Source organism: Lissotriton helveticus, chromosome 7 (assembly GCF_964261635.1).
Source record: "Lissotriton helveticus chromosome 7, aLisHel1.1, whole genome shotgun sequence".
NCBI classification, from domain to species: Eukaryota; Metazoa; Chordata; class Amphibia; order Caudata; family Salamandridae; genus Lissotriton; species Lissotriton helveticus.
In genome coordinates this window covers 742270337-742558694 of record NC_136068.1, presented here as the reverse complement: position 1 = coordinate 742558694, position 288358 = coordinate 742270337, and the positions used below count along the sequence as shown (strand labels likewise).

Sequence of the window (288358 nt, the reverse complement as noted above, 5' to 3'; positions counted from 1 at the left end):
TGAAACAATGGCTGCGAGAGCATGTAGTCCCGGAGGGCCTGTCTGATATCGTCTACGTTGAGAGGGGGCACAGAATTCCTACAGGGAGACCAGCGATGGGCGCTCCCCCACGCCCAATGATAGCCCCTATACTGAACTATAGGGACCGTGACACCCTGCTCCTAATGGCCATAAAGAAATCCCCTATACAATACGAAAATCACTGGATTTCATTATGCCCAGACTATACCGTTCTGGATCGGGAACCATGGACGGCAACAGGGAAGAGAATGCGTCATAACAAATCTACTTGCAAAACCAACGCGAAGAGTCCCTCGCCAGGGCAGGTAGTCTGCACTAGCAGCGGCGGCTGCCTCAGGGACCGTGACCCCCCTCAGCGCCGTAGTCCTCAGAGGACACCACCATGCACCCAGACTCTGAGAACAGTATCGCTTTGTTTCCCTCAATCACTCCACAGACTGTAAATGACCTGTTCGGTTAATGGCGGCCCTACACGGGTATACCCCAGAGACTTTTCAAATTCATTGTGGAGATGTAAGGCATTGTATACACTCTTATCTCTTATCCCCCCCCCATCTTCTCTAAACCCCTAATAAAGGATTATGGTCCTGTCATTCACATAGATGCACACAACCCTGTGCATTATGAAATGCGTAGGAACCACCCCCCCCTGCAGCAAAAGCATATCGAAATCAAACAAATGTTCTCACGTTTGTGTATATTGTTTGGGCCAGCATAGTTTTTGGGATAGTCCTAGTATTGGGAGTTGCTATTGGTCTTTGGATTTCTGGCTTACCCCTCATCACACTCCACACCTTACCCGTCTCACGACCCAGTGTAGATTCAAGAGCCGGACATACAAACACATGGCCATGCTGGGAAAGTATACTATAGTCACCTGGAAAGTCAGAGGAATGGGATCGGTTCACAAACGCTATAGGATTCATGCCCAATTGAATAGGCGTAGGGTACAGTTTGCCCTGCTACAGGAATCCCACCTCACGGACTCAGAGGCGGTTAAGCTCCGTAAAAAATGGAGAGGCCAAGTGTTCACCACATCATTTTCCACCTTTGCAAGGTGAATAACCATATGGGTCTGAAACGGGTTCAGTTTGTGGCCCTGGAGCTGTGCACTGATACACAGGGCAGGTATGTTTTGGTCAATGGCACACTAGACGGTACACACATCGTCACTGGCAGCATATATGCTCCGAACTACGAGCAGGACACAGAACACAGTGCTGGCAGACTGGGTGGGCTATCCATGGGTAATAGGGGGAGATAACACAGTCCTAGATATCCAGTTGGACCACTCTCATCCCCCCGTCTAGGCAGCCGTCTCTATTGGGCAGCCGCAGTCCTTACGTGCATGGGCAGCAGGCTGGTCCCTGGGAGATGTTTGGCGCCTTAAAAACCCAAATGGCCAAGAATACTCCTTTTACTGCCCGCCCCACCTACTACACACACGTCTTGATGGGATATTCTGCTCCCTCTCCGTAACAACCCAGGTGTCCCACACCACATATATGAGTAAGACATCCGATCACAACCCGCTAGAAATCACGTTATCCTGGGGAAGAATCCCCACTCCTGTCCCTACTTGTAGGCTGTGGCCGCAGATGTTGGAGCATGCTGTTGTCCGACAAACTATGGTGATGACTATCACTAATTATTTTAATGAGAGTACTATATCGGCCTCCTCATGCCTCATAGAGTGGGACGCGTTTAGGACAGTGATTAGGGGTTCAGCCATCTGTGCCGCAGTGGGGACCAGACAGGAGATCCACAATAGTCTTAAATCAGTAGAAGCCACTCTAAATAAGCTAGAACAGGAGGCAACCCCTCGAAAAAAGAGGCAGTGCAGGAGGTCATTTATACAACATGCTGAACTCCTGGAGCGACTTATAATAGATTATCAATCATTCACCCAACACAAACACGCAGAGGCTGATAAATCCTGAGCGCTCCTGGCACGATTAGTGCAAGATGTGCCCCGGCCCCCCTCCACTTCCACATAATAAGGCTCCGGGTCTTAATGGCCTTTCTGTGGAGTTCTTTGACACCTTCACGGATAAACTAGTCACTCACTTGGAACGCCAATACCAAACAGCACAAAATACAGATAATCTCCCTCTCTCCACCATGCCGGCCCTGGTCACCTCCCTCCCCAAACCGGGCAGAGACCCAAGGTATATTTTGGGCTACCGCCCACTATCGCTCTTAGCCACAATGCATGATCTTAATTAAGATCCAGGCCTGCCGGCTACTACCCTACCTGCCACATCTGATCCACACTGATCAGTGTGGCTTCATCCCAGCCCGTAGTACCTCCCTGAATATAAGACGCCTACACCATGTTATGGAGGCCACCCTGACAACTACTGTGGTGTTGGATGCATCTCTCTTGATCTGTGCCAAGCTTCCGACACCCTAAATTGGGAGTACATGACTGGCTGTGGACAAGTTTGGCGTCCCACCGGGATACATGAGCTGATCAAGCTGCTATACATGGCCCCTATGGCACGAGTACGCTCTGGTTCCCATATCTCATGACCCTATCCAGTTGGCAGACACACACAGCAGGGTTGCCCCCTGTCACCATTGCTCTTTGTGCTGGCACTCGAACCTCTCGCAATTAGACTCCGGAAGGAATCAGAAACAAAGGGGATCGGGCTGAGCAACCCCATGCACGTATTGTCAGCATACGCAGACAACCTTATATTATACACTGATGATTTGACAGGGGACTTACCTTGTAATTTTTAAACAATTTAAACGTATCCCAGGCCTAACCATACATGAGAAGAAATCCCATGCATTCTTCTTTCATCCGAGAGAGCACCCCGAAACTGTTAAGTTTGGACAGCTTGTCCTTGAAGTCGCCCCACACACTTTCAAATATCTCGGTATCCAAATATATAGGACTCCACAAGATTTAATGGAGGGCAATCTTATGAGGGCAGTCAGGGCGTTATGTACTCCGATATCCTTCTGGGTGTCGTTGCCTCTGCCGGAGATGGGCAGAATAGCCATCTCTAAGATGGTTGTGCTCCTGCGCCTGTTGTACTTCTTCAAAAATATGCCAGTTCTGTTTCCCGCCTCTGTTTTTAAAACACTGGATTCCCTCCTGGTCGATCTCATGTGGGGAACAGGGCACAGAAGGGTGGGACTGCTTAAGCTACAGCTGAGGCCAGACAAAGGTGGCCTAGGGGTGCCTGATTTTCGTGCCTACTGCTCTGCAAGTCTGTTACAATGGCTGTCGTACTGGCTCGCGGGCTGTAATTGGCACGAAGTTGGTTACACGCCGCAATCCCTGAGCCGGGGCACCCTGCACACCATGCTATTACCGCGGAGCAGGATACCCCCTGACTCCCCCCTGTTACAAATAGCACCTTCTTTTTGGAAAAAGGCCTTACAATACACCAAACAATAAAAAACAAAAAACAACGCTCTCGCAACCACAAGGCAGTGAAATAACATGAAAACAGTAGTGACAATAAAGTGGAGAACAACAGCAGATCTTATATTCTCAAATTTCCAAAGACGTTTATTGGATCCACATTCAGCCGACACGTGTTTCGTCGTGTTCAAAAGTGGAGTCAACACGACTCTTCAGGGCTGACAAAAAATAAAAACAACATGTGTATAGGACATTCTGTTTACAGTATGTATTGTACACACTTTAGTATCCCAGGTGCGCACAGTGGTAATTGTGAGGTTCCAAACACGGGTATTACGTGTCTAGCATCCATATTCGTGCCTATACACACAAGAAACTGTGCACATCTGCATGCCTATATCGTGATAATGGTGCAGGCCAAGCATGAGATACAACATACTGTATACTCATTAAGGAAAGACTAGCGGAACACATGAGAGCTATCCAGAAAAGAGATCCTAAATACCCAGTTGCCCTGCACGTTGCAGCCTGTCAACCACTTGAGGATGAAGTGAAGGTACGTTTCTTTGGTATTGACCTGATCCCTCCAAACATTAGGGGGGGCAACAGAGAACTTACATTGAGACGTAGGGAGGCTACGTGGATCATGCGTTTGCAATGCGTGGAACACGGGCTAAACAATGACCCTGAGCTTCAATTTTTCTTGGGGAACTGAATACTCATTTCTAATTAAGTCTGTATTTACACTAACTTTGGTCAACTGATCATACTCAATTTGTTGTCCTACATGAATTTTGTGTTTGATAAGGGGAACTGCAAAAATGTTTTCATTATAAATAATGTTGACTACTGTACAGTAACATGAATCAGATAAACGCCAATAAACGTCTTTGGAAATTTGAGAATATAAGATCTGCTGTTGTTCTCCACTTTATTGTCACTACTGTTTTCATGTTATTTCACTGCCTTGTGGTTGCGAGAGCATTGTTTTTTATTCATTAATGAAGGTCTAATAGATTTTCTCAGAACGGTTAGGGTTATCCCGTTCGCTCTTCACGCACCACGCCACAGACATTATTCTCCTACTAAACTGTAACGTTTACTATAGGCAGAGCGCCTTCTATCTGTACACAATATAACCCTCACAGCTGTCTCCTTGACTGTTTTTCAGGGTGGGCGCCTCCACGTTACTTTACTTGTACTTCTATTCGCTTACTCCCTATTATGGACAGGGACAAGGCAGCATCAGATCTTTTTGAAAACTTAGCTAAAGGAATGCCCACACATCAGGCATCTGCCGCTACAGGTCCTGCACCTGTGGAGGGACTCAGGGAAAAGTTTTTCAGGCTAGAAAAGCTTAAGAAACAGGAAAATTCTCGTTGGTGGGATGGAACCACCCTCAACTACTATAGAAAGATCAAACAGATTCCCAGAGGTCTACGATCTCAGACCTTTCCCACGTATGACAATCTTGATATTGACTTAATGGTCAAGTGGGAAGAGTCTCTTAACCAGAACTCAATGACTTTAATGGATATACTAATAGAGAGTGCCGAACGCAAGTCTGCCAAGCTTCTATTAGAAATTTCTACCTTAGAACAGGAGATTAAGGATCTAAACAAACCTGAATCTACTGTAAAGAACTACACCATCATGGACGAAATTCTCCTTAAACATCAGGCAGAAATAAAAATCAGGAAAGCCCGCCAAATCAGAAGGGATGAGGCGGATTATAGAAATGGGAGGGTCTACACGTATGAACAAAAATATGACTCCTTAATTCCTAAGTCCAAACAAGGCTCCCAGTCGGGTAGATCGACTACGGCGAGCTCAGTCGCTTCTAGTACGTCCTCACTGAATTCTACTGGACTCAGTGAATCTGAGAATGAAAGAATGGACAATACTGATATGGGCAATATGCCCTTTTTTTTTTAGAAATGGAACGCATCAGGAAGGGCAACAGGACAGTTCCAAACAGGGGCGTTACAGACCCAAAACCCACAGGGGGAAACGTAGTCTCAAACGAGGAATACCGGAGGAAACTCAGGTCAGGCACACACAGGAACTGATCGATTCTGGTGACACTGTCCAAGTAATTAACCTTTCTACCTTTCCCCTCACTACTGAGATGGTTTCTTTACTCAGCAAAGGTTTGAACTTTAACCCATACAATACTGGTGATATCTGTCAGAGCAAAATTGATATTTTTAAATTTGTACGAAATTTAAAGTTGAAAAAACATTTTGCATGTAAATCCAATGTACCCAGTGTATGTGGACCCTCTCGTATTGTTTTTGATAAAGACAATTTGACCATTAAAGATGTTCAAGCAACTCATCTGCTTCTTTCCTTAACAGATAGAGAGGATAGCCCCTATGACATGGAGAGGCTTCTAGAAGAACTTGACATTGAAACGGATTATGGCATGGCCAGTGGGCTAAAAAATAAATCTAGGTGGACCCCTACTCTATCTGGGGGGAATGCCATAGATAATTTCCATAGGCATGTCCTTGAAGACATAAACAAAGTGAACATTAAGAACCTGAATGACAAATTTAAATATAAGGATAATTTGACTAACGGCGAACGTCTTGCACTCTCGACTCTTAGTGATAATCCCAATATCATCATTAGGGAGGCAGATAAGGGAGGTAATGTGGTTGTGATGAATCTCGTTGATTACAACAACGAGATTCTTACACAACTTAGTGATAACTCCTGTTATGAACAAATTTCCCACAACCCTATGGGTCCTCTAACCATCCTAATCAATAAACTACTACTTGAATGGAAACAATCAGGCCTTTTGAACGAGGATGAACACCTTTATCTAAAGGTTTTCAGACCTACATTTCCATGGTTGTATACACTCCCTAAAGTACATAAGAATTTACCATTCCCGCCTGGCAGACCAATAGTCTCGGGAATAGGGGGCCCGACGGAGAGACTAGCGGAGTACGTGGACTTATTCATAGGCCCCTTGGTCAAAAATCTACCTTCTTACATCCAAGATTCCAAACATATCCTAGGAATCATGTCGGATATTGATTGGCAAACAGATACCTTTATAGTCACATTGGATGTGGTGTCGCTGTACACCAGCATCAATCCTATTTTGGGAATGCAAGCCATGGAGAAAATGCTCTCCAATCAACCAGCTTCGCTGTGGGCTCACACGAAGATGTTATTACACATGATGAAAATAATTTTGGATAACAACTTTTTTATCTTTGACCGTAAATGGTTTCGACAGACAAAAGGGGTGGCGATGGGTTCTAAATTTTCCCCCTCGTTTGCCAACTTGTTCATGGGGGCACTTGAGTCCGACCTCATCTGGGGCCCCAAAGGTTCATCGTATATCGACTCAATTCTGTTTTGGGGTCGATATATCGACGATTGTCTTTTACTTTGGTCTGGAACCTTAGACTCTTTATCTACTTTTTTCAGATATCTTAATGAAAATACATGAGGTATACAATTCACCATGCAATACAGCAAAGAGAAGATGGAATTCCTTGATTTGGAATTTTACGTAAAAGAAAATGAACTCCATAGTAGACTTTACAGAAAACCTACCTCGTGTAACTCTATTCTCCATGCTTGCAGCGCTCACCCCACACACCAAATAAAAGCCATACCTTATGGTGAATATCTTAGAGCCAGACGCAACTGTAGTGAATCCAGAGAATTTGACAATTGTTTGGATAATATGGAAAACAGATTTCTCAATAGAGGCTACCCCCTTAAAGTTCTGAAATCTGCAGAGAAAAGGGTTCGTCGCGCCTCAAGGCCTGATTGTTTAAAGAAACGTACTGAAACAGAATCCTCTACCCAAAAAATCAGACTCATTACTGAGTTCAATGCACTGCACCAGATAATTTCCAGAAGCTTTAATAAGCATTGGAAAATACTAACTGAGGATACAACCCTTAAAGAATGGCTACCAGTGAGACCGGCCATCACATACAAAAAGGGTTGCACTCTGAAAAATAAACTCAGTCCCACAGTTCCACACAACACTTCAGCCTTAGACTGGCTCACTATGCGGAGCCTAGGCTTCTATAAATGCGGCTTTTGTTCTCTATGTGTTTGGGCTAAACATGGAACTAGGACTTTCACAGGACATGATGGTGTTACTTACAAAATCAGACACAATATCACTTGCCTTACCAGATATGTGATCTATATTATTGAATGCCAATGTGGCAAGTTATATGTGGGTAGCACCATCAGACCCCTTAAGGAAAGACTAGCGGAACACATGAGAGCTATCCAGAAAAGAGATCCTAAATACCCAGTTGCCCTGCACGTTGCAGCCTGTCAACCACTTGAGGATGAAGTGAAGGTACGTTTCTTTGGTATTGACCTGATCCCTCCAAACATTAGGGGGGGAACCAGAGAACTTACATTGAGACGTAGGGAGGCTACGTGGATCATGCGTTTGCAATGCGTGGAACACGGGCTAAACTATGACCCTGAGCTTCAATTTTTCTTGGGGAACTGAATACTCATTTCTAATTAAGTCTGTATTTACACTAACTTTGGTCAACTGGTCATACTCAATTTGTTGTCCTACATGAATTTTGTGTTTGATAAGGGGAACTGCAAAAATGTTTTCATTATAAATAATGTTGACTACTGTACAGTAACATGAATCAGATTTTAAAGTTCAGTTTGCCCTATTGTCACTATACCATGTTACCTATTGATTATGAATAAGTTATGCTAGTTGTCATAATTTTATCACGAATATGGACATAAGGTACAACAATACTCTTAAGTCTACCTACGATTGAATGAAGTCGCACCAGCCAGATATGAATACGTACCAGTTCGTAATGTATACATATATGTTGTGATGTCACCATTCACCGCGTGTTTTTCTTAGCCACACTTATGGGTGCACCTTTCGGGTTTCAGTCCATGTGATTAATAGGCTATTATTGATATGCCTAGCCAACCTTTCATCAATATTATCCTTCAACTTTATTTCTCCCTTTTTACTTAATATCGCCAATTTTAATAATGTAATACCGTAACAAGACCCATCCACAATATGGGTCCATACTTTCACCACCGCTCAGTGACAGACGGAGGTGTTCTAGTTGACGTATCACGTAATTCATATTTAGATATAGCCCTTTATTTGATGCAGAAACCGATCAGCCTTCACCCTCATTACAAGACGGGTGCATGTGTCTATTATCGTTTTGGAGTGTTTCAGACGCAACTGACACTCATCCTTCGTTGGTTTGGTTGATGCAGTTTATTCAGTGAAGGAAGCGTTCCGCTTTCACCCGTTTGTGCCCCTTTAGTATCGTATTATTGTGCACTTTTCCTCACCTAAAATGGTGGCTAAATATGGCTTCTCGATCTTCACACGATGCACTCTAGCTGTGTGTGCTCGTCGAGTATTTGTGTTGTTCCGTTTTCCGGTCACGTGTCCGTCCATGGAACACGGCGACCGGGAACACACAGAGGAGGGATTCCAAATCTTAGGTGAGACACTGGCTCTCTATGTACTTGCCGATTTCGGCGTGTAGCCCGTTACTCATGCGGTTTTTTACTCCCTTTTTCTTCGTTTTCTTGTCCTTTTCAGCGCACCGCTTGTGTAATGAAAACGAAATAAATAACTCCAGTCCTTTTCTTATTGGATCCCCTCCCGGTAGAATCTGACACGAACACGTGTCTAGGTATGTGAAAGATATTTTTTCTTTCCTTTCCATTTTATTCCGAACTGGTGCCTATGTGTATCTCTTTTGTACTGAATTGGCAATTTTCTGCATTTACCAGGCGTATATTTATGGACTGTTGCATTTTTCCCAAATTTTCCTACAGTCTCTTTATTCTTTCACCAATGCGCTTCAGTGAGCGCCTACGTTCAAAAACTAGTCGTATTCCTAACCCGGAACCTAGTATCTTTGGATTACTCATACTGTGATTACCCTTCAATTCATACACAGGGTAAGCGAGAGTGAACGATATTTATTTATCTAGGCACCCTGGGACTACAATCACGTGCCACTCTGATTATTTCCTCCCGTTTTAATGTGGTTTTTCGTAACTATAGTCTCTTACTATTGTGTTACCAGATTCATCGCTCTACAACACCGACGTTTTGCATTAACCCATAGATGCCTGGGTCTTTTACCAGGTATGCGATTATGAGCAAGAGTGAGACACTCAATGTGCATGAGACCCCCTTTATATATAGACCTTTTCACTCAACACGGAGCACGATACACCCTCTCTATTGAAGCACAATTAATGCTTTTGCACCCTGATCCCTTTGTCATATGCGGATCTTCTTGAGCATGACCACACAGGTGATGTGATTCTCTGAATCCATAACAAATGAGTATACAGTATGTTGTATCTCATGCTTGGCCTGCACCATTATCACGATATAGGCATGCAGATGTGCACAGTTTCTTGTGTGTATAGGCACGAATATGGATGCTAGACACGTAATACCCGTGTTTGGAACCTCACAATTACCACTGTGCGCACCTGGGATACTAAAGTGTGTACAATACATACTGTAAACAAAATGTCCTATACACATGTTGTTTTTATCTTTTGTCAGCCCTGAAGAGTCGTGTTGACTCCACTTTTGAACACGACGAAACACGTGTCGGCTGAATGTGGATCCAATAAACGTCTTTGGAAATTTGAGAATATAAGATCTGCTGTTGTTCTCCACTTTATTGTCACTACTGTTTTCATGTTATTTCACTGCCTTGTGGTTGCGAGAGCGTTGTTTTTTATTCATTAATGAAGGTCTAATAGATTTTCTCAGAACGGTTAGGGTTATCCCGTTCGCTCTTCACGCACCACCCCACAGACATTATTCTCCTACTAAACTGTAACGTTTACTATAGGCAGAGCGCCTTCTATCTGTACACAATATAACCCTCACAGCTGTCTCCAATACACCAAACAATGCCTCCTTTATGCCCCTAACACTCCCTTAGTAGGAATCCCCACCACAACAGGCTTGGTCACTAGATGAAGTATACTCTGTTGGTCCCGAGAGAGGGTCTTCACAGTGGGGGTGCTGTTTGCAGACGGAACCCTGATGGATCATGAGAATTTTGCTCTAGAACAAGGACTCCTGCGCGCTCTCTTCATGCTACATGCAGTTATTACCCAGTATGTAAAGAAACATTGGTCACCAAATGGCGAGGAACCCTCTACACATGAGTTAACAGATGCTGTATACTAGATGGGTGAGGGATGCCACCTCATTAGATGACTGTACAGGGGCGCCTGGGCACACTTAGGGAAACATGGTCTAGAGATCTTGGAAAGGACTTAACGGACAGCGATTGGTCCTCTCTCCTGGAATACCTGAAAAAGTTGTCTCGTAACTCCATATTCAAGTTAATACAATACAATATATTCGATTCTCCACAGGGTCTACCTCTCCCACACCATCTCCACTGCATATATCCCAATGTGTGTGTTTGTTGCCCTAGTTGCCAGGCAGAGGAGGTGATACATTTTGCAAATGTGCTGGACGTGCCCCCGCCTCAAAGTGTTCTGGTCTTCAGTCGCACAAATTATAGGAGATATCACATGAATCACCAACTGAGACACAGTAGATCACTGCATACTGGGAATATTCCGTCACCCTAAGTCACAGAACATGCAGCTTAGTTTAGCTGAAAAGGCCCTCCTCATAGTAAAGTTCTCAATTACAATGAGGTGGAAATTGGCCCTTCCCCCAACAGTATCCACTTGGCATGGGGAGATGGCCCAATGGGGAGGAGCAGAAAGCGCAGTCATTAGACAAGAGGAATACTGTGGGTTGCGAAAAACACCTGTCTGCTGGAATGGGACCAGATGCTGGAGGCTTTAAAGGAAACAGATCTCCTTACACCACATCATCTATAGTGCACAGCGCCCCCTTTCCTCAGCATGAGATAATGATAGCCTTCCCCACCCACCTTTGTTTGATGCTGGGCCTGTCAACCTGAGCGACATCCCTAACCCAATGATCCCCACATGACGTAGATACAAAGGCAGAACTTCTGGTCTGAATGATTTCATCTGGGGGTGAGCCAGACTAGAGGGAGGGGGGTAGGTAGTTAAGAAATGCTCTGTTTTTACTTGATTCTGATGGACAACATACAACTGAAACGGCTATTGCAGTTGGTGGATCCTAAAAATGTCAATACCCCAAACCTAGCTACTATTTGTATTATCATTATGCTACAATACACTGTACATGAGTTACAAGAGTTATGTGCCAATTGCTGCAGCGCACAAGCAAGGCGTAACATTATAAAACATCAGTAAAATATGTTTTAAAAAAATAAACAGTGACCAAGTGTCTACTAAAGCAATTGTTTCCAAAGTTTAGGTTGCCCAGGTTATTGTCTTCCGATAACCGGCCACATTTTGTTAATAAGATTATTGAACAAGTGATTCAAGCCTTTGCCGTCAAACAGAGGATTTGTTGTGGAAAAGAGAAATAGTACTTAGAAGGACAAAATAGCTAAAATATCTGCAGAAAACAAGTTAACGGGTGGATGTCCTTCCATTAGCCCTAATGGTTATACCTAGCAGCCCGAGCTCCTAAACCCATTTCAGCCTCCACGAGATTGTGACTGATAGATTGATGTCAAAGCCCTCTTCCTGGAAGCCACCTGAACTGTAAGAGATGCTCATATTACCACCATCTTGTGTAATCACTATGATCTGTATGTACTTTGTTATTTGAAAGCCCCTTGAGTGTTCCAGTTATCAATCTTCCCTCGCTGATAAGGCATACTCTTGTGCATGATGTGAAGCGCTCTGATACCTTCGGGTCCAGCTAGCGCTATACAAAACTTTTTAATAAATAAATAAATGTCTGTATGGAGTGCCCCTTGACATGCTGCCACTATGCAACTAAGGGATGAATTAATGAGAGACTATTGTATTGAATTAACCAAAAGATTGCATGTTCTTCAACATCAGGTGAAAGAGGCCCTTCCCCAGCCCCTGATGGATAAAGGCCATGGCTTGAAGCCTGGTGAGTAGGTTGTGGTGACGAATTTTCATAGATCTAACTGCTTGCAGCAGAGGTGGAAATGCCCTATCCAAGTTCTGCTGGTCTCCAAAACGGTAGTCAAGTGTTCTGAATACAACGATTGGATCCATGCCTCGCATGTGACAAGATCCTCTCCACCCACAAGTGTAGAACAGTCGAGCAAATGGTCAGATTTACTTCATACCTATAAACCATGTTATAACTTGAGACCTCACTTGTCTTTCAAATCCAAACGACCTCAGTTTCCTACGGTGTTTGAGGCCCCGCAAGTGCTCAGTAAATATATATGAAACCTATGCCATAGGAACACCAAAAAGCGCAGACTATGACTTGGATTTATACAAACATCATATTAAGGAATACCATGATAAAATGGTAGTACAAATGGTGAATTCATTTTTTTTGTAACAAATTTTTATTAATTTCCTTCACACATCTTACCAACATTTTCACAGTTCAATCTGGGCCATCGCTGCGATGGTCTAATCCGCAGAATACAAATCAGGAGTATCCAATACCCAACATCCCTGGCCTATCTCCCCCACCCACCTCCCCCTCTACCCCCACCCCCCCATGTCAGTGTGCCCTCCTCTACCCTCCCAATGAAATGACAATATACTCGTGCGTGCAGGTATCTAACTCCAACCCTTGTATGTGTGCCGCCACTTCCGCCTCGGGAGAGTGATGGGTCCATTTAAATAACCAGGTGCGCCCTGTGCTCCTACTCTGAGTCCGCCGCGCTGCCCAACCTAGTGTGCGGTAACCTACTCCAGCCTACATGTGTCTAGGTGGTCCCGTCTCCAGTGCGCTCCCCTGTGTTTCCCTCCCCAGTCTCTAGGTCCTGGGTCGCTGACACCCCCCCCCATCCTTTTCATCTGCCTCTGTTGAAGACTAAAGCTCCACTACCAATGTGCCCCACGCTCTAGCTGCGTGTAGCGCCTTGTCATTAGAGGTGCGCCTGGCTAACTGTAGTCTGAGCGTCCCTTCGCTGCTCGCCCAATTCAGAAAACTCACTCGCATCTCTGAAAGCTAGGTCCCGCTCTCGACTTCCAATGCATGGTGAGTTCCCTTTTCGCCATGACCAACCCCAAATCGAAGAACTTGCTAGTTATTTTTGTGGCGGGTGTATGTGGGAACCAAAGCAGAAGGCAAACTCGCATCTCCACGTCAATCCGACGCTCCGTCACCCGGTTCAAACACGCCACCACTTCTGTCCAGTAAGGACCCAGCCTCTCGCAGGACCAAAACATATGTCCAAAATCAGCACCCTCTGCATTACATCGGGGACATAGCGAATTAGTCCCCCTAAAAGCTCGCTGAATTTTGACTGGCGTTAAATAAGCCCAGTGCAGCGTGAAATATTGAACTAGTTGAAACCGGGCGTTGCGCGTGCCTTTCCAGGCCCTCCGCAGGAGCTGTGGCCATGTCGTTTCAGGAATAGGTTTTCCAAGGTCCTCCTCCCATTTATCCTTCAGCCTATCCAGGGGCAGAAGCCCCTCCAGTGCCAGTCTCCTGTATAAACAGGTGATAGCCTTGAATGTGCCCGCGGCCATCGTGACATATTGACAGCCCAGCGATGTTGGGGATTCCAACAGTCCCATCTTCCACTGTTTCTGGATTCCTGATACCAGGGCGGCGTGTAGCAAAAAGTCTCCCTTTGGGAGATCAAAGGCACTCTGCAGGTCTTGGAAAGGCAACAGGGCACCATCCCTATATAAGTCCCCAATCATGTGGACCCCGCACTCCTCCCAGCCCGCCAGCGCTGACCAGTCTCCACCATGCGGAATGGCAGTGCACATGCCCAAAGGAATCTCTGGGGCATACGGGTCGGGAAGGCCCGCTCGCTTCTGACTGCGCAACCAGCATTGTCGGAGGGTGCGTTCCTCAAGAGTAAGTTGATCCAGCCTAAGTTTTTGCTGTAGTACTATGAAGGAAAGCACGTGACGAGGGATAACTCTGCCCTGCGGCCCATCCGGGCCTCTAAACTCGTGCGCCACCGCCTGTGTAAGCCACTGCAGTTGCGCCGCCAAGTAGTACCACTCGAAATCTGGGACTGCCAGCCCCCACTCCTCCCGCGGCCGCAGCAGGGTGGTCATCGCCACTCTCCTTCTGCCGGAGCCCCAAACAAACCCCGTCACCATTGAGCGCAGTATCCTGAAAAAGGATGCCGGGATCCACACCGGCAAAGTTCGGAAGAAGTACAGCAACCGCGGTTGGGCCACCATCTTCAGGAGCGCTATTCTCCCTGCCACCGATAGCGGAAGGGTCTGCCAGAATCCCATGCTACCTCTAATTCCCCTCAGCGCGCCTCCTACGTTTCCTTCCAAAAGGTCAGAGTGGGTATGGTAGATGCGAACACCCAGGTACGGCAAGCACTCAGGCTCCCAGCGCAGATCCTCCAGTGCCAGGGGCTGCGGGCCCTTCGGAGTTAAGGGGAACAGGCAGGTCTTAGTCCAGTTAACCCGCAACCCCGACAGCTGGCCAAACTCCCGGAGAAGGGCCCTAGCCCCCCGCACGGAACCCTCCGCGTCGGCCAAGTATAATAAAAGGTCATCTGCATACAGGGAGATATGAGTCTCACCTCGCAGCAGTACCCCCTCGTAATGCCGTCCTTGGCGAGCATGCGCTGCCAGTGGTTCAATCGCTAGGGCAAATAAGAGAGGAGATAAAGAACATCCCTGACGGGTACCTCGCTCCACCTGATACGCCGCCGATATGGAGCGCCCCGTACGAACCCTGGCCGTGGCAGAGCTGTACAACAGCCGGGTCCAACGTATGAAATTATCTCCCAATCCAAAGCCCCGCAGCACCTGGAACAGGTACGGCCACTCCACACTGTCGAACGCCTTTTCGATATCTACCGCCAGCACCACCGTTTCCGACGTATCCTCTCCTCTCTCCCCCATGATCCGTATTAGCCGCCTTATGCACGTTGCACGAGCAGGAATAAACCCTGACTGATCCGGGTGCACGAGAGTACTCATATGATCTGAGAGTCGCGTGGCCAAAATCCTGCTCAACACCTTATAATCCACCGTGAGCATTGAGAGCGGGCGGTATGCAGTCTTGGAAGTGGGTATTCCACCCTTCTTCAGCAGCGGCACTATAATCGCCTCCCTGGCGGACGGCGGCAACCTGCCAAATTCCCAAGCCTCTCCGTACACCACGTGTAACTGTGGCGCGAGGAGGTCGATGTATGTCGCATAAAACTCCACCAGCAGGCCATCCACCCCCGGTGTTTTTCTCCTGGCCATGTGCTTAACCGCTGCCCTGATCTCGCCCAACGAGACAGCTGCGCCCAACATGTCCCCCTGCTCCGGTTCCAATCGCGGCAAGTGCGCCTCCTCCAGGAAAGTGTCTAACCCATCCAGCTGCGCCGTCAACCTGCTCTTATAAAGCGATGTATAATAATCTAGAAACTGATTATTGACCTCTCTCTGGGAATAGACCAGACCCCCAGTTGGCGTGGCCAGCGACACTATCGGAGTTCCCCAAACAGCCGGATTGGCCAGCCAGGCCAGCAGTGTGCCCACCTTGTCCCTCTCAGCGTGCGCACAAACCATGTATTCCCTGTAGTCAAAACAGCGAAGCCACTCAACCTGTGTGGCCACCTGCTCCCGTGCTGCCAGAACCTTCTCCTGTCCGTCCACAGCTGCGTGACTATCTTTCTTCGCCTGGCGCAGGCAAGCCTCCTCCCATTCTATGTCGCTTAACAAAGTCCGACGTGCCCCCGCAGTGGATGTGATACACACACCCCGCACCACAACTTTGAAGGCGTCCCACTCATGAGCTCTGGTCGATGCCGTCCCCGAGTTTTCCCTAAAATAATGTTCGATGCCTTCCCTGACTTCCGCACAAAACACAGGGTCTTCCAGCGCCATAGGGTTCAGTCGCCACCTGGGGACCGCCTGTTGCTGGCATGACCAGAGGACTGATCATACAAGGGTTATGATCTGAGATCGTTCTCGCCAGATATTCGCTATGGTACGTGAGTTCCTGGGCCCCTGGCGTACATAAAATGCTATCAAGTCGTACGTGGAGGTCATGGGGAGCGGAGTAGAATGAATAATCCCTGTCGGTGGGGTGATGCGTCCGCCAGGCATCCGCGAGGTCCCACTCCTCCTGCCATTCCCGCCGCGCCTTAGCCGTTCTACGCACCACTGACTGGGCTAACGGTGGATGAGACTGATCCAATTCCACATCCACAACGGAATTAAACCCCCCCCCATAAACACTGTGCCTACCAAGAAGGAGGTCAACCTCCCAGAAAGCCTCGAAAGGAAAACGGCCTGGTCAGAATTCGTAGCATAGACACTGCAAAGCGTAACATCTCGACCGTCCAGACGGCCCCACACCGCTACATATCTCCCTTCCGAGTCCACCACCGTGGTCAGGGGCTGAAAGGGAACTCCTGCGCGCACGCAAATCAAGGTTTCCCTGGCAAATGCAGAATAGGTGGTATAATAGAGCTGTCCCCTCCATCGCCGCTGCAGCGCCTGCCCTTCTGCCTGAGTAATGTGTGTTTCCTGTAAAAAGGCCACCTGGATCCCTCTGCGGACTAAATAGGCATGCACTTTATATCGCTTCCGCATGGAGTTCAGCCCTCGCACATTCCAGGTGATACATTTTAGTTCAAGTCGGGTCACCTAAGTAAGTACACAACAGAGCTCAACCCCGCACATCCTAACGGGCACACTGACAATTCCCCAAAACTCAGAACATCCCCAATAAACCCTCAACCCACCCTGCTCCAGAACAGGCGCCAAACAATTGTTACTCATCCAAACCCAAACCCCGCTGTCGGGGTTACTTCTGGCAACAACCAGAAACTCACTAGTTATGTGAGGTAGAGGAGGTGACTCTACACCACCGACCCGGACAACAATCACTTCACTTCAGCGTATCGGTCAGATCTCGTGCATGAAAACCCCCTCACCCCGGCAGTGTCCCGCCTCCCGCATGCCCCCCTTCCTCAGGAGCCCCCCCCCCTGGGCCCCCCCCCGCCTCAGAAAAAAAAAAAAAGGGCAAGCCTCCCACCTACTCTAATAAATCCCCAGCAACAGCCACCAGTGTCTCTCGCTGCAGTACAAGCATGCCCCCTTACTGTACACCATGCGAAGTCCAACAGAGTCATTCATCAGCAGTTCGTGGGGTAACCTGAGGTAAGCCCCTGGGGTCCCCCCCTGAGCCCCCCGACTCCTCTTCATCCGATCCATGGTGTGAGCCCGAGTCCACCTGTGAGGCCGCAGTCACTGTTCCAGAAATGACGGACACCGCCTGCAAGGCAGCAAGTCTCTCCAACTCTGTCTGCGAGGCCGACGGGGATTGCTTGTCCAATGTGCGTTTCCGGTTGCGTCGGCTCCTGCGGGGTTTCGGTTGTGTCTCGGCCGTCCTTTCCCATTTGCCAGCGCCGTCCGCGCCCGCACGGTATCGTTCCAGCCATTGCCAGGCATCCTCCGGCGTGTCACAAAAGGTCGCTGTCACCTTCAAACGTGCCGGAAATAAAAGAGAGTATTGCACACCCTCCTCGCGGAGGGCCCTCTTGACCGCTAGGAATGAAAAGCGGCTCCGTTGAACCTCCTGGGAATAGTCAGGGTAAAGAGAGACGGAGGCATTGTCCACCTTATACGGGCCAGACATCCGGGCCTGCCGCAGTATGATATCTCGGTCTCTAAAATGCAGCAGTCGCGCAACCACAGGGCGAGGGGGGCGGCCCGGCGCCGGAGGGTGGGCCGGCACCCGGTGTGCCCTTTCCAATGTGAAAGTGCGTCAGTCCCTCAGGTGCAACCACATCACGCAGCCAGGCCTCCAGGTATGAGACCATATCACCCCCTTCGACTTTTTCAGGAAGACCCACCACCTGAATGTTGTTGCGCCTGTGACGCCCTTCCGCATCCTCAGCCCTTTTCTCCAGCTGCTGTACTCTGCGCAGAAGGTCATCCATTGTGGCATCCGTCGCCTTCAGGGCTGGCTCCAGCTTCTCCAACACCAGCTCCGTGCTCTTGACGCGATCATTTAGCTTGTCATGATCTGCCCTTAACAATCCCATGCTTGTCGACAGCTGCGCGATATCGTGATGTAACGCTTCTCTCGTGTCCGAGATAGCCTTGAGGATCTGGTCCATCTGTTGCTGTTGGAGCCCTGTGTTCGGGTTTCCGGTCGAGCCCTGTTCCTGGCTCTCGGGCAAGTCCTCACCCTGGTCTGCCGGCGCCGTCCCCGGCGCCTTATGAGGTTTCCTCATGTCCCAGCCCCAGAACTGATCACTAGCACCGACAGCAGAGGCCCAGTACCACCAGTTGCCCTCTCCAGAGGCAGGAGTGTTCGCATCCGTTATCTCCCGCTAGCACCGCGGGCCGGGCGGCTAGTAAAGCGACCTCACCAGCTACCCTTCAGGGCGTTCCAAGGGCCAGCAATCCCCTTCCACAACGACCTTTGGGCGCTACAATTGCCCTCCGTTCGGCGAAGGAGCACCTCCTGCTAGTGGTGCCGACACCCAGCCAGCCCCACACCAGGCGTGCTGAGGCCTTCCTCAACAGGGCCCTGTGTCCGCTCCTGGCAGGTCCCGGTTCTTCAGCGCCGTGAGGCAGAGTCAGGCCCCCAAATGGTGTAGCAGTAAGCTAGGCGGGGGGAGCCGCCGCCATCGCAACACTGGCCTTCCCCACCGCCATTGGACGTCTGGGCGCGAAGTCCGCCCTCCCCAGGCCATAGTTTTGTTGGCAGCCTCCGCATTCGGGGTAGGTCTGCTGCGGTCTCAGTTCTCCCTCCTCGCCGGTCAACAGGAAGCGGGGATGTGAGAAGGCGGAATACAATTCAGGGCCCCCTCAATGTGCACGCTGCCCGGGCACCACCACAGCTGCTCTGCCAGGTCCCCCCGACCCACTGCCAATCTCCGCTGTCAATCCGGGGTGGTTGCCTGTAATATCCAGGACCACCCCCGTAGCCACTTCTGCCAGTCTCCGGGCAGGGTACCCGCTCCAGAGCTCGTCCCGCAAGTCGGGAACACCAACCTCCAGCCGCTGGTATGGCTGCCCTCAGAGACGGCGCACCCCGGCTCACGTCGCACTCCTCTTTGTCCCGGGACTCAGTCCGGGTCCCTCCCGGGGACCGTCGGCCGCACCGCTCTGCCCGTTCCCGCCGGCAAGCCCGCACAAGACGTGGTCCGATGCAGGGCCAGGCCGTCACCAGGGCACACTTCTGCACCGCAGGTCGCACCGTCACTGCAGGCCGGGGGTAAGGGGCCCGCCCTGTGCCGCGATGGAAATAGCTGGGCCCTCCTGACGGAGCCCCATCAGTCGATCCTCCCGCTGTTGCCGGGGCACCGCTAGGACCGCATCCGCAGGGGAGCCCGCTCAAGGCGTGGGCAGCGTTCGCGCTCTGCTCCGGTGCTGCGCTCTGTCGTCCCCCAGATGCTCTGCCTCCCCTTCCGCCTCTCCGCCAAGCGGACCCTCGCCTCTCATCCCTCTTGCCGCAGCCGGGTCCCTCAGCTCTCACCGAAGGGATGCTCGTGTGCCCCTCAGCCCCGGGGCGCCACACGGGACCGCCGACACCGCCAGGGGAGTTTTTCTGCCAGGATAATTACCGAGATCGACCCGGAGCTCGGAGCTCACGCGTCCATACTCGGTGGCGCTCAAGCCACGCCCCTACAAATGATGAATACATACCATGAAGAACTGAATGTTTCAAACTGTTGGATACGTATGCAAATGTCGGCTGAGGTAAAACAAGGTTTCCATCTACCACATATGCTGCTACCATTTAATGCAAAAAACACAGTTGATGGACAGAATGTAGAACAATGTCAAACATTCACCCCAGTACAAGGATCTGGGCCTAAATCCATCGTTTTTTTGCACTCCACACCACCCTGGGTTAGACACTGTCTATATGCAAATCAGCTCCGACCCTGTGCCTCATGGGAACAGTCCAGTCCGAACTACCAAGCCATGTCTTTCCCAGACCGGAATCAAGCATCCAAGGACCGGTTTCTGGCGATAAGCCTTCATTCAGCCTGGATAGCTTGACTCCAGTGGTGTGGAGAGCCTGGGACTCACGTCTGAGCATACCCAGCCCACTCGGGGTGAAAATTGCAAAAAACACAGTTGATGGACAGAATGTAGAACTATGTCATACATTCACCCCAGTACAAGTATCTGGGCCTAAATCCATCGTTTTTTTGCACTCCACACCACCCTGGGTTAGACACTGGCTATATGCAAATCAGCTCTGACCCTGTGCCTCATGGGAACAGTCCAGTCCGAACTACCAAGCCATGTCTTTCCCAGACCGTAATCAAGCATCCAAGGACCGGTTTCTAGCTATCAGCCTTCATTGGAGAGGTGGAGAAGCGTGGCTCAGTGGTTAGAGGCGGCAGACCCGGAAGCTGAGATCGGCCGTGGACCAGGGTTCGATTCCCTGCCTCGGCGGGACTCGGGCTCAAAAATTCCACACACTCGACAATTCTCGCTCCGGTGCCTACTCGACTCACGGGGTCACACTCCGCGACTCTGGGCAATAGCTTGCTTAATCTCCACTACGGCCCCTCGCAGCGGGATGCCTGGCTTTCACCTTGTGGATACCCTGCCGGGGTATCTCACAGGGGAATACCAGGACGGGTTCCCTAAGCAAGCGCCTTGATGCCTTCGGGTGATACGTGCGCTATATAAGTCGCAATACATTTACATACATTTATACATTCGGCCTGGATAGCTTGACTCCAGTGGTGTGGAGAGCCTGGGACTCACGTCTGAGCATACCCAGCCCACTCGGGGTGAAAATTTCAAAAAACACAGTTGATGGACAGAATGTAGAACAATGTCATACATTCACCCCAGTACAAGGATCTGGGCCTAAAGCCATCGTTTTTTTGCACTCCACACCACCCTGGATTAGACACTGGCTATATGCAAATCAGCTCTGACCCTGTGCCTCATGGGAACAGTCCAGTACGAGCTACCAAGCCATGTCTTTCCCAGACCGGAATCAAGCATCCAAGGACCGGTTTCTGGCTATCAGCCTTCATTCAGCCTGGATAGCTTGACTGCAGTGGTGTGGAGAGCCTGGGACTCACGTCTGAGCATACCCAGCCCACTCGGGGTGAAAATTGCAAAAAACACAGTTGATGGACAGAATGTAGAACAATGTCATACATTCACCCCAGTACAAGGATCTGGGCCTAAATCCATCGTTTTTTTGCACTCCACACCACACTGGGTTAGACACTGGCTATATGCAAATCAGCTCTGACCCTGTGCCTCATGGGAACAGTCCAGTCCGAACTACCAAGCCATGTCTTTCCCAGACCGGAATCAAGCATCCAAGGACCGGTTTCTGGCTATCAGCCTTCCTTCAGCCTGGATAGCTTGACTCCAGTGGTGTGGAGAGCCTGGGACTCACGTCTGAGCATACCCATCCCACTCGGGGTGAAAATTGCAAAAAACACAGTTGATGGAAAGAATGTAGAACAATGTCATACATTCACCCCAGTACAAGGATCTGGGCCTAAATCCATCGTTTTTTTGCACTCCACACCACCCTGGGTTAGACACTGGCTATATGCAAATCAGCTCTGACCCTGTGCCTCATGGGAACAGTCCAGTCCGAACTACCAAGCCATGTCTTTCCCAGACCGGAATCAAGCGTCCAAGGACCGGTTTCTGGCTATCAGCCTTCATTCAGCCTGGATAGCTTGACTCCAGTGGTGTGGAGAGCCTGGGACTCACGTCTGAGCATACCCAGCCCACTCGGGGTGAAAATTGCAAAAAACACAGTTGATGGACAGAATGTAGAACAATGTCATACATTCACCCCAGTACAAGGATCTGGGCCTAAATCCATCGTTTTTGTGCACTCCACACCACCCTGGGTTAGACACTGGCTATATGCAAATCAGCTCTGACCCTGTGCCTCATGGGAACAGTCCAGTCCGAACTACCAAGCCATGTCTTTCCCAGACCGGAATCAAGCATCCAAGGACCGGTTTCTGGCTATCAGCCTTCCTTCAGCCTGGATAGCTTGACTCCAGTGGTGTGGAGAGCCTGGGACTCACGTCTGAGCATACCCATCCCACTCGGGGTGAAAATTGCAAAAAACACAGTTGATGGACAGAATGTAGAACAATGTCATACATTCACCCCAGTACAAGGATCTGGGCCTAAATCCATCGTTTTTTTGCACTCCACACCACCCTGGGTTAGACACTGGCTATATGCAAATCAGCTCTGACCCTGTGCCTCAAGGGAACAGTCCAGTCCGAACTACCAAGCCATGTCTTTCCCAGACCGGAATCAAGCATCCAAGGACCGGTTTCTGGCTATCAGCCTGGATAGCTTGACTCCAGTGGTGTGGAGAGCCTGGGACTCACGTCTGAGCATACCCAACCCACTCGGGGTGAAAATTGCAAAAAACACAGTTGATGGACAGAATGTAGAACAATGTAATACAGTCACCCCAGTACAAGGATCTGGGCCTAAATCCATCGTTTTTTTGCACTCCACACCACCCTGGGTTAGACACTGGCTATATGCAAATCAGCTCTGACCCTGTGCCTCATGGGAACAGTCCAGTCCGATCTACCTAGCCATGTCTTTCCCAGACCGGAATCAAGCATCCAAGGACCGGTTTCTGGCTATCAGCCTTCATTCAGCCTGGATAGCTTGACTCCAGTGGTGTGGAGAGCCTGGGACTCACGTCTGAGCATACCCAGCCCACTCGGGGTGAAAATTGCAATAAACACAGTTGATGGACAGAATGTAGAACAATGTCATACATTCACCCCAGTACAAGGATCTGAGCCTAAATCCATCGGTTTTTTTGCACTCCACACCACCCTGGGTTAGACACTGGCTATATGCAAATCAGCTCTGACCCTGTGCCTCATGGGAACAGTCCAGTCCGAACTACCAAGCCATGTCTTTCCCAGACCGGAATCAAGCATCCAAGGACCGGTTTCTGGCTATCAGCCTTCATTCAGCCTGGATAGCTTGACTCCAGTGGTGTGGAGAGCCTGGGACTCACGTCTGAGCATACCCAGCCCACTCGGGGTGAAAATTGCCAAAAACACAGTTGATGGACAGAATGTAGAACAATGTCATACATTCACCCCAGTACAAGGATCTGGGCCTAAATCCATCTTTTTTTTGCACTCCACACCACCCTGGGTTAGACACTAGCTATATGCAAATCAGCTCTGACCCTGTGCCTCATGGGAAGAGTCCAGTCCGAACTACCAAGCCATGTCTTTCCCAGACCGGAATCAAGCATCCAAGGACCGGTTTCTGGCTATCAGCCTTCATTCAGCCTGGATAGCTTGACTCCCGTGGTGTGGAGAGCCTGGGACTCACGTCTGAGCATACCCAGCCCACTCGGGGTGAAAATTGCAAAAAACACAGTTGATGGACAGAATGTAGAACAATGTCATACATTCACCCCAGTACAAGGATCTGGGCCTAAATCCATCGTATTATTTTTGCACTCCACACCACCCTGGGTTAGACACTGGCTATATGCAAATCAGCTCTGACCCTGTGCCTCATGGGAACAGTCCAGTCCGAACTACCAAGCCATGTCTTTCCCAGACCGGAATCAAGCATCCAAAGACCGGTTTCTGGCTATCAGCCTTCATTCAGCCTGGATAGCTTGACTCCAGTGGGGTGGAGAGCCTGGGACTCACGTCTGAGCATACCCAGCCCATCGGGGTGAAAATTGCAAAAAACACAGTTGATGGACAGAATGTAGAACAATGTCATACATTCATCCCAGTACAAAGATCTGGGCCTAAATCCATCGTTTTTTTGCACTCCACACCACCCTGGGTTAGACACTGGCTATATGCAAATCAGCTCTGACCCTGTGCCTCATGGGAACAGTCCAGTCCGAACTACCAAGCCATGTCTTTCCCAGACCGGAATCAAGCATCCAAGGACCGGTTTCTGGCGATAAGCCTTCATTCAGCCTGGATAGCTTGACTCCAGTGGTGTGGAGAGCCTGGGACTCACGTCTGAGCATACCCAGCCCACTCGGGGTGAAAATTGCAAAAAACACAGTTGATGGACAGAATGTAGAACTATGTCATACATTCACCCCAGTACAAGTATCTGGGCCTAAATCCATCGTTTTTTTGCACTCCACACCACCCTGGGTTAGACACTGGCTATATGCAAATCAGCTCTGACCCTGTGCCTCATGGGAACAGTCCAGTCCGAACTACCAAGCCATGTCTTTCCCAGACCGTAATCAAGCATCCAAGGACCGGTTTCTAGCTATCAGCCTTCATTGGAGAGGTGGAGAAGCGTGGCTCAGTGGTTAGAGGCGGCAGACCCGGAAGCTGAGATCGGCCGTGGACCAGGGTTCGATTCCCTGCCTCGGCGGGACTCGGGCTCAAAAATTCCACACACTCGACAATTTTCGCTCCGGTGCCTACTCGACTCACGGGGTCACACTCCGCGACTCTGGGCAATAGCTTGCTTAATCTCCACTACGGCCCCTCGCAGCGGGATGCCTGGCTTTCACCTTGTGGATACCCTGCCGGGGTATCTCACAGGGGAATACCAGGACGGGTTCCCTAAGCAAGCGCCTTGATGCCTTCGGGTGATACGTGCGCTATATAAGTCGCAATACATTTACATACATTTATACATTCGGCCTGGATAGCTTGACTCCAGTGGTGTGGAGAGCCTGGGACTCACGTCTGAGCATACCCAGCCCACTCGGGGTGAAAATTTCAAAAAACACAGTTGATGGACAGAATGTAGAACAATGTCATACATTCACCCCAGTACAAGGATCTGGGCCTAAAGCCATCGTTTTTTTGCACTCCACACCACCCTGGATTAGACACTGGCTATATGCAAATCAGCTCTGACCCTGTGCCTCATGGGAACAGTCCAGTACGAGCTACCAAGCCATGTCTTTCCCAGACCGGAATCAAGCATCCAAGGACCGGTTTCTGGCTATCAGCCTTCATTCAGCCTGGATAGCTTGACTGCAGTGGTGTGGAGAGCCTGGGACTCACGTCTGAGCATACCCAGCCCACTCGGGGTGAAAATTGCAAAAAACACAGTTGATGGACAGAATGTAGAACAATGTCATACATTCACCCCAGTACAAGGATCTGGGCCTAAATCCATCGTTTTTTTGCACTCCACACCACACTGGGTTAGACACTGGCTATATGCAAATCAGCTCTGACCCTGTGCCTCATGGGAACAGTCCAGTCCGAACTACCAAGCCATGTCTTTCCCAGACCGGAATCAAGCATCCAAGGACCGGTTTCTGGCTATCAGCCTTCCTTCAGCCTGGATAGCTTGACTCCAGTGGTGTGGAGAGCCTGGGACTCACGTCTGAGCATACCCATCCCACTCGGGGTGAAAATTGCAAAAAACACAGTTGATGGAAAGAATGTAGAACAATGTCATACATTCACCCCAGTACAAGGATCTGGGCCTAAATCCATCGTTTTTTTGCACTCCACACCACCCTGGGTTAGACACTGGCTATATGCAAATCAGCTCTGACCCTGTGCCTCATGGGAACAGTCCAGTCCGAACTACCAAGCCATGTCTTTCCCAGACCGGAATCAAGCATCCAAGGACCGGTTTCTGGCTATCAGCCTTCATTCAGCCTGGATAGCTTGACTCCAGTGGTGTGGAGAGCCTGGGACTCACGTCTGAGCATACCCAGCCCACTCGGGGTGAAAATTGCAAAAAACACAGTTGATGGACAGAATGTAGAACAATGTCATACATTCACCCCAGTACAAGGATCTGGGCCTAAATCCATCGTTTTTGTGCACTCCACACCACCCTGGGTTAGACACTGGCTATATGCAAATCAGCTCTGACCCTGTGCCTCATGGGAACAGTCCAGTCCGAACTACCAAGCCATGTCTTTCCCAGACCGGAATCAAGCATCCAAGGACCGGTTTCTGGCTATCAGCCTTCCTTCAGCCTGGATAGCTTGACTCCAGTGGTGTGGAGAGCCTGGGACTCACGTCTGAGCATACCCATCCCACTCGGGGTGAAAATTGCAAAAAACACAGTTGATGGACAGAATGTAGAACAATGTCATACATTCACCCCAGTACAAGGATCTGGGCCTAAATCCATCGTTTTTTTTGCACTCCACACCACCCTGGGTTAGACACTGGCTATATGCAAATCAGCTCTGACCCTGTGCCTCAAGGGAACAGTCCAGTCCGAACTACCAAGCCATGTCTTTCCCAGACCGGAATCAAGCATCCAAGGACCGGTTTCTGGCTATCAGCCTGGATAGCTTGACTCCAGTGGTGTGGAGAGCCTGGGACTCACGTCTGAGCATACCCAACCCACTCGGGGTGAAAATTGCAAAAAACACAGTTGATGGACAGAATGTAGAACAATGTCATACAGTCACCCCAGTACAAGGATCTGGGCCTAAATCCATCGTTTTTTTGCACTCCACACCACCCTGGGTTAGACACTGGCTATATGCAAATCAGCTCTGACCCTGTGCCTCATGGGAACAGTCCAGTCCGATCTACCTAGCCATGTCTTTCCCAGACCGGAATCAAGCATCCAAGGACCGGTTTCTGGCTATCAGCCTTCATTCAGCCTGGATAGCTTGACTCCAGTGGTGTGGAGAGCCTGGGACTCACGTCTGAGCATACCCAGCCCACTCGGGGTGAAAATTGCAATAAACACAGTTGATGGACAGAATGTAGAACAATGTCATACATTCACCCCAGTACAAGGATCTGAGCCTAAATCCATCGGTTTTTTTGCACTCCACACCACCCTGGGTTAGACACTGGCTATATGCAAATCAGCTCTGACCCTGTGCCTCATGGGAACAGTCCAGTCCGAACTACCAAGCCATGTCTTTCCCAGACCGGAATCAAGCATCCAAGGACCGGTTTCTGGCTATCAGCCTTCATTCAGCCTGGATAGCTTGACTCCAGTGGTGTGGAGAGCCTGGGACTCACGTCTGAGCATACCCAGCCCACTCGGGGTGAAAATTGCCAAAAACACAGTTGATGGACAGAATGTAGAACAATGTCATACATTCACCCCAGTACAAGGATCTGGGCCTAAATCCATCTTTTTTTTGCACTCCACACCACCCTGGGTTAGACACTAGCTATATGCAAATCAGCTCTGACCCTGTGCCTCATGGGAAGAGTCCAGTCCGAACTACCAAGCCATGTCTTTCCCAGACCGGAATCAAGCATCCAAGGACCGGTTTCTGGCTATCAGCCTTCATTCAGCCTGGATAGCTTGACTCCCGTGGTGTGGAGAGCCTGGGACTCACGTCTGAGCATACCCAGCCCACTCGGGGTGAAAATTGCAAAAAACACAGTTGATGGACAGAATGTAGAACAATGTCATACATTCACCCCAGTACAAGGATCTGGGCCTAAATCCATCGTATTATTTTTGCACTCCACACCACCCTGGGTTAGACACTGGCTATATGCAAATCAGCTCTGACCCTGTGCCTCATGGGAACAGTCCAGTCCGAACTACCAAGCCATGTCTTTCCCAGACCGGAATCAAGCATCCAAAGACCGGTTTCTGGCTATCAGCCTTCATTCAGCCTGGATAGCTTGACTCCAGTGGGGTGGAGAGCCTGGGACTCACGTCTGAGCATACCCAGCCCATCGGGGTGAAAATTGCAAAAAACACAGTTGATGGACAGAATGTACAACAATGTCATACATTCATCCCAGTACAAGGATCTGGGCCTAAATCCATCGTTTTTTTGCACTCCACACCACCCTGGGTTAGACACTGGCTATATGCAAATCAGCTCTGACCCTGTGCCTCATGGGAACAGTCCAGTCCGAACTACCAAGCCATGTCTTTCCCAGACCGGAATCAAGCATCCAAGGACCGGTTTCTGGCTATCAGCCTTCATTCAGCCTGGATAGCTTGACTCCAGTGGTGTGGAGAGCCTGGGACTCACGTCTGAGCATACCCAGCCCACTCGGGGTGAAAATTGCAAAAAACACAGTTGATGGACAGAATGTAGAACAATGTCATACATTCACCCCAGTACAAGGATCTGGGCCTAAATCCATCGTTTTTTTGCACTCCACACCACCCTGGATTAGACACTGGCTATGAGGCACAGGGTCAGACTGATTTGCATATGGCCATGTCTGAACTGGGGTGGCGGAGTGAGCTAAGGAACGGTGAAGGATTAAACCCAGATCAGTTGACTGGGGGTGAGTGTTTGTATTGTCAATGCTCCGTCCATCACCACCTTTGGTTTTTCTTTGTTCGCCCTAAGTTGGCAGGGTATGCTCAGATGTGAGTCCCTTGTTCACTCTGCCACTGGAGTCAAGCAAGCCGGCTGAAGACAGCTGTAATGCCATAAACCGGTCCTGGGAAGCTTGATTCCGGTCCACGGAAGACATCGCTCGGCAGTTCGGGCTGGACTGTTCCCATGAGGCACAGGGTCAGACTGATTTGCATATGGCCATGTCTGAACTGGGGTGGCGGAGTGAGCTAAAGAACGGTGATGGATTAAACCCAGATCAGTTGACTGGGGGTGAGTGTTTGTATTGTCAATGCTCCGTCCATCACCACCTTTGGTTTTTCTTTGTTCGTGCCACCATTTAATGCATCATGCTATGCCTTTTTGTTCCTATTTAGAATTCTTACCTTTGAGAGATCGCAAAGAAAGATATTGTCAGAATATAACAGGCAAATAAACATACCATCAGGGTGTATGGAATGAACAATATCAGGACATGAGGAAAAAGAACCCTTGATAATAAATGCAACACATCATTGAGAATTTCTATACTTGATTCGGAATGATACAGCACCTCCTATACAAGGTACGTTTAAAGCTGAGAAGGAGGCTCACAGGAAGCCTTTGTTTAGTAGACGAAGGAAGAGCGGAAGTTGGAAACCGTGATTTTGGACAGTACTTTAATATAAGTAGCATATTTTCTATGGGCTATCCAATATATCCAGGGAAGCAGATATACTTTATATGTGGGGAAAAGGCATATAACCAACAGACTGGTATATAGAATGGGTATTTCTTATTATAAGGCTTCAACCGAAAGACCATTTACAGTAATATGTATTGACAAAATACAAATCCGTAGTCGGAGGGAAACGAAGAGTAGATCAGACTGATACCACGGCCAAAGAGGCTAGTGACATTGGGAAGGAAATAATACAGAATGCTGGGAGTAGCCCTTAATTGTCGACAAATGAGGCAATTGGGTAGATTGTTAAAAGCAACTATAAACAAAACCTCTGCAGCCTTAAAAACCCCAAATGAAGAATTGGTGGCTATAAGGTACATGGTTCTACAAAATAGAATGGTTGTAGACATATTGGTAGAAAGGGCGGAGTTTGTAGGATGATTAAAAACAGACAATATTACAAATAGCACCCCAAATGTGTATAAGGCTGTGGAGAATTTGCATGATATTGGACTTCAAATACATGAGTTAACAGAGAGGACGTTGTGGGATGACATCAGATACCTATTTTGAAATAGGGGTTGGAGGCAAAAGGCTTTTATCATAATAGCCTTTCTGTCGATATGTTGTATATTAATATCTTACCCCATGCCTTCAAATGTGTATTGAAAAATTCATTGTAAAGAATGTACCTCAAAAGAATCTATTATGAAATCACAAAGGAAAGAAGAAGGCAAAATAGAGAAAATAATGGTAATAGAAGTAGATTAGATTTGAACAAATGGTTGAACCTTATTTTTAAAGGGAGGATTGAGAACGAACAGTTAGCAGGTGCAGATGTCTAGAATCCATATTATTTAATGTCACTATTTTGTAGAACTGTGAAAGATATAGTGTGCTAAGTCACGAACACCCTTGCATGTTTCTGAGCTTTCATAGTAAACTTTAACTTCTGTGAACCCCTGTGTACTGTGATCCACATGTTTAAACTAACGTTCTGAGCTGGACATGTTTGTATAAGATAAGCCTAAACCGTACATTTCTTATTTTGTTTTCTTCTGGGCTTGTGTAACTGTGTGTGTGTGTCAGTGTTCCCCGGTCCAACTGATAAATGTATAAAAGCCGGTGTGAAATTGATTTACGGTTGAGTTGCTTGGGAGCTGCTTGTTCTGTAACTCTCAAACTCGAGTTTTAAATAAACTCTCCCCAACTGCACTCTGATACTTTCTGTCATGTATGGAAACTCTGCTTTTACAGAGGTAAATGGGCCCTGTCCAAGTTTTGCTCGTCATTTTCACAGGGTCAAGTGCTCCGGATAGGCGAACTGGGTCCATGCCTCGCATTTGAAAATATCCTTTCCACCCACAAGTGAAGAAAAGTCCAGCAAAATGTCAGATCTGCCCACCACATACTGACAAATTATAAACTGAGACGTTGTTTGTTTTTCCAAATCCAAACTATCGTAGTTTCCTACAGGATTTGGAGCCTCACAAGTGCTAGTAACCTCTGGAGGCCTAGTCCTCACCAACTGTCCTGTCCTCCCCGTTCTGTGAATTGTACTCAATCCATTAAAAAGTTCCCATGTCTCGGAATCCTCACACTGGGGCACAACCAATTTGATTTTGTGGCTGTGCATCTGGGGTGCAAACAACTTCAAAAGAAACTGATGTTTGAGCGTGGTGGTAGCGCCTATAAACGCTCCTCCTGTCATTACTGGAATGGAACGGCATCTGTGTGGTGCTGCACTGTGCCATCTACTGGGGCATTGAGGTACTGCTGGAAAGGTTTCAAGATCCAGTGCATATTGACAAGGTGAAGAATCTGCAGTTAGATAGTCTCTTCTAGAAGGAGCACTACCAAGGTAAGTAACTTGTACATTAAGGTCCTGATGAAGAAAAAGAATATGCTGAAGGGGACTACCGCATAACCAGTTGATCCACAGGGAGTAGTGATGGATTTGATTCCAGAGGCCCTTATCTTTCTAGGAGCATCTGGAAGATGACTAATTGTGTGTATTACGATTCTTATGAGGAAGATCCTCAATTTCCCTAACAACCATTGAATCGGGTACCTGTATCACGGGTGAAAGATCTTAGGAAAATGTTTGCGGATTAATAATCAACGTTTTAGAGCCTTCATTAAGTGAAACACATTCATAGCTTTCCAGACTGCGATTACCTCAGAAAATGCAGCCTTCGCTGCCACATACAATTTTTTTCCCAAGATTAAGTCTAAAAATATCACAATCATAACAATCTCCAATTCCAGGAAGACCGATTACTCCATTTTATTGGGTTACATATTCCTATATCTGACAAGAGGAAGGTGTATTGCAAGGGGATAATCCTTAATATGCTAGACTCGAATGGGAAGCCTGTGTGTGTAGCATCAATATATAGGCCTTCCCCTACACAGACTGTACTCTGGATGATATTGTATGTTTCCTTCCCTTTATCAAAACTTCATCTGAACACATTTACTTACTTATTCTTACTAAATATTCAGCGTTTTATGAGTTTTTTAAGTCCATGCTTAAACTGTAAAGGCAGGACTTGTTATTTATTATATATGGTCTCAGTCCCATACTCCATGAAAAATCCAGCTACTGTGGCTGCCGTCCTAATCCGGCTGGGGGAAAAAAAGCAAAGTTCTTGACAACCCTGTCATGTCTGATTAGTAATCCATGAGTAGATTCTGTGTAATGCAGGCAGCTCCGAGTTGATCAAGATACCAAATCTCTTGTTCTGCTGTAACTCACAGAGAAGGCAGAAAAATAAACCATAGTGGAAAAAGATTTTCTGCCATGGCTACATATTCCATCAGGGCAGCTGATTTATTATCCGTTGTTGTCAAATATGACAGCAAAATGTCGTCAGACATAGGAACCTACTTGGAGATGGCTTGAGGATAAACAGAACGAGGCAAACCCGATCTTACACGAAGAAGACATGGTGACATCTTTGACCCCACAATCGACTTATCCAGGCATTTTCAGGCATCTCGCTGGCGCAGCTATGTTGGGCAGGCAGAGTTGGCTTAGCTCAACCTCATTTAGACCAGAGGTCCAAAGCATTAACCCTAATATGATGGAGAACTGATGTATGGGAGACATGTCGATGAGGCTCTAGTCAATTAAAGCTGATCCAGAAACTGCATGGATCAGGGAGTTCTTCAGCAGAGGTGAGGATAGTCCTTTTGTGAGGTTAGAGGTAGAAGTCAATACTCATACGGAGGAAGATGTCAACTCTACCAATTACCTTATCAATTCTCCATCCTTCAGTATAGGGTTCATCCACCAGCTGCATACCAAAAACCATCTCCCTTTGCAGGAAAAGCAGCATCTAACAAGACTGGTCCAGGTGACTTCCAGGCGACTTCCAGGCACCGGGTACAATTATCCCTCTACCTTAATCAGCTTCATTAGAGGAAGAATCTTTGTTTCGGGGAGTGGTTCACTATTAGCACAGATTGCTTGGTCCTTGCCATTGTAAAATATGGCCATTCACTGGAGTTTGTTCAGAAAACTCCACCTGCTCTATCTACAAAATGAGGAAAAAAGGGGAAAGGCTGGGTCCTGTCTCTGACCGGCTGGACCACTCTTATGAGACAAACAAACCAAATTGCCGGGCAGTATAAGTTGGTAGACACAAGTACACACCTAGTACAATAAATTGCTAGGCTGACAAACCATTTGTGTTTGGTCACTTGTATTTTTATGAAAAAAGATTATGAAAAAATGCCTTGGCATCAAAAGGATTCACACCGCATTTACAGAGGTTCACAAGTACATTGAAAAAACCATAAACAATACATTAAGTCAAAACATACACATGTAGCAATTGTGATGACAATGAATATATGTCTCTCTACAAAATGGTCACATCAATATCTCAATCTGTTACAAGCAGAGATACTCTGTTAGAAAAAGAAGCAATTGAATTGGTCACCAGATCCCAGAAGAAAGTAGGTTTTTATTCTAGTTTTTCCCTCAGCTGGAAAAATAATCCGGCGACTGGGTGCAGATTCTAATTCTGTGGCAGCTAAATTTATTTCTTAAACAATTTCACGTGGTTCTGTTACAAGAAGTCCTTCAGCTCCTAAAAGGACGGAATAACGCAACACCCTTAGGCCTACAGGATGCTTATTTTCATGTCCCCATCCACCTTAAACATTGAAAATATCTGTGTTTCGAATTGGCCAGTCACCACTATCAATTCAAAGTATTTCCAGTCAGCCCCAAAAATATTTACAAATTGTATCACTCCTGTAGCAGTGCCCCACCGGAGAAAAGGCCATCAAGCATTTACCAACGTGAGCGACGACTTTCTGGTGAAAGGAAATTCACTCTTGACTACAAAAAAAAAAGTACCAAAAGCCTGAATGCAGTTATTTAATTTATTAGGTCTAACTGTAAATAAGGATATGGCATCTCTAAAGTCACAGAAACCTACAGTTTTTAGCCGAAATTATGAATACACACAGTCATAAACAAACCACTTCCTGCCAGAGAAAAACTAGTTGACCTAATTAGCCCAGCAAATAAAACAAAACAAGCCATCTCATTACATCTTCAAGTTAGTGATAGTATATAAAAGTCACATTTTTCAATGTAAAATAGCAATCAAGTAATCAAAATAATCCAAAGCAATTGCAGTTTCAACAGACTAGAGCTTCAATATGGTTCAATTGGAGCATGTAGTGCAAAAATCCATATCACCCTTGAAGCTTGCCTTTTGGGCCAACACCCATGTGCCTTCCTGCTGGAGGTAGGTGACACCACCTTCCAAAGCAGGCACATATTGTAGCCTTTCCTGGCATTCTTTAGCATGTCTCCCCAGGAGGGCAGAAAGCGGTCTCTGCTACAGGACCCTGTGTGCAGCCAGTATGGGCACAGGGGACGAGAGGCAACTAAGTAGTAACTTTGCTAAAGTGGCACTACAACTTGTCACATTAATTTTGGTCTGAGAATCAAGTTGGGCCTAAAGTAACTGTTGCTTGATAACTTGGATGACCCCCTTTGGTCGCACTGTTTCAGAGGTAGCACAACAGAGGGGTCCACGTGTAACTCTGCACTCACCAAATAGGCAACCAAGCTTTTTCCCAGTAAAAACAACAGTTCTGCATTTTCACTATCAGAACATGTAAAATTATATGTTCTGCCTGTGGAATATGTTGCACCCTGCCTTAGGACTCAATAGGCCTGCCATGGGGTGACTTGCACATATACCAGTAGAAGTCTGGCTTTGTCATTGCCTTAAATGGCAACGTTTGGCAATCAGTTAAAACTGCTCTCCCTGCAAATGGCAGGCCAGGAGTCTGGTCTTACTTGTGTCCTACCCAGGGTTTCATAACCAGTGCTGCAATCCTGCAGGTAGGGGTGCTCTAACTTACATCCCTCGGGTACCATTTACTAGGAAGGGTCTTGCAGGTAATTTTGCTCAGCCAATTGGATAGAAGCCAGTTCGACATACCAGTTTAAGGATAAGGGCCCAGACACTGAGGTCTGTTTAGCGGTCCTCCGTGCACTCTAAGCGTAAAAAAAACAGCAGCATCAGTCAAAGAAATTGGGGAAGACCATACAAAAAGGAGGCGTTTCCTTACAGGTTGGTAGTTAACAAAATTGCTGCTATGTATTTTCTGTACCTGTGAGCAAAGTTAATAAACATAATTTTCAACAACAACAAAATTGTGTATTCTAGCTGCCTTTCTTTTGCATTTCTGCCAAAGCGAACTGTTTATTCACAAGGCGAGAACGAGTCCTTCAGCAAGTCTTCAAGAACCAAATATGAGATCGTTTTATTGATATCGATTTCCTCACAAGTGGTAGCAGGGTTACCAGTTGATTGAGGTGTTATAATGGGAGATGGAGAGAGCGACAGTCTAGTGCACTATTGTTAGTGTTTAAAGCCTCATAATTAATTTAAAAATCAACCTTCTTTCGAGAAGTATCTGAATCACTCGAGGACTTTTCCATAACTGTGTAGCACATGAGTTGTTTTTTTTAATGTGTGACGACAACGTCAACCAAAGGTCACCATCGGAGAACTAGAGGTCAAGGATTTGCATTCTGCATTAGGATGTTTTGAAATCGATTTAACAGTCTGAGCATTCCTCAGTTTCCATGATCGTAATAATAAGTCATCTACGCTAGACATTAAGTTTATGTAAGGTAATAAACTACAGCAAACACATTTGTAGCTCACACTCACATTTGGGCTGTGGGCGATGCGCTTTGCATGGGTCGCTGATGCAGTGCTTAAGCTCGCACACAAATTATGGAGCTGGTTAGGTCATGGATGACCAATCGAGGCAGTGGATGGGAAGCACGAAGGACCACTCAGGCCACGTCCACTTGGCCAGTGTCTATTGCCTAGTGCACAGCACTCATGACGTCACAAAGTGCAGAGTACAGGATGATTTTAAAGTTGAAGCAGTGTTTCAGGTAAACTTGTGCATAAATGAGGCGGCTGGTCGAGTAATGGGCAGAAAGCATGAAATAACCAATATTACATCACTGTAGTCATAGGAATTGTGGAAAAAACCAAAGTGTCGCACTAAGAACAAATGTAGAAAATGAGCCATGCGCATTCAACAGGAGAATGGTAAGGGTGTACTATTTAGCCAATGCTGCATTTTGGAGGATAGTCACACATGTATTACTAAAGCATCGTGTGGTAGGACACTGTAACTTACAGACAGAACAAACCTTTTCCATTGAAATGGCTGCTAAATTTGCACAGACCTGCTATTTTACTGATATGACAAGATAAAAGCAAAATTTGAAGGCATCTGTATTGCTCCTACAACTTCTTAACTCCAGCATTATTGTTTTAGGGGTGCTACAGCACCACCGCAACACTACTTCCTCTGCCTATGCTGTCTCATGAGACCAGAAGGTTTAGCACGAAGATCTCCAATCTTTTGAAACTGGTGGATCCTTTGAGCATGGCTTAGCATTTGAGTCTTGCACATTCTAGAACAGGTGTGTCCTTGTTTAGCATGACGAAGAGAGAACATATCTCAACTAGAGCCTGACAGAAAACAAACCTACCAGACAAGAATCAATTTACCTGCATGTGGAATCTTGACACCGTACTCACTACCTGCTGCCAGCAGACACCTTTTCTAACCACTGGCAATTGCTTGCTTATTTGCCCACCATGATACCTCAGTTTGTACCCAGTCATGTGCAAAACAGTCATGGCCCAGCTCCAATAGGAACAGTCCAGCCCGCACTGCGAGGCCCGATCCTCCCTGAACTGGAACACAAGCAACCCAAGACTGGTTTTGTCGTGATTAGGGCTCATACGTCAGGTGTAGCTTGGTTCCAGTGGCACAGTGAGCATTGGACCCAGTCTGAGCAAACCCTTACCACTTAGGGCAGTACATAAAATACGCAAAAGGTGATGGGAGGAACGGCTCCAAGATAATTGCCATTTGTGGGCAAAAACGCCTCTGGCCTGAGGAGGTCTGAAGGAAGGAACAGACAGACATGCCTCATATGCACTGCTGCACCATGGCCACAGAACGTGGCTTGTCGAAGGTCAGATAAAACCGCTGCCAGCAGGCATGGTGGGTAAGGGTAGGTGGTTGGAGCAACATGGTTGTGACGCACATCGGAGAATAATGGGTCAGAATAAACTCGGAGGCCCTGTCTGGCAAAGGGAATTTAAGGAATACCCCTAAATGAGAGAAATAATTGAGGACTATCTGGATTTGCTCCAGTGTGAGAATAGTGGGCACGACATACCAACACACCCTATCCTAGCAGGTTTATTGAAGTTCCAAAAGGTAAGATCCCACAGACAAAGCGCAGCGTGCCTGCAAGCATGGCGCTGACCAAGCTCTAATTGTCACATAACACCAAGAGCAACTGTCAACATAGAGATAGGCTCACGTGCCAACGGGCAGACAGTTATAATAAGAATGTCCATGTGCAAGGGGCGCATGTGGACAGCACACTACATCTATCTTTGAGAAATTCTTCCACATCAGTCGAAATAAACTTTACCATCTAGTCCGAAATAACTGTCTTGGGAAATCCTTCCTGCATGAAAATCTCTTTCCATTAGGACTATGGCAAACCGAGTCTGATGGTGTAAAGTGTGGAAGGGACCCAACACATTGATTCCCAGTTTTTCGCAAGGATTGTCAGGAAGGGGGAAAGGGTTAGGGGAGGGTTAGAGGTGCGAAAAAGTCTTGTCACTACCAGCACAAATGGTACATTCTTGGACCAAGGTGTCAATGTCTCTGTCCATCTGGGGCCACCAAAAGAATTCACGAACTCTGCGTTTGGTGAGTGTAGCACCCATATGTCCTTCGTGAGCTTTTGTCAACAAGATACTTCTGAGATTGTAGGGAGGTACAATTTTATCTGAGCTGAAAATTAGACCATCTTCAACAGTTAATTCATCACAGATTTTTACAAAAGGTTGTAAATCAACATTTAAATTCATCTCTTTAGTCTTCAGCATCTTCAGTAATGTATCTTTTTACACATTTCAATGTTTTATCACAGTCCATGGCAGCATACCAATAATTTTCATTTACAAAACAAACATGTTGGAGTTCTACACCAGCAACTATGCAGTCCTCTTGCTCTTCCTTGCTATTGAGTTTCTCACTAACATAAGACAAGTTAGAAATGGGAGGCAAACATGAGAAGGTGTCAGCACGTACGTTCTTCCCCCCCTGGGATGTGTACAATTTCAAATTGAATTGAAGGAGCTTAGAGGCGAGACGGTCTAGACATGGCGTAGAGCTGCGATGGCTGGTGTTCCCTAAGATTGCAACTAGAGGTTTGTGGTCCGTTTGTAGAGTGAAATTCCTGCCCCATAGGTAACATTTGAATTTTTGATGGCCCACCAACATGCAAGTAGTTCTTTTTTGATGACTGAATAGTGATATCCGGAGTCTCTCAGAACCCTAGATGCAAAGCTATTGGGTCCCTACTTGCTGGGTCAGGACAGCACCAAGACCATAACAGCTGGCGTTGACTGTTAAGGGGCACTGTATTGAGGGATCAAACGGTTTCAACGCTTTGACTTTGGTGAGTTGTGTTTTTAACCACTCAAAAGCATGTGTGCATTCATCATCCCATACAAAAACAGATTGATGTTTTAACAAATTTGAAATGGGGCGTACTTTAGTTGCGTAATCTGGAATGAAACGAGAATAGAGCTCCGTCAGTCCAAGTAATGACTGCACTCCAGTTTTGTCTTTGGGAGGTGAAGCGTCCAAGATGGCTTGGACCAGACTGGGTTTGGGTAATACTCCAGCACTCGAGATCGTGAGACCGAGGTATTCTACAGTGTCTTTTGAGAACACGCATTTGTCACGTTTGAGAACAACCCCACATTCTTGAAAAATGGACAGAACTTGACTCAATGTCTCACCATGTGTTGACTGGTCAGCGGCGTGTATAAGGACAGCATCTTGGAAGATGGCGATGTTTTTAATCCCTTTAAGTAGATTGTCCATGAGGCGCTGAAAAACTGAAGCTGCCGAAGCCAATCCAAATGGCATTCGACAGAATTGGTACATGTCTGATGGTGAATTGAACATGATGAGATGGCGTGAGTCTCTATCGAGTTCCACCTGATGAAAAGCGGAAGCAAGGGTGAGTTTAGGAAAAAATCTTTGCTCCAGCTACCATGCCCAACATTTCAGAGATGTTGGGTAGAGGGTGAGCGTCATCCCATATTTCTTTATTTAGACTGCACAAGTCAATGCAAATTCTGAGTTTGTTGTTCTTTTTGTGTGCTATGACTAGGGGAGATAACCAATCCAAGGATTCAACTGGTTCGATCACTCCTCTTTTACACAGTGTCAAGAGTTCTTTTTCAAGATCCTCTCTGATGCTAAACGGTACACTTCTCAACTTGTGTTTTATGGGTATGGCACCATCTCTGACTTTTATTCTGTGTTTGAACCCTTTTATTCTACCCAACTCGCCTGAGAAAACTTTGGGAAACTTGTTCAATAGATCTTCTACTTGGGTGGAATCACAAATTGCTAACACCTGTTCTTTTGCTCCTGGACACAACATCATGTCGAACAATCCTTGGTGGAACCACCCTAGGATATTCAAACCTTGTATGGCTACATAGATTTGACCATGAATGTGCCTACCTTTAAACTCCATCATGTCTTCAAAATATCCTAAGAGGTCAATCTTACGCCCTTCGTAGGACACAGGAGCACGATCAGCTGGCAGTAACCGTCTATCACCCCAATTGGCTGTAAAAACGAACTCAGAGATCATGGTGATGCGTTCACCCAAGTCCACGAGTAGATGTAGCTTCTTTTCACCAACTAGTATGTTTGCATAGGGGTCTTCACATTCTGAAGGATCCCCGTTCCTGATTTCACTGTCCGTGATAACAAGAATCATGTCTTTCATTTCAGACACGAGGTCTTCATTATCACTGTCACTAGTGTCTTTGACACGCCCTATTCTGACATTATCTCTTTTTTGCCCCTGGCACACTTTATCAAAATGGCCAACTTTCCCACAAGACCTGCAAAACACATTTTTTGCTGGACATGGTTTGCCGTTTTTAGGATGGACAGGATTACCACACCTAAAGCATATGTCTGTTCTTCTAAAAAAAACTGTTCTGAGGGGTTTCTCTTTTTTTTTTGTATGTAGTAATGCGTACTGGGGTAATAACCTCAACTGACTTGTTTTCAAATTCCTTGACAGAATTCTGAGAAGTTTCTATGCTTTTAGCAATTTGCATGGACTCTTCAAGAGAATGGTTCTCTAGTGACAGGAGTTTTTGTCTAATAGTTCTATCAGAACATTGGCTTATAACTTGGTCTTGTACCAATTGCTCACTAAAGTTTTCAAATTAGCAATCAGCGATCATTTTTCTAAGGGCAGTGATGTATGTGTCTACATCCTCATCGTTCTTCTGCGCATGTTTGAGGAATTTGTGCCTAAGTACAACAATACTTGGCTGCACATCGTATCTGGAGGCAAATTCTCTAATAGTACTCTGATATTCATCAAGATCTTCATTTTATTCACCAACTACATCAGGTAAGTGTTTAAGAGTAGCCCTCCCCTCACATCCTACGGAATGTAATAGTAAAAACTTTTTTCTTTCAGGTCTAAACCTGTGTGCTCCAATAGCATCTAAGTAGGTCTCAAAAGCATCTAGCCAATGACTCCATGTAATTGGCGGTTCACCGGGTGAGTCAAGAAAGGGTGGTGGCAGGTGAACTACTTGCATTGTGATACAGAGGAATGTAAATAACAAGCCAATTTGTAGATAGTGTCTGGGAGAGCGTAGGCAGACAAATACAGAAAATACACTACCAATATCACACTGTATGGTAAATTGAAAACTAGGCGAAAATATAACAAAATACTTCTCTGAATGAATTATTAATTCTCAAGGATGTATACACAAATATAATGTGTATAAAAAAGAAGAGGGGTGCATGTCACCGTGTAGTTAAGTGCACGCTCAATGTCATTACATAGGGCAATAAAAGTGTGCATGTCACCGTGTGAAGGCAAAGTGTAAACATACAGAAAATATGTGAGACACACTCACAATCGAATTTACACTACCATTCTTGAATATAACAAATTTGGTGTGCGTGTCACTGTGATGAGAAACACACGCAGTGGAGCACGAGTTGGGGGAAAAAAATGGTACCAACACTGTACCTGTACACTGTAAGGGGCAGACACTCACGAGCGAGTGGCTTACACACAGCCTAATCGTGCATTGAGTGCAGGCAACAATTGGTAAAAGTTTAGGACTCGATCCCAGAGTTTTTTAAAGCACTGCTGCTCACTTACTGTCATTTAAAGCTGTGGGGAGACGAACGTTTTTTTTAATTCAGTCTCATTATTGCTTACCGCAGATTTGCGCAGGTTGTTTTCCGCTCCCCGGTCCACCACGGCTGCCGTGCCGATTGTGTGGAGGGACGCGGCTCCTCCCACCCTCTGCCAACATTTACTCCCATGCTTTCCCGGACACGCAGCGGATGCGCGCAGCGGGCGCGCCGAAGGAGTGCCAAAGGAAAGCCCGTCCGTGCCCAGCCGTGTCCAGTGGCCAAAATCCCTGGCCAAATTACCACCTATAATCGGTAAGATCTGTGCCTAATACATTCAACTTTACCATCACTCTCACTGGAGGACTCGGTGATGGAATCACTGCATCGAGAGAACCTGCTAGTGAACGGTCTCAATCCCCCACAAGGTGATGGGTCAAACCTAGGTTTAGAGAGCAAGGCTGGTAAGGCCTGTGTTGAGACCAGATCTAAATTACATTTTGGCCTTTTAAACACTCGTTCCCTTGCAAAACACTCTCTCGAGGTGTTCTCACTCCTACAAGATGAGAAACTCGATTTCGTGGCACTTACAGAAACCTGGATCAATGAGAGGTCAGGGCCTGACATTGTAGCCTCCCTGCCCGCTCAATTTAGAGCTCTTGCATACAATCGCCAGGAGAATAAAAGAGGGGGAGGGGTAGCCCTCTTTTTCCGCGATACTTACAGTACAGAGACAATCATTGAGGAAAGCCTTGATGGCGCAGAAATTTTAGGGATTAGACTAGGAGTTGTGTCTGCCTGTCTAGCCGTGATTATTGTTTATCGCCCCCCACTGCCGACCCCCCTTTTTAATCACCAGTTTTATGAAATCATGTTTAACATTTGCTCTAAATATCAGCAAATTTTGGTCCTTGGTGATTTTAACTATCACTGGGATCAAAACCCGAGAGATTTGTTGGCCAGTAATTTTGATGACCTTATGACTACGATGGGGCTACATCAGATTGTAAACCATCCCACTCACAATAAAGGTAATTTCTTGGATTTGATTTGCACCTCAAACACCTCAAATTCTATCCAGCTTGTTAACAGCCCTTGTAGCTGGTCTGACCATTTTTTGATTAACGGTACACTGGTTCTGGACAAACGTTTGAAATATAGTCCGGCTCGGTGGAAAATGAATTGCAAATGGCTAAAACTTGATGAATCCAAATTTAAATAGGCTTTTGTAGAAGCTAAATCTAACAGAGCTCTGGTAGATTCTATACATTTACCGGATCTGTCTACCAACTTGGATTTAATGTACAAAGAATTGGTATCTGATATGTTGGTCACGATTGATCATGCTGTGCCGTTAGTAAGGATTAGACTATCAGATAATAGTAAGGGAGCACCTCGGTATACACTAGTATTGAGAACGGAAAAACAAGCTCTCCGTAAAGCTGAGCGTCTTTGGAGGCATCTTAAGGATCCTGCTTCCAAATCTGTATATGATGCTAAATTAGCACTTTATAAATTATCTGTGACCAAAGGTAAGTCTAGCTACTATGAAACTAAGATTAAGGATGCAACTGATATTCAAAAGGAATCCTTTAAAGTCCTCAGAGAACTAAGCTGTCCTAAAGCACCTAGTTCAGACTTCGACCAGGCTGAGTGTGAGAAGATGCAAGAGTTTTTCCTGACCAAAGTCAGGGACATTATTCTTAATATAAACAACTCCTGCCTCACCTCCGATCCACCGCTAGAAGAAGAACCGCGAATGCCACAAAATAATCTCTTGCTGGACTTTCCCCCCCCTTGAGCCTCACGACCTTTCTCGTATTGCATCTAAAATTAAATCTGGGGGCGTGGCCAAGATGGCGGGCTGACAAGACGCTCTTCCCGTGAGCTCCTGAGTCCCCGGGGCCCTTGACCCTTCCTACGCTGCTGATCTCCCCCGGATCGAGCGAAGGGGAGGGCGAAAGCGGCCGTGAACCCGGTGAGAGCTGTTCTGGAGCCTCCGGAGACGTGGAGGCGGAGAGCGACGTCTCGCTGCGCAGGCCCCTGGATCGGGCGGGCGTTGCGGCTCGGACGCGGCAGAGCGGAAGTAGAGCGGCCGCCCCGCAGTGCCCCGGGGCGGTGGTGAGTTCCCGGGCCGCCGACCAGCGGGGGCCCAGCTGAGTCCCCCTCCTGTACCGCCGGTGCGCCCTTGAGGGAGGAGGAGGCGACCACAGCGGAGCGGCGCCTCCCGCGCCTGACTGGGGGAGGAGCTGGTGAGCCGCGCTACGCGGCCCCGGGGATTGGCGGGGCCGAGAGGCCTAGCAGGCCGGAGACACCGGCGGACTTCTTTTGTGGGCCCCGGCTGCGGGGCGGGCCGGACGAGGACCTGGTGGGACGCCTCTGCCTACCCGGCCGGTTCGTGACCGGCAAGACAGATCTACGAGCAGCAAGTGGGAGGTCCCTGCACAGGGCCCAGTCGGAGGGCCGCATCGAAATTCGGCGATCCTGCCCGTCACCAGGCCGTTGACCCCCGAACCTGCGCTGCTGACCCACGCTCCCCGGCGGGCTTCTTGGGCCCGAGCGCCACCCCTGGGGCCCCTCAGACGCTTGGTCGGCTGGTGCGTGCTGGCCTGGAGGGGGCCTACCTGGTGTTGAGTCTCCCGGGGCGGCGGAGCACGCCCGGACAGTGGCAGAGGAGTGACGACACGGCCGATGGCCTAGAGACAGCGTGCTGATCTGCTCCTGGAACGCGGGGGTACCTTAAGAGGGCATTGCAGTTGGGTGTTGGTAGTTACCCTTCCTCGACTACCTGCGGGGGTGCATTGGTTACTGCGCCCGGGCGTGGGACGCTGCCCCGGGGCCCGGGGCTGCGCTGGACTGACTTGCTGCGGAGGCCCACGTGGAACACAGCCCCATTCACGTTCCTCTCTCTGCGACGCACCCCCACCTCTGCGATGTCAGGCAATAGAGGGGGCAAGAAAGGAGACCGCACCTTGCCGGAGATGCTGGGCAGAGGCGCCCCGAGACAGGACAGATCCCAGCCGACGCCGAGTCCTTCGGCCAGCTCTCGTGGGGCGGAGGGGGGTGAGCCCCCGGTCACCCGGTCTTTTCTGGAGTCGCTGTTTAGCACCCTCAGGGAGGACTTTCAGACGTTGAAACAGGAGGTGGCTGGCGAGGTCCGAGAGGTGAGGAGAGAGGTCGACGCGCTTGGTGAACGGGTCGCCACCATGGAGGACGCTAATCATTCCCGGGACGAGGAGGTCGCGCACCTGCAACAGGAAGTACTGCAGCTTCGGGACCAACAGATCGACCTCCAGGCCCACGCCGAGGATCTTGAGAATCGGTCCAGGCGCTCCGTCTCAGGAGGAGGGGGAAGACGTAACGGACTACCTACGGGACCTGTTTCGGGATATCCTGGGCGAAGCGGGAGACTTTCCGGTGAGAATCGACAGGGCGCATAGAGTTGGACGCCCGCGCCGGGCCTCGGCGCCACCCCCAGATATCTTAGCCTTTTTGCCGGATTTTCCTCTGAAGGAGCGGATCCTCCGCGAGGCACGTCAGAAACAGCCGGTGAGCTTCAGAGGTCACCAAATTGCTTTATTTCAGGACCTGTCCACAATCACGTTGCAGAAGCGCAAGTCCTTCAAGATTGCTACGGACTTTCTGAGAGAGCACGACACGCAGTATTCCTGGGGACACCCCTTCAGGCTTATTTTCCGGTGGAACGGCACACTGCATCAAATGAGGTCCCTTCAGGACACGTGTGGAGTGCTGGGTATCACTGCCGCGGATGATGATGTACCAACGCCACGCCGCCGCACTTCTAGGGAGGGCTGGCAATCGGTTCGAAGGCGCCGGACCACGCTCCCGCCTCCCCGCCCGGACTCTCCCACGATCAGGGCGGAAATGGACAGCGCCATACGGGAGGTATCCGGCTCCACATCGACTAGTGACGTGGCCTTGACGGCCTGAGCATCATCCGGGGGGAGATCGTCTTAGCACCACTGGCTTTGCAGGTTTGAGGGTTCCAGGGGGGATGGGGGATCTGGGGGGGCACTGATGGTGGCTGGACGTCCACTCGGACACTTTACCACAGACTTGCCCGCTAGGGGCTGGACTGGGACATTGGGGATTTCCGCAAAGTTGGGGCTGATGCTGCAGAGTGCGGGAGGGGAGGTGGGTAGGGCTTTGGTCATGGGGTGGGGATGTGGGGGGTTGGGGAGTTCGGGGATTGTTTGGGGAGTTGGGGTGGGAAGGATTCGGGGTTCGGGTTGTGCTGCATTTGTCTTATGCTGTGTTTCTTGTGTCCTCATGTCGCCTCACTGGGACGGGGTGGGGTCTGCTCAGGAGGGGTTTCAGAATTCATGTTGGGTTACTGCTCTGATCTCTTGTTGCTGTTACTGCCATGTCCTTCCTCCGCTAGGCCAGTGGGCGGGATGTCGTGCTAGCTGTGCGTGGCTTTTGCCCCGTCCCATATTGCCGGCCTGTACTGGTCCCTCTGATGTTTCAGGCCCACTTACCACCACTTTTTTGATGTTTTACCATGGCTCTTAAAATTGTCACTCTTAATGTCAAGGGGTTAAATAATCCGGTCAAACGCAGAGCTATACTGTCCTTACTTGAGAGCTCCCAGGCGGACATCTGCCTATTGCAGGAAACACACCTATTGGCCCGAGATTGTCCCAGGTTGCGGTCCCCGAGGTTTCCAGTTCAGCTTTTCTCCTCTGGGGCTACTAAAACGGCGGGAGTGGCTATCTTGCTGTCCAGGAAGTTTAAGGGGGAAGTGTTGTCCAAAGTCGCAGAGCAAAAGGGGAGGCTCCTGGCATACAGGGTTAGGCTAGGGGGATTTCTGTTCACTGTGAGCTCCGTGTATAGCACCAATGACCGTCGAGACCAGTTTTTGCAGTCTGCCCTAGAAGATATCGCAACTACCCCAGATAGGCACATAATCATTGGGGGCGACCTGAATATGGTCTTTGACTCTTCCCTGGACAGGTCCATACAGCGCCACCCACACACAGGTGAGTTTTCGCGGCTGAGTACCTCCCACCTCAAGGATCTGGACATGCACGATCTTTGGCGACGCCTCCACCCCGCTACGCAGGCCTATTCCTATTATTCCCATGCACATAGGACATATGCGAGGCTGGACTATCTCCTGGTCACGGGACCGATGGCAGACTTGGTGTCCGCTTCTGAGATAGGGGTCCTCTCCCTGTCTGATCACGCTCCGGTGACAGGATCTTTCCGACTGCCGCCAGAGCCTCGGTCCCGAGGGGTCTGGCGCCTCCGGGACACCCTGTTGCACAAACCAGCGGTACTGAAACAGGTGCGCGCTGCAATTGCGGGGTTCCGGGAACACAATGAGAATGATGATACCTCTCGGGCGACGCAGTGGGCTGCCCTGAAGGCGGTGCTGCGGGGGGAATTCATCGCCATATCCTCAGCGGAGAATAAAGACCGCCAAAAGAAGAGGGACGAGCTAACGGACACCGTGCGGGAATTAGAACAGATGCATCGGAGGACGGGGGCCCCCCGGGTATGGAGACAACTCAAAGCGGCCCGGAAGTCACTCTCCGCGCTCGATATGGATAGGGCGGAATATGCGGCGCTGCGCATGAAACATGCGTACTACACCGGGGGTGACCGCTGCGGCCGCCTGCTGGCGAATAGACTTCGGGTGCAACGTCTGCGCCAGCGGGTTACGGAGTTGTCTACCTCTGACGGTCTATTGGCCGCGGACGACCTCCAGATTGCAGACGGATTCCGCCGTTACTATGCCGACCTGTATGCAAGTGATGCCCCCTCCGTCCAAGCTGGGACCGATTACCTTGCATCGGTCAACCTCCCTGTTCTCACACCGGAGCAGGCGGAATACCTGGAGCGAGATATCCGACCGGAGGAAGTGATTAGCGCTATCTCCCGCCTCAGGCATGGGAAGGCCCCGGGTCCCGACGGCTACACCCCACTTTTTTATAAGGTGTTTTGCCTGGAGCTGGCGCCGCTGTTGACGCGGCTTTTTAGCTCGTTTGCCGAGCCTGGGGCTATCCCCCCAGATCTCCTGCGGGCCACGGTGACAGTCATCCCTAAGCCTGGGAAGGACCGGGCAGAATGTGCCTCTTACCGGCCGATCTCGCTACTCAATGTGGACCTCAAGCTCTACACCGGGATTCTGGCGGCGCGTTTGGCACCACACCTGCCGAGTCATCCACGTCCTGGAGAAGGCCTCCCGTATCCCCGGAGAGCGCATGCTGCTCTCGGTTGACGCGGAGAAGGCGTTCGACCGGGTGCACTGGCCATTCCTGGAGCGCGTACTTAGCAAATTCGGTATAGGAGAGAAGTTCCGCACCCTCATATTTAATTGTTACAAATCTCCTACGGCGGTGGTGAGGGTGAATGGATGCAACTCTGACCGGTTCACGATAGAAAGAGGGACCAGACAGGGGTGCCCACTTTCCCCCCTGCTCTTCGCTCTCTACATGGAGCCTTTTGCCCAGAAGATTCGGTGCAACCCGGAGGTGACCGGCGTCCGGATGGGGGGCTACATCCACACTATCAGTTTGTACGCGGACGATGTGATTCTCATGCTTGATAACCCGAGGGAATCGCTCCCCGCTTGCATTGCTGAGTTGGACGCCTTCGCTGCGGTGGCGGGTTTTAAAATGAATATCCGAAAGTCTGCAGCCCTTGACATCTCGCTCGCCTCCGCCACGCGGCGTGAGCTGCAGAGTGCCTTCCCCATGCAATGGTCTAGGGGTCTGATCCCATACCTTGGGGTACTGCTGGCGCCCTCTCTGCCTGCCATGGTTACCGCTAACTACGCGGCCTTGGGCAAGAAACTGAAGGAGGAACTGCTCCGTTGGAGCAAAGGTACATTGTCCTTATTGGGACGGGTCGCCGCGGTCAAGATGACCCTCTTGCCGCAGGTACTGTACCTATTCCGGGCCCTACCACTCCAGCCGCCGAAGCGGTGGATACGTCGGGCTCAGACCGATATCGCACGGTTTGTCTGGCAGGGCCGTAAACCCAGACTCAAGAGGTCCCTGTCAACATGTCTTGGGATTCCGGACCTCCACAAGTATTTTCAGGCAGCGCAGCTGCGGTACCTGGTTGAGTGGAGCAAGTGGGAGTCTGATAGGCACTGGTTGTTCCAGGATCAGGCGGTGGCGGGGAGGACTCTCCAGGAGGTGCCCTTCCTTCGCAGACCTCACCGACCCCCCAATCTCTACGCGTCCTTTGTCACCCAGGTCCCGCTCCGGGTCTGGGACGCGGTGAATCTTAAACAGGACCTTACCTCCTTCCCGTCACCGCTTACTCCGTTGGTGGGGAATCCGGACTTTCATCCTGGAACGGAACCCGGAGCGTTCTCGCTTTGGCGGGCGGCTCGATGCTGCGCACTGTTCCATATCTATGGCCCTGAAGGGGCCGTGCCGTTCGAAGACCTTCGTCGGGAATATCACCTACCTGAGACTGAGCGATTGCGCTATTTGCAAGTGCGCCATTGGGCGCTTCAGCCGCAGGTACGGGAGCTGGCCGATCGGAAACTTACCCAGTACGAGCTATGGCTAGCAACGCGCTCCTCGGACGCCAAGCTTATATCTGACCTATATCGACTCCTGCAACCCCCCCCTTACCACATCTATAGTCCCGGGAGGGCTCGCTGGGAACGAGAGCTGGGGAGGGAATTGAGTCATAGGGAATGGGATGACATCTCCTACAGGGCGCGCCACTCTGCATACCACACCGGGCTCACAGAGACCTTCACTAAGATTTCCACGTACTGGTATTACACACCCCAGAGGTTACACGAAATGAATCGTCATGTCCCGGACACCTGTTGGCGCAACTGTGGGCAAATAGGCACGCTTACGCATGTTTTGTGGGACTGTCCGCTGCTGGACCAGTACTGGAGAGAAGTCTTAGACGAAATAGACCAGTGCTTTGGCATTGAATTGCCTCGCCTCCCTGCTTATGTTTTATTGGGGTTGCCCAATGGGTTGATGTACCCTTTGCGATCGAGGAAGGGCAGACAGATAGCGATCGCTTTGGGCTCGGCGATCCAGAACATACTCATTTATTGGCGTACCACCACCCTCCCTAGCTCCGTTGGCTGGCTGCACCGGTTATGGCACGTTTTGGGGATGGAGAAACTGTCTCTCACGGTGGCAGGGGAGGTGGATAGATTTGACGAACTGTGGCAGCCTTTTATAACCCTACTGCAATCGGAGTTCAAGGAGGTTACCTGCCCACGCTATCTTAGGCTGCTGCGACTCACGAACCCAATTGCATAATCGAAATAGAGTGTGGGTACGTTGGAGGACATGGCTATTCTGCGAAAGTGTGAGACATGTGAGACATTTGCACAGGCACGAAGGGTGAGGGTGGGGAGGGAGGGGTTTGGGGGGAGGGTGAGGGAGGGGGGATTTGGGGGGGTTGTTGGCTCTGGAATAAGTCGTCTCAGACCTTTTACGGACAACTATGGCTCTGCGAATGGGTTGATACCGATCTGTGATTTTTAGATAGTGATATGGAGGGGAGCTTGAGCGAATATTCACCATGACAATTGTATTCCTTGTTTGTCCTGTTTTTCTTGTTTATGGAAATGCAATAAAATACTTTAAACCTAAAATTAAATCTGGCTCGCCGAAGATCCTTGCCCCCCCCCAAAGTATTTCAATCTATTATGCCTGTTCTTGAAGGAGATGTACTATCTATATTAAATACATCATTAGCCAGGGGGGATAGTTCCATCTAAACTTAAGGAAGCTCTAGTTACCCCCCTGCTTAAGAAGGCGGGAGCAGATGCAAAAAATCCAAAAAACTTTCGACCGATTTCTCAGCTCCCTTTCATGGCTAGAATCTTGGAGCAACATGTGCTCTGCGCCCTTTCATCGTATATAGGAGACAATAACCCTCTTCATTCCAGACAAGCTGGCTTTCGTGCACACAATAGCACGGAATTGGTGATGCTGTCAGTATTAGATGATCTGCGCTGTGCAGCAGACAGGAAGGTTCCATCGGCCCTTATCCTCCTAGATCTCTCAGCCGCGTTCAACACGGTGGACCATGATAAATTGGTGTCCTGTGTCGGCCGGCTGGGAGTGCTGGGGACTGCTCTCCGCTGGATTTCCTCCTTTTTGGTTGATTGTTCTCAGAGAGTTTGGATGGGAGAATTCACATCGAAGGCCGGTGGGTTAGGATGGGCGATACCTCAGGGCTCAGCTCTATCCCCCCTTCTATTCAATATTTATCTACAGCCACTGATTCAGGCATTATCCAAATTGGACTATCAAGTTTTTAACTATGCGGACGACACACAATTAATCGTCCGTATTGACAATACTGCTTCCTCTCAGGTCAATGTCCAGAATATCCTCCGGTTTATCACTAATTAGATGACCTTCAACTCTTTGAAGATAAACCCAGATAAGACGGAGGTCCTGATTTTGTCAGCAATGATTTCACCCTTGTCTAGTTGTTGCTGGCCTGTAGAGCTAGGCACAGTGCCCTCTCCAGTACCTGTAGTTAAGAGTCTGGGCATTAGAGCAGCAAGTTTCAGCAGTAGTTGGGAGCTGTGTTGGCTTAATGCGGCAGCTCTGGAAGCTGGTACATCTGCTGTCTGTATCAACGAGACAGACTGTGGTGACCGCGCTTATTCTCTCCCGGTTAGACTATGGAAACGCAGTATACCTCGGACTACTTGAGGTACTCCTCAAAAAACTTCAGGTTGACATGAATAATGCTGCAAGGTTAATATACATGCTACCTAGAAGCTAAACCAATACTGAAGCAGCTGCATTGGCTCCCATTGAAACAACGAATTGATTTCAAGGCTTTATGTATTGTACATAAAGCACAGTATGGTATAGTCCCAGAATATATCAGGGACCGTCTTAAGGTCTATGCACCCAGTCGTTTGCTCTGTTCATCACACTCAAGTCACTTAGTCTGCCCACGGTTTAAGGGAACTAGACTGGGTGGCCGAACCTTTTCCGTAGTTGCTCCCAAACTCTGGAATAAACTACCTGAAACTCTCCGCAAAGAAGCCAGGCTCCTACCATTTAGGAAGGGCTTGAAAACTGTGCTATTTAGAGAAGCCTATGGTTAGCTCTACCTGAGGCCTCTTTTTGGTTGCCTGGTGCCTGAATTCTTTTTTTTCCCTCCTGCTGTCAGACTCTGCAGTGCATTTGTATTTTGAACTGTGTTAACATCCTAGCGCTTAGAGACCGTGGGTGATAGGCGCTTTATAAGTATAAATAAATACAAATGCAAATACCTGAAGGAGAGTGAACAGCATATAAGGGGCCCTTGTTGTTGGTAACAGCGTGAGGCTGAAAACATGTGGCACCTCAGGAGAGACGGACAGATCTATGCTGCGCGACTAGAAACGCACACAGCTGTCAGTGGTGCCTGCGGTGCTAAACTGGTAAAGCAATGACGGAAGGCATTGTTTTCCTGGAAGACATCTTCAAACAATGTGTAGGGAGGGAAAATGAGTTCCGGGTGAATCTCCTGACAGGAGAGAGCCGGAAAGCTGGAGAAATGATGAAGCTTCTTCAATCCGCACTGACAGCAGATGCCCACATGCTTGAAGTCCAAGGACAGGACGAGGGTTGGAAAAGTGAGTTGGGAAACATCATCTCATGAGCAGGAATGCTGAGAATTTACGGAGGACCGTCGGAGAACCCCAAGCCTCTGTGATTGAGAAATGTCCTGCACGAGTGGCGAGGGTGCTGTGTGGGATCTTGGTTCTTGAAGCTGGTCGCCAATAAGAATGTAGGAATGACAGGAAGCGTCCAGTTGAGTAAGCAGGTGTATTGAAGTTCCAAAAGGTAAGATCCCACAGACAAAGCGCAGCGCGGACCAAGCCCCAGCTGTCACATAACACCAAGAGCAACTGTCAACGGGCAGCGCAAGACAGTCATCATAAGAATGTTCACGAGCAAGGGGCGCCTGTGGACAGCAAACTACAAAGTTGTACTCTTTTGTCACCCAGTTGATTCATTCAGATACGTCTCAGAGACCAGAAGAAGACAAGATAGACTTGCAGCCATGGCCTCCACAGATGTATCCCCTCTCTCAAAATAAGATCGACTGGCTTGATTAGCAGACCTTAAAAGAGACTTTGGTAAATTCACCAGAAGGTCTTAATAGGGTAAAATCAGAACTGGGCATTGACATATCACAGATCAAGCAAGACATGAATAACCTGATGTTGGAAAATGGCCCTCTCTGAAGGGTCACCACAAGCCTTTTGGCTTCCTCCTCCTCTTTTTACTGAATTCTTTTTGTTGTCCTTAGGATTCTGAGTTTGTTACCAGTGCTAACCAGTGTTAAAGTGCATGTGCTGCTTCCCTAACAAGCATTTGCAATGCAATAGGTCTCGCATTAGGAACGTTTGAGCTATTGGTATTGTAAATGACAATATTTTTATATATGTTTTGTTTTTGAAAATAGCGAAATTAATAGCTTTGTCATTTAAAATGCCAATAGTTATACCTTTCGCAAATGTAACACCTATAGCATTTGTAATGCAATATGTGTTGTATTTACGTGACTTACATGTATTGATATTACAAATAACAATGGCTTTTAATGTTTTTCAATAATTAATACTTAAACAAAAATTCTTGTAATTTATAATGGCAATAGCTTAAAGTTTTGTAAATAACTTTTGTGAAGATTATGTTCAGTGTATTTTATTGTGACGAAAATCCAAGAACAGAATGTCTTTTTGTTACATTTGTAATAACGCTTGAAACATTGAGAGAACATATTTAAACCAGGTGTTCTTGAATCGTTGCACAGATTGATGCTGTGGTGGCGCTGAGTGATGTGGTGATGGCGAACAAGTGATGCTGTGGTGTTCAATGATGCTGTGGTAGCACATAGTGATGTTGTGGTGCCCCTGAGTGATGCTGTGGTGGTGCGGAGCAATGCTGTATGCTATGCTGTGTTTTGTTTTGCTATCCTATGTTTGGTTTTGTTATGCTATGCTATGTTTTGCTATCCTATGCTTTGATTTGTTATGTTATGCTATGCTGTGTTTTGTTATGCTATGCTGTGTTTTGTTATGCTATGCTATGTTTTGTTATGCTATGCCATGGTTTGCTATGCTATGCTTTGTTATGCTATACATTGTTTTGTTATGCTATTCTATGTTTTGTTGTGTTTTATTATGCTATGCTTTGTTTTGCTATGCTATGTTTTGTTATGCTATGCTATGTTTTGTTGTGTTTGGTTTGCTATGTTTTGCTATGCTCTTATATGTTTTGTTTTAATATGCTATGTTTTGTTGTGTTTTGCTATGTTTTGTTATGCTATGTGTTGTGTTTTGTTATGCTATGTTTTGTTATGTTATGCTATGTTTTGTTTTGCTATCCTATGTTTTGTTTTGTTATGCTATGCTATGTTTAGTTTTGCTATCCTACGCTTTGTTTTGTTATGCTATGCTATGTTTTGTTGTGTTTTGCTATGCTATGCTTTGTTATGCTATGCTATGTTTTGTTATGCTATGTTATGTTTTGTTGTGTTTTATTATGCTATGCTTTGTTTTGCTATGCTGTTTTGTTATGCTATGCTTTGTTATGCTATGTTTTGTTATGCTATGCTAAGCTTTGTTTTGTTATGCTAAGCTATGTTGTGTTTTGTTATGCTATGCTGTGTTTTGTTGTGTTTTGTTATGCTATGCTATGTTTTGCTATGTATGCTATGTTTTGTTATGTATGCTATGTTTTGTTGTGTTTTGTTATGCTATGCTATGCTATGTTTTGTTGTGTTTTGCTATGTTTTGTTATGCTATGCTCTGTTTTATGTTATGTTATGCTATGTTTTGTTATGTTATGCTATGTTTTGTTCTGCTATGTTTTGTTGTGTTTTGTTATGCTATGCTATGTTTTGTTCTACCATGCTGTTTTGTTTTGCTATGCTTTGTTATGTTATGCTATGCTTTGTTTTGTTATGCTATGTTTTGTTATGCTATGCTATGTTTTGTTGTGTTTTGTTATGCTATGCTTTGTTTAGTTGTGTTATGCTATGCTATGTTTTGTTTTGTTATGCTATGTTTTGTTTTGCTATCCTATCCTATGCTTTGTTTTGTTATGCTATGCTATGTTTTATTATGCTATGCTGGTGAGGGTGTGTGTGTGTGAGGGAGAGTGAGGGGGTGTGAGGGTGAGGGGGTGTGAGGGTGAGGGAGTGTGAGGGGGTGTGAGGGTGTGAGGGTGAGGGTGTGTGGGTGAGGGGGGGTGAGGGTGAGGGGGGTGAGGGCATGAGGGTGAGGGGATGTGGGTGAGGGGATGTGAGGGTGAGGGGGTGTGAGGGTGAGGGGGTGTGAGGGTGAGGGGGTGTGAGGGTGAGGGGTGTGAGTGAGGGAGTGTGTGAGGGTGAGGGGATGTGAGGGTGAGGGGGTGAGAGTGAGAATGTGTGAGGGTGTGTGAGAGTGAGGTTGTGGGGTGAGTGAGGGTGTGTGAGGGTGAGAGGGGTTGAGGGTGTGTGAGGGTGAGTGTGTGTGAGGGTGAAGGGGTGTGAGGGTGAGTGTGGGGTGTGAGGGTGAGTGAGGGTGTGTGAGGGTGACTAAGGGTGTGTGAGGGTGAGTGGGTGTAAGGGAGTGTGAGGGGGTGTGTGAGGGTGAGGGGTGTGTGAGGGTGGAGGGGTGTGTGATGGTGAGGGGGTGTGAGGGGGAGTGAGGGTGAGGGGGTGTGAGGGGGTGTGTGAGGGTGAGGGGTGTGTGAGGGTGGAGGGGTGTGTGATGGTGAGGGGTGCGAGGGTGTGGGGGTGTGAGGGTGAGGGGCTGTGAGGGGGAGGGGGTGTGAGGGTGGGTAAGGATGTGGGGTTGCTAGGGTGAGGGTATGGGGTTGTGAGGGTAAGGGGGTGTGAGGCTGTGGGTGTGAGGGTGTGAGGGTGAGGGAGGGTGATGGTGACGGGTGTGAGGGTGACTGGGTGTGAGGGTGACTGGGTGTGAGGGTGAGGGGGTGTGAGGGTGAGGGGGTGTGAGGATGAGGGGGTGTGAGGGAGGTGAGGGTATGGGGGTGTGAGGGTGAGTGTGCGTGAGGGTGTGTGAGGGTGAGGGTGTGTGTGAGGGTGAGAGGGTGTGGGGGTGTGAGGGTGTGAGGGTGAGGGTGAGGGGGTTGGAGGGTAAGGGGGGTGTAAGAGTGAGAGGGTGTGTGAGGGTGAGAGGGTTTGTGAGGGTGAGAGGGTGTGTGAGGGTGAGAGGGTGAGGGTGTGTGACAGGATGGGAGGGTGAGGGTGAGGGGGTGTGTGGGGTGTCAGGGGGTGAGGGTGTGAGGGTGAGGGGGTGTGAGGGTGAAAGGGTGTGTGAGGGTGAGAGGGTGTGTGAGGGTGGGTGAGAGGGTGGTAGGGTGGATGAGGGGGTGAGTGAGGGGGTGTGAGGGTGAGGGGATCCGAGGGAGGGTGAGGGGATGTGAGGGTGAGGGGGTGTGAGGGTGAGAGGGGGTGAGAGGCTGTGTGAGGGTGAGAGGGTGTGTGAGGGTGAGAGGGTGAGTGAGAGTGAGGGTGTGTGAAGGTGAGGGTGTGTGAGGGTGAGGATGAGGGGGTGTGAGGGTGATGGGGTGTGAGATTGAGGGGGTATGAGGGTGAGGAGGTGTGTGAGGGGGTGTGAGGGTGAGGGTGTGTGTGAGGGTGAGAGGGTGTGAGGGTGAGGGGGTTGGAGGGTGAGGGGGGTGTAAGAGTGAGAGGGTGTGTGAGGGTGAGAGGGTTTGTGAGGGTGAGAGGGTGTGTGAGGGTGAGAGGGTGAGGGTGAGGGTGTGTGACAGGATGGGAGGGTGAGGGTGAGGGGGAGTGGGGGTGTGAGGGTGTGTGGGGGTGTCAGGGGGTGAGGGTGAGGGGGTGTGAGGGTGAGGGGGTGTGAGGGTGAAAGGGTGTGTGAGGGTGAGAGGGTGTGTGAGGGTGAGAGGGTGGGTGAGAGGGTGGTAGGGTGGATGAGAGGGTGAGTGAGGGGTGTGAGGGTGAGGGGATCCGAGGGAGGGTCAGGGGATGTGAGGGTGAGGGGATGTGAGGGTGAGGGGGTGTGAGGGTGAGAGGGGGTGAGAGGCTGTGTGAGGGTGAGAGGGTGTGTGAGGGTGAGAGGGTGAGTGAGAGTGAGAGTGAGGGTGTGTGAAGGTGAGGGTGTGTGAGGGTGAGGATGAGGGGGTGTGAGGGTGATGGGGTGTGAGATTGAGGGGGTATGAGGGTGAGGAGGTGGATGAGGGGGTGAGGGGGTGAGGGTGGGGGGGTGTGAGGGTGAGGGTGAAGGGGTGTGAGGGTGAGGGTGAGGGGATGTGAGGGTGAGGGTCCAAAGTAAATGGTGGCAGGGCAGACATCATAAGACAGAGAGAAGAGACTACGTCGTGACTCCGTTGGTCAGTTTCAGAATCAGGAGGGACAGAGTCAGCACAGTCTGGGAGGGATCAACGTGTCTAGAGGCAAAGCATTATCTAAAAGGAAACAAGGAGACTCTATATAATTCTGACAAGTGCTAAAAGCATCATTTTATGTATAAAAGTTTTTTTGGAAAGGAAACAAAATTATAGTTTACAGTTATAGCAGCACTGCAGTATATAAATCACAACAACTGAAAAAACAACCCAAATTGTACGTGGTGCTCTAGGTGTAACAGTGAAAACCAATATAGCGACGCAGGTGACAATGTGAAACAGCGTGAATGGCGCAAAGTGACTAGTGAATAATTATACAGTGTATTCATTGATATACGGCGGTTCCAGATAGATTAGGAGTTCATTTCAATCGCCGGTTGACAACAATAGATCTACAAGTGACTCGATATCTCTGACCCGGATTTACTCACAGCTAACTGAGCACGCTTGTGATCGGCCACATTGAAGCCACTTTTACCCGGGATTGCCACGGGACTCTACTACTCGAACCCGGACCAAGAAGTCCCTTTGCACTTCGGAACTAACTGCTCGAGCTACTTCTGCTATTCCTGAACCAGAAGCTGAACATACCTCTTGGTTATTGTTGTCAACTGGTGATTGATTGCCAGTTAAACGGCCCCCAGCACTGCCCACGACCCAGTCCTGATGAAGATCCTGTAGTAACCTGGATCGATACGCCGTCGACCTTTTCAGCGCAAATATAGGCACGAGATACGAAGCGGTTGAACACATTGAACACTTCTGAAATGAACTCCTAATCTATCTGGAACGCCGTATATCAATGAATACACTGTATAATTATTCACTAGTCACTTTGCGCCATTCACGCTGTTTCACATTGTCACCTGCGTCGCTATATTGGTTTTCACTGTTACACCTAGAGCACCACGTACAATTTGGGTTGTTTTTTCAGTTGTTGTGATTTATATACTGCAGTGCTGCTATAACTGTAAACTATAATTGTGTTTCCTTTCCCAAAAAACTTTTATACATAAAATGATGCTTTTAGCACTTGTCAGAATTATATAGAGTCTCCTTGTTTCCTTTTAGATAATGCTTTTACATATCTTTACTAATTGTCTTTACTTAATACCAGTTGGGACATTGTTGTTCTTACACCATTACACCCCAATCCCAACACGGTTGACGGGTACCCTACTCCTGTTTTATTTACTAGAGGCAAAGCATAGCGGATGTAGCATTGCAGCTAGCAAGTCGAGTGTTTTCAAGCTGAGTGTCCCTAGAGAGATGGCAACACAGCAACAGCATTTGAGGAGCAAGGCTACTGTAAACAAGCACGGTAGGCTTTCACTTTCGTCCAGAAAAAAAACCGAGAAAGGTGCAGAGAACGCCGAATAAAACACGGCTTCCCCGCGAAATAGATGTCAAAAAAAACAAGCTCTTGGCATTGCTGTGGCGGGGGGGGGGGCGGGGGCGGGGGAGCGGGAGCGCATTCCTTTGAAGTCTGATGCAAAGGCTCAGACTAATGTTGGTGTGCGATGTGCACGCGGGGAGCGGCAGCCTTTGAAGTCTGATGCCGAGCCACAGACAAATGGTGGTATGTGATGGGGCTGGCTCTGTGCATGTGCATAGCTCACATGAACTGTACGCGATCCGCAGGCTAGGTAGACTTTTCTTTTCCGCTTACTATAATCTCGCCTATTTATCCCTGCGGGATATAATAGGCGAGACCTAAAAATGTGTGTAAATGGTGTATACCTGATTGACGTATTTAATTTACTTGCAAGTCCCTTGTAAGATGATACACCCTATACACAGGGCCTGTAACTTAAATGTTGTTAGTGGGCTGCAGCACTCATTGTGCCATCCACAGAAGCAGCCTTTACAAACTGCCATTGCAGGACCTGTGTGCGTAGTTTACTGCCACTTCGCCTTGACATTTAAAACCTACTTGCAAAGCCTTAAACTCCCCTTTTATTACATAAGTCACCCCATAGGTATGCTGCACTTAGCGCTAAAGGCAGGGTGCTATGCAGTATACAATAGGGCATGTACTTTTATGTTTTTCATGTCCTGGTAGTGACAGCCTATTTTGTTTCTAACTACTGTGAGGCCTACTCCTTTCATATGTTAGCATTGGGAATTCTCTTATACACTTTTAATTCCTTATGAGAAAGGGGAAGTCTTTTCATGTTTGATATGTTTAGAATAGTAATGACAAATCCTCCCTCCTGGTGAAGCAGGATTTCACATTACTGTTTTAGAAATGCTACTTTTAGAAAGTGGCACAAATACATGTGACAATGCTAATGATCCTTTCACAAGATCAATGCTTCACTTTGTGGGCACACCAGTGAATTAGTGCGATCACCATTTATTTTCCTTTTAGTTGAAAAACATTCACTAGTCATAGACCTTGGACCCAAAAACATGCATAACAAAACAGTACATCAACTTTTTTCTTTGATGTTAATCACCCACATAACATTTAACAAAGCATATCAATATCACATGTGGTTCACAAAAAATCCCATAACAATAAATTGTATAGCAACGCAATCGACAAGTGTACTCCAGTTCTGAATTTGAATGCCCAACTCGAGCTTTCATAACTTTCTCCCATACTGCTAGCTCCTGCTTATTGGGCCATAACTAGATACATGCACAATTTCTAGGAAGTCTACCTGCTAACAGGGATATATCTATTTTGACATTCGGTCAACTTTTTCCCTGTATACCAATGATGTCTCTTTTACAATTTATTGTTATGTGTTTTTTTATGTGTGAACCACTTGCGATATTGGTATGTTTGTTAAATGTTATGTGTGTTATGCGGGTAAGTAACATCAAAGAAAAAAGTTGATGTATTGTTTTCTTATGCATGTTTGTGGGCCCGCTCTCTATGATTGTTTGCAAAAACAATTATTGAATGTTTTTTTACTAAAATGAAATGGTGATCGCAGTAATACACTTGCGTGACCACAAAGTGAAGCATTGATCTTGTGAAAGGATTGTTAGCATTGGCACATGTATCTCTGTGTTAGTTTCCAGTGGCCTAGCTTTGCTGACGTATTATTGGCCCAACCCATGTCCCTTTTTTGCAACTTTTAGAAAGTGGACATTTCTCTATACTTACTGCTCTTTGTGCCTGACAGTCTGTCTCCCATACACGTCTGGGCTGGGTGACAGCTACACATAGTGCATTCTCATTAGACACCCCAAACACAGGAAGGGCTGGATGTGACAGAACTCATCTGCATTCTGATAACCTTCTTGTGCAGGAAGGGGGAGAGGTGGCTCACACTTACATCTGAATAGGCTGTGTCATTTCCTCACACAACGCACTGATTTATCCATTCCAGGTTTAGCCTGGCAGACAGGACTCGGTTGAAATGGATCCTTGTGCACTTCAGAGAGTTATTTTGAAGTCACCCCTACATCAAAGGCACTTTTGGGTATAAGTACTGGGTCTCTGACCCCTACAAATCAGTCACTTTGTTGAAACCGCAAAAGGACTGCTGTGCTCCCAGAAACGAATACCTCTTTGATAACTTCTCTGCTGTTTTGGCCTGCTGTTTGCTAATCTGCGGGAGGGACTGCCACTTTGCAACCTGCCCTGGTGTGCTGGCTGCTGCCTTTGTGTTATGCTGAACTACAAGTGTTCTCCAAGGGCTTGTACCTGTTCAGGAGGTCTCAGGATCATCAAAGACCCTCACTCATGTCCACTGCCATGGGGCTCCGTAGCTGGTGAGTCTGGCAACTGGGTTTTGACATGGATCAGCTTGAGAGCCGAATGCCACCACGATCTTAGCACAAAGACCACCGCTTCCCCTTTGCTGAGGACTCAGCTCTCTACTTTCCTACAACCAGATTTGTCTACGAGGTTCAAGTTGTACTGGCTGTGCCGATCTCAGTCACGGCTGCACTCCCAGAAGCTGCAGTGCCTTCCAGCGTGCCTCTACTGCAACGCGTTGACCTGGTGACCAGGTGCATGTCCAAGGGTGCAAGGTTCGTCAGCCGTTGACACGCATGCTGTTGTGACCCAGATGGGCCGTCAACGCAGGCCACACTCAATTAAAAGTTAATGTACTGAGAAGTCGGACCCCTGAGGTGCCAATGACGGACCAGTACGTTTGCAGGCGGTTCGCCTTTTGTTGAATTTCCCCGTTCTAGGAGGGACCCGTATAACAATGAACCTTTGGTATCGTTTTGCACACTGCCTTGCCCTGCCACAGTGAGGAAGTAATACTTCTCAGTAACCACACGATCGTACATGCTACTAGCACTGGGTTTACCCAAATGACTGCAAAACGTGTTCTGTTTAGCACTGTGATTACCGTGGCCATTTAATGTGATAAATTGAATAGTATACATTATATTTGTATTGTTTTGTCTTGTTTTGTTTATAATACAATAACCAATTTTTATAAACCTGTGTGGAGTCTTTTTGTGATATATTCATTGTGTTACTGTGTGTGTGTGTATGTGTGTGTGTGTGTTGGACAAATACTTTACACCTTGCCTCTTTAGAAAAGCCTAACGGCTCTGTGCCAAGCTACCAGAGGGTGAGCACAGCTTATCTTAGTTGTGTATTTGGCTTACCCTGACTATAACGGTGGGTGCTGCCTAGCTGGCCTAGATGTGTACCTTAGTCAAGCAGATATCCCATTTCTAACATTGGTGATCAGCAGTGAGGATAGGACTTCTGTTTGTGCAATATCATACAGTAACCCACTGTTTACTACTACTCTGCATGCAGACCATTTCTATTTTATTTTTTCAATTCTCCCTGGTTGACCTTTGTAATGCTTGTGCTTCAATAAGTCTACCTTTGGGGAAGTAGCCACACTACCTGCACCTGCAGTAGAGGAGTTTGATCTGGCCCAGTTAGAGTCTTATACTGTGGCTCAGATGAATTTCAAGTCTTCATGAAAGGCTTCAAGAGAAAGGTGGAGCTTTGAGAGCTTTGGCAGAGGTCCATGTTGAAGAGGAGGAGGGCCCACAGGAGGATGAGCCTGAAATCCTGAGGAGGAGAGTGACCTTATTCTGGAGTCTGAGAGAGCTCTAGACCTGCCTGAGGGGAGGGCCCACAACTTGCTAGGAGCGGGGTGTTCCCAATGCAGGGAGCAGTGTCTCTTCCAGGAACCTGTCCCCAGCAGAATTGGAGGACAGGAGGGAGGAAAGAAAGTTAAGACTGGAGCTTGTACAGCTAAAGCTGGAGAAACCACAAGCTCTAGAGGAGTGGATGATGACTCTGGAGGGAAGGAAACTTGCACATGAGCTCAACCTCAGAGAGTTAGATATCAGAGCCCTATAAGTGGAGTCCCGTAACAGTAATGGTGGCAGCATACCTGCAGTGTCGTCGCGTGAGTCAAAGATCAGGGTACCTAAGGATTTGGTGCCCAGTTATGTTGTGGGGGATGATGTGGACCAGTGGTTTGCAGCCTATGAAGTGGCTTTAAGAGTGCACAAGATCCCAGACGAGTTCTGAGTGGGAGTCTACGGAGGTACATGCCCACAGGGGGAGGGCACTCTTCTTACACTAGATGTGGGGACCCCGGCATGCTACACTAAAGACCATCTTGACCAGTACGTTTGGGCTAACACTCGAGAATTACCAACAGAGGTTCAGGGTTAGACACAAGCTATCCACACAGAGCTGGGTTGACTGTTTAGACTATACTGGTAAGGCACTGAAGGGCTGGGTAAGGGGCAGCAAAGCAGATGATTACTCAGGGCTGTGCAACTTGAATTTGAAGTAGCACATGCTTGATATATGTTTTACATCTGGGACAGCATTAGAGTGTCCAGAAAGGTTATTGGTGCGACCCCTAGAAGGGTGGTTCAGGTTCCTCCCAACAGAGTGAGGGGAGGTCCGGAGAGACCTAGACAGGTCCCAGAGTAGAGGGGGAGGAAAGGTTTCCCATGTTCCTACTGAAAAGAAGGAGGGAGGTTCTGGTGAGCGGTGATCCTGGGCGCCGCACTTTCAACTCTGCTACGTTGACTGTTCCCAACTAGGACATAAGGGGTATTCTGTCTGTCCAAAGAACCTACCCACTGGTGGGATTATACAGGGGTGGCCCATGTAGGCTTAGGGGGAGGTAGTTCCCAGGGGAAGGTCATAGAACATCCCATGATCTCCCTCAGCTCGGAGATAGACGCAGAGGGTGAGTTGGTGATCCCTGAGGGTGATAGCCATCACTTCCAACAGCTGGGAGTGAATTGTGTCCAAACCACTGCTCTGAGGGATATTGGGGCTGGCAGGACCATGGTTGAGGAAGAATTAGCCTCCCCAGAGCAGTACACTAGCAAGGTGTGTAGAGTGATTCCAGCCCGTGGGCAGGACTTGTTATGCCCTATGGCCCTGGTGTCCCTAGAGTGTGATGGGAAGGTGACCTAGAGAAAGGTCATAGTTAGTCCCCAAATGCCCATTGACTGCATTCTGGGGAATGAGTTTCCCCCAGTGTCAGGAGAAATGGGAGGGGCGGACGCCACAGACAGATCAGTTTCATTAAAGTGGGTAGTTCATGAGGACCACATGGGCTCACGGCTGCATTCTACAAAGGGATGGAAGGAACGCTGGCACCATAGTTGAAGTTGCTCTACAACTCTTTTGGAATGGACAATGGAGACACTCCGGTCATATGGGAAGCAGACATCAGTTTAATTCCCAAGTCACTGACAGACCTAAGAGACTGCATGTCCTACAGGCCGATTTCCCTTTTAAATATGCATGTAAAGATATTTATCAAGGTGCTTGCTAAAAGGCCAGGCAAATATCTTCCAGGACTAGTAAAGGCAGACCAATCATGGTGCATCCGATATAGGCAGACACATGAGCATATTAGAAGGGTGGCTCAAGTACTAGAATGTTAACAGGGAAAAGATCCTGGCCCCCGTGTTCATGCTAGACACTGAAAAGGCACTTGACCACATCAGATGGAGCTTTTTACGAAAGGTATGAATAAAGTAATGAAGTTCCTGGTGAATCATTTATTATCGGCTGCCAAACATTTAACAGCAGCAGCCTGGAAGAAATTAGATCCTTCACCGATAACTAAACTTTGGACCCCGCTATGTGTTGAGAAAATAATGTACGACTTGAATAAACATTATAAGCAGATCTGACTCTTATAGATCCTCTACCTAGCGTTGACATCTGCTCCACTATATGACAAAGAATAAGAGCTCTTGATCTGAATCACTAGAAACGATTAGGAGGGATATTAAAGAGCGTATAGAAAATGGACCCTTGTGCGCATGTAATGGCCGCCCATGTGTGTTTGTGAGGGGTGGGATGGGTGTTTGGGGGCTGGAGTTATGTTAAATATAGTCAGGGCAATTGGCAACTCATTTTAGATCGTTGTCTTAGCTTGAAAAAACATGTTTGCAACAGAATAAAGACATCCATTATTGGAAAATCTGAAGCTTCATTTTAACTCAACATGCTAATTCTCCCAAACAGAACCTAGACACACATATCAAACCAATAGCAAAGACCATTAATCATCCTCCAAGAATTTTACGATGCATCAGTATCCGCAGGACTGAAATCAGGAACCAAGTTCAAGCCATAGTCCTAGCAAGAGTTGACCCCACACAGGCCTCCTCATGTCACAACTTGCACCACTGAGCCCCTTTGTCTTACACTGCTGCACAATTCATATCCAGAATAAGGAAGTGTGACCATCTCTGGCATGTCCCGAGCTCTTTAATTGGCTGCTTCTCAAAGCACACAGCACTGTCACGGATTTAATGTATCATCTACAAGACATTGTGTTTTAGGCGCCACCACTTTGTTGGCACCAATCAGACTCTATCTGCCCAAATGTCTGCACCTCTTTTAAATTTACAGAAGATTGAAGAAAAAAGATTGTATCTTTAGTTGCAATGATAAGAAGGTATGTTTTAGAATTCTTTCATGGAATTAACATGGTCAATAAGAAACCCCCACATCATAAATATCTTACAGCTGCAGGTGCCAGATAAGCACACGTCTTGCAAGGAAAAGGAAATTGTATGTACCTTTCAAAGAGGTACGGCCACCAGTGGGCTTGTTGCTACCCTCATGAACACAAGTCTGAATTGCAATTGCAACATACACTGCACTAGCAGTTCAAGTTGATATTGGCTTACACGCTAAAATGAAATAATTTGTATTGTATGCATTACAACTATTTTAGGTAAAAATGCACATTTGAGTGACATTTTGGAAATGTTAAAATGAGACACTGAGAACTTTAGGTATCCCTACCAAAGGACTTCAAATTGATTAAGGGAGAGTTTAATTTCACAGTTTGAGAAACTGCATTTATTAACTCCGGAGCAGCACTGGAGAGAAGACAATGAGTTTCCTTCCCTTGCCTGGATATCATATTGGTATTAGGTCAATCATTCGGCGATTGTCTCTCTTCTGGTGGTTTTAACATGCAAAACGGTCGATTTAATAATGATAATCGAATATCAGAGGTTAAGTATTTTTCCTGTTAGATTGATTACACATTGATCCATGAACGGGTATTTAGAGCATAGGTAACTGATTTTCAAGTATTAGCCTAGGTAACGATGATTGTCTCCTATTAAAAGCTGGTCAGCATCTTGTAATGAGTTAAATGAGTTAGATAATGCCTTGAGGAGGAAAATCATACGATATAAGGTTCACTCGATTATGAATTGGGGTTTGATCGAACATTTAGAAGGCCTCTATCCACTTAAAGAGACTAATATAACCTATGATGGGATTCTTGCATTCATTTTGCAGTTCCTACAGTAGAAAAGTCTAAAAAGCAAAAACAAAGAAAACATCTGTGGTTCGATAGCGAGTGTGATAATAATATGTGTAGTTTGACGCAGTTCATCTCTAGTGATGAAATGATACAATTTAAGCTTGAAATCCAATAAAACCCTAATTAGATGGAAAAAGCAAAAGCAAGAAGGTACATTCTTGGCGTGACATAAAATGAGTGAGGTTATAATTAACAAGCATTGGCAAAGCCAATAGGTCTTGCCCACGGGCGAGCTATAGCCTTTGGCAGTCGAGTGGGGGTAGCTACTGCAGGGATTGAGGGGGTACTAGGATTATTTTAAAAAGTCCTATAAAGCAAGCTTCACTGACCACTTAAAAGGAACAGAATGATAAGAAACAGGGAGGGGGTGGGAATAGGTAAAAAAATATATATAAGAAACCAGGACGGGAGGGAGGGGAGAAGAAACAGGGATGTGGTGGGGATAAGTTAATTAAGTTAAAAAAAAATAAAAAGAGGTATGACGCAGCCAGCGAAAAAATATGTATATCTTCTGGGTTTTTGTAAAGCGTGCACACAGCAAATCAAATCACCTCTGGGTGTTTTCAGGAGCTGTACTGCATGTGTGCTATTAGAGAAACTACACGTTTACTTCCAAGCTGCATATAGCACACTTTTGTGAGTTAAATTGACTTGTGTTTTGGAGGATAACGTACAGATGCATATCTTTTTACTCCTGAGTTGAATTCACATGATGTTCTCAGTACTTTGAGCTTCAGTGACGTGTATGGTGCTCGGTTTTACATGTTTGTTACCATGATCTGAATGGGAGTTGTCTACCACGGAGTCCAATTGTGGTGGAAATGTGCACACAGTAAGTGCTTCATGTATGACATTCCCTGTATTCCATTGTCAGACGCGTCTCATTGCTTGAAACTGGAGGTGGCGATGGAGCTGGGGGCAGCGAGGCATCGACTCTTTGCCATTGATTGGGGCACATGTGCAGTGCGCATGTCACTATATGTCTCTGAAGATTACAAATGGGAACGGCGGGAAGCGTTCAAAGCACCAGCAAGAGATGTGAACGTCATCACAGCAGGTGTTGTGGGGGCACAGAAGGCACTGTGCCTGCCACCACATCTGGTGTAGCGCATGGTAAGTAGTACCTCATCACAGTCAGCTCACAGGAAGCACACTGTGCTACCATGTGCAGGTTAGAGTCCATTGTTTGCTAGCCATTGAACCATGTGAACATTTGCATACACGCCGCTTCAACTTGTGGCTTCCTTCTGGAAAGAAAAGGAAGTGATGCATTTCTTTCGCTGCCCAATGAGAATGCAGCACAGAGGAGTGACAATGATGCCAATTAATGGAAAGGTATGGGCGGGTTCAAGCCCATTAGTGAACACAAGTCTCGCAAGTGGGAGCTCATGCACTAGCTCCTGCTTTTGCAAGCTCAACCTAAAAAGGATGCTAGAAGGTCATTTATAATAGTCACCATGGGTATTATCTCAGCTAAAGTAGATGCAGAAACAATTTTAACTTGATTGCATTGACTGTAAGGGAGAGGTGTGGCGCTGCGGCCAAGGCGACTGACGCTGGAATCAGGGTTCGATCCCCGGCTCCGGCGGCATGTCAGCCCAGCACCATGTGACTCTGGGCAATAGCTCGCTTAATCTTCCCGACGGCCCCCAGCGCCTAGCGACCCATATTTTCATACAAGTGCACTGATTTATCTTCAGCGGGTGTTCACAGCACTGAAACCTGGCATACATTCAAGCATGAGTGCAAATTTATCAGTTAAATAAATGTGAAAATATACCAGTTTCAGCTTAATTTTTTCACAAAATCCAAAATAAATATGTATAAATACAAATAAAAGGATCAAAAAATAAATATGTATAAATACAGACAGAAATGTAAAAGAAATACCATAAAATCGGGAGCCCTAATAATAATAAAGGAGTTAAAACACAAACTTGCTTAGGGCTGTTTCTAATTTCGGTTCCTCCAGAAGGGTCTCATTTCAAACACAGTTTAACTCTGGCCCATATTTCATTATAAAAGGACTATATATAATGCAGTTGTAATGCCAAACATGTCAAGTTTTATTCACGATAAGTTAAGGTGGACCAGATCAAATGCTGCACAGGGGCCAACAAAACAACGAAGCTACCCTCACTTGGGCGTCCCTGTAAGGTAAACAAAAGAGATCAGGTGATTTGTACTGAGGAGCTGCCTAAATCGAGTTTGCTCAAAGTGGTGCTTTGCGCGTTTTATTCCTAGGCCTCCAGGGCAATCCTTGAAAAATGGTAGGTGAAGAGTTGAGTAATGATACAGGTTGGTGGGTCCATCAGAGCACCTTTTTAAAAATATACGCCTAATGGTGGATCCCTCCAAGTCATCTCAACAGTTACAGTCACATGTTTAAATAAAGGGAAAGGGTTTGTTCCCAAATAAAAAATTCAATGTGATCACCATATTCGGCATTCCTTGTGGTTCTGGGGCCTGTCAGACTGATAGATCCAATAATTTCCATAATTGTACTAAGAGTGGTTCTAGAGAAAATTTCTGTTTCGAGATCAGAACTTTCAATAGCAACAGAATGAGGCTTTGCATATAATCCACATTTGTAAAGCGCACAATCCTTTTATAATGAAATATGGGCCAGAGTTAAACTGTGTTTGAAATGAGACCCTTCTGGAGGAACCGAAATTAGAAACAGCCCTAAGCAAGTTTGTGTTTTAACTCCTTTATTATTATTAGGGTTCCCGATTTTATGGTATTTCTTTTACATTTCTGTCTGTATTTATACATATTTATTTTTTGATCCTTTTATTTGTATTTATACATATTTATTTTGGATTTTGTGAAAAAATTAAGCTGAAACTGGTATATTTTCACATTTATTTAACTGATAAATTTGCACTCATGCTTGAATGTCTGCCTGGTTTCAGTGCTGTGAACACCCGCTGAAGATAAATCAGTGCACTTGTATGAAAATATGCAAATTTAAGTATCAATCTTGTGCATATCTTCTGCTGTTTAAGCCTCTTTACTAAAATTATTTTATTTTTTAACCTCCTTACCTATCAATCCACACAGCTATTGGCCTGGCAGTCATGGCAGACCATATTTAGAATCACTCAAAAGCACCCATATTCCATTTTTATCCACATTTAAAAATACAGACATTGCTCTAAACACATTCATAAGCACAGGGACCCAAAGGTCAATATTTTCTTTACAAATATCCAAAGGGACTCCGTCCGGACCTGGAGCCTTGCCGCCTTTGCTCCTATTGATAGCAGCAGCAAAGTCCTTGACCCCGATAGCGTTACTAAACTGAAGGGCCAAATCCATGCTGTGCCCTGAAAGTTCCCAATCATCTTGTTCTATAGGGGGGCAGACTACCTTCGGGTCTAGCCAGCGCTATATAAAACTCTTTAAATAAATAAATAAACACTTGGTAGAAATGGGAGACAAAGGATTCAGCTGGAACTAAGCAACCTATGTTTGAGGAGGGCCCTTCTGTGAACAGGGGGTGATGTACTGCCTCCCAGACAAGTCTGGGGTTCCTGGCGTTCCCTGCCATTAGAAGGTCAGCCCAAGCTGAGTCTCTAAGTTCCAATTTCCCATCCGTGAGCATAACTTTGTAAAGCTTCTGGGCTGATTTAACATCCTCCCAATCTTATGGATAGGTATTCAGGGCTGTCCAAAGTGCTTTATGGGCTTTAGAGCAGGCTCTGTTAAACCAGCGCTGCGGGGGAGCAGTGGGCGGCTTGTGTTTTGGTGTTAGTGCTAGTGAAGCTGAGCCACATATAGAAACAAAGGGACATATTAGCAAGAACCTCGTTAAAATTATCGCTGTTTTAGCGTCAGGAAACTGCCGCTAAAATGGGGATAATGGGCCTGCTAATATGCGTTATAGAATTCCCATAGAAGCACAGGTTAGATGTGCAGGACATCTAACCTGGGCTCCTATTGGAACCCTTATTAGCAAGCCCATTATCGCTGTTTTAGCGGCAGTTTTCTGCCGCTAAAACGGTGATAATTTTAACAAGGTTCTTGCTAATGTGCCCCAAAGATATCAATTATAGAACGAGATGAAGTGTTGGTGGATAAATAATTGTTACATCTAAGTTTTGAGACAATGGCCTCTAAAAACTTTGTCGGGCCAACAGAGTACTATTTAATACGACAACACCTTTTTACAGAAAGGCAATAGGGACCACATCCAAGCTTGCCCTCTCCTTGTACTGATCGATATTCGAATAGAGGGTGAGGGGATTGCTATTGCACTTGCAATTGGGGGAGATTCTGAATTCCAATATTAAAAAACTATACGGTTTTGAAATCAGTATGAAATCAATAGCAGTGTAAGTACCAACCACTGTGAAAGCTGGATGACCCTTTGAAGGGGCCAAACCACACTTACAAAAAGATTATTATTAAAAATCATCTTGTTCAAAGCGTCTCCACACTTTGTGTGCTTAAAATGGCACAATTCCTGGTTGTTTGAATTTTCTAAGCCACAACCTGGGGAACCTACTAAACGCACACAAAGTACAAGTGAAATCCTCCGCCCAAAACGTACAAAATGCATGGTTTTCAAACTTTAATTTTACAACAAAGTCATCTAACAAGTCTACAACTTCCATGGAGTAGTGATCAAATAAATGGTTTTAAAAACTAATGACCAACAGGGCCTACTCAGGCAACATCAATACTTGGAACCAAGGTGAAGAGCACAGGTGTTTTACTTTGACGTAAAAAGCTTAACCGAGATCAAAGTAGCCAGACCCCCCCTCCTTGTCCTCCCTGAAGAAGATGGAATTGCTGGGACACTAAATGATTGGAACCCATCTACATAGAAGTCACCTGTAGACCAAATCTCTTGGAGACAGATTATTTAAAAATCTTTTATGTATCAAACTCAGTCTTCATTGGACAGTCTGGAGGGAATTTCTGCAATATTGTAGCCGATCTTCCCCAAACTTTATTAGAAGCTAATGGCAATCCACCAAAGGTCAATGGACATGCAGTTAGTGTCTTACTATATGCTGATGATTCAGTTTAAATTGATCATAAGCCGTCAGGCCTAGAAAGGCAAATAAAACCCTTGAACCTTACTGTGATAGGACAAATTAATGATTAAATATTACCAAAGCATAAGTTACGGAGTTTGGTCGAAAGGTAATGAATTAAACCTGGTGGATTGGTATTGACAAAAATGGAAAAACTAGAGTTACAGATACTTAGGCGTAATATTAAATGGAAGCACGAGATGAAAGGATCACCAGAACGCAGTTTTTAAAAATGCGCGTAAAATACTTATGTGAAGAAGTTGGCCTTGATTGTTCTCTATGGTCTTGATGTTTGTATAGGGATCCATTACAAAACATATGAAGGCAAAGCACTAAAACGTTTCGTTTCATGGTTTTCCCTGAGTGTTGACCTCAAGGCTGGTGCTATTCATTAGAGTCTTAAACACTGAAGCAGAAATTAAATTCATCTTAGGTCAATTAATAGCAAACCATTATCAGCAGCTGTTTTGTATTTTGGGATATAGTTAACTGTGAGAGATATATTTAAATCTGAGAAAAGATGGGTGAATAAGCTTAAAAAACACAAATGAGAAGGTGTTTCATATTGATTTCTCTTCAAGAAAATAATAGAAAGGGAGCACATCTGAGCCAGTTAAAGGAAAAAGGTCATATACAGCTGTTTGCTGTTGACTGTGTCTAGTGCTACTAGAAAGACTTGGTGACATCTTGCAGAATGAAGTTACAGAATACTTAAGGTTTCTTGTCCAATCGCCAGGAGAAGGCTTATGTTGTTGCGGTATGAACAATTGACCGTGTGAAATGAAAGCATCTTTGTATAGAAAATATGATGGGCTCAGCTTTGGGTGCAATGATTAAATGCCTGGTTAACTCAACCACATACTGCTACTTTGTCCATCGTTTTTTAAATTTCGAAAACTATGCTGTATCTAAAGCCAGTATTTAAATTAGCAACTGTTAAACAACAAACACATCTTTTGAGTTAATGGGGAACTAAAGTTGCCACAACAATTTTAAAAGTATGCAATAATACAGTATAGAATAACGTTCTACCTTTAATTTGTTTTTAATTCTAAAACATATATGTAATTTGCTTACTTATTGTGATGTTTGTATAGACACGTGTCTTGATAAACTATTATTTTTAATAAATACTACTTCTGCTCTGTCATGTAAATTAATGCCTGATTTATCTTCTTGTCATTTTAATAGACATTGAAGTTAAGTAATTTATACCAGAAAGTTTGACTGTTCTTTCTACTTAACCTCTATACTAAAACTGATTTGTTAGGTGCGCTTGCACTGCTGACCATGGGAAATTTGATCTAGCAGATAATGGGTAGGCCTCTACATATCCTTTTCTTATGTTTTTGCAACACAAAACTCGAAAAGTGTCTCAAACTGTTTTTTTTTCCACATTCTTTCCACAGTTATGGTTTATATGGGGGATTGGAAGTGAGAAAAAGACCTAGCTTTGGGACAGTCTGAAATTTGTGTCATTTCACCCAGCAGAACAAATTGCCAAAAAGGTGGTGAATATGTTGCAAGAGTCGAATTTATCCGTAGGCCTATTTTGCTTTGTTCTGTAACTAGAAGGTTTTAGCCACCACTAACCACGGGGTGCTTGCATACAATCAATCATTAAGCAAGTCAATAGGAACATTCAGATTAATAGCTTAATGTGGAGAGCTTCCTCCTGTGTAAACAATCTCTAATTAAAAGAACAGCACTCCAATGGCAGAATCTAGATCGTATTTCTTAATTTAATGTTTTTAAGAACTTGATCATTTTGTCAATTAAGAACATGACATGTAATCATACAAATAACAAAGCTAACATGGATAAGTTGGTGCACATCGATCTTCATCTAATGTTTGTAAAATAGTCCCACATTGTCACGTTATAGGCACTTCGTCTGCTAGGAAGAACGCAGTGATCAACAGATGACAAAGAAAAGTGGAGCTCAACTTAATTTGAGGAAGGGACTCGTATATGGTAGTCTTCACTAACTACCTATGTAGCACATGGGTATGCCATCAAACGAAAATCGAGCTCAAAAGGTCTCTTTCAATATGTTTCCTCCAGAACAATAACTTGGGCTTTCTCCTCACTTACTTTGGGTCCTAACAGTGCCCTTCTCTGTGGCTTTGTACTCCATCTGCCTCCATGCTTTAGTCTATTTAATCTGTGTTGCTTCCTAGGTTTATAATCATGGTATGGAAGCCCGTGGCAAGGAGCTAGTACAGAGTCTGTGTTTAGGTTGAGATTACCAGACAGTGCATCTGTCTGGTTGCAAAATACCTATTATTTACTTACTAATAACTTACAGAGGTTTATAGCCCACCCATTGCTTACCATTAATTGTTTTTTTGTGCCTTTCATTTGCCTGGATCATATTTGATGGCTTTCCTTGTCCAAGCTTATCCAATTTGTGTTTGCCCCTCCCCTGGAGCAAAGCTTGTATACCATCTCTCTGACTGACTGTTTTATATCCTTCCACCATTATCAAAATGGGGTTTCCCAATATCCGGTCTGAACCTGGGTTCAATGTAGTATCAAAGACAGCGGTCCAAGACCATTGATCAAATATTAAACTAATTCACACTTTCAATCGTTATTTACAGTTTTTTAAGAACTCCTAAAAAGTAAGTTCGTATCATGTGTATCAAGGTACTTGGTTATAGACATATGCAACAACTGACCAGAAAGAATATTACAGAAAAGGAGTTTTTATTAAATCACTTCCTTCTGTAAGATCAATTATACGTCATTTATATTTGATGACTTAAATCCTCGGTACAAATAACAAACATAGTGTGTCCAGGAAAGTGCAAGGGAGGGGTGGAAAGGTGCCTAAGTGATAGGTAAAAATAGAGTGAAGCAAGGTGACATAAAAAGAGTATTTACAATCATTTTATAAAAACTGGTCAACCATTTCCAGTTCTGAGTGCTTCTGGCCTCTGTACTCAGTAATATCAATTCAACATCATTGATTTACAAAACAGAATAAATTCTTTGTTTGAAAATAGGCGTGTACAAGGAAAGGTCCAGGTGCAAGCAAGAGGTGGGTGTCGACGTTTGGACCCTTGTGGCTCAAGGGTAATTGAGGACCTTTGCCTGCGGGTCTTCTTCGGGACGGGAATTGGGGTGGCCTGGGTACCGAGATGTGGCTTGATCACATATCCCGTATGTCTTCAAAAGGGCCAAGTTGATCCCTAGAGGGTGGTTGCCATGCAGCCGATTAGTGGGAGGCAACACGTTTGTTCATCCGAAGTTCGTGGGTAACCTTCATTATACGGGTGAATCGATGGTCCCTTCTTCCCTCCGTTCGAGTTGCCAAACTTCCAGATCAAAGCACCGGTGTCAATGGATCGCTTGTGCAGCCCTCACCTTTGCGCAAGCGATCCATTGACGTGCATTAAGCTCTTAGTTAAAAGCTAGGAACCCAACCAATTGCTGCTACTATCTATTCCAGGTAAACCATCAGGGAGGCGGATTCCTCTTGGATGCATCTCTCATGCATCCTCTCTGCTTGGTTATGAGAGCCAATCATTGATCCAGACACTGATCTACAGATCAATATAGTGGCCATGAGAACCTGTATCCCGCAAGTCCAAAACCTTGGAGGGGCACTCCATTGTGATCCTAGTAACCCTACTTGAGAAGTATGATATCTATGCCTTAGTGGCCAGGACAGCTCCACCACCAAAGCCAACCCTGGCTGTATAGTCACACATCTAATGGAATCCTTCCACCGCAAGACCCAGCTTGAGCCTTTCCTTTCAAAGGAAACAGGCAATGAAAGAGGAGCTTTTTCCATGGAAACCATGCCAGCTCCCCAGTCTCAGCAGAACCCAAGAAGTCCCAAAGACTTCCCTAGCAACCAGCTGCCTTTACACCAGACTGGGACACAGTCCTGGGTAATTACTAGTGGCTTAGATTAATTCAAGCATTCCCCCATCACTTTTTTGTTTTACTTGGTGCGACGCCCAAAGTGCAATGGGTTTGCCCAAATGGACGCTCTGTACTCACTGTGCCATAGGACACGTACTGTACCCTACTTATGAGGACTAACTAGGCCTTGGATTGCTTGTGCTCCGGTTCAGAGGGGGCTGTACCCGGCAGTTCTGTCGAGAGTGTTCTCATGCGAGGAAGACCGAGCCTGACCTGTATGCATGTGACGGATTCCTTTCTGAGGTGGACAAAGAAAGAAAATAATGCGGCCCAAGCAATTATCAGTGGCTTTCTTTTCACTCCCACCATTGGATGCCGATAACCACAGAATGACGTTTCCTCTTGCTAGTGAAGGAGAACTATGTTGTACATTGGCCAGGGTCACCTCCATTCAGACCACCTCTGCCTCATTTAGCATTCCAGGTCAAAAGGCTCCTCCTTTTACCAGCAAAGAAGCACATTCTATCTTCAGAATGGGGACAATTATATTGCTTTGCCTGTTCCCTTGTGAGAAAAAAGACAAAAGGCCTCCGACCCAGTGCTTAATTTGTAAAATCTGAAGTGCAGGTGCTGAAATGTTTGTCAGAGGCCACACCTACTTTTCGCTGGCTCCACCCACTTCCCCCACTGGCTCCACCCACTTACTCACAATGCATCATCAAAAAATCCGCAACCTTGAATTTTTCTTCAAAGGACTCAAAATCAGCCTCAGAACCTTGCCACCCAAAAGAACATACGTCAAAATCATCTAACATTCTCCTAGAAAACAGAGTTGATTTCTCAAAGCACTTCATTTAATATTTCATGGACAGCCAGATATTCTCCACAGAAAATAACATCCATGGTGAGTTCAGCACTAAGAGGGAAAAGAAAAACAAGAAGTGTTCCTGCAACATAAATATTCATGTGAAGAAATTCAACTTTCATTGACCCACTAACACCCACCTCCCACAAAGCCAGAAACAAACTAGAGTCATCTTTGTCCCTTTCATCTAACTTTTGCACAGACCATCAAGGTCAATGTACCTATCATCGCTTCTACACTTTCAATATAAAACAAGTGAACCTATATCGCACTATCCAAAAATGTCCATAGAAGATCCTGAAAAAACCTCCTAACAAATAAGCCGAAAAGTTCTAGGGGCCCACCTCAGCCAGGTACTGGAAAACATCGAACACATCACTGACGTCAACTCCCATGTAAAAGAATATATCACAAAAATCTAACCACACTCAAACAAAAGCACCTGAATAGCCTTCAAAAACATCTTTGAATAGCAAGCCTAAAAGTATCATTATTGGTTCATGTTCCAGTTGTGTTTCAAACCGAAAGTATCAAAACTCTTAAAAATAAAGTATATAACTGAAGGTAGAAAAGCGGCCTAAATGGGGTTTGGCACCCCAGTTAAAGCGAATGTTACTGGCCCTTTCTGGTTGGTGATAGGTCACTTGGGCGGCAAGGACGTTGTTAGTTACCTATTCAACTAGTGGTGCGAAGGAAGCACCACATGACCCCATGTCTCCGGGACACCATATTTCCAGTCGTGGGCTATGTTCTGGGAGTTGTAGTCTTAATTTAGACGAACCAACCCAGCCAAAGCCTAGGAATTAACAAGCGGCGACACAAGTGATCTAGTAACTGCTGCACCTTGTATTAAGACTATTGTAGATACAGCGTTCTCCACTTTCGCAGAGTCCTTCCCGTGACTCGAACCCAGTTCCCTAGATTGGAGGTCGAGCCCCCCTAAGCCTTAGGCTACACTGTCCACTGCCCTTGTTTCGAGGAGCTCATTCAGTCCACGTTTTTACATTTTAGTGACTGTAGATTGTTGCTGCAAGTTAAAAAGGGAGAAGGGTCTCCTCTCCCATGAAGTGAGAGAGAGGAGGGACAACTAAAGGTGGAGGAGAGACAGCTATAGATGGGGGAGAGACCGCTAAAGGTGAGGGAGAGACAGTGAAGGAAGAAACAAGCCTTTGCTGTAGGGTGCCTAATGTAACTGAGCCTGGGAATCCTCTTGCCGTTGTCCATAGAGAGAGAGAGAGTCAAGCAAGATGCCTCTGTTTAGTTGGACATCCCCCCTAGAACAGACAGAAACCCAGCAGAGGAGGGGGCAGAGTGCCAAGGCGTCTGAAAGATAATTTACACCTAATTCCTCATGCAATACAAGAGAAGGCCCCCTTTGCAGTTCAGTCAATAACCGTCTAAAAAAATTGGTTTCAGAGACCTGAAGTTGAGAATAATTTGTATACCCCCAAATGTCATTGCCGTATGCCACCTTATTTTATTTATTTATTTGAAGATTTGTAATCCTCACAGCTACCCCAAGGGTTTCCGCGTGCAGAAGCAGTAAGGTGGAGAATTTAAGAAGTCGCAGATTAAAAAAGCCAGGTCTTCAAAACCTTACGAAAAGAAAGCAGTGACGTACAAGTTCTCCTGTGTTCTGTAGCGGAGTGCCATAATTTCGGGCGTAAGTAAGAGAATGAGTGCCCTTTCGGACAAGCCAGGTGGAATCTGGGCACATTAAATAAAGCCTGATTCAGAGATCTCAAAGCTAGAGTGGGGTGATAGGGCACCGCCAGCTCCTGAATATAACGAGATCCCAATCCAGCTTTGGCCTTGAACATGTAACAAGAGGCTTTAAATTTAACACGTTTAGAGATTGTGAGCCAGTGCAGCTCGCGGAGAGGATGAGAGATCGATGCAAATTTTGGAAGTCAGTACAGACATCTAGCAGCTGCATTCTGTACTATTTATTGATTTATGTATTTATTTTATTTAAGAAGTTTTCTATAGCGCTGGCCAGACCCGGAGGTATCGGAGCGCTTTACAGCAGGAGGGAGACAAATCACATACAGGTTAAGAATAGAATAAACGTATTCATAAGTGTTCAAAAGTTGCAATTGTGTTGAGCGTCCGTGGTGCGCCATTGAGGTAGCGAGGACTAGGGGTCCGAGGTGCGCCATTGAGGTAGAGGTTTAGAGGTAGTCTTGATGCATGGACAAAGTTTAAGGCTGAGACATTTCTCCGAGCGACGATGGACCAAGGCGAAGGATTGGGGAGAGGGGATGAGGTAGGCAGTGGATGCGCATTGCCAGGTGACTGATGGGTGGAGGCTTGGGAGTGACGGATTTCAGTTCAGGAAGACACGGTTGAGGTAGAGGACTTTTAGGAGGCTTTTGAATTTTGCAAAGGAGGGGGTAGTTCTGATGACAACAGGGATGGAGTTCCAGATTTTGGGTGCGTTTCCTGCAAAGGAGCGGGCTGCGTTTTTTTGTTTGCGCGTTTTCAGGGGGATGAGTAATAGGGAGTTGGAACTCCTGAGGCTTCTAGACTGGCAGGCTTTCTTAAGTTTAGAGCCTAGGTATTCTGGTTTCCCTGTGTGCAGGGCTTTGTGCGTGAGGCAGGCAGTTGTGAAGCTGGCATGCAGTTCCACTGGGAGCCATTTTAGTTCTCTGAGTGTGTGAGATATGTGGTCGTATTTTTTGACTCCTGTGACCATTCTGGCAGCTGCATTGAGGGTCGTTTTGAGTGGCGCTAGGTGGGAGAGAGCTGTACCGGAGATGACTGATTCCCCATAGTCGAGTCTGGACAACACAAGTGATTGGGTGGCTTGTTTGAGGTTGATGGGTGGAATGTGGGGTTTGATTTTATTGAGAAGCTTCAGGTTGAGGAAGGTGATTTTTGCGGAGTTCTTGGTGTGGTTGGTCATGGTTAGCTTGTTATCAAGGGTGATTCCATGTGATTTTACAGTGTTTGCCAGGGTGGGGTTACTGTTCAGAGCATCAATTGCTTTCAGCCATTCAACGATTTGCCGGTTATCTTCCTTGTTGGAGATGAGGAGGAATTCGGTTTTCCCCTGATTGAGTTTAAGGTGGTTTGCTGATAACCATTCTTGAACTTCTCTGAGAGTATTGTTGAGTCTTAGAATGTCATTGAAGGAGGAGGTTTCCAAGTAGATCTGGGTGTCATCTGCATAAAGATGGAAGGGGATGTTGGCTTTTTTCAGAATGGTGGTGAGGGGTTCCATATAAATGTAGAACAATTGAGGGGAGAGAACGGATCCTTGGGGGACACCTCTGCTAACGGGTAGAAGGTCAGACAAAAAGAATTAGATTTTTACCCTTTGGGAGCGATTTCGAAAGAAGGAGGAGAACGATTGAAGGACCAGTCAAAAGATCTGGGTTTAATCCATCACCGTTCTTTAGCCCACTCTGCCACCCCAGTTCAGACATGGCTATATGCAAATCAGTCTGACCCTGTGCCTCATGGGAACAGTCCAGCCAGAACTGCCAAGCCATGTCTTCCCTGGACTGGAACCAAGCTTCCGAGGACCGGTTTCTGGCATTCCAGCCGTCTTCAGCCCGGCTTGTTTGAATCCAGTGGCAAAGTGAGCAAGGGACTCACGTCTGAGCATACCCTGCCACACTATGGCGGCCAAAAGCGGTACAAAAGGAGGTGGTGATGGACGGAGCATCTGAATCAATCAAACACTCACACCCAGTCAAAAGATCTGGGTTTAATCCATCACCGTTCTTTAGTCCACTCTGCCACCCCAGTTCAGACATGGCTATATGCAAATCAGTCTGACCCTGTGCCTCATGGGAACAGTCCAGCCCGAACTGCCAAGCCATGTCTTCCCTGGACCGGAAACAAGCTTCCCCCTTTTGTACCACTTTGGCCGCCATAAGTGTGGCAGGGTATGCTCAGACGTGAGTCCCTTACTCACTTTGCCACTGGATTCAAGCAAGCCGGGCTGAAGACGGCTGTAATGCCAGAAACCGGTCCTCGGAAGCTTGTTTCTGGTCCAGGGAAGGCATGGCTTGGCAGTTCGGGCTGGACTGTTCCCATGAGGCACAGGGTCAGACTGATTTGCATATAGCCATGTCTGAACTGGGGTGGCAGAGTGGGCTAAAGAACAGTGATGGATCAAACCCAGATCTTTTGTCTGGGTGTGAGTGTTTGATTGGTTCAGATGCTCCGTCCATCACCACCCCCTTTTGTACCACTTTGGCCGTCATAAGTGTGGCAGGGTATGCTCAGACGTGAGTCCCTTGCTCACTTTGCCACTGGATTCAAGCAAGCCGGGCTGAAGGCGGCTGTAATGCCAGAAACCGGTCCTCTGAAGCTTGTTTCCGGTCCAGGGAAGGCATGGCTTGGCAGTTCGGGCTGGACTGTTCCCATGAGGCACAGGGTCAGACTGATTTGCATATAGCCATGTCTGAACTGGGGTGGAAGAGTGGGCTAAAGAACGGTGATGGATCAAACCCAGATCTTTTGACTGGGTGTGAGTGTTTGATTGGTTCAGATGCTCCGTCCATCACCACCCCCTTTTGTACCACTTTGGCCACCATAAGTGTGGCAGGGTATGCTCAGACGTGAGTCCCTTGCTCACTTTGACACTGGATTTAACTAAGCCGGGCTGAAGATGGCTGTAATGCCAGAAACCGGTCCTCGGAAGCTTGTTTCCGGTCCAGGGAAGGCATGGCTTGGCAGTTCGGGCTGGACTGTTCCCATGAGGCACAGGGTCAGACTGATTTGCATATAGCCATGTCTGAACTGGGGTGGCAGAGTGGGCTAAAGAACGGTGATGGATCAAACCCAGATCTTTTGACTGGGTGTGAGTGTTTGATTGGTTCAGATGCTCCGGCCATCACCACCCCCTTTTGTACCACTTTGGCCGCAATAAGTGTGGCAGGGTATGCTCAGACGTGAGTCCCTTGCTCACTTTGCCACTGGATTCAATCAAGCCGGGCTGAAGACGGCTGTAATGCCAGAAACCGGTCCTCGGAAGCTTGTTTCCGGTCCAGGGAAGGCATGGCTTGGCAGTTCGGGCTGGACTGTTCCCATGAGGCACAGGGTCAGACTGATTTGCATATAGCCATGTCTGAACTGGGGTGGCAGAGTGGGCTAAAGAATGGTGATGGATCAAACCCAGATCTTTTGACTGGGTGTGAGTGTTTGATTGGTTCAGATGCTCCGGCCATCACCACCCCCTTTTGTACCACTTTGGCCGCAATAAGTGTGGCAGGGTATGCTCAGACGTGAGTCCCTTGCTCACTTTGCCACTGGATTCAATCAAGCCGGGCTGAAGACGGCTGTAATGCCAGAAACCGGTCCTCGGAAGCTTGTTTCCGGTCCAGGGAAGGCATGGCTTGGCAGTTCGGGCTGGACTGTTCCCATGAGGCACAGGGTCAGACTGATTTGCATATAGCCATGTCTGAACTGGGGTGGCAGAGTGGGCTAAAGAATGGTGATGGATCAAACCCAGATCTTTTGACTGGGTGTGAGTGTTTGATTGGTTCAGATGCTCCGGCTATCACCACCCCCTTTTGTACCACTTTGGCCGCAATAAGTGTGGCAGGGTATGCTCAGACGTGAGTCCCTTGCTCACTTTGCCACTGGATTCAATCAAGCCGGGCTGAAGACGGCTGTAATGCCAGAAACCGGTCCTCGGAAGCTTGTTTCCGGTCCAGGGAAGGCATGGCTTGGCAGTTCGGCCTGGACTGTTCCCATGAGGCACAGGGTCAGACTGATTTGCATATTGCCATGTCTGAACTGGGGTGGCAGAGTGGGCTAAAGAACGGTGATGGATCAAACCCAGATCTTTTGACTGGGTGTGAGTGTTTGATTGGTTCAGATGCTCCGTCCATCATCACCCCCTTTTGTACCACTTTGGCCGCCATAAGTGTGGCAGGGTATGCTCAGATGTGAGTCCCTTGCTCACTTTGCCACTGGATTCAAGCAAGCCGGGCTAAAGACGGCTGTAATGCCAGAAACCGATCCTCGGAAGCTTGTTTCCGGTCCAGGGAAGGCATGGCTTGGCAGTTCGGGCTGGACTGTTCCCATGAGGCACAGGGTCAGACTGATTTGCATATAGCCATGTCTGAACTGGGGTGGCAGAGTGGGCTAAAGAACGGTGATGGATCAAACCCAGATCTTTTGACTGGGTGTGAGTGTTTGATTGGTTCAGATGCTCCGTCCATCACCACCCCCTTTTGTACCACTTTGGCCACCATAAGTGTGGCAGGGTATGCTCAGACGTGAGTCCCTTGCTCACTTTGCCACTGGATTCAAGCAAGCCGGGCTGAAGACGGCTGTAATGCCAGAAACCGGTCCTCGGAAGCTTGTTTCCGGTCCAGGGAAGGCATGGCTTGGCAGTTCGGGCTGGACTGTTCCCATGAGGCACAGGGTCAGACTGATTTGCATATAGCCATGTCTGAACTGGGGTGGCAGAGTGGGCTAAAGAACGGTGATGGATCAAACCCAGATCTTTTGACTGGGTGTGAGTGTTTGATTGGTTCAGATGCTCCGTCCATCACCACCCCCTTTTGAAACGCAGTTGGGGGCAGGGAGAGATTGGGAGCAGGGGAACTGGGGAGCAGGCCTGGGTCTGGGGGGTGAGACCGCAGGTGGTGGGACTTAGTGAATGGAATGGGGTGCAGGGTGAGGATGTGGCAGACTAGCGTCAGAGCAATACTGCCATTGCGTTAGGGAATTAATGGGCCTGGCCTCGGGACAGTGGCTTGTCAGTGGGATAGCAGGAGGTAGCGGGGTTACGATATCTACAAGGACAGAGTAGTAACTAAGTAGGGGTCCAAGTTGTATTTATCTATCTGCAACCGACAAATTGTTGCCTTTTCGAGCCTTGTCGAGCCCAGGTATAACACAATACCATAGTTCAGTCTTGACACAATTAAGGCCTGGATCACAGTCTTGTGAGCAGGAACTGGGATCATCAAAATGATCGTTCTTAGCCACTTAAGCACAGCAAAGCAAGTGTCAGTCACCTTGGTCACCTGAGGTTTCATAGAAAGTGTGTCATCCAGCAGGAATTCCAAGTTTTGACCTTCGAAGATGAGTCGACAGAGCCCCAAGAGAGCCGTGCCAATGTTGTGGGCCCCAGAGAGAGGAGTGCTTTCCCAGAATCATAACCTCTGTTTTATCCCCATTGAGCTTGGGCGAGTTTTTGCTCATTCAAGAGAAGGTGCGGCTCAAGTCCAGGTTAAGAAAATAGGGTAAAAGATTCTGTGCAGATGTCAATGTAAAGATGATCTGTGTGACATCTGCATAAGAAAATAGGGTCAAGCCACAACTCTCAATACATATGCCAGACGGCGGACATAGATGTTCAACAGCAGGGGACTCGAAAACTGATCCTTGTGGGACTCCAGGGGTTAAGGCTTGTGATTCAGAACTGGCAGTAGATGAAAAAACTTGCAACGTAGAATCTTTTAAGTACGATACAAGCCATGCCAAGGCTGAGCCTTCCACTTCCAGGGACAGCAATCTGTCCACCAGGATGGAGTGAGCCACGGTGTCAAAAGCTGCACTAAGATCTATTAGAATAAGCATGGCTGTTCCACCTTCGAAATACATTTGGCTTGATAAACCTTCAGTAATGATTTCAGAGGTTTCCTGCCCAACCTGCACACAAAACCAGTGACTGAAGAGATGGATGGCTTTAATTAGTTGCTTTTTTGCTTCAGTGAGGGGCTTCTAAATAAAGTGTTGATCAAACAAAATGCTTAAATAGGAAAAAAAGGAGACCTTATTTAAGGTATGTCCTTGAACTCCAAAAATCGTAGCTGTGGAAGATGTAGAGACCGCTATTCAAAACCACTATTCAAAACTATTCAAAACCTATTCGTACCTCGGGCGGCCGCCCGAGGTACGAATAGGTTTCGAATAGTTGGAGGGATGCTGAGTTAAAGGTATACAGGCCCCTCCACCCAGGCGGACCATGGGCATATTACTGCTCATAACTAAATACTAAGGATTCATTGGCAACCGTATGTATACATGTTAGATACACACTATAGGTGTGTCTTCGCATTTAATTGAAAAACCATATTACAGGTTCAGAATCGGAGTGGCAAACATGAGGCTGGTCCTCATGTTGTCCTGAAGAAAAGGTGTAGGGGACACCTTGAACCATGTCGACGAGATAGTTAGGTTTTAGACCACATTAAGGATCCAATGTCTACATCTAACCCCCTTTTACTATACCAACTAGAAGCAAGAATAAATGTGTAGGCTTACTAGTCAGGTATTTTTAACTCACACTCAAAACACCACTCCACTATAAACCACACAACACATAGCTCACAAAAAGTGCTCCTACGTATCCTTCGCAAGTCGCAGCACGCCCCATGCAGTAGATGCTTGGGAAGCCCCAATGATGAAGCATGTCACCTAAGGGCAACCTCTGGTGAGTGAGGGGACTAAAGAAAATAATTTTCTTTTCCAAACAGGTACTTCCAATAGGTAAGACCTGCTCCTTTCCTTCTCTGACAGGCTAGCTTCTCACAATCCATGGAATATGGGTTATAGTGTGATACTTTAGAATCAAGAGGCCAAACCTAGCCTTAGCCTCTTTCCTCCTCCTTTTTGGTAACTGGCTAATATGGATATACAAAAATTGCTTGCTCAACAAAGTGGGAGAGGAGACATTTCTCCTTACATCAGTAAACACAGCCTGACAGTTATACACTAAGAGCAGGTGCATTCTGGCAGCTACAGGCCTTTCTGAGCATGTGGAAGGCTCTGGCTCAGTGCTGAAGGAGTTAACTAACTGATGACACAAGCAGAATACAAGGGCAGGCATAGTGAAGAGGGAAAAAGCACATGGCAAGCACATGGCTAACTAAAATGACCACCAAAAAACAAAATGGCTTCAGCTGATGCTAACAGCCATTGCAGCTAGTTTCCACACACATACCACAGGATCTTTGGTATATAACTCTGGCAGATTCCCATCCGCTCATGGCGCATTACTCCTTGCCAGTCCAGTATTCCACGATCAGCTTCCTCAAGAGTAAACACAAGGTTTGACTCCTCATTTCCTAACAAATCTTCACTGGGGGATGAGTCAGTCAAATGGTTGCTGTAGATTTCTGCAAAATGCAACACTCTCCTCTCAGGAATAATATGGTGGCACAGTGAGCCATTATCATGGGGGTGGATGGCGAAATGAACAATATCCCAGAAGACCACACTGTTCTTCAAACATCACGCTTGAAGGAGGCACTCCCAAGCCTAATCTTTTAGGGAATTTTTTCCTTCTTTTAAACACCATCATATATCTGGTCTGAAATGCAGCTACCAAGTTCTAGATTTCAGAGCATGCATTAAGATCTGGTCTGTGGTAGAGCAGTGTACCAAATCATAAGTGCAACCTGAGATTAGCGGCTTATTCAGGTTTTCAGGCTCTATTCAGTTTTTGCCCTCGGGGACTCGGGCCAAATTTCTATACACATCCCTCACCTTATATGGGTGGATATCGCTCAAGCCTAAGGAGAAACATATAGGGTTGTGATCACTAAAACTACTCTTGTGGAGGGGCGTGGCTTGGTGGCCGATGGAGGAAGACGTGTGAGCGCTGAGCTCCACAGCGGCCTTCCCCCATTAATCCTGCCGTAGCTGATCCTGGTGGCCCTGGCGCCCTGAGACTGCCCGTGTCTCCTCCTGCACTCCTGGGGGCCTGCCCGGAGGCGGCGGAGGCGAGCCCCCGGCCTGCGTGGAGCCCGCGCCGCACCGACGGATTGGTGGGCGGCGCCGGCCATATTGCGGCCTTGAAGATCAGCCGCATCCCCGGCCTCAAGTACTCCGGCGGCCGACCTGCGGCGATACCTGGCCGGCCACTGACTGCCGAGTGGCCTGGAGCCCTGGGTGCGGAGTTCACCGCAGCAGCGGAATTTGACCCGCTTCCTTGTGGGGTGCCTGCGGAGACCCGTCGGGGGTGCCTGCACGCGAGAGGACCTGGTGAGGCGCCCGGCCCGGGGGGGGCCCTGCTGCTGCCCGACCGAGAGGCTCGCGCTTGGAGTCGGACCTCTTCCTGCGCGGCCCGCCAGGGACACGGCGACCGGCGCTGCCCCCTCCCAGCTTGATTTGGGGCCCCCGCTGTGCACCGCCTGTGGTGCCCAGGCTTGGAGTGCGGACCGGCACAGTGCAAACCGGAGGAGTGGGGTGCTGCGGGCCGAGGGCCCCGGGATTGGGGCGCATCCGGACTTTGAGGCTGCCGACCTTTGGGGGGATGCCCCTGCGCGACCCCTGGCCATCCTCCATTGAGGGACCCTACCACCACCGGCTGACGAACTGGTGACCGGCACCTGAGGACGCCCGGGGGCTCCTCTCTTGGGGCCCGGGCACGCTGATCCTTGACCCTCGTGCACTTGGGTCCCTGCGCGGCCGCCCTGCCGCCATTTTGGACTGACGGAACTGCACGTCGCAGTTGGATTTGAGGGAGTGCTGCGGCTAGGGGGGCCCTTGGTGGCCGGCGGACTGCATTATATCGAGGGGGTCCCAGGCATCGTCGGAGAGTGGCTGGTTTTGGGGACCGGCGAACCCAGAGGGAGTGCCGCACGACAAGGGGCCCCGAGGATTGCGGTCTGCCGAGCTGTACGCGGGGTAAGATGTTGACCCTGTTGCTGCGGGGGAGAGACGCGGCTGCCCCCATGGGGAAACGCCCCTTGAAACCCCCCCCTGAGGCTGCTGGGGGGCCTGTGGTTGATGGGGGCCCCATTCCGGACGCTGTCCCGGCGGCGGGTCTGCCGCAAAGTCAGCTGGAGCAGATCCTGAAGGCCATCGCTGATACCAGGGAGGCCCTGCATCGTGATATCGGGCAGGTGTCCACGAGCCTGGGCCTACTACGTGCAGACCACGGCAAATTGGCAGATCGGGTCAAAGAGACCGAAACCCGAATTGAAGCGCTGGAACCTTCGTCGAAAGCGGCTGGCGCCTTGCTGGGGGAGCTGCAGCAGAGGGTGCACCTGCTGGAACAGAGGGCGGAGGACGCAGAAGGGCGAAACCGCCGCAACAACATTCGCGTGGTGGGCCTGCCGGAGAAAATTGAGGGGGCCGACATGCTGGGCTATCTGGAGGTCTGGCTACGGGACGTGGTTGTCCCGGAGGGGCTGTCGCCGTTCTACACTCTAGAGCGTGCCCACCGCGTGCCGGCTCGCCCTCCGGCCGAGGGCCGGCCTCCCCGCCCGGTGGTGGCGCGGTTGCTGCACTACAGAGATCGGGACCTCATTCTGCAAAGGGCGCGAGCTTTGGGGCCTTATAAAGTGGACAACGCCCAGGTCTCCATATATCCTGACTACTCCTGGGAGGTCCAGCGGCAGCGATCTACTTTTTTGGCGGTCAAGAAGGCGCTTCTGGAGGAGGGCGTCCGCTACTCTCTCCTGTTCCCAGCCCGCCTACGGATCATGCTCGATGGCAAATCTTCCTTCTACGACAACCCCGATGATGTCTGGGACTGGCTGGAGCTCTACAGGACCGGTGCGGATGCACATCGCGCGCCTGGGGAACAGCGGCGGGCGCCACCGAGGCCTAAACGGGGCAGGCGACGCAAGAAACGTCCGCCGAAGGTTCGGACACCCACGGTCTCACAGACTGAGCAGGAGTGCAGGGATGCCCTCCAGGCGGTCTCCGACATCTCCCAGGCGTTGGACTCCGCAACGGCTGTGGAGTCGGGATCTCGAGGTGGCACTGACGGGGGGACCTCGGAGGAATCGGTGACTGGGGACACCGCGCCTCCGCATGTCACGCCTGGGACTGCAGATGGTCTGATGGACGAGTGAAGCTACTGCTCTCCTGAACTGGTATCGTATGACCTGCTGTGTTCGTGCCCTGGGATGGCGACATTGGCCTGCTGGGCCTGGGACTGGAGTTGGGCGGCCACCACCTGTAGTGCTGATAGCTTTACTTGTGGAGGGGATGCGGGGGGCGTGGGGCGCGTAGGGGAGGCCTCACTGACTCGGGGGAGTGAGCTGCTGGCGGTCTGGTGAGAGAGGCTACAGGCCACCCCCTCATTTTTTCCCACACCTACTGTGGGACTCTGGTAGTTACCAGGGATTGTTGCTGTTGGGTGCTACTTATTTGGATGGGTTTCTGCTGTTGGGGACCTATTCTGGGGAGGGGTGGGACATGGGGCTGTTGGGGTGTGTCGGGGTTCATTTCATGGGGAGTAGCCAGTGTGCGTGCGGAAGTTGCCTTCGTTGGGGTTGTGCTTGTTCTGAGGTATGGGGACCCTCCTTGACCTGAAGTGTGTGACCTGGAATGTGAGGGGTCTGAATTCCATGTTGAAACGCCACAGGGTCCATGCACATCTTGTCCGCAGGGGGGTGCAGATCGCCTTCCTGCAGGAAACTCACATTGATCAAACTGAGGGGCGGGCCCTGCAGCGCAGGTGGCGGGGGCATGTGTTTTGTACCACTTACTCGGCATTTGCACAGGGGGCTTTGATATGGGTCCGGGCGGGGGTTCCCTTTCAGCCTTTGGTGACGATAATTGATCCTGAGGGAAGGTTTGTTGCTGTACAGGGCCGCCTGGATGGGAGGGACGTGACACTCTGCAGTGTCTACGCCCCGAACGTGGACCAGCTTGCCTTCTTTGCGCGACTGTCTGGGAAGCTGGCGACTGTCCTGGCTGGCACGGTCCTGCTTGGGGGGGATTTTAACTCTGTGTTGGACGTGGGACTGGATCGATCTCACCCGCCACTGGCGCAGGCAGCGGCTCACAAGTTGGCGCAGGGTAGGAGGGATTGGCAGGGTAGTTGGGGCCTACTCGATGCATGGCGGACCCACCACCCGTCGGAAAGGGATTACTCCTTTTACTCCCCCCCGCACGATCTGCATGTTCGCTTAGACAGCATTCTGTGCTCACTGGACATCCAGAGCCTGATCCGCCATAGTGAGTATTTGACTAGAACGGTGTCTGACCACAACCCTTGCCTGGTGTCGGTACAGTGGATGCGACGACGCCAAGCTATTCCAACATGGCGGTTAAACCCACTAACGCTGGAGGACCCGGCATTTAAGGCAAGTGTGCGTAGTGGGGTGGAGGGGTATTTTGACACCAATGTGGACACAGCCTCCAGCAGAGCTGTGGAGTGGGACACCTTTAAGGCGGTGGTTAGGGGCGTCTGCATCTCGGCCACCGCGGGTGTCCGCAAGACCCTGCTGCAGGATGTGGAGCGCAGTGAGGACCGATTGCGCGCGGAGGAACGGCGCAACCACACGGACCCCGAGGCTTGTGGCGCGGTTTCGGAGGCGCGAGAGGTGGTGGCGACGGCATTGGAAAAGCTGCGCTGCTTTGATTATAAGGAGTTCCTGGTCCGGGCTCACGCTGAGCGGGACAAAGTGGGTTCGTTGCTGGCGTGGTTGGCCAGTCCTGGGGCCCGTGGCTCCCCTATAGTGGCGCTTGCCACCCCGGAGGGGCGCATGGTCTACACGCAATTAGACATTAACGACCAATTCCTTCAGTATTATGAACACCTTTACGTGAGCAGGATGCAGGGCCTCCCGGCAGGGCTGGAGGAGTTCCTGGTGTCGGCGCAGTTACCCAAGCTCGACCCGGAGCACGTGAAACAGCTGGGCGGAGATATCTCCGAGGGTGAGATCAGGGTGGCCATCAAACACATGGCTCGACGAAAGACTCCGGGTACGGATGGACTCCCGATAGAATTGTATGCGGCCTACGCGGATGTGCTGGTTCCACGATTGCGGGCGGTTTACCAAGAGGCCTGGGACTTGGGGCGCTTGCCGGCGTCTACTCGCGAGGCCTTGGTGATACCCTTACTGAAGAGAGGGGGTGATGCGAGCTGCCGATCGGCGTACCGCCCGCTCTCCATGCTCACCACGGATTATAAGATCCTCAGCCGGGTTCTCGCGACGCGGCTTTTGACCCACATGCGCTCCCTGGTGCATAGCGACCAAGCGGGCTTTATTCCTCAGCGCACCACTGCCACCTGTGTGCGCCGGCTGCTCAGGATCATGGGGGGTGAGGCCGCCAGCTTTCCGAATGCCGCAATCCTCTCAATTGACATCGAGAAAGCGTTCGACAGCGTCGAATGGCCATACCTGCTCCGTGTCCTGGAGACATTTGGGCTGGGTGAACGCTTTGTGAAGTGGACTGCCTTGCTCTATGCTGCGGCCACAGCCCGGGTCAAGACGGGGTCCACCATTTCTGCCTCGTATGTGGTGGGTAGAGGAACTCGACAGGGGTGCTCTCTGTCACCCCTGTTATTTGCACTGGCCATAGAACCGCTGGCGGCGCATGCCCGGCTGGGACGGGCGTATGCAGGGCTCCCGCTGAGAGGCGACGCTCACTACATCTCTCTCTATGCGGACGATTGCCTGTTGTTCTTGGCAGACGCGGGCGATTCTCTACGCGGGGCCGAACAGCTCCTGTCGGACTTTGGTCACCTCTCGGGGCTGCGAGTCAACTGGGGGAAGTCTTGCCTCTTCCCGTTGACTCCGAGGGCCGATGACACCCAGCTGGAGGGTGCCTTGCAGTGGGAGCACCATTGTCTCCCCTATCTGGGCACGCACGTCTATCATTCGCCTGCGGCCCTCCTAGACGGTAACATCAACAGGGCAATCCGGAACCTACGGGGTTGCATGGGCTTCTGGCAGACGCTGCCGCTCTCGGTCGCGGGTCGAGTCGCGCTGCTGAAGATGGTAGCGCTTCCCCGATTGCTGTATCTGTTCCGCACTCTGCCGATCTGGATACCCGTATCGGTTTTCAGCAGACTCCGTTCCCTGATGACAGGGTTCATCTGGGGCTCAGGCAGGAGACGGGTTGCGCTGACCACGCTGATGCGCCCCAGGGCGGACGGAGGCCTTGCAGCCCCGGACTTCGAGTGGTACTATCTGGCAGCGCAGTTGCAGTGGCTGACCCAGGCAGTGGCTTTGGAGTTCCGTGGCCCGGAGGACGCGCCAGGCAAATTGTTCCCGACACATATCATCTCTTTTATAGTTTTGGGACAGAAACTGGACCTAGCTCTGCTCACTTTGGAGGAACGGACGATCCGCAGCTGCTGGCTTCGGGCGCACAAGCGCTCCGGTGCTGTTCGCCCTTACGCCCCAGACATCCCGCTCGGGATGTGCACTGCCTTCCCTCATGGTGACGACTGGTCCGCCCTAGCAGTCTGGGAGGAACTTGGCCTGCATATGGTCGGCGACCTCTACAGGGACGGCTCGCTGCTCCCGTTTCAGGAGCTGCAGGACTCCTACGGTCTGCCGAGGGGTGGGTACCTGCTGCATGCTGCATTGGTGGCAGGTGTTCGTCGATATTGGAGGAGTGGGCTCACTGAACCCCCGACTTCGGAGTGCTGCCAGTATGTGGTGACGGCCGCTGGCACTTATAAGGCCGTCACGTGCCTTTACCGACGGCTGACGTCTACGGCCTTGCGACCCTTAGACGGGCTACGAGCCAAATGGGAAGGGGACATCAGGCGTCCTATTCCTGACACGGTGTGGCCACAGCTACTGCGCAGAGCATGGAAGGGCACAAGGAACGCCAGGTTCCAAATGGTCCAGTTTTTCACTCTACACCGAGCGTACCTAACACCGACGAAGCTCTCGCAGTATTTCGAGGGGGCTTCCTCGCTTTGCCCCAGGTGCGGAACCGCGGATGCGGACTTCGCCCACATGTTCTGGACTTGCACCAAGCTAGCGGGTTATTGGGAGGCGGTGATGTCTTGCCTGAATGCTGTCACGGACCGGCAGATCGATCTTGACATGGGCACATGCCTTTTGTTGTGGTTCCCTCACACCCCTCGCAACCGAGTTACCAGCAAATTTTGCGACCTGGGTTTAATACTGGCTAAGCGGGAGATCTCCATGCATTGGAAGTCAATTCAAGGCCCCAGCTACCTGCGCTGGAAGACCACACTAGAGCGCTGGGCGAAAGCGGAGAGTACATTGCGGCTGCGACAGGCTAGGAGTCTTGACAATGACAAAGCGCTGGAGGTGGCCAGGGCGTGGGAGGCCTTAGTGGTAGCGCTCCAATTGCCGGATGGCGACCAGAGCGAGGATGAGGGGGGGACCCCGGGGTGAGGGCACCGAACTTGGGATTCTTCACACTCCCCAGGGTGCACACACTACTTACACTTACTGCTGGCTGATCTGGGGGTCGGGACTCTCCGTTGAGGGGAGCCTCTTATCCTCCATTGTGGTCCTTATTCAGGACGAGTGCTGATAACACATCATCGACTGGAGGGGAAGGGCACGACACACTGGCTACGGGGGGGGGGGGTAATGTGGGAGGGGGGGGTCAGTTGGGGACTGTTCTTTATAAAAGGTGTCTTGTTGGAGCTGTGCCGCTTTATCGCATCGTTAACTGATGCCTGACTTGCTTTATCCTGTAATGTATCTTTCCACCTGATTGCCAATAAAAACCGTTTTTGCAAAAAAAAACTACTCTTGTGGACAGTTACTTTCTTCACAAGATCCAAAGAAAGGGCTGAAACTAAAACAATTGTTGAATAACACCCTTGGCCAGCAAAAGTAAAAGGAAAGGAACAGGAAAAATTGAAACAAACACGTTTATCAAAAGAAAACACAAGATTAAATTCACTTAACAGAGCAATTAAAAAATCTCCTGACATGGTAGGTTCTAAATGCAATTCTGAGTTTGTTCTACGTGAACAAGGAAACTTGGGACATGATTACATATTCATGAACAAATTGATATTAAATCTCCTAATATTAAGACCAGATGTTGAAAGAGTACTTTCTTCTACCTCTTCAATGTAAGATCTAAAAAAAAATGTAGGTTAACCATTTAACACATTGAAGGATTAGAGTTGTAAAAAATCTACTCCTGTACTTTGGGCGCTTTTGGACAAATGATCATGATGGCTTAAAGGTTGGAGGAACAAGTTACTAACGCCTCAATGCTAAAGTTCAGCAGTATGGAGGTTAATATCATGAGGCTACCTTTAGTGCGACCATTACATTGAATTCATTAATAAAAGCAATCAAAATCTCATCATTGACTGTACTAGGTAACCCTTCCATATTCCCACTAATAACTGCATAGTCTCCTTCTACAGTGTGTAGTGTTTCCCAGTACTGGTTCCAGTTAGACAGAGGTCCAGGTCTCTGTAGCAAACTGCACATGATCTAATTTATCAGGATCAGCCACTCATGGCAGAGGGCATTTTGTTGAGCTATTTCACCAGGTTTTTGCACAAGGGCTGAGGTCAATCCAGGAGGAGTTGATTTAGACCTGCCATGGTTATAATAGGAACTGATAAGCAGACATTTGTAGCATTGCTTGAAAACCTAGAGGTGGAAAGTCAATAAATGGTTTACCTTGCAGATGTCACATCTATAGGGAGTGACTCTGGAAATGTGGGACCATTATTTTCCACTATTCATTACACGTGTCCATCATGGTTACTACTTGTGCGAGCATGGAATTGGGGCACATACAACACACATGTAGGGGCAGTGGACAGTTCAGCAGGTAGTCGCTACATAGATTTTACACAAAGGTGGCCAATAGGAACCCTATGTTGATCATATAGTTGGTGTAAAAACAATGTCCCCAATGTTTTGTTAGAGCTGACCCAGCTAACAGCCAACCCTTGGTGTATGTCCACATTGGGGGGGCTACCCTCCTCACGCCTAAGTAGGGAGATACATGGATGTTCTATATCATCAATCTGGCTGGGAAGCAAAACCAGAAGTGACTGAGCACCTGCGTCGTTGATGTGACACCACATGTGGGAACATTTGAAGAAGACCTAGGAATAAAATAAACAAGGGCAGCATGCCGAAGAGGGGGCTCTACATACGCAAGCTGCCTGTTAATTATCTTGCTCCTGACTGGAGAAGCATGCAGAACGGTGGTCGCAGGGAACCACAAGCACGAGCAGACACTGCGTCACCCTCTGCATCCCGGACACTGGCTCCCATCCCTGTCCAGTGGTTGTATGACTGTACCATGCATCCCACATCACACATGCCTTTACCATGCCAACTTTTACCATGCATATGCTTTTACCACGCTTGCATTTACGACGAAAATTTAAGTATTTTGCAGGTCAGTATGAAGCATATATATATATATATATATATATATATATATATATATTCACCAAAGATGTCCACAGTTTAAGATGCACTCAGTAGCGGTTCAATTCAACAGAATTCTTTATTTGCGGCAACCGACACTCTCATTCTGGAATATTTACAAGCCCAACGCGTTTCAGAGCCGCCTCGCTCCTTGTTCACAGGCAGAAAATGCGATGAGCTGATTAAAAGGAAAACACCATTTTCATTTAGTTTATGCCCTCTGGTGGGCGGAGTGCATCATTGAACACACTGATGCAGGCTGGTAGATGTAGTTTCCCATTTGCTGTTTTTCCCTTCAGTGGGTTCTGCATAATCGCATCCATTATTTGTCTTTGTTTAAAACCCTCCAGTGGGTCTCTGGAATTGTAAGTACCAGTTTATTTAAACAGGGAACTGTTACTCCGCAGTGTAGACACAAGATAGTCCTGTCCCATGTGGCCTCCAGATTTCTAGGAGAGGTGCGAACTTCCCGGCTTGGACCTGCCGGTAATTATCTTCACCAAAGATGTCCACAGTTTAAGACGCACTCAGTAGCAGTTCAATTCAACAGAAATGAACAATATCCCAGAAGACCACAATGTTCTTCAAACATCACGCTTGAAGGAGGCACTCCCAAGCCTAATCTTTTAAGGAATTTTTTCCTTCTTTTAAACACCATCATATATCTGGTCTGAAATGCAGCTACCAAGTTCTAGATTTCAGAGCATGCATTAAGATCTGGTCTGTGGTAGAGCAGTGTACCAAATCATAAGTGCAACCTGAGATTAGCGGCTTATTCAGGTTTTCAGGCTCTATTCAGTTTTTGCCCTCGGGGACTCGGGCCAAATTTCTATACACATCCCTCACCTTATATGGGTGGATATCGCTCAAGCCTAAGGAGAAACATATAGGGTTGTGATCACTAAAACTACTCTTGTGGACAGTTACTTTCTTCACAAGATCCAAAGAAAGGGCTGAAACTAAAACAATTGTTGAATAACACCCTTGGCCAGCAAAAGTAAAAGGAAAGGAACAGGAAACATTAAAACAAACACGTTTATCAAAAGAAAACACAAGATTAAATTCACTTAACAGAGCAATTAAAAAATCTCCTGACATGGTAGGTTCTAAATGCAATTCTGAGTTTGTTCTACGTGAACAAGGAAACTTGGGACATGATCACATATTCATGAACAAATTGATATTAAATCTCCTAATATTAAGACCAGATGTTGAAAGAGTACTTTCTTCTACCTCTTCAATGTAAGATCTAAAAAAAAATGTAGGTTAACCATTTAACACATTGAAGGATTAGAGTTGTAAAAATTCTACTCCTGTACTTTGGGCGCTTTTGGACAAATGATCATGATGGCTTAAAGGTTGGAGGAACAAGTTACTAACGCCTCAATGCTAAAGTTCAGCAGTATGGAGGTTAATATCATGAGGCTACCTTTAGTGCGACCATTACATTGAATTCATTAATAAAAGCAATCAAAATCTCATCATTGACTGTACTAGGTAACCCTTCCATATTCCCACTAATAACTGCATAGTCTCCTTCTACAGTGTGTAGTGTTTCCCAGTACTGGTTCCAGTTAGACAGAGGTCCAGGTCTCTGTAGCAAACTGCACATGATCTAATTTATCAGGATCAGCCACTCATGGCAGAGGGCATTTTGTTGAGCTATTTCACCAGGTTTTTGCACAAGGGCTGAGGTCAATCCAGGAGGAGTTGATTTAGACCTGCCATGGTTATAATAGGAACTGATAAGCAGACATTTGTAGCATTGCTTGAAAACCTAGAGGTGGAAAGTCAATAAATGGTTTACCTTGCAGATGTCACATCTATAGGGAGTGACTCTGGAAATGTGGGACCATTATTTTCCACTATTCATTACACGTGTCCATCATGGTTACTACTTGTGCGAGCATGGAATTGGGGCACATACAACACACATGTAGGGGCAGTGGACAGTTCAGCAGGTAGTCGCTACATAGATTTTACACAAAGGTGGCCAATAGGAACCCTATGTTGATCATATAGTTGGTGTAAAAACAATGTCCCCAATGTTTTGTTAGAGCTGACCCAGCTAACAGCCAACCCTTGGTGTATGTCCACATCGGGGGGGCTACCCTCCTCACCCCTAAGTAGGGAGATACATGGATGTTCTATATCATCAATCTGGCTGGGAAGCAAAACCAGAAGTGACTCAGCACCGGCGTCGTTGATGTGACACCACATGTGGGAACATTCGAAGAAGACCTAGGAATAAAATAAACAAGGGCAGCATGCCGAAGAGGGGGCTCTACATACGCAAGCTGCCTGTTAATTATCTTGCTCCTGACTGGAGAAGCATGCAGAACGGTGGTCGCAGGGAACCACAAGCACGAGCAGACACTGCGTCACCCTCTGCATCCCGGACACTGGCTCCCATCCCTGTCCAGTGGTTGTATGACTGTACCATGCATCCCACACCACACATGCCTTTACCATGCAAACTTTTACCATGCATATGCTTTTACCACGCTTGCATTTACGACGAAAATTTAATGTATTTTGCAGGTCAGTATGAAGCATATATATATATATATATATATATATATATATATATATATATATATATATATATATATATATATATATATATATATATATATTCACCAAAGATGTCCACAGTTTAAGATGCACTCAGTAGCGGTTCAATTCAACTGAATTCTTTATTTGCGGCAACCGACACTCTCATTCTGGAATATTTACAAGCCCAACGCGTTTCAGAGCCGCCTCGCTCCTTGCTCACAGGCAGAAAATGCGATGAGCAGATTAAAAGGAAAACACCATTTTCATTTAGTTTATGCCCTCTGGTGGGCGGAGTGTATCATTGAACACACTGATGCAGGCTGGTAGCTGTAGTTTCCCTTTTGCTGTTTTTCCCTTCAGTGGGTTCTGCATAATCGCATCCATTATTTGTCTTTGTTTAAAACCCTCCAGTGGGTCTCTGGAATTGTAAGTACCAGTTTATTTAAACAGGGAACTGTTACTCCGCAGTGTAGACACAAGATAGTCCTGTCCCACGTGGCCTCCAGATTTCTAGGAGAGGTGCGATCTTCCCGGCTTGGACCTGCCGGTAATTATCTTCACCAAAGATGTCCACAGTTTAAGACGCACTCAGTAGCAGTTCAATTCAACAGAATTCTTTATTTGCGGCAACCAGCACTCTCATTCTAGAATATTTACGAGCCCAACGCGTTTCAGAGCCGCCTCGCTCCTTGTTCACAGGCAGAAAATGCGACGAGCAGATTAAAAGGAAAACACCATTTTCATTTAGTTTATGCCCTCTGGTGGGCGGAGTGTATCATTGAACACACTGATGCAGGCTGGTACCTGTAGTTTCCCTTTTGCTGTTTTTCCCTTCAGTGGGTTCTGCATTATCGCATCCATTATTTGTCTTTGTTTAAAACCCTCCAGTGGGTTTCCAGAATTGTAAGTACCAGTTTGTTTAAACAGGGAACTGTTACTCCGCAGTGTAGGCACAAGATAGTCCTGCCCCACGCGGCTTCCAGATTTCTAGGAGAGGTGCGATCTTCCCGGCTTGGACCTGCCAGTAATTATCTTCACCAAAGATGTCCACAGTTTAAGACGCACTCAGTAGCAGTTCAATTCAACAGAATTCTTTATTTGCGGCAACCGGCACTCTCATGCTGGAATATTTACAAGCCGGGACAGTGGGGGAATTGCAGACCCTCGCACGGTCCCCAACTATGACGGCCATAATAAATGGAATGGGGTCCCCGGGGCCTTGAAGTGGCTTCAGTAGGGGGACTATGCAGCCCTACTCCATAAAATAATAATATATAATTAGCCATGCCCCAAGGGGTGGGGACCTCGGTGCCCGAATTGACCACGTGAGGAGGGCCACGCGGCCCCATTCCCATAAAAAAAATTGAATACGGATACTCTGCTTATTGTTATCGTATCATAAGCGCAGCCTTCCGATTAAGCGCTGAATGCTAATTGTCTGTCAAGTGCTTGTCAACATTCGAAACTTGAAACTGTTGGCAGCCTTTTTATGCCTCGATAGAAGGGAGGCTGAAGAAGCGTGTGAAATGTTAGTTTAAAACGTGAAAAGGGGAAGGTTAGACACACCCTGACCCTCTAGGTCTGCTCAGGTGGTTCCACAAGGACCCCCTTGGCCCCAAATTCTTTTTGGGTAAAATCGCGGGATGCGCGTATGATCCACGCATTCTAGCTATATTAAATAAAGAGACGTGGACTTCCGCGCATCTTTGGTAATTTGCATTCTTTCAACTGTTTAGAGGTGATGCAGCAGTGCTGGATTCAGGATCCACCCCTGAGATAGAATACCACTATTTACCTGCTAAGTGAATTTCCTTTCATAGGCTCACATTGACTGGTTTCAGTTGCAAATTCTTCTAAGTGTGCAGTTTTCAAACTTCAAAATATTCACCTTAAGTCATCCGAAGAACGTATTCCGATTTATTTATTTGTTATCAGGAGAGAAACCAGTGCTGCATCTTTTAGCCCAGCACTGACCCTGAAAAGTAATTCCAGCATACTTACAAGTAACTTGTATTTCCTTCAATAGGAATCCCATTCCTATAAAAAAAAATGAATACATTTAGATTTGCGGGTCAGGCTCTAGGGGATGGGGTCCAGGGCCCAAAAATAATCAAAAGAAGGGGGGCCACACAATGTATTGTAATTTAAAAAATAAAATATCTAAAAATAAATTGTTTTAAAAAAATGTGTAAATCAGTATAAAAAAATAAATATAAGAATAAATATATTTAAAAATTGTCATTTACAAAACCTTTAAAATTCACTGAAAAAAACATAGGTTTCAGACATGTTATAGTTAGAAATTAGCATTTAAAAAACCTTTGAAATTCACTGAAAAAACCATAGGTTTCAGACATGTTATAGTTAGGAATTAGCATTAAAAAAAAACTCAGAAATTCACTGAAAAAAACACAGGTTTCAGGGGTGTTATAGTTAGTTGGACATTTCACTCTTACAAAACCATTGAAATTCCCCCATTATATTTAGTTGTACTAACTATAACTCACGTGCACACAATCCACTGCTGATGATGTCACATATTACATCATTCATGACATGGTCAGTGACATCACTGATGACATCACTGTTGACATCTCAAATTACATCACTGATGACATCACTGTTGACATCATCCATGTGACAAACTGATACACCTCATCATACAGTAGCATAACCTTTCAACACTCATTATAAAATATGAAGTACCATATTTGAAACCATTGACACACCAGTACAAGTTTCTAAAAACCCACTCAGTGATTCCTAGATCTACACACACATCTAAACACTTACCTATAGATTCACTCATACATGCCAACAAAGAACAAAAGAACACTATTAAATATACTTATACACCTACATCAACATTACACACCAGCACATAGCCTATTTACTTATGCAGACATCCTACTCATTTATGCAAATAATTGATCATACTTGTATTTACTAAGCAACTCACTTACACAAACACCCCTTTATTTATTCATATATATAGTAACTCATACTTAGTGTGTTATAAAATCACTATTACAACTATACTGTTATCCATTTCTCACACATACAATCACTGAGTCTTATGTATACTTATTTATATACAACAATTGTCACATACACTACCTTTTATATTTTTAGTTTGTTGGACATACATCATTGAGAAATATATTTACTCATCACCACACCCATAAAGAGATTCCCTCAACCAAACAACTGTTTCCACATACAGTCTTAACCTCATATACCTACTAAATCAACTATTTACACATCTTTCGACAGTCAGACACGTCCCCCCAATCACACACACATTCATTCACTATCCCATACAAATACTCACTTAACTAATTATTAACTAATGATGTAGACTTTCACATACCTAGTAACCAACAGGTATGTGATACAGGTATTCACAAAGTGTAATCACTATCCCATATATTTAGTGAGACACTTTAAATTCGTCACTTAGACACTCAATCACTTTGCTACTAAATCCTCCATTCAGACACTTATACATCCACTCAGTGTTCAAGGCAGATTCCTATATATATACATATACTTATTTAAATATCGAAGCAAACCACATTCACTGGATGATGTGATCAGTGATGTCATCAGTGATGTCATTTGAGATGTCATCAGTGATGTCACTGACCATGTCATGAATGATTTAATATGTGACATCATCAGCATCTCCCTGAATCATTGCCGTATTGTCATGGATATCTTAAAATAGCCTTGATAATTGCGTAATTTTACGGAGAACTGGCTTTGGGGATTTTCCCGCTTATGATGTGCAATTAATTCACATAAAAGTTGGTTTGTAATTGGGGTTCTGTAGTAGGGGATCTCTGTGTATAGTCATAATCTAGTGAATAGTCCCGCCCATGTGCGTGGACCCCGGAGCAATCAAAAATAATCTCTTACAGTGTCAAAAAATGCAGAAAATGCATAGACACTTAAGAGAGAATTTAAAGACAGATAATGCAGCCAAAAAGGCTACACTGTCCAGTACTTCAACTAGAAATTCCACCACAAAATCCACAAAACAGCAAAGCCTGTACAGATTTCCCTTGCTTAACAGCAAAATCCCTCAGGAATGATAGAGAGAAGAACCTGGACAGACAAGCCCCATAGGCTGCCATTATGTGGCTTAATTAGGATACTGTGCCTTTAAGGAACCTTCCAGAACCTTCTCTCAGTATCCCAGAATGCATAGCAGGTCCAACTTAGCCTCAGTTCTTTTTTCCGGCTCCTGCAAGCAGGACCCTGGAGCATTGAGCTCTCCCTTTTCAAGGGTTTTTGTAGTGTTTTACACTAATTTCGATTTTTGGTACTTTTAAAGTACTTTGGTGACTTTCTTTCTGTGTTTCTGCACTCTTTTTTGTCCATAATGCCTGCATTATTCGACAAGTGCCCTGAGTGCTCAAGGAAGAAGGCCAAGTCAGACTCCCATGAGGTCTGTATTCTCTGCCTTCCCTCTTCCCACATTCCTGAGGACTGTGTGATCTGCAGAGGCTTCTCTGGAAGGACCCTGAAGGAGAGGAAGAAGATCAGGCTTCAGGGACTTGAAGAGAGAAGGTTGAAGGCACGAGGTGGGTCAGGAGGGGCTCCTTCTACCCATGCTGAGGCCTCTGGGAGGCTCCCCAGGGGCAGGAAGACCAGCCCTCGCCCAAGATCTCCGTCTGGGTCAGTTGCGCTGACCACGACGTCGAGGGGGCGGTCAACGGCCAGTTCCAGGTCTCCCCAGGGCTCTGGGTCGAGAAAACGTCGCCCGTCGATGTCGAGGAACGTGTTCCGGCCGCCGTCGAAGCCGGTGTCGATCTCCTCGTCGTCGCTGTCGGCGTCGAGTGGTCGACATCGGAGGGCCCGGCGTCGGCGCTCGCCGTCGAGGCGACACCGCCGTTCGCCGTCGAGGACATCGTCGTCGAGGGGATCCTCGTCGTGGAGGTCGCCGTCGAGACGGAAGGCGTCTCCGGCGCCGAAGAGGTCGACGTCGAAGCATTCTAAAAGACCGACGTCGAGACGGTCAAGGAGATCGACGTCGAGAAGGTCAGAGCGGTCGACGTCGAGAAGGTCCAAAGGGTCGCCGTCGAAGCGATCCAAGAAGTCGACGTCGAGGCTGGCGAAGAGGTCGAGGTCGCCGTCGAGGCACCATCGCCCGTCGTCGAGGTTTCGTGGTTCGTCGATCTGGTCGGGGTCGACGTCGAGACGGAGACACGGTTCGACGTCGAGAAGTGTGAATCGGTCGACGCCGAAGGACCGTTCGACGTCGAGGGGCCATCGGTCGTCGTCTGGGCACCGATCTTCAGCGTCTGGAGGTCCTAAGGACAGGCCCAGGACTGTGGGGGGCTCCCCACACTCCGCAGGAGATGGTGGCTCGCCGGGAAAGGCGCATTCCGGGGTGGATACTCCGATGAGGCCCGCTACACCTCCTTCGCGGCCGGCTGTGCCGAAGGGCCCGCCTCCGAAGGCCCCGACCCCACCTCCGAAGCCGAGTCCGCAGACCCCGCGTGCGGTTACTCCTCCACCCCCGGTTCCACCGAGGGCGGTGTCGATACCTAAGTTTCCGACGCCTCCGAAGAAGACACCTAGGAAGCCTGGGACTCCTAACCCTGGGAGGCCGAAGGAGCGTCCGAGGCCCAAAAGGTCGAGGTCTCGCTCGGGGAGACGGGACAGATCGAGGAGTGGGCATGGATCTTCCTCACGATCCAGGCGTCACCACAAGAGACGTCGGTCCAGGTCACGGTCTCCCTCTGGGACCCGTTCCTACTCGCCCACGCTGTCCGATTCGCCGGAGACTAGGGTGTCTCCGATAGACGATATAAGCACATTTCAGGAGGTTCTCCTGCGTGGAGCGGCGAAGTTGGGCATCAAGGTGGAAGCGCCTACGACTTCTACCTCGGTGATATTTGAAACATTACACAAAAGGCACTTGTCTCGCCCCCTGTTACCTCTGGTGCCGGGGCTCCTTGAGCCCGCCGAACAGCTATTCCTGACGCCGGCAACGGTGAAGTCTGCACCTTCAAGGATCCTAAAAAAGTACAGGGCTCCGGACTCAGACCCAGCCTTCTTGAGGAAGGACCCGGTACCGGATTCGGTCATCGTGACTGCTGCACGAAAGCTTCATGCCACCTCCCCTGCGTCCACGGTGCCTCCGGACAAGGAGAGCCGCTGGATCGATTCTGCTGGTCGTAAGGCGTGTGGGACATCCGCCTCGTCGATGAAAGCCGCCAGTGACTCAGCGTTGCTGGGACGTTACGACCGGTCCCTGTGGGACTCGATGGAGCAGTTCGCAGACCTTGTCCCTCGAGACCGTAGGGAGGACTTTATGGAGATCGTCCAGGAGGGGATGCTGGTCTCTAACCAGGCCATCGGCGCCGCAGCGGACATATCATTGCTGTCCGCGCACGGATATTGCCACGGGATTCACCAGAGACGCCATGCTTGGCTCAGGTTGACGTCATTGAAACCGGAAGCACAGCAACGCGTGGCGAATCTCCCGTTTTCCGGAGATACCCTCTTCGGGAAACACGCAGATGACGAGATGGCCAGGATGAAGGCCGAGGCGGAGACCCTGACAGCAGTGGGCTTGGAGAAGCCCAAGGAAAAGAAACCCTTCCGACAGTACCAACGTCGGTTTGGGTCGCAGGGTCGTGGAAGGGGTCAGTCTGCTGGACAACATCAACAGCAGCAGCAGCAGCAGCAGTACAGGCGGCCCTTCCAGAAGCGCCAAGGTGGTAGAGGTCGTCAACAGTCCTCTACCGCGACCAAGGGCCCGGCCGGGTCCCGTCCCTGAGCTGTTACTTCCCCCTCGTCCGTTACCCGCTCCGGTGGGGGGAAGCGTTCAATTTTTTCTGGCAGAGTGGAGAAAAATTACTCAGGACAAGTGGGTGCTGAATATTGTTTGCAATGGATACAGTCTACGTTTCACCAGCCCTCCTCCATCGATTCCTCCCGTCAGCTCGCAGTATCAACTGCGCGAGCTTCAGGCGGAGGCGGACGTTCTGCTAAGGAAAAGGGCGATCGAAGACGTACCTCTGTCTCAAAGAGGAGGAGGTCTGTACTCTCGGTTCTTTCTTGTCCGCAAGAAGGACAGAAACGAGTTCAGGCCCATTCTGGATTTGCGGCAGGCAAACAAGTGGATTCGCAGAGAAAAGTTTCGCATGCTGTCGTTGCATCAGATCTACCCTCAGCTGCAACGAGGAGACTGGATGTGTGCCATAGATCTACAGGACGCATACTTCCACGTGCCCATTGCATGCAAACACAGGAAATTTCTGCGCTTTCAAGTCGGCACCAATCACTATCAATACACGGTGCTACCCTTCGGACTGAAGTCTGCACCCAGGACATTCTCAAAATGTATGGCAGTGGTAGCGGCACACCTGAGGAAGAACAAGGTGTTTGTCTACCCGTACCTGGACGATTGGTTGATCAAAGCCTCCTCCTTCTCGGAAGCTCAAGCGCACTTCCAGAAGACGTGCGTTCTCTTGAACAAGCTGGGGTTGCACATCAACATGTCCAAGTCGGTCCCGATTCCGGTACAGTGCATCCAGTACTTGGGGGCCTCCATCAATACGCTGTCAGCAAGTGTGTCTCCTTCGGAAGAGCGACGTTTATCACTCGTTCGGAAGGCTCAGGCTCTCATGAAAACTCCGTCTACGACTGTGAGGACGGTGTCTTCTCTACTGGGATCGATGGCCTCTTGCATCTTTCTCACTCCTCACGCACGGCTACAGATGAGACCTCTGCAGGAGTGCTTGGAGGATCAGTGGGACCAGAGGAGAGGTTCTTGGGACGACAGGATACGACTGTCTCTACATGCTCTTCAGTCTCTGAAGTGGTGGTGCTCGAAGGAGAATCTCCTCAGAGGCGTTCCCTTCCACAAGGACATTCCCACACAGACCATCGTGACGGATGCGTCTCTCCAAGGTTGGGGGGCGCACTCCGGAGACCTGCAAATTCAAGGGACGTGGTCCCCGACGGAGTCCACGTACCACATCAATTTCCTGGAACTGAGAGCTGTTCACTTGGCACTGAAGGCCTTTCATCCGTCCTTTCAGACCAACTCTCTGCTTGTTCAGACGGACAACACGACAACGATGTATTACCTCAACAAGCAGGGGGGCTCGAGATCGCGCACTCTGTCGCAGGAGGCGCAGGCGATCTGGCACTGGCTTCTGGCTCGAGGACTGTCGATAACATCCACCCATCTGCCGGGTGTGCAGAATGTTCAGGCAGACGAACTGAGCAGAATCGTGCAGGAAAACCACGAATGGGTCATAAACGACGAAGTACTAGGAGAAGTCTTCGCAAGGTGGGGAACTCCAGACGTAGATCTGTTCGCCACCGCCGAAAACAGCAAATGCCGAGGCTTCGCCTCCAGGTACTACCAGCCGGGGACGCTGGGGAACGCGTTATGGATCAACTGGTCGAACAGCTTTCTGTACGCTTTTCCACCAATTCCCCTGATTCCGGCGGTTCTCATCAAGCTGTCTCAATCCAGGGCGAGAATGATTCTGATTGCCCCGGAATGGCCCAGACAGTGGTGGTTCACGGACCTGCTTCACCGATCTCTCCTTCCTCACATGAAGCTGCCGTGCAGGCCGGACCTTCTCACGAAGTTCGGGGGGCGGATGGTGCACCCCAACCTCTCGTCTTTGAGTTTGGCGGCATGGCTCCTGAAATAGTGCAATATGGCCATCTGAATCTCCCAGAGGATTGTATGGACATACTGAAGGAGGCTAAGCGACCTTCCACTAGGACTTCCTATGCTTACAAGTGGAAGAGGTTTTGCATCTGGTGCAAGTCTAAGAACTATGACCCTACGACATGCAAGGAAGATGTCATCCTTCCATATCTGCTTCATCTGGCGCAGTCGGGCCTTAATGTCCATTCCATTAAGGTTCATCTGGCTGCTTTGACTGCCTACAGGAAAGGCCCTTCACAGACTTCCTTTTTCCAGATCCCTGTGATCAAAGATTTTTTGGAAGGCTTGAAGAAAGTGTTCCCTCCTGTCAGGCTTCCTTCGCCTTCATGGGACCTGAATGTGGTGCTGTCCAGATTGATGAAGGAGCCTTTTGAACCCATTCATAAGGCTTCGTTGCAGCACCTGTCCTGGAAGGCGGCGTTCCTCGTGGCCATTACATCGGCCCGCAGGGTGAGTGAGATTCAGGCATTGTGTTGCCAAGAACCTTATACTGTATTTCATAGTGCTAAAGTTGTTATGCGTACTCACCCTAAGTTTCTTCCCAAGGTTGTTTCTGATTTTCATATCAATCAGACTATCACTTTGCCTACGTTCTTTCAGAACCCTTCATCTCCGGCGGAAAGGTCTTTACATTCCCTGGATGTGCGGAGGGTGCTGAAGTTTTATCTTGATAAGACTAAAGATATTCGTAGGTCAGACCAATTGTTCGTCAATTATGGCTCAGTCAGGACGGGTCTTGCTACCTCTAAACAGTCCATCTCTAGGTGGATTGTGTCCTGCATTCAGTTGTGTTACTGCAAAGCTAATAAGACCTTAGGGGGCAAACCTAAGGCTCATTCCACCATGGGCAAGGCTGCTACGACAGCTATGCTCCGTAATGTTCCCATTGCAGAGATCTGCAAGGCGGCCACTTGGAAGTCGGTCCATACCTTTGCTAAGCATTACTGCCTGGACACTGATGCCAGGGCAGACGCTCAGGTTGGGCAGGCTTCGCTGCGGAATCTGTTCGCACAGTAGTGGCGTTATTTTATTCTCCACCGCCGCTTGGTGTGGGGATGGGCTTGCCATTCTATTCACTAGATTATGACTATACACAGAGATCCCCTACTACAGAAGGAGTAGTTTCTGTCCTGTAACTCCAGTTCTGTAGTAGGGGTATCTCTGTTATAGTCATAAGCGCCCTCCCGCCTCCCCGGTGGAGTGTTGTTCATGATCATAATGCTACAGGTCTGGCGTTTTCTGCGCCTCCAAAAAGAACTGAGGCTAAGTTGGACCTGCTATGCATTCTGGGATACTGAGAGAAGGTTCTGGAAGGTTCCTTAAAGGCACAGTATCCTAATTAAGCCACATAATGGCAGCCTATGGGGCTTGTCTGTCCAGGTTCTTCTCTCTATCATTCCTGAGGGATTTTGCTGTTAAGCAAGGGAAATCTGTACAGGCTTTGCTGTTTTGTGGATTTTGTGGTGGAATTTCTAGTTGAAGTACTGGACAGTGTAGCCTTTTTGGCTGCATTATCTGTCTTTAAATTCTCTCTTAAGTGTCTATGCATTTTCTGCATTTTTTGACACTGTAAGAGATTATTTTTGATTGCTCCGGGGTCCACGCACATGGGCGGGACTATTCACTAGATTATGACTATAACAGAGATACCCCTACTACAGAACTGGAGTTACAGGACAGAAACTACTCCTTATAATTTAACCAAAACCAGTGGGATTAATTTAAAATTCAAAGTATAAAATGATGTTGTGGCTTGCTAACAGACAAAGTATGAAGTTTTGACATATTGTTAAGATGGCTGCCTTATTGATCATGTTGTCACTGTGTTTACACTGTTTGTTTGTTGACACTTTATTTAAAAAAACACATAAAAACTGAGAAGAAACGCCTGTCACTTAGCGTGAACAAGGCGTAAGCTGAAACGCGTTGCTTTGTAGTTGAAAATAAACCTTTCAGCAACGAATTCCACTTGGTGTCCGTGAATGCTTCAAGAATACTGAAGGTTTTCTACGATATATATATATATATATATATATATATATATATATATATATATATATATATATATATATATATATAATATATATATATATATATATATATATATATATCACACTTACCTGTGAAATACTTACATTTTCATTGTAAAGGCATGTGTGGTAAAAGCATATTAGTGGTAAAAATTGCATGGTAAAGGTACATGGATTGTAAATATGCGTGATAAAGGTAATGCGTGGTAATGCCCGCGCTGTATCGGCTGTTACCACTGTCCAGCAACTGGTGTGGCCAGGCTGGGCTGTAAAGATGGAATGGTGTGAACTAAGAACAGGGCTGTCTCTCTCACAAAATGCCAGATGAGGCTGAACCCTGCTACTTGCTGTATAGTTGGATCCTAAACTCCTCTGGCAGGCCACTAGAACTATGTAACAAGGGAGGACCAAATTATGTGTCAGGGTTGACTAAATTATGTGGCAAGATAAGGCTAATTTTGTGGCATAAAGTGGCACATTTTGTGATAGCATTACATTATTTTGGTATAATTTTTACACATGGTAACGCTGTATAAGCAAAAATGTCCCCTTATCACCAATTTAACACCCAAATACAGCAATAAGCAGTGGAAAGATGACCAGTCAACTTTTGTGATGGGCTTCCCACTAAGCGGGACACGTTTCACTATGTTTAAGTAACTTTTGATCTATTTGAGCTACAAACATTTGTTTTTGTCAAAGTCTTCAGATTATGCAGCATATGATGGATTATGCAGCACACGTGGCAAATCTTTAGTTATACAAAAAAATGCCACGCCGCTTAATCGGATAATACCAGTGGCCCTGTTGATCTGTAACTTTATGGCCTTCTGGGACAAGGTGTTGAGGCCTTTGTCAGAGGCAGTGGTCCTAAAGATTTGTGTTCCTTAATATTTTTTATAGATGTTGTACTTTGTGAGTGGGTTTACTTGTGGTACTCAAAATGTCTGATTAGGATTTAGATCAATCAACTCTCATAAGGCATCATTAAGTAGTGCATGCTGGGAACAGTTTGAATGTATGGTGGCTGTTCAAAATTGTTCTTAATGTGTGGCTACACAGTGGGCAGGTGTTAAGCATCTAACCCCTTCTTACCTGCAAAAACAGTCACTGACTGTTAAGGGAGATACAGGGATAGTAGTAGTGTCACTCTATTTTTCTGAGTAAGAGCAGTCATGACTGATGTAGTGAAGTTGTCAACAGAACAAAGAATGATAGCCTTAGCAATGGCATCTTCTGTGGCTCATCCCTTAAAGAATTCTAGCAAGGGCATTACATCATATTAAGTGAAAGCAAAGTATAACACTCTACTTCCTGAAACTTTCAACACATGGAGGAGGTGGAATGAAATGCTGCTGAAATGCATCACAGAAATCATGATGATGAGACAAAATACCTTCTGAATAGGTAGGTACTTGCTTAATTTTGGACCCTTATGCAAACCTTTTCAACGTTTTAGATCACCTGTGAGCAATAATGTAAGATGTGAAAATTTCAAAAACACATCTTGACACATGGCAAGATAATAACGCTAGAATATCAACAGTTGGTGATACGTACTACAAACAAATTTGAGCATATGCAATTTAAATGTTAATACCAGTTGGACGGTCTTTTCATTAAATAATTGCGATAGGCAGTTCGGTAACATTTCTAGTTTCAGTCAGTTGAATGCCTTTTGATTGGGCACCCAACATGTGTTTTGTCCCCTATTGCCCAGTGCTTTTTCAAGGCTGACATTTACAATAGAGTGAACTGATTCACATGTTTCTATGTTCCCGATATCGATTTTGGGTGTGAGCACTCGTGAAGAAACTAACAAAATGTACATTAGTAAACAGAAAAGAATGTGGTCACACACTTTACCTACATCAGGCTTCAGATAGAAATGACAGGTATCTATAGTATATTTTAAATGGAAAAAGATCCTTACTCGTAAGTTATTAATATTCTTTTTAGAAAACCGGCACCTCTGTGAAGTAGAATGCAGCACCAGTGCTCCACACAGGCTGCAAACCACAGCCTGGTTTACTAGGCAGAAGCTGGATACCAGCAGTCCTACCCACTGCTGTTGACAAACGGAGACAGTGTTTGGTATTCACAGTTTATGGATTTAGAGCTTAAGCTACTCAATTTTTCCAAGTGAAGACAGCTGTTAAGAGGGGTGCCAGGTGATTTCACTAGTTGCCTGTTATAATTGGTTAAAAGTGACTGGGTGTCTCTTCTTCTTCCTTCAGACATGCTCTGCTTTTAAAGCACACTCTGCGCTCCCTCTTCTGCCATGTACTTATCGTCCTTTAACTTACTTATCTACTATGGGAAACTTACTGAAAATAAAAAAACACTGGTTGTTTCCCTTTATATTACAAAACAGCATTTTAGAAAGGTGCACAGTGAGCCGAAGTGCACTGAGCACGCACTAGGCATGAATGGCCATTCATTTATTAAACATTTTAGGCTCAACATCATTCAACAAATAGGAGTGCACATATCCACTACCGGCACAGTACTGGGGCCGGCTTCACGTCTCTGCATGTCAACAACTCGGAAGGGCGTATTACCTCCATTTTAGCACATTGGGGGTCTTACTATGATTGATTTTTGTGATCGTTGGCAGTATTGATTTTGGCTAAACTTCCTTTTCACTTTATTTCTGCCAATGATGAAAACCTTTCAGTAGAACTTGCCTGTAATGTGAAAATAAAGGCAGGGAGGTTACACACATTTTATGCTGTCTCACACACAGCACAAAGGGCCTGATTCAAAACAAATGTTACTGCTAGTATTATTATGATTGTGGAGTCTCTCCACCTGTGGTAGACCAAGGCTCTGCACTCAATCGTTGGATCCTTTCTCCATGAATAACTGCCGTTTCCAGAAAGATTGTTGCAGAAATGTTACCACTCCGAGGAACTGTGGAGGAAATTCAACTGCAGTTCAGGAAGACTCTGCTTAGCAGTGCTTAATATGTTAAGAAAAAAGCCAGTAGCCCAGAATTTTTAGGAGCCCACCACCAGTGCTGCTTAACTGGGTATTGCTTAGTATAAAGATTGTCTGTTTGTGATTCCATCCGCATGCTTTTCTTCCATTATCCTAAACTTCCTGTCTCTTACCTCAATCTTGCATGTTATTTTTCATAATTGCTTTCTCCTTTTGCTAATTCTGTGCTGGAATTCTGTTTCTCCTTTATTCTCTCATGTCTGCCTTTCTCACTCTGGGTATGTGTCATTGTGAACAATAAGTCCATGGCCACAAAAATGAGTGCTGGCACTCACCACCTACAACCACCTGCACAAATTAATCGCTGCTTGTTCAGCCCATAATATACCTGGCAGTCTGCCTTTTGTTTACATTGACTCCTTCACTCAAAGACATGAGTAGTATCTACTTTGGGACCTGCCTCTCCACGCTTGAGAAATGCGAAGACTTACTATCCTAGTGTGACTGCTTTCTGAGGGTGCTGCCTAAAGTACCTAGAATTCTACTCTAGAAAAAAAAACTTCTGGGCTTACCTTTGTTTTTCCATTCTGTGCATGGATATTAGGAGCTCATGGTATGTCAGAATTTCAGCTCTTCACTTGGTATATAATTAAGAATAAGCTCAAGCTTCCATTTTTAGGTGTCACTACAGACAGCTTTAGCTTTGTTGAAGACTCGTTGTTTCCAGTACATTACATATACTTAGGGTCTGTGAGCCATGCTGTATTGGAGTATGGAATAGAAGCCCCACCCATATTTGTCATTGGCTTGAGTCATTGTCATTGTCCTTCATAAATGCTGGCTTCTGATTCGTTAATAGGGATGTTAGTCCCTCCTTAGTACCGCCTTGTCTTCATTTGTAACCTCCCATGAGGACTGGCCCTTTTACTTCTGTTGTTACATGGTAAGTCTTACTTAGTCTGTAAGCGCTATTTTCTTTTATGAGTTTCTCCTACTGCAGGCATGACATGCTTTCTTGCAACATTCAGCGACAGGCGTGCTTTCATTTTCCGAGCAGCCGGGACAATGGCAGCTGCTTCTCTGAGATGAAAAAGGTCTAGGATTTACAAGAGTTTGAGCTATTGGCCTTATAAATGACAATGCCTTTTATCAATGTGTTAATTAACAAAACTGTTAAATAGAAGGCATTGCCATTTACAATGCCAATAGCTTAAACTCTCGCAAATGCGAGACCTATTGCATTGTAAATGCTTGTTCACCATTTGTCTCGGCTAATTTCAGTAAATTAAGCACATGGCCCAGTTAGAAAGGAGACAGGTTTTCATATTTTCTCTAGTGCTGAATTAGCAGCACAAAGCACTTTACTTAGCACAGTTCATACTCTTTGGAAATATTTGATCTAATTTGCCTTAGTTCGTCATGTCTTTGTTTTTCTGTGCCATTAAATCGATGCCAAACTGTACTCCTACGTATGTGTCTGTGGAATCCTGATTTTCGGTTTTCAAAATCTAGTCACTCTACTAACCTTTTGTCGTTTGTCTGCATTACTGACTGAATCATCCAATGTCGAGGTGCTGTCGCTTTAAGAGGGGATTCCCCGTTCACAGACTTTGTCTTGTAATGTTGTTCTGCTCGGATGCAGGTACAATGATTCACTGAAGGCTGTTCTTTTATCAGTCTTGTGTATTGCTGCCATAATGTGTTCTGACGCTGCGTCTAGATGACGTCACCCGGAAGAGTTGCTCTCAGTTTACATCAGCTCGCAGGCGATTTGTGAACCGCACCCAGCTCGGAGTAGGAGCTTCCCTTAGAGAGCGGAAAGCAAGAGAACAGCGCGCTCTGCGGACCCTCCTCATCCAGGTACGTGTCCTTCTTTAACTTACGCTACTATTGGAAACGTACTAAAAATAAAACAAACCGGTCGTGTCTCTCATATTACAAAACGACGTTTGAGAAAGCTGCGTACTGAGCCGAAGTGCACTGAGCACCTACCGGGCAGGAAGTTCCATTCATTTATTCAACGTTTTAGGCTCAACAGAATCTAAATAATGGGCCCGTGTCCACACTCCCTACCGGCACAGTACTGGGGGGCCGGCTTCACGCCTCTGCATGTAAACAATTCAACAGAGCGTTTTACCCCCTTGGAGGTGTCACTACGTTGTTTGCCATCATTGTGCAGTATTGGTTTTGGCGAAACCGACTATTAACTTTATTTCTGCCAATTATGAAATCAAACAGTGTATGACATAACACACTGTTTCTTTCTCCTAGACTGAAACGGCCTTTAATGTAAATATTACTTGCATTCCAAGTCCCCAAAGTTTTGTTTTCACTGGTGTGGAAGTTGGGGCCTGCGGGTGAAATAAAATAAGCAGTATGCAAACAAAGGTTCTGGATGGTAAGGCAACTGCTGGAGAAGCTGAGGTTCCAAGGTTTGTATGGGCAAAAGGTATAAGCAAGTATGCGAGTAAACTGATGATGTGGGAAGAAAGACTGATATGCAGTATACTCTTGAAGTGGAACAAAAAGTCTCTAGTTCCATTCAAAATAAGATACAATTCTGTCACTGGCTATGACACTATTCCTCAAAATAACTAGATCTGGATTCCATACTGTGGTGCTGGTGGATAAATGCAGATGAATTCGAGAGTCATCCGCTCCAAGCCCAAGCAGGACCTTAGCAAGGCAGAATAGTCTCACGTTGCCTGCCACCGCTGTTGCAATGCAAGAAACATAGAGGGATTCTCCTCCAAGGGTTTTATAGTCCTTCTTCTTTGAGGGATGACCACCAGCAATCCCGCCAGTCCCAAAGAGCGTTTGCTGAATATATCCAATGCGGGACCGTGTACCGTATTTTGGCTTGTTCCTGAGGGAGTGACAACTTTCCACATTCAGTGATCTTTCTACCTGGGTCTTGATTGTACCAGAGGGTCGTAGTATCTCTGAATGCCCCATCAACCAATCTTAGACGGTCAGCCAATTCTGCTTTCACTTGTTACTTTCCAAGAGCTAGCTGTGTATTGGGCTTCCATTAAGGCAGTTTGTGTTCTGATCCACTGGAGAAGGTGCCCCAGGGTCACTGATTCAATCCTGAAGTGTACTAAAAACGCATGGCCCACCCTCGACCACCAGCACGCAGACTCTAGACCCTCAAAACCCAGTGAATGCGGAGGAAATTTAGAAGCCCAGATCTTGAGTTAAGGTGCAGCAGGCAGAATTTTTTACAAATCTTTTATGTGTATGGGCACACCATTGTTTTCAAAGATTTATACATTGTAAACCTTTAATGAAACCATTGAATCACGATGGGTCGGCCACACTTAACCGACATTTACCTCTTTCAAATCTAGGGCCTTTTTGCCTGTAGGCAAAATTCAATGGAACAACGCCTGACATCAGGGCCACTATCTTGCTCCGGGATTTCAAGGTCACAATCCACGCTTAGGGATTTCACCCTTAGTTGCGCACTTGTAACTTTATGGGTGCCTGGTAAAGCCAGTTCCCCACTACCATTTTGATTCTGCCTCGTTGGGTTATTCAGTAGTAATTCTAAGTTTCTGCTATCACAGCAGTCAGGGGTAACAGTCTCATCAGCATTTCCACCAATTCCTCAAGGTCGTTTCTATTCCTGTAATGTGTCGGATTGAGAGTAATTGCCCCTAACTGCTGCCCTTTTCACTATGCAAAACTGGGTTTTCTGTTACCCAGTTTGTACAGGGGTTCAGACATCCCTGTAACCAAGACACAAAACAATTGATGTTGGACAAAAGATAACTTTCATATCATTTCAATTTTTGCAGGTATCCCCCTTCAGGCAGAAGCATCCATTTCAAATTTACAAATGTTCTCTTTTAATTATAGTGCTGACATTACCAAATATGCAATTTAGCCTGAAGCATTTCAGTGAGTTATGGGAGCCGTAATTGTGACCCTGAATTAAAGAATATGATGGGAGCAGAGCCTCGGCCGCTCAATGTGATGTCTCACAGCTGCCATGCCAGGAGGTGTGAAACATACCTTATTTTCATGCCTCTAAGTACAGCCCAGAAGTGACGATCTATAATGCCGAATTGTTTGTGGCCAGCAGATCTGCAGCACCACTCACTCTTAATGCCTTACAAACTCGTCTGCCAATGCACATAAAGGCAGACCAAGAACTCAGAACTGTTCAGGATTAGGAGCAGTTTGCATTCCCCTACTTATCTGCAAAAAAATCTGAGCTAGAGGTTCTTATTGGCCAAGAACAACACACCTTGTCCTTCATTAGAGAGCTCATAATTCCCCATTGGAGTGGTCGTCCTTTCCAGGTCCCATTAGAATTATGAGGTCCATGAAGTTATTGTGGACCGGCATCTTTTACTTGGAGAATTTGGCTTCTGAAAGTGGCAACATCTCAGGAGAAACAATGGGGGAATCTGACCCAGAATTAATGATTTCCCTTACTAATTTCTCATTCCTCTGGAATTCTCAAAGATCAACCCAGAATCCTTGCTAATTTTGCACTGCAAGAGTTTATGGGGTTGTATGTGATTTCATAGAAAAACGATTTAATAAAATACCATTACTAAGAAATCGTTTCACCTAGACTGTTTCATGGAAATTTCCAGAATTACTTCATAGAATACCTTTTTTTGTTCAAAATTGGCTTTTGCACGCTTTATTTTTTAAGGTGTAAATACAATAGCTGCAGATCTTACTTTTGGACACAGTTTTGTCAGAGGTATTTATTTTTATGTTTACCTCAGTGGACATTATTTCAGATTTATATATTTTACTCTGTCAAATACTTGCTTTGGATGCCCTCACCACACCTAAACACCATCCATATCTGACCCCTCACAACCCATAAACACCACCAATCCCTGCCCCCTAAAGAATGTCTCACCACACCTAAACTAAACCCATCCCTGAACTCTAGAAGCCCTTTTTACCCCTAAACTCCATCCATCCCAGAAACCTAAAAGCCACTCACTAGACCTAAACTACACCCATCCTTGATCACTAAACTACATCCTTTCCGGAACCCTAAAAGCCCTTTCTGCCCCTATACTCCACCCATTCCTGAACTGTAATACGCCTTACAACCCCTAAACTCCACCTATTCCGGTATCCTAAAAACCCCTTGTATGGCGAAACCCCACTCATCCCATACCTCATAAAACCAATCTTCACACCCAAACACCACCCATACCTGAACCATAAAAAAAGCCTCACTGCTGACCGCTAAAAAACCCTCACCACCCCTAAACCTCACCCATCCCTGAATCCTTAAAGCCTCTCACCACCCTAAACTAACCTAATTCTGAACCCTTAAAACTCCTCACCACCCCTAACCTCTACCCATTACTGAACCTTAAAAACCCTCACCAGTCATAAACTCGGCCCATCAATGAACCCTAAAACCCCTCCACACCCCTCCACACTACCCATCCCTGGCCCTCAAAACACCTGACACCCATAAACTCCACTCATCCGCGATCCCTAAAAATCCTTCAGCACCCCTCGATCCATGCATTCCTGGTACCTATAAAATACCCTCACCCCCCCTAAACTCCATCCACCCCTTAACCAATAAAAAACCCTTTCTATACCTGAACTGATTCTCGAATCCTAAAAACACCCTATCACCCTTAAACATTACCCAAACCTAACGCAAAAAAACTCTCTCGAGAACAAAAATATACTTAAGTTTAATGTAATTGTATGTTTCCCCTTTAAATGATCTTTCCTTTTAAATGTTTCCTTTCATTTTTGATTTATTTGTATTTCCTTAAAAATTTCTTTCCTTAACCCCTTGACCGCGGCGCAAATTCTGCCACGGTGCTGGGGAATTAATGAGTGGGCATGTTTCGGACGGCCCCAGCCGTTCTCCGCAGACACCCACTGTGACTATGGACGGCCGGGGGCCGTCCGACGCACGCCACGGGTTAAAATTGCTTTTCCGTCATTTGTTTTCCTCCAAATGTGGTTTCTCAGTTTTTGTTTTTCCATTAATTCACATAGATCAGTTTAGGTTACCTTCCATGTTATCAACTTTCAAGGTGTGAAATTAACACCCTTTACGCACTAGAGTGCTCATAATAGGTCTTTTTATGTACTAATGGAAGGGACTCTAACAAAATTGTGTAAACAATGGGGGAGGGGCCGCGGTGCTCATGACGAGTGGAGCTGGGCTCATGACGAGCTGGACTCATGACTCCGCCCACTGCAATAGAACACCAGCACAGGTATGGAATTTGCCGCGCGGGGAGTGCCGTGGCCGTTATGACGAGCCCAGCTCGTCATGAGCACAGCTCCACTGTGCCTCATGACGAGCTGGGCTCGTCATAAGCATGGATAGGGTTAAAATAAAAGCAGTGGTAATCAGTTCATATGGTTTTCCATGTGCTTGGCGAAAATAACAAGGACCCCCTGGGTAATGCCGTCGAAGACTCCTAGGGCAGGGTAAACAATATATATGCAAAAAATTCCTAGGCAGTCTATAGTGTCAAATAAACAAATTAACAGACCCAAGGCAAAAACCACATAAACTAATGTACTGAATAAAATAAAATCAACAGTTTTTAATACATACACATGTAAAAACCATATGGAGAATCAAGGAGTGATTCACCTATATGGTACAATTGTAAAAATACAGAAAATACATAATTTTAATACATTTCAACATATAATGACAAGGTTAAAAAAGTGGAGACAACGCAACCATCAAAATTGTGTCCCACAACCGATTGACAATACTGTACTCAGAGTGCCGTGGCCGTTATGACGAGCCCAGCTCGTCATGAGCACAGCTCCACTGTGCCTCATGACGAGCTGGGCTCGTCATAAGCATGGATAGGGTTAAAATAAAAGCAGTGGTAATCAGTTCATATGGTTTTCCATGTGCTTGGACCTCTGCTAGCAACTAAGGCCACGCATAAATTACTTTTGTAAACCTGATAATTGGATTTCTAGTATTCCTGATGAGTCGTAGGTTTTCTGCTTGAAGTATCTTCCTCCCCATCAAACATTCTTGGACTCTGGTTTCTCATGTGAATTATGTACCTGCCCAGCTGGCGCTTTTTAAAACAAAACAGTACCATATAATTGTGCTTGCACTGACAAGTTGAGATTAAACTTTTATAACTTTATTAGGTATGCCCTTCGAGGCATCTTTAAACTATTGTTTGTTCCCTAAAAAATCATTCATAATACACATACACAGAGTGGGTTTGGATCAGCAGGCTTCATCCATTGGTCTGTTATATTGCCATTCAGTTTTTGCTTTTGCCTACCACAGCATACATTCTTGGGCAATGGGTAGGCCCCATGTTCCCATTGACTTCAAAAGCCTGTACACAGCGTTCTCATCCTTCTAAAACAGTTCCCTTCTCTTAGGCTGCATATCGGGTTCAAAGTGTGATTTTTTTTACCAGCTGTTTACTTTGCCGCCACTCTTTTTAAAGTTAATATTATGAAGTGTTTAATTGATTTACTAATATTGTAGCTGCATGCGACCAAAGGGAAGCAAAATCTCCTCCAGACTTGCCCAGTTGGCCCTACTAATGGCAAAAGATGGGTGGCCATTGGGTGGATGGGCACAAGGGTCCCACTATTGAACCATTGGCTGCGAGACCTATTTGAATGGAGAGTGGCGGAGGAACACCACATGTGAATGTCCTGTACTGATGAAGGGCCACTGATTCCCATAATGCTGTGGGCTCAATTGCTGGGTATGTTTCAGGAAGACCTCCAAGAGCAGCTCTAGGACAGAGGATTGATTGTGTACAGGGTTAATACATATGTCAATTTTCTGACGACCAAGTGTGTTGTGGTGCTTCCTTTTATAATAACTGATTTGTTGCCTTGGTTATTTATACACACACACTGCTTTGATTGATATTGGGCAGGTGGATGATCCTGCTTACGAATACTGTATACTGTTTGTCTGTAGCTGCCTCTGATATATACCTGCCATGAGAAGTTGTATGGCACTGTCAACTCACACAGTATGTTGTTTTTAGGTCTCTTCTACAGCATTACTTTAGCAATGCTTGTTTGGTGAGAATATAGTAAGGCTTTCAAAAGGCTACCCAAACTGCGGATTAGGTACAGTTCATGTGAGCCAGGCGCGTGCACATCGCCAGCCACATCACACACCATTACCATTTGTCTGAGCCTCGGATCAGACTTCAAAGGAATCCGCTCCCCAGCCCCCCCATCAGACTTCAAAGGAAGCCGCTCCCCCGCCCCCCGCCACACAATGCCGAGAGCTTGTTTTCTTTTCACTCCCTCTATCACCTCTTTCCCACCTCCAAATCCACTCCAGCTAGTTCGCCGTCAAATCAAAACCTGCTTTATTTAAACACACGAACGAGTACAGTTTCCATACCCTTGCATTCCTTATTTATCCTTTGGGAGAACTCTGTTTTTAACTGTTGCTTTCCGCCTGTGTTTTCTAAATGTTGTTTTCACCCGACTGGAGTTTGTTTGGTGCTGCTTGTTAGCTCAAGCACGATCCCAAGTGGAGCGACCACTTGTTACCACGCCTTTCTTTTTATAGGCTAGTGTCTTGCAATAGGCAGAACGGTATAATTTCCTGGTGGCATAATAAGCTTTACTCACTCAGTCTGTCAGGCGCATCATGGCTCATTTTTTCCACAGCGAGCCCTGGGGCCATGCCAGTTTACTTGCAGAATTCACAGAAAGGGGCGAGAAAGACCCGGATTTAAAACACCTTGTATGAGAGTGGGGTCTGCATCCCATGGCCACCCCAGATTTTTGCTTTTTTGCTTCACTGGTTTACGACTTTCCCTGGCTGTGGGCCTGCTAATCAGACCCACAGCCTAGCTGTTCTCTCTCTAAATTGCAACCATGTACCTTAGGTGCATTTTACCCATTGGTACTGGGCCACCTTGTCAGTCCCTGTACAAGCATACCTTAGGTATCCAGGGCATAGGTGTACCCAGGGCCTACCAGGGGCTGAAGCAGGTATTATGCCACCCCTGGCTGGCCACCCAAACAGACACAACTGGCTGCACGACAGCTGGGGCAAGGTGGTGTAAACACCCTTTGCTTTAGATATAGTATTCCTATATCTAACCCTAAAATGGACACATATATTCCTATCAGTCACTCCTATGGCAGGCCTTATCAATCCTTAAGGCAGAGTGCTTGGAATTATGTGAGATGGTGCTCTGGCATGAGCTGAGCCCGTTTGCAGCTTGCGGAACCAAGTCCAAATAGCTGTTCCATGATAACGCTATACCATATACTCTTAAGTGCATTATAATCCTCGCGGTTAAATGCTAACTTTGGTATAGCATTATCAAAACATGTTGAGTAAGGTGTCATACGAATTGGAATACTAACCCCTCGCCAATTCTGGCGACGGGGTTAGCATTCCACCCTTCTAGAGGGACACGACATGTATGTAACTGTGAACCCCGGTTAAAGTCAGACACAGCCTCAGCTCCACAAAATGGATGCTGCCACCGAGACACAAGTCTGCCCTCCTGCTGCTGGGAGTCCTTCCAGCAACGGAGGCATGGACAAAGGGTTTCCTGCCAGGGGCGGTGCTAGCACCATCCCAGACAGGATTTTGTGTATCCCAGGTAGGCAGGGCTGAAAGGAAGGTGACTGCAAGTGGCACCCCGGTGCTCACTGTGCATATGCCGGCTCAAACCAGTTCCTGGGGCACACCAGCCCCTGAGCTGGGGAGAGACCGGACAAAGAAGAGGGGTGTAACCACCCCCCTCCTGGTCCCACCCATAGGGCAGGACTTAGTCGCGTGCCAGCCCCTTTTCTTAGGATAAAGGTAGGAGCAGGCCCCCTTCCCAAATTAGATCATTCTGAATCTTGAACTACTTTCCACGAAAGGAACTCTTGACTTTTCTGAAGACTCTCCCTTGTGGCTAAGGAGTAGCCACCCTGCACCAGCAGGCACCATCGAAGCTCTTGCGGTTTGCTGCACGTCCATCCTCCGGATCAAGACAGTCCAGCTCGACGAGACCCGGATTCCCTGCCATCTCTGACCTCTACCTACATCATCCAGCCCAGCTGAGATTCGTGGGTGTGACGAGACCCGTGGGACCGGCCATCTTCAAGACCTGCACGATGCTTCACCAGCACGACCCCCGAGAGACCCTCGAGTAAGTGCATTGGGGTTTGAGAAGCCCTAACCCTAAGCAGCTCCAGCACCGAAGTCCAGCCCCCCAGCATCCACGAGATCTGCGTGGGGCCCTTCTGCTTCTTTGCTGCTTGCCACGTTGTCCGGTCACTTGCCCGTTGGCTAGTGACCCTCTTGACGACGTACCACGACGTTTGCACCGCTGGTCTAGGTCCCCTAGACTGGCCCTTGCTTCTTGTCCAACAAGAAGTGCCCTGGACCCTCCTGGTCCCCTCCAGACGCCATCTTGACTCCACCGCGTGGGCTTGCCTTTGCCAAGGTTTGTTGCTCAAATCCTGAGTCCAGCATCGCCGACAGCCGACAGCCTCGTGGGACAGCTCGCACCTCCAGCCTGGACGCCGACAACGCCTCCTAGCCCGTGTGACTGCAGAGTCCAGCGTCGCCCACTCACCTGGTCGAGGTGACTTCATCCGGTGCCCTCCTGGTGCCCACATAATCACTGGCTAGTGATTAAGAACTAAGTCCCCTCTGATTTCAGGTTGTCTCCTTCCCTGATCCAGCCTTGGATCACACCGAACTTCTTCACTGGTCGCCTGCCAGCAACTTCTTCTTTCAGGCTCCATAGACTTCAACGAGGATTCCCGACGTCTTTTGAACCCTATGCAGCCGCGGCCCCTGGGCTAGGTAACTTGAGTATCTCGGTACTCCAGCACAGGTTCACTATCCAAGTGTCCAGATCCTTTGTCGTTTTCAGTCTACCTAGTCGGATTCGTCCGGAAACAGTAACTTAAGAAACGCTAGCATCCATAGACTTCTTCCCGCATCCCGCGTGAGAGTGCACACTCTGCACCCGATCTCCCTAGGCCTCCTGCTCCTAACCTTAGGGTTCAGTAGTGTAGTCCTAGCGATCCTGAAGCCTCTGGATCTTGTTACTTACCTGCTAGTATTTCGCATTCCACTTTTTGTGTATATGGTTTTTCGTGCCCCTCGGGCATTTGTGTAAATTGTGCAACTTGAAGTATTTTCATAAGAGTTTTGTATTGTGCTTAGCTCCCTGACTCATAAAGAGTTCAGGGTAGTCTTGTTATAAATAAATATCCTTTATTTTCATAACAACTTGTGTGGTGTCCTTTCACTTGGTGTTCAAGGGGTATATGTGATGGTAAAACAGCTGGCTTAACACGCCCTCTAGAGTTTAGCCCGAAGACTGCTCGTGTCCATGCTACTAGGATAGCTGGTCTATAAGGTTGACTTACAACCAATCATCAATAAGGGTTGTTTGGTATGATACACAGTGATCACTAGAATAGTGAGCACTATATATCAGGCCAACTTCTCACACACCTCTTGACCTCATCAGTTCCATCCTACAATGTGTTTGGCTTGATGATGTCAGCTTGGCTTTTGAGATGTATTGTGACATCAGCTGCCAGGAAACTCCTTTTTTTGCACTTCTCGTTTGGTGCTCGCTGAGTCTACACACCAACTGTGGAAATATAACAATCTATATTGTTGTATCGAAGAGAGGGAACATTCCGTCCATTTTTTACAGTCAAATCGCCTCGGCATAACAGTTGGGTTTTCACGGAGTTGTGGTGATTATTTCAGCTGGTGTGTTTTTTGCAAACCGTAATACTCAGTGGGTATAAATGTAGTCAAATTTACAGATTTTTTTGTTCACAAAGTAAAGGTGAGTGTGCAAATAGGCTTTCTTAAAAATAAAAAAAATTACTGGTCTTTCGTCGTAAGTCTGCACATTGGTTTCCACAGGAATCTTACTACACCCACCGAGCATTCTGCTACCTTCCCAATCCACAGAGTCAGAGACCTCTGCAGCACGTGCATTAAAAGCTGAGCAAGGCTAACGACATCCAGTTGTGTAACCAGAGGTTCTCAGACTGGTGACTCTGAGTTATACGTCACATTGCCGCACCGTATTTTCACCCAATAGCACCATGAGCACCAGTTCCGTTACAGATGGAAACATTCATTTTGGGCACAGGGAGATTAGGTGATTTGCCGAAAATCGCAGGATGTTCGAACCTGCTTACCCAGCTTCAATGTCGGCCATCCTAGCCATTAAGCCACACCTCTACATTCATTGTCAGCATCCTCTAACTTGGCGGTGGACAGATGTTTTAAAAGGGGCCTCCATTACTGTAAACGCTGTGCTGCAGGCACAACGCCCTTTGGGAAAAAGGGCTTCAGCCCCCCCTCCCTTCGTGTGTGTCAGCCCGGGTTGACGACCGTCTTATTGCAGCCACGCACCCGAGTACTTCACTGGTCTTTAACAGACCATTAGACTTTTGTTGTGTTTTCACCCCTTCTTAGAGCCATTCTGTCTATGGCTTGAAGAATTCAAAATTTGCGAACATACGTGACAAGAATTTTCAATTCTATTAAGGACACAGAGGCGAGGATTATGTTTTCTCATTTCATTATTAGAAATGCTCAGCAGCCAATTAGAAAACAGTAGGAAAAAACAATACTACAGTACTTAGGGTATCACATGACAGACCATAGAGTAACTAGTATAAAACGTCCTACAGAGAATACCAAATCCTCTTTCTTTGGAGACTAAAACAGTTCAAAATAAAAAATGGTCAGTCCAATATGAAGGTCATAAAAGGATTAAATCAGAGGCAAACAGAAATCCACTGAGATGAAAGTCCGGATGCTTGCAGCCATAGACAACTGGAAACTGAAGATAACCATCAGGTAGGTCGAACCAGGCTGGACAGAAGCCTCTATTTAGGATCAGAACCTGAAAAAAGATATAGAGCCGTAATACACATTCTTTGAGTGCAGAAAATATCAATAAACAGGGGGGGGAAACAAGGAACAGTAAGAAAGAAAGTACGATATGCAATTAGCAAGAATCAATAACAAAGGCAACACTTGCGAAATGCAGAAATACAGGTGGGTTAATCCTCGCCTCCGTGTCCTTAATAGAATTGAAAATTCTTGTCACGTATGTTCGCAAATTTTGAATTCTATGTCAGGACCGGAGGCTCCCATTATGCTTGTTTAAAGCTGATCCACCACAACAGAAGCAATATTTGCAATTGGTTTATAATAAAAAGTTTTAAACATAGAATCAGATGACCAATCAGCGGCCTTCATGATGTCAATTAAAGTCACTCCCATAGAAAAAGCTTTAGAAGCCATAGCCCCATGTGCTGAATGTGCACCAAAGATGGAAACATCAATACCCGCCTCATTCATGAGCCAGCGGACCCAACGGGCAAACGTAGCTGGGGTCACAGGACGAAAAGGCTTCTGTAGAGCAATTAACAATTGGCCCTGAATATCATGACGAAAAGGAGCAGTACTCACCTCATAATCCTTAAGACATTGAACCAAGCAAAGTTTTGGATGATTGGGAAAAGATGGATAGGTAACAGAAGACGTATTACATTTAGTGCGTCTGGAGATAGCAAAAGTAACACCCTCAGGCGTGAAACTACGACCTGCCAGGTCAAGTGCACGAACATCAGAAACGCGTTTGCATGAAACAAGACACAATAGCATAGTCAATTCGCTGAAAGTTGTTTGCCGGATAAAGAAGAATTGGATGGCCAGGCTTCCAAGACTCGAAACATCCCATAAGGCAACATATCTTGGACAAGGTGGCTTCACCAGCCGAATACCCTTAAGCAATTTAGAAATCAAAGGATGTTCTCCAACAGGCTTGCCATCAATAGTGATATGACCGGCGGAAATGGCCGAACGGAAATGATTAACCGTTCGATAAGCAAGACCAGAAGAGGCGATAGAAGCGAGAAAATTAACAATCAGAGAGACATCCGCCGAAGCGGGATCCACCTCCCGTTGAGCACACCAACCACACCATCTTTTCCAAGCCCCTGCATAACGTTTGTGTGTGTTGGGTGACCAAGCCTCGCTGATAAATCTGGTAGTGTCTCGCGAAAGGCCTGGGACTTGCCAGCAATCCCCTAAATTCGCCATGCAACTAGGAGAAGATGACCTGACCCGATCAGGGGATGCGGATTGCCGAGAGGGTCCAGCAAGAGTTTCCACCGCTGGGGAAGAAGGAGCGGCAATGCACAACTCATTTCCAGGAGAACTGGGAACCAAGCTTGAGCCCTCCACAGAGGAGTGATCAGAATCAGCTCCGACTGATAATGCTTTGTGCGAGCCCGGACCCTGGGAATCATCATAAACGAGGGAAAGGCGTAACACAGGAGCTATGGCCAGGTTTGCAGAAATGCATCCGAGGCCAGGGCTTCCGGATCTGGGCGCCAGCTGAAAAACAGGGGAAGCTGAGCGTTGAGACGAGATGCAAACAGATCGACCTTACACCGACCCCAAACACGGGAGAGAGAGAGCGGAACACTCGAGGGTGAAGCCTCCAATCGCTGAAGTCCCGTAGATGTCGCGAGTTCCAGTCCGCAATCAGATTGTTGCAACCAGGAAGATATTCTGCAATAACTGTAATCTTCCTCTGAAGACAAAAGTGCCAAAAATCCTTGGCGATTTCTGCCAAAATCCTGGACTTCGTCCCCCCCAACTTGTTGACATACCGAACTGCCGAAACATTGTCCATGCGGAGGAGTATGCAACAGTTAGTTTGGCGTGGAGATAAAAAACGGATTTCAAAAGACCCCGCTAGTAGTTCCAGGCAATTTATATGGAGAGACAACTCCTCCTGAGACCACCGACCTCCCATCAACAACGGACCGCAACGGGCTCCCCAGTCCCACAGACTGGCATCGGACTCTATCACCACCTCCGGGGATGCTCCGAACAGGCCTCGCCCATTCCAGGATTCCATGTGCTCCAACCACCATAGCATCTCCCACCTCGCTTCCTCTGAATGAGGGACCAGATCTGAATAGCGAATGCCTTTCTGGAGATGATGGATCTTTAGACGCTGAAGCGCCCGGTAATAAAGAAGGCCTGGGAAAATTGCCTGAATCGAGGAAGCTAACAGACCGACAATCCGATCTATACACCTCAACGACACACTCTGTTTGGCTAAAACTAAATTCAACTCCCTCTTGATGGACCGGATCTTCTGATTGGGCAAGAGGAGCTGGCAAGAGAGGGAATTGACCTGGAAACCCAGAAATTCTATCGATTGAGAGGAAAGGAAGACCGATTTTTGAGGATTTACCAGAAAACCCAGAGACTGCAAAAAAGTGATGGACCATTCCAAGTGCGTCATCAACGTTCGAGGGCAATCTGCCATCAATCTGCCATGATCAGAATGTCGTCCAGATAGATATTTAGACGAACACCCCGGGCTCGCAAAGATTCTATGACGGGCCTCAGAAGCTTCGTGAAGCACCAAGGTGCCGATGAGAGGCCGAACGGGAGAACTTTGTACTCGAACCAACGCCCCTGCCATTGGATTTGCAGGAACCGACGATGAGGACCGTAAATGGGAATCGATAAATAAGCATCTTTCAGATAGAGACGGACCATCCAGTCCCCTTCCCGAAGAAGATCCCTCAAAAGATGGATGCCTTCCATCTTGAAGTGGCGATAAACCACATTGGAGTGTTTAACTCCAAGATATATAATCACATTATGCACGATTTTGTCTGATTGTTTTGTGTTTTATGTAAGATGTTAGCACTGATGTCTTTCCAAGTCTTTGCTGAATTGTTGTTTTTTGTTTGTAAATCACAATGTATTATATTGTAAATATATGGATGTATAGTGCCCTTATTTGCTGATAAAATGTTTTCATAAAAATGTATAGTACATACAAATAGTTGGTACTAATAAACCTCTGGTCAAATTTGATGAAAGCTTTTTTGACTTTTTGAATTTTGCGTAAAAATATTAGTGTGTAGGCAACTTTTTTGTTGTTCTTCTTGAACATATTCAGCCACGGCTGGGGACGGAAGCCAAGAGGAAGAGTTAGGATGAACGATTTCAGATGGCACGAATGTGAGAAGTTAAGGATGTGTTGGCGCATCAACATAATTCTCCTTACAAGCTTTCTTCGATGGAGGAGGACCATCCTTGTCTTAAGACGAAGTTGAATGTGTCTCATCAGTAGCCGTCTGCTGAGCGTGCGAGGTCAAAGCCTCCTTGGAGGATTTACCAGCAGAACGCTTACTGGACAAAGTCTTTTCCAATTTCTGAAAGTCAGATTTATGGGGATTGCTGGGAGATTTAGATGAGGAAGCACGGCCTGAAGAGGAAGGCAACCAGCCCTGTTGTAGTGCGTAGTTAGAGAGATGGCGCTTGAAGGGAGCAATTGCGCTAACAAGCGCTTTATTGACAGAATGTTGAACTCCCTGGTCCAAAGGCTCAACTAAGTCCTGCTCCATGGAGCCAGAGGCGTCATCATCATAATAGTAATCATCCTCCTCATAATAATCATCCATAATTACGCAAAGTGTAACACACAATGCCCACAGAGGCTGAATAAATGAAATTGCCAAAGGCAAAATGCAGGGGGAGTGACCAACCCCAAAGCAAGCCAAATGAATACAGGTAAAAAACCTGCTGAATAAATAAATAAAAAGTGGAGGGAGGGCTTGCCAATAAATGGGCCACTCTAGGCAAAGCCTATGAATATTTTACAGCCCAAAAACGTAAATTGTTTGAATTATGGGCATAATTGAGGACCAAAATTGCAGGCAGTGGGCATGAGCTGAGGAAAAACGCTGCTCCGGCCTTAGAGCTCCGTGTCAGAATGGAGGTAAACAAACAAAATAGCCCTCCACGCATGCACTGTAACGGCAGCCTGCAAACACTGTAAAGAGAAGCACACGCGCACCGCGTGCGAGCTTCTCTGTCCCCAAACTCCCGCTCCACCTAGCAAAAGAGGCGTGGGCGCAAAGCGCCCGAACCGGGGAGGTGAGCACACGCTCCCCGCAACAAAAACGGATGAGAAAACTACCGAAGGAATGCAAGGAGCGCTAAGGCAGCAAAGGAAGCGCCGGGCTGACACAGAATACACAGCGGCAATGCGCGAGCAAAGCGCGAACACAGGCGGCAATATAAGTAAGCGCACAAGGCATAAACAATGTCAACAAAACAGTCAGCAAAGTAGTAACGATCGAAATGTACTTAACTGGCTGCGGAGCAGCAAAGAAAGAGGATTTGGTATTCTCTGTAGGACGTTTCATACTAGTTACTCTATGGTCTGTCATGTGATACCCTAAGTACTCATGGGTATTGTAGTATTGTTTTTTCCTATTGTTTTCTAATTGGCTGCTGAGCATTTCTAATTAAATGAGAAAGCATAATCGGAGCCTCCGGTCCTGACATAGAATTATGCGCAGTGTATTACGGGTCTGTAGGGCGTGGGCAGAATGAGGGGGAAGTCAGTATTTTAAGTGTGCATGCGGCTCTGCATTTTTAAGTGTTTCCAGATGTGAGTTGTTTATTCGGATCTTCCTTCCCAGAATCTCGTTAAAAACTGACGACATGCACACTTTAGCTCAATAACAACCACTTTTTTGCTTTGAAGCAAAATGATCTAAGTAGGTTTGGTTGCCAGCATAAGACAGACATCTCCAAGAAAGTCAGCAAACAGAGACTTGTTGGGTCAATCGAAAGCTAGTTCCCCTCCCCTGATCCACTTTAAAATGCACCACTGCGAACTCAAAACACCTGGGTGAAAAATAAAATGGTCAATTTTTTTTTCAAAATTTTTGAGAAATATTTTCGCGAAAAAGAATGTTGTATTATCTCTTTTAAACAGCACACTATATGAAATGTGAATCCTGTGTCATGATCTAATCCTGTAACTCAAAAATATCGTTTGTCGGGTCCGTGAAATGCAATTTACTTTGCAGTCGTACAGTTCAAGGGTTAAATAAAACAGACAGTGGCAATTTTATGCTGCACAGTCCACTTCGCTTGCCCAGAAAAGGGTCAATATAATGCAGAACAACTAGGGGGCTTATTAACAAGCCCCTTGCGCCACCGGTGCGTCACTTTTTCCCATGTTCAAAGTGAGGCACCGGTGGCGCAAGAGGCTTGTGCCTGTAGCGCAGCCTGATTACTGGCCCCAGTGGCTTCTGTCTTGATTGTTTCAAACAGGCCTATATTGTGCCATGTTTGTTTAAACTTTGTATGCTCAAATTTCTTACATATCAAACGATTTTAAACGGAATCCTGTGCAGCAACATTTTCATAATTATTTGCCACACAACCCAGAAAAGTAATGTTTGGTAAAAAATTAAGTCTGTGCTATCCTGTTATGTTGGAATTGGCTGTAAACCTGTTTGTTGGCTAAAAACCAAAAACAAAAGCCCCACTATTTGGTTTAATTGTTTTAGTATTGTGTGCAAAGAAAAATCACTCAAGCACTACTGCATTTGAAACTAACTTGATACAAATGTCGGCTGCTAGCATAAACTTGAAATTAAAGGCCTTACATGGCGATGTGTTTAACTAGGCCACTTCCACTCTAACAGAGCCGCTGCAACTGTATTGTTAATATTATCATAAACATTGTATATTATAGTAATGTGCTTATTAGTGTTGAAGTCTCCATGTTAAATGACAGTAGATATTACAGCACCCAGCATAATATGCTGCATGGATAAATACTTATAAGTTCCTAAAGGCGAGACCGATTGCATTGCAAATGCTTCTTGTCTGTGTTGTGTTACACTTCCCCCTCCCTACTGCTCAACCTCCATCGTTGGTCTGCCCGGGGGGGGGGTCAGCAGCCCGATGATGAAGGATGCCACACATTTCTGTGGCTGAGGGCAGTATTAATACACTTGTGAGTTGCCCCTTCTTCTTTCTTCTTTGTGACCATATTTACAAAGCCCCCCATTTCTATGTGTGTATAAAGGTATCCCTAGGAGGGCGGAGTGGGGCTCTTCCTCCTACCCCTTATCATCGTGTGTTGTATTTAAGAGAAACAACCCAGATTATTCCAGCAGAATTTGCATTCCGTTGCCTCATAATTTAGGCACCCTACTGCATAATTTCCGCCTCCAGTTCTGCATAATTCCAGTGGCTCTCCTCTTACTGCGCTAGGCCATTCCCTGCCTGCGACAACTCATGCCATCTCTGTCGACTGCTTCTCTCTGCTATTGCATCACTTACAGTTCTAAAACAGGTCTCAGTCAAATTTAGCCTTCTAACCCCACCTGCATGTTCTCCACTACATTGAGGGTTCTTATTTGATGGCCCTAGAAAATAATATGCGTTTTCTGTCTATCCCCACTGTACACTCCTCTCCAACGTCATTTCTTCTTTTGGTTTACTCTCTCACTTCATAAAATGCGTTTCTTCCTTTACTGCCCCTTTTCCTCTCTCACATCATCCACACTTTCTCCTTCAGGGCTCTCATTTGTTCCCCCTGACTTCCTTTCACACCTTGATGTTGTTCACACTCTCACCACACTTTGTCACCCTCCTCCAATGGCTTTTTCCCTGTCACCTTCCCACTGCACTCTCCTCGGTACCTCTTCCTCAATGCATTATTTCCTCTCTACTCCTTGCAACCTTTTCCCCGCTCTCAGTTTATATCTACATTCTCTCTTACCGCTCCCTTCCTGAGGTATTATTTGTATTTCCTTCCCGCAATACACTCTCGATTTCTCCCATCCTCACTGCACTATCTATTAAATGTGACTGGCACACAGCCCTTTTCCTCTCTTGCACTCTCACACCCTATCTCTTTCTTCTCACCTCCTTAAAACAATCTTTCTCTTAGCGCTTGCAGGTTTTGTAAACACATAAATAAAAGGCATTCTCATTTACAATGCCAATAGCTCCAACTCATGCAAATGCGAGACCTATTGCATTGAAAATGCTTGTTTTCTTTGCTTGAAACCAATACAATACAGTTTAAATATATATATATATATTGTAGTTGCCTGCAATTTGAGTACTTGGTTAGATGGCAATTTATTCTTGTCTCCTTCATAAGCAATAGTAATAAAACTAATGGCAGAACTGAAACTAGTTTAAAATCATCACTAGTAAAACAGCTGTATTGTTGAATGTTTTTGAATGTAACATTTCTTTGCAAGCATAAGGTGGCCACATTTAGGTGACAGCATATTTTATTGTTTTTCTTTTTCTTTTTGTGGCATATGCTTGCAATAAAACAAACAAATAGCCATCTCAGCAGTTAGCCTAAGTGAGACCTACTGGCTTTGCCAATCCTCATTTAATTTGTTTTTTATTGATTTATATCTGATTTCATTAAATAAAAGAAGCAACCCTGATCTCAACAACATATTTTTTTCTGATGGAAAGGGTCTGTCTATTTTTTATTGCTAGATTGCCCAATACTTTTTCAGAGCATGTGTTTTAATCAGCAATTTTAACAGAAGCCAAATGATATGTAGTAAAATAGTTCCAATTACATAAGCTAATTATACTACTTTAGAGCAAAGGACATCTCAAGCTCTTGATTTAATTAAGGAAACCTTGCTGATTAGTGGCAATGTCCTCATTAGCCAAAGGACTGAATTAGGTTATGCATCAGGTAAAGTCTGATACTTCCAGTGTTCAATATTTTTATTGAAAAGGAAATATTATTTTGCAATCAATGTCACCACATCTTTCAGCAAGTAAAGAAAACTTTAAATACAGCCCCAAGCTACCCATGGACCGCACCGGAGGTAGCCAGTGGTAGAGACTACCCTGGCATTGTCTTTGAACTCAAGCTTTTGAATGTAGAGGTGGGAAAAGAAAGTAAACAATACTCTCAGCCCTGTAAACATTCAGTAGTTTCCACAATTTGATCTTCCCCTAGTACCTCATCTGTAAATAGGAGGCAGCTCAGAGGTTAATGGTGGGACAGCAGTAGTGCTAAATGTTTATTTGTGGTTGCAACTGCTGTGTATCAGCACTCATTTATGAGAACGGGGCTTATTTTTTCATGATCTGAATTTGATCAAGAGTTGGAGAGAGAAAGGCAGAAAAGAGATAAAGAATTAAGAAGGGAAATATGGGAAAAAGTGAGACAGGAACAACACCAGGAATAAGAAAGAACCTTCAAAAGTAAGAAAAAGAGACAGGAAGTTTAGGGTGGCTGAAGAAAGGCAGGAATCAGAATCAAGTAAAAGCAGCCATGGTGTTTGGTGACCCCACCATTCAAGAATATATATGCAGTGGACTTTGAGAGAAAACTTTGGGTAACCCCCACTTTTGTTTTGTTTTACAAATTAAACTTGATAACAGGTCAAACGTGATATCACTGAGGTATGAGTCACAAGATGTTCATTGTCACTTTTCCTACCTTTGGTATTTTGCTAAATCAAAGTCCATGCCACTCCCTTAATGGCAGACTGTTGTTTACATCTCACAATTCCATTTGCTAATGATCTTTGTATTGGCTCTGTTAATCTTTTATAGCAGTGCCTCGCCCACTTGTGTGAAAATGTATGGACAAATGTGTGCTTTGCCCTTACACTCAACTTGCACACTTACTGGGCGTCAGCTGGATGCCACTTCTTTTAAGGACTATATGCATTGCTAACTGTTAGACTTGCCATCCTTAGGTTTCTCTTCCCCCAAGCCTTTTTGCCTGATTACCTCCACTTTTTGCTGATTCTTTTTCTTGGTCCTAGTACTCTTAGCACTTTACCACTGCTAACCAGTGCTAAAGCGCCTATTCTTTTTCCCTAAAAATGGTAACACTGGTGTATACACAACTAGCATATTTCATTTAAATATAAGTCCCTTGTAATGTGGTATACCATATAACCAGGGCCTGTAATTCAATGCTACCAATGCGCCTCCAGCACTTACTGTGCCATCCATACAAGTGGACTTTCAAACTAGTCACAGGCCTGCTAATGCAGGGCCTGATGTGTGAAGTTTACTGCGACTTCGATTTGGCATTCAAAACCCTTTGCCAAGCCTGAAACTCCCCTTTTATTACACATAAGTCACCCCTACAGTAGGACCTAAGTAGCCCATAGGGCAGGGTGCTGTGTAGGTAAAAGGTAGGACCTTTAAGTTTTGCATGTCCTGGTAGTGACAAACGCCCAAATTCACTACAGTGAGGCCTACTCCCCTCATATGTTTAAATTGGGAATTCCTTAATAGACTTTTAAGTTGTAATTCCTGATTAGAATGGTTGGCTTTATCATGTTTTATGTCTTTGGAATGGTAATGATAAATCCTCTCTAATGGTAAAGTTGTACTTAACATTATTAATTTCGAAATGTCACTTTTAGAAAGTGGACATTGCTCTGCTCTTACTGCTCTTACTGCTCTGTGGGCTTGTAGCCTGTCTTCAATACACGCCTGGTGTGGGTGACAGCTTTACTTTGTGCATTCCCTCTAGACAGCCACAAAAACAGGAAGGATAGGTGTGTCTGATGTCCATCTGCATTCTGATGGTTCTTCCTTGCCAGTAAAGGAGGGAGGAACTTAAAATTGTACCTGAATAGGCAATGTCCTGTCCCCACACAAAGGCTGATTACCCCCTACGAACAGTCTGGAGCCAGGGCTGGGAAGAAAGAACCTCTGTGCTCTTCAAAGACCCTTCTTTGAAGTCACTCCCATTTCAAAGGCACTACTGGGTATAAGTACTGGGTCTTTGACTCCTTCAAACCAGATACTACTGGACCGGTGAAGAACTCTGCCAGGAGGAAGGACTGCTGTGCTGCTACAAGGACTTCCATTCTGCATGACTGCTGCCCTGGAAAAACTGCTTTTCTGCTCTGCTATGCTGGCCTGCTGTTTGCTACCCTCTGCCCTGCTGAGGAAAAGGACTGGACCAATATCACTTAAACCCAGAGTGACTTCAAGGGTAAATTGGCTTGCCCAATGTTCTGAACTCTCCGGGACATCAAACACTTCCTGCAATCCTGCAACAACACCTGGACTTTGCCATCAGTGAATCCCTGCCCTGTCAAGTTGTATCAATCCAGGTTTTCTGTGCTGCAATTCTTGACGCCAATGCATCTCCACCATTGCGTTGATCGGAACCAGTGCATTTCACTAGACGCTGTCGCATTGCCTATCTGCTGGGCTGCTCGACGTTAAAGCTTCCCAGTTTTGCAGCATATGTGGCTCGATGATGAGGCATTGCCATCTTGAGTGCTGCTCGACAACACCACTTTCCCCAAGTGCGCGGCTCGATGACAAAGCATCATGTATGATTTCTACGGATCGACGACGATGATGCATCGCCACTCTGCTCCTCTCGAGCCAATTCAGCCCCCTCCAAAAGTACTGTTGTCAGCAGGCCAAGGCTGGTTTCTGTATCTGACCTGTGCTCCATCGCGGTCGGCCTGAATGTTTGGATTTTCCTGGTCAAGTGCGACCAGATGTCCCGGTTGGCGCTTTATGACTATAAGCACAATGTTTTTTATTTATTCTTTAAAAGTGTATAACTCTGGTTCTGCTTATTGGATTGTCGTTTGGTCCAGTTGTATTCATAAAATTGTTGTCTATTTTTCTAATCTGGTGTGGAGTCTTGTTATAGTGTTGTCACATTGCCTCTTTAGAAACACCTGACTGCTCTGTGCCAAGCTACCAGAGGGTGAGCACAGGTTAACTTTTAGTGCGTATTTAGCTTACCCTGACTAGGATTGTGGTTCCTACTTGGGCAGGGTGTAGATATCTGCATAATAGAGACCCAACATCTAACACTAACTTCATTTGTACAGCTCACTGAATTGCTGAGTCCCATATTATAGTCAGGAAGAGCAAATAGTTTATTATTCGTTCCTTTTCCTGCTTGTACATTAAAGGAGGGATTATTTTGCTCTTTAAGATTTTTCAAGTACAGCTTCCTGTTGATGAGATTTCCATCCAAGCTCCCTTTAGGGAGAGTATAGACATCAGTAACCTTCAATAAAGAAGATCGTATTGTGCATTGAACCTCATTGCACAGAAACTACTTTACCTCATGTTTAGTACCTCTCCATCATGCATGGCTGAGTAGTGTAGAATCTACAGGTTAGCGATTTGGGTCCAATTTTCCATGTGCAAATATTACCTCAAGCTTCATCGCAGAGATTATAGTTTAGTTTCAAAGTCTATGAATGTCTTCTGGGATCTTTAAAGTCCACCATCCTTAGCTCTCAGCCTCCTATTCAATATTGTTATGGTTAACTTCAAGATTTCTGTTTCAGTGCCTGTTACCCTAGTTCCCAGAACAGGCCATGTTACAACACAGTCATTACAACGACCACATCGTTACGCCACGTACCATTACAACGCAAATCATTACATCGTCTTGCTGTAGAGGGGTCCTGGATTTTGGAATAGTGTCATTTCCTATTCCAACTCCAGTCTGTGAAACAGTAGGGAAGGGTGTTGGATTTCTGCCCCCTACAGCAAGTCGTTGTAACGACTTCTGTGTAATGGTATGCAATGTAGCAACGCAGTCATTGTAATGTCATCTTTGTAATGGCATACAGTGTATCAACATCATTGTAAACTATATTTACCAGTTCCCAGAGTTTTTTTTTTTTACAGAGTTTTATATAGCACGAACTTGACCTGAAAGTATCGGGTATCAAAGCGCTTTACATAGCACCAGTAGCAGTACATGAGGACAATATTCATTTTTGTTAGGCACGGGGAGATTAAGTGATTTGCCCAGAATCACAGGATGTTCAGCGTCATTGCCGCTACTCAAACCTGGTTCCCCAGATCCGACGTCGGCCGCCCTAGCCGTTAGGCCAACTCCTCTTCACCTTTTCTTCTGAAACGCAGTGCAAGGTCTACAGACAGAGCTTCTTATGGGACTGCTCACATTAACACCTGCCAGAGGATTGATTTGAGAAAATGGTCGCACTTGTCAACTGGAGGTGACCTCCCCACGCTGTCATGAGAGGAAATTGGTGCTAGTTTTTAAGATACAGCACGTTCATGAAGATACTGATGGACTTACATGTCCAAGAAAAAGCTTGCAAGAAAAAGCTGTCTGATTGCATGTTTTTGATGAATGCCATTAGGCAGCCATTATGTTTTGCTTGTGCCTATACTATAATCTGGTACCTTCTCAGGACTTTATGCTCCCTAAAAAACTAGGTGTAGGGTCTTCTACGGCACTTTATCTTTTTTCAGCCAAATTATCTTGTGCCAGAAAACCCCAAGCTTGTTTCTCTAAGTTGCTCAAACTGATGAGCCACATCACTTATTTCCCATTACATCTGAGACTGAACTAACAAGCATTTACAATGCAACGGTCTCGCCTTTGCCAATGTTAGAGCTATTGGCATTGTAAATGACAATTTTTTTATTTATGTGTTGGTTTTGAAAACAGATAAATAAATGGCATTGTCATTTACAATGTCAATAGCTTAATCTCTCGCATATGGCACAGAAAGAACTGAGCGATGAAAGACATCACATAGAAAAGTAGAGCAACAAGTCAAGCTAAGGGAACACAGGGCAACCTAAGGCATTGCAGGCCTTGAATAAAGCGACACGGCAAACACAGACAACTAATGGGGTCAGTAAAACAACACAAGAGAACCTACGACAAGACTTTAAACAAAGCAACACATGGCAAACTAAGACAACACACGACAAAGCAGGGCACCAAAAGGGAAACAAACAGAAAATAAACCAAAGTAATATATGCCTCACATTTCAGCACAAAAAGCAAGACAATTCCAAACAGGCTAAGACACAAGGCAATCTAACGCAACACACGAAAACTACCTTAACACTTGGCGAAAGAGAAAGCACTCCGCCATGCATGTGTAGGGACAAAAAAAACAAGCGTTGTCAGAGCCGCCCCCGTGGGAGCACAGGGAGGAGACTGCGAGCGAGCGGCGGGCGCCTTCCGGGCGTGGGGTGGTGACAGAGAGCGGGTGGTTGGTGCTTTACGAGGCTGGGCAGGTGAGGCAGCTGCAGGATTCTGGGCGCGGGCTGCGGGGGCCTTGCGGGCCGGCGGCGGGGACTTGGGTGCCACTGCAGGAGCCTTCGGTGGGGACTGGGCTCGAGCGGCCGCTGGGTTCAGAGGGGACCGGGACCGAGCTGGCACACACTTCCGACTCTTCACCGGGGAGCGGGCCCAAGCCCTTGGGGGACTCCGGGAGCGAGCTGCGGGGGGTTGCAGGGCTGCGGGGGAGAGCGGGACCAGAACGCGGGGGTCTTCAGAGGGGACCGGGAGCGGCAACAGAAATCGCTACGCCCATCCCGGCAACAGAGACGTTACCAATGGCGAAAAAACAGCCCTGTAAAAAAAAAAAAAGGAAACGCCCACAATGGCCCACCTCTGAATAAGAAAAGGGGCGGGGCTTAAAAAAAGAAAGAAACGCCCACGAATCTGCTCAAGCCGGGGTCTGAATCGAGTGACGCACATCTCTTCCAATGGCTAGCCTCCATTTACGAAGCTAGCTAATGGAAGAGAGAGGCGGGTTAAAGCCCCACTGTAGAAGTCATAAAATCTTCGGCTCCGCCCACTGCTTCGCAGTGCGACCGTAGCCTCGACCTAAAAATGAACTGGCACTTCGCTCCGCAACCTAGGTTTGGAGTGGGAACAGAGTGGAAATTGGGTCTGGGCGTGAAACTCTACTCTGTTAGCGGTAAGTTGAAGAGCAAGGATTTTTTTTACCCCAGACCACCTCCCAGCGAGTCTTCAACGCGGGCTGTCACGGCTGGTTGCTACCGCTGAGAAACTTTCTGTTCGGGTTGTGGAGGCTGCCGCTTGAGTAGAACATCTACTCGACTGGCAGAAAGAAGCAGCACACTCTCGCGCTGCACGTGTTGCTGCCTGTGCGGATTTTACAGTGTGCGTTAAACACCTGGAGCTAGCAACTAGCAAGATGGAACACACGCCACTGCTTGCAGAACTCCATGTAATGCGGCAGAGGTTTTTTTTTTGTCACTTTGCAGAGTTCCGCGTGGTTGAACTTCATCCAGTCCTAGTGGAAATATAGGTCTCTCAGGAGCCAAAAGACGAACATATCAGTAATATAGGTAAAGTGGTTTAAGGACTGCAACACTAGACAGACATCTACACAGACCCCTAACCGTTATGGGCTGCATATTGGGGGTGAAAATTGAACTTCTGCCATTGTGTCTGAATGTGCTGCAAAATAGCATGTGCCTGATGCTACTGAGCACGTTTTATAAACTAGATTGCCTTCAAGGTGAATTGGTATGGGTAGGAAAGCGCATCCCATCGTTAAAAGAAGGATTGGGGCTGCCCAACCCGTTTCCTGTTTTTTTATATTATGCAACAACTCTGCTGCAACACACAGTTCAGGTTGGTTGATGAAGGAAGCCCCTGTTGGCTGTAACATGTATAAACTACACACCAAGTCAGACATTTACCTTCTAGTGCAAAATAAACCTTCCATATTTGCCTGGCCGATTGTGAGGATGGCACAGGCTTGTATTAGATTATGAAAGTGATCAGTTTGCAAAGTACCGTTCTGGGCCATTCATCCATTCCAAACACGGAGGAAAGATATTTCCTTCTTGAGATGACAGGCGGTAGGTAGAGTGCCACATAGTAGAGAATCCATTTATGCATGCCCATACATTTACGGTCAGCGTAGGTCATTTTTGTTTTTTACAATATACCCAAAAATTGCACGTACAGTCAGAAGTATCTGGAGTATATTCCCAGAAGCTCCACAGAACATAACATTACAAACTAAGGAGAGGAGGTACCCAAGAAGCTGGTATGGATCTAAAAAGATAAATTAGCAGCAAGCTGCAGAATCGGCATGATCTGGCGAACTTTTTACATAGGGATGTAAAAGTGCCTGCAAGTGAAGGAATTTTGGAGGTTAACTGTTTAAGTGGAGAAGCAGTTTATCACAGGTGCCCAGGGTGAGGCCATGCAGAAATGTTAATTAGGAATATTTCCCGTGAGCAAAAAAAAAATGACAAAATTAATAGCGATGCTGGCTAAGATGTACAGCAATCCATTTTGCATCTCCTGTGCAAATGTAGTTTGCAAGATGATAGAAAAAACTTTCTTTTTTGAATCCCCATATCACCAGAAAGCGCTTGCAATACTTTGTAGAGCCGCTCCATCAAACTATCCCCCCAGAGGAAACTGCATTCGTCCTGGTCTGGGTACCCTACCAGACCAACTCCTTTGTCGGTGCATTGGTGTAATCACTGGACTGGGTAGCCGATACCCAGTGATTTGCTCATATCTCTCAGCCAGATGATAGAAAAATATTGCACAAAAAACCCACAAGAGTCTGAAAGCGTAGGTATGCCCATTCGCTAAAAAATAAATAAATACATTTTAAAAAAAAACATATCTGTCACTCTATACCGTCTTTTAAAACACATGGCAAGTAAAGGAAATATATGCAAGAGCAACGAAGAAAGTTAATAATGCAACTGACGCAGAAAGGAGTAGGATTGATCTAGATTGTAAAGCATATATGAAACGATTTGTGTCGGTCATAGTGAGATAGAAACTGCAGGGCCGGTGTTCATAAAATGGATTATGTAACTCCTTTCTAAAGACGGGCAGGTGAGCAGATTCCAGAAGAAAGCTGGTTGTATTAAGGTAGCATCAGTAAGAAAAAGTGTTGTTCTCAGCAGAACATAAAGGCCTCCGCTGACATCAAAAACGGGTTAAAACAACAGTTACGTGAAAAGTAAGCATAATAGCAAGCCATGAAAGAATTCGGATGTGCTTAATGAAAAATACGAGTTTGACCCACGTGCGCCATTTGTTGCCTACCAACTTAGGATCTCCAGGCCAACGCTTCCTCAAACAAAAAAAAACAACCCAAAAAAGGAGAACCACAAACGATTTCCGAGAGCCTATCCTTACCACAGAATACTTTTTACACCTCCACAGGGAACACGAGAAAGGGCAACAATTTACATTTTTCTTTTCTACCAAAGATTATACGGTTAAAAAAAAAAAACTACAAGTAAGCCATCGAATATTAAACTCAGCACGTTTCACATAAAGTGTCCAGGAATCATTAGTAGGCCAACAATTTCTCAGCAAAAGCTGTGTCAAGATGTCGCCGTCGTTACAGCTGCTTGCGCGCCCAGATTGTGTCAATAACTTACACTCCTGATGAAGAGATCCAACTATAACGAGCGACTAACAGTGTTGGCTAGAAGAACAAATAGGCACTAGGGGCCAGATCCAGGCTTGGGCATCGGATCTGTGAAATTCTGTGTAGCAAGAGCACAAAGGTCGGCGCAGAACGAAGAAAAGCAAAGTACTTCCCTGCTCAGCGCAACTCCCGGGGTGCCCTAGGCGATACCCATTAATATCCCAAATACCGCGCTGGTGCTTCATCAAAAAAGGAGGAAATCATGCGAATATTATCGAAATCCACTTTTTCCTTAGAAACCTAAATTACTGACAGTATCGGCGACCGCCATTAACATGGGCCCACAATGGGTGCCCGAGACCAGATGGCAGCCGCCAGCTAATTTAAATTGAAGGTGAATTGAGAAAACCGCCATTTCGCCGCCTTTCAACATTGCTGGGTACAGGAGCGGCATCTCGATACCGGATCGCAGCATGTGCCCCAAGGGCTAAAACTAATCTGGGTAGAATGGGGCAGAATATAATCTTCAAATATAAACTAACATCTCAGGTGCCCAACTCCAATTTTGGGTGAAATATATCCCCTTCCCCCACCACTCCTGAAAGCACACCACGGGACACCCAGATGACAAAAACAAGCCACGGACGACGATACACAGAGACGACGGTTCACCCAGAGGACGGTACACGGAGACGACAGGAAACAAGATAGACATACAAAGCCAATACATTAAAAAAGTAGTAAAAAATGCCGCTTACCTGCTAGCAAATCAAGGAAAGTGAAATCGCGCAGACCACCCCTGCAAAGCACACGTTGGAAATGACAAAAACATGCAGAGACAAAAAACAAACAAACAACCGCACACCGCCGCATGACGTACGAAAAGAGGCGGAGAGCGAAAAAATCACCGGTACGCCCACGAATCTGCTCCCACAATGACTGACGCATCTCTCTTCCAATGGCTAGCCTCCATTTATGGAGCTAGCCAATGGAAGAGACAGGCGGGACAAAGCCCCGTACTGCTTAACAAAAGATTTCGCCTGAGCGAACACTGCTGCGCAGTGGACGCCAGACGAAACCTAAAAAGGAGCAACGTCAAATCATCTCTGTTTTCTTTAAGCAGTAAAGTAGCAACAAATGCCCCAGTCGCAGCAGACCCATTCCCTCCTCCTCCAGAGTACACAGCCGATCTGCTAGATAATTAATATACAATTCCCCCTAATACTGTTGACCCCTGTATTCTAGGGCATATGCCTTCCATTATCCACAAACATAATTTCCCTACTTTCCCCACCAATACGGTAACTACTTCTTCTCTGTTTTGCTTACTTTACAAATGCAGATAAACCTCAGATAATACTGCTGACATGATTATTGCCCTTAATCCTGATCTCCTTTGGCTTGGTTGTGAAACTCAAGGCTATGGTTCTATCTTCCACCTGAATCAGCAGTATATCACATACATAGCTATCATATCCATTGAACAATGAATAAGATATATCTCCACTCCTCGTCCTCACTCCAAGAACAATATATTTGTGGATTATTTCCATCTGTATTGTGAAAATCCGAATGATCCTTCTACCTATATATATTCTCTTTCATTTGATAAAATGAGCATATTCAATGTTACTTAAATCCCAAGCACATTAAAGGCTTGCCCTATCTTTCACTATTCCCAAACAAAATACCGTCTGTGAATGACCACATTCCAGTTGCCAAATTCCATGCTCCATGTCCTTCTAATCCTCAACCAATGGGTAGCCCTTAAGGAAGACCAACTGGTTGTGATGCAAAAGCCTAAATCTTACCAATGTTACCTAATGCACCTCTTCTATTCTCCCTCTCTTTTTATTGATCAAGAGGTGTACAACCTCACTGCTACTTGTAATGATACTATGTCTGAAACCATAACTTTGTTCACCCCTTCAGAGGAAAAATACTGAAGAACAAAAGATCAGCACACTGTTATTCCAGAGAGCTCAATGAAGAAAATAATACAACAACACACAACATAAAGTGCCAACCCTGTTCACAGCCATTCAAGAAACACGTTTTTTGCAAGGGGAATCTATAAGAAATTTACCTCAAATTTACATTTGCTGCCTAAAACTGTCCAAAGAGTCTTTTGAAATAGTAAGATCTGCTACCCTACTGATCCCTCATCCACCTGAGTTGTTGAGGATCCAGACCACAAATGTGAATAAGTTGGCTGACTTTTTGATATAAAGATATGTATTTCGAACTGCATGGTGACCTTATGAAAGACTCATTCATCGGCTCTTGATTACTAATGATAGGAGAAGGTTTCCTCTTGAGACAGTGTCACTCCCTTAGTGTAGACTCTGGTAATTATACAAAACGGGTGACTCCTCATCACTTAAAACATAATCCTTGCAAAACTGGATTTCTTCTCATGTGACCCTCCTTGCTCGTTCACTCCTGTCTAAAACTGGTTTGATGCTACCAACAGACTATAAGCCATCAGTGATAGCTCCATATTCTGTAGTTTCATTCTTGTGAAACACTTAGCACCGGCTAAGAAATGTATGGAATAGTACCCCTAACCCTGCTAGAACCCTAGTCCTCTACAGACTCAATTATGCTAACTCAATTTTGGCAGGAATTGCCCATATCCACCTTGCCTTCTTGAAGCAGCATTTAATGCAATAGCCTAATTAGTTTGGGCAGCTAACAGTTTGACCATATCACTCGGAATTCACTTTTCTAGGATGGCTTCCCATAGATGGTATATTGATCTCTTTTCTTGCCGACTTTAGTTCACAAACTCCTCCGTTCTGCTCCTTTCTTCACTACCTGGCCAGGAGATCGAAAGGGATCTCACTGATAAACTGCTCCTGGAAACCCCAGCCTTCAACAGAGAAAATGTAACCTCAGTCAATCATTCTCTGGCTGTTCACCCACAGTCTGGATCTCCACCCCTCTCCCTATCTGCAGCATTGCATCTTGTCCCTCTTTCAAGAACCCCTGCTTCTCACTCAGTACTAGCTCTCCTACAGGGTTTTCTTGATACCTAGCTTTGTCACATTCTAGGTCTCCCTGATTTGTCTCTTTCAATAGATGCATTTGAAGAATGCCTCCTGTGGCACGAAGCTCAAGGATTTGAACATCTGATACCTTTTGTGCATTTATTGTATCAAGACTAGCTGTATGGAAATGTGATGCCTCAAGGTGGAGGCACATGGTTTTGAAAAGTTTCTCTGAATTGTCTTCTCATTGATGTACCACAGCCTTCAATAGACGAGACAGACCTCGAGTGGGCCGGTTGGGATGCTTTGAGAGGCAGAATGCTCCTCGCTTAATACTGTCTACAGCAATCATGCACTGTTTATATGTAGCTGTGAGAGGACAGCATTTGCTCCCTTGTGGGACTGGAAGAATAAGGGAAAATAACAAAACTGTTTTAACAAATTCTTTTAACTTTAATGATACTAATAAAGAGGAAAGTTATCACATGCATCAAATCAGCCCTTAAAGCTAATAGCAAATGTTCCTCTACCTCTTCATTCTCACCTCTGTTTTTTATATATTCTGTGTTTTTGTGAAGGCTAAGTTGCTTTAGCAGAGCAAGAGCTCTCGGTCAAGGGTTCCTGATCACATTAAACGCATGCGCGCTAGCGTTTTTCACGCTGTGTGCTGCGTTTTTTTAAAAGCCGCGTTACATGACGAGCTCAGCTCGTTATGAGCGTACGAGCGTCGTAACTCATGACGAGCTGAGCTCGTCATGAGCGTGGGAGGGGTTAATCGAAAGCAAAGACAGAGAACAGGATTTTCTCTTATTTATATATTGAAACTAAAGAATGCCTCTGACTGGTGGTTTACATATGTGCAGTGATTGGTCTGACTTTTTGAAAAATTAAACTGTTGTTTCGTGATCTACGACTAGCCTAATTATGAGTAAGAAACAGTAGTTTCTGTGGAGAAAAGGTATTACTTGTCAAGTGTATAATTGTCAATACACCCTCTAAAGTTGATATAGTGATTATATATACCAAATGTTTTGCATAATTTAATGATGTACACACCCTTCATCATGTGCAGGATAATGGCGTCAGAAGACAAGGATGCCCAGGAAGATGAGATGCTGGCCCTGAGTCATATTTATGGAGATGATGAGTTCCAGGGATCACCGCATATCCAGAGCGGACAGATAAAAGTGTGCATAGAGTTGCCCAAGGACTTCAGAATATTTGTTAGTGGTGAGTTAATTTTCTATTTTCAGAATTGGACTAGTTATGCTGTAGGTGCTCAGGACAATACTAAAAGTTTTGGCACTCTGCTTTATCTTATTTATACACCGTAAATATTACACTCGCATTGATCATATTCTTCCCTATGAGCAGAGCCAAAAAACAAAAACAATGCTAGCCTTGAGCCATGTATACAACCCCTCCCATGGCTTACTGGTGAAACTCTTGTGTACAGCCATCACTCCCAGAAGCAGCTCTTGCCCAGGTGAGGGGGTTTGTTGAGCATGAGGATCAGCTTGCCCCATAAACCAGGGCAAATAGACTTACAGTGACTAATGATCAACCAGAAGAAAGTTAAAGCTGTGCTGTACTTTGATACTGTGACACTGTATTGGTGCCTACATACAGTTAGTGAGGTGTATGCATCCTTCCTATCTATGTAAATGATCCTTATGTCAAAATGCCATTTAGAAGCCAAGTGCTGTCAGTTGTTGTGAAGGACACCTTGGTGCCAAGCAATCTTCACTGGTGGCAATATAAAATGTAGGACACCATTCCGAAAACACGAGGACAGCAATTGCACAGCCGGGCATCCTCAATGTGAGGCCATTAGTGCCCTTCATTAAAGTAAAAGGAGAGTCTTTCAGATAGAGGCAAGCAACAGATATATGTTTTTAACCTGTGTGAGGCAGTGACACAATACACTTCCAGATTACATATAGTTATACATTTTCAAAATATATAAATCATGAAACAGCAATAATGGGGCCCAAAATTGAGCCAGCCAAATACTGACATTTACATAGCTTGGAATACACCTGAAACAGAAAGAGCTTTATGGTAGCTAATGTATATATATATACCGCCTGTCAATTCAGTTCAATTAATCTTTATTAGTTTTTTAGAAATAAATCATAAAAGAGAGTACAACACGATCACTTCGAACGCAACGTAACAATATCCACCACAAAATGTAAATAAAAACACTTAAACAATGCATACACTACCACAAATTAAAAACAGTCCACATAATTAATCTAAATGGTTACACATTTTCGTTTTTCACAATCAGAACGAAAGAGCATACTGCAAAATCAATGATTCTTGCCAGAGAGTCATTTAGTTACACTGGGCAAACAGTGATAAAATATAGCTTATGAAAATTACATAAAATATATAAGTTCCAAAACTGCTCATGCCATACACTAAAAGCTTAGAAAAGGCCACTAAATCAGTTCTCCTTTGATTTTCTGCATCTAGCCGCCTCTTACTTTAAAAAATCCAACACACTCGGAAACAGACATCAGGGCTATTTAAAAGCTGGAGATAAAGTCACCCGTATCAATATTTCCGAATGTCAAGGTGCTTTAAAATTGGCTTGAGGTAAAATAAGAAAAGGGATCCAACAAATTTACAAAAAAATATAAAATGCAACAGGGTTTGAGAAGACAACCCATCACAAGGGCAGGCTCATACACAAACATCTAGTTGATTTGGGGCTTCCGAAAAACTCAGAAGTTGCCATACTGTGCCAGCCCTGAAATGTAAAAGTAGCTATCTCTCCCATTGTCAGAGGATAAAGGATAAATAAATCACCAGCACCTCAGGGGTATATACAAAGAATGATACCCTTAACTAAGCTTTTATTAGACTCTGAACACAATCTATTAGACTAACAGAATTTTTTAAAATCTAGACTTAACCATAATTTTATCAGATTTAAGTAGAGTGTCGGGTGTGTAAAACTTGTCAGACAAATCTAGTTCACAAAAGGATTCAGAGACATATCTCAACCAAGGTATAAAAAGGCCCCTGTCTAATGTGAGACACTCTAGAATGACATCCCTACTTAGGCTGGCCTAAACATAAGTTCAAACATTAACCTAAAGTAAATGTGGAGCAGCCTAATTTTCTCTGAAATAAATTGTAAGTTTAGGTCCGGATGGATAATAAATTAGGAGCTTGTAGGAGGGAGATGAAGCACTCGCCTGCAAATACAATTTCCCCCTAACTGTAGGGTAGAAAGAGTGTGATAACCCTGGACCCCTGAACCGTACAAAGCCTCAGGAACACACTGCACGTTATATATTTTTAGGTTCGGAGAGAGTGTGTACCTATAGTCTGAGTGAGATTAAAAAGAGCATTGGTCGACTTGCTCAGTTTCAGACACGCGAGGGAGACTTGCGGCTGCTAGGAACCTGACAAATCAAAAATGACTCCAAGGTAACAAAAACTACTCACACTATGCACGACGGACTACTAATTTGTAAGAAGGGGACCCCCTTTCTTACCTGGACCACATGCCATAATATGAAACTTCAAACAAGAAAATCTTACGCAGTGTAAGATAGAAATCTCGAATCCTCCTGACGCGTGGATACGCGTTTAAACAGTGAAGTTCAAAAGTAGTCTTAAATGTTCTTCAAAGAAAATGGTTTATTTTGAACCAATCTTCGGAATATTATTTTATATGCTGAATGATTTCAAACAAATTGCAACATTGATGCGTTTTAAGCAAGGTATATTTGTACACGTCATTCATAAATGCAGCCCCTATGCATTTTGAGCAGTGCTCTTCATCAGGGGTAATGTTTAAAAGGAAATCAAAGAATACAGAAGAGTTAGCGCGAGGTGGGAGCAAAAATTTTCATAATACGCTATTGAAATGGTACTAAAGTGTACTTAAAAATAAAAAATAAATAGAAAAAAAACAAAAAACAAACAGTACTATTTCAAGTTAAACATGCTGCTGCCTATGTTGGTGTAAAAGTGACGTAAATTCAGTAGTAGACAGAGGAACCTGTGCTATTGTGAAAGATAAAAGAAGAAACCCAAAAGAGACCAGCACACGACTTGAGGCATAGGAAAATCCTATATCAGTGCATGTTCAAGGAAAGAGGTTAGTGAAATACCAGGAAAGCGGAATTAATCATGTGTCACGAAAAGGAAGTCAGCGTGATACAAAGCGTCCACGGCGTTAAAATGGCCCAATTGTTAAACAATAAAGTGAAATAAACTAAGTAAGGCAAATCAAGTGCCCAGCGAAAAAGAACAGGTTTGGATAGCATGCTGCTAATTCCATGAAAATACAGTGGCGAGGTGAAGCGGATAGATATCTGCTTACCGCATTGAATGACAAAAGCGTGCACCCAGGTAAACCACAAACGCGGGTGTATCGTACTGACGGCGCCAGAAACCAAGACGGCGTTATCAGCGTGCGTGAAACAAACATAGAAAAGAGACTGTGGTGAAAGTGTATAAAAATATCGTCGAATGAACTTCAAAGGTGATAAAGTTTTGTAAATGAAAGAATAGATAGGAGAAACACAAACAAGTAATAAGCATAAAAAAACATCAGATGTGAGATCAACCCACGAAATCTGGAAACATTTAGAAAAATGTGTATGTATGAGGAGGGTGCAACAAAGAACATGCATGCATATCAAGGATGATACAAAACAGTCTGTAAATAAACAATTGTAAAACTGAAACAAAATGCCAGAGTAAATGTAAACAAGATAAACAGTCTATTCAAGGTGAAAAAGTAGGGCAAGTCAGAATGGGAAATGTGACAGGTGAGAATACAACCGTAGAAAAAATAAAAAAAGGATCCAGAGAATGAAGAACGAAAAGGAGCTAAAACAATGTAAATGGCTATTCACTATGACTGAGGCACATCAAACACGGGTGCAGATGTGTTGAACCTTCGCTTAAAAGTAGAAAGAAGTAAATTGTAAGACATTAAGAAAAGAGGTGCAGGAAAGTGCGAAATCAGAAACTTGATGTAAGTGAGAAACGAGAAAAGTCTCATATGTAAAAAAGTGAGGTACAGTGAAACGTGGTGAAGCAGATGATAGACTGGTTGTACCACCGGTCAAAAAAGGATTGGAAAGTGTAACTGGAAAATTAAAGATCAAGAAAGGAAGAAAGCAGAGGGGTCAAAACACAAGAACAGAAGCATCAGCAATCACAAAGAATGCTTAATAGCCATAATATGAAACTTCTCATAACAAGTGATTAAATCAAGCCTACTCATAAAAGACACAAATGACTCCACCAGAAAGTGCAAAGCTTTTGTGGTCTGGGCCAAGAGAACTGCATCATATGTGTAGAGTAACGCAGGAACAAACAGATTCGCTATTCTCGGAACATCAGCTTTCCCTCTTGCAGTTAATTATTCAGGTCCAACTCTGCTGCCTTCATATCCGCCTCCTTAAGTGCCACCTCCCGCTGTATTGTCTTGTCCTAAAACTCACCCTACTCGTGATGAGGCCCTTTAGAAAAAAGCCTTTAGGGAGTCCCAAACGACCGCAGTTGTGGCAGAGCCTAGATTGACCTTCAGAAACCATTCAATCTTAGGGGATAAGTAGATCATCTCATCTGGCTCAAGAAGTAAAGATCCATAGAAAGTCCATACTCTGGGGTACTGAGCCTGCACCAGATCCAAGTCCATTGATACCCCTGAATGATCAGTCAGATAAGGAGTCAGGTATCCAATGTCCTTGACCTTGCCCTCAGACATTGGCTGACCAGAATATAGTCAATTCTCAACTTATGGCCATGTTTACCATTGCGTATGAGACTCCTAACAGATGGCCGGATCTATCTCTCCAGATACTGCAGAGGCCGGTTTGCGCCATCATAGACTGTAGGTACATCCGGGACCTAGAAGGAACCCTAGCTCTGCTACTTGCCGACTTGTCCAGTTTAGGATTCAGGACAATATTGAGGTCCCCAGCCATAATAACCGGGCATGGGTAGTCTAGGAGATGCAAAAAAATTGTTTTTAAAAGAGGAAGGATCATCTTGGTTTGGGCCGTAATAGCTGACCAAGGTGAGCAGAAAGCCCATGATAATCACCTTCAGAATTACCCACCTACCGCATGGGACAGCCAGAAAGTCTAAGACACAAGCATTAGCTTGTTTTTTAAACAGTATAGCAGTGCCCCTTATATTGGCAGTCTGATTTGAGCAGATGAAAAAGTCCATCCATTTTAGATTTTTGAGTATCTCGGTGACCTCTTCCTTAAGAAGTTGAGTTTCTTGGAGGATGATGACCTGCGCGGGAGAGTCTTTTAGGTATTGCTAAATGTTTGCCCTTCTGGACTTCATGCGCAAGCCATTAACATTTCAGGACAGAAACTGAATTATTTTCATGGGGGTTTAAGCCCAAGATCCCTGACACGGTTAAAACACAGAAGGATCCAGCACCAGCCCAATCGTGACCTAGCCGCGGCCGATTGAATGGACACTAAGGTGAATGAGGATATTTTTTGTTTTATGCCACTTGTGCTCCCCCCCCAAACCCACCCCCCTCTTCCCAACCATCCCCTCCCAGGAGAACCCCCCCCATTTACATGGACAGATGTAGTCCAGATGCGCCTCCCGGAGCAACTCACCCCGTCCCTTTGTGTGTAAATTAGAAAAAGAGAAAAGAAGTTTTAGCCAGACTAAAAAAAAGAAACCCAAAAATAAGTGACTATATAGTTATCTCAATCATGTCATATGTCTGAGCGGAGAGAGGGAGGAGAATTTAGAGATCCACTAACGTGGACTGTCCTGAGCAGCACATAAGTCCAAGCTGGTGCCAGACCCCGGGTATGGATACACCCGTTAAGGATCCCCCTTTCCCCATGGTTTCAAGCAGCTCGTCTGCCGCCTGCACTGATCTAATATTATACATTTTGTTCTGGTGCATAATTTTCAGAGCTGCCAGAAATTTAAGCTTAGCCATGGCGCCAAGTTTTTTAAAGTCCCCCAGCTTCCTGCCCAATTCCCATTGTCTAACGAGGATAACTCTGACGAGGTCCGAGCGGATTTCAAAAGAGAAGTCCCTAGCCTTCAATAATTTCGCCTTTAAGGCCATTTTGAGGATCTTCTCCTTTAGGGAATATGTGTGAAAGTTCATGAGGATTTTCTTAGGCTTTATTCTGTTGGGATTTCTGCAGGAAGGGTCCCTATGGATTCTCTGGATGTTTCTAGTCAAAACCTCCTTTGATTCTCCAAGCTGCAAAGATTCTTTCAGCAGTGCGACCATGTAAGACTTGAGGTCAGCCCCTTCACTCCCCTCCGGGACATTCAGAATACGCAGATTGCTCATTCGAGAGTTGTCCTCCAACATCTTTAACGTATCACGAAGGGCCACCTCCTCCCTCTTGAGGGTCTGAATATCGGCTTATGCAGCCCCAAGAGGATCTTATAACTCTCCAATCGTAGTTTCCCAAGTCTCGGTTCTTGTATTTAGGAGATCCACCTTTCTCTCCAATGCTGAGGGAACCCCCGATTCCCTGACTCTTGCCACTGCTCCCCCTGTCAGTCTCCTCGAGGCACTGTTTGGTATCCCCCCCCTCCCCCCGATTTTGGTTTAGCTGGCCCCAGGGTCAGCCCCCATGCTTTTTGCCTTTTTTTCTTCCCTTAGTAAAAGGAGCAATAGCAGGTCTCACCTGGAGTAATGGGCTAGCTCGCACCTTACAGAGACACACAAAAATCATGGGACGCGGGTGCTCCGGACGCAAGCGGCAGCTCTGCTAGCAGCCACCATGTTCTCCGCACAAGACCTCCTTCTTATGGTTCAAGATACTTTTATAGTGCTTCTTAGCTGCCCATATCTCTTGAAGATCTTTTGGGGCAGTAGATGTCGCCTTTCTCAACTGGCTGTTAGCCGCAGAGCAATGCTTGTCAAACCCCTTGGATACACTTGAACACGCCAGCTTGGCTTCAGTAAATGTTTCCTAATATTTGAACATAGATGTTCATAATGGGCTAACAGAACATCACCACTCTCTTCTGCCAGGCAACAAAATGTCATCTGATGATTCCCTAGAAGCAAACCAAGTGTGGTTGTGGGTTCGTTTAATAACCAAACTAGTCTGAGGCCATCATTATAATGCTGGCTGATCGCTATAGAGGCAGCTGGAGTTTTAGTTTTGAGCGCCGAGAAATGCCCTACAACGATTAGTGCATTTTGAACCCCCTACTTTGTCTCTTTAATTTAGCCCTTTGAGAACCACGATGAAAAAGCCATAGTTGCAAATATATAATCAATAACTGAAGCCAGTCCCCACCCTCCGAGACAGGCCAGAGGCGGTCCATCACTTTAAACATACAAACTATATCAACGAGATCAAATGCAGCAAGGTAAGAGCCTAACTCCTTCCCTCTAAAGTCAGGCAGACCATAATAAACAACTTGGTCCACAATCTCTTGCTCCTCATGATTAGCGGCTAGTTTAGCATTAAAATACCCACAGAGTAGGTAATTCGGTTGAGAACAAATCCCCACCCCACCCCACCCCACCCCTTTTGGCTTTAAAAGGTTTAACACAGAAAACAAGTATGTAAAATAAGTGCATACAGAATTTGTAAAGTTATTATTAGAAAAATTTACCAAATAGACATAAAAAATAACTTTAATGTGGACCGCTTGAAAGACAGGACTCCAAGTGTCCAAGACCAAAACCTCTACAATAAGATTTAAATGGACCCAAATAGAGAGACCGCCCTTAGCTGTGTCCCGAACAGAAGGTGTTGCAGGACAAGAATATCAGGCAAAACCAGTGCACGAAATAGGAGTAGAAGCCTAGGTTTCCTGTAATGCAACAAAATCATATAGCAATTAAACCAAGCCAGGCTTGATTTATGATCTTATCCTTAAGACCAGCTATGTCCAGCCCAGGAAAGAGAGTGGGCCAAAAAAATATACAGGCTCTGAGCAAAGACCCTTCGAGAGGACATCATTCTTCTCAGATTTATCAACCAGAGGAGATTCTCCCTGCGAAGGGGAAGAACCTTTTGAAGTCATGAGTTGCAGTTCAAAAGGACTTTTGAACTGTCTCCCAGGGCACTAGGTAGTTTGCTGTGTATCCAGCTTAATTTCAACCATATGTTTCAAAAGCATGAATTTTTTACTCCTTCGTTTAAATTTCCAAATATAGCTTTATTGTTTTTCACCAATGTTTCATTTCACATTAGTTAATTTTCTTTCAAACATGCCATTAATGCATTCTTTTCAATCGCATTTTTCCATTATATCCTTTTCATTTCATTTTAGTTCCCAATGCATTTCGGCATCTGTATGCCTTCATCTGGGGAAAATCTGTGAAATAAATGACGTTTGTTCAGATATAATTGTAGAATTGCCTGCACCCTCCCATTGGGCACCCCTGCGCTTGCATGTGCGGTACTTTATTTCTTCAACTGTGTTTACCTTAAGAGTCTATATGTTTAATTCAACATCCTCATTGTTGTCTTGCTGCTAATGTCATAAATATGCATCCCTATCGGTATATACCCCCTGGGTTGTTTTTTAATTCAACCTCGATTACGTTCACTTACATGGCTCCGATAAGCCACAAGACCATAGATCTGGTTGAGAAACTATGCAAACAAGACATCCACAAGCTAAACACACAAAAAAAAGCAAACATCTCAACATGACCAAGAAGGAATATGGAATAATAAACAGTATCTGCAACAATAAGGAATTGATATGTCAAAATGCAGACAGAGGAGGAGCTCTTGTCATATTGGATCAAACGTGTTATGAATCTCAAGTAGAAGATCATCTGAAGGATGAGAACATCTACATGCAATTAGACTCCAATCCAACTCAAGATATAAAAAATATGTTACAGATCATACTAGAGAAAGCCACAGAAAGCGGAACAATACAAACAAGAGTCAAACAGTACTTAACCCAAGAAAATCCAGTAAGTCCAAGTTTCTACATGGTACCCAAAGTACATAAAAATGTACACACACCCCCATGTCGACCCATTGTGTCAACCAGAAGAAGCATACATGAGCCAGTTGGAAAATTCCTGGATAAGTACTTACAATCAAGTGTCAAAGCCATGAAATCCTATATAAAAGACACCACAGACTTCCTCAATAAATTATCCACCATACGAGTAGAGAACAGTCAGAACATCATTATGGCAACCATTGATGTAAAGGCATTATATACCTCTATACCACAAAAACAGGGATTGGAAGCAGTGGAAAAGGTGCTACTATCCAGTGAATACGGTCAAAACATACAATATTTTTAATGGAACTATTAGAATTTACATTAATGCACAGCTACTTCACATACAACAACACGTGGTTTCTACAGAAGAGTGGGACCTCAATGGGAAACTGCGCAGCTCCAGCTTATGCTAATATTTACATGAGCGTATTTGAGGAGACCAACATACTGCAGAAAGAAACTTGGAAATCCAACATTGAGTTATATGTTCGTTTCCTAGACGACATTTTTGTAATCTGGAAAGGATCTAAAGAATCATTGCATAATGAAATAACCCAATTAAATCAGGTGGGTGACAGGATACAATTTACGTGGGAAATTCAGGAAGAAACTATCCATTTTCTAGATGTAGAATACACAAACAAACCCGCCGGATTCATAACAAACATGTTCAGAAAACCTACAGATAGGAACAACATCTTGAGATACGAGAGTCATCATCCTCCGTCACTAAAAGAACATCTTCTGTACTCCCAAATACTCTGGGTAAAGCGAGTGGTCTCGGAACCCGAACAACAAGACATACAAACACAGTTAATGATATCTCGTTTCAGACATAGAGGTTATCCAGAAAGAACCCTTGAACAAGCATTGAGTAGAGCACAAAAAAAGACCAGAGAAGACCTTTTCAAAACACGGCCGAAGTCATCAGAAAACCGCATAACCTGCGTCAGCAAATTTTCCAACATGAGCACACATTTCAAAAAGGATCATTAAAAAACATTGGGTTTTATTGCAAGCAGAACCAGATTTTAAAAATGAATTTGTCAACTAACCTTTATTTGCCCACACAAGGTCAAAAAACATAGGAGCATTGTTAAAACAACGAAAAGAAAAACAAAAGCAGAAGCAATTCACTGGCACGCAACCATGCCACAACTGCAGCAATTGCAATAATATCATTAGGGGCAAGATCATCACACACCCCACCAAAGGAAACAACATAACGTTGAAAGTGAATGCAACATGCAACACAACCAATATTATCTATATGTTAAAATGTCCATGTGGAAAGGCCTATGTAGGTCAAACAGAGAGAAAACTAAAAACCCGATTGAATGAACACAAAAGCAATATAAGGACTAAAATGATTAAATCCACCATAGCCACCCATTTTTTGGAAGCCAAACATCAAATTAGCCAATTAAGGAGCGTGCATCATTGAAACAGTGGAAAGAAAAGAAGGCACGGACAATAAGAAATTATTGTTGAAAAGAGAGAACTACTGGATTTATCATCTTAATACAATGAAACCGAACGGACTCAATGACAAGAGTTGAATTTTTATGTTATTTATGATTATTATGACACAATGTTAACAGTAACATAGTATAATCACTGTCTAAGAGAGCACTGGGCGGACATTACCCATTCATTATAGACTGAATCACACAGGGCACACGCATCCATAAGTAATAGAACTACCACATCCCTTAAGCTAAGCAGGGTCGACCCCGGCCAGATCCTGGATGGGAGACCGCCCTGCGATACTAAAGTTCACTCCTTTTACCAACACGCAAGCGTTTTTTAAAATTAAATTGAGGTTATGTGAAAATCTACACACAACATATATAAACGACGGCAATAAGCACTTGTCAAATACAATTGTTGCACGCACGGGCACAACTTTAGATTACAATAACGCAGCAGAGCTTTAAAAGCCGTCATAGCGTTTTTCACTTAACTTATCTTTATTGAAAGAACAGCACACAAGAAGAGTGTTTACCACTTTAAATAAATAATCAGCATCGTCACACGCGTACCGACACTTGAACACAGCGCGCGAACAGCGAAGGTTGAATGCATTACACGCCAGCCAAACGCCGATTACACGGTAAGATAATACCAACATTCGATATAAAATAGTCAGTTTCCATCGGATTAAACATTAGACTTTGTAACTTTGACACGCCCTTAGTAAACACACGCGCGTAAATCAGCTATAGTGACAGAACACTGTGAACGTAATCGAGGTTGAATTAAAAAACAACCCAGGGGGTATATACCGATAGGGATGCATATTTTTGACATTAGCAGCAAGACAACAATGAGGATGTTGAATTAAACATATAGGGCCAGATGTAGGTAGCCAAATACCGGTCGGTAATGGCCGAAAATCGGTATTTTCGGCCGTTACCGACCGGTATTGAGCGATCGGTATGTAGGTGACAGAAATTTGGCCAAATCGGTAAATATACCGAATCGGAATTTATACCGATTCGGTAAAATACCGAATCGGAATATTTACCGAATCTGATAATATACCGAATCGGAAAAATACCGATTCGAAATATTTACAGATTCGGAATATTCACCGATTCGGTACACTTACCGAATCGGTAAAATACCGATTCGGTAAATAAGAATAGGTAAAAATGAAGATTGAGATGTAGGTAAGCTCTGAAATACCGAATTTGCTTCAAATTCGGTATTTAAGAGTCGGTATTTACCATGGATTCAAATCAGGTGGTAACCAGGTGCAGCCTATAAAAATGGACCCAAAATGCAATTCTGTTTGCACAATGGCGGCATTCTATGTCATTGCAAGACGGCTACGGCTACAGGAGGAAGGAGAGAGGGAATGGCTGAGACAGGAGCAGGTCTACAGGCAGAGGGTGACCCTGTTCATGCTCACAGAGGAAGAGATACTGCAAAGGTACAGGTTGGCTCCAGACACCATCTTGGAGCTCATCAGGGACCTACAACCACTGTTGCAGCACACCACCCCAAGGGCACATGCAATTCCACCCCATGTACAGGTGCTGTGCAGCCTCCACCTGCTCGCGTCTGGGAGCTACCAGAGCGTGGTTGCTGCGGTGGGTGGGGTGACCCAGAGCAGCCTCTCAGGGTTCTTTCACAAATTCCTTGACGCCATGTTGCAGAGGATGGAGCATTACATTTCTTTCCCAGCCACCTATGCTGAACTGGTTCAAACCAAATCTGAGTTCTACCAGATGGCTAGATTTCCCCATATCATCGGCTGCATTGATGGCACGCACATCCCCATTTGTCCCCCTGCTGCCACGGAATACATCTACAGGAATAGGAAATCTACCCACACCATCAATGTACAGGTGATTTGCAATGCAAAGTACGTCATCACAGACCTTGTTGCGAAATTCCCTGGGAGTACCCACGACTCCTATATTTTCCAGAACAGCCGAATCTATGCACGGCTGTCTGCAGGGGAATTTGGCGAAGGATACCTCCTAGGTAAGACACAGTGTGCGACCCCTTCAACACCTATTGCAGTAAGAATAACAAGTATGCATGTGAGTAATGTATTCCCATTTCCCTTTTAGGAGACAGTGCATATGCCCTACGTTCATTTATCCTCACTCCTTACCTCAACCCCTCCACACCCAGGCAAAGGAGGTATAACCGGGCCCACAAAAGTACACGGAATGTGGTAGAACGGACCTTTGGCATCTGGAAGAGCAGATTTAGATGCCTTCACAAGAGTGGAGGTGCAAGGCAGTATACCCCCATCACCTGCTGCAAGATAATTGCTGCCTGTGCCATGTTGCACAACCTTGCTGTTAAGAAGGGTACTGAGGTGGAGTTGTCTGACTACGAGGATCATGATGACGAGAATGCTGTGGCAGAAAACCAACCTGCTGGAGTGTCAACACCAAGTGATAGCAGATACAGATGTGAGGAGATAACAGACAACTATTTCTGAGTGAGTGAAGAGACACAGACAGCTTGTGAATGTGAAAAAAAGGTTTTTTAATGTTGCCACAACGTTAATGCACTGATGTGGAACAAATAATAAGTATTTGGACCTGGGGACTGCTAATGTCCCAGGTTGCCTCACCCACACTGTAAATGTCATTTACGGGCACGCTTCGCAGACCCACTGGGGTGTGGTTCACTCCCTTCGGAATGGCCTGCAGGCTCAGCTGAGCGCCTGGTGCTCCGACGTGGCTCAACAACTGCGCTAGCCAGGCTGCTGCGGCTGCTGCTGTCGTCTGCCACGTCCAGGGCAGGATTCGCAGCAGTATGAGAGATTATCATGGCCTCCAGGGCACTGGTAATCCTGGCCATGCCCCTGGTTACCTCCGCGGTGTTCTGCGTGAGGCTTTCTTGCATGTTGGCGCTCCTACAGCATAGCTGGGATGTTGCCGTGGCCAGCCGGTGCATAGCCCTGTTGTGCACACGCGCATCCCTGCGCCTTGTTTGCTCCTGGGCATCCATTTTATCGCACAGTTGGTTGATGGCGGTGGTCATGTCACTGTTTGTCTTTGCAACCTCCCTGTTGGTTTCCACCAAAGCACTGATGCCCTTGTCCATGTCTCCCATTTGCTGATTCAGGATCCTAAACTGGCGGTGGCAGACCTGAATGGATTTCCCCTGCATGCGCTGGATGCGCACCATGCTCCCCTCAAGGCCACGGAATACAGTGCCCTCTCCATGTGGACCTGCACTGCTGGGAGTGCGTTGGCGCCTGCGTGTGCTGCTGGACTGATGTGTGGACACCTGTGCAGTAGGAGTGACTTCTATGGTTGCTGGAGCCTCACCCTCACCTCCCGGCATGACTCTCAGTGGGGCCACATATCTCCTCCTGGCTGGTGAGGTAGCAGGTGTTGTCAGGGACCGTGATGGGGAGTTCTCAGGTGAGAACACCAATGGGGGGGTTTGGGAAAGGTGTGGGGAGTGGGGAAACACAAGGGGACGAACAGTGTCATCCTCATGGGAGAGGGCAGTGGCGTATTCGTCCTCCTGCGAGGCTTCTGCGGTGCTTGGCCCTGCAGCAACACTCTCCTCCCTCGCTGGCGCAGTACCTTGTGAGGCAGATGGTCCACTGCCTGATGTTGGCCCTAGGTATAAAAAAGCGTATGTACACTGAGTGCTATTGTCTTACAGTCACTACAATAAATTTATTGCACATTTCACTTTCATTACTCTGATTGACTTTCATTGCCTTGCTGTTTTCTGTGCACTTACATGTGGTCCTACATTTGCTGACTACATTTCCCATAATGCATTGCAGATTTCACTTTCATTACTCTGATAGGCTTTCAATGCCTTGCTGTTTTCTGTGCACTTACATGTGGTCCTACATTTGCTGACTACATTTCCCATAATGCATTGCACATGTATAGTGCTAGCAGTACTGGACTGGGGTTGGGCTGTACACAAAGGCTAAAGGGAAGCAGTTTGCTTTGGGGTGTCATGCTGCGCAAGCCTCTTACCTTTCGTAGTAGCTCTGGCTGAGCTGTCCACGTCGCCTACTCCCACGACACTGTCAGGCTCGATGGTGGAGGCCACTAGTTCCTCAAGGTCAGTCAGGGGGGGCGCAGGGTTCCTGCCACCTCCGGTCACACCAGCCTGCTTGTGGATCTCTGCCATTTTTCGTTTGGTGAGGCTCCTGAGGTCGTAAAACCTTTTCTTCAGGTCATCTTGGCTCCTGCTGGTCACACCCACTGCATTCACCTTCTCCCCTATGGCAAGCCACAGGTTTCTTTTGGCTGACTCTGATACAGAGAGGGACAGCCTGCCAAAAAGCTGTTTGTGGACCCTTACCACTTCCTCAACCAGTACCTGCAGCTCCATGCTGCTAAACTTTAATTTTCTTTTTCTTTCTGCCTTCTGGCTCTCTGTGCTACTTGCCATTCTTACTGTCTTTCACTCCAAACAAATCGCTCCCTGCTGCTCTGTCTCTCTGCTCAGCTCTGACTGGCTCTCCAGAACCTTCTAATGAGTTGCAGCTGCCTGGGTAGCCACTTCCTGGTTGGGAGGGGGAGGGTGGTAGCACCTGATTGGCTGTTTTCTTAAGTTTCACTTTTACTCTTGTTTGCCGATTCGGTATTTACCGAATCGGTATTTACCGAATCGGTATTTACCGATTCGGTATTTTCAATGCATTCCTATGGGCCTTTTGGCCCATAGGGTTGTATGGCCATTACCGATTCGGTAATTACCGATTCGGTATTTGCCGATTCGGTAGTTACAGAAAGTCCGATACCGACTTTTACCGATTCGGTAAAAAATACAGATTTTTGACCTACATCTCATTTACCGATTTTTGAATACCGATTCGGTAAAAATCGGTATTTAAGAATCGGTAAATTACATTTACCTACATCTGGCCCATAGACTCTTAAGGTAAATACAGTTGAAGAAATAAAGTACCGCACATGCAAGCGCAGGGGCGCCCAACGGGAGGGTGCAGGCAATTCTACAATTATATCTGAACAAACGTCATTTATTTCACAGATTTCCCCCAGATGAAGGCATACAGATGCCGAACTGCATTGGGAACTAAAAGGAAATGAAAAGGATATAATGGAAAAATGCGATTGAAAAGAATGCATTAATGGCATGTTTGAAAGAAAATTAACTAATGTGAAATGAAACATTGGTGAAGAACAATAAAGCTATATTTGGAAATTTAAACGAAGGAGTAAAAAATTCATTCTTTTGAAACATATGGTTGAAATTAAGCTGGATACACAGCAAACTACCTAGTGCCCTGGGAGACAGTTCAAAAGTCCTTTTGAACCGCAACTCATGACTACATGTATACACTCCGGAGGGGAGAGTGATTCCTAGGAAGCACAGAAAACCTCAAGAAAATAGGAATTTAAACATAGCAGTGCACGCCGATCACTCGTGAATTAACATGAAGAACCTTTTGAACACATATTCTATGGACTGTAGCACTTCGCCAAAACACTTTTACCTTCAGTTATGTCAGTGGGGGAAGGTGCTGAGAGGGCATCAGAAGGGCAATCAACATTAGCTAAAACTTCAAAACGATTTACTACTGCTACACCGAATTGATCTGCGTTGAGAGAATGAACGATATGAGCAGGACCAAGGTTACAGCGGTTCCATGGAGGTCCGCCCACCATAGATGTAAAACGTCAGACCACTGGTGTGGCGGTCCCTGGGGACTGGTACCTCACCTCCACCACAGGTTTGGCTGTCCCATGGACCTCTGAACTCGTAATCATGCCCTAAGCAATTAGATTGTGCACTATGTTATCTACTAAAATAGTTAAAAAAGACGAATGAATCTGCTTTCAACTCAAACTTGGATTCCTATTTCATATAGGTAAACTGGAGGAAATGTATTTATCTGCATATTTTTTAAACATAAAACAGTTCGAAATCTTACTTTCATGTGTTGCCATGGTCCAAGTACTATTTGTCCATGTAGGGGAGAGGAGACAAGATGGCCGATTGACGCCGTCTGTGAGCTGCAGCACACAGTGGAGCTCCACGAGGCTGTGGAAGCCAGTACGAAACGCGATGAAATAGAGAAAGAATCAGTGAAGAATTGGTGAGAAAAGTAAGAACCCATACAAACATCTATTTGGGATACAAGCACCGGGAGAGAAAGACCGGACTTCTATTGTAGATCGGGGCTGACCCGGAGACCTACTCGGACTTACCCGGAAGCACCTCCTGGAGTGGGCTCTGGCAAACCTATGCCGAATGCGGGCGATTGGACCAAAGTGCTTGCCGTCTACAAGGTTAGCCGTTTGTTTGGCAGCCCGACGTCTATCGCGGTGCACAGTCAAAATATCGATTCCTAATTATCGAATTACATTAATATCGAGTTTAAAATATCGAAGGTGAAGAATATCGAGGTCAAGAATATCGTTGGACAGAATATCGACCCTAAGGTAAGTAATATCGATTTTTTTTATATCGATATACATAATATCGAAGTTAGTAATATCGATATCAATTATATCGATGTAACTAATTTCGATGTTACTAATATCGATATTTGTTTGTTATGTATTTTATATGTATGTGTTATATGTTTTTTTTAAGTATTTTATTTGTTTTAAATTATATGTGTACTATTTTCTGTATATTAAAAATGTTATTTTTTATTTAATTTTATGTTTTAGTACTGGAGCGGGTTGTGGGTTTATAGGGGAATAGGGTGGGAAGTAATTTAATTATAGTAAATTAATTATTAATTTTGAGTAATTGTAAATTAATTTTAATTCATTTTTGCGTTTAAGTTCTGTAGCGGGTTGTGGGTTTATAGGGGAACTGGGTGGGAAGTAATTTAATTGTAATTAAGAAATTATTTATTTTTTATTGGTATTGATATTTTTTTTAATTTCTAATTAATTATTAATTGGTAAATAATTATTTGAATTACTAATTAATTTTTTTAATTGCTAATTAAGGTTTGTAATTGGTAATTCCATTTTGTAAATGGCAATTATTTTTTTTAATTGGTAATTAAGGTTTTTAATTCTAAATACAAAATGTTATTAGGCAATTAATTTTTTTAATTGGTAATTAAGGTTTTTAATTGGAAATTACATTTTTAATTCTCAATTCATTTTTTTAATTGGTAATTAATTTTTCATAAAAAATGTTTTTTATGTAAAACTAAATTTATTGTTGACCATTTTTTAATTGCTAATCCATTTTTAACTATCAATATGTTTTTTTGTTTTGAGAAATATTTTAGTGTTCAATATTTATTATGTGGTAATTTATATTTATTAATTCATATTTATTGGTATTTATTGTTAATTTAGTGTTAATTAATTATTCAATTTTAAATATGTTTTTAGTAATTATTAATGGGTATTTGCAAATGATGTAGAGTTATTTAAAAAGTAAATATCCTTTTTCAATAAAAATTAACAGACCAACATGTTCACTTCTCAAATTCCATATTCCATATTCAACTATACTAATATACTGCCCAGATAACTGAATAACGTATCTACTACTCAAATTTCTTCATATTTATACTATACTAATTTTCAACACTAATCCTTTATGGGTTCCGGAGTGGCGTGCTACTCGCCAGAAAAGCGCTTCAACACCCATCAGGGTTAACAAGTGCTATATGAATGCAAATCTTTCTTCCCCTTTTATCCATCCGCCATCCTTCTCACTCCAAGTAACAGACTAATATCCACCACTGAAATTACCTTATATTTCACCATATTAATTCACCACTAATCCTTTACAGGCTCCCTGAATAGCATGCGTCAACAAGCGAGCGATAAATAAATAGAAACCTTTGTCCTACTCTACCCTTCTGCTATCATTCCAAATCCAAATAACTGACTAACCTATCAACCACTTAAAATGTACTTGCATGTTTCACTATACTAATTCAACACTAATCCTCTATGGGTCCCGAAGTAGCGTGCTACTTCGGCCAAAAAAAGCGCTTCGACGCCTCGTCAGAGGTAGTAAGCACTATATAAATGCAATTACAATACAATACAATACAATATTTAACTTCTACGCTATCCAACACTTTCCCTACTGTTGCACTCTCTGGAGTGGGAATAGTAATTTTTACCCCTACGCTATCCAACGCTTTCCCTACTGTTGCTCTCTCTGGAGTTGGAATAGTAATTTTTACCCCTACGCTATCCAACGCTTTCCCTACTGTTGCACTCTATGGAGTTGCAATAGTAATTTTTACCCCTACGCTATCCAATGTTTTCCCTACTGTTGCACTCTCTGGAGTGGGAATAGTAATTTTTACCCCACGCTATCCAACACTTTCCCTACTGTTGCACTCTCTGGAGTTGGAATAGTAATTTTTACCCCTACGCTATCCAATGCTTTCCCTACTGTTGCACTCTCTGGATTTGGAATAGTAATTTTTACCCCTATGCTATCCAATGTTTTCCCTACTGTTGCACTCTCTGGAGTTGGAATAGTAATTTTTACCCCTACGCTATCCAACGCTTTCCCTACTGTTGCACTCTCTGGAGTTGGAATAGTAATTTTTACCCCTACGCTATCCAACGCTTTCCCTACTGTTGCACTCTCTGGAGTTGGAATAGTAATTTTTACCCCTACGCTATCCAATGTTTTCCCTACTGTTGCACTCTCTGGAGTTCGAATAGTAATTTTTACCCCTACGCTATCCAACGCTTTCCCTACTGTTGCACTCTCTGGACTTGGAATAGTAATTTCTACTCCTACACTATCCAACGCTTTCCCAACTGTTGCACTCTTTGGAGTTGGAATATTAATTTTTACCCCTACGCTATCCAACGCTTTCCATACTGTTGCACTTTTTGGAGTTGGAATAGTAATTTTTACCCCTACTCTATCCAATGTTTTCCCTACTGTTGCACTCTCTGGAGTTGGAATAGTAATTTTTACCTCTACGCTATACAACGGTTTCTCTACTGTTGCGCTCTCTGGAGTGGGAATGGTAATTTTAAGTTCTATGCTATCCAACATTTTTATTACTGTATTTTTTTTACTTATGGATTTTGAATAGTATTTTTATTTATTTAGTTTTTTTTTGTATAAATTTAGATAATGTAGTATATAATTAATTTTAACAATATTAAAGGTATATATATTTTGTTTATTTATTAAACATAATTCTTTACTGTTTATTTATGTTTTTGTTTTGTTTGTAAATGTATTTGTAATTTATAATATTTTTTTATTAATTTATACATTATTAAAATAATTATTACAACTTATCAAGTATACATATATCATATATGTTATGCATATGTTTAATTAATGCATTATGATTATATATGTATTATTTATTAATTTTAAACATTATTAGATATATTTAATTATGTTTATTTTATTTATTAGTGTTATTCACTTTTTTTACATTTATATTTTCACAGAAAAAAACGATATTTTTAACATCGATATTTTTAACATATATATATTTTTTCCAATATTTTTGTACTTACCATGTTGTAGATAGGATGTCGACATTCTTGCCTTCGATATTTCTGCATCGATATTCCTGTAGGTCGATATTTTGACAGTGATTCGTCTATCGCTAAGGCTGGGAGTACACTTCCAGGGTGTACTGTGCTGGCAGACCTTCACAGAACGCAGCGACTCACAGGATATAGCTCCGCCGAAGTGCACAGCGAGGAGCACCCGAGCGACGAGCCGCCTACCGGTAAGCGCTGCTAGCGGTATGGAGGGGGTGCAAGGCTCGGAAATACAGAAGGGCGAACTGAATCGCTATGCTGGTGGGAAGCTTGGGAGACCGGTGCTGCCCTTGCTGCAGTCTGAGCGCTCAGCTGCACTTTTTACTTCAGAAGTTGGCTCGGAGGCAATTAATGGAAACAAACTGGCAGCAATTGTTACCCATGCAATAGACGTGCAACATTGTAGCAGAGGTATAGACGCTATGGACGCGTATTGCTCTAAGCCACAATGTAACCCACACGATAATTCTAAGGCGAGTGGAATGTTTAAGGTTGGGGACCAACTGATTGAAAACATTGAAAATATTGAAATAGAGCATGAAATAGAGCACAAAACGAACCTCGATCCTGAGATTGGTCTTAAAGAGAAACAACAAGACATACTAGATGCCAGCCCTCAGAGATCAAGTGCGATATTGTGTGGGGCTAAAGAAAACCAGCAGGAGGGACTTTTTGTCAGTATGGGTGCAACTGCGCCATTGATAGAGGATGGCAAAAAGCCAAATAATGCTTCAGTAATGAAAATCAGTGTGGCAGAAGATGCAGTAGCGGATTGCAGTGTGGCCGAGGACACTTTAAGGCAGAGCGCATCAGAGGAGGATTGTATGGCTTGCGGAAGTGTTCATGGTAGCTCTGCTGCTGTCTTGGTTAGCCAGGGCGCACATACTGAGGCAGGGGGTCAGATTGAGAATCAAAGGAATAATGGCGCGGTGGATACTTCAGCACAGAACCCAGCGGGCATAAAGCAAAAGCAGAAGCAGACCCCAAGATCAGTAGGCAAAAGGAAAGATCCTAGATCTATAGCACCAAAGGAAGTACACGAAAGTAGAAGAAAACTTACAATGAGTCATACAAGTGGTAAACTGAGAGCGAAGCAGGGTAAAAACACAGAAGTTGTAAGCCCCATACGGAGGTGGGTTCAGTCAAAAGGAGGGGTTAAAACCCTGATATCCAGACTTTCGGATGTGGGATCAGCCGATGACATTTGTGTGGCACTAAGGCTATCATCTGGATGAAACCCTGAGGGGTCATCGGAGGCGGTTTGTTGTCAGCAAGATGCCTGTGCTGCATACATGGAAGAAGTTGAGGGAGAAGAGGACTCCCGAAAGAGCCTACCAGAGAGAGACACTCCAATGGGAGAATCTTCACTACTCTCACTTATATTGAAGTCTCTCAAAGACCAGAGAGAGGAAACAAGGGAGCTATTCTCTCAAGTCAGAGCCGATAATCAGGACATTCAGCACTCATTAAAAGAAGTTAATTCGAAGGTTGGGTCTATTACTAACGATATAGTGGAACTACAATCAAGGGTTGCTGGCACAGAGGAAGCAACTTCGCAAATGACTGTTTCTGTCAAATAACATCAGGATTTGCTAACTTCAATGGAGGCGAAAATGGAAGACATAGAAAATCGCCAGCGGCGGAATAATTAGAAAATGTTTGGAATCCCGGAGGGACAAGAAGGCACTGACCCGAGGGGTTTCATTGTACATTTAATGCAGAAGGCTTTTCCGGACTTGGTGGACTGGAACTGGGATTGCCAGATACAGAGGGCCCACAGACTACCATTAGTACTGCGAAGGCAGGATGCTGGATACCCGCGCCGCTTTCTTATTCATTTTGGCAATTTTTTGCTTACGCATGCAGTTTCATTGAAAGCCAAACCTAAAACGTCTATCACAGTAGCAACATACTCAATTTTTTTTAGGTCAGATATTTGTAAAGAGACAATGGAAAGGCGCTGGCAATTAAGGTTATTGATTCCACCACTAAAGGCAATCGGAGTACAGGCGGATCTACAAGAACCGGCACGCTTGAAAGTAATACGGGAAGGGCAGTCATATGTTTTTACGTCTGAATCTGAGGTAAAGGATGCACTATGCAGATGGCAGAAAGGGGGACGGGACAGGGAAAAGATTCCATGATTAGATCAGATTAATACTGGGGATGTGTTATTAGGAGGCAGCTCTTAGTGATATAACTTTATGTAGTATTTTGGAAATGCCCTTTTTCTTCTCTTTTTTTTCCCCTTCCTAACAGTTGTAAATATGGATTAGGCTCTATTTGATGTCAGACAAAATGATGTATAGATTACAGGAAATAAGGTCTCGGGGGGGGGGCACTGTGGGGACCAGAGTCTCATTTAGCTGCCAAAACCAGCAGCAGCTCAAAGAAGAGGATGATTCCTCCTTCTAGGAGTTGGGGGGTGGGGATTGCTTTTTTGGGGGGCTGGGGTGGTGGGAGGAAAGGGAGTGGGCAAAAATAGGGGAAAATAAAGGCAGGGAAACAAAGAACCAGAAGGCTAGTAAAATAGGGGAATACTGCAACAAAACTAAACCAATAATCATGGAGGGTACGAGTGGCAGTGTTGATTATATTGTTTTTCGGAATGGCTCAATTTAAGTTTAAGTGTCTAGTATGAATATGGCTGGATTGAACAGTAGGACTAAGAGGCAATTGGTAGCAGAGGAATTGAAAATGTATATACCCCATGTCGTTATGTTGACGGAAACACATCCATCGTATAAAGATCTTGGGTTACTGAAGCAGCTAGGATACGATGTGATAGTATGTAATACGCAAAGCGCCTCTATACGGGGGGGTCGCTATATTGAGACATAAATTGTCTGAGGGAGCAATCGGTAAAATAATGGCAGACAAAGGTGGTAGGTGGGCAATGGCCCAGATAAAGATAAAGGGAAGAAAAAATATATTTTGTGCAGTATATGACCCGAATATGAATGATCCAACTATTTTTCGATGTAATAAATACAGAAATGTTAAATTGGGAGGGGGAGAGGGCCGTGATGGGCGATTTTAATTGCATCATGGATTATAACATCTATACACCAAGACAGGGGGCATTGCAAAGAATTTGGAGGACAAGAGGTGCAATAAGGGAATTAGGGCGGTTCTCGGAGGTTAGGGATGTGTGGAGAACTTTACACCCTAATATACGGGGGTACACTTATTTCTCAGCTCCACACAAACTATACTCTCGTATAGATATGGACTGGGCCACCGATTCTATTGTATGGTCGTCTGATATTGAAATCTGTCCAAAGGTGACTTCAGACCACATTCCCATACTCCTTACTATTAAAATCCCAGAAGAGAACAAGGTAGTCAGACCCTTTTCATCTCCTAGATATCTGCTGGCTGATGAGGACTATGTGGCTAATTTTAGGGGTCTACTAGAGATGTTTTTTAAGGAAAATGTAGAAACAGCTCCTCCTATAATTGTGTGGGACACATGCAAAGCGGTTGTTAGAGGTTATACTCAGCAAAATATTTGGAAACAATGAAATATGACCAACACAACTAATACTAGAGATTCGGAAGGAGGAGGATCTACACGCAGAAGTTATTATAAAAGGCTCGGAGGATATTGAGCGATTAGGCTTTAGCCTAATTGAATTACGCTCAGCCCTAAAGAAAACATGGAGAGAGAAAAACATGACAAGCTATAATAAATATCGCTTATCACAGTATGAATTTGGGGAGAGTATAGGTGGCAGATGATCGGGCTAAGGCTCATATTAAAACAATAAAAGGGTTAGATGATAAAATGTATGAACAACCACAGCAGATATTAGAACAGTTTGCTTGTTATTACAAAGAATTATCTACTCCAACGATACAGCCTAAACAAGATGGTATTTACAGGTATCTTCAAATTAGCTCTATAAGAAAAATGGGGAGAGATGAATCTGACTCTCTTGAGGAAAACATCTCCAAAAATGAGATAGAATTAGCAATGGGTGCACTACCATTAGGGAAGGCAGCGGGAGAAGACACCATTCCTATAGAATTTTACAAAATATTCAAGGATGTTATGCTGGAACCATTCAGTCAGGTAATAGAGGAAATTGGAACTAAGGGGAGAACTCCTGACTCATGGTATATGACTAGGATATTTTTTTTTTGTAAAGAAAAATAAACCAGCGGAGGAATGTGGATCTTGCAGACCAATTTCATTGATCAATGCAGATGCCAAAATATACGCTAAAATGTTAGCTAACCGCTTGGCACCTAAAATGCCTAATCTAGTATCCCCTCACCAACATGGGTTCATTCCAGGGAGGGACACTACTGCTCATGTAAATATGGCAGTAAGTGCATTTGATTTCGCAAACATCAGATCCACCACACTTGGTATGATTTTATTAGACGCAGAGAAAGCGTTTGACCGAGTGGAGTGGGAATTTTTGTAGGCTACGATAGTAGCCTTCGGGATAAAGGGCCAATTTTTAAAACAGATACAAGATATACGACAAACCATTTGCTAAATTGGCCTATCTGGGGCTGCAATCATCTATTTTCCCCGTGTTGTGTGGTACCCGTCAAGGATGCCCTCTTTCACCTTTATTATTTGCTCTTTACATAGAGCCATTTAATTCAGTTTTACAAAATGATGTTTGAATAAGGGCTTTTAAATCAAGTGTGAATTCTTTGAAGGTTGTCGCTTATGCGGACAACGTAGCGGTTTTTTCAACAGAACCAGGAGAAGCAGTGAATATTATAACAGAATTAGTGGGACAGTTTGGCTTAATTTCAGGTTATAAATTAAATGTTAATATGACGCAAGTTCTCCTTAATTATAAATCTGCAATACCAGTACCTGGAACTTGTCAAACAGGTATTTAATTAGGTGTTCGGATGACAGCACCGTATTCTGTCATTGAATTATGATGCATTATTAGAAGAGACAAATAGGATGTTAAAAAAATGGCATAAGTTACCAATTGGGATTATTGGTAGAGTTAATATTATCAAAATGAAAATTTTGCCTAAGTTTCTGTATCTTTTTCACTCCATTCCATTACGCGTTTCAAATATATTCTTCAAAAATCTTTATATGGGGATATAAGAGGGCACGACGAGCAATAGATCGCTTAAAACTTCCCTTTAGTCAAGGGGGTCCAGAGCTCCCAGATTTTAAAACATATTTTTGGGCATTGTGTTTTATCCGTTTACATAGCCTTATTAACCCAGCCAGCACTATTTTCAGCCATAAGTTTATTTTGAGGGGTGAGAGCTATATGTTTTTGTACAGACTTAATGATCCTAACTATTCTAAAAGGGTTGAATTCAAGACCATAAGAGACGATGTATGTGTCAGGCACTCAATTCTGCTGAGTAAGAATATTTCCTGCTATCACAGCGAGCTACCTCTCTGGCAGAATCCAAGATTACCTGAGATATTCCATGACTCGGAAGGCAGGAATTGGGCTAAAAACTGAGTTAACTGGAATGGCTTTGTCTCATTTGAGAGTTTACAGAAAAAACATGAGCTACCGGGGTCTATGCTTTTAAAGTATTATCAGATTCAAGACTTTTTACTGAGAAATCTAAAATTGGGAACACAAATGACTCGGAGATATGGGGTTTTCTGAATACTATTGAATCAAAATCTATGATAAGTAGTGCTTATAAATGGCTTAGTAATGGGAGACCCGACGATTGCGGAAGATTGGCGGAACGGTGGAGTGGAATATTGGGGGTTCCGATAGCAGCTGGTACAATTTCACAGGCTTTTAGTGTTATAGACAAGGCAGTATATGCGACCAATTTAAGACTGCAACAACATCGTATGATCTGTCTTTTATATTATACTCCAGATAGAATTGTAAAATAGTCATTGGGTAAAAATGTTAATAATGCTAATAGCGAATGTACAAAATGTAAAATATGTGATTTATATGCGGCAGACGTTAAGCATGTGTTTCTAACATGCCCAGAACTAACAATATTTTGGCAGAAAGTCGGGGATGTTCTTCATCAAAAGCTAGGGATAGAACTACCTTTGTTGACCTCTGAGGTTATGATGGGATATAGCTCTAGGAATTTAAATTGTAATAATTTGTTTTCTATTCTATTAGTTGTAGCAAGATTAGTTATAGTCAGGGTGTGGACATCACCGAAACCTCCAGCAGTGATGGATTGGTGGCTGTTAGTAAAACAGATTTATGATATGGAATTATCATTGGCTGGGTCGAGAGGGTCTTGTTCTATGGTAAAATGTACCGCAATTTGGGGACGTATCTTTTGAATGAAATTGCAAATTGCTATACTTTTTGCTCCATTATTTTTTGGGTAATTTTTATTTTCGGGATTATATCAGATGACTGTTTTTTTATTTCCTTTTTCATATAATGTGTATTGTATTGGTTTTTAATTGATGCCTTCTCTTGGTTAATCAAAAATTATTTTAAAAAAAAGAGTACTATTTGTCCCTATTGCATATTACACAACTAAATGTTGTGTTGGCTTTCAACTATATTTCTCTGCATGAATTCATGCTGTACATCACATACTTTGCAGAGTCTCTGGGTATTCTTACTTTTCATCTTCATATTTACCAGCCTAGCCATTTGAGCATGTTTCTAATTTTGTGTGAGGTAACACTACATTGGAGTTGTGAAGATGTTCACTGCAGGGCCGGTTTTAGGATTTGTGGAGCTCCGGGCAAAGGGGAATGTGCGCGGCCCCTCCAATTTTCAAAGTGACACCATTGGGTCTCCGGAAGCTGTTCTGTGCAGACTGCTCCTGGGCCGCAGCTCATCCTCTCAGCCACCTGCAAGCACATCTTATACAGCTTCTATCGGGCTGAAGGTGTGAGAATTGCTTGGGGTGAGAGTTAAAACTGTGTGGACGCTAAAGTGTTGACAGTGGGCTTCCCGCAGTGTCTCTGAATAAACAGCAACTGGGACAAGAGAAAGTACCCCCTCCCCTAGGCCTACCCATACCATCCCTGAGAGGCCCAGGTAGGGGGCCCCCTCCCATAAGCCCAATAGCAAAGAGACACCTTTCTTTCAATTGGATCAGCAGGGGTACATGAGGATCTGTGTCGTGTTGCAATTGTGCAGGCCCTATGCTGGAAGGCTGAGCGGGAGGCCCTGGGCAGCTGCCCACACTGCCCATGCCTCGTGCCAGCCCTGGCACTTTGGTATAGTGATATGTATTGGAAATGCTTGATTAGAAATTTGGAAACATTTTCAATGTTTGTTGTACTTAAATATTAGATTGGCTAGTATTGTCTAGTTATTAATGATAGATTGTGGCACAATAATATTTTTAGTAACAAGTAATCAATGTTACTCTGGAGCCTAAAACATTACTTAATTTTCCAAACTTTTCTCCCCACAGGAAATGATGCTAAAAATCCTCTTACAGGCGACTATGAAGTTTGCTTTTTGCCTCCAGTTGTTCTGACCTTTAAACTCCCAGCACATTACCCATCAGCCTCTGCTCCAGTGTTTCGGCTCAGTTGCAAATGGCTCACACCAGTCCAGGTTTGACTGAAAACATGTTTAATTTAAAATAATTTTCCAAACAATCAAACATAATGTCAAACACTAGAAATGTTGTTTGCTTGCTGCTTTTCGATGGGGCTACTGAACGGGGGCTTCAAGGTATAGCCCTGCCTCCTGCACTTACTGCCCCTAGCCTCTCCTACCAACTGGTAATTATGTAACTTAGCAATGCTCATGACAAGACGACTTTGGTGTTTTCATGGACACTGGCAGTGTGCAGGCCAGCCTTCCCGACGTCTCCTGGCTTGAGGAGATAGAAGAAGGAGGTGATTGAGGATGCTGAGCCTGAAGCAGGGTCCAGCCATTTAAAAACACAGCCTGATGTAGGTGGATGTCTGGATTGCGCATGTGTGAGGGGCATAATTCAAGTAGGATACTCAAAAATGCTCACAAGGCATTTTATTCAACAGACATATTGCGGATGCCGCAGGCAGCACAGTAAATCTGCTAAAATGAGCCTGACAGGCTCACTGCCGTGCATCCTGGAGGCCACTGAGGGCCCCACATAGCAGAAAAGACAGGATCCCAGCCAACCACTGACTAATTCTGATGGGACTGTGCTTCCAGTCTATCAAGAATCTGGGAGAGGGTTTGAGGTTGGCCTTCCCCTTTTTTAATTCTGGCCTGCTGCTATGTGTGCTCCCCTTTGAGAATCATGGCTTGCTGATTCCAACTTTCAGTGCTAGATTCCTGCCTTGCTGGCGCCATCGAACAGCTGAGTTAGCAGCAAAGGATACAAAGTAAGTTAAAAACAAAATAAAGCTTGCTTTCTCAGCGCATTTCTGATTATTGTGAGTGATTGAGGGTGTAAGAGATTGAGTTTGTGTTATTGAGTTTGGGTGTGTCTTTGAGAGAGAAAGTACTTGAGAATCGGTGAGAGTTATGAAATCATGTATAGAGGTACAGACAAAAGATACTCTTCTGGTGTGTCTGAGAAAAGCAGTGAATTCAGTAAAGGTATGGGGCTAGAGGTGGGGTTGCAGCATAGTGGCATCCAGCAATGCCCATCTGAAAAGCCTGTTAGGAGAAGGGGTACACTGCCAAGCTTTGAGAGCAGAAACTGAAATACCGCCTATGGCCATCTTAAACTCAGACTTTTTGGTTCAAGTCATGACTAAACTTTAACCTCAGGAGCAGAGAGATATGGAGGAGGGACTGGTGGGTTCCACGTGGTGAAGGGGTACCGGGACAGCGATCCAGAAGAGGGCATGGCAGGAGAAGACACAGAGGCAGGGCATAAGTCACCGGACCATTCGACTCAAGAATCCAATGCACTCATACCCAGCGACAGCTTTGCGGTCCCAAACTTCACAACCCAGAGGGAGGGTTGTGACCTCAGGCAAGTGCTGCACTGAATTCTTATAGGGTTTTTTTTAGTTGGTGGTACAGGGAAAGTGATTGGAGAAGGTGAATTCTTTTACCTGGGAAACCACAAGGTTTTTGTTTACTTTGCAAGGCAGATCAACTGGAGGTGAGGGATTGATTTTGTCTTTACACAAGTGTAAGCACATTGAGGTGAAGGAAACACATAGTGAGTTGTGGTTCTTCCTGTTTAGGAATCTGAACTCATAACTGTTTTGTTTTTCCTCCGAGGGGACTGTACCTTCCTAAAAGGTGGGAGGTGATCATCCTAAGTGAATTTATTCTGAAAGAAGGAGAATACAGAGGGAAACACCCAGAGATCAGGGGGCAGAGATTGGACATTTGTGTATAAACATTAACTAAGGGGTGATTTAGATTTTGGCTGTAAGCATACTCCGTCACAACGGCGAAGGAGTATGCTTACTGCCAACATAATGGGACACCCTAGTTAGATGTGGGCAGACCATAGGTTTAATTATGCTGGAGACTACTCCGTCTCCACCGTGATTAAACCTCTTCGGTGGCCCTTTGGAGTAAGGGTTGTTGGAGGCGACCTTGAATTCAGCCCACCTGATTTAGATGGGCAGAAACAGAGTTAGGTTTTCACTGCCTCGAAAAGCCTGATGGTAAGGTGCAGTGAAAACTGCTAAATGTTCCACTCGGCATAAGAGAGTACTCACATATCAAGGAAAGCAATTTTTCCCCCCCAAAAAAATGTGTTGACTGAGCCCTTCACCAAACAGCGAATTGCATTGATCAGAATTATCGTGGTAGCGGTTCCTAGGAATACTTTCTAAATGACCGCCAGCTTGGCAGTCATTTATAAATCTGGTGGCCCGTCCTCCCACCAATGAGTAATTTACTCCATCGTCCTAGTGTAACAACGGGCTATCCACCAGGAAATAAATCAGACCTTAAGACTTTAAAAACTTGAAATGCCAATTACTTTGGTGTGGTCATGATTGTGAGTCTTTTCACATGGCCACGTCATGTTTGGAATTTACAGCCAGTTCTCGTCACCTTGTGAACAGAACAATAGCTTCTCAGTACCCTCAGTAATTATAGACTGGTCTGTGACCCTTCCACTTCTGGACCTGAGGCATGTGCACTTATTTGTCCTTAGATCCCTTTCAGCATAACCTTTGGCAGTGACCAGGGGCTCTTAGTTCATGATGAGGCATTACACTGTTATCCCCATTACCGGCTGGGCTCACTTGGCACCTTTTAATTCTCTACATTATGTCCCATATGTTGTTTTCAATTGCCTTCTGACACCAGCCTGCAACCTTCTTTATCAAGCACATGGCATGGTGGTCAACCATGCCTAGCATTAGATATCCCTCCATCAAAACCTGCTGTGCATCACCTGCATTAATATTCTCTGACTACCACACCTTTCAAAGCCTGCTAGTCTTACACTACAGCCATGACCAGCCAACCGTGTGCAAAACGCTGTGTGTGCTTCCAATTCCCTATGTGTTCATTAGTCGTGGCCTTAGCTATGCCCAGCTGTTTGTTGTGCAAGGTGTAGTTTTTGTCAATGCCCTACCTCCAGTAAAACAGCTTCAGTATATGGACACAGATTGTTGACTTTCATCCACTTTCTGTACCCGGCAGCTGCGCCATCACAAACTGGACATGGTCATTTGTTAAAGCCATGCCTAGCGGTTGGGTGGGCAATGTGTAGTCTTCATCCAGTCCCTACCTCCACTACAAAAACCTCAGTTGCTGGACATAGATTTGTGAATTTCAGCCACATCCTGTACCCAGCAACTCTGCATCATTACAAACTGGCCAAGTTTGGTATTCACAGAAGGGATTTAGTAGTAGTAAAGTTAATATTTTGGCTTAAGTTAGGATTTTGTCTTAAATTAGTATTTTGTATTGATTTAGGATTTTGTCTAAAGTTAGGATTTTGTCTTAAGACCAACATTTAAGACAAAATCCTAATTTAAGACAATATCCTAACTTAAGACAAAACACTAACTTTACTTCTACTAAATGCCTTCTGTGAATACCAAAAGTAGTAAGTTTAGGATATTGTCTCAGACTAGTTCTGTGAATCGGCCCCGTAATTTGTAATCACTCCATTTTTCATGAGCAAATCCTTCGCAGTGCTAAAAGTGGTTGAATCAGCTGCGATATTTGTTATAAACAACAAATGTTTCTGCATCTTCTTTAGCTCTCATCTCTTTGCAAGCAGTTGGACAGTTTGTGGGAGGAGAAGAAAGGCTCTGTCATTTTATTTACTTGGATGCGGTTTTTAAAAGAAGAGACTCTAAAGCACCTGAAAATCACATCTCCCTATGAAGTCACAGTGTACGGTCAGACACATGAGACCCAACTGAAAGAAGAGTCGGATATATTGGTAACTGAATCAATGGCTACATGCAACTTCCTTGATGAAAGAGCTGTGCAGGAGGCAGAGTCACTGGACAGTCTGATAAGGGAAATATTGGACTGTGATCAGGTTCAGCAGCTGAGGAGCTTCCAGGGCAAAGCATACACATGCAATATCTGCTTCTCCGAAAAGCTGGGCACCGACTGCACTCAGTTCAAGGTGTGCCAACATGTCTACTGTAAAGACTGTCTCAAGGGGTACTTCGAAGTTCAAATCACAGAAGGCCTGGTGCACCTGCTCAGCTGTCCAGAATCCATGTGTGACTCCATTTCTACTCCATCTCAGGTAACAGTACCCTTTTCTGTCTGCGTATTACTATTTTATTGCTATATCTCCTGTACAAGTCTTGTTTTTCTAATTGTATTTGATTGGACTCATAAGTGAAGGTAAATGTTCTAAGCGCCGCCTCCTCTAGAAAAAAAGGGAATCTGAAATAAATAAAAAAAAATGGTAAACATTTCTTAAATTCAAGAGCATTAAACCAAATCCACATTGTTTGTGTTCAAATTTTAGAGGTCCCCAATGAAATTACAATAACATGCGGTGTCCATTAATCTGAAGGACATAACTCAGACCACTGTAATAGGAAAAACATGCTTGCAAATGACATTCATTCAAGATGGAGCTTGCCCTTGAGCTACACTTCAAGCTTTTTGACCAAATTTACAAAACCTAACACCCTCGTTAGAACTAACTAAGCCACTTTCTTCTGTGAATTCCCCCCTACTTGGATCAATTCCTTTTGTTTCTGCTCACCCCTTTAGTTTTTGCTCACCTGTGTGTCCCTAGTTTCTTCATATCCCCACCTCTGATTCCTTAGAGTGACTTAGAGGTTATTCATAAGATGGTACCCCACCTACGCCTCCTTACTTCATCCTTTTAGTACAATCCTGCAAGTCAATTAGAATTGCATTTGAATCAATCAGTAATAGGTATACCTTGCCCTGCTTGAATATCTCAACCATTGGTGCGCTCATATTGTACCTAACACTTAGCATTCCTAGTTAACCTGCCTCACTTGATTACTGTCCTCAGTCTAGTACATTACCATACCAATTACAGTAGCAGCTGTAAAGAAATAATCACTTGCTGATTTTGTTTTCTCCAATGTTTACAAACACCATTTTTCAGTAGGACCAGGCCTGTAGACAGCACCACATAATTATTCCCCAATTCAATGATAAAGATTTAAACATTTGCCCTAGTCTTAATATCAATAATAGAAGGTTCTGTACACTACTAATTTAAATTCAGAAATACAAAATCTGTTATATCAGCTGATCATACTGAACAGATTCCCACCATCAGGTCTCCGACTCAGGGTCTTGCCTGAATAGTATATACTCAGGAAGGGTTTGGTACAGGGAGCCCTTGCTTGCTATGATGCTGTTATAAGTAACAATAGTTGCTGACTCCCCATCTAGGACATATGTTTCCTTTGAGTATATCTTCTGTGATGATGTGTTATATTACGAGATGTGGGGTTAATGTGTGCAGAACTCTGATAGCCTTGGGTCATGTTTGTGCTTAATAAAACTCTCCAAATAAGTAAATATGCACATTCCAAGTGGTAGACTCGCTGTGGTACCACACTAGAAAATGGCAGTCGGATTCCAGCACATTAACACTGACATCCTAATAAATGTGTGCTACGAAATATGACCATCCTCGTGAAAACAAGCAGGTGAATGTTTATGTTCTCTAGTTTAGTGATTAAGAATTGTCTCCAAATTTTCGCTGATTTATATTCAACAGGTGATGTGGATGTACTTTATTATGAAAGTGTTAACACGTTAGTGTTCTGTGCCTACTACACTTCAGCAATGCTCCACCTCTTTATTAGTAGGCCTGTACACAGCCCTTGCATTTCCCAAGATCTGATAGAAGCAGAATACTTCTTTATGGTGAAAAGGCTTGTATTTAACAGAACCCACACTTCTCAGTCCCCATTCCCGCTACCACATAATGTATAGGGGGCTGTCTTCAAAGCTGATGTCAATTAGTCACTGGCTTTTAAACCCAATAAAACCAACATACAACTACTGTTTCCTTCTCACAACTGTGCTTTCAAAAGGCATGCCATCATGTTACTTGTCCTTTGTAAATGTGCTATAGATTCTTCCCCCTTAAGGAATTGCTCGCTAATAGGTGACACCATCTTCCTATATCTGATTATTATTGTTCACCCCAATTCCAATGTGCAATTCCCAGAGGAAGGCTGTTGTAAATATAGCCATAAATGGCATCTTTCATGCTTCCCTTTATGTATTAGTCTGTAAGTGTGCTTATTGGTATATGATGCTAACCTGGGAACAGGAGACACTTTGGCAATAGGACCTGAAGATGGAGCAAACCAATCCTTTAGCAATGTACAGCACAGTTTTACCTTAAGCCACCTATCAAAACCCCCATGTTCTGGTTATTGACAGTCTATCAGGCAACATAACACTTAGCAGGTATTGTTTTTCAGATCAGTTTCTCCACCTTCCTTAATGGATATTACCCCTGTGGTCAGATACAACTTGACACATGCAAATAGAACAACACACTGATTATTAGTAAAAGTGAAGCCTGCAACCTGCTGTAAGAAACAAAGCTGAATTTTACCTCAGAACTGCTATCTGTAATGTGAATCAGTTCTATTGAGGGATGCACAGTTTAAGTAATAAGGTTATTATTTAGGGTGGGTGACTACCCACTACAAGGAATACTCACAACCCTTGTCAGGGTGAGCCTTCAAAGTTATTCAACCTGCACTCAAACCCCTGGTAACTATGGCACAGAGCAGACAGCCTTAACTTAGACTAATGTGTAAAGTATTTATGCAGTACCAATAAAGGTAATGAAGTAAAAATGAAAAATAGAAAGATAGAGAAAGTTTAATAAACAAAAGGACACTAAAATGACAAAAAGTGGAACGGGAGATACGAATTTCTAAAGTTTTAGGTAGAAGTAGCACAAAGAAGCACAAAGTTCTAATGATAGTCAATGTTCGCAGTAGACCAGGACCTATGAACAATGTGATGCTGACCGAGATGGAGCGCAGGTCAGATACACAAATTTTACCTTCTGACTTGCGACCTGATTTATATATTTGTAGACCGGATCCTGCACCACAAACATGACCAATATCCCATCCGCCGTATTACAAGTACCGTAGAATATAATGCACTTGTAATATGGCAGATGGGATATCCGTCACATTTGTGATGGAGTATTCTGTGTGATGAAATATACATTAGGCATTTAGTCCTCTAAGTCATAATCCACCACAGGAGACCACTTATAAAGCCCTCCAGGACCGAGTGAGAGGTGCTTAGATATTCACTGGGTGTTAGGTAGAAGCTTACAGCAGGGTCCAGTCCAGGTCCAGTTGCCACTCGTCAGCTGGATAGTTGCAGGAAACATCTCTTGTAACATCACTACAGATTGATTAAGAGGTGAGCCTTATGAGCCTTGAAGTCCACTTCTTTGTTCTGGGTACAAGAGGGAGAGCAGATCCAATCCTTTAACTTACTCCTCTGGCCTCAGACAACAGATGTAGTCCTCTTTTGATCTTCCACGGGTCCAGCAGTACTGTGGAGTGGGTGCCTGGAGATGCCACTTTTGTGCCTGACACGAACTAGTGTGAGAAAATAACCCCTGGTGATACCCTAACCAATGTGGTAAAGGTTCTTGAGGCTATCCACTACCCACTTTGAGCATTTCTAAGATGGTGAAAGTCTTTGGCCGCACTAAACTTGGGCGTGGAGGACTGGCAGTGTGTGGGGAGATTAACTATGGTAATTCTAGTATTCTCCCACATCTAACACTAAAACACAATTTGAAGCAGCCACAGTGCCCCCAGTAAACCCAGAGACAGACGTCTGGGAGAGCAAAAAGTAGTGTTTGCAGCAATAAGGCAGTGGATACACAAGAATTGTTTTGGCATCCTGCGCACCAAGTGTTGTATGTGAACCCAGCAGACCTGTCAAGCAGGCTCAGACATTGTAATGTCATAAAGACGCCAACTGTGAATGTCAGGGTAGGTACACTCCAAGTGTTACATGAAAAACCCTAGCAGACCTATGAAGTAGGATTTGACAATCAAACAGGATTAGACACTTTAAAGTAAAAGATTATGCTCACAGCTCCACCCTGCATATTCTGTCTACTTCAGAGGGTTCATCTCTGCACATTCACACCTATTCAAATGCTAATTACTGGCTGGCAGAAGTGAGAGTGCAAATACAAATGGGCCTTCAGAGGCTTCAAGTGTGGAAAAGGTACATTTCTAAAAGCTATTTTTCCTTTGTATTTGGTAAAATTACGACGTGACAATTGCATTGGATTTTAGGAGCTATTAAAACTGTTGTTTAATTAATTTTTATGCTAATGCCATTCCCAAGATATAGAACTAGTATTTAATATTGCACTCTAGTGTTATTGGACAGACAGACGTGCTTCAGTGAAAATAGCTTTTGCGGACTTTTCTCGTTATAATATTTGGTGTACACTTATTGAGTAGGATGCCAACTTCCACATTCTGCTACTGGATGTATTGTGTTTCTGGGAATGTGTGTAGGACAGTATGGAGAGCTCCTTGCATACATAAGTCCTTGAGCTTGATCCAAGTCTCAGTGATCGCAGTAAAATGTATAGGTTTCAAACTTTGGGTAACAGTGAATACTTATTAAAAGAGCAATCACACTTAGAGGAGTGCACTCCTAATACCATCTGCTATCCAGCTGGTCCTGAGTTTGCTACCACATTACATACATGACTCTGGACAGAACGCAAACCCCAGAGACATATTTTGTAGCGAGTTGTCACAGACATCTGTTTGTAACATTCCCTACTAGCCTTTAACCCTGTAGTTTTAGAAGGGGACATGACATTATGAGAGAAAAAGCTTGTCAGCTGATGAGAAAACAGTTAGGAGCTTCAGGATGACCTCCCACACTTCTTCTTCCGTGTTAAAAACTAAACTTAATCTCTAGAACCGTGTGATTCTCTACAGCATTATATTCATGGTGAGTAAATCCTGTGGCCCCATGAACTGTGTTGCACACCTTCCAGGTTTTCATCCCACTGTCTGCACATATTAATAAAGTGTGCAAAATACAGTTTGAACCCCCCACAAACTTTTTTGCAGAATAAAGGGGAACCAACAATTCCCTGGAAGAGGTTCAAAGAAGATTTCCTAGTAGAGAGGAGAAAAGGAATCCTTACCCCGTTCCAGGGATCTGAAGGCCAAGACATTTATAGAACCATACACAAAGCCAAGGTACTCAGAGGTCAATTGGATTATGATGAATATGTCAAAGCTATGTTAAGGTTAGAGATTATTTCATGCCCACTTTAAGTATAACATTAGAGAGGTACCATGTTTTAAATAAGAAAACAAATAGTAAAAGGATCAAAGAAATACTATAAGTTTCAGAAAACCCAACGCGGCAAGTTGTAGAAAAGAACACCAAGCCCAGCGTACAACCACACTGAGCCAATGAGAAATCGAAGAACTGAAGTGAAAGTAATGTGTTGCAGATGTGTGAGACCATAACATATAGCAGCAATCAAAGAATGTTCTGCTGCAAACAGAGAGTGCAACATATGTGGACCATCTTTGCAAAGGTGTGCCACAATGGCAAATGAGCATGCAAGGCCAGGCAGCACAAGTGAGCCAAGAACATCCTTCAAGCATAGAGCAAGGAAAATCATAGAATCGAGGAATATGAATCTTTTGGTCCATGTGAGTATGATGTTAGCTGGCTCATGTGTGTACTATTGCTGTTGGTGGTACATTTTGAAATTATGGCCAACTCTGGGTCTTTCTTCATAGGTATCACAGAGGGTAATTTGATTCATTGCTAGCACACAAGGTCAAGCGTTTCCTGGAGCCTGATGTAAAGATTGTGGCTTTCGATTGGAAAAGGATAGACTTTGCAGGGTGTTTCACTATATACATGGTTTTTAATGGAAAGAGCTGTGTGGGTTAACATTTATGTGGCACTCATTTGTATGTATTTCCTGGGTTGGAGGGACAAAAACTGCCCTAACAATGTGCACCTGACCCTATGCTTGCCATTGCAGAACCTTATATGAGTACTCAATTAGTAAATCTTTTTCACAAGTCTTCACTGTAAAGTTTGGAAAGTTAAAGGGATTTGTGCATTGCATAAAGTTGCAAAATTGAGCTACTTTAATAAGGCAGAAAGTCAGAGGTGTGCCAATCGTGGTTTGATGTTTTAAAGAGAGAGGTATAATTTAAGAGACAGAATCTTATGATTGGATTTCACCAATAGTGCTGTTAAAGAAAGCAACAGAAACCTGTAATTGTGCGTTGATTTAAGAGCACTGAATGCCTGCATAATAGTGGACTGACAACTGCTACTAAAAATGTATTAAATCATATCTCTGTTAAGCGGGCAGCCATTTTCCGAACTGTAGACCTACGAAACGTTTACCATCAAATTGAACTTGTTGAGGAATCTTCTCCTGCTGTTTCACTTGGATTGTGAAACAGCAGGCTGTACATGTGGGTAAGGTTTCCTAGACACATTCAGGCATGTCTTCATCTACCTTTCACATTGTTCACCATTTACTAAGACCCTGAGTCTGTGAAACCTTGTGATCTGTCATGGCTGCAGCAGGAGTCTCTTGTCTAGAACCAAGACTGTTTATCCTCCTCCTCAGTTTATGACCCATGCTGGAAGGGTCTCTATTGCTTCTGCTACATCTACACCTCTCTGGGGAAATTTGTTTTCTCACCCTTTACTGGGGCTTGCATATTCCCAATCTGCAACATTTCTGCCCTCCTCTACGTGAATGCACATTCTTTACTGGACATAGCACTAGGCTGATCCTTTCACCCCTCACAGCTAATCATGGATTCAACTTCTGCGCGTGGCCCCCAGATTGTACAAACTACTTCAGATCCTTCTTATATATCAAGGATATTGTACTCCTGAGATAATTGTCACTGTTTTCGTTTGTAGCATTGTTTTCTAACCTGGCCCTTGGTGCACATTCTTCTTTTAACCGGTTGTCCTGCCTCTTCTTCAGAGCCTTCCATTGAATTCATCCTTCTCAGAATGGAGAGGTGAGTATGGGGACTTGTTGATTTCTCTGAGATATCCCTTGGTACCTTGCCATTCTGGGCTATCCTCCTCCATGTCAGGTCTTTGATTCTTCATGGGAAGTACCATTCGGCATATCTCCCTATCCCACATCCCCAACAACAACCCCCAGCAGGATTGACACTTTTTGATTGGCGCGGAGTATTAGAGTGGCCAAAGAAAGGCAGGGGATTTAGGTGAATGAAACCTGTATAGAGAAAAAGAAAGAGTAGAGAAGTATAACAAGATTGTTCCCCCGCTCCAAACTGTCTTTAGAACAAAGAAAGCTATATGCTTTCAGCGCGTTCCTTTGGACTCATGTGAAGCAGTTCACCACGGGGAGAATGGATACTGTAAAGAAAGAGCAGTTACATTCCACCTTGCCTAGTTATACTGTCTGTTCACTTAGTTCTAACTAATACCTCTGAGGATCTCTGTGATTTCTGTCTAGAGCTTGGTTATCCAATTCTGCAGAAACCTTAGCAGTCCTTGAGCCACCTTAGAATATGTGTTACCTTGCACATGTTTTTGGAGTTGAACTAAAAGAGCATCAAGGTCTAAGGATTCAAAGAAACTGGCAAGGTCTCAAGAATTGTGAGGCACAGAAACCAAAATGATGTGAGTATTAGACTCTCACTAGCAGGTGCCCAGGATAATACAAGTCAAACATGCCAGGTTCCAATCTAGTTGAAACACTTAAAGGCACCAAGGAAGGCAGGAGTGGATTTTAAAAGGAAGAGGAAGCACTGATTGGGATAAAGGTATTTTAGTTTAATTTGTCTAAATCGTGACACACCCCTCTAAGTACACACACACACACACACACACAGATGTGTGCCAACCAGTGCTTTATGCCCCAGCAAATACATGCAGAACTATAAGCATTTTGAAATGTGAGTACTACTGTGGATTATGGGAGCCATAACCCAAGAGCATGTCCCTTCGGAGTTGCTTCCAGGCAACCAGGGAAAATCTGCTTCATCTTGGCAGAGAACATGACCACTTTTGTGACCAGGAGCTCTGGGAACGCCCACAGGCCTAAACACTGCCGCAACCAGATACATGCCAGACACGGACAAGTGCGGTGGCACAGCTGACATTCCCAGGCCTGCACCCAGGGTTTTCTCTGCTTTTACTTCCTGTGATATCCCTGTGGCACTACTCTTATATTTTTGATGCCTGTTTTTGATAAAAACATGTTTAACATATAATGCTTCAAGCTCATAGACCTCAATTTATGAAAATGATTTGAAAACTAAAGGCGGTAATACATAAGCATGTTCCATGGCTATTGATAACCACAAATAGTTCTTGAAGGTTGGCAGTTCATACCTGGCAAGATAATGTGTAATTAGTTTTAGACGGCCCCCCAACTCCCTTTGTGTTTTGTAATCAAGCTTCTGTTTGCTGGTTTCCAGTCTGTAAAATGAAAGGGGCTTTGTGGGAAGAGTCATCGACCACCACATCACCCTCTCTCCGGGCATCCAGGAGGCAGAGTTAGCCAGCCAGACCCCTGTGTTAGTATGTGGTAGGTCTCACAATTCCATTGTCTTACTGATTGGAAGCCCTCGATAAACTGTTAACACAGACCTGGACTTAGGCTCTCATCCCTTGTGGTTGTGTGCAGCAAGGGCCTTTCCCCAGCACGCGCGCATCAGCCAATGCGGTGCTTGCATGCACGTCATCACGGCTGGTTGTATCTTGTTCCCTGGTCTGTATTTTATTTCTGATTCACTGTATTACTTTCACTGTTGTTTTCCTTGTTCTCTGTGCCTGGTTTTCCACCCGTTTTTCCCGCCGCTGCATCCTCTGGGGCCCTGACCCCCTGCTCGTCCATTTGCCGCCTTGCTCCCACCTCCCAGGTGCTCCTCCCTTCCACCTCCCCTTAAACGGCTGCCGCGCGCCGCTGGCACGCCAAAGGCGCACCTATGGCATGCCCGTCTGCGCCTGGACCACGCCCAGCAGCAGATTCCCTGGCCCCCGCGAACACCACGACGCCCGTATACGCTAAGATGCCAGCCCCCTCCACGCACTCAACACCGGACGATCACACACCTGCCTCCTGGCCGCCCCGAAGCGCCCCCAAGGACCCTTCTCCTGCCGGAACTGCAACTTCACCAGCATCCGTTCGACCAACCCACCCACTGTGAAAGAATGCAACCACCTCAGATGCATTCTTCTCAACACCCGCTCCGCCTGCAAACACGCTGTTGAACTCTGGGACCTGCTCGACTCAACCTCCCCTGATGTCGCCTTCTGATAGAGACCTGGCTGAATGCCTCCTCGGCACCTGACATCGCCATAGCCATTCCGGATGGCTACAAGATCACCTGCAGGGACCGCACCAACGGAATAGGAGGAAGAATCGCCATCGTCCACAGGAACACTCTCAGAGTCTCGAATAACACGGACGACACCCTCAGCACCGCCGAACACCTGCACTTCCAGATCCACACCCATCCCAACACCACCCTCAGAGGAACCCTCGTCTACAGCCCCCACCGACCCGGCCACAGTTCAGCGACTCCATCGCCGACTTCGTCAGTACACACCCCCTCGTCTCCACAGAATACATCCTCTTCGGGTACCTGAACTTCCACCTCGAGAACAACAACAACACCAACTCCACCACCCTGATCGACAATCTCGCCAACCTTGAACTCAGACAACTCGTCACAACACCCACCCACTCTGCTGGCCACATGCTTGACCCCATCTTCTCCGCAAGCTCCCATGTGTCCTTCAACCACACCACCAAACTCCAATGGACTGACCATCGATGCATACACTTCACCTTCCGAAAACCCACCACGCACCACCGCATCCAACAGATCCTCCGCCGCGGCTGGAGCAAAGTCACCGAAGACCCTCTAACCACCACCCTCGCCCGGAGCCCACCCAACGACCCCACCGACCCCAACACCGCCGCCCGCAACCTCAGACAATGGTTCAACGACTTAGACAATGGATCAACAACTGCGCTAACACCCTCGCCCCAATCAAAAAACCCTCAAACAGACACACCAACAAGAAAGCCAGCTGGTTCACTGAGGACCTCCAAGCAAACCTGCAGAAAGCTAGAAAAGAAATGGTCCAGTGAACAGACACCGGACAGCTACGCAGCCCACAAGAACGCCACCCGCAGACACCATCACCTCATCAGATCCGCCAAAAGGGCCTCCTTCAAGGACCACCTAGACAACATCGCACACAATAGCAAAGAGCTCTTCAACAACGTGAAGGAACTCTCCAACCCCAGCTCCAACGCCATCGACATCCCACCCTCGCAAGACCTGTGCGACTCCCTTGCCACCTTTTTCCATCGCGAGATCGCAGGCATCCACGACAGCTGCAACGTCACGACCGCCCCGACAACCACTGAGACATCCGTCCCCCCGGCCACCATCCGCACCGATCCCCTGCTCTCCTGGACCAACATAAACGACGACGACACCATCAATATCATGATCACCATCCCCTCCAGATCACCGTCAGACCCATGCCCTCACCACATCTTCAACAAAGCCAGCAACACTATCGCACCCCATCTCCGGAAAGCCATCAACATCTCCTTTGAGACAGCGACCTTCCCGGAGAGCTGGAAACACGCCGGGATCAACCGCTACCTCGAGAAGAACAGCCTCCTGGACCCGTCCCAGTCCGGGTTCCGCAGCAACCACAGCACCGAAACTGCCCTCATTGCCGCCACTGACGACATCAGGGCACTGCTGGACAACGGCGAAACCGCTGCCCTCATCCTCCTGGACCTGTCAGCTGCCTTCAACACTGTCTGCTACCACACCCTACGCACACGCCTCCATGACGCTGGGATCAGAGATGCTGGACTGGACCTCCTCCTTCCTCTCCGGCAGAACCCAGAGCATCCGCCTCCCCCCCTTCCTCTCCGAAGCCATCAAGATCATCTGCGGGGTACCCCAGGGCTCATTCCTCAGACCGATATTGTTCAACATCTACATAGCACCGCTCACCCACGTCGCCCGACTGCACGACCTCAACATCATCTCCTACGCCGACGACACCTAGCTGATCCTCTCCCTCACCAAGGACCCCCTCACCACCAAAACCAACCTCCACGAAGGAATGAAGGCCATCGCCGAGTGGATGAAGAACAGCCGTCTGAAGCTAAACTCGGACATGATGGAAGTCCTCATCCTCGGCTCCCCCCCCTCGGCCTGGGACATCTCCTGGTGGCCGACCGCACTGGGAACAGCACCAACACCCACCAACCAGACACACAACCTGGGGTTCATCCTCGACTCTACTCTCTCCATGACAAAGCAGGTCAACGCTGTCTCGTCCTCCTGCTTCAACACCCTCCGCAAGATCTACAGGTGGATCACCTGCGAAACAAGAAGAGTGGTCACCCAGGCCCTTGTCAGCAGCAGGTTGGACTACGGAAACCCCCTCTACGCAGGAGCCTCGGCCAAACTCCTGAAACGACTTCAACGCATTCAAAACGCCGCTGCATGCCTGATCCTCGACAACCCTCACCGCAGCCACATCACACCCCACCTGAGAGACCTGCACTGGCTCCCCGTCAACAAGAGGATCCCCTTCAAGCTCCGCACCAACGCACACAAGGCACTCCACAACATCGGACCAGCTTACCTCAACTGACGACTCTCCTTCTACACCCCCAACCGCCAGCTCCGTTCTGCCGACTTTGCCCTCGCCACCGTCCCCAGCCTCCGAAGAGCGACCTTCGGTGGCAGATCGTTCTCCCACCTTGCTGCCAAGACCTGGAACACCCTCCCCATCCTCCTACGGCAGACCCAGGACCTGCTAACCTTCAGAAGACTTCTCAAGACCTGGCTTTTCGAGCAGTAGCACCATGCCCCCTCCCCCCTCCCCCACCCCCCTCAGCACCTTGAGACCTTCACGGATGAGTAGTGCGCTTTACAAATGTTCTGATTGATTGATTGCAACACATGATACTGAGTGCTACATTGGGAGCTCACATGCACACTACCCCAGAAAGAACAAGCATTTACAATGCAATAGGTCTCGCAGCATTAAAGTTTGAGTTATTGGCATGGTGTATGACAATGCGTTGCATACAACTTTTAGCAAACTTTGATTTGGTGAGCAGTGAGAGTGTGTGCAAGAGTATGCTGTTGCTCACAGCTGTTATTATTCACAGAGCTCTGATGATGCACCTCACGCACGGGGCTGACGCAGTTATTATTCACTCAGCTCTGATGATGCACCTCAGACATGGGCTCACAGCTGTTATTATTCACACAGCTCTGATGATGCACCTCAGGTACGGGGCTGACAGTTATTATTCACACAGCTCTGATGATGCACCTCAGGCACGGGGCTCACAGCTATTATTCCCACAGCTCTGATGATGCACCTCACGCACGGGCTCACAGCTGTTATTATTCACACAGCTCTGATGATGCACCTCACGCACGGGGCTGACGCAGTTATTATTCACACAGCTCTGATGATGCACCTCAGGCACGGGCTCACAGCTGTTATTATTCACACAGCTCTGATGATGCACCTCACGCACGGGGCTGACGCAGTTATTATTCACACAGCTCTGGTGATGCACCTCAGGCACGGGCTCACAGCTGTTATTATTCACACAGCTCTGATGATGCACCTCAGGCACGGGCTCACAGCTGTTATTATTCACATTAGACCCCACACTGCACCTGCTACAAGTGACTAATTACAACAGAAACCCCCCTGCACCACTGCTCCAAACAAAAAAACAGCCAAAAGAAAACCAAAAACCAAAGAAGAAGGAAAAAAGAAGAAAAACTAAATGGCAACAATAATCTAAAGAGGGGCGAAAAACAGAAACTAAGCTAATGATAAAAAATTGGGAGGGAGGGGGGGGACAAAAATTCCTAGCTAACCTCCCAGCCACCAGGTCACCAAACCTAAAATGGTGGCTGGGAGGCAGGAACAAGGGGCTATATAAGAATGGGCTACAAAAACCTATTAGGAAAGAGCCCAAAATACCTTCCAGAAAGTTATGCTCAAAAACACCCCCTCCCCAGGGCCCTCCCAAATCGCCTGGGGGGGGGGACTCCCTACGGTCAGCAGCCCCCCCCCAGTCTCCCTTGGGAGGGAGGGTGAGGGGGGGTTAAAGCAGACCCATGAGACTTGAATGTGGAAAAGGCCGCTTTATTTGGAACAGGTGCGCATTACAATAAATTAACCTCGGCAAAAGCCTTCCAAAACTAAACCTCACTAAATAAATAAATAACCTTAAACCCCGCCCCCACCCCCCTCCCCTAACATTTTTGATGGCCCCTCCCCCACCCATACAATACAACATTTCAAAACATTACAACAACATTAAAAAACATTGCCTCATCATTATAAAACATTACATCATACTATCAACCCCATAACTTATAATTACCAGGCCCTCCGATAACCAGCTCACATGCCTGCCCCGTCACCTCTGTCAAACCCCCCAAAACGTGTAATCAAACAACCAATGACCAACTTATCCTTTCCCTGCCGATAACCCAACCTGACCATTAATCAACAAAATTCTGCCACAAACTGCCCCGAAACAACTAGACCCCGCCACCCAGGAAGGTGGGGGGGGGAGCAAAAAACTACCCCCCCCTTTCTGCCCCCCAAGTAGGAAAAAAAGAAGGGAAAAAAGGTAGGGCACGAAAATCATTCACCGCTGAACGTTCAAAGCTCTAGCCAAAACTTCCCTCAATTCCAACAAATAGAGGTCCATTCCTACTCTAGATAAATGGACTCCGTCATCCCTGAAAAATTCCACAGACTCAAAGCGTATCTCTCTATGAGACACTCTACCAAAACCCAATTGACGGCAAAATCTGGAATCTTCAGCGTTAACCTTCTATCTAGCCCGGTCAATCGCTCTAGGATTCACCGCTCCTCTCCAAATCCTACGCGGAACCAATTCGGTCCATAAAACATGACAACCAGACCAACGTTCCTTAATGACAGCTAAATCCCTCTTGATCGCCCGCAACAAGACCACCCCTTTGGTTGCACAAAGATCATTCTCACCCAAATGAATGAGTAAAATATCCGGGCAGCAAATCCCAACCCCTCCTCTATTGAGACATGGAACAAGTTCCCTCCAAAGCATTCCCCCTTTTCCTTTCCAAATAATGTCAAACATTTTAGCATTGAAACCAAGCATTTCACCAAAGTAACTTTGAGCCGCTTGCACCCGTGCCCATTTGATGAACGAATGCCCCACAATCCAAACCGTCACCACTCGAGAGCAGGGCCCAGCTACTGAACCTGTAAAAGAAAAAACAATGAATACTCAAGGCAAAGAGGATGACGCATGCGCCTCCTCCGCGGTGCCCCGCACATATCGTTTAAAGCACTTAGAAGACCAGCGCCCCAACCGCATGATGTCCCTTTGAGACCACCCTGTATTGTACGCGTCTGTCGCAGCACCAATCCTAAAAGAATGCGTTCCATATTGATCCCCATCCAAGCCAATCTTTTGCAAAGCTTTACGCAAAACCGTGCGCAATTGATAAGCCGTAACAGGCGCCTTGTTAATGTGCTGAAAAACAAGGTCACCATCAAGACCCCCAGAAAGCGTGCACCAACGGAGGGCCAACCACAATGAACACGTAACCTGCGGTGAACGAGCCTCCAACCATACCCCTTTTCCCACCTTCTTCTGATCAGTCTTAGAGCTAGCAAGCCACACATGCACACCTTCCTCCGAGCAGAAAACGTCCCGCCAGTAAACCCCACCCTTAGAGTTAGAACCCAACAATTCTTAAACCCGAAAGGCCCCAAAAAACATGAAAACCATCAACATGGCAAACAAACAAGCCTCAAAATCATCACTGCAAACAGAAGGCAGAATCTCTAAAAGCCGAGCCAGCGTCTGCCAAGATAAGGGGGCTCTAAGCATTGTTGTACCTCCCTGCTCCCTGGCCCAACCTTCAAGTATTCTCCTACCAATCTCACCAGCCGAAGGAGAGTAACCCCAAAAGAGCTTACCAATGAAGGAAATCCCTGCCAACTTCCCTGCAATAGTCACTCTAGACAAACCCTTATCCATAAGGTCCAAGATGAACTGAATCACATCCTCGGAACGATGCCAATCCTCCTCTCGCCTGCATGCGCCTGATTCCAAAAACTCTTTCCATGCAAGAGTATACGAAGCACGCGTGGACACAGACAAAGAACCTACCACCAGCTGTAAGACCCGACGTTGCCTACGTGCCACAGATGTATTGGCATCGGGGTCGGTGATCTGTCCGCCTCCCTGGCTAGTCCACGGAATCTCCCCCACTGTGAACGAGACAAAGCATCCGCTATGTCATTGTCCACACCGGGTATGTGCAAGGCTCGAAAAGTAATGTCATGTTTCAAACAGCCTAGTACAAAAACTCTCAGTAGTTTCAATATCTGCTCATCTCTGGCTGACTGACGATTAACAATCTCCACCACAGCCATGTTATCAACACGAAAGAGAACTTTTTTATGCGCCAGCTCCTCCCCCCAAAGTGTCAATGCCACCAGCAATGGAAAAAGCTCAAGAAATGTGATGCTCCGTCCACCATTCAACCATTCTTCTGGCCATTTCTCTGCACAGCATCTCCCATTCCAATACAAACCAAAGCCCTCGCTGCCCGCAGCATCCGAGAACATTTGCACGTCCCACTGAAAATACACATCACTGACCAGTGGCACACCATTGAATGAGTTGAGGAAAAATGACCACATTCACAAATCCTCTTTGACACCTGCTGATAAGCATACACGAAGGTGAGGCAAATGCTGACCAGCCAGAGCCCTGCCCAATCGTTGACAAAAAGTCCTTCCTGCTCTCACCACTCTGCATGCAAAATTGAGATGTCCCAATAACACCTGAATCTCCTTCACCTTCACTTTCTGTTTTGATAACATAAGACCCAACAGTTCAAGCATCTTTACTTTTTTGTCAGCTGGCAAACGAGCCCGCATTGCCACTAAATCTATTTCAATGCCCAGAAATGAAAGGACTGTAGCAGGACCCATCATTTTCTCTGGAGCTAAAGGTACACCCAGCTCCTCCATGAGCCCATGGAAAGTGTCCAGAGCTGTCTGGCACTCCACGGAGCCCGGGGAACCAACAAAAAAGAAATCATCTAGGTAATGCGTCACAAGCGTATGACCTGACTGGTGTGTAAAATGCCACTGCAAAAAAGTACTGAAGCATTCGAAAAGTGCACATGACATGGAGTAACCCATCGGCAATGCTTTGTCCACGTACCATTTGTTCTCAAAATGGATGCCCAGAAGACACCAATCATCTGGACGGACTGGAAGCAACCGAAATGCAGACTTAATATCACACTTAGCCATCTCTGCAGTTGCGCCCGCGGTCACTACTATTGACATGGCCACGTCAACTGAGGAATATGAAACTGAAGCGACCTCCTCATCGATGAAATCATTCACAGAGGACCCCTCCGGCCATGACAAATGCTGAATAAGTCTGAACTGCCCTTGCTCTTTCTTGGGCACCACGCCAACAGGTGAAATGATTAAGTTGTGGATCGGCCAGTCATCAAAAGGGGCTGCCATCCGACCTTCACGCACTTCTTTGCTCAGCTTTTCCCGCACTACTGCACTATGCTCAGAGGCTGATTTCAAATTGTCCGCCCAACGCCTCTGCCGTGGCCCCAGATAACCCAGATGAAAACCAAATTGAAAACTTTCCAATAGCTTCCGCTTTACTCCAGTGTCCTCATAATCCTGTAAAGCCCATTGTAATTGCTGCAGCTTAACTGGCGTATGAGCCCTTAGGCCCAGAACCCTGCGCACCTCTACCTCCCCGACCCCCTTGCAACTGCTGTGAATGCCCTGAAGCACCTACACCTGTCTGGTTCCCCTGTTGATTACCTGGAAGTTTGGGCCCCCAACATTTAACAAGGGGGTGGCGCCTACCGCAGCCCGAGCATTCATGTCTAAATTTGCAGTATTCCCTAATGCACAACCCCTTATTGAAGTCCCAGCAAGTTCCATTTCCGGACTGTGTAGCTGAACTGCTCCCCACCCCACCCCGGGTGGGCTTAGCCGGAAAGGGCCGATTAATTAAAGGTAAACCACTGGCTGTAAATATGGTTTTACCTCCTGCAGCTGCCCCCAACGTATGCTTCAGAAAAGGGGGTGGTGATGAACAGAGTGCCTGAATTAAGCAGACCACTCTTACCCAGTCCAAAGATCAGGGCTTGATCTATCACCGTTTTTTAGCTCACTGCACCATCCCAGCTCAGAACTTGGCTATATGCAAATTAGTCTGTTCCTGTCCCAGTGCATGATGGGAACAGGGCAAACCAAACTACCAAGCCAATTCTTGTACTGGGAAGGAAACAAGCTTCCGGGGAACGGTTTCTGCCATTTCAGGCGTCGTCGGCCCGGCTTGCTTGAATCCTGATGGTGCAATGAGCAAGGGACTCACATCTGAGTATACCCTTCCACGCTTATGGTGGACAAAATGATTCAGAAAAGGGGGTGGTGATGAACAGAGTGCCTGAATTAAGCAGACCACTCTTACCCAGTCCAAAGATCAGGGCTTGACCCATCACCGTTTTTAGCTCACTGCACCATCCCAGCTCAGAACTTGGCTATATGCAAATTAGTCTGTTCCTGTCCCAGTGCATGATGGGAACAGGGCAAACCAAACTACCAAGCCAATTCTTGTACTGGGAAAGAAACAAGCTTCCGGGGACCGGTTTCTGCCATTTCAGGCGTCGTCGGCCCGGCTTGCTTGAATCCTGATGGTGCAATGAGCAAGGGACTCACATCTGAGTATACCCTTCCACGCTTATGGTGGACAAAATGATTCAGAAAAGGGGGTGGTGATGAACAGAGTGCCCGAATTAAGCAGACCACTCTTACCCAGTCCAAAGATCAGGGCTTGATCCATCCCCCCTTTTCTGAATCATTTTTGTCCACCATAAGCGTGGAAGGGTATACTCAGACATGAGTCCCTTGCTCACGGCTCCATCAGGATTCAAGCAAGCCGGGCCGACGACGCCTGAAATGGCAGAAACCGGTCCCCGGAAGCTTGTCTCCTTTCTGGTGAAGAATTGGCTTGGTAGTTTGGTCTGCCCTGTTCCCATGATGCACTGGGCCAGGGACAGACTAATTTGAATATAGCCAGGTTCTGAGCTGGGATGGGGCAGTGAGCTAAATAACGGTGATGGATCAAGCCCTGATCTTTGGACTGGGTAAGAGTGGTCTGCTTAATTCAGACACTCTGTTCATCACCACCCCCTTTTCTGAATCATTTTTGTCCACCATAAGCGTGGAAGGGTATACTCAGACATGAGTCCCTTGCTCACTGCTCCATCAGGATTCAAGCAAGCCGGGCCGACGACGCCTGAAATGGCAGAAACCGGTCCCCGGAAGCTTGCCTCCTTTCTGGTGAAGAATTGGCTTGGTAGTTTGGTCTGCCCTGTTCCCATGATGCACTGGGCCAGGGACAGACTAATTTGCATATAGCCAGGTTCTGAGCTGGGATGGGGCAGTGAGCTAAATAACGGTGATGGATCAAGCCCTGATCTTTGGACTGGGTAAGAGTGGTCTGCTTAATTCAGACACTCTGTTCATCACCACCCCCTTTTCTGAATCATTTTTGTCCACCATAAGCGTGGAAGGGTATACTCAGACATAAGTCCCTTGCTCACTGCTCCATCAGGATTCAAGCAAGCCGGGCCGACGACGCCTGAAATGGCAGAAACCGGTCCCCGGAAGCTTGTCTCCTTTCTGGTGAAGAATTGGCTTGGTAGTTTGGTCTGCCCTGTTCCCATGATGCACTGGGCCAGGGACAGACTAATTTGCATATAGCCAGGTTCTGAGCTGGGATGGGGCAGTGAGCTAAATAACGGTGATGGATCAAGCCCTGATCTTTGGACTGGGTAAGAGTGGTCTGCTTAATTCAGACACTCTGTTCATCACCACCCCCTTTTCTGAATCATTTTTGTCCACCATAAGCGTGGAAGGGTATACTCAGACATGAGTCCCTTGCTCACTGCTCCATCAGGATTCAAGCAAGCCGGGCCGACGACGCCTGAAATGGCAGAAAGCGGTCCCCGGAAGCTTGTCTCCTTTCTGGTGAAGAATTGGCTTGGTAGTTTGGTCTGCCCTGTTCCCATGATGCACTGGGCCAGGGACAGACTAATTTGCATATAGCCAGGTTCTGAGCTGGGATGGGGCAGTGAGCTAAATAACGGTGATGGATCAAGCCCTGATCTTTGGACTGGGTAAGAGTGGTCTGCTTAATTCAGACACTCTGTTCATCACCACCCCCTTTTCTGAATCATTTTTGTCCACCATAAGCGTGGAAGGGTATACTCAGACATGAGTCCCTTGCTCACTGCTCCATCAGGATTCAAGCAAGCTGGGCCGACGATGCCTGAAATGGCAGAAACCGGTCCCCGGAAGCTTGTCTCCTTTCTGGTGAAGAATTGGCTTGGTAGTTTGGTCTGCCCTGTTCCCATGATGCACTGGGCCAGGGACAGACTAATTTGCATATAGCCAGGTTCTGAGCTGGGATGGGGCAGTGAGCTAAATAACGGTGATGGATCAAGCCCTGATCTTTGGACTGGGTAAGAGTGGTCTGCTTAATTCAGACACTCTGTTCATCACCACCCCCTTTTCTGAATCATTTTTGTCCACCATAAGCGTGGAAGGGTATACTCAGACATGAGTCCCTTGCTCACTGCTCCATCAGGATTCAAGCAAGCCGGGCCGACGACGCCTGAAATGGCAGAAACCGGTCCCCTGAAGCTTGTCTCCTTTCTGGTGAAGAATTGGCTTGGTAGTTTGGTCTGCCCTGTTCCCATGATGCACTGGGCCAGGGACAGACTAATTTGCATATAGCCAGGTTCTGAGCTGGGATGGGGCAGTGAGCTAAATAACGGTGATGGATCAAGCCCTGATCTTTGGACTGGGTAAGAGTGGTCTGCTTAATTCAGACACTCTGTTCATCACCACCCCCTTTTCTGAATCATTTTTGTCCACCATAAGCGTGGAAGGGTATACTCAGACATGAGTCCCTTGCTCACTGCTCCATCAGGATTCAAGCAAGCCGGGCCGACGACGCCTGAAATGGCAGAAACCGGTCCCCGGAAGCTTGTCTCCTTTCTGGTGAAGAATTGGCTTGGTAGTTTGGTCTGCCCTGTTCCCATGATGCACTGGGCCAGGGACAGACTAATTTGCATATAGCCAGGTTCTGAGCTGGGATGGGGCAGTGAGCTAAAAAAGGGTGATGGATCAAGCCCTGATCTTTGGACTGGGTAAGAGTGGCCTGCTTAATTCAGACACTCTGTTCATCACCACCCCCTTTTCTGAATCATTTTTGTCCACCATAAGCGTGGAAGGGTATACTCAGACATGAGTCCCTTGCTCACTGCTCCATCAGGATTCAAGCAAGCCGGGCCGACGACGCCTGAAATGGCAGAAACCGGTCCCCGGAAGCTTGTCTCCTTTCTGGTGAAGAATTGGCTTGGTAGTTTGGTCTGCCCTGTTCCCATGATGCACTGGGCCAGGGACAAACTAATTTGAATATAGCCAGGTTCTGAGCTGGGATGGGGCAGTGAGCTAAATAACGGTGATGGATCAAGCCCTGATATTTGGACTGGGTAAGAGTGGTCTGCTTAATTCAGACACTCTGTTCATCACCACCCCCTTTTCTGAATCATCCCAACATATGCTGACACAAATCCGTATCTAACTCCCCCCACTTAGCCTCTGGATCCCATGCCATCCTGGCCCTAAATTCCTCATCATATTGGGCCCATGCATACCCACCTCCAGTAAGCTGCGCTTTTCTAATCACATTCATATATTTGAATATCGAAACGCTGCGCTCTGGAAATTTCTCGCAGTAAACACTTGCATAGATTAGAAACACCGTCGTCCAATTCTCTATAGCCAATGGAACTTTAGGGCGCTTCGCTAGTTCATACTCCTCCTCCTTAGAACCTTCCTTGGACCGTACCTCACGGTGGAGGAGCTTCAAAATTTCCACATATTCCAAATGCGCTCCTTTGTTGCCAAAATTAAATGAGCACCCAAAGTTTTAGTAACTCCCATATACGGCAGTTTTTTAACTTTCAACTCTTTACTGGCAAGTGGCTCCTTAACACTCCCCGCAGCCTCAGTATTGGTACCGCTTTCAACCTTACCTCCTGCTGCCTCAATGCCATCATCTGTGCCTACACCTATATCTTTAACATATTTTCCTTTTAGTAGTCTCCCTTCAACCACCCCGCCAACCCCGTCCACCGCTGTCCCCACAGACACCATTTTAGGTTTGGCCTGTGTAACTGGGTGCTCACCTTGCTCCAAAGAAGGCGCCCTCGCAGACTCCGCCCGTGGCGCTGAAACAGCCAACCTTTTCCTTCCTCGAGGAGCCCTGACCAATGGGCCGCGCTCTCGTCTCTCCCTTGATGGCCGTGCTACTGTGGAAACCTGCAAAACACTGTGACACATGAGAGGGCTCCCCCGCCCTCACCAGCTCGCAATTCACCCTCTTCAGGACTATCCTCATCATAGTCCAACAATACCGGCTCCACTTCCGGCAACATAGGAGCCTGAAAGGCAACACCTCGGGTCTTACCCAACCCGTCATCAGTAATGTTAGATTTAAAGTGAGTAGAAAGTCCTCCTGGAGGGGGAGCAGACTGTACACGCCTGTACCTCCCCATGCGCTGACTCTGTAGCTCCATAGCCGATGGTAAGGTAGACCACCTAGACCTGCTATTCGTTGGGGCCAGCGAGGTCGCGCCAGACCTTCGTTCGCTGACCGCGACGGGCTCCCTCGGCGGTACGGAGAGCGCCGCGCTAGGCTCTCTCCTCACTTCACCTCGGCGAAGATGGGCTGAACCACGCCCTACCGAGTCCGGACCGCCGCACCGATCCACCCCCTGAAAAGAAAAAGTTTGGACTGGTGTGCTGGGATCCCCAATAAAAACACCTGACACAAGCCCTGGCCGCTGCAAAACAACTGAACCAACTGACCCCCTATGTAACCTATCCAAAGACAAAATCCTATCTGTACTCCTCAAAGGCACCCCTCTCACAGGAGAATCACCCACCACGTCTTCCTCATCGCTCCAAACCAAGTCTGCTGCTGCCACCGCCGAAGAAGAACCCCTACCCACAAAACACTCAGACGCACCCGGCTCCTCACCCCCCCGCTGAACCGCACCCTGAGCCATACACACACTCCCAAAACGCTCCCAACCAGGCTGCCGAACCTCAAAACCTCCTGCTTGCCCCAAAACACTACCATACCGTGGAAAAGGACAGGGTACAAAATTTCTTAGGCGAAGAACAAGCTGCCACCGCCACAGCCACGCCAGCAGAGGCCTGGCGCGAAGGACGGGACGGACCCCCTGCTATCACCAGGTCCATTCTGCCCGCCTCCAATTAAAAAGACATAGAGCCTCCAGCACCCGATGGTCCTCCATAACAATAGTGAATATCAATGTAAATAACACCTTAAAGCTAAGAAAACTCGCGCTAAAAGTATGAAGTAATGCCTACACAAAAATTCCTAGCCAACCTCCCAGCCACCAGGTCACCAAACCTAAAATGGTGGCTGGGAGGCGGGAACAAGGGGCTATATAAGAATGGGCTACAAAAACCTACTAGGAAAGAGCCCAAAATACCTTCCAGAAAGTTCTGCTCAAAAACACCAACCCCCCCCCCATCCCGGGCCCTCCCAAATCGCCCGGGGGGGGGGGGGGGACCTCCCTACGGTCGGCAGCCCCCCTTGGGTCCGGCTTTGCCTTTCCGGCCCGCGCTCTAATTGTGACGAGCCTGCTAATACACAGGTATTTTTGAGCACATCTGAATAAATGATCAACTCGAGTAAGGAAAGAGAAGAAATCTTTTCCGGCCCCGGAGTTACACTTATTTGCTGGTGTTCTGCTTCCTGGTTTGTTAGTATTTTCAGCAGTGCGGCAAAAGGGAATGTTCTTCCATTTTCTGTGTTATTAAAAGTCATGTAGTAGCGTCTTGATAATCTTCTATGAGGCTGAAATCCCCATATGTTTAACGGGGCAACAATTGTCTTACTGCAGGTCAAGGAGCTGGTCGGAGAAGAGTTGTTTCGGCGCTATGACCGCCTTCTTCTGCAGTCCAGCTTAAACTCAATGGCAGATGTGGTTTACTGCCCCCGGCTGAACTGCCAAACTCCAGTGATGAAGGAACCAGGAGGTACCATGGGAATCTGCACCAACTGCCGCTATGCCTTTTGTGACCTTTGCAGAATGACCTACCATGGCGTCACACCCTGCGCACAACCTGAAGGTGAGTTTATTACTGTGTCAAACCAGGTTACTAATGAAGATCATCGGCCATTTTGTTTGTTTAAATTTCACTTCATTGAATCCCTTTTAAAAAGAGATATGTCCCCTTCCCAGTGAATACATGTTGTTTCTCTCAAATGGCTTCTTAAAACAGACACTGATGAAGCCAATAGGTCTCGGCAACCCAAGAGTTATTGCCGTTGTCAGTGTTCTTTACCTATGTGTTATGAAGTGGAGTGTATGTGGTGTGGAATTGAAATATGTGTAGTGTAAATATGTAGAATGGTGCTGAGTGTATTTATGTGGAGTATAACTATGTTGCATGGTGTGTATTTATATACAGTGGCATTGTGTGGCGTGGAGTGGAGTTGAATTGTGTGGTATGATGTTTTGATTATATTGTGTGGATGGCAGTCATGTGGTGTGAAATTATGTGGATTGTAATGGAATTGTTAGTGTAATTTTGCTGCATGTAATTGTGTGGCGCTGAGAGGAGTTGTGTGTAGTGGAATTATGTGGCACGGTGTGCATTGAAATTATGTGGATAGCAATTATGTGGAATTGAGTATAGTAAAATTATGTAGAGTGGGATTGGGTGCCATGGAGGGTAACTATACGGAGTGGCATTGTGTATTGTGGAGTGGCATATAGTGAAGTGGAATTATGCGGGTGGTGCTGAATTATATGGCATGATGCGGAATTCTGTGAGTGAATTTGATGTATGTGCTGTGTAGTGAATGATATGTTGTGGAGTGAAATTATGGGGTTTGGTGTAGAATTATGTGGTGTGGAATGGAATTGTGCGGAGTGGAATTCTGGTGCGTGGAATTGTGTGGCGTTGTGTGAAATTATGTTGAGTGGAATTATGTGGCATGGTGTGGAATGTATTTGTGTGGAGTGTTGCTGCGTAACGTAGATTTATGTGGATTGGAATTATGTGGTACGGAGTGCAATTGAATTATGTAGTGTTGTGTGGTATGTGGAGTTGAATTATGTTGCATGTTGTGGAATTCTGTGATGTGGAATTGTGTGAAGTGTATAATTATGTGGCATGGTGCAGTGTGGAATTGTGTGGTGTGTAATTATGTGGCTTGGTGCGGAGTTGGATTTTTTGATTTGGAGCTGAGTGGATATTTGTGCAGTGCTATTATGTGGCGTGAAGTCTGATTATATAGGTTGGAGTGGAATTATGTGTAGTAGAATAATCGAGTTTAATTGTTTTGCGTGGTGTGTAATTATGTGGTTTGGAGTTGAATTATGTGACATGGAGTGGAGTGGAAATATGTGGAGCTGAATTTGATGGATTGTAATTACGTGGCATGGAGTGGAATGATGTGGAGTTGAATTGTGGGGTGTGACATTTTGAGAGGTTGAAATGTGTTTTGTGTAGTGGAATTATGTGGTGTGGATTTGTGTGTTGTGGAAATGCATGTCACTTAATTGTGTGGCGTTCTGTTGACATACGTGGAGTTGAAGCTTGTCTTTATGGGCCAGCTGAGTGTGGGGCACAGTCTACATCGGTTGGCTATATTGTTCAGTGATCTCTGCAGCGCTTAGATTGATACAGGCACCATATCTGCTACAGGGCTCAGGGAGCCACCTTCATGGGTGGTGAGACAATGCTGTTTCTGACTTCTGTACTCTCACCCCTGAAATTGGTTGAAACAGTGTAAACAGCATCCAGTAGTTGCTTCTGACTCCCTTGCGAACACTGGAGTCTTGAGATGACTCCAAATTCGGGTGGATTGATTTACCACTGCTTTGAAATTTCAACACAGGCCCTGCTGGCGGGGCAGGGTCATGGTGATTAAAGGCGGCTCGCTGAATCATCTGTATTTACTAAGCGAGCCAGTAGCGTTTCTGAAGGTTTTCTATCTGGTAGCATGTTTATTTTAAATGCACATTGGCATGAGGGGCAAAAATAAAGTTTTTCTATAGCTCCTGCTAGACCATGGCAGCATCAGCTTTTCTGCAGTGATGTCCTTTATATTACGAGCATCTGCAGCCATTACAATAAGAAACTAAGGTTACCTTTGGTTCCCTGTTCAGAAACGGTGGGAGGGTGGACGAGTGGGGAGATAAAGAAACATGAGCTAGGGCAGCAAGTGAGGAGGGGGATAACGAAAGACACACATTACAGCATGATCTACAGATGGAAAGAAGAAACAAGGATGGGGTGGGTGGGAGGAGACGGTGCCGGTGAAAACACTATCACTCTTTTAGAATGCTCAAAGACAAAGAAAAAAGTAGCCCCAAAAACAGCAGAAGTGGATGGATGCAAGTACTTGGTCCATGCTTCAGGGGAGGGCCAAACTAATGAAGAAGTATGATGTATGCATGCTACGGACAAACAGGAACAAAGAATATGAGAGCAACATTGGAGCAAACAAATGGGAATCCTATGGGTGGGCTGAAGTCCTTCGATGTAAACAAAATGTCTTAAAAAGGGACAGCGCTTGCACTGTCTAGCTGAGACCTAAAAATAAAAAAAGAATCCTGATTCATATCATGGATACCATCATTCTTTTTATATTCAAACAGCTCCTAATGGTGCAGCATTACATATGTTCCACTGGAGCTAGCCTTTAAGAAGAGTTTGTGACAGAGACTTTCAGGCTGATAATAAAACCTGCCATAAAACCTGTAAATTTAATAGTAGAGGCATCGTCCAACAATGTAAGCGTAGTGCTATTTTGCCTGTATGGCACCACTAAAAATAGACTCTGCTTGTATACAGGTCATTCAAACCTGATGTCGCCTAGATATCTGCTATGACAATAAAACGCACATTTAATGGGCAAGTGATGGTTCCTTGGCCCCATCTGGGCTATTTATGGGAAGGAAGACTATTTTACTTTCACTGCAGTGGAGGAAAACTATTGATATTACTGGTGAGGGTGAACTACATGGCTGCATTCACAGAAATCTTACTGAACTAGTTAATTTGGTAAGTCTTATGTAACGTTTATTTCCAGCATTTTGGGTGAAATTGTTAATCTGAGAATAAATGTCAGGTGTCCTAGTTCCATTGCTAAAAGGTACCCACTGGACGACATTCAGTTCTGTTTGTTTGTCTACCCAACCGACTTGCCCACCTTGTTAGTGGTTCTGTCAAAAGTTTATTTTTATAGCACTCTCTAGCTGTTTTGAGACGGTTTCTTAGTTCCCCCAATATTTCCATATCTTTGGAAAAATATGAGTAAATTGCAAAATCTTTTATTTGGGTCTTTTGGCCATAGGTGTTTACTGGCCAGTATCCATGGTGGATACTGTTGTTTAAAATCAGTGTTTAAGGACTTAAGACTATTTCATACTAATTGGATAACAGAGTTATTCATTTTGTAAACTTGTCTGTCAAAAATGACAATAGTGAGAAGTCAAGGCTTACTCCCAGAAGTTGACGATAAGAACTCAGATGAATTATAATAGAGTATTCACACTCGATACGCTCTATATCTGTTTGTGTTATATGTTTTAAGATGGCCTGGTTTAGAGGAGGTGGTGATGAAGGTAAATCCCCAAAATGCATTCCAGGGCTCACTCATAGTGCACCCCCCCCCCCTCCAAAAATCAAACAAAAGACTTTTGATGACTTTACATGTGGAAAGCATCCTGCAAAGTCATAATGGAAGGTTTGCTACTTTAGAATTTATGCCAGTCAAGGGTTTTAGGGTTTACAACTAGTACATTCTCGGATTTTTACATACATTTTTTCATGAGCCTAGAGAGAAAGATTTCCTTGAAATAAAAGCATTTTCCAATTGTTCCTATCAGTTCTGTGATGCATACAATAAGTGCAGACATAAGTACATCACGTTCCACTTTCTAAAACCTTCTAGACCCTATGTGAAGTGTGCTTCTCAACGGGTATTTTTTAATATATATGTTACCATAGTCACATTGCCTTTGTCTTTCTACCACAAAGTCCATTTCACTGCCCGAGTACCCATGCCTACATGCGTCCATTCTCCATAAATTTGTCCTCCTGCCCCAGAGGCTGGGCCTCCTCACCTCAATGTTTATTTCCTTCCTCCAAGGTCTGTGTCTCCCCCAGTCTTCCTGGCCCAGTATCCATGGCAGTGTTTCCATGCCCCAGTGTTTTAATCTCTCCTAATATCATGCACATTAGTGTCTCTTGTTCCATTGTCCATATATCTAAGTCCTTTGTTAAGTAACCAGTCCATATTTTACATGTCCATAACTCTTGTCTAGGGTCTTTGTCTCACACGTCCTATACCTGTCTTTCTGTCATTATCAGTGTCTCTGTGTTCCTGTTCAACACTTCCTGTCCCTGTGCCTAGGTATCCCTATCTCAGCTCAGTGTTCCCTTGTCTCTCTCTGCTCAGCTATGTATCACTGGCCCAGGGTGCCCCTTTCTCCTTCTCCTTGTGTCTGTTTATCTTTGTCCAAGTGTCAGTGCCTCCCTCTCCCAATGTCTCTGTCACAATGTTCAAGTGTACTACCTTTCTCCTTATTGGTGTCAATGCACCCCTATTCATTTGCTTTTCTCTCTGCCCTGTACCCTTTGTTAGCATTCCCTCTCTCCTTGAACATGTTTCTGTCATTGCAGAGCAATTCTTCCTATCCAAGTCTTAGTTACTAAATGGCCATGTCTAAATGGCCACTTGCCTCCCTCTCCGTGGCTCCCTGTTTCACTGACAGTATCGGCTGAGCCTGAGTCAAGTGCTTCCCAACCCCGTTGTCTGTGTGAGTACCTCTCTGTCCCAATGAATGTCTCCCAGTCCCAGTGTTTTTATGTTCATGTCTCTCTGTCCATGTAGTCATTTCCATATCTCACTTGTCAAACAATGAAACGCCCCTCTGGTAATTTCAATCCTAGGCACACACTCAGCTCAAAAAATCATCCATACAGATAGCAACAGCAGTTATAGAAAACAGGCAAAATCGGAAAATGCAGAATTGTTCAGAATGCGAAACAACTAGTATATGCGTGGTTGAATGACTAAGGCCTCTATGGTTCTAATGGGATGGTATAACTTATTATCCTGAGGAAGGTGCTGGCTAGAAATTGTTTGCCCACCGAAACGCGTTGATACATAAGAAAGGGAGAACTACTTTGAGTCCGGGTTGGGAGACAATAAACCTGACATAAAAAGCACAATTAATAATCAGGATTGATCTCCAGTACACTTTTGTAGCTCTCCCTTAGCTCTTAGGAATTGTTATTTCTTTCTTCTGTCCCTAGGATTGTTTTGAACTTTTATGTTTTTTATTATGTATATTGCCAATGTAATTGTGAATTTTTAATGTATTTGTGCATTGATTATTGTTTACTAGCCAGAGCTGGTTATTTCTCTTTTTAATAAATTGTATGGTCTTACCACACATATACTAGTTGTTTCGCATTCTGAACAATTCTGCATTTTCCGATTTTGGCTGTTTTCTATACCTGCTGTTGCTATCTGTATGGGTGATTTTTTGAGCTGAGTGTGTGCCTAGGATTGAAATTACCAGAGGGGCGTTTCATTGTTTGACAAGTGTCATTTGGTACCCTGCTCCTTTGTGTTTTCGGGTCCCTCTCTCTTTTACTAGTCATTTCCATATCTCCCTGTCTGTATGCATACATGTGTCTCGCTGTCTATGTCTGTGCTTCCTGTCCTAGTGTTCAATTCTCTCTGTAATATTGTACAAGTCTCCTTATCTCAATATCTGTGCTTCTGTCTACCAATGCCTAGCCCAGTGTCCTTGTTTCCCTCACCTTCTTTTCTTGTGTCTCTGTCTCTCTTCTCTGATGCCACCATTAATGTTTCCCTGCTTCAATGTCTGTCTATATTTAGTGACATTCTCCCCTTCTCATTTACCATCTCTCAATTCCATGTTCAGTTCCCATGCTGTTTGGTCCCTGTAGTGGTTTAGATGCTTCCCTCTGTCAATATCCATTTTTGTGTCTCAGTGTCTATTTATGTGCTTCCCTGACCCACTGTTCTATCCCCATATCCCACTATCGTATTACACTAGGATCTGTGGCTTCTTGTCAAGGTGTATGTGGGCCCTTATTGTAGTCCTAGTGCCCCTGTCCCATTGACACAGTCTCCCTGTCCCTCATACAAATCTCCCTATCTCAATTTTAGTAAATCAATTTCTTGACATAGGCGTTTCTCTGTCTTTGACACTATTACAGTGCATACATGAGACACTGTTCTAGTCTCAGGATCTTCAACCCTTGTGTTTATATCTTCATTTTCAAGATTCTGCTTCTCCAAATGTCACTGTGTCATTGACCATTCTTTGTGTCTGTCCTATACTGTCTCAGTAATTATTCGCTTCTTTTCGTCAGTGTGTCTGTGGCGCCCATTTCCATTATATGTGCTCATTTCTAATTGATTGTGTCTGTCTGTGCTAGTCCTCATGTTGTGTCATTATTTGTTTATCCCTGTTTCAGCGTCACAGTGGGATGTTGTGAGCATTGTGTCCTGAATTGGGTGAGGAGTGCCGTAGGTTTGAATACTGGGTGAGAGGTAGTTTCATAAAGGTCATAAAACCCACCTCCGCCTTACACAGAACCACCTCTCCTTCAGAAAGCAACTAAAAACTTGGTTATTCGATAAGTAAAGTACTCACCCTCCCTCAAGCGCCTTGAGACCCTCTGGGTGAGTAGTGCGCTATACAAATTCTTGAACTTGAACTTGAAAGGTAGAAGGCATGTTTTGAGGTGACTGAGGCATGGGGTGTTTCTTTGGGATTGAGTTGGTAGCAAGAATTGGTTTATGTGCATTATGCATGGTGGTGTTTGTGGTGCTAATTATGGGGTGGATGCTGAGGGTCTGTATGTGCTCTTAGTTTTGGTGAGTCACAACTAGTCTAGGACTAATGACTTGTTTATGGTGGTTCATACCGATTGGTGATGTGGTATAAATAAAATGATGTGCATGTGGGGTGTCTGTTTTTGGAATGGAGATGGCATGTTGTGGGTTAGTATCAATCTACGTCCGTATGTAAGAGATGGTGGTGCCTGTGGTTTATGGTGCTGTGAGATATGGATTTAGGTTTGTGGTGGATGGGATGTTCAAGGGAAGAAGGAGTACCCAGTGAAAGAGGGTTGAAGTGTGGCATGTGCAGGGGTACTTTTGTTGTACTTGTTAACACAGTCCTTGAATATGTAATAATGCCATGTAATGTGGTTGGGTAAGTATTGATGTGGGCTTATCAATCTAGTGAGGTGGTGATGGAATATATGGTTGGAGGAATTATTGGGATGTGATGTTGGTAGGGAATACGCATGTTGAATGGGTAGTTGTCTGGTGTGTGATACTGCTATTATTGCTTGATGAGAGAAGGAAACTGATGATTAGGTGGATGAAAAGGTGTTTGTGAGAGTGGGGCAGGGCGTATCCTATTTTCTTCATGTGTTTGGGACCATGTAATAGTGATTTCTGATGTTTGTTGTGGTGCAGTTCATCTTGTAATGGCTAATTAAATGTAGTGTTTATGTGTGTATTTGCTCTGTTTAGTGAAGTCCCTGTTTCAGGGATGGAGGTGTTTGGAAAGTGGAGGAGATATGCATTGTGTTTATACATGAACCAGGGCAGAGTGTTTCACTTAGAGTAGCATGCATAGGAAGAGTGATACCAGTGGATGCAGGAATCAGAGAATGGCCTAGTGAATGTGGGGACGTTTTTTGTTGCACCATGAATGCTGTGGATTGTAATGGGTTTGAAGTGACATATGTAGATGCTTAAAATGTTGCTTATTTAAGGTTGGTGCTGGGATGGCCATATTGTCTGTGGTGGATACGGAGACACATTTTCTGGTCTTGATGTGTACCTCTAATGGTGGCTAGGGTGTGGCCTGTGTGGCAGTGGGGGTGCTCGGTGAGACAGTGTATTTGGTGAATGCTGAGTGTTGTAATGGATATGGGTTGGCCTTTGCATATGATCACTATCTAGATGTGCTAGTGCTTGCAGCCTGGTGGGGTACTCATTTGTTTGTGGATTTCTTTAATATACTCTAAAGTGCAAAATTGGTGAAATGGCAGTGAAAAATTGGATGCAAGACGTTTGTTTGGCAGAAATGTCATTATTTGTGGGAGGGCCTGATGGGCATATGTGCTGGTTGATTATATGGGTGAGTTGAACCTGGCCCTCTCTGCAGGGTCATCCCCAAACGTTTCGCCTTCACCCCTCCTATTTTTCAGATTTTTTTTTTTACGGCTTTAAGACTTTGCACTTTACCACCGCTAATCAGTACTAAACTGCTTGTGCTCACTCCATACAACATCGTAACATTGGCTGACTGGCATATTTAATTTATCCATAAGTGATTAGTAAAGTAGTATACGATATACCCAGGACAGGTACATTTTATGCTACGAGTGGGCCTGCAGCACTTATAGAGCCACCCACTTAAGTAGCCCTTTAAGACATGTCTTAGGACATGCATTGCAGCCTGCTTGCTGTTTTAAACTGCCAATTCAACTTGGTAAAATAGTACTGTGCCAATCCTAAAACTCACTTTTTAATACATTTAAGTCACACCCTAAACAGTCTATTGGGCAGGGTCCATTTTATTTAAAAGGTTGGACATGTACTTTTAAGTTTTACATGTCCTGGTAGTGAATTACTGATACATTTGTTTTTCACTACTGTGAGGCCTACCTCTCCCAAAGGACATCAGTGGGTTACCTTATTACTTTTAATTAGTGATAACATTTGTTTGAGAGCAGGTAGAAATATCATGTTTGTGTCTAAGAACTGTAATTTAAAATCCTCTTTAATGGTAAAGTTGAATTTTATGTCACAATGTTGAAAATGGCGCTTTATGAAAGTTAGTATTTTCTTGTCCTAACTATTTCAGGCCTTAAAAGATCATAAAAATGTTACCAGACCTGCAGGTCTAGTGACTTGAATAATCTATTTGACCTTAATGTAATGCTCTTGACCCATAAACTGGTCTTAAATTGTGTGGTCTTACACAACTATTTTGATTCTTCATTGTCAATTATGAAAGCACCTTCAAAATGTGAGTTCAGCATGTCCGCTGTACTAAAATCTCTTTTGCCTGATTTAAAAAACTAAACTTTCGCTCCATTTATAATAGGGATTTAGCCCACATTTAGAGTACACATGAACCCTGATTGTAACAGCGTAGTCATCAGGGCGGGGCAGGAAGGTTTCTCTGTTCATGTTTAAAAAGTCTCACTTTTAATAAATATAGTACTACAGGATAATGTGGTAGCGCACATTCATTTATAGACAACATATTTTACATTGTAATGGCCACACAATTTCCAAACTTCATACAGGTTTATTGTTAAAACTATATAGTGTACAAACGACAATGTGTGGAAATTGGGGTTCAGCAAATTCATTTGCACATCACCATGTAAACTGTTCTGATTTGTTCCGATCCCATTAAAATCTTTGTTTCTATCACACTTCATATAACAACTGAGTTCTTAAAAAGGCCAGGGTAATGTTTGCAAATATTGCAGAAAAATAGGATTTACCTCCAAATGCAAAGCATACTGCATACACAGGTGTACTTTGCTTGAGTGGATATATAACTGTCTGGATGAGGATTTAGTAGTTGTCTGACTGTCTGTTTATGTGAGTAATTAAAAGTGTCTCACTTAATACATGGATTAGTAACTAAACTAAACTATGTGAATGTGTGAATCACTCTCTCTGTTGTTGTATAACATGCTGCATCAGTTGGTCACTAACTACATGAGTGTGTATATTAGTTATTGATGAGTTGGGTGAGTATTTGTATGGGACACTGAGTTTGTGTGTGGTTGGATGGGGTGTGCGTAACTCTATGCATAGATGTGTGGATGGTTGGTTTACTAGGTTTATAGGTTTAAGAGTGCATGTGGAAACAGTTGTTTGGGTGACTGAATGTATTTATTTGTGTGTTGGTGAGCAAATATATGTTTTAGTTGTACATCTTCAACAAAGTAAAAAAAAAGGCATTTTATGTGAGAGTTGGTGTTATAAATAAGTATATGTAAGAGTCAGTGATTGTGAGAGTAACTATATGAATGAGTGTATAATTGTAATGGTGATTTTTTAACATATTAACTTTGAGTTACTATGTGTTTGAATAAATGAGGTGTTGTGTGTATAATTGTGTAAGTGAGTAAATGTAAGTGTGATTATTTATTTTCATGAGTGAGTAGGATGACTGCATAACCAACTAAGATGAGTGCTGATGTGTCAATATCTATATATGTCTATAAGTGCATTTGGTAGTGTTCTATTAATTAGTGACTGCATGTATAAGTGATTCTGTTGTTGAATGGGTAGTTGTGTGTGTAGATTTAGGATCAGTGAGTGGGTATGTAGTAACTGGTATTGGTGTGTCAATGGTTTCAAATATTTACAGTGAGTGATGAAAGGTTATACTAGTGTATGATGAGGTGTATCAGACTGTCATGTGGATGATGTCATCAGTGATGTCATTTGAGATGTCATCAGTGATGTCATCAGTGATGTCACTGACCATGTCATGAATGATGTAATATGTGACATCATCAGAAGCGCAGGGACACACTGGCTAGTGTAACCAGGCGCTCTATAAACTCAGAATAATAATAATAATAATAATCGTGGGTGCGCGAGTTATAGTTAGCACAACTAACTATAAATGAGGAATTTCAATGGTTTTGTACGAGTGAAATGTCCTGCTAACAATACCACCCCTGAAACCTATGGTTTTTCTCGGTGAATTTCTAAGGTTTTTTATTTATTTATATAATTTTTATTTGGAAACCTCAGACATATCGCTTCAGACAATACAGATGTGGGCCTACAACCCTTCAGGCCGGCCGGGATAGATCAAAACCATCACATAGCAAAATATCACAATTCCGCATCTCCCGGTCTAAAGCCACAATAAAGCAATATATTCGAAATAGCCCAGAAGCGCGTTCAATCAGTATCAGGATAGAATAGGTTCCATTTTATGATAGGGAAGAAGGATCTGAGCATACGATTAGACAGAATACAATTAATGCCATTCGCGGATTGGGACAGTCGCTGTCAATACTAACAGGAAATCAAAACGTGGTACTCAGAAGACGTCAGCGTACAATTATTACACGGCAGCTCGATATCCATTCACGTGGTAAAGAAACATTGTAAAAGGAATGTAACATAGCTAGGAAAATCCCAGTCCCAGAGAAGAATAAGGCCAGACCCCCCCATGCAAATAGAAGTGAGAAAAAGAAGAAGAAAAGAGCGAAAATCGAGAAAGAATAAGGGCCATAGAACAAAGGAGAAAGAAAACAGACCCCATCCCCCAACCCCCACCCCGCATACCAGCAGAAGGCTACGGCCAACCCCCCCCCTTATAGGCATGCCTGTCGTCCCACCCAGGAAACCCCAATTAGGAAAAGAAAGAAGGAGGAGGACCCCCGTACCCGGCCCCAGTCACCCCCCCCGCCCCTCCGCATCCCAGAAGAGAATGGAGGCTCCTCGAAAAAGGAGATAACTATCATCATATGTCCATCACATACCCCCACCACCATAATAATAAGCAAAGTCTTGCGTCATCACCAGAGTCAACAGGCCAAGAGAACAATCATACAGTATTCACCCCTGGCCAGTCCGAGTAAAAAGAGGCAAACAATCTAGTCCATCGAGTCCACAGGCAGGCGATTTCAGCGACCAAAACCTCTTCTCAGGAGCAACCCAGGAGTCCAGCGATGGCAGACGATTTACGACATAGTCCAATAGTGAAAGGGTGCGGCCATGTCCCTCGGTTACGAGCACATCTATGAGAGACCCAAAGTGAATGTCAGTAACGCAAATCCGGTTACCGGGCACATCTTCCTCGATTAGTAACCCTGTATGCCCAGGGGAGTCCGTAGTGACATACACCCGAGCCGCGACAAGCGTCCGATCTGCCACATTCTCGCCCATGCCCCCAAGCCCAATATCGGGAGCAAGTGAAACAGACGAGTCGCGGAGGGGCAACAGCATATGACCCAGGGAGGAATGAAAATCCTGGAGAGCCAAGAGGACATCTCCCAGCGTGTACGCCTCGTCTGCAACTTCGTCGGCCACCATGTGTCTCACCCCCGGGGACTCCCCAGGCGAGTCAACAAACATTGTAGCAGGCATCCGGAGTATAGTAGCACCAGGAAGTCTATGTAGGGGTCGGGGTGAAGTTATCGAGACTCGACCAAAAATACAGCAGCACCAACCTCAACCCCGCAATACCAGGGTGACCCACAACTCGACATCAGTCTCTGCCGGTGGACTTTTCACAGAATGTCAGGTTACTCCGGGGATCCCACTGCAAAGATTAATGCGGGCAGTATGAGTAACGCCCGGACTCTTAGGCGAGGAGAAAAGCGGCCAGATGTGTGCAGCGAGGTGTCGAGCACTTGCGCCGTACTCCGTTATCGTCAGCCAGTGAAATTACTCGAGTCGCGATCTCCGGAGGGGGAAGGGGGAGGGGCCACCGATCCTCACCACTCGACCGCGGCCGCTGTTGTTCAGCTCGACCCCGGCCACGTCACAGCCCGAGGTCCCGGCTCACGTCCCTCACAGGCCCGGATCTGAGCGACGATATTTCTCGGCCATCCGAGGAGATAGCAAACTCGGAGTTGCACGTTCAGGCACCGCACCACCTTAGACGCGTGAGGGTATGGAAAGGACACAGGATCAGCTGCAGGATATTAGGGAGGGAGAGGGCGAACAGCGGAGCCGGGAGTCTACGCTGCCATTTTGGATTTCGTCTTGGCTCCTCCTCTCTAAGGTTTTTTAATTGCTGATTTCTTACTATAACGTCTCTGAAACCTATGGTTTGTTCAGTGAATTTCAAAGGTTTTTTAAATGCTAATTATTAAGGGGTCGATTCCGATCCGGTAAATTACCGTCCATACGATTCCCATCCCGAGCCATCTCCGTATGACTCGTACACACACCGTACGACCCGACGAGTACGATCCGGACCGGGGTATCAGGACGCGATTTGTACGGTCCACGTCAGGTAAGGGCGATTCATTCGGAAAAGCGCACATTCACATACACACCGTACGCTGGGTGTACGGTGCGTACCCCCCATGATCGCAGGGGTACGCATCGTACCCCTGCAATCATGGGGGGTACGCACCGTACTTGGGGGGGGGGGCGTTCCGTACCTGTTTCGGCGCGAACTCTGCTTTTACGGCTATTTTCAGCTCCCGTAGAAAAAGGGTCGTACGGTGCGTACCCAACACGAATCGTACTTGCCGGGTCGGAAAAAGCGGCCGCGAAACGTACAGATGTCACGTACAGCGGGTTCCGAGGGAGATTCGTACGGGGATTTGATTCGTACGGTCTCTGTACGATTCGCACGGAGTCCAGCTCCTGGTACGAATCGTACTTCGTCGTACGTACGGGGGGCGTTGCAGGGTACGATTCGTACGGGAAAAACTCTCTGAACGGCTATTCGGAGCGCTTTTTACCAGATCGGAATCAACCCCTAAGTGTAGTAGTAGTTATATCTATTTTTTTGTACTGATTTTCTACAGTTTTTTAACTGTTTATTTATAAATATGTTATTAATTAAATAACATATTTTTCTGAAAATTGCAAAAAAACTATTTTTTTAAATCAAACTGAAATATTTTGTCATTTTTTGTTTTATTTTTTGTTTTAATATATTTATATTATTTTCTTTTAAAGCATTTTTTTCCCAAAATTTTTCTGAGTCGCGCACCCAAAGCGTACAAATCGCGGTGAGTGCACGGATTCTAGCCGCCATTTTAGAAAAGTCGTGAAGGATCCACGTAGGCTGCGTGTTTTTCAGTTACATCATATACATTTAATATTGCGTGATGTGCGCGATTCGTATGCGACCAGTCCGCGACTCCAGCTCCCGCGCATTAGCGACACATGCGCATTACGATACGCAATGCTTGACTCCAGTGGCATGGAGAGCACGGGACCCACATCTGGGAGACTTATTTGTTATGAAGTTTCCTCATTTCTTCATTTACTACTGTCTCCTCAGCAGGAAATACTTTTTTTTTTACTTGGCTTCCATCAAGAAGGCATTCAGATGTGTCACACATTTGCCATAAATTCGGAATGTTAGCACTCTAGTTACACATTAGATCACTGTAGTAAAGCTACTGCTCACCAGGGAGGTCTGCTGCTGGTATTCAAAGTGCATGTTCAGTCTGCATATTAGAATTTCTTAACGGAAAGAAGAGGATTTGAGAAGTCAAAATGTGCCCCTAATTTGTCTTTATGCAGCACTAATCATAATTTCTATGGCAAAATGAAGCCCCTCATTTTGTTCCTTTGCAAATGAAATATTTTAAGTGTTACCACTTTATTCCAATAAAGATGGCTTCAGGTGTTCCATACTTTTGTCATAAGTAAGACTGTTAGCGCTCTAGTTGTACTTTAGAACACTCTGGGACATTCTGTCATTGGGCTATACTTGGGCAACAACTGGGTGATATTTGTGCTACATTTGGGCTCTTTTGTCTCTGGTGGCCATCTTTGGAGACTTATTTGTCATGAAGTTTCCTAATTTCCTCATTTACTACAGTCTCCTCAGTAGGAAATACTTTCAGTATTTTACTTTTGTTCCATCAAGAAGGCATTCAGATGTGTCACACATTTGCCATAAATTCTGAATGTTAGCATTCTAGTTGCTCATTAGATCACTGTAGTACAGCTACTGCTCACCAGGGAAGGCGGCTGCTGCTGGTATTGAAAGTACATGTTTCAGTCTGCATGTCAGAATTTGTTTTAATGAAATAGAAGAGGATTTGAGAAGTCACTCAAAATGTGCCAACATTTTTCTTTCTGCAGCACTAATCATACTTTCTATGGCAAAATGAACCCCCTCATTTTGTTTCTTTTTGAATTAAATGTTTTAAGAGTTACCACTTTATTCCAATCAAGATGGCTACAGGTGTGCTATACTTTTATCATAAGTATGGCTGTTAGCACTCTAGTTGTTCTTTAGAACTCTCTGGGAAGCTGCAGTAGGACACAAAGGAATCCACTGACAGTCTCTGCCCTTGTTGGAAGTACATGTTTTACTGAGAATGTCAGACTTGATTCTCACCTGACTGAGAAAGATAATGTGAATGTACAGAAAATATGCTCTCAGTTTAGTTTATAGATCACCTTCCAAACCTCTTTGGGAAAAGCATAAGAAAATAGTTTTCTCTCAAACATGATTCATGATATCCCAGCAGAAGGCTTTTACACATTGTAAAATCACCCTAGAACACACCACAATTCCTAAAATGAGTATAGTACCATCAACAAATGATTTATAATGTAACTAAAGTCTTAAAATTTCTATTAACTGCAATGCTTTTTAATTAGGTGCTATCATGTATATTGGTCCTAAGATGGTTGCCAACACTTCTTGGATGAAGTGCTGACAGCCAATCAGATCTCACGATGAGATGTGTCGTTAGGCTCTGCCCAGATATATATATTTTTTTCCTTTAATATCTAAAAAACTACTTAACAGATTTACACTATTTAACAAAAGGCACAAGTCTGAAATGAGGACTACCTCTTTGCCAAATTTGGTGTAATTCCGTTCAGCAGTTCGGGCTGTAGCTGCAACTAATGGTTCCTATGGGAAATTGCATGGGGAAAACACGTTTTGGGACCCCCCTTTTTTCTCAGCCCCCACTTGACGGATCACCCCCAAACTTTCAGGATAGGAGCGGACCGGAGCTCCCCACGAGTTTTGAAAATTTCACGAAGATTCGTCAACCGTCTAACTGTAAAAACCTTCTGCCATAATTTTTTTTTTTGCATAGTTTTATATAGCTCAACCTTGACCCGAATCGGATATCAGAGCGCTTTGCATATCACCAGTTACGTTACATGAGGACACAGATTTATTTTTGTTAGGCACAGGGAGATTAAGTAATTTGCCCAGAATCACAGGATGTTCAGTGTCATTGCCGAGACTCGAACCCAGTTCCCCAGATTCGAGGTCGACCGCTCTAGCCGCTAAGCCAACTCCTCTCTTTGGGCTTCCCTTATGTATTTGGGGAAGAAACCATACAGTGATGATTGCTCATGGTGGTGAAGAACAGTACAGCCTGTGCCAGACCCTGTTTGACGGGCCACAGGGCAGGTAGGGTCTAATAGGCTCTAACTGCATTGGTTGAGACCATTTGGCACTGGTGTCCATAGGTCAGTCCTACTATCACTTTACAAATTGGACCAAGTACACCCTTTCCGCACTTAACAGGGTAGCGAGGGTGAGCAATCAAAGGCTTCTCAGGGAAGTGGTATGGGGGGGGCAAGAGCTCAGAACTCAACTGTCAAACAGAAAAAACAATACACTTGCTGTCCATCCAATGCTTATCTTAGTAAAAATAAAGTACTTTATTTATCACATAAAACATAATGCCAAACAGAGCAATGGGGCTCAGTTTCTAGATCATAAATTCAACTAAGATGTCTGGTTAAGCAACCCTCCCTATTCTCATTCTAGTTGTGGTCATTGTGTCCATAGATCTTCTACTGTAATGTAGTCATAGCTACTGATTCATTTCATTAAGTCTTTCCTCGCTCAGGGTAGTTCACAGATCAAGTCACTAGTTCATATCAAGATTAAAAGGACCGCTTTGGGCAACATCACTGCTCCCACTGCAGAACTCGGGCTACTCTTCTAGTACATTCTTCTGTGCCAAGCTCTGTTACCTGCTCACACTGTCGCGGTCTTTCAGTGCTGGATTGCGGTTCTCTGGCTAATGCTTTCAGCGACATCTCCATTGACACAGAACCACAGCAGAGATTTCACTTGGGACTGGAGCCATCGCAGTTTATTGGGCCTGTTCGGTAGGCCCGTTGTATCAGATGCAGACTCCAGGACCATGGACCATTTCTGAAAGATGCTTGTTGCAGGACTTTCTGCTTTTGGGCCGGATTCTCACTTAATGGCTTTTTCGGGCAGTTGCGGATTATGGAATGGGATCAGGCTTTGCCATGGTGTCTGACATCACAAGATGACTTCATGGTTTGTTTTCAGTTCATGGTCCATTACAGGGGCTATGATGAGAGATCAGAAAAATACTCGCTTCCAGAGCCAGTCAGCAATATCTGGGTGGTCCTCATACTGTGAAAACAAATGGCTTCTCCTGAATTGTCATTCCTCCTGCTGAATCATACACACTTTACTCCTCTCTGATCAGCCCCAGGTAGTAATGACAGACAAACTAAAGGTCAAGCCCTACCTAGAAACTTCCTCACTTTGAACAACAGAATCAGCAACCCCCACTCCTTACTGCTTCTATCTCCCAAATGGCAGGACTCGGGAAGAACTAATCAGCAGCTGTTTGCATTCGATTTCTAAGGGGAGCTCGGTCTCTTGCTCCTTCACTTCAGTGTCTGGGTCTTCTTTCTCCAGCCACAGAATGAAGGAAATTCACTTCCACTTTCTGAGGAAGCAGTCCTCCATCTTGTGCAATGCTAATCCAGGGCTCTCAAAATTACCCCGCTTGTTCTACTGCTCAGAGTTTTAGCACACACAGAGTCCTTCTACGATACGTATGCTGCACACTAACTTCTCATACATGCACTCTCATCGTACATAGAATACCAGTGCAAGGTTCTGGGCTTCACATACCAGCAGAAATGTACACAAGAGAATTCAGTAGACCACACTTTCTCTGGCACAGAGAAAAGGGTCTGATCTCACTAAAAATTAACAAAACACGGGGCGCTGCCACCACTGCTTTATGTGATATTCCTAATGTAGGGGCAGTAGTATACTGTCCTCTATTTGCGCACGCCTAGTGCGCCCCTCTAGGTCACAGAACAAGTTGTGGACCTCTCATTAGTAACAACAGGCCTGGGCCTCTGCGCTCGATTAGTGTGGCGGAAAGGCCACAGTAAAAAGTCAGGATACCACTTTCAAAATCAGAAACTCAAGGCAGGGATACGTGCTCATCTATCATGGAGAGGACATTCCTGTCCCAAAGGCATGCCATTCAAGCACTTGTCAATAAGTCAAAGTAAATTCCCCTTGGGATTCACTTAATAGCATACCAGTATATACAGTTATCACTCACTCTTCACTCATATACAAACCAAAGCAATCGCCAAGGAACAGTATATAAATGTTTTATTAACTGAATAAATGCCAATGAAGATAGTATTCAATGTGTAAAAATTCATTCAGTGCGAGGCCTAGAATCACAAATCAACATTCATATAATTACTACAGTCACATATTTTTTTTTAAAAAGAGAGGAAAAGCCTCCTTATTGTAAGATACATCAAACAGATCAATTTCTCACAGTTGTCAAATTAGATCGACATTAACAATTAAAAAGCTATTATATGCATCCAAACATATAAAATAACATCTCATAAAGATTATAACAACATGATATAAGCAATTTAATTAAACATGACCAAAAGCAACGCGTTTCAGTGGTAGTTTCAGGTCCAAACCACCTTCTTCAGGCTATCATAAAAATTGTGTCCGGAAATCCTAACATCTATATAGAAAAAATTAATATCTGTAAGGATCCGATGCTCATTCGAACAACAATACATATATATGTACAACGCAGGTCAAAATATCCTCCATCAATAACACATCCATATACTACACCAATGGTATTGCTAATGTAACCTGTAAATCTAAGCACACATTCATCACTATCATTTCTATATCCCAATTTTCATATTTACATACATAAAGTGAATAAATATCCACATGGAAACAAAATGATCAGCATGTGTGTCACCTCAAATCCACTCTTCGTTAAAGTAATGGATGGCTGAAATTGTATAAAAGGCCCTGCTCGACCCTTACCCCTCAGGTAAAATAAAGATAGACCCACCGGAGCTAACCACACGTGGATTTGATAACAAAGGGGCTTCCACCTCTATCACCTCCTCTGTTTCCACTTTTGCTCCCCTGACAGCATTACTTACTCCATCTCCCATGTCCTTGGGAAAAGAAAGAAAGGAAGAGAAAAAGCAGCCTGCATTGTAAAAAACAAAATGAATGCAATTATCTGCATATTTGACTCAACTTCAGTATTGCTTCTTGACAAATCCTTTTACAATGTGGAAATTGTAGTGCAAGTGCAATGTTGAGCTGGGTGTAGCAGCACTTTTCTGGATTGGTTTACTCCTGGCTGCTATATCTTTTTGTTTTACTCTTGGTTGCTCCTGATTGCACCAGGTTGTATCTGATGGCAAGAGACAGCAAAGATAGCAAAATCAAAATGTGCGTTGGTGCATTGGTATGTTGCTGAGTTTTTACTGAGTTTTTCAGGTCATCTGATCAACCAGGCTGTACTCAGTCTCTTTTGACAGACCCCGACATCGCTCCTTGGTGGAACAAAGTGGAGTGAGGCAATATTCAGCAGTTTCTTATGATCGCTTTTCGTGTACCCTTTGTTCATCTCGCAAGATGGATAACTGGATAAGATCGGACAATCTTAGCTAAATTGTGGCCAAATATCAAAATCAAATAAGGTTGATAAGGTGCGCAAAAGGAGGATGTTACTAAAAAAAAGGCAATATTAAATTAATCAGTGTGCCAGGAGTCTAGAACAGTAGGATCGAGAAAGAATTAAGACAGGTCAAGGCTTTAGGATCAAGGAGCAATCATGGAGTAATCATCTGTGGGTGACGTGTGTTTGATTATTATGTTTGATTATTACTATATCTGATCCACTGCAGTTGTATTCAGTATTAGTTTTGGATCTTAATTTATCATCTACTCAATCGATTAAAACAAGCTAAATAAGTATAACTGATTATGAAAAGCCAATCAGTAAACATTGGCACAAGGTACACAAAATACAAGTAGTAGAACTCAAAGGAAAACAAGGAAACCTAAGGGTGATGTGGCAAAAGGAATCTGCTTAGACACAGCAATGGGTTCAAGCAAAAAGCTTCTGTGCGAGGCAATTCTGTCAAAGCAATAAAGGGAACAATGGAGAGGGGCTCGGCACTTGATACAATGCTTAAAGATATGCCAAGAAAATTAACATATGACTTAACGGAGTCACCGGTTATAAAGCAGCATACGATTAAGAATGTCTTAAGAGAAAAAAGATTGCAGCTGACTCAGGTTCTGATGAAAATGACACATTAAGATGTGAAACAACTACAAATCTATCTCAGGCTCAAGCTGCGTTATAACAGATCAAACAAACCAAACATGTTTCACAAACTAATCAAGCTATACAGGGCATCCAAGATAGTAATGACAGGTTGGAGAATGGTTTGATTTCATTCCGATTGTAGAGCTCGCCTTCGTCATCTCTACTTAGAGTGGCTGGAGAGGAAAAGGAGAAATCGATACACCATGTAAATGCAGCTGTAGCAAATAATGCAAAACAATGAAGCAATGGAATAAAACTCAGAAACAAACTCAATATATGGACGCAAGGAATCAAATACTCTAAGACACGGGTACATTACTAATGACCGAGAATCTAAGCAAGTAGAAATTTCATATGAGTTCTTTAATGTCTCAATAACATCTGGCCAGTTGCTGAAGCTGGATCATTTAGTTAATGTGTCAAACCTAACAGCATATGAATCAAAGCTACAGTATAACATTTCACAAAATAATTCAGTCCTAAAGTGAGTCAAGACATAAAAACTCAGAATAAGGACAAAAAAGAAATCAAGTATTTGGATGATGAAGATACTCTTCCAACATATCCGATGTTGCCTTCATTGGGGGCAATCAGTAATACACTGTCACAAATGTTGAATATTCTAACAAAGCAATCATTGCTATTGACTGAGCAAGTCGACTGTCTCAAACAAATTGCAGTAGAAATGGCATCAGTAAAGGCAAAATCTGAATTTTAGTATCAATTAAACAGAATAAGAGTGAACTTACAACTGCCTCTAAAAATCTTTAGCGATTAGATGATATTGTTGGCTCACTACAATTACTACCCCAAAAAATAGGAATTCTCATAACGGATCACGTAAAGAATCATGCACTATCACCAACCATGGAGAAGATCAAGGAAAGCAAAGAGAGAAATAATGAAATAACTAATTCAAATCATAATAGTCTTGAACAGAGAGAATTCCTCATGAGTAAGACCCCAGCAGAAGCAACTACAATCGACAACTTTAGTGAAATGCAAATGGAAGAACATCAAGAAGGCTGTGCTCCTTATCTGAGTAAGAGATGATTAAAAACATTGAGAAAACCTAAGAGAGGTATTGGCTCTAAGCAAACAATCTTAGATGCTCCATTACCAGAGCAAAGAGAAAATCTCCCTTTATTCAATAAGTCGATTATGAAATTAAAAACATGTAACAATATAAATAATGATGGTATAGACAAGATTGATGCAAATATTCAATCCCAAACAGAACAATGTCTCATTGAAGAACAAGATAAAATTATAATAGCCGAATAGAAGCAATTAAAACCGGAAAAGGAAATTTCAATATGTTTGGATAACTAGTCCACATATATGTGCTCCGATCCAACACCATTATTGTACCACCTAACATCAGCGCTGCAATAACAGTACCACAACCAATAAACAGCGAAGCAGCCAAGCTTGGAATACATAATGTACGGCCGTCCATCATTAATACTTATATCCAAAGCAAAGATAAAGTCTCTCCATTTTCAAGTTATAACTCTAATTTACTGAAACAGATTATGGAAGGCATAAAGGGGCTTACTAAAAAAAATATAGAAGGCAAACATCCTAGAGGTCTGATAGATTTAATCAGCACTGCAACAGACGAGTAAGTGAAAACCTGCTCAGGAACTGAAAGTGATCAAACCGGGTGTCCTGTGTGCACTGAAAGGACAAGCAGATGAAAAACTCAAAGAACAGTAAAGGGATATTTGATCCAGGATAACAAGTTAATACGCAAGAAACCTTCTCTTAGTGAAGAAAAATATATGACTGACTTTACACCTCTCTATAAATCTGAAGGCTCACATGATATATTAAATCAGCAAAACATACTGAAGCTATTACATTGTTTTGAAGACTTGAAAGAACTAGACTCAAAATCGTTTTTAGCAGTTCGATTATTTTGTCTGTCATAAAACAAATATGGACTATGAAACCACTAGAACAACATGGCCGTCCCAAAATGTGACATTAAGGATATTGGCCGTAAAAGAGACCATAGCAGACTGGGACTTACAATCAGGCGACCAGAGAAACCGAAATATCCGCATATTTTAAGAACCTCCTATAGCTAACCGGAGTATGAAAATTTAACACTGAACACATGACCATCTTATAAAGCCCCTGAGGAACTTATAGGATTCGAAAATGGACAAATCACTGCAAAGGAAACAGAAGCTAATGTACGATCAGTTAGAGGGCCATTGAATTCAGGAGTAACACAATATCCATATCTGATTAAACAGTACTCCTAATGAACATGAAGTAAGGGAAGTACGGTATAATGATTTTTCCATTCTATCGTGGAACATTGCGGGATATGAGCGACAAAAGCTGGAATAAAAATGTCTAGTTTTAAAGAAGAAAAATGGGCCAGATTCACAAAAGTAATCTGAGACAAAGTCCTAACTTTACGGCTTTTGGTATTCACAAAGCGCATTTAGAAGAAGTAAAGTTAGGATTTTATCTTTGTTAAACTTAAGTTTTGGTCTTAAGTTAAACTTAAGACCAATACCTAAACCTAAGATCAAAACTTTGTCTCAGTTAAACCTAAGTTTTGGTCTTAAGTTAAACTTAAGGCCAAAACTTAAGTTTAACTAAGACAAAATCCTAACTTTACTATTCCTAAATGCGCTTTGTGAATACCAAAAGCCGTAAAGTTAGGATTTTGTCTCAGATCTGAGACAAAATCCTAACTTTACGGCTTTTGGTATTCACAAAGCGCATTTAGGAGAAGTAAAGTTAGGATTTTGTCTTTGTTAAACTAAAGTTTTGGTCTTAAGTTAAACTTAAGACCAATACCTACACCTAAGATCAAAACCTTGTCTCAGTTAAACCTAAGTTTTGGTCTTAAGTTAAACTTAAGGCCAAAACTTAAGTTTAACTAAGACAAAATCCTAACTTTACTACTCCTAAATGCGCTTTGTGAATACCAAAAGCCGTAAAGTTAGGATTTTGTCTCGGATTACTTTTGTGAATCGGGCCCAATGTGTAATTTGTCTTCAGGAGACCTGCCAATCTGTAAATCTACCAATTTAAAATTATACTACACATGAAATTAAAGCGAAAAAGAATGTCTTTGGAAGCCCATGCGGAAGAGGGGACTTCAATCAAACCCTATTGCCATCAGAGAACAAACTTGCAAGCATTGAGGAACTGGATTTGAGCTACAAGGTCCCTCATCCAAAAATCTCTTTACAAAAAAACCCAAAAAGCAGCAATACTCTAAGTATTCATATGATCGTATGGTAGCGCTAAATAGAAGATTAGCAGAAGACCAACGGGTTGCACCAACCTCCTGAGGACCTATGGTCTCCACTGCCATAGATTGCACATTTGTGCATTATTCATGTTTTCACTTGTGTAAAAACTATGCTATCACACAAAGACCCGAGAGTGATCATGATCGTCAAAGGCTAGTTTTCAATGTTAAACATGATCAGTGGAAGACCCATGCAATGGCTAACAGTGATAGAATGATTGCTTTTAACAGTAAAAATCAACAACATGTTAAATGAGAAGGCGTCTAACTGACATCATGTATTAGAAAATAATTTGTGCTGTTGGAAGTAGGGGATGACTGGATGACTACTTGGCAATCATCCATACTAAAGAACATACTATTGATCTTGTTGACCAAATGACAGAAATCAAGAATATATATAGCAATCTCACCCAATACTCAGCAATTAATCAAATCAAATAGTGTATACCGCAAGATGGTGTGACATACACTAAAACTTTCAATGTATAAGGATTGTGATCTGAGGTTGCAAGACTTAAAGAGGGAATATAAGAACAGAAACATACAAATAAAGCGGAACAGTGAGCATAATGCCTATGCAAAGTTATATCATGCTATTTCATCTCGGAACGAACTATCGTATTAGTTCCTGATGGGATATTGTACAACTTCGTATACGCAGCCAGATGATTTATTTATCCCAAGTTATAAGTGGGAAATGTATATTAAGGCTCTGTATAAATCAGCTATCATCTGTTACTATACACCGCCAAACGTTGATGGAATATTTCTGGATATAACTAAGAAATAAATATCTGAACTAATAAAAAGTTCACGCTCATCCAAAGCAGCTGGACCAAATGGTTTCCCTATAGATCTAGTCAAGATAAATATAACCTTTTGGAGCTCATTGTTAAAACGGCTGTTTTCACAGGTAATCAACATAGGGAAAATTCCATCTTCCTGGAAAATAGCGATTGCACATCCGATATATAGGCGAGGTCCAAAATCAGACCCAACCAGCTATAGATTAATAGCATTACTAAATTTTGAAGGGAAACTGTTTGCTAAACATCTCAAAAATAAACTAAGGCTTTGGGCAGAGGAAAAATGATTAATTCCAATAACACAAACAGGATTTCGTTCTGGATGTTCAACAATTGATAATATAACAACATTGGCTCTACTTGGAAAAAAAGCATGTATGCAGAAAACATGATATGCCTGTTTTGTGGATTACTTCACATCATTCAATAAGGTTAATTGGCAAAAGGCTGTGGAACAAGCTAATAGCATGGGAAATTGACCCGAACCGTTTTAATTTTATTATCGAACTGTGTTCCGAAACATGGGTACATGTAAAGCCAACAATTACAATACACTGTCACCTAAATGTTGCACTGAAAACGAACATAGGCAAGGTGGTGTCCTCGCTCTGTTATTATTCTCCCTCTACATTGCTGAAACGGATATGTCATTAAAGTCTGACCAGGGTATTCCTCCAAACTTAGGTGGTAAAAAAATAAACTACGCAGAGAACCTAGTGATCTTGTGCCAGACGCTGAAAGGACTCCAGCATCAACTTAATCAATTACACATTTATAATACATAGAATGGACTAATAGTCAATGTCTAGAGGAAAAGAGATTAGCCCAGCACTCAAAGCATTACATATGAGCAACAAGGTCATCTTCAGTTTTGAATTTATTTTCATGAAATTCGTATGCACTTCATTGCATTTACGGCTGGCAACTTCTCACTGTATTATGAGATTGGAGCTTGTTTTAAAGTCTCTGGTATCATTACAGTACAGGAGTACTGTGAATTATATCGCTCAATGTGCCACGGTCGGTTCATCTTCACTGAAAGAGAAGATACAGAATTGCATACTATATTGACGGAAGTGGGATCCTGTGACTTGCCTGACCTACAGGCGCTGGGGCACATGAACTGTTCCGTCTGAGAAAATCTTATTCGCAATGCGTTTACTACCAAGCAGTGGTCCTCAGAGCAGTTACAAGCTGTCAAATACAATCATACGGACTAAGTAATTGGCATTTATACTGCACAGAGCCAAGAATATTCAGGTCTAAACCAACCTGGCCATGTGAAAAGAAAATTTCTAAGATTCAAACCGCTTTACATTCCGATCTGGGAGTTTGAAAGGAAATGGAACCCAGCTCTTAAAGCCCGGCCAACCTGTCATCTCTTTTGAACTATATTCAAATCTTTTATACACATTATATGTATCTGCCCTAAACTGTTGTCTATACGGAAGATTTATTTACGCTCTGTGTTTAAAAATGCTAAAATAAGATCAACAACGGATGCTGTTAGATACTGTTTGAGGAGAAGGCAGTGCAATGATAATGATGATGACATTTTTAGATCAGGCCTATAAAGGATTATCTGTGTAATTGTCTCTATACAATGGGAAGCAATACAGATTTTATTCAACATGGCATTGGACCTTCATTTAGAGAAAAAGGACCAGCTGCACAAATGCAATAAATTGTATGCACTTTTGCACATCGGGCATATTAGCACTTTAGTACATTAGTGAAAGTAATAGACTGAGCTAAAAAAGATTATTAATGCAGCAGCTGATGGTTGAACAATAAATGCAAATTACTGTAGAAGTTGGATTAGAACAGCATTTAATACTAGGAGGGGTATGAACTCAATCAGTTTGCTGGAAGCTAGATGCATTTACCTTGCACATTTGGCACACTATATTAGTATAAGATAATAGACTGAACTAAAGATGATGGTAATGCAGTGGTAGTTAGTCGAATAATGTATGTAGATCATTGCTTAAGTCGGGAACATACAGAATCTTATACTTTGAAGTGATTGTACTGCACTTGATTGTTGTAAGTTAGACTTGTACGTTTTAATTGCAGATTTGTTTATACTATTAGATAACTTTTAAATGATATATGATATATGTTACATTTTTATTGTAATCAATTGATTAATACAATAAACTCTATTTACTACTACTCATAAATCCCTTTGTGAACAGCAAACAATCGTCAACTTATACAAAAGTGTATATTTACTTTGTGAATCGGTCCCTCATTGTCCCCATGTTCGGCTGCCCCCTATATACAGAGGGTATGCTGATTTAATTGACCAATCAGCGACCCTTGACCCTGTTATCAGGCAGGTCACTCCCCACGCCGCACAGCACCACCTGTGGGCCCGTGTCCCACTCGCTGCTGCCGTGAGTTCGAGGCCCTCCTCCACCCACAGGCTTCCACCTGCGCCTCATCCCTGGTGGCCCAGTGGGGAGCCGTAAGTATCTGTGTGCCACCTGTGCCATCTTTTGCCTGTCTGCATCTGTTATTGCCTGTCTGCCTTCTGTTTTATTTTCCATATTTCCGTTATTTAGTCTAATCCTTTTCTATACCCACTGTGCCCCCTTCTGCCTTTCTGCCTCTGTTTATTGCCTGTCGGCCCCTGTTTTTATTTTCTGTATCATTGTATTGTGCCTCGCATTTCCTACCCGTTTCCGTTCTTCCTTTCCCGCCGCTGCGTCCCCTTTGACCCCACCCGCATATTCGTCCCACTCCCACCTCCCAGCTGCTCCTCCCTCCCACCTCCCCTTCTTATGGCGGCCACTGTGCGGCCGCGCCCAAGACACGCCAAAGGCAAGCCTGTCTGTGCCCGTCCGCGCCTGGACCCCACCCAGCACCACACCCCCTGGCCCTCACGAACACCACGACACCTGATGCCGCTACAACACCAGCACCCTCCACGCACTCAACACCGCACCCATGAACCCTTCTCCTGCCGGAACTGCAGCTACACCAACCTCCAAACCACCACCACGTCAATGGGTGTAGGATGCAACAGCCTCCGATGCATTCTACTCAACACCCGCTCCGCCCGCAAACACGCCATCGAACTCTGGGACCTACTCGACTACTGCTCCCCCGATGTCGCCTTCCTGACCGAGACCTGGATGAACCCCTCCTCGACACCCGACATCACCATAGCCATCCCTGACGGCTACAAGATCACCTGCAGGGACCCCACCAAAGGAAAAGGAGGCAGAACCGCCATCGTCCACAGAAACACCCTCAGAGTCTCGACCAGCACCGATAACACGCTTAGCCCCACTGAACACCTGCACTTCCATATCCACACTGACCCCAACACCACCCTCAGAGGAACCCTCATCAACAGACCACCGGGCCCCCGGCCGCAGTACAGCGACTCCATCGCCGCACTCATCAGCACACACTCCCTTGCATCCACGGACTACATCCTCTTCGGAGACCTGAACTTCCAACTCGAGAACACCAACGACAACAATTCCACCACCCTGCTCGAAAACCTTGCCAACCTTGGACTCAAACAACTCATCACGACTCCCACCCACTCTGCCGGAAACACGCTCGACCCCATCTTCTCCACCAGCAACCACGTCACCTTCTGCCACACCACCGAACTCCACTGGACCGACCACCGCTGCGTCCACTTCACCTTCAAGAAGCCTTGCACGCACCACGGCACACAATGGGCCCCCACTGCAGCTGGAGCAAAGTCACTGACCAGCTAGCCACCACCCTCGCCCAAAACCTACCAACGGACACTACCGACTCCGCCGCCCTCAACCTCAAGCAATGGATCGACAACTGCGTCAACACTCTCGCCCCGATCAAGAAACCCTCGAACAGACCCACCAACAGAAAAGCCGTCTGGTTCACCCCTGACCTCCAGGCATCCAAGCAGGCCTGCTGTAGGCTCGAGCAGAAGGGGCACCAAGAACAGACACCGGACAACAACACAGCCTACAAGTATGCCATCCGCAGACACCACCAAGTCATCAGAACCACCAAAAGGACCTCCTTCAAAGAGCTCATTGACAACAGCGCACACAACAGCAAAAAGCTCTTCAACATCGTGAAGGAGCACTTCAACCCCAGCTCCAACTCAAACGACATCCAGCCGTCACAAGACCTCTGCAACTCCCTAGCCACCTTCTTCCACTGCAAGATCGCAGACATCCATGACAGCTTCAGCAACCAGGCCCCCCCCGACAGACACAGACACCTCAGACTCACCGTCCTCAGCCACATCGACCCCCTGCTCTCCTGGAACCACGTCAATGACGAAGACACCATCAAAATCATGAACACCATCCACTTCGGCTCACCATCTGACCCCTGCCCACACCACATCTTCAACAAAGCAAGCTCCACCATCGCACCCATCTCTGCAAGATCATCAACAGCTCCTTCAAGACCGCCACCTTCCGGGAGAGCTGGAAGCACGCCGAGATCATCGCCCTACTCAAGAAACCCAAGGCAGACCCCAAGGACCTCAAGAACTTCCGGCCCATCTCCCTCCTCGCGTTCCCGGCGAAAGTCATCGAGAAAAGAACAACATCCTGGACCCGTCCCAATCTGGATTCCGCAACAACCACAGCACGGAAACCGCCCTCATCGCCGCCACTAACGACATCAGGGCCATGCTGGACAATGGAGAAACAGCGGCCCTCATCCTCCTGGACCTCTCGGCCGCCTTCGACACCGTCTGCCACCACACCCTCCGCACACACCTCCACAACGCAAGGATCACCTTCAAGCTCCTCACCCACGCACACAAAGCACTACACAACGCCGGCCCAGCCTACCTGAACAGCAGACTCAGCTTCTACTCCCCCACCCGCCAGCTCCACTCAGCCAGCCTCGCCCTCGCCGCTGTCCCCCGCATCCAACCAACAACCTCCAGCGGCAGATCCTTCTCTACCTCGCCGCCAAGACCTGGAACACCCTCCCTACCCACCTACGGCAGACCCAAGACCTACTCGCCTTCAGAAGGCTCCTCGACCTGGCTCTTCGAGCAGTAGCGGCACCCCCTTCCCCTCAGCACCTTGAGACCCTCACGGGTAAGTAGCGCGCTTTACAAGTACTCTGATTGACTGATTGATTGATTGATCCACAACAAAGCACTGGACTGGACCACCTACTTCCTCATCGGCAGAACCCAGAGTGTCCGTCTCCCCCATTCTGCTCTAAAGACACCAAGATCATCTGCGGCATACCCTAACCATTATCCCTCAGCCGGACACTCTTCAACGTCTACATGGCACCGCTCACCAACAATGTTTGATCACACAACCTCATCTCATACCCCAACAACACCCAGCTGATCCTCTCCCTCACCAAGGCCCCCACCACCGCCAAATACAACCTCCACGAAGGAATGAAGGCCATCGCCGAATGGATGAAGAACAGCCGCCTGAAACTGAACTCGGACAAGACGGAGGTCCTCATCATCGGATCCACCCCCTCCTCCTGGGATGACTCATGATGGCCGGCCTCACTAGGAGCTGCACCTACGCCCACTGACCACGCACGCAACCTGGGGGTCATCCTGGACTCCACGTTGTCAATGACCAAGCAATTAAACTCAGTCTCATCCTGCTGCTTCAACACCCTCTGCATGCTCCGTAAGATCTACAGATGGATCCCCACTGGAACCAGAAGGATAGTCACCCAGGCCCTCATCAGCAACAGACTGGACTACGGCAACGCTGTCTGTGCAGGAACCTCAGCCAAACTCCAGAAACGACTACAACGCATACGGAATGCCTCTGCACACCTCATCCTCGACATCCCCGCCACAGCCAAATCACAGCCCACCTGAAAGACCTGCACTGGCTCCCTGTCAACAAGAGGATCACCTTCAGGCTCCTCACCCATGCTCACAAAGCACTCCACAACACTGGACCAGCGTACCCCAACAAACGACTCACCTTCTACACCCCGAACCGCCAGCTTCGCTCCACTGACCTCGCCCTCGCCACCGTTCCACGCACCCGTCAAGTGGCCGCCGGCAGCTGATCGTTCTCCCACCTCGCCGGAGCCTCCTCAAGACCTGGATGTTCGAGCAGTAGCAGCAACCCCCCCCCCAGCTCCTTGAGACCCTCACGGGTAAGTAGTGCGCTCTACAAATGAACTGATTGATTGAATTAATGACTCTAGAACAGTGGAGCAGTTTCACTCTCTTTAAAGTGGCTAACAGATAATCCTTAAAGGGAATGAATCAGGGTTTCAATGTGCAGGCTTAGCACAAACCTATGATGTAATAAAATGTTCAGAAATCCCTCAGAATTTTCGTCACAATAGCCACCATAAACATTTTATTAATGGCAGTGCAAGCAAATAAAACCAACCCATATCTGTACCTATGTCTTACTCCTGGAAACTGCTGAGTTAAACATTCCTACGTCTGTATTAAGTCACAATTACACAAAGGTAAATAGTGATGAATCACACCTAATTATGCAGCGCCTTAATGATTGGGATTTCATATTTAACAGCCTTCATGACATGGTTTGTTAATATAAGGATTCCTTAATATAGGTTCAATCATTCATACATTTATTTACAGAAGAAGATGAGGAATCAGAGACTGTTTTTCTACCACATACACCTTTAAGTCGCAAACAACGTAAATTCAAGAAATGGGAAGAAGGGGTTAGTAACCAATGTATCGAAGAAAACTGCAAAAAGTGCCCTCAGTGTGAAGTGAACATTGAGGTGAGTTCACAACCTATATTTTCATGTAATCTTTCCATGAATAAATGACTGAATCAATGAATGAGTAAGATAATGAATGTTTTTGTTCACAAGAAGGCACACATGTATGTCAGGCCCTGTCTAGCTAAGATCATACCCCAAAGGTGTGCTTCGTCAAGCTCACTGCATGGTTTGTTATTGTCCATATACTCTCATATTGCAAATTAAGATTTCCACCTGAATTCACAATATGCTTCTGGGGATTGTTGAGAGAAAATGAAATACAGGGGAGGAAATTGGAGGAATTTAAGTTTTGTTTGGGAAACCTCACAAAGCTTGTTCTTATGAAGGCATGAATAGCTGTTGAAACGCATTTACACAGCTGGCATCCACTTCAAAGCACTTATGGGATAGGATAAAAAGTTGTCCAAACGTTTACATTTCTGCATTAAAGTTTAGGGTTGACAAACTAGACAGGCCTTCCGCAGAATCTCTGAACCTTATTCACAAAGCATTTTCTCTGAGTAGTAGTGTCTTATTCCACACTTAGGTGTGGTTACTGTTACTTACTCATGAATTTCCATGAATAAAACAAGTTCCCTCATGGAAGAAAATGTCTTGTGATTTGCAAAGAGTTTTTATGCAAGCCTGCTTGGCTTACTTGTGAAAATACATGAGCAGATCACATTGTTCCCCCTTCCTTATCATACTGTTTTGAAAGAGTGTTTCTATGGCCATGGGCACATGCTTCTCCTTTAATGCACTTATTATTGCACTATGACTATGTAAGATGCATCTGGGGATGTATGACGTTACAACGCATACTTTTACCACGCATACCTTTACAACGCGATATTTACAACGAATACCGTTACAACGCATAGCGCTTAGAGGTGCTGGATAGTGGTAAGTATAATTTTCTATTCCAACTCCAGTCCCCGTGGACACTAGGGAAGGTGTTGGATAGAAAATTAAACTTATTACTTACCCTAGAGCGCCCCCCAGCGCAATGCGTTGTAATGGTATGCGTGGTAATACCTGCGTTGTAATGGTAGTGCGTTGTAAAAATTTCGTTGTAAACGTTGCATACCCATCTTGGCATGACCAAAGTAATGCCCTTTGGTTTACATAGGTGTACAGTTTTTGTTTCTTGACATTCTCACCTGCATTGCAACTAATTCTCTCCATGCACTGAAGCATCTCTTGTTACAATGCAAAAAGTGTTTATCATACATCAGAAAACAGTGTCAGTTTCATGACCCACTTCCCTGCACTAAGAGAAGCATGTGCTGCATTGTCTGCAATGAAATCCGACCTATGGGAACCAGTAACCCTTGTGAAATCGTCATTCTTGTCTGCTGGCATCATTGCTAATCAACCTTCTGTTCAGACCCTATATGTGTGATAGGTCCTTCTCAGTACGAACCTGCAACCTGTGAAATACTTGCCTGTGAAAATAAGGGCAGTCCACAATCACCTATGATTTATAAAAGCAGTAAAAACTGGCATGTTTCCCCAAAATTAACCACATTTCTGTGATAATGTATGACAAGAGCACTAACTTGTGGACAATACAGATGACATTACCAGCTGCCTCTTTTTATAACAAACTATACACAAAGATGATGGATGCCCACATGGATGGCTGTGTTTATCCTCTCACTCTCTGCAACATCCACTGTTTTGCGTTCCACCAACTCTACCCTCCCTCCATACCTGCATTGTACCCAACATTTTCCCACTTTTCAACAATACAACTGAAGTGCTTCCAGGAACCGCTTGAAAATCGGAGGTCTCCCTGACCTCGTCAAGATATGAAGTACTTTATAAAGGAGACATATTAAGTAGTTACTTACTCAGCTATTTGAAAAGTGATTTAGGATTTACAGGGGGTATGGAAAGCGATATAAATACCAGTGTAGTAGAGTTGAAAACAATTTAAAAAAGCTGGATTGTGCAAGTATGTTTGGTAGAAAGTAGGTAGAGACAGTTAATGGCATTGCAAGCTCTTGTGCTCTGAGCCCATGGTGTCTTGGGTTGTCCAGAAATAACCACTGTCACCACAGTAGCAGGTCTGAGGTAGCCACCTAGAAGTGGAATGTTACAATCCTAAAGCACACCTGAGTAGTGGTTATGTGACGTCCACCCTGAAGAGGTCTGGGCAGTTCCCTAAGACCCCATCACATTGATTACATGCTATAACCCCTTTCTGCTACAAGCACCACAGTAATGGCCCCCACATATGGGCCTAAGAGTGTGGATCGGAGCCATGACTATCAAGATACCTGTACTTCCTTTTCAGCTTTCCTTCATGAGATTTTAGTTTCTTTTCTAGCGTGCATAATAAGAGTGGAATCCTCTTAGTGTTATTTACAAATCAATTACTGCCTGCTGCATAGCACCAAATATCTTACCCCTTAACCCTGCTACTAATTCAGCATGTTCCTTGTCCTCACTTTACTCCTCGTCCATGCAAAGGCAAGCTGTTGTGATATGTGTGTCAATCTACAAAAGAGCCCTTTGATGCTGAACCTGCAGCGCACAAAGGGGCCGAATCCACCCGACACCGACTCAGTCCTAGGACCGACCCACACCCAGTCGGCGGTGTTGGCCAACCAATTAGGATGATTCCTACATTTCCCTACGAGAGCACGCATTATGGCCGTCAACCAGGAAATGGAAGGTGTGGTTCATCCCTGCATCCTGTGGCAGACACCTCAAGGTGGGACACCATATGTGCCCCCTTGACCCCCAACCAGAGGCCGCACACTCAAGGGGGCCCTGCTGGGGTCCCCCAAACACGCTTTCCAACATGGTTTCCATGTCGGACAGGCTGGCATGGAAACCATGCTGGAAACCGTGCATCGTAATCCCAAATGCGGAAAGGCCTGCCCTTTAGGATTACGGGCCAGTTCCAACTGGCTGATGGGCTCCTTGACTCCCTCCAAAGCCAGCCGGAATGAACGTCCAGTTTCAATTCCGACCGGCTGCATCTTTATCAGCCAGTCGTAATTGAAACATTGATGGTGGCCGTCAAGCCTCTGGCCGATGGTCACCATCGTAATAGGTGTCAAAGTGTCAAGTTAACATTTATCTTCCTAGTGTGATAACTCAAGGAATGTATGTTTGTACTGACCACCAGCTTGGGAAATTTTGCAAATGTTATTATTAAGGCATCTACCCAGGTCTCAGATTCAATGGACCAAGCATACATCCAAAGATCCCTTTTTTTAGAGAGCACATATGAAATAGAGACCTGCACCACTTGGTAGGCTGAAAGACAGAGTCTTAAGTCATACTTGTTCAGCATGGTCAATTAACTCATAGGCCTCAACCAACACAGAGACTTGTTTCTATGGATAATTGGTAATTTGTAGTAGAGGCAGCGTGTTCTCCATTTGTTGAATCGCCAGTAAGGATTCCCCTCAGGAATGTCCCGGGTGTTTTGTTTCTCCACAACAATCCTGTCTTTTGGCCACATTGCAGCAGATGAGTTCTGTTTGGAAGAGGAAAAGGAGGTTCCAAAATATAGCCTCTGCATCTGCTGTGCTGTTAGACAGTTCACATGTGGTGCAGAGAGTCTATGCATCTGAGTCCTTCATTCGCAGTTCAGCCTATATTTGTAAATGCTGAATGTTCCCTTGACAGTTATTTATTACTATTTCTTGAAATGTGCTCACCATTAACTGTTCTCGTACAGTTGTTTTACATGAGGCATTAACGTGTTTACCTAAAACTCTCCTGGCCCTTGAAGCAAGCCTAGTGTTTCTGTCACTCATTCCTGCTATATCCCCTGAATTAAAGTCATCTGTAACTGTGTTAAACCCTCTGGCAGTGTTCTTTTCTTTTTTAAATTTGGGCGTGCTCTCTCTTTCCTGTGTTCCTTCAACCCCTCTGTATCTACCAAGATGCCAATCTCGGGTTCCCATTATTCCTTCCTATGGGCATATTCATAGTCCAAATAGAGAAAACTATTCTGACAGATATGTGGGAATTTAGAACCTCATAAACGGCTTTTTCAACAACATTAAATTCCAGCATTTCATTCTTAGGCCATTTATGTTTGAAAAAGCTTCAATTCACTTAAGACTATTGGGGTTATAAGTTATGTGCGGTGCATCGTAATTTCAGCTGGCATTCCCTCATCTTTGCATTTAGACACATACCGTGGCTCAGCATGTGACACTGTGGGTAATGGTGCATATTGATTTGTTACATTTCAGAAGAATGGAGGCTGTCACAGGATGACCTGTGCCAAATGCGCACTCAATTTCTGCTGGATCTGTTCTCTTCCTATTTATCGAGACACCATATTTATAGGGGAGGACTTACCTAGAAAGAAATGCTCCTGCAAGTAAGTATGCTTTGTGTACTTTATGAATTTGCATTCAAAGAATAAACGAACAATATTTTGTTAGACATATTGTCTGTGTTTTTGTGTGTGTTTGTGCATTCACGCACGCACATGTGTCTGTGCTTGCACGTGTGTGTGTGTGTGTGTGTGTGTGCAGGTGTATTGGTGTCATTGGGTGGTTGGCGACTGGATCCCTTTTTTATGCTTTCAATTTTGAGAGCAGAGGGTGGGTGGTCTGCCAAGCCCTACTAACACCTCAACTAAAACGATAGATCTGAGGAAGAAAACTCTTTTAAATTCACAAATAAACTTGCACCCATAAAATCGAGTACTTGTGTATGTTCAGAATGCACAAGATGCGCTTTGCATCACCTACATTTCTTGTGAGTAACTTACATTGCATTTATGGATATCAAAAAGTTGAAATTGCAAATTCGCCAACTTAGCTTATGCGAAATGGAAATGACCAACGTCAGGCCTCATTGACCCATTCAAGTGCAATTATGGCTCAATTCCGTCAACATGTTATGTTATGTTATGTTATGTTATGTGGTTTTTATTAGGCGCGCAAATGCTCCAGCTAAGGAGCGTCTTGGCGCCAGACAAGGCAGCTACACAACACAACTAAATAAAACAGCACAGAACACACTAACTAAGGGAATAGAAATGTTTTTAAGGCGCGACGAAAAGAGAGCAAATCGCTCATACTTCACCAATGTTTCACCATTGTTAAGCCCACCATTCTTTGTTTTTTTTGTAACTTTTTATTATTTGAAACACAAAGAAACAAAACATCAAACAAACAGCAGGGCAGTACAGTATGAATACAGACATTAGATATGTGCTCAAGGAGGACGGGAGACACATGTTAACAGGAGAAGCAAAGTCTCTGAATACAGGTGAGGGGAGGGAGGCACAGGCAGAGTTGCATATGAACAGCATGACATATCACAGCTGGAAGGGATGTAGTTCAGGGCGACTGAGGAGGACTCTGGGAGGCGGTGAGCGGGGGGGGGGGGGGGGGCACAAATATCTCCACGGTATGTGTTCCAAGGAGTCCAAATCTTTCCCCATTTTTTGGGTCTGCCTCTTGCAATATATACAGTTTTCTCTCGAAACATGCACCAGTCCAAACTCTCTTTCCAAGTTGTCACTGTGGGCGGCCTCGGGGATCCCCACAACTGGGCAATATCTCTCTTCGCGACCATATTGACTAAGGTCACCCATCGAAGCTGTGACACGTCATAATCATTCGGACCCCATACATTCAATAAGCATTGCCGGGCCTCCGGCCCCATAACAACACCCGTGACATCATCCATAATCTCATGTATACGTTTCCAGAATCGCACCACCTCAGGGCATTCCCAAATGATGTGAAGATAGGTGCTAAGGAGACCACACCCACGCCGACACATGCCATCCGTAGAAAAGCCCATATGAATTAGACGGGGACCAGTGACATAAATTCTGTGGAGGATCTTGAGTTGGACCAAACGGAGGCGGGCCGGAATCGCCACCTCCTTGGCAGAGGAGATCGCGGACTGCCAATCCTCATCATCCAATTCAATACCATCAGCAATCCAGGCCTCACGAAGGCGATCAAGCAGACCCGATCTATCATTAATAATTTTTTTGTAGAACAGTGAGATAGTGCTATCCGGCACATAGCCGTCTAATATACGATCCTCGAGGGGGGAGGAATCCGGGAGAGCACCACCCACTGGCAACACGGAATTCAGAGCATGACGTACCTGGATGTAACTAAATCTTTCCCTGTCACTCAGCTTATACTCTGTTTGCAGTTCAGAGAAGGCCTTAACCTTTCCCTTAACCCAAAGATCACGCACTTTACTTATACCGATCATGTCCCACTTATCAAATCCCTTCGTCCTCCAGAGGCCGCCCAACTTCGCAGAGGCATAGAGCGGCGTCGCGCCCGTTAATTTATCACTCCAGCCCATAGCCGCCGTTGCGCTATGCCATACTCGCACAGTTATAGCGGTAGGTCCCGTGAGTTGTGAACGGGAAGGTCCCGAATAAAGTGCCCTATAATAATCACCCCCAGGGAGCAGCCATTTGTCCATTTCAAATGCTGGGTTCGACTCCGGGCCATACATCCCGTGGTTGATAGCCGCAAGGTGGGAAGCCCAATAATACCTACGAATATCTGGGAGCGCTATACCGCCATCATACCAGGGGAGTGTCAATTTAGGAAGAGCTATACGCGAACGCCCGTCCCATATTAGTTGCCTCTGTAACGATTCTATTTCCTGAAAATACGTCGACGGGATGACATCAGGACTATTCTGAAGGGCATATAGGAACCGGGGTAGGGACATCATCTTGAAAAGGGCCGCACGCCCTAGTGGAGACAACGGTAATTTACGCCAACGCGCCACATCAGAGCGTAGCCGCTGAAGTGGGGGAAGCAGATTTCGTTCGTAGCGAACCGTCGGATTCATAGAGATAAACACACCCAGGTACTTAAAGCCAGATTGCGACAGCTGGATGGGACAGCCCCGTGGCAAACGAGGGACTTCACCCGCGAGTACATAAATGTAGGATTTCGACCAATTAATGATGAGGCCCGAGTTCTTCCCAAAGGAGGTAAGTACGTCAAACAACACATTAAGCGATTTTTGGGGAGAGGTAAGGTACAGTAAAATATCATCCGTGTATAAGGAAACGCGGTCCTCAAATTCCGGCGTCCAGCGTATACCCTTCATTGAGGGTTCCCACCGCAGCCAAGCAGCAAGAGGTTCCAACGCCAAAGCAAAAAGAAGCGGGGACAACGGACAGCCCTGTCGCGTGCCCCTACATAGAGTAAAAGGCATGGAGACGCGGCCATTAACCACCACCTGGGCGAGTGGCGCTTCATACAGGAGTTTGACCCAACCAATAAAACCCGCGCCGAAACCAAACTTGGCGAGTACCGCCCAGAGATAAGACCACTCGATTGTATCAAAGGCCATCGTGGCGTCCAAGGACGCCAAGATGGCCGGTTCACGCAGCGTCGGGGCCCTCGCGAGAACACCATGCAAACGTCGTAAATTTAGTGCCGTATTACGGTGCGGGATAAAACCCGATTGATCCGGATGAATCAAGTCGCCGATAACAGTGATCAAACGATTAGCAAGCAGTTTGGCGAGGATCTTGGGCTCTGCATTTAAGAGCGAAATGGGTCTATAAGACGAGCAACGATCTCGTGGTTTGCCCTCCTTATGGATCACCACAATGGTCGCAAGACGCTGATCTCTAGTGAGGGAGCCATTGTCTCGAGCAGCCAAAAACATAGCACGTAGATGGGTAGCCAAAGTATCAGGGCGTAACTTATACAGTTCAACAGGAAGGCCATTGGGACCCAGAGCCTTGCCAGAGCGAAGGGAGCGCAGAGCGAGAGCCACTTCATCCGCCAAGGGCGTGGCATCCAGGCAATCACGCTCCGAGTCAGACAAACATGGGAGCGCTATATCTCGAAGCAACAAGTGCGAATCCCCTTCAGGCCTGTCGGACACCGAAGTATATACCTCTCGAAATAATCAGCAAAGCATTCAACAATGTCAACTGGATCAGTTACACTCACACCATCACCTGTCACAATCACCGGAACCACTCGATTCGCTCTCTCCTTTCTGTCTAGCCAGGCGATCAATTTTCCTGCTTTATCACCTACGTCATAGAGCCGTCCCTGCTGTTCCCTACTCATCGTCTTTGCCGCATCATTGACCAAAGATTTATATTCTAGTTGTTTGAGGCGGAGGACATGCAAAGCTTCTCGAGACACCCCCCGCTCCAATGCCGTCTCCAGATCTGTGATTTCAGTTTCGAGCTGAACAACAGCCTCGTTATTACATTTCTTAGCACACCCCACCAAAGACAATGCCTGTTCCCAAATCACGGTCTTAAAAACTTCCCACAACGAGACAGGTGAAGATACAGAACCAACATTTTCAACAAAATACAGATCAAATGATTTAATCAATTCAGTGCGCGTCTTGGGGTTGAGAACATACCATGGGTTAATTGGAGCCACCCTGCCCTCGGCCCGATGCTAAGATTAAAATGAAACCAAATAGGGGAATGGTCCGATATGCCCCGGGCCAGGTGTTTAACCTCTCCAATCGAGGGAGACAGTGCCGCCGGTATCAGGATGTAGTCTAATCGAGAAAGACTGCCATGAGCTCCCGAGTGGAAAGTAAACTGTGTCTGCTCTGGGTGCATTAGTCTCCAACAGTCTATGAGGCCCAAGGTTTCCAGGAAGTCGCCCAACCAGGATTGTGCAGGAGGAAGATCTCGGGGGGATAGCGATCCATCCTGCCAGAAATGACGGAGTTAAAATCACCACCCAGTATCAAAACACCCTCGGGGAGACCCAGAACCATCCGCCCCAGGTCCGCAAATGTCGTGGATTGCAAGCCCGGGGGGACATAAACTGACACCAACGAGATTGGCTTTCCCTCCCACCGCCCGACTAGGGCAACATAGCGACCCCTGGCGTCGAGGATCACATCATCAACTTCGAGGGGGAGGGAGACCTTGAGCAAAATACCCACTCCTCTAGAACTAGACATAAATCCCGAATGGGCAGCCAGACGATAACCCCTCCTATTTAGAGCATGACAAGTGTTTCCTATCAAATGCGTCTCTTGTAACAGTACGACATCAGGCGACAGGCGCCGCAACAGCTGCATAACCACCCCTCTCTTTATGCGATCACCCAACCCATTCACATTCCAGCATAATACCTTCAACCCCCTACCCCCCTTTCAAATCCGAAATGGACTCCCATCGCAAAACGAGCATCACACAAACGTCAATGATAATGAAAGTACCTTGCCTTGAAGAAGAAAAAACAAACAATCCCTGAACTTGTCCCTCCCACCCCCCAAGGTTCCCAACACAACTTCCCCCCACCCTGCACCCCTGCACCGACTCAAAAGCCACCCCAATTTGCAGTGTGCCTGTCGCCCTAGCAAGTACAAACATGAACTAATCTACACAAAGAAAACCCCAGAGGAGGAAAGGGTCCCGCCCTCCCCGCTACCTCCGAGGATACCAATGGAATGATCAAAGAAAGTCAGTGAACTCTGGCTGAGCACGCAGAAAACTGGTCCGGATACAGGCACCATAGTCATTCTTGGTCCATCAGTCCCCCTTCCGCACCACCAGCATGTTCTTGGCCAGCGCGGCGAGTCGGCAAAGTGTCCATCCAATCACTCACTTCCTCGGGCCTGACAAAGAAAAATGTTCGATTGTCATATTCAACACGTAGTCTCTGAGTCGCCTTTTCACACCTTGAAATCCCATACGTTGTTTCTGGACCGACTGAGAAAAGTCTGGATAAAAGTTTACGGCGGTGTTTTTGAACTGCGTAGGGCCGCTCGCCCGTGCCGCCTGCAAAATGGCGTCGCGATCTCTGAAATTGAAGATCCGTGCAATGATCGGACGGGGGGGAAACCAGGCTTCGCTTGCCCCCCTGGTACTCTGTGCGCCCGTTCGATGGCAAAAAATTTGCTCAGGCCCTTTGGGGCCAGATCATTTAGAATGAGGTCCTCCACTCGAAGATCAATGGCGAGTGGACTAGATTCTTCCGGGACCCCAATAATACGCATGTTATTGCGCCGCGCACGGCCTTCAAAATCCTTTAAGCGACGAGCAAAAAAGTAATTGGCAGATCTTAAGTTACGCACTTCTGTTTGCAGGTCGGACACGTCCGTGGTGAGGCTGGATGTCTTCAGGTCTAATGACTTTACTTTCTCATTCGTCTTGGCTAAGTCAGTGCGAATGAGGTTTACATCGATAGCCACCGTGTCCAACTTCAGAGCCAGGGCTTCATATTGTTGACCAATGGAGGACTGTATCCCAGCAATGGCACCCATCACGTCTTGTAGTGTTAAGTCCGCCAACACAGCAGGATCGTCGACAACCTCCTCCCGGGCCTTAGGTGCGCCACCGGGGGATCCTTTAGAAAGCGTATATCGGTCCATGACGTTCGTCTGGGTAGAACCTCCCCGGATGGTGGTCTTAACCTTCCGTTTCTCACCCTCAGGCTTGCCCGTCATGGCGAGTCGGGTGCCCCGGAGGCAGGCTTGGGATCTGGTCCAAATGGCTCCGTAAAAGTGTCACATGGGAACACAGGAGACCAAGTTGAGCCAAGTGGAGACCACAGCCAAACAGTCGTCTGCTCGAAACTCAGTGAGTTGGCATCAGTCCGATCAACAGACACACCGCATATATGAGGCAGCGCGCCGGAGAAACGAAACCGAAAGTGAAGTGAGGCCATGGTCCGACCTCCTCGAGCTGTTGTTGTTGAATTACGAATCCGGGCACTGCCAACACTCAAGGTCCAGGCTGGTCCATGGAGAAGGCCGCAAAGTTCAAAACGGCAAAGCCCGGGGACCCAGCGTCCGATTTCGATCGAAAAACCTGCTAGTACATCAGCCGGGTTGTGTCTTCAATGATCTTCCATCAGATCAGGATATTAAACAGGATAAATGCGGGAGGCAGCAAGGGTCCTCGGGAGCCCTGTGCTCACGCGGCCATCTCGGATGCGCGCGAAGCTCCTCCTTGAAGCCCACCATTGTTAACTTTGTCAAGTCCCTTGAGTTTATGCAGGACAAAAACCTGACCCTTCATGCTCACATAATTTACAGGGACGACAGTTTAAGTTCAGACTCCTAAGAGGAATGAAACCTTTCATTCCCGAGGAAGATTTAAAATCTGTTTCCACAATCCCGAGTATTATATAGGATAGGGGTAGGAAACTCTCTACTGACAGATATTCCCAAACTTCCCTTGATACAAAAACCAGCATACACCAAAGAATCCTCAAGTATTGAAATATTTTGTTGAATTCACAATGAAATATAATAAACGTTTTCATATTTTCAGTTCGGTTTCTTTATTTTTAAATACTTTATTACTTTTGGTTTATTAATTGTTATATTAGTTACTTTTGTAAAACAGTTGCAGACCCACCGAACAGGCCTCTGGGACCTCCAGGGTCCCTGGACCACTGCCTAATAACCAATGGCCTAGAGCATATTTAAAATGTCAACCAAATATATCTCCTTAATTGTAATCTTGGCAGTACTTGTCCCACAAACCCACCACTGCAGGATCATTCTTGAAGCGCCAGCCTCCAAGACAAACATACCTCTCGAAACATGCCTTTGTAAGGAGCACACCCATTGCATGGACCTCCATCTTCCCTGCCATCTGAGCCAATCACTACCCCATTGGAATTTGTAGCAAGCTCCTTATAAGGTCATTTAGAGTGCGTCGAGCAAGAGTACCACTGTAAATAGACAGTATTTCTGCCCCACCCAACTGGTGGTTGCCCCACTCTATTTACAGTAGGGGCATCAGCTGAACTTCTGTTGGCAGAGCTTCGGCTGGCTCTGCCAGTGACAACCCCATGACCTGGTGGCCCATCTGCCACTGGGCTCTCTGGTCATAGTAACTGACCTAAGTAGTTCAGGGTGGCCAGGCAGGTAACCAACACTGTATTTCCCTGGCTGGGGCTACATGATGTCTATGCCATGTATATTCCTATAAAGAAAGCTCAATAACGCCGCTGTGACCTTCAACTTACATTCCTTATCTTTCAGGACTGAATGGTTAAGATTCCAGACAAAGGTCCTTTCTCTCTTTTGATTTGTGGATATTTCACCGTGGACACACCTACACACTTGACGATGTGTTTGCCCTGCGGTGATTGCTTTTTTTTCTTTCACGGGGACTGCCCCCAAACCCACCCCCACTCCTCACCCTGCCCAAGGACTTTTCACCACCTCCGAATGCAGCACTGTTTATTTAGGCACTGCATTGCAGTTGGAGAAATGGTCTTGGGCAAAATAAACGCTGCAAAATGTCACTTCTATGGAACATCATCTGATAATTTATTATTTAAGTTTTGGAAGACAGTAGTGAACATACATGCTCTGGATGCTCCCCATACAGGTTCCCTTGTCCATACTGCACCTCATCGACTCCCAGATCCGGTATTTGGTGTGGGGGTCCTCGAGACTCATGGCACGCCATTCCTTAGAAGGCTTGAGCCTCCCGTCTGTGGAGCACTATGCCCTGGCCCTCCAGCTCTCCCAACTGGCATAGGTGCTCCTTGGTATCCCAGACCCACCGCATTGGGCTCATATTGAATGATCGCTACTCCCTGGAGGCAAGGGACTTGCCCTTCTTTATGGGGACCGTGCCGGTCAATCATGCCTCTCACATCCTATGCTCCATGCCATGTACAAGGCCTGGATGCGCGCCCACTACCTACTTGGGGGTAGACCCACGACTACGTGACAAGGCACCTTTGTGGGGCAATGGTATATGCATTTACGGCTGGACCCATTGGATAGCAGCTCGCATTCACACCTTTGACCAAATCCTGCTTACTGGTGACCTAAAACTGTCAGTCCAGCTGAGAGAGGAATTCAGCCTCGGCCTGCAGCAAATCTGGCGCTACATGCAACTGCTGCACTGTCTGAGGCGCTGCTTGGTTCCTCGCCCCTGGTCCTTACAGTCTTTACATCTGGTGACCTATCTGAACATGTGGCGACGCTATTAGGGAGTGATATTGGGACTGTACAGAACGCTCTCTAGCCACCTTTTCTCAAAACCTCTTTTACGCACTCTCCGTGCCAAATGGCTAACCTGTTTACAGGCCTCGTACAAGGATAAAGACTGGGCGATCATCCTGCAAGCCCTGGGTAAGGGCACGAGAGGGGCACGTCTGAAGTTCTGCCTTTTCAAAACACTCCACGACTGGCATTGGTCACTGACAAAACTGAACAGAGCAGGACTCCTTCCCCAGGTGAACTGCTGGCAGTGCACAAACGCCCACTGCGACATAGCACACATCATGTGCAAATCCCCTTCGATCCAACTTTTCTAGTCGCATATTGGAACGGTCCTGGGTGCCTCCATGCAACTACACCTCCCTCTCACCCCCTCATTCATTCACCTCTAGGAGGTGGGGGATTCCCCGGATCTCTCCACCTGCAGCAGTGCCTCCTCCACATGGCCCTGGCTACAGCCAAGATATGTATTCAGCGCCAGTGGAGGTTGCCTGTACCCCCTATCAGGAAAATTGGTTGGTGGCAATTATCCAAATTGCCTTGCATGAATGTGCCATTTACAACTTACAGGATCAGCCTGAGCTATTTATGCAGAAGTGGGCGTCTTTCCTCCGTGATGAGGCCACCAACAGGTACCCTGCCTGGGCCCTCCATCCCCCTGAATTTCACAACTGACCCTCGCTGCATTTCCTGACACCCACCACCTCTCCCCCCCTCTCCTTTCATCACCCGTATAACAATGAGGCCCCTCACTCCTTATCTCCTCCCTCTCTCGGCCCTCCCCCCTCTCTACCTTCCCCTCCCCTTATCTCCCTTAGTTCTTACTGTCTCCCTCCCTAGCCTCTCCCACGCCCCTTCCTCCCGCTTCCCCATCACCCCATATCTTCGCCACTCTCGTCCTCCCCCTCACCCATCGCTTTCCCTCCCTTCATCTGCACATGAAGGCTCACAGGGTGGCGGGACACCCTCCCTCTTCAAGGGTAACCGACTTCCCCTGTTACGTCCCTTCCACCTTTTGCCAATATCCCACCCATCCCCCTCGCAACGGACGCGGGAACTACTTGAACCAACATTGGAGGGCTCGCTTCCCCCTTGCCGTGATACCTGCTCTCCTCCAGCCCTGCTGTCTGCAACACCCAGCCCCTGGATACGCAACCCTCCACCCCACCACTCTTCTTCTCAGAGGCCCCTCTTCAGTACCCCTCCCCTTGCATTCCACCACTTGAGGGCCCCTGGCACACTCGCCGCTCACTACAGAGCACTTCTGAGGGACACCTCAGTAATGGGAGGGTTGGGTCATTCCCGGGTTATTACTGGATATCAGATTCTTTTGGATTTTGCCTATCTCTATGTATCCATACCCATCTCCCTCCCCTTCTCAGTAAACTGTATTGCACCGCTCAGTCTAGCATTGTGCAGAACTTTTACGATTAGATATCATAAGGTGTTCATGTTGTATACCTTTACTTTATTCAATAAAAAAAAAATCGAAACACAAAAAAAAGGAAGCCCTCATGCTCTGATGGTGGGGGACAAAAGTTATTGTCTGGATATAGATCCGAAAATGTATTCATGCTTAACTGTCTCGCCAGAGCTACATTCCCTTTAACTTCCAAAGGAGGAATTTGTGGATTATGTGCCAATGGAACAGAGGGGGCATGCAGTATCTCTAACTGAGCTCTGTTCCACAGCCCCTTCCATGCGTTTCGCAGTGTTTCAACTATGTTTATTTCATTCAGGGGGCGTTGGTATGGCTGATAGAGTGCTGCTTGAAGGGGGATAGGTACCGCCCTGTCCAACTCCATCGCTACATGAGGCTGAAACGGGATCGGGTGCAGCCAGCAGTGTAGAAATTGGGCCTGCGCACAGTATGCGTATAGCGGAATGTCCTGAGCGCCCATGCCAACTATGGAAAAGGGGGAGTATTAGGAGTTCACACGAAACGCGAGCCTGTTTTCCTGCCCATACCAGAGAAAGCATTAAAGAGCGCAATGTTTTAAAAAAAAAAAAGGCTTGAGTGAGTCGGAGAAGGAGATTTATGAACATGTATAAGAATTTGGGTAAAACAATCATTTTAGCTACCGCAATTCTCCCAGCCAGGGATAACGGTAATTTAGACCAAGTAACTACATTTCCCTCCAGCCAGGATATAGCCCGTCCATAATTCACAATCCGACTCAGCCTGATCCCCAGGTATCATACCGAACCTTCCGCCCATTTAAGGGGATATTCTGACATGAAGGGTGTAGTTTTTCCAGTCAACGGGAACAAGATTGATTTAGCCCAGTTAATATGGATGCCCGACAACCCTCCAAATTTAAGAATTTCCCTTTGGCCTGGTTGTAAGTTTTCCACTGGGTTATTAATGTATAAAGTGATGTCATCCACATATAGCGAAATGGTAAGCCCTCTTGTAGTGAACCCCAACCCCCTGGACGCGTGGTGTTGCCTGAGTCGGGAAGCTAGCGGCTCCATAGCAATGGCGAAAAGGAGGGGTGAGAGAGTACACCCCTGCCTTGTGCCCAGAGTAATCGAAAACTGGGGCAAGGTCAGGCCATTTAACTGAAGTCTGGCTGATGGGTTTGGAGTGTAGCAGTTTAATCTTTAAAAAAAATGTCTGCTAATTCCCAGCCTAGCCAGAATAGCAAACAGGTACGGCCACTCCAAAGAGTCAAAGGCCTTGGTGGCATCTAGGAGTGCCGCAAATGCCTGTCTGTGGGGATCTAAGTAGTGCAGTACAGCAAAGAAGGTGCAGAGGTTAACAGCCGTAAATCTTCCGGGGATAAAGCCCAATTGGTCAGGTCTAGCTTTTAAAGGAAGCAGTGGCTGAAATCTATTTGCAAGTAGTTTAGCATACATTTTAGTAGCGATATTTATCAGCGATAAGGGACGGAACGAATCCTGCTCATTCTGGGGCTTCCCGGGTTTTAACAGTGACAACATGATCACCTCTCGCATGATGGGAGGAAGAAAACCAGTCGCCTGTGCCTCCTCATACTCTGTCAAAAGATAGTGTGCTAGTAGAGGTGCATAGCATTGATAAAAGGCGGTAGTGAGCCCATCCGAGCCAGGGGCTTTGTCGAAAGGCAGACTATTAATGACTTGTATAATATTGTCAGTAGTGAATGGTTCATCCAGGTCGGCCCTATGTGTCCTCTCTAACCATAACAGTTCAATGGAATCTAGGTAGGACTGAAGGTCTCCCAGTACTGCAGAGGGGTGGAGGAGTATAAAGTGGAATAAAATTGCGTGAGATGAGCTAATATTTCCTGAGAGCCACTGATAGGCACTTGATTCCCATCTAAGTTTTCTGTAATATATGCAGCATTAGGTGGCGTTCAGAGAATAGTAACACGTGTTATGCCTGGTCTATCTCCTTAACCATACTGTCTAGCTAGGGTGTATTTACCCAGGAATTTCACCTCCCGTTGTGCCACCGCTTTGAACTCTATAACTTTTTCCTTGAGTGATGCTAAAAGACTCGAATTCTCAGTGGCGTAATATTGCAGCTCGATATTTCTAATGCTGGTACTACATTTGCAAGGGATTGCCTGATTGATTTCAATATCCCGGCTTGTTGAGCTATGCATTTCCCACGTATTTTGACCATAAAGGCCTCTCATTGTGAGGCCTGAGAAGATACAGACCCTATATTAAATGCGAAATATTCCTCTATCTCACCCCTTATTTCTTCCCGAAATACCGCGTCCAAAAGGGTGTTAAGAGGGAGTCTCCAGCTAAATGCCCGTCGCGGTAGTCCCGGGAGGGTCAGTTGTAAGCGGCAGGGGTCATGGTCTGATAGTGTCCTGGGTAAATGTGTAACGTTCACCGTCCAGGCCGCTATGTCTCGGGTCACTAGCCAGTAATCTAACTTGGACCAGACGTTGTGGTGTGCCATAATGCAGGTGCCCACAGCTGTGCCAGGGTGCCATTGCCGTCATATGTCAATTAGGTTACCATATGATATGATAGTGTTGAGAGTTTCGCTTGATCTGGGGTGTAACCTGCAAGAGGCTCCCATTCCAAGGCATCGTCTAAGACGGCATTAAAATCCCCTCCTCAGATGGTGGTGTTGCATACGATTATGTTAATTTACACCCATATGCTATGGAAAAAACCTGGCTGGTCGGTGTTTGGCCCATAGATAGCCACCATAGTTATTATCACAGTCCCTAAAATACCACCCAGTATGATATATCTATCCCTGGGTCGATATGCGATTCAGTTGTTGTCCATACCAGTCCCTGGCATATTAGTATAGCTACCCCGCTAGCATAATTAGAAAATAGAGAGGAGTAAATACTTCCCCATCTCTTGTAGTGTAGTTTGGTTGAGGAGATACTGTTCAGATGTGTCTCCTGAATAAAACAGATGTCTATGTTATGCCTGGTTAAGTAGGACTGTATGAGTCAGGTTTTCCTATAATCATTTGACCCTCGGATGTTCCAGGTAAGGTACTTATACGACGTCATATCAATCTGAGGTGTGTATGGCAATGTATAAAGTAACTTCCAGACTCTGCAATCTTCTCTATGTCTTTGCACGTACCAGTATGCTCTACTTTCTTGCATGAGTGTGGGCCTAGCTGCTGAGCCTTCCTGAGGATGTGATGTGACCCAAGGTATCTTAGTACATGTTGATGTGATGATGCTCAGACATGAACAGTTACAAAAACAATCCCATCCCACCCTCCACCCACACCAACCCCCAATTAGGTTGTTCAAAAAGACCCTCCCCTTCAAATAAACCTAACACTGTGCCCCAGCAACAAGCACAGGGACTAGAAACTAGAGCTCTCCCTGGGGGTATGAGTTCACCGGCATACGACCTTGCCATAGGGTGCAGTGGCCGTTCATTTGAGGAAGAGCCAGAAATCAATGATTGAGAGCTTTGTGCTGGTGGTGATCGGCGGCTTCATCTTTACTTGTGTTTCCACTAGGATCTGGTGCCGCCGCAGAATGAACTTAGTTCATACTTTCAGAATGGTCAAGAGATAGTTGCGTTCTGCACTCCATTACAAAAACGGTTAGTCATTATCACTTAGTCCAGTGTTCAAGAGACAGCTCCTGGCAGCCTTCAGAGCACGTTTCTGACCCCTACATGTTTGGCAAATTTCATGGCTGACTTGACATCTGTGAAGTGGTGCACAGAGCCATCATATGTCACCTTCAATTTAGCAGGATATAACAGGGCATATGAAATCTCAGCTTGCAACAGGATGCATTTGACATGTGAATTCCCTTCTAGCTGCCTGCACCGCTAGGGTGAAGTCAGGTTAGAGCGAGATATTATTTCCTTTATAGCTAATGTTGCCCCGTTCTCTGGCCAGGCGCAGGATGGTGTTGCGGTCTCAGTAATTTAACAGACGGGCCAGGGTCGGGCCTGGGACCCAAAGTACGATGGGCTCTCTCAGAGGTGAACATGGCTGAGAGATCTAAGCCAAACAGTTCACGCAATAGCTCTTCCACAAAGGTTTCCATCTTGGAAATTGATGAGTAGTGAGAGGGTGTGTCGCCTCTGTTACCACAAGAGGGAAGACATTTGTATTATCATCGGTAGGTGCCCTGCACTAATAGAGGAAAGTAGGAGGCTGCTAAGGTCGGACTATAATAGTCAAATTATACGAACATGCCGACAAGCAGTCATAGCCAGTTTACAAGGAGAAAGCTTGCAATTTACGGGTAGACTTCTGAAGTTTATAGAAATATTGGAGAAGAAATTGCTTAACTGTGGACAATGAGGATGGTTTTATTTATAGTCGGTTTTATGCATTGATGAAAAGTTTCTTTTAATTATGTGGTCTTAATAATGTATGAAATGTAAGAAGAATTGTGTAATGGTGTTTTAATTGTAAGTTTTTAGTAACTGAACAATACATTTTTCATTCATTCATTTATTCGGTTTCCATCTTGGATTTCGTTCTAGTTTCCGGAATGCTCCTTATCCAAAGGTTATTTCTGCAGGATCGGGCTTCCAAGTTATCGTTTTTGGCTCTGATGATATTAAATACTTTTTCCATTTGCATCAGGTCGTCCTTTGTTTTGACCTGAAACTTGTGGGCTTCAGGGATACAGTTCTCCAACTGATCCAAGCGGGTTTCATGTGTGTCTATTTGTTTCTTGACTTGGTCCAGTTGAGAGGTGTGTATATCCAACCTGTTGTCTATTGTTTGTAAGCTGGATTTCATGTACAATAGGAGAGGACGGAGGTCATCTTTTTGCCCATCCACCTCCTTCCTTGGCCCCTGATCACCATCCACGTCGGTCTCCATGTCCACATGCCTTGTGAGTCTCTTTTTTTCGAAAAATAGTTCGGACTGTTTGGCATCATGTTTCCCCATGTCGCTAAACGGGGCGGCTCTAGAACTAGCAGTTCTATGGACCTGGTGGAGGATTCACAATACCTGTATGCGTGTGTCGCAGCACCTCCTTTCATGTCCGTGCAGGTATTCAGGCTTCTACCTATAGATTATTACTCTATGCCACTTGTGTCTTCACACACCATGAAGAGGGGAGTTGCTCACAGATGGTGTACTCTGCCAATCTCATTGCAGGTGTATACATTCTCCTCTGCGCCCCCTCTGCTTAGCCCAGCCGGGGTGGCACCAGAACGGCCTTCAGGCCTACCCCGAAATCATTTGGTAGGATCGACCAGGACATGCAGTTGGGGTCTTGATCGCTCAAGCACAAGCTCACACTTGTGGCTCAGCCTCACACCCACCGCTGAGTGTCAAGGGGAGGGATCAATGTTGGCGCCCCCGGCAGCCTCGGGCCTCCTATGTTGCACCGTCCAATCCCACGTTGAGGCAGCACAGTGTCAGCGCCCTTCAGTTCTTTTGTGCACACCAATCCCACCACGGGGAGCTGAGGCCCGACTCACCTCCGGGACGATGCAGCATCTGGCTTGGCGTATGATGCGGGCAATGGCCCGGGATCCACAGCAGGCACGCAGAAGGGTCCATGGGGGAGGGCAATATGTGTTCAGCTTACCTGCAGAGCGGAGCCGTAGTCACATCTCTGGCTGCCTGCCTGCATTTCGGATTCGAGCCACTCTTGCTACGCCTCAGCTCCCTCCATCTTCAGGGCCCAGTCTCCTCCTGGCGCACCAGCATTTAGGCCAGGCCCATCCTCCGCTGCGCGACCTCCTGTCGGATCAGCTGGTCAGCTGAACCCAGACTTCATCTCCACCGGTGCACAACCCACTCGCGATTAGACCCCTGCGGGTGACAGGTACTTGTGGCTCTTCAATAAGCAGGAATTTTAAAGGATTATGGTACATCCTCATCCTGGACTCCTCCCTCTCGATGACCAGACGAGTCAACGCCGTCTCATCATCATGCTTCAACATCCTGCGCATGCTCCGAAAGATCTTCTGATGGCTCCCCACCGAAACCAGGAAGACGGTCACACAGGCACTCGTCACCAGCCGACTGGACTACGGAAACACCCTCTACACCGGAACCACAGCCAAACTCCAGAAAAAACTCCAACAAATCCAGAACACCTCCGCACGACTCATCTTGGACATCCCCCGACACAGCCACATCTCCGGACACCTGAGAGACCTCCACTGGCTCCCCGACAGCAAGAGAATCACGTTCCGACTCCTCACCCACGCACACAAGGCCCTCCACGACCTGGGCCCCAAGTACCTCAACAACCGCCTGACCTTCTACACTCCCACCCGCCAGCTACGATCAACCAGACACGCCCTCGCCGCCGTTCCACGCATTCGAAGAACCACCATGGGAGGAAGATCCTTCTCCTACCTGGCAGCCAAGACTTGGAACTCCCTCCCCATCCACCTCCGTCTGACCCAAGACCACCTCTCCTTCAGGAAGCAACTCAAGACCTGGCTGTTCAAGCAGTAGCGGACCCCCCTCCCCCAAGCGCCTTGAGACCCTCTGGGTGAGTAGCGCGCTATATAAATCTCCTGATTGATTGATTGAATGATACAGCCGGCAGAACCCTCTCAACGAGCGGCCACCTTGCTGCTCAGCGAGACCATGCCCCCAAATCTCGAGGTTTTTTAAGGGTAATTTTCCAACTTTTAATTTCTTCTACTTACTTAAACAAACCAACAAGATCTCGGAATTTGCCTTTCAAATGGGTGCCTGATTTTAGGCAAAATGTTGAACTGGAGGAAAAATCTAACCAATCACAGGAAAAAGCGTATTTCAGAATTATGTCATTCAGCCTCGGGATGTGATAAGAACATGATATAAATCTTATAAGGAGATAAAGGTTTTTGTTAGACCCTGTTACTACAAAGGGGTTTTCAAGTAATTTATAAATAAAAACTATTCCAGAGAGCAGGTTTGCAGAGGCGCAAAGTTTTTTTTTACAGTGGGGGATCACAATAAAAAGAAACCAAATAGTAGTGCATTCATTGCAAACTATATTTGGCTAAAATGTCTGTTACGCAAAAGTAGCAGACTTAGCCCTCCTCTAACTATGGTCTTGCTTTCGGTATTAACAGTGCAGTGAGGCGGGCGGCAGCAGTTTCCCTAGCAGCTGGGGACTGAGTCACTCGCACCAGACACAGGGGTAAGAGGCAATAGAGGGCAAAACTAGCAAAATGTTGTACGCATCTGACAGGTTACCCAGCAGTAATTACCCTAGCTTTTCAAAGGCCACTGCTCACCTCCCTTACATGTCTGTCACACCTGCCGGGCAATGCCAGTCCTTTTATTCCCATCTAGTCCTTATTTCTTCCCCGTAGGGTCCGGCTTCAGCATCAATAGTCTGAGGTAAGGTGGATAGAATTGGGGTGGGGTGGATTGGATTAGAGTAGGGTGATTTAGGGTTGGGTGAATTAGAGTGGAGCGGATTGAAGTGGATTGGAGTGGAGTGGATTGGATTGGAGTGGAGTGGGGTGGGGTGGAGTGGAGTGAGGTGGGCTGGATGGATTGGATTGAGTGGGGTGGACTGGATTGGGGTAGTTTGGGGTGCTTTGGAGTAGAGTGGGGTGGGTCGGACTGCAGAGTTGTGGGGTGGATTGAAATGGGGTGTATTGGGGTGGGGTTGATTGGAGTAGGGTGGATTGGATTGGGGTGAGGTGGACTGCAGTTGGACGGAGTCAGTGGGGCAGATTGTTTTGGTGTGGGGTGGGGCAGGTTGCTTCGTTTGGACTGGGGCAGGTTGTTTTGGATTGCATTGGGGCAAATAGTTTTGGATTGGAGTGGGGCAGATTTAAGTGGGCCGATTGGAGTGGGCCAATTGGAGTGAGCGGTTTGTTTCGGATTGGAGTTGGGCAGATTGTTTTGAATTGGAGTGGGGCAGATTGGAGTGGGATGAATTGGAGTGGGGCAGATTGAATGGGGTATTTTGGATTGGACTGGATTTGGATAGATCGGGTGTGTGAGGGGTGAATTGGATTAGACTGGGGTGGATTGGAATGGGGCGAATTGGGATGGAGTGGGTAGATTGGGGTGAGGTTATTTGGAATGGAGTGGAGCAGATTGTTTAGGATTGGAGTTAGTTTTATCTGGGTGGGGTTGATTATTTTGGATGGAGTAGGGTGGATTTGAGTGGGCAGATTGTATTGGATTATAGTAGATCAAATTGGATTGGGGCAGATTGGAGTGTGGCAGATTGTTTTGGATTGTAGTGGGGCAGATTGTGTGGGATTGGTTTGGGGCAGATTGTTTGGGTTTAGAGTGGGGCAGATTGTTTGGGTTTGGAGTGGGGTGGATTGTTTTGAATTTGAGTGGGGCAGATTGGAGTGCAGAAGATTGGAGTAGGGCAGTTTGCTTTGGATTAGAGTGGGGCAGATTGGAGTGGGATAGGCTGGGAGAATTGGAGTGTTATGGATTGGAGTAGATTGGTATGAGTAATTTAGATTGGTGTGAGTCTGATTGGATTGGTCTGGGATTGATTTGGGCAGGTTAGTGTGGGATGAGGTGGGGTGGAGTGACTTGTGATTGGAGTCGGGCAGATTGGGGGGGACTGCAAGATTAGGTGTTAAGACATCTTTTCGGAAATCACACATAAAAAAGAAACAATGTCGCTTTTCAATAACATTAGTCTCATCTTTTGAGACCAGCTCCCACGATCAAAAACAAAAAAACACATGAGTGCAAAGTGAGAAAAGAAGTCTTGGCAAAATAAAAGAAAGTTAAATATAGAAAATAATTCTTCGCAATGTTGTTTGTCCTGCTGAGCACGTTTTTGCCAGTCACTCACCTTCTATTTGCGGGGCACAAAAAGTTAAAAGAATAAAATAGTGCCTCAGTAACGTTTGGAGCTGTGGACGGACACTAATTAAGTTGAACCAATCAGTGCTTGGTCCCTGCTCCACAGAGGAACGGAAATGATGTTAGGGGTGCCTTGAGAAATTAGAAGGCTTTAAAGAGTGCCACGCAAGCCAACAAATGGTAAGTATGTGCAGGGTCCATGCCCTTTTCTGTATACAAGAGTGTCTTGCAAACGAGACGCATGCTCTTGTACATGCTCTTGCAGGTTTGACGCTAAAAAGGGAGAAGCCATATGCCTGGGATGGCTATTCCCACCAGGCAGCACCCAGACAACACACAGCGCAAACCAGCTCCATTAGCTGCAGGCCTTTTTAAAATATAGAAAATAAATCAATACCAATGATCAGTAAAGGCCTAACTAAAGGATTTATTGGTAATCCTGATGAGGCTGGTAACAGGAGTTCGTGGCTCTTTTGGCATTACAGGTTTCCATGTTTCATCCAGAGACTCCCGGTGCTGACAGCAGCCGAAATCTCCCAGTGAAAGTACACGAGAAAGCAAACAAGAATCAGCATGGAAACACAGATTCCCACATGCTATTCCCAAAACAAGCATTTACAATGCAATGGTCTCGGCATTATTAAAGGTGGAGCTGTTGGCATTGCTCATGACATATATATTTTTTTTAAATCATAAATAAATGGCATAGTCATTTATATTGCCAATAGCTTAATCGCTTGCATATGCGAGACCTATTGCATTAGCACCCACACACAGAGTAATTAGTAGAGTAGTAGAGTGAGTAGTTGGTAGTGAGTAGGAGAGAGTTATTAGTAAAGAGAGTATTAGAGAGCGAGTAGTAAAAAGTGAAAGAGTGAGTATTAAATAGTGAGAGAGTGAGTAGTAAAGAGTCCTAGAGTCACACACATTTACATGCAGTCACACCCTTACATATACAAAGTGTATTTTTAGTTTCAGTAGTAAAGAGTGAGTAGTATAGAGTGACTAATTATGAGTGAGTAATGTTGAGTAGTAGAGAGTGTGTGTGAGAGAGAGAGAGTGTGTGTGTGAGAGAGAGAGTGTGGGAGAGTGTGAGAGAGAGTGTGAGAGAGAGTGTGAGAGAGAGTGTGAGAGAGAGAGTGTGTGAGAGAGAGAGAGTGTGAGAGAGAGAGTGTGTGAGAGAGAGAGAGAGAAAGAGTGTGTGAGAGAGAGAGTGTAAGAGAGACAGGAAGGTGCACTGGCCTACAAAGGCTTGGCAAACTTGTAATGTTTTGTAAGTGTGATCCTATAGGGTTTGGGCATGAGCCATTAAGGTTGGGCGCGGCTTTTGAGAGTTGACTTTGTCAAAGCAGCTGAGGAACTACAGTTAACAACCCCAACAGATCCACCAAAAGTACCCGATGCTGCCTCCCATGGAAGCTGAAAACACCACACTGAGTTACAACAGTGCAGAGCTAGAGAGAGAGAGAGTGTGTGTGAGAGAGAGAGGGTGTGTGTGAGAGAGAGTGTGAGAGAGAGTGTGAGAGAGAGAGAGAGTGTGTGAGAGAGAGAGTGTGGGAGAGAGAGTGTGAGAGAAAGAGTGAGTGAGAGTGTGAGAGAGAGTGTGAGTGAGAGAGTGTGAAAGAGAGTGTGAGTGAGAGAGTGTGAAAGAGAGAGAGAGTGTGAGAGAGTGTGAAAGAGAGAGAGAATTTGAGAGAGAGAGAGAGAGAGAGAGAGAGAGAGAGAGAGAAAGAGTGTGTGAGAAAGAGAGTGTGAGAGAGACAGGAAGGTGCACTGGCCTACAAAGGCCTGGCAAACTTGTAATGTTTTGAAAGTGTGATCCTATAGGGTTTGGGCATGAGCCATTAAGGTTGGGCGTGGCTTTTGAGAGTTGACTTTGTCAACGCAGCTCAGGAACTACAGTCAACAACCCCAACAGATCCACCAAAAGTACCCGATGCTGCCTCCCATGGAAGCTAAAAACACCACACTGAGTTACAACAGTGCAGAGCTAGAGAGAGAGAGCGTGTGTGTGAGAGAGAGTGTGTGTGAGAGAGAGAGAGTGTGAGAGAGAGAGAGTGTGAGAGAGAGAGTGTGAGAGAGAGAGAGAGTGTGAGTGAGAGAGAGTGCGAGGGAGAGTGACTGAGAGAGTGTGAAAGGGAGTGTGAGTGAGAGAGTGTGAAAGAGAGTGAGAGTGTGAGAAAGAGAGAGAGAGCGTGAGAGAGAGAGAGAGAGTGTGAGAGAGAGAGAGTGTGAGAGAGACAGGAAGGTGCACTGGCCTGGCAAACTTGTAATGTTTTGAAAGTGTGATCCTATAGGGTTTGGGCATGAGCCATCAAGGTTGGGCGTGGCTTTTGAGAGTTTACTTTGTCAAAGCAGCTCAGGAACTACAGTTAACAACACTAACAGAACAACCGAAAGTACCCGATGCTACCTCCCATGGAATCTGAAAACACCGCACTGAGTTACAACAGTGCAGAGCTACCACCAAGCACCAAGACCATGTCCAGTCAGTAAGGGTGTACCGGGTGATGAGCACAATGCTTGGGCAAAGGCCAAGGCAAGCAAAAACTAGATATTGGCTTATTGGGCACACAGCATGGCCAAAGTCAACACCCTGCAACCATAGTCTATAGGGCTCACCCCGGCCTTCCAGAGAAGTGCAAAACTTGATCTGGGTGTAGAATGTGGCCCAAGGCTACAAATGGTAGCCAGTGTGCGCTGACCATGGTTAAAGGGCATAGTTTTGGGCTCTGAAAACAGGGAGATCAGATGAAGGTCAGCGAACACCCCTCACAGTCTTCACCCCACCAATTTTCACAGGTTTGGACTGTAACCATAGCATCACTTCAAATTACGCTTTTTTAGGCAAATATGTTACATATGTTGGTTACTAAATCTAAGTAAACCACCATAACGTCCCTTAGCAAAAGTTTTTCATTGGGTATGTGTGTATCTTTCTGCCTTCTTTCCCTGGTGGGCGACCTACATCTAAGCTATCCTTCAAAAATATGTGGGTAGCGATTTAACCCCCAAATTTGCTGCAGGTTTGTGGAAGGATGGCTGTATAAGTTACAGAGTTGCAAAATAACTTTCTTGAAATTTGCATATGCAAAACATATTTATATGTTTACTGTGTTTATAGACTTCATGTCAACCTGAATCCTCAAAATCTGCTTTATGTGAGTGATATACCGAAGGCTTGTCAGCCAAAAAACAGCAAAATTGCATGAAGAAAGACTGAACCAATGACTAACATCAAGACACAGGAGCATTAGAAAGGCCCTAGGAAACAAAAACAAAAACAAACAAGCTGAGGGGAAGAATGCAAAACCAGAAATGTGGTGGCAGGAGTTATGCAGAGATGTGGAATGAGGAAAATGAAACCTCTTAGGAGATGGGCTGAAAACATCCGAAATGATAAGTCCAATAGATGAAAACACAACAGAGAGAGAATACAAGAACATAAAAGACAAAGGATAAAATGAATTAAATACAGCATGTAAACATAAATCTTACAGAGAAGGTGCGTGTGGCATGTCCTGTGCTACACATACACGTACTCTGCTCTACTGTAATCTTCGTCTACTTCAAATACGCACTGCGCGCTCAGTGGCAACGCCCGAATCTCCTCGGGGTCTGACGAGGAGTCTGACAGACACCAGCGACAGCAGCACTCACCATCCTCTCACGGCAGCACTTACCGTCCTCTCACGGCAGGCCCTCACCGGCTCATTGCAGCTGCACTCGGAGTCCCTTCTCCCCAGCACATCGTACCACAGAGAGCGTGAAGTGTTCAGGTGAAAGATTACCCTCCGAAACAAAGCGAGGACGGAGTGACCGTGGACGGAGCCGGGTGGTGTCTCCGAAGCACTAGGCGCACACGAGACCGTCAATCCACAGTAATGACAACACTGGGGAGTTACTGGAAGCGCGCGACAGCAATTGCATCATAGGCAGGCTCGCGCTGGAAGTGTCGGATGAATGCAAGGGCCGGACATTTTCGGATTCGGGGGCGTGTTATTTGCGTGAGTGACGGATGACGTCACAGATAGAAAGAACGCAAAAAACACCCCCCCGAATCCGAAAAAGACTGGGCTGAAAAGGAGTGACGCCCCTCTCCTCCAATGGCTGGCCTCCGTTTAGGAAGCCAGCCAATGGAGAAGAGGGGGGGGTTCCAAGCCCCCTCTAAGAAACATTAAATCTTCGGGCTCCGCCCACACTGCTTACAGCAGTGCGACAAGTCCTCGACCTAAACATAGAAAAAGGAGTAAGTCCATTTCTTCTGCGGAATTACTGATGCTCCTGGTACCTGTAACTCCAGGGTTGGGACGTTTGGAATCAAAATCTGTCCAATGTTAAGCCTGTATTTCAGTAAATAAACATGTTTATACTTTTCTAAGTTCTAAAATACTATCATGGCTTTTTATTGATTGTGTATAGTAATATTCTTGAGGAGAGGTGCAGCTAAGGTAGAATTGGATTCTTCCTTGGTGTTTTTATAAACATGTTTAGTATTATCTTTCATGCTGTTGCAAATGATCTCCTTTGCTAAGTTCTGGAGTAAGACCATGAAATTTACTTTGGAGTAAGATGCAAACACAAACTTCATGTTTTTCAGTCTGTATGACCTTTTAGTTTGTCAGTGACAAGCGCTTATTTAAATGCAGTGCATGATAAGCTAAAATGCTTTTCTCCCTTAGTTCATTGCGGTCCAGAGATATGCTGTTATAAGCATCACAATTGTCAAGTAAGCCTTTCTCACAACCTCTGGACTCTGTCAGAGGCTGTTTACTGGGGTTTCTAGTTCAGTTTTCATTCTAGATGCATACCAGCCTCGGTTCATAGCTACCAGGAAAAGCTTTAAGAGTAGCCCTTATTTCACCATTTTTACCTACGGGTTTCTTCTGAAAATGCTGGTTTTGCTGAAGGTTAAAGGTATATAAAATGTATGGCTCTGCTGGCAGATTTGAAGACAAGGCTTAAGAGCTCGGGTATGTGTTTCTGCTTCTTTTGGGGTTAGGTTAAGGTGCTTCAAGATATTCTTTTGATTGAAGGATATTCCATAAAGTTTTATTAACACTTGCAGATCAGCTTAGGAGCAGCTCAGTGTTTAACCCGCCCTGTCTGGCAAAGTCAGTTGCAGGAGGAACTCTCCTTTACTACTGATAGCAGTCAGCAGTAAAAACAGAAAAATAGTTCCAAATCCGATTTCACCATAACCCAGGGAAAAAAGTCAAACAAAACTGTCCACAGGACTTCCATGCTGTCGAATGTCAGATAAATATTCTCCGTCCACCTTAACACTGCCTTTTTCTTTGTGTGGAAATGCCACCCTCCTCTTTAGTTTCTGTGCAACTAATTCACTACTTCATATCTAGTTGCTTTCTACCTCTTTTGATAATGATTACACTATTGCCACCACGACCAGACTGTCAAAATTCCGACCGTATGACAGTGCCTCATTGCTGTTTACCTTAAATTGTCAGCAGTAGGTTTTGCTATATACATTATGACTGAAGGCTGGAATAATATCATTTTCATGTCATTGCTAGAATCCAGGCTTTTCTTTACAACAATCAATCTAGAACAGTGGTTCTTAACCTGTGGTGCGCAGACCCCTGGGGGTCCGTGACCCCTACTCAGAGGGACAGCGACTGCTTAGAACATTAGATAATATTAACAGATTAATAAGGTGTATTTAAATAAAGAAGCAGCATTGAAAAGTGAAAATGTTACAATGTTAAGTGAATGTGAAGGAATTTGCAATTGGAGGCAGTAATGGCACAGTGGCGCCCCCAGATTCCAACAGTGATTCAGTCGGGGTCCCCGAATTCCAGTAGTGACCAAGTGGGGGTTCACAGAAGTCAAAAGGTTAGAAACCAGTGGTCTATAACACTAACTCTTCCATGCCAATTCACATGAACTATTTGCAGCCATGAGTTCATCGTCCAATTTAGCTCTACCTTGAAATGTCTTTGCCACCATCATTTCTCGAGCAGAATATTCAGGAAGTAGGAAGTTATCCAGTTAGACTCGGTGAAATCTAACTGTATAGCTTCCCATTTCCTACATCGCCAATTTGACCCTGGACCTAAATTAGGCAAAGATACCAGAGCATTGCTAAAGAAAATAAGCAACCACTCTGCTTGTTTGCTTCAGATTTCCCTCATGAAAGCCTTGTACTCTCGAATGTACCTCACTCTACACAGCCTCACGCGGCCATAAACATTTGAATAAAACACAGTACTGATATAGGTATACATTTTCCACCTCTCAAATCTAAAGCATTATGTTCTGATACACTTTTACAGGAGATAACACACTAAAGTAGCAACGATTTTCCTCTCAAAACCTTACCCGATAAGTAGTTGTTATCCAGCCAATTTTTAAACAGACACTTCAAACATCTGCAAGCAAACACATGCTTACCCATCGAGAACCAGCCAAGAAGCTCATGTTCTGTCAGTATCATAGCCCTGACTCAAAAAAAACCAAAATAAAACAACTGGTCTAACTACAACACGCAAAAAACGCAAGATTAGTAACGACTCTGAAATATATACGAGCCCTAATCTCAAAGAAAAATCGACAATAAAAAACTGGCTGATAAAAACAACAGCCCAAGTTCACGCACCATGCAACGAAATAAAGTCTATACCAAACAACATACCAGATGAGGCTGATGAAAACAATCTAGTATACATCACGCAGAGTAACTCGGGAGCTCAAACAAATCTACAGAAAAGCGCACAAAAAACAGAGTGGTCAAAATCGTTCTCGATCTTCGAAGAAACAGAATTGCGGAGAATGCTCGAAGAAAACATCAACAAGGAAGTCGATTTAATGCACCTGAGTCTTGAAAATTTAAGCAAACAAGAATTTCATGAAAATATGGATACAAGGAAAGTAACTGGACAGAAAAAGAAGCTAATATCTTCCCCAATAATCCTTACATCAAGTCCAATCAATCAGCCAGGGAGCAAAAGCCAGGTCTCTGACATAGGTAAAAACTCAATAAAAGACGCACACCCCATAACTATTTCTTCATCAGAAAGTTCAAACAGGACAACAGGGACCCGGTCAGCACAAACTGAAGAAAAATCTACTCTCTGGGGGGATGTGCTTCTAAAAAGTCTGCAACAAGCAACCAGTGCCCTGAATTTTCAATCTAATAAACTGGATGTGCAGGTAGAATTAATGAATCTAATTGCAACTCACATATCTGGGATAAATTTGAAACTGGAAAAAATTGCGTTATACCTCATAAAAGAAAAGGAGGAGGAAAAACAATGGAAAAAGAAACTAACAGACCAAAATTGTGTCTGCAAGGAAATAATTGATAAATTAGCAACCCTCCCAGACATTTTGAAAGATATATTAGAGGTAACATGTGGGAAATCCAACAAAAGTGACAACCTCAACTCAGAGGCCATAGAGGTTAATAAATTCGTAAGTCAAAAGAGATCTACCATATTCATAGAACAAAAAACTTTAAACGACTCAGACAAAAATGAACCACCAACGTGAAGCCTGGAAGAAAACAAAACAATGAGTTCGTTGGGTACGTCAGAACCCCTAACAAAAAGACAACGGAAACGGGCAAGGAAGGCGAGAAAAAAAGCCATTAAAAGTAAGCAGGTAAACAAACTTTTTGCCATTTTCGAACAAAAGACAAAAGCTGCCCCAAGTAATCAGATTATATATACCTCCACCAGAGAGAATGGGAAAAAAGTAAAAAACACAGAGGAAATAGTAGAACAAACAAGTTTTTTTGATCAGACCAAAATACCATCAAATACAGAAGGGAAATCAAGAGATGAGGAAAAGTCTTTTTCAAAGAAAACCAACGACAAAAACGAAACACTAAAATCGAACCGTATGGAAGCCGTAGAACAACAAAAAATTCAGGATAATACGCAAGAAAGGATTTGCGAAACTCTGGCCCAAAAAGGATCAAGTTGTCATAATGGTGGGAATCCACCATCTATACATATAAAAACGGAACACGAGCAAATACAAAATATAGAGGCAGACCAAGTGAGGGAATCTAACATTTTCCTGACCATCACAGTGGGAAATAAAGGAAGAACCTGTAGAGAGAGCCCTGAAAATGAGTCTACTGATAAAAAAGGGCAAAACGTAAACAACACACAAATAAACCGAGAAGAATCGCATTCCACCAAAGAGGCAGCTATGGTAGATTACATCCGACCGGACTTAACAACTACGGTCCGCCAGAACGATAACATATCTCCTATACAATTTGTTCCAAGTGAGGGAAAAAGGAGAGTCCACCAAATCCGACATCCCGAATCGGACAGTATGGAAGCAGAATGTACATTATTGTTTAAACCGGAATACCAAACAAAAGGAAACACAGACACTCTGAACAGAGGTAATATCCTGCGATTATTTGAAGTGATACCAAAATTAAGGGGTATAACAACAAGCGACCTAAAAGCCCTAGAATTCATCCAAGGAAACAAAGAAACAGATATGGAAATAAGTAGAACCACCTGGGGATCCAAAGAAATAGCAAATCTTATTTTCTCAACTAGGACTCATTTTTCAGATTGGGGAATAACTCTAGAGCGTCACACCCCAATAAAATATCCATTCCCACTATTAAGTAATTCACTTCCCCGATCTAATAATACAAAGGAAAAAACGCAATCAATCCTAATGGGAGCAAGAACAATCCCCGAACAAGATCTGAGCAGTATCAATAAAAAGCAGGAACACCAGCGTCAGAAGGAATACAAGGATTGGTCTTGGGTAGCTCAGGCACTAAATTCTCATCGATCCTGATGTAGGGAAACTGCCACTAAAAAATCAAAGACATAATATCAAATTAATCCCAAAACCAGTAATAAAAAACATAAAGATTTGCTCATGGAATGTACACGGTTTCAAAGAAATGTCCCAAGATCAAGAGACAATAGACTACCTGAGTAATTTCGAAATAATACTACTTCAGGAAACATGGAATCTAACCCCGAAGCAAATTTTGGGATACGAGGAACACCACATACTGGCAGAAAGACCGGCAAAGTTTGGACACCCAAGGGGTGGCCTGTCTACCTTTATTACGAACAACCTAGATTGGAAAACCGAATTGCTTGATGTAGGGGAAAATTGGTTACAACCGGTCAAAATCGAGTCAAAAGCAAGTGAAAAAAGTCCAGGATGGAATTTAATAATTATAAATATATATATCCACCCAGATAAGACAACAAAAAAGAATAAAGCATTAACTTTAACAAATTTGATAAAATCCCTACGCAAAACTTTCCAATTTCATGAGATATTTCTTTCCGGCGACTTCAACAGCAACCTAATAAAAGCCAAAACGAACAAGGATAAATCACATAACATTTGGGGCAAACTGGAATCTCTAGGTTTAATAGTCCTCAATGGAAACACAGAGGGTGATATACCTGCCAAAACCACCTTTACCAGTGGCAAAAGGAATTCTATAATCGACTTCACCTTAATAAGTAATGAACTAAAAAAGAGCATAGACTATTTTAGAATCCAAATCCGACCAGAGAGCGACCACTCCCCACAAGAGATTATAATGAGGAAAAACATCGAAGATAAAACTCAATTAGAATTTCTTACGGCGATTCCGGAGATATACAAATTGAAGAAAATCAAAAGCAAAGGCAATATAAAAAAGGAAATTATGGACTCTGTACTGGAACACGTAAATTTCACGAACGCCATAATAAACCAATCACCCATAACAAACTGGGAGATTTTACATAAATTTGTACTAGGAAAATTCGCGGTAAAATCTCCAGTAATTTATGGATACAAAGTAAACAAAGATCCGTGGTATAATTTCAACCTAAGAGATAAGAAAAGAGAAATATCGAAAAAGTTAAGAAATATGGCCGCAGAAAAAAGATTAGGAAACGAAGTGGATCACACCGCTATACAAAAAATGAGGAAAGAATATAAAGAAGATTGCAGAAAAGCAAAAACATCTTACATAGAGGAAATCTGGAGAGAACTATTAAGAACAAGCAAACTACCTAACAGCGGAGAATTTTGGAAGATCATAAATAAATTATCAAAAGGAGCTGGTGATCAACATAACATAGGAATAAGTGAAGATACATGGGCTGCATATATCGACAATTTGTATAACTTTCAGAGCCCCCCAATTAACATAGTAACATCTAATTACTCAAAATAAGGTCAAGAACAAAAAGAAAAAACCCTGGGACAGTGGAAAAAGTACCATCCCGAAGGCACTGCCTTAGAGGATCAAACGCCCTTGACAACTGCCAAACAGCTAATCAGCCTAATAAGGAAACTAAAAGTGGAGGGAGCAGCTGGCCCAAATGGATTGCCTAATGCCTTATTTAGATATGACATCGACTTCTGGGCAACTTACCTGACTCCATTATTTAACCACATTTATAAGGAAAAAAGGATCCCAGAATCTTGGCAAGGAATCATCTTCCACCCCCTCCTAAAAAGTGGATGTAGAATGGACCCTGGTAACTACAGGCTAATAGCCCTAATCGACGTGGAGGCAAAGCTTTTTTCTTCTTGCATATTGTCTCTATTACGACAATGGATAATAGATCACAATATAATACCCAACTTTCAAACCGGTTTTAGGGAAGGCATGGGCTGCTTAACCAATCTGTCAGCCCTGTCCTTACTAATCGAAGGAGCAAGGAAAAAGAAGATCGGTCTAATTGCCTGCTACATAGACCTGAAATCCGCCTTCGATCGAGTTCCCAGAAAACGCCTGTGGGAAAAACTGGATCTCATGGGTCTCCCACCGGCACTAACGGAAACATTAATGGCTTTATATAGTAGAACATGGGCCAAGATAAAATTGGGTGATGGAAGAAGAATATCTGCAGAACAAAGAATAACTAATGGCCTTAAACAAGGCTGTGTGCTCTCCCCAAGCCTTTTTAATATATATCTGGCCGATTTGAAAGACCATCTCAAGAATGTTAACGGACACCCGCCCAAACTGGCCAATGAAAGCATCCAGTGCCTCCAATATGCGGATGACATTGTAGTTTTAAGCCAAACCCCAATAGGCCTACAAAGAGTGATATCGGAACTAACTGACTATTTTGAGAGAGAAGGTTTGGAAATATACATCAAAAAAACAAAGGTGGTGAGATTGACGGGCACCGGTGGAAAATCCTTCAATTGGCAAACAAAAGGAAAACCTATTGAGGAAACAACTGCTTATAAATATCTGGGGGTTACAATTAGTAAAAACATGTCCCTCATAGATCATAAAAGAACAATTGCCGTAAAGGCCCAAGCACTGAGCTTTGCTTATAAGGTTTTGCAAAAGAAATTGCAATGTCCATCATATGACCACCTGTTAAAAGTAATGACAGCCCAAGTCTTACCATCTCTCTCATATGGACTGGAAATATGGCATGGGAAAGAAGCAGCTACCTTAAACACTCTCCAGACAAGAATTTATAAAACTGTCTTTCACATATACAAAGGAGCAGCCCCTGCCCAAATAAGGCTAGAATTCGGCCTACAAAATCAAATCTACCAGAGGAAAGCAGCTCTAGTGAAATGGTGCTGGAAATTGAGATTATCGGAAACTGGATCTTTAAACAACTTATGTTGGCAAGAAATTAAAAAACAATATGACCAACAGGAACCAGACTCATGGGGCTATGACCTGAGAGCATCACTAGATACCCTAAAAATGGTGGAGATCTGGAATAACCCACCGGAAACAACGGCCTTTAAAAGAATTTGCAATCTGAACGCAAAAGCCTTATCTCTGGTAGAGATTAAAAATACTTTGGCCAAATTCGACACGCATGGACCATTCTAAATTCGTATAAACGACTAAAACCTCAACCTTATCTCACTGCGCACTTCCGGCTATCACTAAAAACAAAATTTATGGCCTTTAGAATGGGTAACCATTTCTCAAAAGATTTGATTCCGTCATGGAAGGTTACCCACCAGGAACGAAGATGTAGACTATGTGATTATCACAGTGAGACTTTGTGTCACCTCCTGTGCACGTGTGAGTCTTCTAAAGAAGAAAGGAAAATTTTACTGAAACCAATTTTTAACATGCTACAGATCCGTACCTGCAGGCAAGCTGTGACCAGCTGGATGGGAGCAGGTTCATACATTTTGATTTGCCGCGGGGTAAAGTTTATGAATTCTGTAGAGACCAAGCTTCAAAAAGCAGAATCAGACCCTCGATAATGACTGGGTTAGTTTGTAAATGAAAAAACGAGAAAAGACAATTTTAACCAAAGAATCTTTTAAGTGTTTGTTACGTTTAAATTGTTTTTGGATATGTATACTTTATGGTTGTGAAATACCAAATAAAGTAAATTTTGACTGTGAAACATAGCCCTGACTCATGTCCTTTATTCCTCTGCAAGTTGCGTCAGGCTGTTAAGAACCTCTAGCACTCCGGCTAAGACAAGGTCCCATTCCCTTTCAGTGCACCAAACAGACCAAACATGTAAAGTTGCACCATCCCTCTTCAGTGTAGGTAGGCCTTTTTCAATGTCCATGGCTAGCCCACTATGACCTAAAATGTTGCCAGACACAGGAACCTTTAATTTAATAAGGAAAGGATGTTACCTTCCGATTTCCGAGGGAGACTCCAATCCCGGTAATTAGGGTTAAAAAAAACAAGGAAAGTTGCAACACCTCAGTTAAATGTTAAATGTTGACATTGGAATAATCAGTACAAAGGATGCCCTAATATGCTGTTGTGCAGGATCCTTATATGAATGATTACAGTTGGAACCCTCTGTCAATATTTGTGTTGCACAGTTAATCACCTCTGAGGGTATCCTGGTGCTGAGTGAAAGTGCTGCAATGGATGGGTTCCAGCAGAAAGGATGAGGTCTGTAGATGAAATGACCAGGGCACTTCTTTTCGTCTTTTTCAGGAGCCTGTGGTGTTAGTTGAAGGCTTATATCATTTTTTGGAGGGCCACCTCCAAGAAAGCACTTTAGCACACTTCAAGTACATATTTTTTTAGTGGCCGATTAAGTGCCACTCGTCATTTTACATTGGTTAATAAAAAGTAAGACTAAATGGCACGTGTCATTCGGGAGTGATGTAGAATTTGTATTTTCACAAACTATGCTACTTGCACTAAATTGTCCTATTGCATTTGTGCATTACTGGTGGTGCTTCAAAAACTCGTTTTAACTGATTTTTTTATTGATGTGCTACTGATTGCCTTCCTTATGAATATTACATTCATTCTAATAATGGAAATAAAATGCATAATTGGGTTGGGGCCGAGCCCCAATATTCGACTCCATTATTCAGCCACATGGTTGTTCTTCCGATAAGAGTCACCACCCTCTTCAGCATTCAGCCTGACATTAATAGCAGACTAAAATCTAACTGGGTCCACGCAACAACTAAGTTTAAGATTGAAGAAAAGTTAAAGAACTTAATAGTCAAGCGGTATAGGATAATCGTTAAATGCCATGAAGGCAACAATGAAAAGTACGTCATCAGAAATCAAAGAATGCTAAGTTAAGATCATCAGAGGGTCCGCAGAGTCCCTAAGTTATAATAGTGTGTATCACAAGAGAGACCATGCAAACTTACTGTGGTATGACTAGTAATAACATATTCCCAACGAATCAGAACATTAAACGGAATTTTAATTCACATTAGAACTAACCCGCATTCTCCTCCAGTGCTTTTCTATTAGGCTTGTAATCAGGATGCTGTAGCGGAAGGCCTTCAAATTCTTACATACAGCACACGAAAAAGTTTAATTCACAGTATTTGCACTTGAAGGAACCTAACCAATTACGTCACCGTACCTTGTGCTCAGCAGAGACTGCAGAAACAGTAGGAAATATGACATTTCGGGGGGGGGGGTACATTGATTGGGAGGGGGAATGAGAAGGAGCAATTTGAACAGGGCAACAGAAATGTGCATCCATTGTTTAAATAAATGGTGCTTCACGAAAAATGTGGCATAACTTAAACACGTTGATAAACACACTTCTAAATGTTTCAAAAAATCGTTTCAAGTGCAGTATTCATCATTATCATTAAGTCTTTATTGCGATTCTTCATCATAAAAGACAATAAATAGTAAATTATTACATATTTCATCTACAAAGTGATAGTCCAAAACTATGAAAATCTAAAACTCACAAATATTACACCAACACAGATAATAAATAAGTACATATACATTATCATTTTTAAAACCAGTTCTAAAAAGGTATTAATTATATAATCCAGCATAAAGACTTTGGGCATATATTAATATCATAGTTATATATTCTATTTAAAAAACTAGCTACAAATTCCAATTTCAAAGGCGCAGACCAGAGCTTTACATAATTATTTTGCCGCCCCCCCATTTTTATCACGTAGCACCCATGCCCAGCTCAAGAACTTAGCAACTCCTATCACAGCGAGGTTGGAAGAGTCAGATTTCAATATTCTCTTCGCAACCCTTGCTGATCTAGTTCCCATGAGCAGACAAACTGGTTTCAACCAGGTACTCCTTGGTTTGTGATAAGCCGGGCATACAAATAAAATGTGATCCATATCTTCTGAATAGGCACTTGTTACTAATAGCAGTATTCCATTTGCTAGTTAACCATCACAGGGGTAAAGTTCCAACCCTAAACTGATGGTAGAGCTTGCGGTCAAGTTGTTTTGTTATAAGGTCCCAGTAGCCCTCCAGGTGGGGTTCATCCCTGATGTCAAGGTAGTCCCTCTGTGGAAAAGTAAATTTTGCCATGTTCTGTGTCCCTACGTGTCCTCCATCTTATGTTATGTGTGCATGATTAATATGCATATGTATTCCCCATGTTCGATTAAAGACGCAATTACAGTTGTGTCCATCTCTAGTATGCCAGTTCCCAGTTCTCGTGAAAGCTACGAATATTAGGCCTATGTAAAGCTACGTTGCCACGTTTCTCAGTGTGCATGTTATTTCATTGTAAAGTCCCCGTTTCTAGGCCTCAAAAGGGCCCGGACATCAGATTCAGCTCCTGTCTCCTGAACCCTCGCTGAGGAGCGATACAGCCCCCACCTGTATCCTCGACCCTTCACTTACTTCCTGCCTCGCAGTGCCCGGCTCGGCCTGGCTCTGCCTACGAGTCTGCCAAGAGTATGTTATGATTCTAGTTATCAGTCCAGCTCTCCTTCTCTGCATTCCTAAGCTACTGAATCGCATCAATAGTTTCCGTCATTGTCTAGCCTTTACGTCTCCATGTAAGAGAAATACTGCATTTAATGGTCATTTAATATTCTTCATCACGCACTACATGTAGAATAATACATGCTCCAGTCTTAGAGTCTGTTAGCCTCTCCCCTCCTGACTCTTAGTTTATATCAACATGTCCTCTAAACATTAGATACTAGATAGGGTTTAGGTACATGTCGCCCTGACTCTCCAGACTTCAGTCTCTGCTCCTAGCACAGAGTTCATAGCCCCCAGCTTCTCCTAGTAACACGTCATTGTCAGTTTGCGCGCACCATTAGGTCAGAGGTCCCGGCTCCTTAGGTAGCCCCCTCCATGTTTCCGCCCCATTTATGACATATTCTGTTACGTTTACATCACATGTCTATGTATACGCCTCTTGTTACACCCATTTTCACCCTTATCTTTCGCGACTGCTATTGACCACACCCACTGCTCCGCCTACTGTAATCGCTGTAATGCAACTGTTTTAGTATATATGCTTGTGTACTGTTATTAAAGTTAGCGCGCTCATCCCATATCCAGCCCCGGCAGCTGCCGGGCCCTGTCATCCTATTCCTGTGCAGGTTGTCCTGTTCCTGTCCTTTATGCTGTATTAAACCTGCAAACTCCTACTACCTCGAATCTTGACTCTTATTTATTGAGCTATCTGTTATTCATTTATCCATTCAAAAATAGAGGTATTATTTATTTATTTACCACATAATGGCGCCCGAACAGGGAGTTGCCCTTTCCCCACGCGCCGGCGAAGCCACGCCGGCCCCCTGACCCTCTGCAGCCGTGACGGAACTCTTCTGCGCACCGGCAGATATTTCTGCTTCAAGTATCCCTCAGGCCCACGGAGGAGACGGAGGTGGCGGTCCAGCATCCAGACGAGGCGGTGGAGGAACGCGGCGAGTCCCGACCAGAGCCCAAGCCGAGAGTCCAAGGTCCGAGGTATCTGGAGGCCCACCCGTAACAGAAGTCCGAAGTTCGTCCGTCCGGCGTCGAAGCAGTCCAGTCCAGTCCGAGGCTTTCCGTTCTTGCTGCCCGGTGAGTACCATTGCTGGGGTAGTATCTAGACAGGGTCAATCTAAATTGACTCTGGTCCGTGGGTTGGTGGTACACAGACCCAAAACGAAGTGTCCACTTTGGTGGATGCGGGTCCTAACGTGTCTCTTTATGAGACCGGTGAGTTTCGTACTGTTTTAGCAGTACATCTAGTTTCTGTTCTAGTCAGTTCTGTTTCTCGAGAAAATTCATGTATTCTGTTTTCAGTATTCCAGGTAGTATTCTGTTCGAACTGTTATTTTAAATGTTTTTCATGTATTGTAATGTCGTGGTATGAATGTGGAGTATTTATCGTGTTCATTGTGTATTGTAATTGCGTATTGTGTCTAGGTTACAGTTCAGTCATGCCCTTATTTTCTAAACTACGTCAGTTAAAAAACAGAAAAGGTCTGCTAGAAGCAGCAGTTCCTGTCCCGCCTAGGGACAGTCCAGGTCATTTTATGTATCAAAAGCATGGCATAAGTGCCATATTATATCTAGATTTATGGGTAGAGTATACCAAACAGTTAGAGGAAAAGTATAGATGGCCTGTATCAGGCACATGGAATGCCGAGTGCATCATGCGAGTAGAAGAAGCATTATGGAAAAAGAAAGCCAGACAGTCACAGAAAGATGCCATCGAGTTATGGCGCAAAGAATCTCATAAGAGAACCGAAAAAGAAATCAGAAAGTCAGAATTAAGTAGAGAATCTTTAGAACGAGCCCAAGAAAGGGAATTAATCGAGATAGGTAAACGAGTCAAAACCGAACAGTCAGATAGACAGAGGCATGCCCTCATTAAGGGTATGTATCCTCTTCTTGCCGAGGGCTTGCCAAAAGCAACCCCGGAGGCATCCAGTAATTTCCCGCCACCCTTAGTTCCGACCAAGCTACGTCACAAACCGACCGCAGCTGATATTTTCATCTCGTCCTATTTGGACGACACAGTCCCGGAATATGCAAATCCTGTTCCGCCAGTCCCTGTAAATCAGGCAATTCCTGTTCCTCCAGACACCGGAGTACCCGTTACGGTACCCCCGGTCCAGCCTGCATTACAATTTCCCACTCTGCCAGCACGAAGAGTGTCAGTCGACGATTCCAGTTTAGGGGCCGCAGGAGGAGGACCTCCTGGTACCCCGCCACCACACCAACGTAGAACGTTGGCCGAGTTACATGAATGTGCGTTACAACGTACGCCCAAATTTAAGTCCGTTGCAGATATCCGACGAGCTCTTACTGAATGCCGCTATGATCCGGTTGCAGGTGATGATAGTACAGTAATATATTCCATCCGTGTAAGACGGGTGACCGGGTATTTAGACACCCTACCAGATATGAAAGGAGATCTAGACAGAATATATCGTTTCATCCGTACAGGGGATGATCCAGAAAGTATTGGCGAAGCCATGTCTCAAAGGAAAGCTGAGATCCAGCTCATGATATTAAAGTTTCTGATTAATTGTCTAATAAGAGAACAAGACTACCCGACTAAAGATCCGGCCGAAATGAGAATCCTGACAAGGTGGAGTGATAATATAGCCGAGGGTAAGCACAAGACTATCAGTAGTATAGAGAGTATGTACAAGAAAATCCGTAAAGAAATAATAAAGTTACACGAACAACGTAAAGCAGCACAAGTAAGCGAGAAAGAGAATGACTCTTCTACTGAAGAGGTAGAGGACGAGAATCCCACTAGAATAGCGTATGTAGGAAAATCTAGATTTCCAGATCGCCATTTATGTCTAGAACACAAGACAGTTTTTCATCATCCAGCACCAGAACAAGGTTCTCTGGAACAAGTATTTCAAGCTACCGATCATATTCTGAAATCACGAATCGGTTATAGTGAGTTAAGTACTATGCATGAACAAGAATTAGCCCGATCAGCAGTCCGATGGATTACTGATTCTACCACTTTTCCAGACGAAATAGTGGCACAAATGTTTCTGAAACTGCCCCCAGCCGAGCAACGACTGGTGGGTATGTATATGATCCAGCACCTCATTACTCTGTATGAGGGTCAACATTCTGATCCAGGTCCGTTACATGATGTCCTGAACGAGTTACTCCAGTATAGATGGAAAGGTTTAGGTACCGATTTAATTAGTGTCATTCTAGAACAGCGCCACAAATATAGTATGTTCTTGAACCCGCATTTTGTTCATGTCTCACCTCCAGAAAGTAAACCGTTTTACATAGATAGACAGAATCCGTTACGAGAAGTACACCCAGTCAGGACAACAGATGGTGAAATGCAACGAGTGTTTGTTTACACCCCGATTACAAAGATGGAACTCTTAGAGATGAAGAAATTAATTCCTTGTCACGACAAAGATCCAGCAGGGTTCCACCGAGAATTAAAAGACATGCTCCGTATGGGAGAATACACGTATCCAGATATAATTAAAATGTTAAAAGTCTTATTGCCCACAGGGGTATACGAGAAACTCAAGGAAAAAGATTGGGAGGTGGGAGAGAAAAAGATCGATTGGGCAGTTCTCGAAGCTGAAGATAAGATACGAGTACCAGGTACCGGTCTAGGAGAGAAATGTAAAGAATTACCAGAACTGTTAATACAAGTTTTGCCTAGATTATTAGCCACTAAAAAGGAAGACTGGGATGCAATCTCAGCCTGTAAACAGAAACAAGACGAAGACACTAGTGATTTTTATTCCAGATTTGAAAAATGTTTTATTATAAACAGTGGCCTCAAGACAAGTAGTGAGTCATACCCTCATCTTTTTGTTACTAAACTAGTCGAGAATTCAAGTCCCCAAGTAAAGAATCGAGTTTTGAAAGTCGAAAGTACATGGCAAGCTAATACCCCGTCCCAGATGTTACAGATGCTTCAGTATCACCAGAATAGAATCAGAGAAGAGCAAGATCATGAAAGAAAACGTATGAAAGACACGAAAATGAAAGTACTAGTTGCACAATCTGTTCCTCAAGACAGTCAGAAGAGGGGTCCGAATCAAGCAAGTCATCCTGCAGTTCCCGTTAAAGGGACATGCAATTATTGTAAACAGCCAGGTCATTATATAAACGAGTGTGCAGTTCTGAAACACAATATAGCTACTGGTAAGACTAAAGAAAGACCACGTCCGCCTAGACAAGAACAAGTTTCACAGACTTCTCAGCCACAGAATGCACAACAGACAGTTCCAGCACCGCAGCCTATCGCTGCAACACAACATGTTACACAGCAGATGTACCAGTATGCACAGTCCGAGTATCCAGAGTATCAGCCATATTCATGAAACAGCCTAGAGAGGGAGGTAGGCTTGCCTCTCATCGAGATTCCTGTAGATCAAGAAGGTCCCTATGTTCATAGTCAAGTACTAGGGAAAGACAGAAAGTTTCTGATTGATACAGGGGCAAGTAGGACCACCATCAGCCACGCCGAAGTTCCAGGGGCTCCGCTCTCAGGCTCTAGAAATGTTTCCCTTGGATTTTCAGGAAAACCTATTGTAAACGAGATATCTAAGCCAGTTACTCTAGAAGTAGGTCCATTGTCCCGCACTACTGATCTATTACTTACGAAGTCATGTCCAGAAAATTTATTAGGCATTAAAACACTGAAAGAATTAGGTGCAGTTATTTGCTGTTCCCCCGAGGGAATACGACTGTTTCTACGTGACTTCAAGGGTCACTATGTATTACGAGATTTTGATCCGAGATTGTCCAATGTTCCGCAGCATCTATGGGCGCAAGGTCCAACTGATGTTGGTTATATGCAAATCACACCCCATCGTGTGACTCTCAAGCCAGGTGTAGTCCTGCCACGAATCAGACAGTACAGATTGCCACCTGAGGCTGTAGCAGCCTTATCCAAAATCATTGACGAGCTCATGGCTCAAGGAGTAGTTGTAGAAACTGACTCCAATGTATGTAATTCTCCGATCATTCCAGTCATGAAACGTACTGATCCAAAAGCACCCCCAGTATATCGATTAGTGATTGACCTACGAGAACTTAATAAATGTATTATTCCCCAGTATCCAGTTGTTCCAGATATCTCTTCCCTATTGACAGCCATTGATTCTGAGGCAACATTTTTTACAGTCATGGACCTCAAGAACGCGTTTTTCAGTGTCCCCATTCATCCAGACAGCCAGTTTCTTTTCGGATTTTGTTTAAATGGAAGGAGCTATATGTTCACACGAGCTCCTCAAGGTTTCACAGAAAGTCCTAGTATTTACAGTCAAGCACTTAAGAGACAACTAGACAACATTCACATGCCAACTGACACTGCCCTGCTCCAGTATGTCGATGATCTACTGATCACAGCCCGTTCTGAACGTGCTTGCGAGCGAGCATCACTTACAGTCTTGTATTTCCTTGCCGAGATGGGGCACAAGGTGTCCCCTTCGAAGCTTCAATTCTGTGTACAGCAAGTGATCTACTTAGGCCACTTGCTGTCCAAGTGGGGTAGGCAGTTGACACCAGACCGTATCCAGTTAATAGCGAGTCTTCCTCAGCCCAAGACACAGAAGGAGGTACGTGCTTTTATCGGCCTTACTTCTTACTGCAGACAATGGATTCCTCAGTATGCATTTTTAGCTAAGCCACTGATACAGTTAACGACACAGGAGGCAGCCATATCGACTGTCCTCCCTTGGACATCTGAACATACACTTAGTTTCAATGAGTTAAAGAAAGCTTTATGCCAAGCTCCAGTTCTAGCTACACCGAACTACAGTAAGCCTTTTACACTTTTCGTCACTGAACGTGAAGGTACAGCATTATCTGTTCTCACACAAGATCAAGCAGGACAATACAAGCCATGTGCTTATTTTTCGAGCACACTAGATCCTGTAGCCCAGGCTCTGCCTGCGTGCCTCAAGTCAGTTGCAGCCACAGCACTAGCTATCAGACAAAGTGATTCCATAGTATTGGGACACTCCTTGACAGTACAAGTTCCACACTCCGTGGAAGTTCTTTTAAACCGAACCCAGACTCAGCACTTGACAATTGCACGTTTAACAGGTTATGAATTGACACTGTTTCAGCCACACATAGAAATCAGACGCTGCAACGTTTTAAATCCTGCTACACTGCTACCGTCAGTTAATTCAAATCCTGCCACACACGACTGTGTGGAAGTAGTCAACATTATGACTAAGCCAAGACAAGATCTGACAGATATTCCATTACCAGATCCCGACCTGACACTTTATGTGGATGGTTCATGTATGAGAACAAGTACAGGAGAACTAGTAGCCGCGTATGCAGTGACTACAGACACTGAAGTTATTGAAACACACCGTATTGACACCCTGTCTGCCCAAGCAGCAGAGCTAGTTGCTCTGACTCAAGCCTGCATACACGCTAAGAACCTGAAAGTTAATGTTTACACAGATTCACGTTACGCATTTGGAGTCGTACACGACTTTGGAGTGCTCTGGCAGGAGAGAGGTTTCATGACTTCTCATGGAACCAAGATTCAGCATGGTCTCCTTATTCAGGCTCTGTTAGATGCCATACACTTACCGACATCTATTGCTATCATGAAGTGCAAGGCACACACTAAAGTTACTGACATTATTTCCCAAGGTAATGATCTAGCAGATCGCACAGCCAAGCTTACAGCACAGACTCCAGACATTTCAGTTAACCCGACACAGACACATACTCCAGATCAGACTACATGTATGACAGTTAAGGACCCCACTCAAGATGTCATAGATATTCAGTTACATGCTACTCCCGATGAAATCAAGAAATGGTCCGAACAAGGAGGGGTCAGACAGATCAGGGATGGGTAACGAAGGGTAAAGCCACATGGTTTCTCCCCGACTCCATGGTTCAAGTCATTATCAATACCGCACATAGTCCAGCACATTTAGGAGAAAAAGCTATGTTAGACAGTATCCAGAACATTTGGTTCAACAAGCATTTACGAGCTGCAGCCAAACAGAAAGTCCGTACCTGTATGATATGTTGTCAGTTTAATCCAGGTAAAAGTGTCCCGGTGGAACAAGGTGGATTCCAGCCCCCTGACCACCCTTTTGAAGTCCTCCAGATGGATTATATTCAGATGGAGCGATGTCGAGGTTTCAAGTATGTCCTTGTAGTTGTATGCGCTTTGTCCAGGTGGACAGAAGCATATCCAGTCCCAGATTACACAGCCGCGACCACTGCCAAGCAGTTGGTTCGTGAATTCTTCCCCCGTTATGGACTCCCTAGAGTCGTATATTCTGATAACGGCCAGCCATTCTCATCTGAGCTTATGAAACATGTTTCCCTGTTGTTAGGGTACCAGTGGAAGTTCCATTGTGTACGCCATCCTGAAGCAGCTGGTCTAGTAGAGAGACATAATCAGACCCTGAAAATCCGTATTGCCAAGATTTGTAAAGAGAAAGGTGTAGACTGGCTAGTAGCTCTGCCAGTCGCCTTATTCTATATGCGCATGGTCGCACATTCCAGATCAGGTCTGTCCCCGTATGAGGTCGTATTCGGCCGCCCCCCTAACATGTGGGGTACACCTAGACCTCGAAGTATTACAGATGTTTCAAGTAATATGCTGACGGATTACCTAGCTTCCTTGATGTCTGCCCTCAACTCTTGTCGTTCACAGGTTGCCGCCGCATTTCCAGACAATACCGAGGTGGCACCGCATGAAATCGTTCCCGGATGCATGGTTCTTGTCCGGAACTTTGATCGTTCAAGTCCGCTGGAGCCCCGCTGGAAGGAACCCCGACAGGTCCTCCTGGCCACCCGTACCGCCGTCAAGCTGGAAGGCAGGAAGGGCTGGGTCCACCTGTCACATGTGAAAAGATTTTTTGGACTAAAGCCTGTTTCAAAGAACATTTCCGAGGATCTTAAAGACTGCCAAAGTACTATTCTTAAGGACTGTCCCGCAAAAGACAATGATATTGAACCCTCCCCGTTAGAGAAAACTCCGCAACAGGAGTATAAGCAAAAATTAAGGTCTAGTAAAATAAGTCAGCCAGTTTGATTGTCTAAGTCCTCCCCTAGGTGAAACGGTTAGACCGGTTTCTGACATGTATAAAATAGACCCCCATAGTGAGAGAGTTAGTCAAAACTCAATCCGATGTATCGTTTTTCTAAGTTTCATATTGTTTTTCAGCCTTATGATTACCTGCACATGTTATGCATTTTATTTGTATTTTCCAGTTTCTCATGTAAATAAGTCTGCTAATGCTACAGTAGAACACACGTTTAGTGATCTGCCTCCTCATGAACTCTCATATCGTCTCGCTATGCGAAATAATTCCTTTATCCGCATGTTACATTATTCACACCAGACCAGCAATGCCACTAATTGTTGGGTGTGTGGTCGACTCCCCCCTTTCCAGACACCGAAGGGAGTTCTGCCACTTTTTCCTTATCCATTTTCACATAATGGTTCGTGTGGAGCATGGTCCACGTTAACGTCATCCTCAACAGATATGTCTTTTCTTAACAGTACATGTTTTCCAGACAAGCAAGGTCTTCCCCACAGAACAGGGTTAGATCTAGAAAATGAAGTTTATAATCTAGGTAATTATTCTTCGAATTTCATGGTCCTGAATGTTCAGTCTGATACTACTCCAGACTTACCTGCTATGTCAGTATTACCAGTCAAAGGTGAATTATGTGTCCGAAAGAATGGTTCCGTACATGTAGGACATAGTGATTGTACTACTATTGTCAAGTACAGTGACAGTAGGAAATCTATTTTCAAAGCTTCACGTCATTCTTATTTTGTTTGTGGTCAGACCGCATATGTTCGTTTGCCCCTCGATTGGGAGGGAACCTGTTACATTGCCTTCCTACTGCCACCAGTTTTTCTAGCCCCACCTGACTACCATAGGAATTCCCACCTAGTACATACTAGACACAAGAGAGACCTCCCGATTGTCGATTATACTGAAACTGCTCTAGAACAATACATAGATATTAATAAAGGTGTTTTCCCCTATTTAGGTACTGTTGTGAATAGTAAACTGATACGTAGATTAACCAGAACCCTTGAAGCAGTAGTGATTGAGACTACTTCTGCTCTGAGTAACTTAACCGAAGAGCAATCCTTTATGAGAATTGTCGTGCTCCAGAATCGTCTCGTCCTTGACGTCATACTGGCCGATAGGGGCGGGGCATGTAGAGTCATCGGATCTAGTTGCTGCATTTTCATTCCTAATAACGCGCCGTCTGTTTATTCAGCTATAACCAGACTCCATAAAATTGCCCATATGTTACACCAAGATCCAGGCACCTGGACATGGTCCGGTTGGTTCTGGAATATAATTTCCGCCTGGGGATGGAAAGTATTGTCATTTCTGGGTATTGCAGTAGCGATCATATTCAGTTGCTGCCTCTGTATACAATGTGGCCCTGCGATTTGTGGCATTTGTGCTACCTCTTGTATTCCTAGTCCCAAGTCCCGTTCTAAATCCCGTTCCAGGAAAATTCGAGACGAGCAAATGATACTGTATGAAATGATAGATGGTATCATGAATATTGATGTTTCCTGATGGAAACGTAGTGACAAGGAGGGAATGTGGAAAAGTAAATTTTGCCATGTTCTGTGTCCCTACGTGTCCTCCATCTTATGTTATGTGTGCATGATTAATATGCATATGTATTCCCCATGTTCGATTAAAGACGCAATTACAGTTGTGTCCATCTCTAGTATGCCAGTTCCCAGTTCTCGTGAAAGCTACGAATATTAGGCCTATGTAAAGCTACGTTGCCACGTTTCTCAGTGTGCACGTTATTTCATTGTAAAGTCCCCGTTTCTAGGCCTCAAAAGGGCCCGGACATCAGATTCAGCTCCTGTCTCCTGAACCCTCGCTGAGGAGCGATACAGCCCCCACCTGTATCCTCGACCCTTCACTTACTTCCTGCCTCGCAGTGCCCGGCTCGGCCTGGCTCTGCCTACGAGTCTGCCAAGAGTATGTTATGATTCTAGTTATCAGTCCAGCTCTCCTTCTCTGCATTCCTAAGCTACTGAATCGCATCAATAGTTTCCGTCATTGTCTAGCCTTTACGTCTCCATGTAAGAGAAATACTGCATTTAATGGTCATTTAATATTCTTCATCACGCACTACATGTAGAATAATACATGCTCCAGTCTTAGAGTCTGTTAGCCTCTCCCCTCCTGACTCTTAGTTTATATCAACATGTCCTCTAAACATTAGATACTAGATAGGGTTTAGGTACATGTCGCCCTGACTCTCCAGACTTCAGTCTCTGCTCCTAGCACAGAGTTCATAGCCCCCAGCTTCTCCTAGTAACACGTCATTGTCAGTTTGCGCGCACCATTAGGTCAGAGGTCCCGGCTCCTTAGGTAGCCCCCTCCATGTTTCCGCCCCATTTATGACATATTCTGTTACGTTTACATCACATGTCTATGTATACGCCTCTTGTTACACCCATTTTCACCCTTATCTTTCGCGACTGCTATTGACCACACCCACTGCTCCGCCTACTGTATTCGCTGTAATGCAACTGTTTTAGTATATATGCTTGTGTACTGTTATTAAAGTTAGCGCGCTCATCCCATATCCAGCCCCGGCAGCTGCCGGGCCCTGTCATCCTATTCCTGTGCAGGTTGTCCTGTTCCTGTCCTTTATGCTGTATTAAACCTGCAAACTCCTACTACCTCGAATCTTGACTCTTATTTATTGAGCTATCTGTTATTCATTTATCCATTCAAAAATAGAGGTATTATTTATTTATTTACCACACCTCGACGAGGACGGACTGATATGGTAGGAGAATCTCCTTACTTTGATCAACTCCCAATATGCTGCTCTGTAGAGCCTTTTTGATGGAAATTCCGCAGTCTCAGAGTGATCCCAAAGGTTCCTCATCCCCATATCAATCAACAGGGATTTAACACCAATCAACCATGGGATCTTATAAGAGCGGCTTAGCCCCCTTACTTCCAACATCGCCCTGGCATACAGGTGGAGCTCTGGAGTAATCCAGAGGCGCCTCCAGAATGCCAGTGGTCTATAACGGGCAACATCTTCGAGTGCCTGGCAACCAAGATCGAAGAGCAGTGGAATTAGAGGAGAGGATTGGGGCAGACCCACAATAGATCTCATGAATTTATTCTGGGCTGTGGAAAGTGAGGATAAGTTAGAAAAACCCAAAATTGCGGCACCATATAAAATTGCTGGGCAGATTTTAGTCTTATAGATTTTAACAATAGGTGCAATAGGCTTGGAGAGGGACAGTCTGTGCTCCGTAAGCAGGGCACCAGCCAGCTGAGCATGTTTTAACGCTAGGATATCTACTTGGGGCTTCCAACTCAATTTATCATTAAATGTAACACCCAAGTAGGTAAAAACATATGTCTGCTCCAAGGGTTCGCCATCCATAAAAACGCGTGCTTTTACTGACTTTGACCCATGGAGCACCATAAACTTAGTTTTCCCTACGTTGACCACAAGCCCATGTTCACTGCAGAACACCTCAAAACGGGACAGTGCCAGCTGCAAACCCTGTCTCGTTTCGGATAATAACAAGGTGTTCGCGAACATGAGCAAGGGCACTTTCATGCCAGCTAACATTGGTGCATCCGTTGAGTGGTTCGTAAAATACTGGACCACCCCATTAATAAAGAAAACAGGGTGGGAGCCAGCACACACCCCCTGACGGACGCCTTTATTCACCTCAAACTTTTCGGTAACCTCACCTGGTTTGCCCCAGCGAACCTGCGCATTGGTACGTTCATGCAATTTAACCAAAATGGCAACCAACTCTTTGGGCATCCCGATTTTCATTAGTACATTCCACAACTTAACCCTTTGGACAAATCAAGGGCAGATTTTAGGTCCACAAATGCTGCAAAAAGCATACCCCCGCCTAAGGTGACCTCCTTCCAATAAATTAATACAAATCTAAAGGCTTGATTGAGGGTACCTATGTGAAACCCTGCCTGTAAGGGTGACAAGATGTCCGCTTCAGTCAAACATCCCTGTATCCTGCCCAATATCAATTGTGCAGCAATCTTTTGCATGGCATCAATTAAACTGATGGGTCTGGAGTTGGCCGGAGCAGAGCGGTCTCCCTTCTTGTAGATCGGTATAATCTCTGCTCTGGACCAGGATGCAGGGATCGGAGCTCTACAAGCAACAGCATTAACTAATAGCTTTATATATGGGACCCATAACTCATAATCCTGCTTGAATAAATCAGCAGGAATACAATCAGGCCCTGGAGCCTTGCCACTCGGGATTATTTTTAACACAGACTCCACCTCACTATTTGTAAACTCCAGTGGACTATCAATTTGAATAGGCGGGTGGCTTCATTGCTACTATGTGGCGTCCTAAACTGTGCTTCAAAAAATAACACCCAATGCGGGGGTTCAACGTGATTACTCTGGTTTTTGCCTGCGGCCTATTCCCCCACTTAAGTAGTTCCCAGAATTGGACCATGTTTCTCCCATTACAGGCGTGTAACAGGTCCTTCCATCAATCCTCATCCCAGTCTCTCTTAGCTTGTCTTAGTGCTATTTTATCATTAGCTCTGCACTGCTTGATGGTACCCTGGGACCTCGATTTTAGAGCTCCCACCAGTGCTTTATGGGCAAGTCTGCACGTGTTATTATACCACAAGCTTGGCTTCAGCGGGCTGATCTTTTTACGCAGGTTAGACTTAGTGAAAAACCCTTTCACCCCACTAAAGAGTTCATTATGAACACCCAGTATATTAGCATTTAGCACCTCCTGAGACTCACAGGCCAAGAGTTTATCCAAGGATCTCGATACCATCTGCACAACATCCCTTTCATTAGCGGCTATCCGCGGCCTCCGACCCCTTCCTAAGTCATTAGAGATAGTTAGCATGTTAGAGCAACCATCACCTTCCCTCCTGAGAAGAGCTAAAAAAACTTCTATCATTCATTTTAAGAACCAGGGGATTGTGGTCGCTTTCAGGTCTGCTCTGTACCTCCAGATCTAAGACTAGGGGCCAAAGCTCCACATTGACAAGTATATAATCAATGCAGCTGTTAAACCTGCCATTATCAAAAGTCACAGCACCCTGTCTATCGGACTTTGTCCTGCCATTAACCACCCTCACGCCCCATTCCAAACACAACCCCTTCAATTGAAGGGCAGCCTCAGACCATTTCCTTATGGGTTGAAGATCCAAATGAGGGACACCCCATAATGCGTCTACGTCTCCACTAAGCCTTCCATCTTCAAAATCCAGGGGTTCGAAGGTAGTATTAAAATCACCAGCAATGATCTGTCTGCTAGTGTTAACCTCCTGGGATAGGTAGCTTTCTAAGATTGTAATAACACTAGAACTCCTGCCACCAGGTTGGCCCCTCGAGTACACATTATAAATGATTATATCAAGGCCCTTTGTTGTGCTGACCCTTATGGCTAAGATGTCAGGGCTGTTGATATAAACCTCATCTACCCTTAGCACCTCAAATTGCCGAACCCAGCAAGTCAAACCCTCCTACTGGTCTACCTCTTTCTCCCCTAGTGGCAGCTTTAAAGAAGTTTAGATAGCCAACATGGAAAACTCCTTCTACAGACCATGTCTCCTGGAATACCCATACGTCCACACACTCTATGAACGTTGACCAGTCTGTAGACATTGTTTTCGCTTCGAGACCTGCTATATTCCAGGAGGATAGTGTCATAAATGGTCTTGAGTAACTAAGACCAATGTTCCCAGTGGGAATCAATACCTCATTCATATTTGGTTCCATTGTTAATGGTTGACCTTCACTAAGGGATCTTAAACGAGGTAGTACCTCAGGATCAATGGGAATATCCCACAATTCACTTCCCGAGCGTACATTGTCTAAGCCAGTTATCAGTATATCCCGTAGCGGGGCACACCCACATCCCTGATTACTACTGGTGCCAGTTGGTAAATTCCCAACTACCATCATATTGATGCCACTACCTATAGCCTGCTTTACAGTATCACTCCCTCTCAGTCAGTCTATGTCTTCGAGTGTTGACAGCAACTCAAAGCGATTGTTGGTCCGAATGGGGAAGTCTAACCTATTATGGACCCCTTGAGGGGCCCGTACTTCCCTATTTCTGAATGACGGCCATCAATTCTAGAAGAACCCTAAGGGGAGTAATCTAATTTCCTCTGCAGCAGGGGAAAAGTGCACAGCCAGCTCTAAGATATAACGGACCAAGGGGGGTGACCTGAAGCTCAATACCACACAGTCACCAGCCATAGATGTAAATGAATGGCCTACCCAATTGATACGTCGTACCATTTTAAACTCATCAAAAAGATTGTGTCGAATCCCTGTCTTTTTGCTCAGGAAGTGGAGGGCCTTATTTTTGAGCGTTGACCAATGTTCTCGAGTGCCCGGGGGAGAGGAGGTACATTTGCTAGGATGACCATATAGGGTGTGGCTTCTGAGGGAAGATGGAGACTAGGTAACATAGCTGAGCCCCCTTCTGTACCTTGCTTACCTGTCTTCTGTTAGCATCTGCCCCACACTGCTGTGACAAGGGAGGAATACTACTTATATTGGCACTAGTAGGGGGGTACAGGCTACACTCGATGCTGGTTCTGCCCGATCAGCACTTCGTTGGGGTGATGCACCGTTACATCGCAACTTTTACAACGGGAGTCTTTTACAACGGAACTTTTACAACGCAGGATCCATTACATCGGATGCCATTACAATGCATGGCATTACATAGCAGATGCTATTACAACGCATGGCATTACATCGTAAGTATAGGTAAGTATTTTTTTTTTTTTAATTTTATTAATATTAATTATAATTAAATATATTTATTTATGTTTTTTAATATTATTAATTTATTATTTATTATATTAATTAAAGTAATTTTTAAAATAAGTACAGGTGTACAGGGGTGTTTTTAGGTTTCAGGGTAGGGTTTGGGTTTTGGGGTACAGGGGTGTTTTTAGGTTTCAGGGTAGGGTTTGGGTTTTGGGGTACAGGGGTGTTTTTAGGTTTCAGGGCAGGGTTTGGGTTTTGGGGTACAGGGGTGTTTTTAGGTTTCAGGGTAGGGTTTGGGTTTTGGGGTACAGGGGTGTTTTTAGGTTTCAGGGTAGGGTTTGGGTTTTGGGGTACAGGGGTGTTTTTAGGGTTCAGGGCAGGGTTTGGGTTTTGGGGTACAGGGGTGTTTTTAGGTTTCAGGGTAGGGTTTGGGTTTTGGGGTACAGGGGTGTTTTTAGGTTTCAGGGTAGGGTTTGGGTTTTGGGGTACAGGGGTGTTTTAGGGTTCAGGGTTGGGTTTGTGCTTAGGGCTAATTAAATTATATTTACCATTTATAAATTAATTAAAATATATTTATTAAATTAAATTAATTATATTATATTAATTACATTTTTTAATTAAATTAATTAAATTAAATAAATTATGTTAATTAATTTAATTTAATTACAATTTTAAAAATATTTAAATTAAATTAATTTCATTATATTAATTAATTAAAATTAATTACAATTTTTATTAAAATTAAATTAAATAAATAGATTTAAATTTATTAAATTAAATTAATTACTATTTTAAAATGTATTTTAATTAAATTAATTAAATTAAATTAATTAAATTAACTTAATTACATTTTTTTTTAAAAGGTATACTTACCTATACTTACGATGTAATGCCATGCGTTGTAATAGCATCTGCTATGTAATGCCATGCGTTGTAATGGCATCCGATGTAATGGATCCTGCGTTGTAAAAATTCCGATGTAACGGAATGCGTTGTAAAAAACCGCGTTGTAGTGACACCAATCCCTTCGTTGGGCATTTAACGGGTTCCCCCACTGTATCTTATGTACAGCCCCCAAGGAGTTACATTGGGCCTTCTCATTAGCCTGTGTGGTGTGTTGCTCAAGATCCCTTTGGATGCTACAAGCTAAACGTTGTTCAATCTTATTAAGCCTGGCATCAACTGAGTCTAATCTCTTAATTATAGGATCAATGAGGGCTGCTATTTGCTCTCTTAATAGAGAACACAAATCTTCTTGATTGAGCTGGATATTTGATTGGGCAGCGGGATCGGGGCCTGGGGAGTTTTCACCCGGATTTCCAAAAACATAAACCCCACTAGATTCATTGATGGCAGACAATGGGTTTTGTTTGGATGTGCCACGACCTTTCCTTTTTTTAGTGGGCGGTTCGGCTCCAGTCCCCCCTGAAGCTTTCTTCCCCCTAGTCTTTACCATGGCAGGGGTCTGTAAGCTACGCTGAATTTTCGGGGTACCCAAAGAGGGGGGCGTAGGCATAACACCCTGTAGGCTGGGAGGGGTTGTATCACATGCAGGTTCCAAATCAACAATAGACTGTGAAAAGGGTATCTGGGCACTAGGCAGAGAGCCTCCCCTTGATGGTATAGGTTCTAGTGAGAGCCTACGCTCTGTAGTCTGTATCTCATGTATTAAGACCGATTCTGCTCTATTTAAAAAAGCATCTAGGGTGCCCACCACCCTATCCCCAACCTTCCTTTTACTCATGGTGATCTGAATGCCCCAAAGCCAGTCATTGGCAGCACCCCATCTCGCCTTCAGGCCCAGACAAAGAGTCACAAAAAGTCACAACTTACAGTTCAGTGATGAAATGTCAATAATGTGGCCCGGCCCGGCCCCCTCCGGGCTCTGACGGGCGCGTCCCGCGCAGCGGGATGCGCACTGGTGTTTTAAGCGCCTCCGGGCGCTGTAAGGTGACATGTGCAGTGCGCGCCACCGAAGAATGCCGGGTAATGTAGTCCCCAGTGGCCCGGGAGGTGCTGCAAGGAAGTCTCCACTAGCGGCGCGTAGAACGAAGAACAGAACTCTTTCAGTAGGCAACAGCAGGGCTGGCAGGTAAGAGCAATACCCCCGTAGAAGCAAATGGCAATGGCAAGGTTTAAGACAATCCCCAGTAATATTTTATATGTTAAGAATAGAATTCATCATAAAAATCGTTAGTACTTAAAATAATTTGTCACTTAAAATAGCATATTTAAAAACTTTAACAATTGCATCTTTACACTATTGGAATAATTCTAATGAGCTTAGTATTCGAGTTTTTAGGGATGTTCTACAGGCCTGAATGTTTTGGGATATAATTTTTGTTCTGTATTGTGCTTTTATATTGAATCTTTTATGATTAATTTGAACCAAACACAGGTAATTTTAAGATGGTGTGTTCATGTACCTGTGTGTCTAAATAATGACACAAGCACCAACAGCAGGCCCATCATCGCACCTCTTGGGGTTCTTTTTTATGATGTCAAACAGCATCAGAAAAAGCATTTTGCCTTTTACCGATCTTGGTCACGATTGCCAAAAGAATTTACAAAGCCAGTAGGTTCCAAAGGCAAGAGCTATTGGTTATGCTAATGCTTCTCATTCCTGAACCCAGAAAATTGTGAACTACCCTTATTCCTAACCTTCCCTAAATACTATAAATCCCTTGCTAGCCCTTAATGCTACCCTTCCCTCCACCCTGAAAGCCTTAACTACCCTTAACGCTACCAGTCACTGAACAATGCATATCCATTACTACGCCTTAATACTATCCTGCAAAAACCCCTGACTACTCCTTTACACACCCTTCCCTGAATGCTAGATCTTTGCTACTCCTAATACTACTTTTCCCTGAACCCAAAAATCCCCTTACTACTTCTTGATGCTACCATTCCCTGCACCCTAAAAACACATTACTATCCCTTACTTCTGCTCTTCCCTGAACCTAACAGCCCCTTAATTCTGGTACTGGAATCTTTCCCTAAATCCCTAAAAAATCCCTTGTTTAACGCTATCCTTCCCTAATCCCTAAACCCTAAAAGCCTCTTACTATCTTTTTTATGCTACCCATCCCGGAACCCTAAAATGCGCTAACTACCCCTTAACACTACTAATTCCTGAACCCTACACACCCCTTACTACCCCTTAACACTACTCTTTCCTGAATCCAATCCTAGAACCCCCTTACTAGCCCTCTAACCCATCCCCACCTCACTGTAAATGTTCCTCTCTTCTTTAGCAGGAGATAAACACTTATCTTTGACCTTAAGGCACACCACTTACTTTTCTTTTTAATAGCCACCATTTTTCCAATTCTAGTTTGTTGTGTGGTCTATTCAGTTGTCCTGCCAGTCTCCCAGTTTTGAGAATACTGCAATCTTTAAGTCTTACAAAAGAGATTGTAACTTTAGTTGTATGCTGATGGCCTGAGAACCTTTCCTCAATGTCAATCTACCTTAGAATGGTAGATTTTTGTGGTGAGTGTTATGCCAGACTGGTTGCTGATCATTTTAATTGAGACGTCATTTTGTACAGCTTATCATTTACGACGTATACCCTTATCATTCCTTGGCCTGAGTCCATTAGCAGAATGTTTCTTCCTGTGGTGTTCACTGGGCCAGCACACTGCCCAAACTTCACCTGGCCTACGCTGCAATTATGGCAGTCATCTTCCTCATGTGAGGGTGCTGCTCTGTAGGACTCTCAGGGTGTCTGTGGACATAAGTTGGCCACTCCGCTTCTCTGTCCTGTATTTTGTCTGCTCAGGCTGTTCCTCACCTCTAGGAGAAGCCCAGGATCTCTGTCCATGCCATTTGAGGTTTGAAAGACTGCTACTGCATGTTACCAAAGTGGGATTACAATGTAATGTGTATTATGGGGCACTTTTGGTGGTGGGCACAGGAGCGCCCCACTAAGGCGTCCAGATCTGTCCAGCACTGGTCATGCATCCTCTGTTGTTTGCTTTTTCTGAACAAAAAGTAAATGTCCCATGCATGATACTTATTCGTATATCACCTTTATGTTAATGTAAAGCTGAAAATGCAATAAAATGGGTTTTAAAAGTAAATGGCCTGGTGAAAGCTCTATTTCCTGTACAAATAATGTTGCAGGTTTATCACCAGTGAAAATACATAGTTAGGCAGGGAGCAGGAATTGCAATATATTAAAGGATCTTAAATATGTTCTTTCTGGTGTTGCCTGTCTCTTGATTTTCCGGGTGTAAAAAGATTTTGTTGGGTGAGAAAGGGGCATACATATTTTTTATTGCATGTTTTATTTCTTTTTCAGTAACTTCGAGAGTGAATTTCTTCCAGACTATTTTGCATTTCTTTAATTTAGGTTTTATGATCTCCAGTTCTAGTGAGTGACACTTATCTAATTTGTTGGTTGATTTAGTTTTGCATGATTGAAAGATGCAATTTTATCTACCAGGAATCTCAAGAAAAATGTATGATTGAGCAATGAGTATAGCGTTGATGGTGTATTAACTATTCTTACTTGTATCATTGGAGGAAATTTGATTTTTGGTTGTCTAGGGTCTGTAAGGCTTTTGTTCTGAGGATTATTCCGAATCCTCTCTGCCTAATCTTGGGCACTTCAAGAAGTACTGCAGGCAATAGAATGTTAACTTCTGTGAGTGGGAGCAATAGAAAGTTAATCCACAGTCTTATAGCTGCTGCATCCTCCTACTCGTGAAATAATGCACCACATATGTGCTTTGAAAAAGCTGTATGGGTGCATATGTGAAGAGAGTTAAATCAATCAAATATATTTTAAACTGCAATAAGTAGCGGGCAGGCTTAGCAGTAGACAATTGATCCACATGAGTAAAATATTGTTAAGTCAGTAGTCAACCCTGACCCAGTGCGCAGGCAAGCTTGCCAGTGGAAATGTAGATTCAGGTATGGGAAAATGTGAATGCATAGAAAGTAAAGTGGCAGCAGTCTTGGTAAGAGACCGGGAGGTCCACAGAATGAACAGAGGTATGGCGATTGGAGACATCCCTTAGCGGTGTTAAAGTATATTGGGTTGGGTCGATTTTTTAGGGGTGGGCTAGGTATGACGCTTAAGGATTTCTTCTAATTAGTAAGGCGATTAGGCAGGTGTAATTTTGGAAGGCTTGTCTTTCTTTGTCAGTAATGCATTTTATTCGCCTAAAGCATTTTGATGGATTCCTCATCTTATTCCCCAAAAATAAAATGGAACTATGAATTCTTTTACTAATTAGTACCGTTTTATCTCATATCTTTTTATAGGCCGTGATTGAATGTGAAAAAACAATGAAGCCCTACAGAAAGAGGGAAAAAACCAAGCCATAGGGTTAAGAGGCAAACACGTCACGCAAAGAAGAAGGAGTTGGCACACCACCTTCATCCATTCCTCATATAGCCCTTCTAATTACAATATTTCAAGTAGGGTTCTCACTCTGTTCGCTTTTGGGGTGAATGAAAAAAGAGCTTCTAAGGAGTCGAGAAATTCGCACAAGGACCTTATGCACTTTTGACCCAAATGTGTTACTCAGATTCGTAACGTGGCTTCTTTTGAAAAAATATTAGACCACTGACAAGAGATTCACAAAAAGCACTCTGCTACATGATACTGATTAGTAGTTTACAAAGAGATTGATGAAAGAGAGAAAACTACAAAAGTATCCATACTGTATACTTCACTCTTGTACTCCACCAGCTCATACCCTGAGATATGGAATTAATTGTTTGTTATGCTATCATTGAAGAAAGAAGGTAGCAATTAATTGAAAGCATTTAATTAGTTTTCTATCCTTCAAATGTAAATTCGTTTTTAGATCTCTTTTGATGAAAGTACTGACCTGTTCGGGGCTTGTAATAAGTAAGTGTATCAGACACTAGTTGCTCTTGCAAGTGGCTTAGGAGCTCCAGTGAACACTCTATTCACCTACTTGCACTGATGTATTCATTTTAAAGCTCTGTGGATGATAGTGTATGATCTGATTGCAGGTTTGTCATCATTCAATATTTTGCAGTCTGCTCTAGTAGAATATACTACCCATTAAATGAAAGCTGTCTGTACCTTCAGGCAACAGAGACTTAACCTCAAATGAAATATTTTATATAAGAATTCTAATCATGCTGTAAACCTACCTTAGTGATGTTAGAAAAGATGTGTACATGAAACCATGTTGTCAAATTATGTACATACAACTCCTCGAAAATATTGTATTTATATGTCTCTCGCTTGTTGTTTCATCACTCAGTTCTAAAGTTACAGTGCTAAATATGAAATATTGCAATTGTATGATTATGGATTTTGGTCAGTCAACCGCACGAGCTCACCCAAGCCATCTGCTTGCAAGATAGATTGCTTCAGACAAGGTTTACGCTAGTATTGGGAATTAGGGGAACATTGCAAGGGAATACAATTAAGAGGGGAACATTCTGATTGCCTGACGACATTCTAACTTCAATGATTCATTTTGCTAGAGTTACAACCCCACATCTTTTTATATTTATTAGTTACATTTTCTCATGATATCTACCGTATGTATTCTTAACTCAACTTCCAGGACTGTGCATTTATTAAAGAGAGCAATCTGAAATAGAGTGCAAAATATTTCTAAAATCAATATTTATATAATACATGTAATTGTATGTTATCAAATTGTATTTATTATTTTTACCATGATACTGTAAATTATATTGTTTATATGAAAGTAAAATTATTTACTACTGAAAAAAAGTTGTGGGTGAGTATGAATTAACTTACTGATGATGCTCAGTACATTTGTGACTCTGTTAATGTGGGGCAGTTAGCACTGCTGCGAAGAATACTGGTGGTTACTAGTGTGTGATTAATTTGATCCTCTGTGTTAATTACTACCCTCCCTTGTGGAAATAAGTGTATTTAGACTGTAATGAAAACTCCTGGCTTCTAGTACATTGATTCTGTGAAACTCTGTTAGCTGCTTAGTTACAATACCTTTCAACGCCTACTGTATCTATTGGTTCAGCATGGCCACCAGTAGGAGTATGTTGGACTTGACCCTTTTTGCAGATTCACCCCTAAACGTTTTGCATTTCTCCCAGCCTTTCTCTCTGTGTAGTGTTAGTGGTTTTAGGCCGCTGGGCACTTTAGCCTTGCGGTCCAGTGTAAAGTGCGTGCACCCTCTGTTACATTTAGTGGAAGCAAGAGTGGCCTGCCCTCCCATAGGAATGCATGGGGGATTCCCTGCTCAGTGTGTGTCAGTGGTAATTCCTGTTATGAGAGTAGCAGTATGGTCAAGTCTGGTATGTATGACATTTTGAGAATAAATGCTGCGCAATGGTGTGCGCAGATTTATTATGACTATGTGAGAAATGCCACTTTTAGAAGGTGGTATTTCTGTGTGCTATGTGTCCACCTGCCTGATGTGAATT

The 288358-nt window shown here is 45.3% G+C and overlaps 1 protein-coding gene across 1 annotated transcript; it reads left to right on the top strand.

Moving 5' to 3' along the window:
- The first annotated feature begins 111070 nt into the window (after positions 1-111070).
- On the top strand, positions 111071-287681 carry LOC144769080 (E3 ubiquitin-protein ligase RNF14-like). Its single transcript, XM_078653079.1, has 8 exons — positions 111071-111198; positions 142429-142586; positions 169679-169824; positions 173390-173893; positions 196788-197016; positions 227756-227904; positions 232107-232237; positions 286223-287681. The coding sequence occupies exons 2-8, from the start codon at positions 142433-142435 to the stop codon at positions 286227-286229; spliced, it is 1320 nt and encodes a 439-aa protein (XP_078509205.1). The 5' UTR covers positions 111071-111198; positions 142429-142432; the 3' UTR covers positions 286230-287681.
- Positions 287682-288358: the final 677 nt, after the last annotated feature.

Bases quoted from the DNA above. Each gene is read 5' to 3' on its own strand.
- LOC144769080 (XM_078653079.1), top strand. From the start codon at position 142,433: ATGGCGTCAGAAGACAAGGATGCCCAGGAAGATGAGATGCTGGCCCTG. The intron at 169,825-173,389 runs GTTTGACTGAAA...CATCTTCTTTAG, and splicing joins AATGGCTCACACCAGTCCAG to CTCTCATCTCTTTGCAAGCA. The intron at 227,905-232,106 runs GTGAGTTCACAA...GTTACATTTCAG, and splicing joins AGTGTGAAGTGAACATTGAG to AAGAATGGAGGCTGTCACAG.